Raw genomic sequence first — 235,000 nt, forward strand, 5'->3', positions numbered from 1 at the left:
GGCCCCATGTGGGTCACCCTGTGGACGGGACTCCTGACCTGGAGCACCATCTACTGGACAGACACTCACATTCAAGAGTTATTTATGATGCTGTCAGATTCCCTGTTCTGTTCTGTTCTGCCTCCTGCTGGAGAGGAAGTTCCTGACATCCCCGAAGGAAGAGGGAAAGAGAAATTTAATTTAATTTTAAAACTGAAAATATGGCACATAATTACCATTAAAAACAATCATTAGGACTTGAAATGCTGTCAAAAGGGATCAGATTCAGTCTTTAAAGGCATCCGTATGTAAAATGTCTGTCCTGACGCACCTTCATCTTCGGCACAAACATTCATGTGCATTTAAAAAGTATTAATGAGATTGTGGTGGTCAGGGGTCAAAGGTCAAGGCCACTGTGACTGCAGAGGACACAGAAATTCTGACAAAGCATATTTCATATAATTCTAAATAAACAAGGCGGAGCGATGCGACCGTGAGGATTCATGTCATTATTATGTTCAGCTGCTGTTCTGTTTTGTGCGATGAAGATGACATCGGTTTATGTTGTTGTTGTTTCCTGCAGCGATGATTCAAGTAAATATTCCGTTAAAATCCCATTTACAGACAGATGGATGAGTCACATGACAAATCAAAAGTATTGAATAAATCTGTGTGTTCACTTCCAGTAAGATGGCTGCCTAGTTTATGGCTTCATCGCCCACACACACACACACACACACACACACAGGTGTGTTAATACTTGGGTCAGGTGTGCGAATGTCTTTCCTGTTCAAAGCTCAAAGTCCAGCTGACAGACAGACGATCCACAGACACCGCAAACAAGAAGAAGATTTATCCAAAAGGACACATTTCTTTATTGTTTCCAGCTGAAGAGACGGAAAACAAAGAAGATTATCAGACATATTTTTGGGGGACGTGCTGGGACAGAAAATCTGAGTCCAACTCAGCTCACAGATGGATTACACCTGAGAGGAGCTGCTGGCGCTGATCTCATAAATCACTGCTGAACTGCTGACTGGCGGCCATCTTGGAGAGTCACACAGGTCAGTTTGAACAAATGAGTTTGTCATCAGATGTGCTTTATTTTAGATATTTCTGAAGGAAAGCAGCAAAACATCATTAAGAAAATCGTTAATGGAGGCGTTCCATTTAGCTGCTTCAGTTTCTGGTCCTGATGTTCACGCTGCCTCAAAGCCAAAACTTCCTGAGACATCCGAACACACCAGAGCACCAGAGTTTTATTTTGAAGAGATGAATGGATGAACAGTGCTCACTCAACTCAGAAGATACTGACATTAACACATGTCCCAGAATGCAATTTGTGTATTTTGATTCTATGAAAACTTCCTGATTTCATGTAACATTTAAAGATTTCAGCTTGGTTAAAGGTGAACTAAGTCATTCTGGAGCCGCAGCTAAACAAACCTTACAACAGGAACTAACCCTAACCCTTTACACACCCAACAACACACAAGCAGAATACGTTTTATTTTCCTCCTGCTGGGAGGAAGAGTCTCTTCTGGCTAACTGGAATGGAAATTCTCCGTTTTCATCATTATTACTGAATAAAACACTTTCCAAACATGAAATGGTCCAAATAAACAGGATATCTTTGTGCGTCAGACGTTAAACCGTCTGTTGTGGTTCAACCTTGATCTTTGTATCAGACTGCGTCATAAACTGCCTGCAAACTCTTCAATAGTAATTCGTGTTAATTCATTAATGGCTGACAATATTTGATTTGAATTGTCCTCACTCCAGCAGGACCCCCCCGGTCCCTCCCCAGCCTCAGTGCCGCCCTGTGGGCAGCATGGAGCCCGGACTGAGCCGGCTGCCCGTCCAGGTCCTGGGGAGAACGAGGCGCTGCAGCAGTTCTTCAGTGGTGAGCTGTCAGATCAGAGAAACTCTGATTCACACATCAGCAGGTTTCTTCAGACGTTTTGGAAGATCATCAGGAAATTAAAGCTGTAAAATACATCTGAGAAGGTTCCTGAAGAACTTCCTGACGTTGTCCTCCACCTAGATGTCTCGGATGTGAGCCATTTGGGCTTCACTGTATGACAGTTTATCTGGAGGAGAAGGTGGAGCAAAGAAAACGTGACATAAAGTAAATGAAATAAAAAGAAATGTTCAATGAAAAAAAAAAACAGGTACAAAGAGAGAAGAAACGTGTACAAACAAAAAGCGACACAAATCGAGTTGGAATATGTGATTAGCAGAAAATGGCAGCAGAAACACAAAACAACTGTGGACACGGTCGATGAGACTGTCGGATTAAACTGACTGAAATGTGTGTGTGCAGGTCAGGATGTGAGCGGCATGTTGGACAGCTCTGTTGCCGTGGATACGAGCATCCTGGAACAGTATCTCAGCAACGACGTGGATCCCAACAACTTGTAAGATCACACAAACTCAGGCCTCAATGTGATGAACACAAACTCACGTCCTGTTTTCTTTCAATTAATTTAATCAGTCAGCAGTTGATTTGATATTTTCAGATTCATTTATCACAGATTTCCACAAAACCAACTCAGAGGTTGTTTATTTGAGTCACGCAGGAAGTTTTAAAGCCTTGAAAAGGGATTAGATCGAGGAACGAGTTGTAGTAGTAACAAAGTTGTCACACATTTATATAACACACATAAAACCACTTTGACCCAGTTAGTTATCAACTGACCCAGGCTGTAAACACTGAAACAACACAAAGCACACCAACAACATACCACCTTTAATACACAAAAATAAAAAATAAAGATACCATAAAAACATTTTTCCCCTGAAGGAATTATTAGAAATCACAAGAAACCAAAACCCTCAGAGGAAAAAATCGATCTGAGAAATTTGAGGATTATTTCAAACGTTAATAAGAATGACTTCTTCCACAAATGTAGTTTTTATCCCGGTCGTGTCCATTTCTGTGCTTTTTTCCCAGCATGCTCCCTGAGTCTCCCTCTGACTCGAGCTCCGAGGCCTGTTCACCTGTTCACCAGATCTCAGGTCAGTCTCAGCTGGTCGTTTCTTGTTGTAGTTGGGACGGTTGGTAGATCAGACTAACCAGACAGAAGCACGCTGGTCCTGTTCCGTCAGACTTCCACCACGGGCCGTCCTGTTGGTCCGGCCAGCAGACCCCCAGGAAGGTTTTCAGCAAACTGCTGCTTCATCCTGTCGCTTCAAGGGCCCCGCCCTCTCCAACATGCTGACCCACAATCAGCCCCGCGTTGGGCCTCATTAACACTTTCATCAAGTCTGGGACCCCGCCCAGTCCTCCTACTGGCCCCGCCCCCCTGCAGACCCAGAACTCGCCCTGAGCGCCAGCACTACCTGAGTCCAGAGAGCTGCTCGCAGGTTTACACCTCCCCGCCACATCCTTCGCCACCTTTACCCTGCCTCTAACAGCTACATGGGCCTACATTTGACCACGCCCGCCCCCAGTGGGTCTGGCCGGCTCCGCCCCTTCGATACACACCTGGTAATGTTTTAGATTTTTCGCCTTTCAGTGACCCAGATCAGACTGGAGCACTAAAACCAGCTGTTTGTTCTTCTGCAGCTCCCAGCAGAGTAAAAAGAGGAGAAGATCAGACTGTGAATGACCCACCAGGAGGAGTGGAGCCGTCCTGCAGTGAAGCTGATGGGACCGCTGTGGCGCTGTAGGGACCAGTGTGGGAGCTGGACTCCATTTAGCATCCTACCAGCTTCTTAACTGGGAACGGTATCATCCAGAGCAGTGGAGCGCTCTGTACGACAGAAACTACCAGAACCTGTGAGTCCAGAAAGCTGCCGGAGAAGTCAGGAATAAAAAAGCTGATAAATCCAGATGAGAAACGGTCTCAGCAGGTCTGGTCCTTGTTTCCAGGTCTCCTCCTGCCTACCACGTCGACACAGATAAAGGCTTCACCTACTCCACAGCCGACGAGGCCTTCATCTGCCAGAAGAAGAACCACTCCAGGTCACCATCCACATCGGCGTGGCTGCAGAGCCGCAATACGTCAGAACGGCCAACAGCACCGATCAGGTCGACCACTTCCAGATAAAAGTGTTTGGGGTCAAGGTACGCTCTGGAACCTGGTCTTTCAGAACCTGACACACATTCAGCGTCACGTCTTACCTTTGACTTCCTGTTCTGCACTCACAGCTGGAAGCTCCAAGCCACAGGTGACCATCGAGCAGTCGCAGCCTGACCGATAGCAAAAAGCCTTTCCATCCTGTCAGGTAGGGAACAGAGGAGGTTGGAGATCATTCCGCCGTCCACAGGGTCGGGGTTAGAGTTGGAGTCCTTAGGACTCCTGAATAAAAACAACCCTTTCTGAACACTCAGGGTCAACCTTCCTGCCGGTAAGGTCACCAAGGTGACGCTGGGCCGACTGCACTTCAGCGACGACGGCCAACAACATGATGAAGAAAGGAAGCCCACCCCGACCAGAGGTGTGGCAGACTTCCTGCGTAGTAAGATATAAAGTCCAGGCAGACAGGTGATGACTGACTCTACCTCTTCCAGGTATTTCCAGATGGTGGTCGGTCTTTACGCCGCCGTGGGAGAGCAGACCTTCCTCCTGACGGCTCTGGTGTCGGAGAGGATCATCGTCAGGGTAACTTCACAAACTCTGAACCCATAAAGTATAAACCAATATCCCAGCAGTCCTGTATAAAAACACAGCGCCCACCCAGGCCTCCAACCCGGGTCAGTTTGAGACGGACGGCGACGCCGTGTGGCAGCGTGGGACGACGCCTGACGCCGTCATCTGTCAGGGTCGGGTCGGCATCAACACCGACTCCCCTGATGAGGCGCTGGTTGTCTGTGGCAACGCCAAGGTGATGGCGCCATCATGCAGCCGTCGACTGCCGGGTCAAAGATAACACTCAGAAGTAAGAAGGTTAAAACGGCAGGAAGCCAAAATGAAGTCTTAGGAAGGAAATGAACTAACTTTGTTTGTTTGTCAGGCCGACTCTGAGCAGCAGCTGAAGAGAATCACTCAGATGAGAATAGTTGAGTTTGATTATAAACCAGAATTCGCCTCCACTGTGGGAAGGACCACACCCACCAGACAGGTGAACATCACACGGGCTCAGTGTGCTGATGTGGAAATGATTATTTTGGGACATATTTATACTATTGTCGATGTTTCAGGTATAATAGCTCAGTGAGGTGAAGGAGCTGCTGCCGTCAGCGGTTGATGGAAGTCGGCGGACATCACCTGTTTGAATGGAGAGAAGATCCAGAACTTCCTGATGGTGGACCAAGGTACACAACTTACCCAGAATCTGTTCAGGGCTGTATTTGGATCCATCCTCATGTCCGTCCTCATCCTCCTCCAGGAGCAGATCTTCATGGAGAACGTCGGGGCGGTGCAGCAGCTCTCCAAACTCACCGACAACCTGGAGACCCGGATCAAAGACCTGGAGGTCTGGAACCTCCGGCTGGCTAAACTGAAGAGCCTGACGGGCAGCCTGCGATCTGTGGGGGTACTTATCGATAGCACATGAGTGTTACCTGGTTAGGCTTCAGTTATTCTGTCATGAGATGTTTCTCATATTTTATCAATTTCAGTGAATAATCATAAAAATTGTTATTTAACAGGAGTTTAAAGTTCCATCAATGTTTAGATGTGTTTTTCTCCTCAACTTCTCAGCTACATTTAGCTCACCACTTTCTGAAGGAACACACAGAACAACAAAAATGGAAAGCCTCCAAAACTGAGAATACAGTGAAGAATGATTTATGTTTTAGAATATTCTTGCTTTATTTCGAACTGTTTATTTAGGAAGGTGAATTAGTTTTGTAACTTATCTTTGACTAAACACAGTTGGCATCGTATTTGAATACAATTAAACAAAATGCTCTTATCTGTGTCATCAAGTGAATTAGTTTATGGAAAAGTACTGATAGTGTTTGTTGCATAATCCTGGCTTCATTGTTATCATTGCATCGGTACGAATCAGAGTTCAAGGACATCCAGGATCTGAAGGCTTCTGTTTGTGACTGAACACAATTCATTCCAAATAGAAAAGGATGAAGTTGTGAAGTCGTTCTGTCTGTTTCCACCTGCGGCTTGTTGAAAGGCATTATGGGTAGAAAGCTCACAGCATTCATTCAGTTTGTCATGAACGAACGAAACAAGAAAAAAGGCTTTCAGTTTTTGTTTGTTTTTTCTTTAACAGGAAACCCAGAAAGAACAGCAGCGTGTCCACGATGTCCGCCGCCGACACGGGTAAGAGCGGGAAGGTCGAGAGGGAGAGACCGAAATCCAAACACTGTCTGCGGCGTAAAGTCTTCCAGCTGAGCGCCTTCGGCCTGCTGGCCGCCGTGGCCTTCTGGTGAGGCCCGACGCCTCCTATACGTCAATCATCATCAAGTCTGAAACGAATAACTGACTGTTTGTTTGCAGCATCATCTCCATCACGGTTCTGTACCTGCTGAATCTGGAGGAGAGAGATTTGGCCACCTCCCCCAACAACAGGTCTGACAAACACAATTAAAGACCCCAAAAACACTGAATATCTGCAGACAACAACCTCACAGCAGCTTTGTTGTTTGTGTTTGTTAGTAATGGGACGCTGGTTCCTGTGCAGACGACGGCCCGGACCACCTCAGGTACTCACATTCACCTTCAGGGCCACTGTGATAAAACACTGATTATTGATTATTAGCCGCCTGTGTAAAAGGACAACCAGGCTAATCCAGAGTCCACAGCGATAAAGATAATGACTGGATGTAAAATTAGCTGCTGATAAATGAGCAGGTTGATTCACTCCCTCACCAACTTATGACATGAACCTAATTTTGTCTCTTCGTGTTTCCGATCGTTGTCCAGCTCAGCCGACCCGGCTGCCCAACCCGTGGCCTCCAGACGTCGACTTCTGTGAGCTGCTGTACTGTGACAAGGCTTACTGCTGTCCTGCACAACCACAGAGCTCCACCAGCTCCACCAGCTCCACCAGCTCTGCAGAAAAAATAAAAGGAAAGCTCTATGACAAACTTAAAAATGCCAAAGACTGTAAGTTTCCTCTCGTTTCCTAAAACCTGAACAGCTGCACCACTCTGTGTTGATGAAACTGCCTCACACCAAAACATCAGACTTTTTCTTTGAATTTGAAATGAGAATCACAGCAATGCAAATAAAAATCACACTGATGTTTCAGGGACGAACACCACCATCCAATCATTCCGGATCAAAGAAAACCAGCAGCTGATCGACAACAGATACTGTCTGAGAGACGAATGTGGGTGAGTCCAGCTCATGAATGAAACAACGATCACAGCTTTAACATGTGAATTTAAACTTCTGTCTTGATTGATTGATTGTTGCTTCCATCAGGCCGGGTCGGTACATCTTCAGAGTTCCCATCAGCCAGTTCGTCCCCATCAACATGAGAGTCACTCTGCTGATGAAGTGAGTTCTGACGTTAAAAGCCTGAAACGTCTTTAAGCACTCGGATCAGTCAACACGATCGCTTTCTGTTTCTGCAGCTCGACGGAGCTGCTGGTCGTCCATCTGTGTGGATTCGATGAGTCTGCAGTTTGTTCGGCTCTGCTGGATATTGAAACCGTCAGCGGCAGCCGATACCCGTCAAACACACAGGTCCGATCGGATTATTGATCAGCTGCTGGAGGAATCATCCAATACTCAATGCAGAGTTTATATTTTGGTTGAATGATGCATTTAGATGTTGTTGTTGTATGAAAAGCTTTTCTTCGAACTCTCTAATATCAGATATTATTAACGCTGTGTGTAGTTTTTGTGTTGTTGAACAACATGAGGTCATTTTGCAGTTGAACCAGAGACAGAAAATTCATGTTGAACTGATGGGAGTGTTGTACTGTTGGTTTTTGTGTGTCTTTGTTGGTTTGAGTCTCTGAGGTTGCGGTCCACTGACTCGGGTTAATAATTCAGGCCGAGGGCAGAAACGCTGATGAATAATGGAAGTGTTGCAGGATTTCCCTCACGTCACGACAACAACACCAACAACACACTAATCACAGCCACGATCGCACAACACCAACGACACACCGACCCACCGACCCACATATCACAGCTGCTTTTGTTTTAGTAACACTAAAACTTTACCAAGCTGCTTCAGGTTTCATTCATCAATAGGAACGTTTCTGACTTTTCATGATGAATTAAATGTTTAAGTAGATTTGTTCCGGTCCTAATTGGGATTTTCTGTGTGAATATTTATGGATGCTTTTGGGGGTTATTTGACATTTATTGGCTGTAAAACTGGAGTCAGATCCTGAAAATAACTGAACTTGGAGCCTTTGAGGAACGGTGATGATGCCAACATGGCCTCATTTGAAATGAATTACCTTTAATAGTTTGATCTTTTTCTTTTGTCTGTCTTTGGCAGGGAGAACACGAGTGGCCCCCTCCACGTGGCTCGTCTTTATCACAGCTCATATCATTTCCGCTCCACAGTGGCAGTAAGACAAAACATTTATTTATATTTCTCTTTCTCTTCGTAACACTCGCAGCGACAGACTGAACTTTAATCATTTAGTTTTACTGAGCAGATCTGCAGACACACAACAACCTTTTTGTATCTTCTACATTAATCGAAGTGTGTTTCTGCAGGGCCAAGCTGACTGCACTACCGACCATCACTACAGGGGGGCGCTCTTCACTGACTACGTTTTCCACTTCTACAGACGCTGCACACACTAAGAAAGAAATGACTAAAGATACCAACACGTTTCATTTATATTTAATATCTTCAGTGTTCTCATAAAGCAGACCATTCTGAAGATGCAGACTCATTTTTATGATCATATAAATCCCTTAATAATTTTAAAATATGGTCAGCAGAAGTTCAGATCAGATGTCAAAGTATTTCCTTCCGTTCTCATATAGACCAGATTAGAGCAAAGATTAGGTCAAGTTCACTCCATCAACATCCGTCCATCAGAAAAGTGACAATAATTATTGATTTTAGTCAACATTAAGATTAATTCCTCTAATTAATCTTGATTATTAGTTAGTTAACTAGTTACTATGCTGTCTGTAGACTTTTCTTCTCCTTTTAGCTCATACTTGCATAAATGTTAAAACACGAGATTAATCTCTGAACTCTAAGAAAACTTTGAAAACTACATCAGATTTCCTAATAAAAGTAAAAATTTGTTCCCATATTGTGGTGTTTGAATGCACATTTTTGACCTAAACGCCGCTACGTAAAGAATGAAGAAATTTAAATAACAGACTCTGTAATTCAGGATTATCTTTTCTGAACTGACAGAAAAAGTTCTGCTGTAAACTCCAGCAGTAATTATCTGACTGTGTGTGTGTTAAAGTTACTTGTTAAAAACTAATATTTTCATAGTTTGGGTCATTTCTGAGTGTGAAACTGTTCAAATTAATGTTTTCTATGTCTGAATCCTGACTGCTCTGCTTTATCTGAAATTAAAGCTAATAAACAGTGAGGTAGTTCAATAAAAATGTTTTTAAAAGTCCCTCCTTTCTTTGTGTACCTTTTGTCTTAACAGTAATCTTTTTTTGTACTCATCCTAAGATTGTGTACTGTTTCCATAAGTAAGACATTAAATATAAAAGGTCAGTTTTCCCTGTTAGCTGTTGAAGATGCGTTGTGTTTATTTAAAATGAATGTGCAGTTCTTCAGCTGACACAGAAACACTGATGACTAATTCAGGCGGAGGAGGTGCAGCAGAAACACACAACTAATCAGGTGTGGGAGACAAAGAGCTGAGACGAAGCTGCAGGACGTCCTCAGAACAGGCGGCAGATGGACGTTCAGGCCGACGTGAGTATCTCCAACAAAACGACTTTTCTCTTCTGTTTTCATGACTTTCATTAAAAACTGAACTGAATTGTGTGTAAAAAAAAAAAACGAAAACGAACTGTAAATGAAATTCACCCCCTTAAAGAAGCAGATGAGACTGATCCATCAGTGTGAAAGGAGCTTCAGGGTGTTTATATATTTGTGTTCAATAAGAAAATACACAACTCAGTGAACAGCAAACTGAAATCAGGTGGAACATTCCCCACCGATACAGGTAACTAATATCTACTCAGTTGTCAGAGTGTGTGTGGTGTGTGTGTATGTGGTGTGTGTTGTGTGTGTGTGGTGTCGTCTGTCAGCCAGGAACACTGATGGACTGATATCGCCTGTCACCACGGTAACTGTCGTCGAGGGAAACTGTCTTTCTCCTCCACTTCCCAGCTTCTGTTTGTCCTCTGAGGACAGGTAATTAACTGATACCTGACTCTGTGTGTGTCTGTGTGTGTCTGTGTGTGTCTGTGTGTGTGCAGGGCAGGATGGGAGCTCGACATCTCTCCAAGATTAAAGAGGAGTCAGTCAGCCGAGAGCCCAGGTAACAGAGCAGCTGATTGGTTAACCATTCAATTTAATCAGAATGTCAACAGAACTGAAAGGAAGTCAGACTGTGTTGAAGTCTATGGGAAAATGTCCCTCCTCCTCCCTGATGAGTTTATGGTCTCAGTCTGAAATACAACATGATGTTCATTTTTTTAAATGATGCTCCATTCAGAGGGAAAGGGGCGGGGCTAAAACTCAAACTAGTCATCACCAGCTCAGTCTGGATGGATCCATCAGATAACAGAGAGTCTGTCCAGCGAAGTGCGACCTTGGCGGCGGGATACATTACTGTGAACAGACACCAACCAGACTGCAAACAAATCTGAATGGAAATTAGTTTACATGGAAAATCAGCGTGTCTGTGTGTGTGTGTGTGTGTCCACGTGACCTCATGGAGACAAGAATAAAGACCTTTTGGGGTGAGGACCTGGTTCAGAGTTAGAGTTGCTGCTCGACATCACAACATGATGAGGTGACACACAAACTCTCTCTCTTTTTCTGTCAGCACATGTTTCCTTCCTTCGATCGTCCAGCAGCAGGCAGGCGGAGCAGGTGAAGCAGGTGTAGACCAGGTGGACAGACAGGAAGTGATGTGTCCCTCTGAGCCGGCGTCTCTGGCTCTGTACGAGCAGCAGAGGACGGTGGAGGACAACAAGAGTCTGCTGGACGAGGTGTCCACCTGTGGACCTTTGACAGGACCAGAACTGATAAATAATCAGCTGCTATTTTAAAGACGTCAATAATCCCGTGATCTGTCAAACAAAGTCAAATTGATTAAAACATAGAAATCAAAACATAAAAGGCTAAATTATATTTCTATTCCACTCTCCTTGATCTACAGTGCATGAAAAGTGTACCTTTTGAATGAAATAAATAGAAATATTTCCGTCGCCTCGTTGGAGCAGAACTTAAAGGTCTTCCTTGTTCTCCAGCTGGGTCGTATTGAGGCGGAGCTTCAGGAGAGTCAACGTCTGGACGCTGAGCAGCGGCAGGAAGCTGAATTCATCCGTCAGCAGGAGAACAAGCTGCTGTGGAAAAACCTCATTCACCTGAGTCTGAGCCAGCGCATCACCAAGTACACACACACACACACACACACACACACTTTGATCTTATCATAGTTGTGTTAACACTCACTGAATGAATTATTATTATTTACTATTATATACTATTATTATTATTATTAAGGCCCTGACCAGGGGGCCCCTAAGGACCAATCATTAAGGACATGCAACAAACAAAAACATCTGCTTCACTTTTCCTGATGAGTTTCTGGTCTCAGTCTTCAACACAACATGATGTTAACCCAGCTCCATGTAGAGGGGAGGGGTTAGGGGGCGGGGCCAGTGGAGCCGTACCACACCTACACTGTGTTTTTGTGGTCTTCTCCACAGACCTTGGGTCAGCAGCTACTTCAGGAAGTTCCCCATGCACATCTACTGTCTGCCTGTCCAGGCTGCCGATCACTGCCGCAGACGAGGGCTGAAGAAAAGGAGATGAATTATTCCCTGCTCTGCTTCCTAAGGGGACGTTTCTGCAGCACTTTTTGTGCCCTTGTGTGTCTGAGAAATAAAAATCTGAACCACTTTAAAGCTGCTGACGCTACAGAAACAGAGAATTTGGCTTTTATAGAATTAACTGGAGCCAACAGGCCTCAGACTGAACTCTGGATTGGAGTTATAGAAGAATAACAAAATCTGTCCAGCTGAGAAGACTGATGTGTCATTGTGGACATGTTGGAATCTTTTAGATAAATTTGGATGCAACTGTTGATTTATGGAATATTCATACATCCAATATTACTATTACCATTAAAAATAATAACACCAGAGCAGCCGAGATGTCTCTTTGTACACAGTATATTAATTCTGTGTAAAATAATGCTACCCTTTATTCTTAAATCTCAAACTAGTCTAATATATCAGGCACATAAATGTTAAAGTTTCCATTTATTCTGGAATTAAAGAAATGTGTTTTCCATGTTGTTTTTTAGACCCCTTTTTTCAATCATCACACAAAATCTGTGCTTTTCATCAAAAAGGAAGTTTTCCGTGATCACCCTTTAATGCAGCATTGCGTCCGTGCGTAACTACGTCATCACACGTCCGGCCCCTCCTTCTGTGCGTGCACGGCTCCAGCCCAGAATCTCACACATCATGGTGAGCTTTAGCTTCTAATTCCTCTTTTCTGCGGCGACACAAACGGGTTTAAACCAACTCGTCTGCTCCTTGAAGTGCTGTAGCTCCATCGGGCCGCACTAAAGAGTCTGTTCGGCCCGTTTTTAGCTCCTCTGCGGCTCTCAGCTAGCGAAGCTTACCGGCGAGGAAGCACATGGGCGTTATGAATGCGCTAGATGCTAAGCTAACGGCTAAAACACGTAACTCACAGAGACGATGATGGCTGCTGCTGCAGCTGAGAAAATAAGATCTCTGATGTTAAATCTTCAGCTCCAGTTTCTGTCGTCCGGACTCAGTTTGCTGTGATTCTTCTTATCACGTCTGTTAGCATGTTAGCTTAGCCTTTAGCTTGTCATCTGGGCTTTGTGGCTGTCAGATCAGACTTTTTATTCAACACCAGCCGAAAAAACACAAATTACATTTATTTAACGGTTCACACAAACTCTTCTTTATCATCTAGTTTTATTTTAGTGGCCACATCTTGTTTTAAAACGCTCTCTTTTTTTTTTTAAAAATAGTTTGGTTGGAAGCTTCTAGCGGTTTCCAGGCTGAAAGGATGCTGCTTTCAATGCTGCTCGGAATAAAGATTTTCGTCCACGCCTTAGCTGTACACAGTAGTCTGCACAATAATGATCAAGTTAACTTAAATGTCATTACAATGATTAAATCTTCAATCAAAAATTATTTAGTCATTACTTGTTGAACATTTTATGTTGCTGACAAATCATTTTTGTATACAAAGAGCTTATTGTTGGGTATAAAAGGAGCTGTCTCTGTCTGTAGGCGTCCTTATCAATGGCCCCGGTCAGTATCTTCAAACATGGAGCTGATGAAGAGAAAGCAGAGACTGCACGACTGGTATGTTTGTTGATTTGTGCTTTAGGTTTTTATTTTGCCGTTCACTCTTTGATTTAATAAGTGAACTAATTGCGTCCTTTAATCCAGACTGTGTGTTTCCTCTGCAGTCATCTTTCGTGGGCGCCATCGCCATCGGAGATCTGGTGAAGAGCACTCTAGGTCCAAAGGGGATGGTGGGTAATTGCAAAACCAGCAAGTGTTGATCTCGTTTGATGGGTTCCAATTCAGACGATTGAGCAGCAAACATTTCTTCCACTCTTGTTCTTCAGGATAAGATCTTAATGAGCGGAGCAAAAGGCGCCACTGTGACAGTGACCAACGATGGAGCGACCATCCTGAAAGCCATCGGTGTCGACAACCCAGCTGCCAAAGTTCTGGTTGGTGAGTGGAGATACTGAACGGTCGGGAGTCACATTAATCAAACAAACGATTATTATCCTGATTGATTTCATGTTTTGTCTCTAATATTTATGTTAAGAGTGAAATCATCCTGTAAAAAATGAACAGTAAAGCTCTTTTTAATGCTGTGAAATGTTTATCATAAATCAGTTTTTAAAGGAGGAATCTGGGGAATCATGAGTTTTTGTTTGCAGACATGTCAAAGGTTCAGGATGATGAAGTTGGAGACGGGACAACGTCTGTCACGGTGCTGGCTGCTGAGCTGCTGAGGGTAAAAATACCCATAATTCAGTCTGTTTTAGGAAGTTTATGGACTTTGAAGAGTCGTTGACAAAACATTTCTGTCGCAGGAAGCGGAGCTCCTGATCGCCAAGAAGATCCACCCACAGACCATCATCTCCGGATGGAGGAAGGCGACTCAGACTGCGAGAGATGCTCTGAGGGAGGCGGCCGTCGACCACAGGTCAGCTGGTCTTTAGAGGATCAGCCAATCAGGCTAAACTGTATTTTTCTGACCTCAGAATGAAGAGAAAAGTTTCAACAGATGATGTGATCTTTTTATGTTTTCTCTCTCCCCACCTCATCATCTTCTTTCATCTCCATAGCAACGACGCCACTCGTTTCCAGGAAGACCTGCTGAACATCGCCCGGACCACCTTGTCCTCCAAGCTGCTGACGCACCACAAAGATCACTTTGCCCAGCTTGCCGTCAACGCTGTCATGAGGCTGAAGGGCTCCGGGAACCTGGATGCCATCCACATCATTAAGAAGCTTGGCGGCAGCCTCACTGACTCCTACCTGGACGAAGGTGAGCTCACCTGACGTGTCCCAGGCTGAAGGAGTCCCCTCTGATTGGCTGCTGTAACCAACCACTTTGTGTGTCCAGGTTTCCTGTTGGACAAAAAGATCGGAGTGAACCAACCGAAGAGGCTGGAAAACGCCAACATCCTGATCGCCAACACCGGCATGGACACCGACAAGATCAAGGTACGACACACAGATCTGATCTGGTTTCTCCTGCAGCTGCTTCACAGTAAAAAACAGAATCTGTTGAGACTTTTATTGTGAAATATCACCTGGTTGTGATTGTATACTATTATTGTGAAAGGCCTCCACAGGAAGTGTGTGAAATGTGTGATGTGAGCAGAATTTGATCTGACCTGAGCGGCACTTTTTAAGGAGCTGTGTGTTTCCCTCTCGGTGCAGATTTACAGATTTCTGATCTTTGTGACTGTGTTTTCACTCTTGCTGTTCGTGTCTGTGTGTGTGATTGCGTGTCTGCCCATCAGGTCTTTGGTTCCAGGGTCCGTGTTGACTCGATGGCGAAGGTTGCCGACATTGAGCTGGCGGAAAAAGAGAAGATGAAGGAGAAGGTCGATCGTATCCTGAAGCACGGGATCAACTGCTTCATCAACAGGTAAAAAAACACACTGGAGTCCGACACACTACCACTACACATCGACAACACACAGGTGGATCAAGATCTGCAACAACCAGTCGACCGACGTCAACAACAGATGTGTTTGTGTTTATTTCTCTGCAGACAGCTGATCTATAACTACCCAGAGCAGCTGTTTGCTCAGGCTGGCGTCATGGCCATCGAGCACGCCGACTTCGCCGGCGTGGAGCGCCTCGCTCTGGTCACGGGTACGTACACACTCAGTGTTATTTCATTTGAACTGCTTTAGTGTCATACAGCCATTAATAAAGTGTGTGTGTAGGCGGAGAGATCACCTCCACCTTCGACCATCCTGAGCTGGTGAAGCTCGGCCGCTGCAAACTGATTGAGGAGGTGATGATCGGAGAAGACACACTCATCCATTTCTCTGGAGTCGCCATGGGTACGACACGCACACACATGCTGTCTAAACCTGATCTGATATGTCTGTCTGTCACTGAGGCTTTGACTCCTCCCCCTCCTCAGGTGAGGCGTGCACCATCGTCCTGCGAGGAGCGACGCAGCAGATTCTGGACGAGGCGGAGCGTTCACTGCACGACGCTCTGTGTGTGTTATCTCAGACTGTGAAGGAGCCGCGCACTGTCTACGGAGGAGGTACGCACACACAGACACACACAGTATTTAGCAGGTCTGACGTGTTACTGATTCCCCCAATATTTGCCCCTCCTCGCCCTGACAGGCTGCTCTGAGATGCTGATGGCCAAGGTGGTGACTGATCTGGCCAATCGGACACCAGGAAAGGAGGCTGTTGCCATGGAGTCTTTCGCCAAGGCCCTGAGGATGGTACGAACCTGCTGAGCTCCGCTCATTTTTAAAGTTTTTTTTTTTTAATCAGTTTAAATGAACTCCGTTGTCCGTTTCCTCCTCCAGCTGCCGACCATCATCGCAGACAACGCCGGCTACGACAGCGCCGACCTGGTGGCTCAGCTGAGAGCCGCTCACCAAGAGAACAAGACCACGTTTGGCCTGAGTGAGTTTCGTCACACATGGACTGCGGGTTTCCGTCGAACACTGAAGCTGACGGGTTTGTGTTCCCTTGCAGACATGTCTGAAGGCACAGTGGGCAACATGGCGGAGCTGGGCATCACAGAGTCCTTCCAGGTGAAGCGTCAGGTGCTGCTCAGCGCCTCCGAGGCCGCCGAGATGATCCTGAGAGTCGACAACATCATCAAAGCTGCTCCCAGGTCAGACCCCACCTCCCACTGGACCACCGTGTCGTTTCCTGTTTGTTTCTGTGTTCTGATTGTCGCTGTGTGTTTGTGCAGGCAGAGGGTTCCTGACCATCACCCCTGTTAGAGGAAGAGGAGGATGAGGAAGAACGGGGAAGGGGATCAGTTTTGTTATTTATCACCTCTGTGTAGATCAAATTAAAGAAAACGCTCCGCTGGTTTTTTTCTCTGTTGTGGAAGCACTGTACAGGCTAGGCGGCTAACGCTGGCTAACCATCAGACAGCAGGGAAAATGGCTGACGGCTCAGTTTGTGATGCTAACGTTAGCCGCAGGTGTTGGAGGCTGGTTATTATAACGTACATTTGGACATTGTTTTTGTTTACTGAAATAAATGAACCAATCCTCATCAGTAGCTTTGTGAGTCGTCCTCTGTTGTGTCGACCGGCGTTCACGCTATTTTGTCCAACATCTGTCAGTTCACAGGTGAGAGTGACCGAGACCTCACAGTGTCAACAAACTGAAGTTACACAACCAGACTGAGGTCGGTCATCACAAAGCTCCGGTTGTTGACCCTGGTTGTTAAGCTGAGCGGTTGCCATGGTAACTGTAGCTCTGTGACCCCAAGTAGTTTTATCACTAAAAATCAAAAAGCTTCGGACTATAACTGGATTTTAGTCCAAGTTGTATTTAAAACCTTCCCAGTGGTTTTATATCTCGGCTGAGCGATAAAGCAGGTTGGTCAGCCAATCTGCTCCTCGCTTCTGAATCGTGTTGCTGTTGGTCTTTAAAATCTTAAACATTTAAGTACAAGTAAAACTAAACACGCTTCACATTGAAAGACAAAATATAAAGCCTTTAAAATATGTGGAGGAGTAAATGTTGTTTATAATTTAAAATGACACACACTGATGGGACGGGATCTGGGATTTTTGGGGTGGATTTCCTCAGACTGACTCAGATCCAATCAGAGTAGCAGTCGTCCTGATAACCTCCAACATCAGCCGGACCTCAGAGTCACTGACGGACTGACGGCGGCAGGCAGACATGCTGAGGCTGCTGCTGGCCGTTCTGGGGTTCTGGACCTGGACGAGCTCTGCGCTGGTCCGGTAGGAAACATTCACCTTCATTTTAGCCCTTTTTAAGTGATTTATCCTCATAGTTTGAGCTTTTGAAGTTTTTTTTTTTATTTGTTTTTTAAATAAAATTCTGAATCTACAAAATAGAACTTTGTTTTAGTAAATCTGTGTGAGTTGTAATTCTGATGGATGAAACAAACACAGCAGGTCAGACAGTAGATTTAAATCCCACATACTGGACCCCCCCAGGGTCCCTCTGAGGAGGGTGCGTTCCATTCGTTCCCAGCTGCGAGCCGAGGGTCTCCTGGAGGAGTTCATGAAGCACCACCGCCCCGACGCCTTTAACCGCCGCTATGCTCAGTGTTTCCCGCCTGGCACGCCATCGCTGCGCCTCGGACGCTCCAGTGAGAAGATCTACAACTTCATGGATGTAAGAAGACCAGCCCAAACATTGTTGGTTTAAATCCCACAGCTGAGCAAGGCACTGAACTGTGTGTCTGTGTTGTGCGTCAGGCTCAGTATTACGGTGAGATCAGTCTGGGCACGCCGGAGCAGAACTTCTCTGTGGTGTTTGACACCGGCTCAGCTGACCTCTGGGTGCCATCCACCTACTGCGTCAGCCAGGCCTGCGGTACGACAACCAAACACAACGGCTGTTTGTGGGTCAGGTTAACATGACTGCAGTGTGGACTGTGATAAGAGGTTCAAGGTCTTGGTGTGTGTGTTTTCCAGCATCACACAGGCATTTCAGGGCGTTCGAGTCGACCTCGTTCCACCATGACGGTCGGATGTTTGGGATCCACTACGGATCAGGTCACCTGCTGGGAGTGATGGCCAGAGAGACGCTGAAGGTCAGTTCAGCCTTCATTCTGACTGCTGACCATCACAGGAAGGCAGATGGTGTTGAAGTCTATGGGAAAATGTCCCTCCTCCTGAGTTGATAGTCTGAAATACAACATTAAATGATGCTCCATTTTGAGGGGTGGGGCCAGGGGTGGGGCCATGGGCGGGGCCAAGTTTCTGACTGATTCTTAATTTATCAGGAAAAGTTTGCTGAATGTTTGTTGAATTTGTTCTTTGGCTCCAGATCGGACACCTGACCACCCTGAACCAGGAGTTCGGGGAGTCGGTGTACGAGCCTGGAGCCGCCTTTGTGTTCGCCAGGTTCGATGGCGTCCTGGGGATGGGGTACCCGTCCCTGGCAGAGATCCTTGGAAACCCCGTTTTTGACAACATGATGGCGCAGAAGATCGTGGACGAGCCGGTCTTCTCCTTCTACCTCAGCAGGTGCTCTGCCGTTCGATAACTTTCGGTCAGATTCCTCGAAGAGCTGGAGTGTTGTGATGCTTCTGTTTCGTGCAGGAACAGTGGAAGCAGCCCTGAAGGGGAGCTGCTGCTGGGGGGGGCAGATGAGACGAAGTACAGCGGCCCGATCACCTGGATCCCGGTGACCGTGAAGGGATACTGGCAGATTAAAGTGGACAGGTCAGAGTCCACCTGCTGCTGTGACGTCTTGTCGTTGGGAGGACATTCATTGTGTGTCTGTGTGCAGCGTGGCGGTGCAGGGCATCGGCTCGTTTTGTCCTCGGGGCTGTCAGGCCATCGTCGACACAGGAACCTCCCTGATTGCTGGGCCGACCAGTGACATCATCAACCTCCAGCAGCTGATTGGAGCCACGCCCACAAACATCGGAGAAGTGAGACAACAAGTATGTCTGACAGTGAAGAAGTTTATTCCCATCTGATGGGATCCTTTGTGTGTTTAGTATCTGATCGACTGCGTCAGGCTGCCCAGTTTGCCTCATGTGACCTTCGTCCTGGCCGGGGCAGAATTCACGCTGACGGCTGAACACTACGTCAGGAAGGTGAATAACTGGATCAGGTCTCTTCGTCTCGACTTTAAAATCCTTAAGTGTCCTCAGTTCAGACTCGGATATTTGTTGTGATGTGTCCTGTCTCTTCAGGAGATGCTTGGGGACCGGATGTTGTGTTTCAGTGGGTTCCAGGCCCTGGACATCATTTCCTCTCAGGGCCCCCTGTGGATTCTGGGAGATGTATTTCTGACACAGTACTACAGTGTCTTCGACAGAGGACAGGACCGGGTCGGTTTTGCTCCTGCTAAACACATCAGCCAGCAATAACCCATCAATATCTGACAGCTGTATGATCAATAAATAAATGGATTAAAACCTCAACAGCTTTCTGTGCTTCTTGGAAAGCCAACAACAAGCTGATAGCCTTGAATTGAACTTATCTACAAATATTTTCACAGTTTTGTGACAAACTTTCATTAGTGACTCATCAAGTCTTTAGTTTTATTCCAAAAAGTAGCCTTTAGTGTTTGAGCAGCAGCAACAGATCCATGATTGCATATTCATCACATACAAGAACAGATAAATATAACAGTCATCACATGAAGACAGAAGAGTTTAAATATTTTGTTCTAGAAACCTTTAAAGTTTCATCAAAAAACCTGAGCACGACTTGTCCTTCAGATCGGGACCAAAGTGTCTTTGCCTTCGGTTCTTCAGGTGGCTGCAAGAACCTGACTGGAGCTCCAGAAAACAGTCAGTCACAAGTCAGCATATTATATCCACAACACGTTCTGCTCACAGCTAATGTTTTGTCTTGAGCATGTTACATTTCATAATAGAGATTCTTTTGGATCTTTTTCATTCTTTGGGGTTTGAATTAAAGCCTGTTCTCTCCAATCACACAACTGGAAATCAGGAAAACTACCAAGCTTGAGACATTCACAGATTGTGTTTCCAGCTTTTCAAGCATTAGTTGGTTCAAAGCAGCAATATTCTGTTTGTTCTTTTTGTTCGGTTTGGTTTTGTTTGTTGTGTTTGTTTGGTTCTGTGTGATATCATGTTTCGGAGTCGTTTTCATTTCTTTTCCTCATTTTTCTGAGTTCTTGTGTTTGCCTTCATCACTGTTGTTGGCTCCATCTCTCTCCTCATCATCAGTTGCTGTCATTCCCTGGAAGTTGTGCTCATAGTCGGGTTCGGGCAGCTGTAAAGTGTCTGTCGATGGAACAGGGGATCTTCGGGACTGGAACCGAGCCATGCCTCGTCTGCGCCTCCCCAGGGCTTTGGGGCTCGGCAGGCTGCGTATCGACGCCTTTGACGTCTGCCTGGAGAACTGCAGGGAGAACTGGCGCCCCCGAGGCCGAGTCAGAGGGGCATTTTGGCCGGTAAGTGTCGTCCAGCGAAATTTCTTTGGTCCCAGTCTAGTTGGGGAACAGACAGCAGTCCTGGAAATGAACGACACAGAAGTTGAAGATGGAGATGCTGTTCTGAAAGCTGACGGCATTTTGAGCAGAATACAATGAATGAATCACCTTGAAGTTTCCAAGCCCGGTGCCTCCTCAGAGGGCGAAGGATCCAGCCCGTTCTGAGGTTTTGCTGCTCCAACGTTGCTGGAAGAATCTTCATTGTGATGAACGTCACCAAATAACGGCGGGCTGACGATGAGTCGGGGGAAAACTGCAGAGGGGGAGCTTTCGGGTGATGGAGGGTTGCTGCTGACCTCCCTCAAGGTGGCCAAGGTGTCCATGGATGCCGGGGGTAAGACCAGAGAGGTGGGCGGAGCCATTTCATCTGGCTGGATCAGGCCTGGGTGGAGCCTGCATGTCGAAACGACCAACAACAGACATAAAGACACTCTCCATCTCTGGTAGAACACGTACATGTTGGAGCAAACCACAGTTATCAACCAAACGAGCACCTGAAGTCTGGGAAGAAGCTTCCTGTTGCGTCACTACTGTGGCGTTTGAAGATGGGCCGCGGGGTTCGAAGGTCAGGAGGCTCCTGCACACTAAGAAGCCTACGGACTCGACCAAGAACCTCAAACATAAAAAAAAAACCCCAATCAGCTCGATTATGAACAACTTTTTTATGATTAAAAAAAGAACACAGAAGTAAAAACCAGATGTTGGTGAAGTTAGTTAAAAACGTTTACCGACTCTTGGCGCCGAGTAAAAACAGGATCCTGCTGACGTGGTCGACTGTCTGATGTCTGACTGATGTCGGCCTCATCAATCTGAATAATATCTGAGAGTCTGGAAGAGAAAGAGGAGTTTTTGATAACATACCTGACAAACTGACTGTGTGTACTGTGTGTGTTCTGACCCCATGTCGGTGGTGGAGCCGAGGAATGATGGGATGCAGTAGTCGGCGGCAGCCAGCGTGTACGGCGGCCGAGCGTCGCAGTCGTTCCAGTATATGTCTTTGGTCATATGAGGAAGGTTCATGTGCATCTCGTCCACAGCCAGCAGAGACACCTGAGGGGGTGAACAGGAAATGACTGAATGAAACAGTTATAGTAAGTTATTGGAGTCATTTTAGAAATAGTTACATCCAGATGATACAGTTGAGGCAGATACAGACAGATTCCTCGAGTCCAAACCTGAAGGTTCCTGTCGATTATCCAGTTTGCTTCGAAGTCGTCGTCATCTTCTCCAAACGGGTTGATGAGTTGTTCTGCTACCTGAAAATCATACACAACCAAAACTTTGTGCGGTTAGACTCCACATTCAATCTGACAATTTTCTTACTGATAATCTGGTTTGCTTTGATGTTTCCCAGAAGATGAAACAGTCGGCACTGTGACGCCTTTTAATTTGCAACTTAACCTCATGCACTATTTCTGTTTCATATCCATCACATAAGTTATTAATAACTTTAGGTGGAGTGTTATTAATACAACCGACCAAGGTTGAGACACAGACAACAGCAGGAAAAACAGGTCATCTGAATATGTCTTGTTTTTAAACATTTCATGATTATTTTGGAAAGTGTTTCATAACTCCAGGATGGACCCGTTAACTGGATCAAGATTAGTGGAAAGCCGCTCTATAGTTGTTGAGTAATCCTGCTGATGAACAAATGAACAAACAGACACTGGTCCTTTTCAACAGATAAACACCAGGAGACATTTGGGTTGTTGTCAGGGACTACATTCAGCGGCGGATGGGCACGTTGTTTTGTAGGATTTATTGTCAGTTTGTTGACTTATTCTCTTTTAAAATGTATTTTTACCTTCAGCCAGCCGGCGTAGAAGAAGAACTGCAGGAGGGTGAAGACGGGGACGTAAAGGTCGAGGTCATGACCTTGGGATTTGTCGGGGTCGAGAAACTGTCGACCAATCAGACAAGCAAAGAAAAAGGTGTAGACAGCGAGCGTGACGACCTGCAGTGGACAGAGAGAGAGAGAAAGCTGTCGATGGTGAGCGCCCCCTCCTTCGGACTCAGAGCTCTGATTCAGTTACAGTAATGAGGGCAGATGATCGGTGATGTGATTAGATGAGCTGCATCTGTTTTCACATGATGTGGGGGCCGACCTGCGTGTAGACCAGCGGGATGCCGACCCAGTTGTAGCCGAACAGAGTCGCACACCAACTCCTGAAGCGATTCATCTCCTGATCACAGCAGAAACAGAAATTTAGAGGGGTTGGCAGTTTGGCAGCAGCGTCTTCTCCCCGACCCCCCCCAAATGTCTGCGACTCAACAGGCTGGTTGGAAAAAGAGCCCCCCTCCCTCTGGAACAGAGCTGGGTGTCACATTACCTACATGTCTGGTCTATGTGGTCACAGAGATCAGGCTCTAATTTGGTGTTTGGCTTTTGTCTCTCGGTGCTTAAGAGCCCCTCTCTGTCCGACCGGATGTTTGTGTCCTAATGAGACTCTTCCATGCTTCACTTCTGCTCTAATCTCATACCAAATCCCACTCATGGCCGTTCAGCCGCCCCGTAGACCGTCTCATGTGACTCTTATGGAGGTTTAATTTCACTCATGAAGCCCAGCTCTAATGGCCAGGCACTGATGCCAACAGAAGATTTATACGTTTCTGTCACATTTTCACGAATAAACATTATTAACTAAGAGCAGAAAGCCGAAGACCTGAAGTCAAACATGTGGCTGACTGATAATCGGCATGTTTCCTCTTCCCCATAAATCCTGTGTGTGTTTGTGTGATAACGGCTGTCCAGCACGATCAACACACAATAAAAGTCCAATGTGGAAACAGCCGTTAATGAAACGCCATTTAAAGTTCTTCTCTTTGATTGCTGCTAATTAGCTTAGGTCTTAGTTCAGTTTATTGTAAGTTTGTGTCTTTTAATATTTTGGGTTACAGATATTTTAGGAGCAGTTACATTAAAATGGAGTAGTTTTACTTTCCTTTGTCTGCTTTTTCTTCATTTACAAAAATAATATTGATGTACCTCTGTCCCCCTGTCTGGTGTTTGTATGGAAAATAATAAAGCCTGAATTTAAATAAATAATTAATGCTCAGCAAATCTCTTGGTAGAACTATGATTTTGTAACAGTTGTGTTGATTATGACGTTTTTGGAAGCTACATTACAACAGCTCTCAAATTTAGAAGAATCTTCCCATTCAGTTTTTGACACAGAACATTGAGGATATGTCACATTGTGTGTCACATTGAGGATATTCTGCAGGTCGATGCTGTCCTGGATCCGTCCTTCCTGTCGAGCTTTAGATGCCAGGTTGGAGAACCAGACCACGGGGATCCAGTACTTCAGGTGAGGGGAGCGGATGTTTTCAAACACCTTCCTTTCCTCTGGAGTCATGAAACCTGCGGAGACAGATCAGGTGGAACCAGATCAGACCACAGATCTACGTCAGAAATCCAAACAGATGGAAAAATCGCACAAAGATCATCAGCTGACTCCAGGCCGGACCAGCCGATCCCCCAGGACCAGGTCAGACCAGAGCAGGAAGGAAGAGACACAGACAGGAAGATGAACTTTTCCATCATTTAGAAACACGAACTCAGCAGAAAAGAACAACACACCAGACTGAACAGCGTGGAGTGACATCAGATTAACTGCTGAAGAAAAAGCTCTTCTCACCCGCCTCCACCACGTGGTCCATGGTGGGAAACCGTTTGCAGACGGCGGTGCTGACGGAGCGAAAGATGAGGAGGGACGTCAGGTTAACGTAACGCACCAACGTCCGGCGCAACAGGCGACCATATTCGTCTTTACCCTGAACACAGCTGGAAGAAGGAGACAGAAACAACATGGTGAAAATAACAGGCTCCATCTAGTTGCTGCACTTTTATTTCTAAAATGTGGACAGAGTCTCAATGGAATCAGATCTGAGCCTGTGAGCTTTACATATGCTCTTAATGTGGACTAACATGGAGCTAATTCATACGAAGGAACTTGACAGCAGAGGAAACAAAGAAAAACAAATAAAGTGGCAACAACAACATAATCCTGAAAGACCCGGACCTTTATTTAATGCGTTCACATCATTTTCTGGATTACAATGCATTTCACTTTATGATCATCCTGGATTTTCCTAATTTTATCTGACATAACGTAAGAATTTATCCTGAAGTTCAACAGATTTTAAAAATCCTACCTGGAGATGTGGAACATGAGTCTGTCGGGCCACGGCAGGTTCACAAACTGGTTCCACCAGCGGTTCACCACCAGAGTCACGTAGAACCCTGAAACAGAGCGGAGCGGGCCGGGTCAAACTCCCACAATGCTTTGCGAACTTCTTAGCTTAGCAACGAATAATAACGTGACGTAAACAATACGCATATATTAGGAAATAACCGTGTTTTATTTTTATTTTTTCACTGTGTGAGCTATTGTGAACCCCTCGTGCCTCTGTCGGAGTAGTTTTTTTATTTATTTTTTTACCAGACATTTTCAACAGCCGGCTAGCTTAGATGCGCTGCCTCGTATCGTTAGCCAACGTTAGCTTGCTAGCTAGCGGAAGTCCCGCTGTGTTGTTTACTCTGAAGGGGGGGCGATCAGCTGATGAACAAACAAACAAACAAACAAACAAACAACCAGACAGCCAGCAGAATCTCCTCTGGCGTCGCCATTATGGGAAAAATACCGGCACAGGTATATTTGTGGTCAAGTTAAATCCCCAAATCTTCATGAAAAACTAAAGCTGCTAATGTTCTCCTCAGAAGTCAGGACGTTTGTTATAAACTTCATCTGGATCGGTGGAAACACAAAGCTACAACAATGGGCTTCAGAACTTCCCCCAAAACGGGCGACAAAGACCCACAAAAATGCAAAATGTGCAAACCAGATGTTTGAATTTATTTTCCTTTCACACTGATGAAGCTGGACTGAGCTTGTTTCCACAATGAGACAACAAACAGTGTGTGTTTGTATGTGCTCCCTCATCAGCTGCACAGTCAGTCATCCAGCTTTTAGTAACACTTTAATGATCTGTTTCCATTAGCATCCTGTTAATGAGGCAGCTCTATCCATCTGCCCCTTCCGCTTCTCCTCAGTCACCAGATATTTGACATTTCTCCTCATTTCCTTCCATTAATCTGGAGTGTGTTTTCCGTGGCAGCAGGAATTCCAGAGTATTCCCTCCACTTCTGTTGGGTGATGAGGGGTTCAAGACCGGATATATGATCCATCTATTTTCTCCACTTCACAGGCTCTTTATTTAATCAATTGTTCGTCTTTGTGTCGACTTTAGTCTGCCAGTTCACATCATACTGAACAATAGTCTCCAAACACAAAGGTCATCTGTCAGTGAGTGTGGTTGAAAGTTAAGCCCTGATCTCTCAGGACTAATATCAGCTCATCTCACCAGATCACCTGGATCACCTGTGGGACGCCGTCACCATAACAACTTCTATGAAAAGTATTTTAGGATCATCACAACACAACAACAGAGGTCGACACCAGATTAGTTCAGACTTGTGGCTCCAGAGTTTCTTTCCACTGAAGCTGCAACTGCAAGTTTTGTGTTGGTCAGTTGGCTCAAACTGCTGCTGTTTGGTTAAATCGCAAACCGCATCCCCAGATGTTTCCACCATTAAGGGAAGGTGCAGCCACATCAGGCTTTCATTGAGCATCAAAGTCAATGAATATAGATTCTTCTATTTACAGGAAATTCTCACTTGTTATCAATATTGGGTAATTAATAAAAGAAAAATATTCACAATCCAAAGGAAAGTAACAATTGAAATGCTCCCAATGAGTTTATGGTCTCAGTCTGAAGTCTGCGATTCAACATGAGGACAATGTTGGAAAGTGAACAGTCAGACATACCCAGGACAAAGGTGACCGGGATCTGCTCGGCATATTTGTCACAGTACATGGAAAGTTTCTCAAACAGTCTCTTCTGATGGTCAGTGAGGATGATTCTGTAGGACACAGACAAATCCAGCTGTAACTCAGTGACAACCAACTCAATAAAAATTACACTGTCATTAGCTGTGTTTCATCTAACAGCCAATCCATTCTGCTTCAAGAAAATTCTTACTTAAAGTGAATTGGGAAACCTCAACTTACATCAAAGGTATATTTTTCCCAGCATGTTAAGTTTATTTGACTTATATTACTGTCAATTTTTGCTTTAATCATTCCTTTCTGAAGGAGCTGTCTCCTGCTTTGCTGAAATTAGCATGCTAACCACCTTTCTCTGTATCTTCCCATTCTGATTCCAAATATTGTAGCATCCAAGCCAGCAGCTTTACCACCTCTTCTGAACACAACAATGGCTGAAGTTTTTATTGCTAAAATTAGCAATATTAAAACATACAAATAGCCCATTTACTGATGATTTTTAAAATGTCACTGTCTTTTCAGTTTAAACTGCACTGTTTCGTTTTGGGTATTTGTTTTTGTCTATTTCTTCTGTAACTGTATTTTCTCTTTGGCAAAAAATAAGCTGATAAGAAATCTTGCTTTTTCTAGTATTTATTATTGTGTCCTATTGTGTGACTATTTGTTCTTTAAAAGGTGAAGTCAGACAGATTACATCTAAGTTGTAAGAAATAGCCACTTAAGTAAAATATTTTAAATAACAGGGGTGACAGAGTGTAATTAAAATCTATAAGAACTGAGAATTTTTTGAATAATGCATAGAGCCAGTAAAAAGCATCTGCTTTCTTTCTTGTTTGGTGTCTGTTTGTGTATCTGTGTGTGCGACCTGTAGACGACGCTGAGGATGGTGTAGAGCAGCACAAACAGGGCGAACTCTCGATACAGCAGCTTGTAGATGCTTCCCTTCCAGCGCAGCAGGAGCCGGTGGAAACTAAAGAAGGTGGCGTTGGCAACTTTACTGGAGTAAGTGACAGTCATCCTGAGCCAACCTGAGACAGACACACAAACAGATCTGATCTTCCTGTGACAGATCAGATCATGAATTACTGCATCATTACCACAGTCTTATGCAATAATATTTCATTGCTGTTATTTTCATGAGGTTTTACTCACAGAATGACTTCCAAATGCCTTCGTTTTGTTTCAGCCGGTAATTTTTATCAGGCTTCTTCTTTCCTGATTTGTTTATGCCAAATGCCAAATAACCCCCCACCTTCTCTCTCTCCACCACACTATCTCTCCCTGATCCTCTCTCGCCCACTGCTTCCCTCCACCATGATGATTTCCAGTTGCCCTGTAATGCCAGGCAGCACACACACACACACACACACTGAGGTCTAGAGTTATATTGATGAGCTAGCGAGCTAAATGTAGTCGTGTGTGTGTGTGTGTGTGTGTGTGTGTGTGTGTGTGTATGTATGTGTGTGTTGGCATAGATATGAGTGGAGGTAAACATGTATAAACAGAAACGTTGTTGGCCTGAAGTCGATGTTGTAACATTAAGTGTTAAAAAAGACCAACCAATCAGAGTTAAAGACCATAAATAGTTTTATTTTTTTGCATTTTTTAAAAAGTAACAATTTAAATTAAAAAAAAAATTAAAAACAGTATAAATAAAAATTTTCAGATGTTATACCAACAATCTCTGATTAACTTGTGCTTACGAGTGACTACCTAGTTCACAACAATATGTGGTTGCAGAAATAAAGTGTAAGCTGACATTTAAATCTCTTTGAAAACTCTATTTTTCAAAAGAAAAAAAATAATATTTTTTTTGTAATGATTTGAGTTATTTAAATGCAAAAATAACAGTTTAAAATTAATGCAATTATTTAAGTTAGATACCTATAGGTATCTCAATTAAAAGGTACCAGACATACTTAATATCATTACGATTCAAGTGAATCGAATATTTATTTTGTTTTTCTGACTTAAAACAACGTAAATTACTAATTTTAAAAACGTATATACATGAAAAATACTTCCGGTTTCCCTCCGGACCAGCAGGTGGCGGACCGGCGCCGCTCACAGGACGATATATTTGCTGTTTCCGGTTCCGGTCCCCAAGGCCCCGCCCCAAGTTGAGGGGATTTGACGAGCTTTGGCGCGGAATCGAGCAGCGGGAACGTGGAGACTGAAGTCAGTCCGTCTTTGTGTAGTAGTAGTAGTAGTAGTAGTTGTAGTAGTTGTAGTAGTTGTAGTTGTTGTTGTTGTTGTTGTTGTTGTTGTTGCTGCTACTGTTGCTGGGTTAGGCTGTTGCCGTTATAAACGTTAACTTTCGGCGGTGCTTTGAACGGCGCCGCTGTAACCGCAGTGACGGAGGAGTCCCCAGCTGTTCCCGCCCTTTAACGTAAAAAAAAACAAAAAAAAACAAACGTTCTCCCTCCGTTCTGCGCAGGCTCAGTAGAGCCATGCCGTCTAACGTGGAGATCAAAGCGAAGGTCGGCGACCCGACGGCTTTTGCGGAGAAGGCGGTTCGTCTCAGCCAATCAGAGGGCGAGATCATCAGGCAGCAGGACACCTTCTTCAACTGCAGCCGAGGAAGGCTGAAGCTGAGAGACTTCACGGTGTGTGTGTGTTTTTAAACACTAACAACATCTCATTCAGAACTGTTGAGTTTGTTTGTTTGTTTGTTTGTTTGTTAGGATGGCTCAGGTCAGCTGATCTTCTACGAGCGTCCGGACACTGATGGACCCAAACTGTCTCGTTACTCCATCAGTCCAACCAACGATCCTCAGAGTCTGCAGGTAAACACAGCCGTGTGTGTTTCTGCAGTAATATGTGTGTATTTGATCGGGTTAATTGGTTTTGTGTGTCCTTGTGTGTTTAGACTGTGCTGTCAGATGCCCTCGGGGTCAGAGGTTCGGTTCGGAAGGAGCGGCGGCTGTTTCTGATTGGCCAGACCAGAGTTCACCTGGACACAGTGGAGGGACTGGGACACTACATGGAGCTGGAGGTTAACATACACATGCACACACAGACACACACAAAAGTGAACAACCATGTTGTATGAATGAAACTAGAGACTGAGACCATAAACTCATCAGGACAATGTTTACTGAGCTATCCGATTAGGGAGAAGGAGGGACATTTTCACATAGACTTCAATACTATCTGACTTCTTTTAATAGCCAGTAGAGTCACCTCCAGGTCCAGGTTTAGAGAGGGCCAGTGTTTTCAGCCCTGGAGGTTAAGGCCTGTTGTTGTCGGCTGTGTAATCGGTGTGTGTCCTTGTTCAGGTTGTGATGAGACCGGATCAGACTGTGGAGGAGGGACAGCAGGTGAGTCCAGAGCAGGACTGTTAAAGAGTCTGTAATGATGAAACCTGATCGTCAGATGTTTCTAAACTCTGAGCCTGATGAATTCATGAGGTTTGGTTGCGTATTGTGATCTTTGTTTTGGGGCTGGTTGTGTTGGGTTTAGGTGGCTGAGGAGCTGATGGAGCAGCTGGAGGTGTCTCAGGAGAGTCTGGTGACCGGAGCCTACGTGGACCTTCTGCTGAAGGAGCAACAAGACATATGAAACACACACACTCATGAACTGAAGACAGAAAGAGTGTCTGAGCTGACATGAAGCAGCCAAACATTTCGTAGACCAGACTGACTCAACCGGTCCGGACCAGCTGGGTCCAGGTTGAAGACCAGCCACTCCCACTTTGAGGGATCCTTCAAAATGTGGAGGAATGGGTCAGTTTCCCGGACCGTCTCATTTGCATCAGTTGTGTTCTATGAAGGCCACACACCTCGACTGTAGTTAGTGAGTAAATAGTATTTCATTTTGCACATTGTCTGAAAATCGTTCTTTTCCTAAATAAATGAGCTCAGTGTTCAAACAAACATCTGTTTCTATTTGACTCAGACTGTATAAACCTGGACTGAGACTCTGGGTCTAGAAAGTGTCTTTATTTTTGATGCTTTGGAATTACAGCAGTGCTTTCCCATATACGAAGTCAAGTGGCGACAAACATCAGATGAAAATATCTCTGAAACACATATTTGATTTTACTTACTCTGATTTTAAAGTGTCTGTTTTTTAAGCAGCATCGAATATGAACCACAAAAAATCAGTAAACTAGAAGAAATGTCAGAATAAAAGTGCTGAAAGTAGAGACCAAATTTCTTTTAACCTTTGACCTCTCTGTATTCATGGTATAATATTCTGTCAAAATCTGAATGTGTTTATGGTGTCAGTCCAGTTTTCTACACTCAGAATATTTCTATTATTTTGTTGAATCTGAGTTTGTTTCTGACGTGCACCTGAATGCAGCTCAGATTAACATGTTCCACTGATCTCTTTACATCCCTAATCTCCCTCAGGTGGACTGTTGCCATGGTAACCATACAGTCAGCCAACAGTTGGTGTGTTTAGGCTGAAATAAAAATGTAAATCCTCAAATCCAGATCTGCAGCTCAGAGAGGGACCACCTGAAAACTCCACACAGGTTTGTAGTCTCAGTCTGTTAAAATCAGATTGTGTTTTATCCTGTAAACACAAACGCCTCACCTGCGGGCTCTTCCTGTTTGCTCACAGTTAACTCAAATAAAAAAAAACTCAGTCAGTTTGAGTCCAGCAGAGGGCGTCGTGACAGCACAACAGGCTGAAACAGCTGATCGCTGAGCTCCCATCATGCTTCACAGTCCCTCCGCATGTAGGGCGTTTAACCTCCATCTTTTGGTGACCCTTGGCCTTTTCTGTTACACCAACATCACAACTGATGACTTGATCTAATTTTTTGAATTAGATTTCAACAAATTCAAGTCTGATTTATTCAAACTGTCTTGAAGTCTGAAGCTTGAGAGATTCATCTTATTTAATGAATTCCTTAGTTGTAATAAAAAGTCACACTAGTCAAAACGCCCTTTTTAAACTTACATTTTTATTTGTATTTAACAATGCACCAAACCTGGAGGTTTATGTCCTTTCTGTTTAGTTCAACACCATAAAATGGTGTAAAACCTTTTTTAAAAAGCTAAAAAAAACCCTCTGACCTCTACAAACAACCAGATTAACTGACGTGACCATGTCTGTCTTCTACTTCCTGTTGCCTGTCAAGATGGCACTGAGACTTTGTTGAACTTTAGTGACCCCGCCCCCATGTTCTAGAACAGGAAGCTGACCATGACCTTCAAAACCATCCTGGTGTTCCTAATAAAGTGCTCAATTTAAAGCTGTCCCTCTTCCTCTGGACCAAACACTGGACATCCAGATCTGGGTAGACCTGGACTCCCCCTCCTTCCCGGTGCTGGTCCTGGTCCTGGGCCTGGTCCTGTGATGACTGGGGGAAGCTGGGTGGTGCTGAAAACATCAAAATGAATGGAGGAGGAGTTGTTGTTGTTGCTGTTGTGTAGTGACTGATTGTTGCAGTAAACACAGTCAGTGATCTGAGCGACGGGTTCATATGAGTCATGTGACCGATGCCTCTGTGCTCTGATTGGTCAGAGGAGACTTCTGAAGAATGTCATGGAATCAAACCTTTTTTTTTTCCCCTCTCATTCACCAACACTCGTCACCATTGGCTGGTGGTGGTGATGAAGATGAGGATGATGGTAATACTTGGATGCTGAGCCCCCCTCTTTTTTTTTTTTTTCCATAACATCGTTGCCATAGCGACGGGGCCGCTCCTCCACACCCACGCTGCTTACCCCCTTGCTCGCTCACAAGTGAGAGAGAGAGAGAGTGGTGTGTTTTCTAACCCACGCATTGGAGTGGGAGACAACGTGTGCACTCACATGTGCACGCACACACACACGTATGCACAGTGTGTGTGTCATGCTAGCAGTGTGTGGGCTGAACCGACCAGCCTTCCACTCATCCTGCCTCCCTCTCTCTCCCTCCCTCCTCATCTCTCTTCATCTCTCTCTTCTTCCCTCTGTCTTTTCGTCTCCGGATACTCCTCCTCCTCCTCCTCCTCCTCCTCCTCTTTCTCCTCTTCTTTTTCCTCTTTTTCCATCTTCCATCACCTCTTCCTCCCTCTCTCTCTCTCTCTCTCCTTTCAGTTTATCATCATGGAGAACGAGTCGGTGAGCTTCTGGGTGAGTCTCTGCAGCCGTGTTTGTGTTGGTGTGTGTGTCTGTGTGTGTGTACTGAAGAGAATACATGCGTGTTTTGCTTATGTTGTTTTTGCTGATATGTGCAGAGTATGTGTGTGTCTCACTTGCTGCTGGTCTGTAACTTTAGAAGTCGTGACTTCATTTTCATACTTTACCTTTTTAACCTCCTTCCTTTCCTTTCCATCTTTCATCTCTTCATGTCCTTTACATCTCTCCTTACTTCCTTCCCTTTTCATCCCTCCTTATTGGCTGCCTGTCTCCTTTTTTAGCTCTTCCTATTTCCTCCACTTTTATTTACTCTTCATCATTTCCTCTCCTTGTGTCCTTGCCTCCTTGATTTGTTTCCTTTTTATTGCTTCCTCTCTTCCTTTCCTACTTCCACCCTCCTCCTCCTTTTTCTTTCCTCTCCTCCCTTCCTCTTCCCTCCTTCCCTTCCTTTTCCGTTACCTCATCTTTCCTCTTTTTCTGTCCCTCTCCTTTCCTCCCTTCTTCCTCTTTCCTTCCCTTAGATGCTCTTAACTCTTCATTTCCTTTCCTCAGCTTCCACATTTGCCTTTTTTCCTTCACCCCCCCCTCTTATCCCCCTTTCCAGTCATTTACTTTCCTACCTTTCCTAATCTCCTCACTTCCTTTCCTCTCTCTGACCCTTCCTCTCTTTCCTTCCATTCATCCTTTCCCTCCTTTCTTCATCTTCTCTCTTCCTTTTCCTTCCTACACCCTTTATTTTTCCTTTCCTCTTTTCCTCCTTCCTTTTCTGGGTTTCTCCCCTGTTTTGAAACTCCCGTCCTTTCCTTCTCTCCTTCCTCGTTCTCTCCTTTTTATTTCCTGTTTCAGTTTGTTTCAGCATCACTTTCTCGTCCTGTGTGTGTGTGTGTGTGTGTGTGTGTGTGTGTGTGTGTGTTATGTAAGAGCAGCAGAGTGTAGGCCGTAATCTCAGACCGTCTTTTTAAAGAGATGATTTGCCAACACTTCAAGCATCACGTGGTTGCCATGGCAACATGTTGAGTCTCGTCTGAGTGACTTTCCTTTGGCATTGAGGGTCAAAGGTTAAACTGCTGGGAAATGACGGGTTTACCTCGCTGGGAACTTTCTTCCTATTCTTCCGGTTAACCACAGTCCTCGTTTTTTGCAAACATTTATTCAAAAGTTTATCTGGGAGCTGATCTGAGCGTTCATTTGTTAAAATAGACAAATGAAGAATAAACACGGGGACTTTGTCACCAACAGAGAAAGACACCAACAAAATTTATACTTAAAATACTGCGGCATAATGAGGTAACCAAAAAAAGAGGTCGTAGTTTGTAGAGTGAAGGACACCAGCCAATTAAAACCAATAGTTTTGTTATCCATGAAGCCAAACTAAACAGACGGAACTAGAAAAACAGCAGCAGGAGCTAAAGGTCACCACGTTCTCCAAAAGTAATGACCCTGTCTCTCCAGGTGGACAGTTTATCTGGGAACGGTGGACAACGAACTGGTTTTTACCGCACGTCCTCATCCAACTGCTAATTGGGCGCCCAAACAAGCAGGACTCTGAGCAGGTTTTATAATCTGGTCTTGATTGGACTTGGTTGGTTCATCACTTCAAGATCCTTTACAGGAATATCTGGGAGTTCAGCGCTGAACAAAGTGAAATGAGAGAACCCAACAGGATTTAATTTAGTCCCAGAGCATGACAGACCTGCGTTTTGTTTTGGTTTTTTTTTTTAAAGGTGAACCTCAATCTGCTGAATTTTTCGCCACAGTGTTGAGTTTGTGTCCTGACTTAGTAAAGAATCGCTGTAGCATGAAGACCTTCAACCACCATTTTCCCATCATTTCATGCTCAGATAGTCATCGCCTGTTTCCCCGTCGAACGGCAGAGCCGACCCCTCAGCTGCTGAAAAGAAAAGCAAGGGCGCATTCAGAAAGATTTTATTTGTCGTTTCAGTTTGTAGAAAGTTGAGGTGAAGATCAGATCAAGGCCTTGGTGGGGTCACACCATCTGCTTCAGGACTCTTTACGCCCTGGCTGACGAGGCCGTTGGAGACAGAGGTGTCCCTGCACAGATGGGGGCCTTTTCCCATAGACCTCAATATAGTCCTCTTGAAACAAAAACAACTGTACCGTCTCTTCAGCTCTTGGTTCCAAAACCAAAACCTTATTTTTAAAAAAATTTAAATTTAAACACCAAAAAATGTGGTTGCCTGTTAGTTGTTTTGCTTCCAGAACATTTGGGTTTTATTTATTTATTTATTTTTTATTTTTCGCAATTTTATGGAAATCTGGACGAATTTCACCTCCAATTTTCTTTTTTCCAAATATTTTTTGGTTCCCAGTGATGTGAAAAACTTGACAAGAGAAACTATGTGTGTCAGAAAGGGAGAAAATAGTGTGTGTCTTATCAGATCCTGCCATTGGTTTCCATGGTAATGGCCAAGGGAGCTACATACCCAGGACACACAGACACACACACTGCAACACACAACATTCACACCTAACAGTGAAATGCATCCTCGGTGATCTGACCACAACTGTGCAGCAGAAATGAACCGAAACTCGTCTCTAGACCGCTTGATTCTGGGCAACGCACAGAGAATCGGTTTTATCTCAACTTCAATGCAGCAGATAAAGAGTCAGAGTCATACCTGATATCAACACGCCACTGTAGGAGGGGGATCAATTCAATAGATGCTTGTTAGCAGGCCTCCTCTGTAAATCCCTTCAAATTAAGTCCCAGTTTCATTTTGATTAAATTGAAATCCTGGAGATTAAAATGCCAGTATTGCTGAAATCTCAATGAGAATTTATTCTGAAGCAAGTCTCGACCCCGCACTGCTGTTTTAAAGCCTTCAGGTTGTGATTTGTCTGTTTGTCCCATCTCGTTTTGTACCCAGAGGAACCCTTTGCTATATTAGATGAACCCACAAATCAAGAGAGAAGTAGGAGCATTTTCCCATAAACTTCAGGACATGAAGTTTTAAGACTCCTCAGCACTGGCCTCACTTTTCCGACCCAGAGTCCAGGTCCAGGTTCAGAGATGGTCTCTGGGTAATCAGTCCCCAAACACCTGGATTTGGGTCTCAGTCTCTAGTTTACAGTCTGAAATATGACATGATGTTCATTTTTTAAATAAAGCTCCTTTTAGAGGGGAGGGGTTAGGGGGCGGGGCTAACACGGCTTTGTGTGTGTGAGTGTGTGTTATCAGTGCCGTCCAGCTTCGCCACCTTTTCCTGCCAAACATCCGTTTCCTTGGCAACCCAGACTGGAAACAGGAAGTGTGAGTGACGGGAAGTGCTTCTAATCTTTGTCAAGTCTGAATTGTTTTGAACATGTCCTCCTGGTGTCTGTGTTGCCATGGAAACATACCGGTTACACACACACGCACTCACACTATACCAGCTGGCTGTTAGCTATTAGCAAGCTACCAGCTGGTTACCAGTATGCTATAGTATGACTAGCCTAGCGTGCTAACAACAGACTCAAAAGGTCAACAGCTGGTCACTAACAGAGTCTGTATGTAAGTCCCTCATTCAGCACTTCCTGTCACAACGACGAGGACGCACTCAGGCGTTCCCGAAAGTAAATATGCGTCAGTTCAGGAGGATTTTCTGTTTGCTTCGTTATTAGCGTTGTTCTGCTCAGGGCGGCTCCTTGATGTTGTCCTCTTAATCTTTGATGAGAATGAATCTTGGGATAAGTTGGGCAACAGAGGATCCACCTGTTTCCTGGGTCCTGCTCAGGAAGTCTGGTCTGTCTGCAATCCGTCTTCTGCTGCAGCTTCCAAAAGTCGTGGCCCTGAACAGGATTCAGTCAGTTTCCCTGATCAGATCAGGATCAGATCAGCAGTGAAACTCAGTGTCTTTATTCCTGCAGTTTCAGATCCAGACCTCAGAGCGAAAACAACAGGCGGGTTTCCTTCCTGAGATAAACGATATTTTCTCATCATTACTTTTGTTTTTTTAGCCATAAAAACATCTTTTCATGTTAATCTCCTCTTTAATTTGGGTCCTTTGCCGCCCACCTCCCTGCTGACGTTGCCGAAGAACCGGCAGCTTTGCAGCAGGACGAACAATCTGACCGAAGTTATTTAAACCTGCAACAAGCTCAACAAGCTGCTGCTGAGTCATCAAACCAAGAAGAGAAAACCAGAAGTGAGCGTAGCGGCTGCAGACGTGCAGCCTGATACAGCAGATGTCCTGTCTGTCAGTGCTGCTTCCATGGGTCGTTAGCGTTAGCTCGAGGAAGGAGAGCTTAAGAACACTGGTGCTCTCATAGTGGCGACCTTTGACTAGAAACAGAACTCTGGATCTTGTGTGTCGGTAGTTTAGAGCTCAGTTTGTCTGAGTGGACTCGTCAATGTAATGGGAAGGTGACGTAGACGGTTCCACGTCAGCTTAGGAGTTAGTGGGCATATTTTCAGGTAGAAGAAGAGACTGAAATCCACCATCTTTATACCCGCCTGAGAACATAATAGTAGTAATAGTAGTAGCAGATATTAGGGGGTTTTTGCCGCTCTTTCAGTTGCAGGTTCGACTGAACCTGAAATGGTGTCTGACCCACTTAGAGCTAAAACCTTAAACGCTCGTCATCTCTGTGAATCATGGACTCGTCTCCTGGTCTGATGTGAGGTTTTTTTTTTTTCTCCCCCTCCTCCCTTCTTCATATCCTGGCCTCCCCCCTCCGTTCCCTCCTCCCTGTCTTCCTCTTCCTCCCTCTTTTCCTCCCTTCCTACAGGATGGGCAGGGCAGCACCCAGAATACAATCTGAAACTCTGAGACCCCTCACTCTGCTGCAGGACTACAACACAATCACAGCACATGAAGAACTTCACTGCTGGCTTCTAAAGTCATTGACCTGTTCCCGATCCTGCTCAGTCTAAAAGAGGACCTACAGCATCTACGGAAAATCCTTCATCTGCCACCGAAACACCCGACGCATCCACCGCAGAACGGCCCCACAAAAAACTCCCCTGAAGGTCAAAGCTGAGCTCCATTCAATCACAACACAAAAACCTGGCGCCACAACCAGAAGCCAGAAGCAGATCCAGTAAACCAGCCAAATCTAGACAGGACCAAACCCGGCCAAGACAGACCAGAAGAGACCAGTAGGCATCAGCGAAGGCCATTGGAAAAGTTTGATGGGACTGCTGCCGTTAGGTGAGTGTTTCTCATATCTTTTCTGTCGTGGTTTGATCCTGATCTGCAGCCTCACAGACATTCACTGTATTTCCTGTAGACATCAGGACTTCAGTCCTTTAATTGGATTATGTGTTTAGAAACCCAGTCGGTGGGACAACCAGACTGAAGTAGGTGGCTGTATGTAAAGCAGATAAAATTACTTCAGAGTCTTTCTAATGCTCACAAAGTCCCAGAAGTCTTGACCGCTGGTTCAGGTTCTGAATCCAGACTGTGAGCACTCTGTGGACTGAGACCTTTGAGGCTTTCACTGTATTAATACAGAACCTGGATGTGATTTAGAATCAAAGACCACACGGAGGTCTACCTTTATACCGTGTGGACCTTTAAAGTCTGAACAAATGATTAATGTATTTAACTGGAGGAAAAACTCATCCGTTTGGTCTTTTAAGTCTGCAGAGAATCACTGTTAGATGATCCATTTTCTGCTTCTGGTCTAATTTAGGACCAGGTTCTGCTGGTTCCTCCACCTCTTCAATTAGACCCTAACTGTGTTCCAGCGATATTTAAGGCCTTCAAAGTCTTTTTATATCTCTGTCTTTCCTGAGTACAATGACTCCTGGCTGGCAGAGGTACACACCACCACAACACAGACCTTGAATCATTTCAGCTGGAACATCATTTAATAGCTCTTCCATCCGTCCTCACAGGTTACACAGTGAAAGCAGCTCTATGCGGCACTCAGTGTTTCTTTGAACCGTGACCACGAGTTCCCCTAAAATTATAAGATGAGTCTGAGAATTCCTCGAAGAGCCACAAATGCTGCACTTGTGTTATATCAGCCAATTTCTCTCCTACTTATCCACACTCAAGTCCTTAATTCGACAGGAAACTCTAATTTAGGATTCAATAGCACTGATCTGAAAGTACTTTAAGACAAAACAAGCACATTATTCAATCTAGTTGAATCTTAATTTGTAATATTTTTGTTCATGTGGTTCATCCATGCTGTTTTTAACCCTCAACTGCATGTCAACCTTTAACACGGGCCCTTCAGACCGTCCTGTGTTTCCTCCTCTCCCTCGTCTTTCTTCCTCTTCCTTCCTCTTCCTTGTGCACAAAACACAAAATTTGCATTTGAAGACGTGAGGCTGGTGTTTCTCTCTGATCTCCTCATGAGTGCGACGTTCAGACTGATGGGAACAGACGAACTGTGTCTCTGAATTATGCAGAACGACGTCTGGCTTTTTCATCAGCTTTCAGATTGTCAAAAAAAGTTATAGCTAAAGGAATATTATTTCCTGGGTAAACTGTTGATATCCAATAAATAATTTAGAGCCGTTTGTGCAGAGAATAGATTATGGACTTTCCCATTCTTTTCAAGAGCCCGTTGAGTTTCACAGGATAAACTGATATCCAAGCATCTCCGTTATATCTAAGTAGAAAGATCATGAAAAATTTAGTAAGATTGGTTTTAAAAAAAGTCCCTGATTGTTACGTTTTACTTTTAAACTTTCCAGGTTTGGGACAGTTTTCAGTAACTACATTTTTACAGCCTTGTCTGTGCGGGTTTTTCATCCCTCTGTCTTCTTTATTTTTTCAAATGTCTCCACAAATTCAGAATCAGCTCAACCTCAGCTAATTATATGTGACTCAGTGTGACTATTCACATGTCTCATTCTTCAGATTTCATGAGTTTTTCTTCCAGCATTTTTGAGTTGTTATTTCAGTCTTCAGTCAGGATGAAGAGAAAAGGATTCAGGGCCGAATTAGACCTTGCTTCCGTCAGTTCAAGTCTTTGATTGCTTGATTGAGAAATTTCCATTTTCCGTCAAGCCCTCGCTCTCCCATGGGGCAGTTTGGCCTTAGCGTGATTCAGATGTCGAAGCTTTTATGGGCTTTAATATTCTTAATAAGAAAACATCTTCTGGCATCAGAGATTTTAATTTTAGCCAATTAAAAGTGAATCATTAATGTGATTTGAAGCTAAAACCACTTCTCACAGTCCCTGAGAGCCACGTGGGCGTCCTCTGGTTTGGTGAAACCGAAGCGTTGGAGTTTGAGTCTTATTTCCAGATAAACTTGCTGCAGTGTTGTTCAGGCTGTGTGGGAGGACAGCGGCTTTGCTCAGGACAAAAACGGGAAGTGATCGAATCGGTGACCCCGAGTTATTTCGGGACGAAGCCGCTTGCTGCTCTTTTTGAACAAGAATTTCACCTTTCCACAAGGCAATGATCTGAAGCCAGGATCAGCCCAGCACTGCACATCCTGGATCAGATGAGTCCTGGAAGAAACCTGAGCACCGAGGAGACGTTACATAACTGAGCTCTCTGCAGAGAAGAGGAAAACAATCAGGGTGAAGCACATAAAGGCTGATCTGCTCCCACTGAGAGATATCTGCTGGACTCATTCACATCTACAACAGCCTGGAGATAACCGGAGACACTTCGGGGGGACGTGGTGTGATTTCTACCAGCAGAAGTGTTCAGATTAACTGAGCTGTGAAAAACGGTCGAACTCCGGGACGAGAAGTGATGAGATTTAGAGAAAGGAAGTGAGGAGGGTTAGACAAAGAGGAGAGGAAGGAAGCAAGAGAGAGCGAGGGAATGAAACAATGAGTCTAAGAAGAGACAGAAAACGCTTGTTGCGACCAGATGTCAGCGCACTGTGACGTGAGCTGCTGTCCTTTGGCCATCTTACGTTATTTTTTATTTTTTTTTACCAGATGAATCATATTTGGATCAGAAGGTGGAGCTTCCTGACCCCGAGGTTTAAGAGGTCATAAGAGTCCAGGTCCAGGTTTTGTTTGCACCAGATTGGTCCTGATCTGCAGGAACTGTTGGAGAAACGTTTCTTTGTTGTGTTGATTTTAAATGAAGGTTTTCAGGTTGGTTTGGATTTCAGGGAGAAGCTGCAGATCGGTCTGTGCAGGCTGAAACAGAGCAGAGTGAAATCCGGCTGTTTATGTTTGAACAGCTGTTAGTTCACCTTTTAGTCTTTACCTGTATTTTGAAGGTTAATCCACCAAACAGCAGAGAAAAGCTTTGATTTAATCAGCTTTAATTTCTGGCATTGGTCATGAAAAGCTTTAAACAAAACAAAAAAAAACACCTTTTGTTTGGAGCAGAGAAAGTTTCTCACCTCAGGTGAAGATGTGAAACGTTTCAGGGGCCAAACGTCGTCAGAAAAATCTAGTCAGACATGTTGGAGAAGATGTTTCTGGACTTTCTTCTCTTCAGAACAGGGAAGGTTTTGCTTTTAAAGGCAGGAAGTGGACAGACACGTCCACTAACACGGACCTTAAATATAAAATATGGAAATGTTAAAAACAGAACTGGTCCGGAACAGACACGGTCTTTGCTTGCTGGGAGTTAATGAGCCTGACTCGCTCAGCATGAAACAAAATGCCATTCACGTGAAGAGCTTCATTATCCCACAAAAGATGGTTCTATAAAGGTTTGTACAGGTGACCCGTCTGTGACCTCCACCCAGTGCATGCTGGGATACTCTGTAGCAGTGAATGGGAACCGAAAAACGCATGAATGACTCTGTGATTTCTTTGAAAGCGGCATTTCAGAGCATGATATGTCGTCCTGTGTGGTCGATTCCTCCACAACCTGAAATATCGCTGCAATTACCAGACTTTTACTGTAGTAAATGACAGGAAGTGATTCATCTGAGCCGTTTGTCTGTCCTGGTTACAGATCAGCACAGTCTGAAAATCAACTCCTCTGACTTCAAATGTGATCTGAAATTAAATTACTGTCTGGAGTTAAAGCAGCTGAGAACAGCGAGCGTTTAAAGAGCTCTCCCAGTGGTAGTGCCTTCAAGGACACTCAGACCTGTAAGACATCTGAAGAGGCATTTAAAGGCACAAAACAAGTAAAAGGAGCATCAAATTTCCACACAAATCAGAACTAACCTGAAAGAGAAAGACATTAAAAAAACATAAAATTTTTTTTTTCAAATAGCAACATCGGTTACCAAAGTGTTTTTATTATTTATATTTTATTTTTGGCTTTGAGGCAAAGTTTTGGTCAAATATTGAAAAAACTCCCTTCATTTATCTTATTTATAAAAGTGGACTCGCTATGGTAGTTGATAAAAATGAAATATTATATAATTAACTCTGTTATATATTAAATTATGTAATAATCAGTATTCAACATCACACACAGAAACAGCGTTTTGGCCCTTTAAATGTGATGCTGTCAGAAAGAAATCCCTCCACACCTGAACTGTCTCTGATCATCACACAGATCGATACCTGATCAATAAAACACCAATCAGGTTCCGTTCACCAGTGAGGGCCAAGTGAGGTAGACAGAGAGAGAGAGAGATAGTCAGCAGGTAGGTCGGTGGTTTTAAACGGGAACTGCGAAATTTGTTCAACTGCGTTGCCATAGCAACAGCAAGGATGTAGATCATGTAGATCAAGGGGCTTCTTTTTTAACACTCACACACACACGCACACACAGTGACACTGTGAGGTTAGCACAGGATTCCCTGCTATTCCAGTTTCTATGACAACTCACAACTCGTCCTCCTGTCTCTCTTTTATCTGTAATGGAAGCAGCCATTAAGTTCTGACTTCGGCTCTGCTCGCCTTTATTGGCATGAATGGTAATCAAATGCTAATCAGCACCAGTGATGATTAACACAAACGATAATTAAACACATAATAATCAGAAAGGAATATCAACAGGAGCGGAGATGGGCTCAGTGATAAGGCGGGGGGGTATTTTCTTAAACAGAATAAATACCAAATATCAGTGTGTGTGAAGATGACAGCACATGGAACTGAAGTTTTTAGTGTTGTAGTTTTGTTTTTCCACTGCAGGGCTGTGCACAGATATTTGGGAGGGAAGACACTGAACAGGAAAATAAAGTTAGGACAGGTCTCCATCACAGAGACAGACAGAGAGACCAACAACCACTCAGACCTACGGACAGTTTAGAGTCACCAATGAACCCAAACATGACGTCTTTGGGAGGAAACCCAATAAAACAATCAATCACTAAATTACATTTTACCTTTAAACAGAAAATAATTTGAAGGACATGTAAAACAACAACAATGACACCAGACTCCTCTGACCAGGTGAGTCCTCAAACTTTCAGACAAACTGGTGACTCAACTGTTTTCAGAAACGTATCTGTGTGGACGCTGAGCTGAGGGTGAAAAACAGGATGTGATGTAACGTCCTGAGGCCATTATTAGAGCTGGAGAAGGTGGAGGTCAGATCAGTCAGCAGATGATCTGAATAAGATGTCGTCCCACAGCCGGGGAGAACGTTTGGGCTGAATCGCATTAATGTGTCACGTCTGTTTAACGTAAATGGAAATCTGCCGTTATCACTTAGACCTGAATGTGAAAATGCAGAGTGTCTGTGGGAGGCTGTCAGATTCATGCTAATGTCTGAGGTCTGCCTGACATGGCGTCCCAACATCTCACCTGCTGTTCATGCTATTTCAGGAAAACACTTTTAGAAAATAAAGTCAAGTTATAAGGTGAGAAACGCTGTTTAAAGGTCCCGTTATGGGAAAGATGTGATGTGAGTTAAAAATATGGTGCATTGACAACGAACTTTATTTTCCTGTTGGCTGGAATTCTGACACTTCGATACGACGCGTCTTTATTCGTAAACACATAGTTGGAGGTTGAAGGAAATTACCAGTGTGTGACTTGGGAGTTAATAAAATAAGTTCAGTATTTGATTCTCAGCTGTAAAGACGACAGGCAGCCGGGGATGATGGGATTCCTGCTGGTCTGTCAGGTGTGCTGATGTAAAGTCTGCTGTTTTTCAGCCACATGCCTCTGAGTCCGGCTGCTGACACCAAACATGATCGCCCGCGACAACAGGCGGTTACTAACGGCAACCCGACAGGCTCTGCTGTTGCCAGGGACGACGACGGGGATGACACGCCCCCTGGAAACAGCATTGTCGTCCGTATCGGCATCCCGGACCTTCAGCAGACGGTAACACACACACAGACACACACAGTAAATACGAGCTGGAGGACGAAACGAACCAATCAGCAGCACAAACCGGTCTGTCTGTCTGTCTGTCCACCCGTCCGTCCGTCCGTCTGTCTGTCTCTTTCTCTGTCTGTCTGTCTTCTGTCTCTGGCCCCTTCAGAAGTGTTTGCGGTTGGACCCAGAGTTACCAGTTTGGACCAGTAAGCAGAGGGTTCTGGTGACGTTGACTCAGTCTCTGTCGGATGTTTTGAACTATGGTCTCTTCCAGCCGGCGTTCAACGGCCGAGCCGGAAAGTTTCTGGACGAGGAGCGCCTGCTGAAGGAGTATCCCCTCCCCCCCATCACCCCCATCCCCTACCTGGAGGTGAGGCGTTCTCTGGAGAACACCCAAACCAACCCAGTTCCTGCTCTGTGACTCCCACGAGTTTTCTGACTTTCAGTTCTAAAGCTAATAAGAGCATTTTAGACACTGTCTATAAACCTGGACCTGCAACTCCACTGCAAGTCACATTGTAATGAAGTCAATGGGAAAATGTCCCTACTTTTTACTTGATTTATTGACCTGTACTTGACAGAGTCATTCAACAAATATGAATCAAACTTCTTTTAGGATTATTACTATTGTTTTTGTTATCATGCCTTTATGTAGTTTCCATTTCCATAAATTACCACGTAGTGCAATGACGATGCCATTAAACATTTCTGTTTTGATTTTTAGTTTCGTTATAAGAGGAGAGTTTACACTCAGAGCTACGTGGATGATAAACAGCTGGCCAAGTTACACACCAAGGTACAAACACAGCAGGTGGCTCTCCATCTCTGTGCAGCAGAGCACTTTTATTCCGTAGTAAAGCTCATTTGCTGAACTTCAGCAGGTCTAAAACAACTGTGACTCATTTAATAAAGAATCTGCCACAATTTTCTTCGTTTCTGGTGTTTTTCAGGCCAATCTGAAGCGTTTCATGGAGCACGTGCATCAGAAGAACGTGGAGAAGGTTTCCAAGTGGCTGGAGAAAGGCCTGGACCCCAACTTCCATGACTCGGACAATGGGGGTGCGCACAAAACAAACGCAACGCAACAGCAACAGTCACAGATTTGTTTCTTTGAACACAAGCATGTCTGATATTTGTTTGGATATCATATTCACTTGTTAGCCTAGCTTAGCATGAGAGTACTGTGAGCCTGTCTCCATTGAAAGGAAGTTTCATAACTCAGTTTTAGCACTGGAGGTTTTGACTTTAGATTTCAAATCGAACAGTTTATTCAAACTCAAACGTTAAAGGTCTATATTTCACACTGAACTTCACCAACCCCTGTAAGGCTGTACGGTGGGTCCAGGTGGGCGGGGCTTGGGGATGTCCCCTGTGAACTTGAGTCCTTGTCCCGACTCAGGAGAAAGTGTTATTAGTGGTTGAGTGTGCGGCGGTAATAATTGTGGTCTCTCTCTCTGACTCAGAGTGTCCTCTGACTCTGGCCGTGCAGTTGGAGGAAAGCTGCGAGCTGATCAAAGTTCTCCGCAGCGGTGGAGCTCACCTGGACTTCAGGACCCGGGACGGCATCACGGCCCTCCATCGAGCCGTCCTCTGCAGGAACAGCGCAGCTCTGACTGTGAGGATACACCAAACGCACAACATCAGTCCTGCTTTTTACCCACAGAGCCTGAAGGCAGCTCCAGCTGGAGGAGAGAACAGTCTGAGTCCTTAAACCAGCAGGGGGCGAATCAGTTAGATTGTATGGAGGTCTATGGGAAAATGTCCTTACTTCTTCTTTGATTTATTAGTTCAGTAAATGTCTTCTTAATATAATCAGCCTCCCAAGATGGCTCATAGGAAGTGGAGGATTTAGATGGTAATTATAATGTGACCCAGTATGAAATGATCATCTCAGCACCAGACAAACTGAGTCATCAGCGTGGCTCTGAGGTCGGCGTTCAGTCCGGACATGCTGGATCTGTCTGAGGATCTCCAACTGACTCACTCTGTCTCAGAATTTATTTTCTTTGTGTCTACATGATTAAATCTGTCTGCTCAGTCATTGTGTGTTTAAGAGGGCATACAGGCAGATCCAGAGGGACTCTGGTGGTTTATGGGGGCAGACGTGGGATAGAATTATGAGGACTGTCCTGTCCTGGTCCTTAGACCCTGCTGGACCTCGGAGCCTCTCCGGACTACAAGGACAGCAGAGGCCTCACGCCTCTGTATCACTCTGCCATGGTGGGCGGCGCCCCCTACTGCTGCGAGCTGCTGCTGCAGGACCACGCCAGCATCGGTACGGAGGCTCACGAGGGTCAATACAACTCACCTGTGTGTGTGCAAGCACAGCCGTCAGTGGTGCCCTTTAAACATCCCTCTGATGGGTTTTAATAACCATTTAGATTGTGGGAAACAAAAGAAAACCATTTCACTGCTGAAAGATTTCTTGTTGTCATGGTTGCAGGAATGACTGATGAGAACGGGTGGCAGGAAATCCACCAGGTGAAAGACACACACACACACACACACACACACACACACACACACACAATATCAGTTAATTAATTTGCAGCAATGACAAGTTCAAACCCTGCCCAATGTGTTTGTGTGTTTGTATGTGTGTGAATTCAGGCATGTCGCTATGGTAACGTGCAGCACTTGGAGCACCTGCTGTTCTACGGTGCTGACATGAGCTCCCAGAATGCATCTGGAAACACCGCACTGCACCTTTGTGCGCTCTATAACCAGGTAGCACACACACACGCATGCACACACACTGCACATACACACAGTGAGGTGGGAGGTGATATTTTTAAACCTCAGTCTGGATCCCAATAAAATGAGGGTTGTGGGTTTTTGTGTTTGTTGCCTATAAAATGATGGTTCTTGGCTTTTCAGGACAGTTGTGCGAGAGTGCTGCTGTTCAGAGGAGCCAACAAAGACATCAAGAACTACAACAACCAGACAGCCTTTCAGGTAACAAACACACAACTACAACCACCAAATTTAGTTCTATATGGCACACAACACTAAAAGTGTGTGTGTGTTTTTGTGTAGGTGGCGATCATTGCTGGGAACTTTGATCTTGCAGAAATCATAAAGATCCATAAAACTTCTGATGTTGGTGAGTTGGCTTAGAGTTAAAAATCATTTAAGTTGTGTGTCTGTTTCTGCATGCGCACAAAAGTAGCAGGTTACGTTAACTCTGTGTGTATGTTTGTGTGTGTATATATGTGTATATGTGCCCAAGTAGTTCCCTTCAGAGAAACTCCCTCCTACACAAAACGTCGCCGAGTCGGAATGACCAGGACGGCAGCAGGAAACGGTCTGTCGTCACCGCGCTCTCTGATTCGCTCAGCCAGTGACAATGCTTTGGAAAGCCCCGCCTCCTCCCCTGGCCCCTCCCTCCAAAGTCTGGAGACTCACCACGATACACACACACACTCTCTACGGCGACACACACGCCGACTCAGGTACACACAGATAACACACACGCTGGATTTATATTTACGTTTACAATGTTCAGCAATGGTACGACTGTAGTTGGCGTTAGTTTGGGAGTAGTTGACAGAATAAGCACTAAGCTCTGAAGTGCTACAGTGCTGAGTAACCATGACAACCCTTCAAATCGACTGTAAAGTCTCTGATTGGCTTCCTGCAGCCCGAGTGGTGGAGGTCATGTGGAGACCAGCCCGCCCCCCTCCCCTCCTCTGACCCCCCAACTGAGGAAGAGGAGGCTTTACAGCGCCGTACCAGGACGCACCTTCATCGCCACGAGGTCCCACGTCCCCCAGGGGCCCGGCGAGATCCAGCTGCACCGAGGAGAGAGGGTCAAAGGTCAGACATGAAAGATGTGTGTGCTTAAAATAACACAATGTGTTGTGTATTTACAGTGCAATGAGTGTGTGTGTGTGTGTGTTGCATCTACAGTGTTGTCTATCGGAGAAGGAGGATTCTGGGAAGGAAGTGTTAAAGGAAGAACCGGCTGGTTTCCTGCTGAATGTGTTGAAGAAGTCCAGATGAGACAGTACGACCCCAGACTGGGTAAAAACAACATGGACAATATGGAATCATGAAATATTGAATATACACTAATTCTGTACATTAGTATTGTGTAAACTCTAATTTGTGACTGTGTTTGATTTGAAATTTTTTATGTCCGTGTGTTTCAGAGACGAGGGAGGACCGAACCAAGAGGCTGTTCAGACATTACACTGTAGGATCCTACGACAACTACACCTCCTACAGGTGGACCACCAGTGCTGCATTTCACTCCTTATTATAAAGTTACCCAAATAACAATAGACACATTAAAAAACAAGTGCTCATATAACATCATGTAATAAAATATCAGTTTATGTTAAATGTGTTTGACTCATCCCAAAAATATTAATATTTAAGTTGATAACTCACCCTCCTACGAAAGTGTAAATAACATTTTATAAATCAAACAAGATGTTTGTCTTTTTTATGTTAGCGACTACGTTATTGAGGAGAAGACGGCCGTGCTGCAGAAGAGAGAGAGCGAGGGATTCGGCTTCGTCCTCAGAGGAGCTAAAGGTGGAAACAGATGGATGCCTGATGGATGAGTGGATGGATTTACAAAATAGAAATATAAAAATAAAACAGTTTCTCTCCGTTTGAAGCTGAGACGCCCATCGAGGAGTTTGCCCCCACTCCGGCATTTCCCGCTCTTCAGTACCTGGAGTCAGTTGATCAGGGGGGCGTGGCTTGGAGGGCGGGGTTACGAACTGGAGACTTCCTCATAGAGGTAACAGCTGTCCATCAACCAGCATCTGATTGGTGTTTATGAAAGCTTGTAGCCTGTAATCACACAGTGTGTTTGTGCGTGTTGTCGACCAGGTGAACGGTACCGACGTGGTGAAGGTGGGTCACCGTCAGGTGGTCGCTCTGATCCGACAGGGAGGAAGCCGCCTGTTGATGAAAGTCGTGTCTGTTTCCAGAAAATCTGAATCCAACCTGATCAGGAAGAAAGGTCCCGCCCCCTTTATTGATTATTATTTATTTGGTGTTTTATTTAATTCACCTGCTTTAAAACATAAAATTTATGGCATTTTTTTTGTTGATACTTTCATAAGTTTAGATTTAGTTAGGTCGTCTGTAATGACATTTAATAAATGCACCGATCAGCCAAAACATCATGACCCCTGGCAGGTGATTACCTGGTTTCCATGGATACCTGGCAGTGGGTGGGGTCTATCAGAACAACACTGCAGCTGTGAGTGATGATTGCGGTCTGTAGGGGTCAGGGGTCAAGGATCACTGAGTGAACTTTGATGAACATGATGTTTCAGAATTATATAATCATAAATGAGAACAAGTCCATCAACGTAGGATTATTTAGGGTCAGAGGTCATCTGAGTCTCTGTCTTCAGGAGACTTAAACACATGCAGCGACACTGGTTTCTCTCTCTGACTGTAATCTGATTCTGGTTCTGGTCTTGTAGCTCCGCCCCCTCCGAAACGAGCCCCGAGCACATCGCTGACTCTCCGGTCCAAGTCCATGACCGCCGACCTGGAGGAGATAGGTAAAACAAACACACACACACACACACAGCTGAAGTGAAACAGTAGGAGGGTGTGTCGTTGACCTTTGCTCTGTCTGCAGCCAGGAGGAGACGCTTCGGTGAGTCACGCAGACCCGACGCTGCACCTCGCACTGTGTTTGTGGCTTTAGTCTCGTGTGTGATAGTGTTGTGTTGTATAACTACAGTAACAATTGTCTCAGTCTTATGGCATGATGTTGGACTGATGTGGTGGTGTTTCAGTCCAGGTCGTCGCTGAACACGTCCTCAGTTACATTTTAAACGTTTCCAATCAATAATAATCACACGTCCATATTAAAGTCTTGGCTGCGACGCCGATCACTGACAGGGCTTCATGTTTCGTTGCTATGATCTTCCTGTGCTGCTTTGTTGTTGTTGTTGTTGTTGTTGTGATGAGGCTGTTTGGGTTTGTTTTGTTGATGTTCTCTACATCTCCTTACTGCAGAGAAGCTGGACGAGATGTTGGCCAGCGGCCAGCAGGAAGTGGTCCTGAGGGCGCGTCCGTCCGATGACTTCAGAGCGGCAACGGTCAAACAGCGACCGACCAGCCGACGGATCACACAGGCTGAGATTAATGTAAGACGAGCGCCGGCGTGGCGAAGGCCCTGAGCTCTGCCTCTAATGTCGTGTTTAGGTCAAATCCTAAATATGCAGCTTGTCAGCGCTCGCCAACCAAACAGACACGTCTGCACATTATAAACACACAGTGAACCCGCCACGTGGGCTCCATAACCACGGCAGCTCAGCACAGAGGTCACATGGGGTCACGTGGGATCAGGTGTGGTGGAAAAGTAACGTTATCTGTGTTCTGTTTGTGTTCAGTCCCTGTTTGAGCGTCAGGGCCTGGTGCCCCCCACCGCCCCCGAAAAGAGCACCATGGCCTTACCCAGAGGGATGTCCAGGACCAAGAGCTTCGGTGAGGGGACGGTTAGCCTAGCTTAGCATTAAGACTCAAAACAGGTGGCCTTCTCTGTTGACCTTTGATGGCTCCTCCCCCTCCAGATCTAAAAGCTCTTGTTTTTTTTTATCTGTTGATCGACATGAATCCAAACTGATTGTTTCATGGTTATTTTCATGCGGTGGATCTCTGTGCTTGGTTGTTGTCTCCATGGTTACAGGGACACCTGAGGACGACAGGATCTCCGCTCTGATCAATGAGAGTCGGTTTCCACGGAGCTCCTCGCTGACAGACAGCTTCATCCCTCCTCCTCCTCAAACAGCTCCGCCTCCTCCTCCCTCCGCCTCCTCAGCCTCCTCACTTTTCCTCCTTGACTCCGGGCCACCTCCCTCCTTCCTTCCCCCTCCTCCCCCTGCCAGAGGTGAGGGGCTTACCCGCTCCAGCTTCAAGCCGGGAGCAGAGCCAAGGCTGCAAGAGCTCTCTGATTCGCCGACAAGGAGCCACGCCCACGCCGAGCGGCAGAGGAAGGCGAGGTCGATGATCATCCTGCAGGACACGCCTCCGCCGCTGCAGCCCGACGTTCACGCCACCGCCACGCACACCGCTACTCACACGCTTCATACAGCCACGCACACTTCCACACTGTCTCTCCACAGCACCAGCCCCGCCCTCGGCCACTCACCACTGTCACGCCGCCGGGGTAGACCAATAGAAAACCCTTATGCTAACGTGGGACAGCAGGCTCCGCCCACCAAACCACAGAGGAGGAAGTCACCTTTGTTGAAACAGCTTCCTGTAGAGGAGCAGGGTTAGGATCGAGGAGACGAGTGTCTTTAAAATACAACCTCTCACACAAAGAGTGGTTTAATTAAAGCAAACAAAAATGGACTCTGATTAAAAATGTTTATTAGCAACATTTTGCTCATTTTCTGTTTGTGCTTTGTAGTTTTTTCAGTTTAGTTTTGTGAACTTTCACCAAATTGACTGACAAACTAAATTTCAGTGAAATCCAATTAAACTGATTTTTGTTTGCTGAAGTTAAATTATTCTTTCTTTGATAATTCATTTCCTCGTCATTGCTGCAGTCTTCCTGACTGTTCATGTCCTTGTGTCTTCCAGGTCTTGGAATCAAAGATCATGATTCCTCCAAATCAGATGGAGGCGGGCCCGGCAGCCCAAGCAGAGCGGAGCTGTACCAGCAGCAGGTTCTTTCTGAGCGCGCCCGGGTTCAGGGGCGCCGGTCCTCTCTCTTCCTGTCTGTCGAGGGGGCGGGCTCAGAAAACCAAGTGCCGCCTCTCCTGACTCAGAGCCACTCGATGGACGACCTTGGCGAGCTTCCTCCTCCGGCCCCGGTTCTATCGCCTTCGCCAACGCCCCACACCTTCCTCCACCCGCTGACGGGGAAACCTCTGGGTAAGTCCAACAACGTTAAATCATCTCTTGATTGTTTCTGAAGTGACAAAGCACTTCTGGAAAACAGCTGCCAGGATTCCTCAATGTAGTTCTGTAAGCCCTAAAACACCAGTGCAGGACGAGGACAGATCTTCAAACAAAGTTCACAACAACAAAATAAACTGTTCATCTCCGTCTACACAAAAACGCCTGTCCAACTTTACTGTCTTGTCCCTCCTCAGATCCGTCCTCTCCGCTCGCTCTGGCTCTCGCTGCACGAGAACGAGCGCTGACAGCCCGAACCCCGAGCCCCGAGCCTCGGACTAAACACGCCTCTTCTTCCACCACACCCATCCCCACCCCCGCTGCCAGCCCGGAGGGCAGACACAAGCGCACCCCTATTGCCACCCCACAGAGCAGCCCTGAGCCCCGGTCAAAGCGCACCACCCCTCAAACGAGCCCAGAGCAGCGAACCAAGCGCACTACACCACAAACCAGCCCTGAGCTACGGCATAAACGCATAACCCCGCCCCTCTTCCCGGACGGACAGGTGGAGCGTCCAGAAACAGAGGGAGGAGTGACATCACCAGCTGGCCCCTCCCCTGAACGCTGGAGACCTTCCCCTTTGCCGTCGCTGGCCAATGAGAGTCACTCTGCTCTGATTGACAGACGCAGAAGCCTCACAGTGGGCAGCTCAGAGGAAGAGGGCGGAGCTTACACAGTGACACTCCCACCAGCATTGTTGTCATCCAGCGATGAGGAAACTCGGGAGGAGCTACGCAGAATTGGTCTGGTGACTCCTCCCCCTGCTTTTGCCAGTCCTCCTGCTCCTCCTACCCCATCCTCTCTCACCCTGTTGCCACGACGAAGCGGGGAGGGAGGCGGAGGGGAGAGTGGCCCCGACTCCCTGGGAAGACGAGATGAGGAGGAAGGAGGTGACGAACGGCTCCACGATAGCTCCTCCTCCCCCAGCTCACTTCCTCCCTCCATTACTTTGGCCTCCCCTCCTGCTCCGTCCTCACCCTCCTCTCCACCTGCTGCTCACCCATCTCCCTCCTCCGCCGTCACTTCCCCATCCGGCCTAAAGCCCCGCCTTCGTTCGCCAATTGGCCGAGGCCGGTCAGCGCTTCGAGACCCGCTGCTGAAACAATCCTCTGACAGCGAGCTCCTCCCCTCAGCTGCATCCTCTTCCTCACCATCCTCGCCGCTCTGTTCCTCCCCAACAGGCGGCGGTGGCCGGCAGCCACGATACCTGTTCCAGAGGAGGTCCAAGCTGTGGGGTGGAGGGGACGACCGAGGGGAGGAGCGCCGGGGCATCAGCCCGGAGGAGGGAGGAGGCCGCCCGGCGGCGTTGGGAGGTCAGGGGTCGGGATCAGCTGTGGATCTCACCAGCCGCTCAGCGTCGGCGCTGGAGTTGAGCGGCAGAGCTGGATCCGGACTGGACCTCGCTAATCGGCTGCAGCTGCTGAACAAAGACAGTCACTCTCTGGGGGAGGAGCCAAGCCCCCTGGACCCTGGACGGAGGTCACCAGTAGGCGGAGCTAGGTATGGTGAACTGCCTCACACTACTGGCCTGATAGTGTCACTGTGTGTGTTGTAACAGAAATCTGTTGTTTGTGTTGTTGCAGATGTGTGGACAGAGGAGAGAGTAAATCGTAGGTTTTTATCTCTGGTAAACATTTTCATTATCGCTAAAAGATGATTCTCATTGGCTAACAACAAACTAACAAGCTCCTTCTCTGCAAACGACTAACGACTAAAAATCAGAAATTATTCTTCCGCCATCTTTGGAATCAACTGTTTAGTGTAACAAACCTGTCGGGCTTTTGTTAACACGTTTAAGTGGCCTCTTAAATCAAAAGACGCAGAGGCTAATGTCAGCTGTATATTTATCTAATCAAATTTACAAACGTCTCCTTTGTCACCTTTATTCAGAAGGTTAGCTAGCGAACAAGAATCTACTGAAGGGTTTGAGGTTGAAAGGCCCGTCTCCATGGCAACCACCTGAGGTACCAGTGATGCCATCATTACTCCATCTGATGTGTTGCAGGCTGTTTTCCAGTCTCGGCGAACTCCACACCATCTCCCAGCGAGGATTTGGCGCCAGCTATACGGTCCGACCAGGAAGTCGCTACCCTGTAACCCGCCGGAGCCCCTCCCCCTCTGCCTCCCCCGCTGATAGGTCAATAGGGCTCACTTCCTCCGCCGCTCCCTGCTCTGAGAGGCCAGATCTGAGCTCGGGTCGCGGTCTGACCATCCTGAAGTCGTCCAGTCTCAGCCTCCCCTCAGAACCGAAGGAGGTTCGGTTCGTGATGCGGAGCGCCAGCGCACGAACCAGATCCCGTTCCCCTTCGCCGTCACCCCACGCCTCACCATGCCCCTCTCCGGTCCTCAGTGGCCCCCTGCTGGCCCTTCGGCCATGGCGGCAGCGGCCCCTCAACCTGTGGAACAAATACGACGTGGGGGACTGGCTGGAGAGCGTCGGCCTGGCCGAACACCGCCAGCGCTTCCAGGAGCACGAGATCGAAGGCTCCCATCTCCCCGCCCTCACCAAGGAGGACTATGTGGAGCTGGGTGTCACCAGACTGGGACACCGTATCAACATCGAGAGGGCACTCAGACAGCTGCTGGATGGTTCCACTTGACCCCTCTGACCCCTGACCTCTAGGCATCCTGAACTGTGACCTCATAACCCCGACCTTCGGTCAGACTCTAGGCCATCTCTTTGACTAGGAAATCTTTGCAATGACTGAATCTTTAGACCTTTTTACCGACGTGGAACCAGCTCTCTGAGTGATCTCGGTGACGTTTTGGCCGGTCAGCTCTTTGATGGACTCAGTGTTGTGAAGAGCAGCAGCATCCAGCTCCGTGTCCACCATTCAACTTCTGTTTGACGTCCGTTAACAACCAGCTCCAGCTGAAACTGTCCGAGGACGAGGTACTGAGTCAAAGTCAAAGATCATTTAGTTTTCATTATAGTTTATTGTACTATCAACTGATCTAAAAAAAAAAAAAGAAGTGTCCAAGGTGCCATTTAAAACTCAAAATACATCAGTTCTGCTGTTGATGGCCAGTAAACGGACCACATTTATAAACTAAGGTGTGGATTAATCTACTGATTGAGTCATCTAATCTAATTTCAGCCCGTCCACACGGTTTTCATAGCGTTGTGTTAGCGTACGACAAACTGGGAGATCAGTGACTGGAGCTCTGCTGCCGCTTTCAACGTCGATCAAAGAGCTGATCTGACAAACTCATGACGACAAAATGAGACGGGTTCTTTTCTTGTGCCATTCTGCTTCCCCAGACCAGATCAGCTGGAGGTTTAGCAACATTTACCGGGACGATAAGCCGACGACACGGCTCCGCTCATTTCAGAAAGTTATAGTGACTTTACTTTTTTTTTTTTTTTTCAAATATCACTCATGAAGAATTTGTGTTAAATTTTTGAGTTCATATCTTAATACGGATCATTTAGAATTTATGAATAACAAGTAATAATAATGTGGTGGTGATGACTTACAGAGTTTATAATAGTTTGGAAAATGATTTTCAGTTCCTTATGATTTGACAATGAGTTGAATTTCAGGGTCGTTTCGGTGATGTTTTGGAATTCATGATGATTTGTCAATGAGTGTGACTTTGTGCTGATGTGCTGTGTGTTTCAGGGAGAGCTGCAGCAGAGCTCCAACGGTAAACCTCTACGGTTCCTAACCTGCTTATCGAGGGCTTTACTGTACGTGGTGCTATCTGTTTAAAGCCATCTGTACAGAAATACTCCTTCTCCTCCTCTCAGTTAACCCCCTAAACTCTGTTGTGTAATTCCTGAATCAGCGCGTCCATTACGGCTCTACCTGCAGTCACGGTCACTCGTCACAAACGGCCATAAATGGAGTTTCCTCCCTGCCATATTGGGGAAATCTCCCTGCCATATATGGAGTTTCCTCCAGACATTAGAAAGAGATTCCCCAGAGGCCAGAAGTGGAGTTTCCCAATTCGATGTTTGCTACAGAGTCAACGCTGTCAAACTTTAGGGCTTTAAACGATTATGAAATTACATATTTATATTTTTTCAATTGTTTGGTTGATAAAACGTAAAATAAGTTTAAAAAAAAAAAAAATGAATGTCAATTGTTTCGAATTGAGCAGAAACTTTTGGCTCAACCATTTCGTGTTTATTCAACAACTTCTCACATAAGAAAATGTGAAACCAGCTTTCTCTTGAAAAACAACCTGAATGAAGAATCTTCAGCGTTAATAGACAGATTATCACAATTTCCCATTTCATGCTTTTAAAAACCTGCAGATCAGCTGATCGTTGTAGTTCTCTAAACTCTCATAGTTGAGATCAGAAGTCATCTAAAAGTGTTTAGTTTTTAGCTTAGCACAAAGCCTGGAAATGAGGAAACTGCCAGCTTAGTTCACTAAAACTGAGAAAATCCACCTTCCAACAATAAAGATTGACTCGCGTGTCGTATATCTTGTTACCAAATCACCAAACCAGAAACAGGAAAAAGCTGAAACTTGACAAAAAGATGACACAAACTGCTGCTAAACAAAAACAACAAAAAAACAGGATACAGCAGAAAAGAGACCTTTCTGAAGCTGCTGGAAGGTGAATTTAGGACCAACTGTTGACTTTAGGGAGTTTTTGGATTCTTTTATTGAAGCGGTTGTTGAACAGACAACTGGACCCGACATTTTCAGCCTCCTGATCCCTTCTGAAGCACAATCGACATGTCAGTGCCTGTTTCCACCACAAACTGATCTACAGCGTTTCTCGGTTCTTTTTAACTGAAGCACCTGAACGCGTGCAAAGATACAATCATTCTTTTCCAAAGTTGTTCATCAGAAGTATAGAATGTATAGACTGTGTACAGCACATTACAGTAGACTAAATAGTCTCTATAATATATATTATGTTAGAATAATGTAGCCATAGTGTAATATATAGAAACTAAATCAAATTTATTATGTCATATTTTGGTAGACTGTATTCAATGAGGTCTTTATCCAAATGTGATATTCAGACTTTGTAAACAGCTACACATCAGCTGTTAGCCTAATGCTAGGCTACATAACGACCAATCAGGCCCTGCACCCCTGGTACACCGTGAACTTTGAAAAGCTGAAGCTTTATTATCGTGGATCGTTGACTGAATGGCGACATCTTGGCGTCCAGTTGTGACGTCATCACAGGTCGTCCTGTTGGTGAAAAGTTTGAAGTTCTTCTTGACTTCCAGGCTCAGATGAAATCTGACAGTTGCCCCGGTTTAAAACCAAAACCAGGTCGGTCATCTGCAGCTTTGATCAGAACATTATTCATTTTTCAGACGATTGAAAAGAGTCTACGTTTAATTCACTCGCTTCACTAAGTGAAGTGTGTTTAGTGTGAGTCAGCTGTTGCCGCTCTGCAGTTGTGTAGCTGTTCACACTGACTTAAGACCACATGGACCAGACCGGTTCCTCTGAGTATATATTATAACGGACTACAGTCTACTGTACAGAGTCATCAGAAGGAGCCCACAGCTGACATCAGAGGTCATGTGACCTCGTGACCTCTGACCTCAGGTCCCCACAGATCTCTTTCCCCTAAATTTCTGAATCCAGACTGATCCTCTCTGAGACCAGTCTGGACCGGATTTAGAATCAAAGACCTCGTGGACCTTCAGCTAACGTGTCACCTGAAAAGGTCGAGTGTTCAAATCTGCAGCTCAGAAATCAGTTAGACCAAAACGATCTGACGCTACGACACAACAAAGATTCAAACCTTCAACGCTGCAAATCTGATGATGTCGGCACAAATGTGGGGACCATGGCAACGCCTCCGCCTCCTCCTGATGGTCTTATAGTTATATTGGTTTCATGGCTGCCCTTTTTCTCTTCCTCTTTCACCCCCCTTCCTCTTTTTACAGTATGTTTGTAGGTTCTTCTGGAGTGGGTGGTGTGTGTACTTGTAGTTTTTCTTCCTTCCCTTTTCTAAAGAACAGAAAGAGCACACAATGACAACTGCTGAGCTCTGCAACGCAACAGACTGTAATCTTTATAATAAACTGTAATAAATGACCTTTATTACAAATATAATGTTTGGCCTTCGTCCTTCTCATTGAAAACTTTAAGTTCAAAGTGCATTTTGACTTTTCTCTCCTTATCTGGATCGCATAATCTGCTGACAGATTATGAATTAGACCTGAAGAAGCACAACGAAAGAATCTGGTTTTGAGACGTTTGATAAGATAATACTTGACACAGCAGGACAAGGAAAATAAAGAAATGACAGGATGCAGAGGAAAGGCGACAAAAAGTGACAAGAAAAAAGAAGTCAGTTTGCTCCACTTCTGTCAGTAAATAACTAAAACACAGAAAAGCTGATTGATAGTTGTTAAAATGTCGTGTTTATTATGTTTGTGAGAAACTAGAAATTTTCAGTTTATTCACAAATTTATTTATATTTCAGCTTTAACTTCACAAACGTCTCAATCAGAACAGGAAACCTGTGGAGTTAAAAAATATATTTCCTGTAATTAAGACAATTTCAAGTAAAAGAGAAAGAAAATCTGTTTGCTTTGACTTCAGCAGACAAACGAGTCAGAGTTGTTTTTGATCCTCTGCAGCCGACTAAAGAATGTCAGCTGGAACCGAATCAGCCCAACTGGGCCTGAAAGTGAAACTTCCTGTTTTTTGTTTTTTCTGTCACTGAGTCAAGCCTGCTGACTCCTGATTGGTCCTCGGCCTCCACCTTCCTGCTCTCCCATTGGCTGAAGAGCTTGCCTAGAGGTTTTTATACGAGGAGCTGCAGAGTCGATGAAACTTCAGAGACGACAAACAACCGACCAGGTACACTGCTGTGTGTGTGTGTGTGTGTGTGTGTGTGTGTGTGTGTGTGTGTGTGTGTGTGTGTGTGTGTGAGAGAGACTTGTTTTATGCTCTATTGTGAAGATCATTGTATGTGTGTGTCTGTGTGTGAATCTTGTTTATGCTTCATTGTGAGGACCATGGTGTGTGTTTGTATCACATTGTGAGGACCATGGTGTGTGTTTGTCTCACATTGTGAGGACCATGGTGTGTGTTTGTCTTACATTGTGAGGACCATGGTGTGTGTTTGTATCACATTGTGAGGACCATGGTGTGTGTCTGTCTCACATTGTGAGGACCATGGTGTGTGTTTGTATCACATTGTGAGGACCATGGTGTGTGTCTGTCTCACATTGTGAGGACCATGGTGTGTGTTTGTATCACATTGTGAGGACCATGGTGTGTGTTTGTATCACATTGTGAGGACCATGGTGTGTGTCTGTCTCACATTGTGAGGACCATGGTGTGTGTTTGTATCACATTGTGAGGACCATGGTGTGTGTCTGTCTCACATTGTGAGGACCATGGTGTGTGTCTGTCTCACATTGTGAGGACCATGGTGTGTGTTTGTATCACATTGTGAGGACCATGGTGTGTGTCTGTCTCACATTGTGAGGACCTTTGTTGCCAAATTTATGTAGAAGTTTGTGCTTGTTTGAAATTGAGTTAACTTTTGTTGATCTCAGTTTAAAGCTCAGTTCAGCTCCTCCTAGTTTGTGTTGTTTTTTGTTACTTGTGTCTGACTGAAGGAGTTTTTTCAGGACACACAGTCACAAATGAACTGTTCAGATTCTTTCAGCCCACAATTGGCCGTTGCTGCAGTTTGTTGGCAGGAAAATCACTAAATGTTTCACCAAACGTTTGTGCAGCTCTGTCAAGGAATTTGTGTGTGTTTGTTTTCAGGCCATCATGCTGTCCATCCAAGATCTGATCAGGAAGAAGAGAGACGGAGAAGTCCTGAGTGATGAAGAGGTCAAAGCCTTCATCCAGGCCGTGACGGACGAAACCATCCAGCCCTGTCAGACAGGTGAGACCGCTGCAGGTGCAGATCCGAAGTCCAGTTTAGGACCTCGTGATGTCGTTTAGTGGCCCCGAGTGGAGACCTGACCTCCTGACCTCTGACCTCTGTCTGTCTGTCTGTCTGTCTTTGAAGGGGCGATGCTGATGGCCATCTGGCAGAAGGGGATGGTCGACAGGGAGACCGAGGTCCTGACCAGAGAGATGATGACGTCGGGGGAAGTGATGTCATGGCCCAAGGAGTGGGCGGGGCGAGTGGTTGATAAGCACTCCACAGGTGGGGTGGGAGATAAGGTCAGCCTGGTGTTGGCCCCCGCGCTGGCCGCCTGCGGCTGTAAGGTACATTTAGCTGTTGGTTTTCTTTAAACTGGTTTTCTTCGTCCGACTTGGTCACCTTCTCCAAAACAGACGTTGACTTTTTTGGCGTTTAACGACAAATAAAACTAGCACGTTGGTTGAGTGGCGATGACGTCATGACGCCAGTTTCGTCCCCGACAGGTGCCGATGATCAGTGGGCGGGGCTTGGCCCACACCGGAGGGACTCTGGACAAACTGGAGTCGATTCCCGGATTCACCGTCCAGCTGCCGTCAGAGCAGGTGGGACCGAACTCCTTCTGCCGCTTTGCGGTCCAAAGGTTTCTTTAGTTCGGCTCTAAGTTCGGTCTGTTTCCGCTGTGGCAGATCCAGCAGACCCTGAGCTCGGTGGGCTGTTGCATTGTGGGTCAGACGGCCATGTTGGTTCCTGCAGACAGAATCCTGTACGCCCTGCGGGACGCCACCAGCACCGTGGACAGCCTGCCGCTCATCACCGGTACCGAACCGCCGACACACAACCGGTTCAGCTGTTTGGACGGGAATGAAGGTTTTCTCTGTTCCAGGTTCGATCATCTCGAAGAAAGGAGCGGAGTCTCTGGATGCTCTGGTTCTGGACGTGAAGTTCGGCCGAGCTGCTCTCTACAAAGACAAGGAGAGTGCCAAAGAACTGGCCCAGTCCATGGTGCGTTCAGGGCCCCTTTGAATGGTCTCAGTGAGCGGCGTTGTGTTGATGTTGTTGTTGTTGTCGGTCTCAGGTGAATGTTGGGAACCGTCTGGGAATCAGAACCAGCGCCGTCCTCAGCTGCATGGACGCTCCGATCGGCCGGTGTGTGGGGAACAGTCTGGAGGTGGTGGAGTCTCTGGAGGCTCTGAAGGGAAACGGCCCTGCAGACCTGATGGAGCTGGTTTCCACTCTGGGTACTCCATTCATCCACCTTTACAGCGGAGAGGTGTGGGGAAGGTGTGAACGTTGGCTCTGCTCCTGCAGGCGGCCTGCTGCTGATGATGACCGGGCTGGTGTCCGACCTGCCGGCGGGCCAGAAGAACATCTCCGAGGCGGTGAGCAGCGGAGCGGCTCTGGACCGGTTCCGGGCCATGATGGAGGCTCAGGGGGTCGACAGAGACCTGGCCCGGACTTTGTGCTCCCCCAACACGGATTATCACCAAATCCTGAGAAAAGCCGAACATCAGCTCGAGCTGACGGCGCCCTCCGACGGTGAGACGGAGTAACTGCTCCAAAGCGAAACACTCATTTCAGTGACATTTAAAGTGTTTCCAACTTCCAGTTTGTGTTTTTAGTGACACTTATTTTTGTGACTTTACTTTCAAATTTTTCCTCAGATACATATTAAATGAACTGTTTCTGAACATGTCTGTTCTCACAGATGGGTTTATTATTAATTAATTAATTTGTGGGTCTGTCCTGCAGGAGTCGTGTCTGATGTGGACGGAATGACTTTAGCTGTTGTCCTTCACAAGCTGGGGGCGGGGCGATCGAAGGTGGGAGAGCCAATCAATCACAGCGTGGGGGCGGAGCTTCTGGTGTCACTGGGTCAGAAGGTTGGGAAAGGTGAGCGGTGACGTCATGATGATGATGATGATGATGATGATGGACTCCTGACTGCTGTTTTCTGTTGTCAGGCGTCCCCTGGCTGAGGCTGCACTACGAGGATCCGGCTCCGACTCCGGATCAAATCCGTCAACTGCAGGAAGGCCTCGTTCTGACCAAAGAGTCACAAACACGACCAAAACACTCGCTGGTGGAAGAAACTCTGCTGCCAAAATAACAAGCTAACACTCTTCAGTTCCCGACACTAACCAGCACATACTCATGTTTCTACGCTTTAAAAGAAATGATTGATTTGATTTGTGTGCAGATGTTGACAAACAGTGAACATAAATGTTATTGGTGCCTCCGGCGGAGAAAGGATTGAAGAGAAAGCCCTGATGTTTGGTGAGCGTGTGAAACATCTAAAACAGGAAGACGGCGCAGAGCAAACTAAACTGAGATCAAATTAAATGTGCAGATTCTAAACAATTCAACTTCAGAAAATTATCCTGCAGATCAACACAAAAACAGCTCAACAGCTTTTGTCAGAATTTGACAATTTAAACTTTATTACACAATCACAATCCGACAGACACAAAGCATAAAAAAAACTTAACTTGAACAATTTCACTTCATTTATAAAAAAAGAAATAGGGCGTCATTGCTGGATAAATGAAGTCCTTGTTGCAGACTCCAGGTCTCAGCTGACGCTGTCTGAAATCACTTTCTCGCCCCACGGCGCTCTCAGCTGCTATCTGACCCTCATGTCTGACGTTAGAGTCAAACGGGTGAGGGAATGATTTGACGCAGCGTGAGTCACACTGTTGCTGCAACCAGGTCGGAGGTCAGAGGTCAGTGGACGACGGAGTTGAGTGGCTCAGCTCTGATGTTACCTAAATCCAGAGTGGAGTCGGTCTCCTCGTCGATCTCACCGATCACGGCCCTGAAACACAAAGATGGCGCCGCTAATCAGACACTGATAATGACCAGATGGAAACATGCCACAACACAAACAGGCAGGGCTTCATTTGACCTTTCACCCCTATACGTTTGAAAAATAAAGGTTACTGATGTGACTCACACGTTGTCTCCTCGGACGATGTAAAGTCCCAGAACCACCTGCTCCACCCCCTGACTGGAGCTGAACACCCGCTCATGACTCTCATCCAGGATCAGGTTGATGGTCTGATCGAAGCCCTTCAGAGTGCCCTGAACACAGACACACAAACACAGACACACAAACACAGACACACAAACGGCCATTACAATCAGAAAGTGCTGCATATCGTTTCCTGTTCGGCTTCATTCACACCAGTAATAAGAATAACAACCAATAAAGTGATTATACTGATTATAAAAGTGTGTGTTTGTTTAAAATGATTGGACACCCCCAGTTTGTCATTTTCAGGCTCATTCCTCTGGAGTTTTGATTTTACGGACAAAATGTCTAATTTCTGCACTTCATGTTCAAAATGCATCTCAGAAGTTCCCCGTTTGTCCAAAAACACCGATAAATCGGGCCCCACTGAGATTCGTTGACATCCTTCTAAATTTGAAGCTGGAAGCAGAAAGCTTTCAGGTTTTTAAGTCTTCTGTGAAGGAAAGTTTTGAAACTCACCACAATCATCCTCCCGTCCGAAGTGACGATGGCCACGGTGCCTGCAGCTCCGTTAATCAAACAACAGCGTTGGGACACAATGGAAAAACTGGACTGGTTTAACACACACACAACTCTTAACTACACACTGGTGCAGCTAAATCGAAGTTTGGAGGCTGTTTCTCACCAAAAAACGGAGCTAAATTTCTCTCCTAGCTTGTGTGCTAACTAGCTCCGCTCCATTCATTCGGACGGGCGGTTAGCATGTTAGCCGGCTAGCGGTGGAAGGATACGGTTGATGTAGCTCTCCAGCGCGGTGGACATGTTTCCCGCCGGCCTCCGTGTTTGTGTGTCTGCAACAGATGAGAAGCTGTGTCGTGTTGTGTTGCGTTGTGTGACGATGAAACGGCACCGACGACAGACCGGAAGACAGAGCGCAGCGATCCAACACCGACTCACCGAACAGGCGGCACAGTCGAGCACCGAGCAGTTACGTCACATCCGGGTTAACTTAAATAAAAGAGAAAAATATTCTTAGAAATTAGATAAAATTTTAATATTTTAGAGAGAATTCAGTGATGGAGAACACTGATGGGCTCTATAGACATCTGGATTCATTAGTTTTATAAGACACAGTCAATAAGTGGTTTATTAAAAATATATATTTTAACTCTAATAAAGTACATCCCTGAGTTACGCTCAGTATGTTGCTTTTCCATATAATTTATCAAAATGTTTCCCTCATCAGATTACACATTATTCCCTGATATTCTTTTTTATAACATCTCAATATTTTTTGGACATAAATTATTTAATGCCACTCTAAAATTTAATAAGCCTACTGACCAATTATAGAGTTTAATTTATTCTACAAAACAGGAATGTTTCTGGAGTACAATTTAAGATAAATAAAAGATGTTCATAAAACCACAATAGTTTACACAATATTCAACTCCACTAAATTATATTTTAAATATGAAAGGTGGTGCCACCAACGTATTGAAGTGTGTGTAACATAAAAACAAAGGTGTGTTTTTGTGTGAGAGGACACACGGAGCCCAGCCTTCCCCAGCAGGTCTTCATCTTTATTGTTGCTCAGTAGTCGTCCATACAAAGGAGGGGTGGAGAGCAGTGGAGCCCGACAGGACAAACACCAGGAACGTCATGCTACCAAAGTATTAAATTTGTACAAAAATACTTTACAACATCCCTGTTCCTTTAAAGAAAAATACAGCTTAGTTGGTTGGTGAAGCTACATGGAAACTAATCTGACCCACTATTTCAAATGGCAGTGCAGTGTGTGTGTGTGTGTGTGTGTGTGTGTGTGTGTGTGTGTGTGTGTGTGTGTGTGTGTGTGTGTGTGTGTGTGTGTGTGTGTGTGTGTGTGTGTGTGTGTGTGTGTGTGGACTATATTTGTGGGGACTGGAGGCCTTGTGAGGACCAAGGCCGAGGACTTTGTCGTCATGTTGACAGAGTTGGAGTAACGTTCCCCACAAACATAGGTGTACAAGGATGTGTGTGTGGAAAGGCGGACATCTTGCTGAGGTGAATCACTAGAGTGCAAATCCCTGCAATGTTACACACACAGACACACACACAGACATAGACGGACGCGCACACACGCACAGTTAATTCATGCACATCAACTATGGAGCTACTTTTCTGCCAAAATGAAAACTAAACATGTTTTGAAAATTCCCGACTCTTCACTAAAAAAACACTTGACACAGAATTGTGTTGACATTTTTCTGATGTTTTGTGTTTGCTGACTAAACTGCGGTTATTCAAACTGAAGGTCTCATGTAGTTTGGTAGTCATTGGCAGGAAACTGGCTCCATAACCAGCACAGTGTGTATGGCTTTAGGTCTCACTTGTCATACCCTCCTGAAGCCACGCCCCCTCAGCTCTGGAGCATGTTTGTGTCATGTCTGTCCAAAGATGGCGACAGCTAGCTGTATGCTAACAAAAACACTGGATGTGTTAACCAGGTGTTAGCTAATCATGTATGCTGAATATTAGCCATTTCTACTGTGTGTTAGCCTTGTGGTATATTTATGCTAACACAAGGCTAACACATAGCTGTGTTATTCAGAAGTGAAGCCTATGTTAGCAAAGCTATAATCAAGTAGCTATTTTATGTTAGCATTTTCTGAGTCACAGATAACAGTTATCTGTGTTTCCAGGGTAATGATCCAGGGGTTAAGACTTAGCTGAGTTAGCCTGATGTTAGCCCTATTTAATCTGTAAATTAGATAACTATCTGCTATGAGTACCACGTATTAGCCCTGTTTGAGGGAGTGTCAGCCCTGTGCTAGCTGTGCGCTAACTGTGTACTAGCACTGGTTTACAAAGTGTAAGCCAATGATAGCTGTGTCAAAGGTGTGAGCTATCTGGGTGTTAGCTCTGTGCAAGTCACGTGCTAACACATGGCTCTGCTTACCAATGCTAACAGTTGACAAAGCTAATATTAGCTGTGCTTGGCACATGGCATGTGCCTTCGATGCTAGCCCTGTATTAAGTGTGCTGTCCAAACACGGGCTATATTAGCCCGACGGTGAAAAACATAGCTAGTATTAGCCTTGTGCTAAATTTGATTTAACTCAATGGCGGCCATATTAAGCTAATGCTTGACTCAGGGTTAGGGTTAGCTGCTGTGCTTCAGATTCTAAATATCACAGTTGACCATGTTTGCCTGGTTGTAGAACGGCCGATCAATCACAGCTAATCATAAAGAAACAGCCAATCACAGCTTTCTTTTGCTGAACAGCTCTCCACTGGCTATCGCTGCAGAGGGAAGGTTCTGATTGGCCACTTTAAATAGTGAGTTCAGACTGAGGTGAAAGCAGGAAGATGCAGACGTCACTCCAAAGTAAAAACACAGGCGCACACACACACACACACACACACATATTCACTGTCACAGGTTTCCTGTCTCATCAGGACTTTTTTCTTGTGTAACATCGTTGTTTTCGTGGTTATGATGTGAAGGTTTTCAGGGTTTAATGGTTCCAACGTGACTGAACCGTTGTTTTTTTTTTTTTATCTATTTTACATCTTTTCAGGCTCAGTCGCCATAAAAACAAACAAACAAACAGAGTAAACTGACAACAGTCAATCAAAAACACACAGATCGATTAGCATAATAGATCACTGTAACTGGAGGGTGGGGGTTGGTCAGAGGGGCGGGGGGGGCATGCTTGGCTTCTTCCTGGGAGCCGATTGGTCCTGTCTGTGCATTGAAAAGAGCCAATCACAGACAGGCAGGGAAGCATTTGCTTTCTGATTGGTTCCAGCCAATCAGCTGAATCTGTCAGAACTGGAAACTGTCTCTCATCCTGGCTTTCTATTGGGTAAAGGTAGGGGGAGGGATTCAGGTGGGAGGGGCTTAACTGGCCTTGTGTTTAATCCACACACAACACACACACACAGACACACACATACATACACACAGTGTGGCCAGTCCAACAGGTGTAAACAGTAGAAAAAGATTCTTATTGAACTGCTCAGTGTCATCATCATCAACATAATTATTACTTTTCTGTCTGCAGTTTGTTCATGGCACAGAACTCAACAGTAAACCGTCTGTCTGTCTCAGATGGAAAATCTTATTAGGGATGCTCCGATCAATACCAGCTGTCACATCCATCATGGCTGCTCTTCAACACTACATCTGATTAGTGTTTGAATATTTTTTTAAATTACAAAATGCAGAATCTTTGCACTGCAGTTCATGCTAGTCTGATAGCATGCTATGAGTTTATGAGGAGTTCAGCTACATTTTATAAAACAATATTTATATATTTAGTGTGCAGGATTACTCCCACCTCTCTAGATTAACCCGACGTACTCTAAAAGCGTTTGGGATCAACCACCTAACCGCCTCAACACTGGTACCTAAACCAAACCTTCTGGCCCAATCACAGTGTTCATGTGTCCTTCTTCGTAGGTTCCAGATCTTTTTCTTACTTCCTGCAGAGCTTCAGTTGTGCAACATGTGCAACAAAAGAGTGAGGCAGCACAAAGGCGTCAGAATCCTTCAAACAAATCCTTTTCATGAGTCTCATTGGCTATAAATACTTTTGTAGGAAAACGCCTTGTAAAAACTAGTTCATTTTCAGTATTTAAAACATGGCCTGGCCTTCATAAACAAAACATCTGAAGGACTGGATCGTCGTCAAAGACCTGCAGGGCCACTTAGAAACAAGCAGAATAACAGATTAGTATTTTGGAGCAGTGAGTTAAATTTGGAAAACTAGATTTATATCAGTGTGACATAAATCAAAGTGCTAGATTCTGAAAGGTTTGGATGATCCCAACCCTCGACACCCCGATCGGAGCATCCCTAGTCTTCTTGGCAACCTGCCCGTGCATCAGCAGGTTGTGGATTCTGGACTGGAGTCCTATCAGTATTTGTGCTGCTGTGGTTCTTGGCCAGTACAACCAGTAGCCATGGTTCTGGTTTTATTAAAACCAGAGAGAGCAGGACCAACAGTTCTGAACCTGTAAAAGCAGCAGTCATGGCTCTGGTCTAGTTTCCATGATTCCTTGACCAACAGGACCATGAACCAGAACCATGTCTTGGCACAGGTAGGACTGACTTTGGTGGAAACAGTAGTCATGATTCTGTTACCACCTATGTGTTTTGGACGAGTAGGACCACTGGCTGATCTAAGACCAGTGAAACCATTGGCTGTGGTTCTGGTTTTAGAAGAACCATGGCTCTGGGCTGGTAGAACCAGTGCCCATTAATCTTGACCCGGTAGGACCAGTAGCTCCGGCTGTGGCTCCAGTATGATCAGTAGTCATAATTCTGGTTTGGGTAACACCAGTAGCGCCTGTTTGCAGAACTGGATCAGGTGACAAGGTAAGGAGTTGCTTCGGTCCATCAATGTGCTTTCAGACTGCTTTAAGTTCCAGGGACAGAGGTCAAAGGTCAGTTCATCCAGAGGGTGTATGTAGCACCATGGCGGTCCACGTTTAACCGAGCTGGATGGGTCTAATCCAGTTTGATTCAATTTTGTATTGTTCGCCATGTTGACCTCTCTGTTCCAGTCTGGTCAGGACCAGTTTGATCCAGTTTCTGCTATGAGCTATTATTCACCTGCCCCACCCCGAGCCCCGCCACCAGCCCATCACCAGGCTGGCTCCACTTGATCGGCCCACCATCCTCTCCTTGGCCAGTAGAAAGCTCGGACGGTCCCAGCTCACTGCTGATTGGCTGTGGGGAATGGCTGCTGTTGGTGGTGCCATCCGTGTGATTGGCCAGCAGCGAGGTGGAGGTCGGGTTTCGACTGATGACCAAATCCAAGCGGTTTGGAGCCTCTGCGATCAGAGGAACGACGAGGCAGCAGTCAAAGTCCCTGGTCCGCACGTGGTTAATCTGGAGGAGGGAAAACCATTTGGTTGGTTAGCCACACAGAAGACATGCCTCTGAAGGGGGTGGTCCAACAGGGGTGGCACTCGAGGATCCTGACCAACACTGGGGATTGAAATACCTCAACAACTTCTGGATGGACGTCAAACTTCCTGTAGATGTCTGGGGGATAAATCTGAATGGTCAGTGATGCTATTTGGGGTTTTTTGTACCTGCAGTATTCGGTCGTAGGCTCGGAGGCCGCCCTGCTCTGCTGGGCCACCTGGTCGTATGTTGTTAACGTAGACACCGCGGTCCAACAAACCGTCAGAAACACTGAAGCCAAAATCTTCCAGGTCTGAGGCCTTTTCCAGAGTCAGCTACAAACACACACTGTATGAGCATCACAAGAAGAACACTAACATCATGTCTCAGGGGTCAGAGCTCAGAGGTCACCTTGTGGAGCTCCACAGGGTTCTGGTTTAGGATCTCATTCACTTCCTGCCTCATCTTCCTCATGGCAAAGGCTCGGCGTTGGGGGTCAGAAGGCAAAGTGTTGGACCTGGGGGTCACCTGAGAAAGTTCAAAGAATGAAATCTTAAAAAAAATGGCAAAGACTTTTGACATGTGACATCATGCTTGTGTCATCAGGTGTAACCATCCAGGTGAGCATTACCTGCGGTCGGGAACTGCTGCGTTCCTGAAAACTTGCCTGGCGTCCCAGAGTGCTGCGTGGGGGCGTGGGGTCATGGTTCAGGCTGAGGGTGGAGCCTGACATAATAGTTGCCTGGAGACACCCAATGAGAGAAAGGCAGTCGATCAAAACAATCTAATTCGAAGTCCGCTGGTTAAAAACAGTTGATCAAAGGCAATCTGGATGTACGACCTTTGACCCCAGGTGGAACAAACACTGCAGGATGTGACAGTTTTCTACTGGCTCAGTCTATTGTTGGGATCTACTAATGTTTCTACTGACAGCAGCTGATATAGTTTTCATTTAAAGGCTCATCAACTGGTTTCCTGAAGAATCTACTCAGAAGTTCTTCGTCTGTTTTAGTTTATTAAAATGTTGTCTCTCTCGACGGGTGTATCGAGCTAATATTACTTCAGACGTGCTGAATTTTCTACACAAGAGATCTACTGACAACAACTTGCTTTTGTTTCTAATGAGATTCTCCTTGTTCTACTCCATGTTTGATCATCGGATGGAGTTGTCTCACATCACTCAACAGATGCCCACTCTTCAGCCAATCAGAATCAAGGACTCAGAAGCATGCATGACTAACAGATCTGCTTCGAAACGGGCAAAACAAACTGCCCATCAGGCCTTGCGCAAGCTCTTCCAAGCATGCCTTGCTCAAACTGCCATGCCTGGTGCCACATGACTCTGCAACATGATTGGTCAGAAGCTGAGTGATGTCACAAATTGCCACCATGGTCTGCAGCTTGCTGCTGGGTTGCGGGTTAGAGTCACATTCAGAAACAGCTAACATGTCGGATGTTTGATAACACTAAGAGTCCAGGAGGACAGGAGGAGAGTTAGTAGGAGGGAGGAAGGAGGATACCAGAGTGAGGAGGTGCGTCTCCTTTCCAGACTCCTGGAAGAGAAGGAGTCATTTCTCTTCAGCGCAGTCACTAAAATTTACCGCTGTATTTCCAAGAAAGTCAAAACACTTAGAACAGGATCATAAATCCACTATTGCTACTATAACGCTGGGCTTTCCCACCTTTTTCCATGAAATAGTTCAATCCTGGTTTACATCTAAAATCATCTAAACATAACTGAGACGGATTAAAAATTCTTTCAGCTAAAACAAATTATTATTATTATTATTACTAAATTACTAAATAATTTGTATTAAAGATCAAATTTATCATTTTTTGGTCAGAAAGTTTCTTAGTTTAATCAGAACTGGAGTTTCAGGAAAATGATTTGTGTTTAGAAGATTAACATCTGGGAAAAAAAAGGCTTTATGTCGGGAAATGTTGAGCTACACACAGCCCAACATCTACAGTCACACTATTATTGTTGTGTCTAAATCCAGCTGCAGTAACTCTGACTCACCTCCAGCTCTCGGAGGATGCCGCTCTGGCCACAGGTCTCCAGATCCTCCAAAGCCTGAGACCAGAAATTCTCCTCCTGGTCCGGTTCTGTCCCATCGTGCCCAACTGTGAACCTGTGGGAAAAGGTGAGCAATCAGCCAATGAGAGCAGAGAACAGCCTGAGGGCTGACACACAGAGGAGGCTGGTGACGGGCGGGTCATGCTGGTGTTTCATCAACGACGAGACGGACGGGTCGGGGCATTGAGCAGCGACAACATACACCATCCGCCAGGTGTATGTGTCAGTGTGGTGGGGGTCAAAGGTCACCAGGTGAGGGTTTCACTCTGGAGGTCAGGGGGGTGACAGAAGAGTGAGAGGGGTTACAGGCCAAAGGTCAGTGTGGTACCTGCTGTCAGTGATTAGACCGCTGGGCAGGTTACAGGCTCTGCAGACGGAGACACACTGCTGTTAATGCTGCTAGCTCACCGCTAGCATCCACCAGTGATTTGAATGAGGAACGCTAACATGCTAATGTCACGTACGAGTGGGAGAAATCTTAGAAACTTCAATGACCAAAATCATAGATTTAGAGAAAGAGGAGTTGTTCCATATGGAGAAAAAAAGATTTCCACACAACAAACCAGCCTTACCCTCCAAGTGGTGGGCGGTCCCAGTCGTCATCACTCAGACCCAGATCTGACAGCGGATTGGCTCGCTGGTGAGTGGAGGATGATGATTGGCTGTTGGTTGTCTTGGCGTTGCGCCACTCGTGGAAAGTGTACGGAGACGACTGAAACGGTGGAGCTACAAATAACAACATACATTATTTCATTACAGCAGCTAGACAGTTTTCTTCAAATAAATAAAATAATAAACTATTTTTTTTACCAGGTAGATGACTGATAATTCAACAATAATAACAACAAAGAGACACAGAGACTGAAGGTCAAAGGTCGAGCTCTTACCCGGGGACGTGAAGCTGCTGTCCACGTTGGACCCGTCCCATGACTCCACAGCACTGTCCACAGATGGCAGCGTGCTGAACGCTCTCTGGTTTGACGAGGGAGCGATCAAGATGACAGGCTCCTCCTCCCCATCCTGATTCTCCTGCCCAAGCCCCGACCCCGACCCCAGACCTGGACCAATCACACACGACTTCGGACTCGACACTAAAGAGAGACGAACACAAAGCACTTTGTTTGGCCTGTTTGTCATCTGGACTTTTATGTAGATGTTAACCTGTGTGTATGTGTGCACCTACGTTCTCCCTGCTTCTTGATCTTCAGAGTCACCGTCTCTCCTGCCTGCTGCAGCAGACTGATAGCTTCACTCAGAGGTTTCCCCTTCAGACTGCTGCTGTTGATCGCCAGGATACGATCTCCGACGTGGATTGCACCGGTCCTACACGCACAACGCAACAACACAACACGCACTCAGATTGGGTCAGGTAAATGTAAATATGTTCAGATCAAATGTAAATAAAAAAAATTTGATCTGAACCAAAACTGCTTCTGAATGGTCATCATTTTGGTGTTTGTGGGTCACTTTGTTGTGTAACCAGCTCCAGCTGTTGTTTAGGCTCAGTTCAAGTTTTCTGTTGTCAATAAAAAGAGAGAGCTCAGGACAGTCAGTGCTTGTTGTCAATTATTTATCTGAACATTCATCTGATCAAATTTAACTGAGCCAGATGCTCCAGGTCCAGGTGCAGGTCCTGAGCTAAACGACTTCATGGACGCAGGTTGAAATTCATCTCAAATCGTAAATGCTGGTAATTTTTCATAATGAGCAGCAGAGGGCAACATTCTCTGCTTCATCCTGACCTGAAGAGTCTGCTCTTCTCCTCTTTGTTCAACAACCGGACCAGAGTCTGTTTTAAATCTTTTCGATATGCTGTAAGGTCACTTCACTCCCTCTCTCTCTCTCTCTCTCTGCCCGTTTGCTGTCAGCTGTCAGCCAAAATAAAGGCAGAAGGAAGCTCCAGAAAAAAATTAGCTGTATGTGGATGTGCGCACCTCTCAGCCAGCCCCCCCTTGCTCAGTGAGGAGATGATGATGGGGTCGAACGGCTCCTCGGTGCCTGAGATGGTGATTCCCAGCGGGCCGCCGTACCTCTGCAGCTCCACCGTGTAGATGATACTGCCGGACACTTCCTGTTCATCTGAAACCATCAAAAACCGCACAATGAATTGACTTTAAGTGGAATCGACTGTGGCAGAAAAAACACTTCACCAGCCCGAAAGTGCATGGTTCTAGTAAATAATGAAGCTTTCAGGGTTCTTCAGGAAGTTCTAGAGATCCACGATATGGACATCAGTGCTGTCATTGAGAAACCTAAAGACGTAACGGATTGAGTTTTCTAAATCTTGAGAAGGTTCTTGGGGTCAGTGAAAAGATTCCAGGAGGTTTTATTTCAAGGTGAAATGATGTCAGAGTGACACCGAGAACCTCGTCCACCATCAACAACTGAAGTTGTCTGAAAGCTCTTAGAATCAGTTCTGGGGTTTTTAAAGGTGATGTATTAAGTGTCCTTCAGGACGTTCTGAAAAAGTTTTGAGGGTTTGTGAATTTTTTTTAGAAAGGTCTTTCCAGGATATCCTTAATTTCCCTCTGCAGTGCATTGTGGGACAAATGTTTACAGGTAGAGTTCAGGGCAAACTGCACTAAACTGAAATAAACGGAGACGTGAAACCTGAGTTGTCTTCGTCTTTGCGGATCTTCAGCTTGACGAGCTCCTCGCACTGCTGCAGGATCTGGACAGCTTCCTCCATCGAACAGTTCTCCACACGGATGTTGTCAATGGCCAGCAGCTTGTCTCCGAGCTCCAACGTCCCCGTCCTGAAAAACACAAGTTGACAGAAACACACGATACAGCTGGTCCGACAACAGACGATTTTCTGCTTCACACACCAAAACACATGACCTACAAACCACATACACAGTTCTGAACTGTTAACCTAATTAACCAGCCAACCTCAGCTGACCGATCTTAAACACAGCTGACGCCTTCATATTGGAGTTTATTCTATCAGATACTGACGTGTGTGTGTCTGTGTGTCCGTACCTGTGTGCGACGCTGCCTTTCTTGATGTCAGATATGATCAAAGGATCACCTGGTTTCCTGTTTGATGGAGCTGCAGACAAACACACACAGAAAAGTTCAAACAGGACCAGGACCAAGTTTTTCTCTGCTGGTTCTGGAGATCTGAATCAAAGCTGTAAGTGTGTGAGACACCATGAGGCTGAATGTTTCATTATAAATCATTACAAAAACAAAAACCAGGATGCAGATGAATGCATACAGCAGAAATCCAGATCCACCGGACCAGGTCTTTACTGGTCCAACGTACGCAGTTCTCTTTACTTACAGCTGATGGTGATTCCCAGCTCCACGCCCGGCTTCTTTGGGAGCTTCACGTGGAAGGTTCCAGAGCTGGGGATGACGGACTCTGAGGCACAGAGAGACCAGACAGCGAAACCCTGAAGGCTCTCGTCTACAAACACCTGAATCTGGTAGCTGAAACATTTCTAAGTCCATTTCACAATCTTCCCTTCTATAGCTTTGTGATTCTTTCTGTTATTTTTGTTCCAGTTCCAATAAAAATACAGCAAATGTCCAACATAGTGTTACACAACCAACCATAAGCAGCTAACAGACACAGGTTGTGACTACAATTCAACACAAACATGACAAAGATAGTGATGAAAAGTGGGTGAGAGAAGTCAGTTGTGTAACTGACACCACACAATTAGACTGTCATCTGAGCTCTGAGTTTCCTGTGATTATCATCAGTGATATCTGAGAATAGTCATTCACTATTTGTGTGCGTGTGTGTGTGCGTGTTTGTGTGAGTGAGTGTGAGTCACCACTGACAACATGTGTTGTCTTCAGGCGTAGGTGGTTGTTTATAATAACTGGAGCAAGTTAGAGTAACAAAGAGTCTGACAGAGTCAGAGAGCTGAACACAGACAACACAGTGTCAGACACACACAGACACACACGATATATACTGTATGATGTCAGTGTGTGTGTGTGTACGCGTATGTGTACCTGCCACGTCAAACTCGATTTCCAGTGTGAGCTGAGCAGTGATGGACGAGTCTCGGAGCAGCTGATTGGTTTCCTCCAGAGTGGAGTCTTCAGTAGGAACTCCATTTATCGACAAAATCCGATCACCGATCTGCAGGATGCCACACCTACACACACACCAAAAGTTCAGAGTGCAGGAAGGCCTTTGGAGACACACCACACCGTGTTGTGTTGCTGTGTTCACCTTTCTGCGGGGCTGTCAGGGTCGATGTAAGCGATGAGCGGCGGCGAGGACAACGTTTCTGTGGCGAAAACGCCGCCCTGCAGCTGCAGCCCAAAGCCCATGATGCCGTCGCCTAACAGCGTCACCTCAGTGGTCTCTGTGTGAACAACCTGACCGGCGAGACCCACAGTGCTGGACGCCAGAGACACTGATGGAGACAGAGACGGACACAGAGTCAGGAAGGAACGCAGCCGGGGTCAGGGGTCAGGCGTCAGAGGTCAGACTCACAGGAGCTCTTGAAGTCCTTCTTTTTGGCCTTCCTTCGCATCAGTGTGCCCCGTGGACTTGTGGGATACATGTTTCTGGGCAAAGTACTCATGTTGAGGGACGAGAGACTATAAGCTGACATGGAGCCAGGAGAGAACGAGTGGCCGAGAGCTGCAGAGAGAGAGTGAGAGGAGTGAAGATTTGCTTTTCAAAATAAAATAGAGCGAGAGAGAGAGAGAGAGAGAGAGAGAGAGGAGTGAAGGTCTGTTTTTCAAAATAAAACATCAGAGAGAGAGGTGGACGTACAAGGGTTGTTTGTATGGCGGTTGTGCGATCTGGCAGCTGATTGGTCAGGGTGGTACGTGTTGTAGTGGTAGGGGGGGAGGATGGGGGCGGAGCCTCCAGTCTCCCAGGGGAGGGGGCGGGGACTACGCTGCACCTTGACTACACACACACACACACACACAGAGGAAGTAGTTATGGTTAAAACAAAAGGAAAGGTCAGAGGTCAGAGGTCAGCTGCTGTATCACAGCTTTAAGATTACATGTTTTTATGTAATCTTTGCGTCTACAATCACGTCTGTATCAGGATGTTCAGGGGCCGTGGTGCATTCATGGCCAGGGGGTCTTCGTTATGTGTGTATACCGTGCTGTGGTGCGTTCAGGGCCGGTCGGGCCTGATGTTGTGGCAGGATCTCCATTCGGACGGTTTGACAGGAGGCAGACAGCAGCTGAGTGGCTTCAGCCAGAGAACAAAACTCCATCGACTTCCCATCAACAGACAGAATGTGATCTCCTGCATGAAGAGCACCACACCTGCACACACAGGAAGAGGTTAAATGGGCCTGGTGGTGGAATGAGTTGGCCAGGTGCCGGACACAGACCACGTCACCACATAATGGCCCCCCTCAGGTCAAAGGTCAGATACCTGTCTGCTATGCTGGCTGGTTTCACCTTGTCGATGATGATCACCTGCTTGCTGCAGAACATGGAGGTGGACAGAGCCACGCCCAGGCTGGAGCCAGTCACCTTGGCAACCTCCACCAGCAGCGGCCCCGATGCCGTGGCAACAGAGTCTGATAAACAGAAACAGATTTGACTCAGATTTCAGATGGTATCCCACAGGGCTCAATGCTGAGTCCTGATTTATTTTCTCATTTTTTCTCAATATGACTAGAACGCCATATTAGACATTAAAGTCACGAACACAGAGACTGACTGACCCATCACTGAGACATCATACTCGATCAGCAGTGTAGCTTCCTGCCCACACTGCTTCAAAATGCTCATGGCCTCTGATAGCGTGCTGCCATGGAGACGAATCCCATCAATGCTGAGCAACCGATCACCCGGTTTGACAGTCCCTTCTCTGGAGAGAGAGAGAAAACTAGACATCAAATCATTCACATGAGGACACCGAAGCCAGAGAGGTCAGAGGTCGCTCACCTGTCAGCTGGTCCACCAGGCCTGATGGTTGTTATGACAATGGGCCGAGACTTGTTCCTGTCTTCGTGGGCTCCACCTGCAGAAAACATGTAGTGTATTTTCATCTATTTACTTTATTTTAAAGCACACACTGAGTCTTCCTCACCTCTAATGACAAAACCGAAGGTGTTTCCTTCTTTGTGCAGTGTGACCTCCACGTTCTTAAACATGACCCCTGACCCCTGCACCGCTGCAACACACAAACACCAACATCAACATCAGCTCTGACTCACTGCAGCTTGAATCCTCTGAAGACCAGAGGATTTTATTTAGAAATATCAAAGAGATGCTAACCGTTTTGACATTTTATACTCAAAACTATGATAAAGTAAGAAAATAATCAGCATGATAATCATTAATGGAGCAACACTGAAAATAATCAGCTCAACTTGGTTTTCTCACCTCGTCTCATCAAGAATTCTAAATCAAGTTGTGTTCAGTGGCTTGTACTTACAGACAGGAGGCAGCTCGTACTCCACCTCCAGGACGACGCGCTCACCGACGTTCTTCAGCAGACTGATGATCTCGTCATGTCTGAACTTGGCCAGGTTGATGCCGTTGACGGAGCGAATGTAGTCACCCACGTTCAGCTGGTCGCTCCTGAAACACACCGCCAGCTTTAAATCAAGACCCTGACTCTGGACCGGTCTGAAGAACTGGGATGTGAATTGACCTTTGAACTCCAAACTCTATTCCATCTCACTAACAGTTTTATCCTCCATGACACATTAACTTGTTTTGGACTTATTCACTGTGACAGATTTAAACCAGTCTGCTCTTTTGACCTTTTCATCTGTGATGCCTTCACCGACTCAAACAGTAATGGTGCATTTCAAAGCTCATCACGCTTTTTGAACAGACGGTCATGTTTGAATTTTAAATGAAAAGTGAGAGCTCACCAATTTATACAAACTGTTAAGAGACTAGAAATAGAAAAGAAAGAAAAAATTGATCAGAAAAGGAAAGAGAAAAGAAAAATGAAAGGAACAGAGATGAGAAAAAAAGGAAAACTATAAGGTAAGAGTAGAAAAGAAAGTGGCATATCACCTTGCAGCGATGCCTCCCTGTCGCAGGTTCGATACCCGGGGTTTGCCATCTTTGTCGATTCCACCTGAAACCGTCAAGCCGAGCGTTGTGCCCTCCTTCTTCATCAGCTCCACCACCGAGCAGCCCCGAAACTCATCTACATCACAACCACAAGCACACGTGATTGTCCGAGATGGCATCATTCACACTCGCTTATTTCCTGGTTTCATTTATTCATCCTCCTCGTCTCTCCTCCATTTTCTTCGACTTTGACACAGAAATGAAATAATCATCTGGACGGAGACAAAAGTGGAGTTTTCCATCTATATTTGATCATAGGCCTGAAATATTCAGCAGCAGAGAAGGGTGGAGGGAGGGAGGGAGGTAACACAGTGCAGACTGATGTGACGAGTCCTCAAGTGATAAAACGGCAGGATTTTATTGAAATGTCGTATTTTAATTATCAGTGGAGGCGTCGCTCTTTCATTCTGACAGGATTAAGTCATCCCATCTTCATCTTCTTCCTCCAAAGATGCTTTACAGTCTTCTCTTCACCTTTTGTCTAACATCTGCACAGACTCACTATCTGAAAGAGGATAAGCCCCAGATCTCTCATCCTGAAAAAAAAAAAAAAAGGACAGAGGAACCAGTTTCCTGCAGCGATGATGGCAGAAACGTCACGTTACTGAGAGGAGATTCGGGAAAAGCTGTTGATTTCAAGTTTTACTTTTAATCTTAAAGTGTCTGCAGCAGAGTCGGTAGATTTAAACTCAACTGTGACGATGATCACTGGTGGCTTCACTTCTGACTCTGAATCTCTGAAGGCTGATTTACAAGCTCAACCAGTTTGTCCAAATGGTTCTGGGCTGCTCCCAGTGGTGGCTGGTCATGGAGGAACTAGTGGAGCTTCAGAGCCAGAGCTGCATGTCTCTCTTGACTGGTTCCAAAGTTCTACCAGTTCCTATAAACTTCTCCAGTTTCTCTAACTGGTCCCAAAATCAAACCCTGACTTTAACTGGTTCCATAACTGGAGATCAGACAACAAACTGCTCTTTTCTGATTCCAAGCTTTACCAAGTAATCTAACTAGTTCTAATCCATCTCTGCTGATACTGGTTTTCAAACTCTACCAGTCCTGTAGCTGGATCAAAACCTCTACCAAGTTTCCTAACTTGTTCAAGACCAGGATCTGAAGGTCCTGTGAAGGGAAGGAGCACCTTTGGACTGATGATGTGACGCCACCACGTCAGCCAACTGGCTGATCGACTGGTTTGTGGTTTGTCTGACTGAAGAACCATCACTTCTTCTAACTGGTTTAAACTGCTTGGACTGGATGTTCGTGTTGGACGGTTCTGAGCGTAGAGGGAAGCGCTAACAAGGCCACCAGCTCCAGGTGGGAGGAGAGAGACTGCAACTGAAGCATCTTCCTTCAGGTCACAATGATCCAAAACCTCAGCCAAGTGTGTTTGTGTGTTCTATTTTCAGAGCTGTTATCTTCATCAGTGTCTTATTAGTTCTGCTGGTGGAGTCATCTGACCAACAGACCATAAAAACAACAAATAAAGAGAGTATAACAACACAAAGGTGTGTGTTACCTGGTATACTCTGCCTCCTGATGGCCAGCGCTCCATCTGGAGGTCTCGACCCGACAGAGTGTTTCGTGTACGGCCCCTCATCTGAAACAAAGCAGCATACGACAGTTATTAAAACACACTGGCTCTGGAGCTAACGGAGACAAACATCTCCCAGTTTGTCTTTAAATGGTTTTTCACCGCCTCCAGGTTTTCATATTGGATCAGAAGTTTCAACCAAAGACGCCAATCATTCCAAAGAATGAAGAAGAGCCTGAATCAGTTCTTCAAACCACATTGAAGGTTCAACCATTCTGTTTACTGGTTCCACAGCTCCAATTAAAGCCAAGTCAGACGTAATTCTTTAATGACCTTTGACCTTTGAGTCCAAACAAACCTCACAGATTTCAGTATCTTCCAGCCAAAGTCGTTCCTAAATTAAATGTCCTTGACAGGCTCCCATCATGCATCTGTACTCACCATCCTCAGACAGGGCAGAGCGTCCTCTACAAAAATACATTTCAGAAATAAAGATGCAAACTCCTTCAGGCTAATAGATGAGCTGCTGTAATTCAGGCTAACTAACCAGTGATAGCCTGTTAGCTCATCGTCTTGCAGCACCTGAGGAAGGTCTGAGGACGGAAACACCGACCCTTCCTCCTCATCAGTCATCTGTCTGGTTTGCTGCTGCAGTCTGAGCTCATGAATAAAAAGACACTCTCAGCCACAGAGCGATGACTTCATCAGTCCAGTGACCAATCCCAGTGGAGAACACTGTGGTCCAGCTAAGCCTGGGCCAATCGCAGCAGCCTGCTGGGAGCCCACCCCCCAAACTCACCCACGATGATGTCATCACACACGAGGCGTCTAACAAAAATGCTGAGCGAGCCACAGTGATGTCATGCAGCTGAGCGCGTGCTTCAATTGGATGATGTTTCATGAAATGAAATTGCAGGAATTCTGACACAAAGGTAATCTATAAATCAGCAGCAGGAAATAAAACCTGATGATCAATATTAATTAGGATTAATTACCACCACCCATGGGTAATCACTTCATGTGAGACAGAGCAGAGAAAGGCGAGGTCTTGTCGCCATCCTTCATCACTGATTCTGATGATGTCATAAACCTTTAATGATTCAGGTCCGACCCAGAGTCCCATTAAGCCAGAAACCACTTTCTCCTCCGTTGAACATCAAGGCGTTGAGTATTATTGATCTGAATATTTTGACTTCTTTTCTTTCTGCAGCATCAGCACTTTGCCTGAGCAGGAAATTAAATCAGACTTTTGCTTTGTTAAATTTCTCCGCTGTTGTGTTTATAAAGAAACAAATACAATGATTTTAGCAGGTCTAGATTAAACTGGGCCTAAAGTAGTCCAGGTCTAAACTGAGACAGGTGTGACTGAGTCTACAGGTCCTGAATTTGCTGACATGTTCAGGAAACATGAGCCTGGTTTGGACTAAGCCACAGCTCCACTTTAAGCTGGCTTCAGCGGTGTTAGCGTGATGATGTGACTTTAGCCCCGACGTCACAGGTTTGATCCCGTCCTCGCTCCCACCTGAGCTCTAAACGGCAGCCCGTGATCGTTCTGTTCCACTCGTCGGTTTGATTCCATTTCATTTCGCTCTACTTTATTCTAATCTGCTCCACATCTTTTTTTTTCCTCTCTCGTTTGGTTCAGACAGCTGAGCTCACACACACACAGACAGAAAGGCAAACACACACACACACACACCATGGCTAACTGGAGATGAAAGCCTCCTCCTCCTCCTCCTCCTCCAGATGTAGGACACCAGCCTCTCTCTCTCTCTCTTTCTCCCTGTGTCTTTCTGTCTCTCGCCCTTTTACTCACTCTCATATAATGTTATATAATATAAATACTTTTTTATTGAGCTGTAATTGTTTCACACTGTCACTGTTTATAGGAAACTTTCCTCATTATTTCCTACAGGCTCGTTATTACTTCCCTGTTAATTACCAGGACAGTGTCGGTCCGACCGTTACCGGTGAGTTTTTAATAAAATAAATAAATAAATAAATGACATCACATCAGAATTAAATTAAAATGTTTGAAGACAAAATATTGTTTTAATGTTTTAATGCAGATTCTTCGTGAAATGCCACAGATCCATCTCATCTGTCAGTATCAGTCATTTTCTTTTACCATCAGTTTTGTTTTTCAAGTTATATTAATGCTGAACTGCTTTTCAAAAAAAGAGATAAAGTGAGTTAACAACATCTCACAAAAAAACGAACAACTTCAGTAGTTTGAGCGAGACATCTGTGTGTGTCTTTGTGCAGGGACTCACTCTTTAGTCTTTTAACCATCAAAACTGAAGAACTGACCCTAAAATCAACTCTCCACCCTCAAATTGGACTCCATTCTGTCCTCATTCTGTCACTGAAAGACTTTATAGTCCTCAGTATGTGGCGCTTACACGGACAGACACACACCGTTTAATGCTGCTGTTTACTCCACCTGCCTGAATGTGGAGGATTAGTCAGTCTACTGACTTCTAAGAGCTAATTCTATGTGTGACTGAAAAAGGAAAACAGAAACCAAGAACAAACCAAAAACACAGAAAAGTTCCTCTCATGTGTTTGGGTCGTTTCTATCTTTATCTGATCAGGAGTTCTGCTCAGTAATGATGAAAAATCAGCTCCAAATATCTGACTGTCTTTATCCTGTCAACACAACATACTCAGACTGTGACATCACCCAGAGGAGCCAATAGGAGCGTCCGATTTGGAGACGTGACTCTATACGTCACCATCAAAGATGGAGGATGAGGATGGATAAAGCAGCAGAGCTCCAGATCTGATCAGTTTATCACTGAGGTCAGTTTCAGATCGGACAGATCAGCTGAGTCTGCAGTTTAAGGAGGAAAAACAACACGACTCAAACTCAAACCATCACAGAAAAGGAAAAGCTCTCCAGACGCTGTGCAGACTCTGCAGGTCTTTAATCAGTTTAACCATCACCAGTAAACGTTTCACTGTGAGAATGGTCGACTTCATATCATTGAGTTTCTCCTGTTAAACGTTTTGTTCAGCTGTGTCAGATCAGACTGATTTCATCCCCCTCCCCATTTTACTGCTCCTATCCTTTCGAAATAACAGAAAGATGTCTCAAACATCCCAGAAATATTCACATCAGAGGAAACTCACAGATGGTTGATCGTTTGATCAACTCCGCTGAAGCGACACTGACGTCATATTTCACCAGACTGTGAATAAAGTTTCACCACAAAAATACACACAACACAGACACCTGACGATTCACACAAACAGCACAACCCCTGACACACACCCTCTCTCTCTGCCCTTATTTCTCCTCCTGACTCACTCTCCCCTGTTAATACACACCATGAATATTACATTCATGAAAAGAGATGCTCTCTCTCTTTCTCTGAGTGTCTCTCGTCCAAAGCTACCTGCAGCCATTGACTGAATGGATCCATCAGGAGATCATGTTCGACACACACACAGACACACACAGACACAAACAGACAGACACACACACACACACACACACAGCTGGCTAGTCATAAACAACCTGCTCTCTCTCTCTCTTCTCAATGTCAGCAGATTACACCGAAATGTCTCTCGACCGTGCACTCACACTCACACACACACACACACACTCACACTCACACACACACAGACACACACACACACACACACACACACACACACACACACATCCTCTCTCTCTCCCTCCCGCTTATTGGTCAATGTCTCTCTACCTTTATTCACCCTGCGCAGAATCTGGCAGCGACATTTAAACGACACGGCGATCATGGTGAAGCCGAGCCGAGCGTCGCCTCCCCCCCGCCATGCAGATGCGGCCGCCACAAACTACACCTCCTCCTCCTCCTCCGCCCCCCTTCTCCTCCTCCTCCTCGTCTTCCTCCTCTCCTCCTGAGCGGCTGACTGACTGACGGATGACCTCCTCAAACAGGAACCCTCGCAGAGCGGGAGAGAGAGGCAGTGCTGCAGATGTGAAGCTCCTCCATGAAATGAGGCAGAGGAGGAGGAGGAGGGAGGAAGGGGGGAGGCAGAGTCTGCGCAGAAGGAAGGATGATGAGAAGGAGAGGGGGAGGGGGAGGGAGGCTGCTGTGTGACTCCACTGACTTGTAATGTGTTTCTGTGCAGCTGGATGGAAGGGAGGAGGGAAGGAGGGAGGGAAGAAAGGAAGGAGGGTAGGAGGGAAGGAGGGAGGGAAGAAAGGAAGGAGGGTAGGAGGGAAGGAGGGAGGGAAGAAAGGAAGGAGGGTAGGGGAAGGAGGGTAGGAGGGAAGGAGGAGGAAGGAAGGAAGAGGGAAGGAGGGTAGGAGGGAAGGAGGAGGGAGGAAGGAAGGTGGGAGGAAAGGAGGGTAGGGATGGTAAGGAGGGAGGGAAGGAGGGAAGGAGGGCGAGAGGAAGGAGGGTAGGAGGGAAGGAGGGCGGAAGGAAGGACGGAAGGAAGGAGGGTAGGTAGGAGACGGAGGGATGGGAGGAAGGAAGGAGGGCGAGAGGAAGCCGAGGGTAGAGGAGGGAAGGAGGGAGGGAAGGCAAGGAAGGAAGGAAGGAGGGTAGGAGGGACGGAGGGAGGGAAGAAGAAAGGAAGGAGGGTAGGAGGGAAGGAGGGCGGGAGGGAAGGAAGGAGGGCGATGAGGAAGGAGGTAGGAGGGACAGGAAGGAGGGAGGGAAGGAGGAGGAAGGAGGGAGGGCAGAGAGGGAGGGAAGGAAGGAAGGAAGGAATGGAAGGAATGGTAAGGCAGGAGAGGAGGGAGAGAGAAGGAGGGTCAGGAGGGAAGAGGGAGGGGAAGGAAGGAAGGAAGGAAGGAGGGTAGCAGGGAAGGAGGGAGGGAAGAAAGGAAGGAAGGGGAGAGGAAGGGTAGGAGGAAGGAAGGAAGGAAGGAGGGTAGGAGGGGAAGGAGGGAGGGAAGAAAGGAAGGAAGGAAAGAGGGTAGCAGGGAAGGAGGGAGGAAGGGGGGAGGCAGAGTCTGCGCAGAAGGAAGGATGATGAGAAGGAGAGGGGGAGGGGGAGGGAGGCTGCTGTGTGAATCCACTGACTTGTCATGTGTTTTCTGTGCAGCTGGATGCGAAGGGAAGGAGGGAAGGAGGGAGGGGTAAGAAAGGAAGGAGGGTAGGAGGGAAGGAGGGAGGGAAGAAAGGAAGGAAGGGTAGGAGGGAAGGAGGGAGGGAAGAAAGGAAGGAGGGTAGGAGGGAAGGAGGGAGGGAAGGAAGGAAGGAGGGTAGGAGGGAAGGAGGGTAGGAGGAAGGAGGGAGGGAAGGAAGGAAGGAGGGAAGGAGGGTAGGAGGGAAGGAGGGAGGGAAGGAAGGAAGGTAGGAGGGAAGGAGGGTAGGAGGGAAGGAGGGAGGGAAGGAAGGAAGGAGGGCGAGAGGAAGGAGGGTAGGAGGGAAGGAGGGAGGGAAGGAAGGAAGGAAGGAAGGAGGGTAGGAGGGAAGGAGGGAGGGAAGGAAGGAAGGAGGGCGAGAGGAAGGAGGGTAGGAGGGAAGGAGGGAGGGAAGGAAGGAAGGAAGGAAGGAGGGTAGGAGGGAAGGAGGGAGGGAAGAAAGGGAAGGAGGGTAGGAGGGAAGGAGGGAGGGAAGGAAGGAAGGAGGGCGAGAGGAAGGAGGGTAGGAGGGAAGGAGGGAGGGAAGGAAGGAAGGAGGGAGGGAGAGAGGGAGGGAAGGAAGGAAGGAAGGAAGGAAGGAAGGAAGGAAGGAAGGAGGGAGAGAGGAAGGAGGGTAGGAGGGAAGGAGGGAGGGAAGGAAGGAAGGAAGGAAGGAGGGTAGCAGGGAAGGAGGGAGGGAAGAAAGGAAGGAAGGGGAGAGGAAGGGTAGGAGGGAAGGAAGGAAGGAAGGAGGGTAGGAGGGAAGGAGGGAGGGAAGAAAGGAAGGAAGGAAAGAGGGTAGCAGGGAAGGAGGGAGGGAAGGAAGGAAGGAGGGAGAGAGGAAGGAGGGTAGGAGGGAAGGAGGGAGGGAAGGAAGGAAGGAAGGAAGGAGGGTAGCAGGGAAGGAGGGAGGGAAGGAAGGAAGGAGGGAGGGAGAGAGGGAAGGAAGGAAGGAAGGAAGGAAGGAAGGAAGGAAGAAAGGAGGGAGGGAGAGAGGGAAGGAAGGATGGAAGGGAGGAGGGAAGAAAGGAAGGAAGGAAAGAGGGTAGCAGGGAAGGAGGGAGGGAAGGAAGGAAGGAGGGAGGGAGAGAGGGAGGGAAGGAAGGCAGGAAGGAACGAAGGAGGGAAGGAAGGCAGGAAGGAACGAAGGAGGGAAGGAAGGAGGGAGGGAGGGAGGGTAGGAGGGAAGGAAGGAAGGAGGGAAGGAAGGAGGGAAGGAGGGAGGGAGGGAAGGAAGGAAGGAGGGAGGGAGGGAGCTTAGGAGGGAAGGAAGGAAGGAAGGAGGGAGGGAAGGAGGGAAGGGGAGTTGGTTTAGCATGAGATGGAAGGGAGGAAGAGGAGTGAAAATGAATGTGAAGGAAACCAAAAGATAAAATGAGGAATAGAGGAAGGAAGGAGGAAGCATGTGAAGGAAGGAAAAGAAAAAGTGAATGGAGGAAACAGGAAGGAAAGAAGGAAGTACATAACTGGTAAATGAGAGAACGACAAAAGGAAGGAAGGAAAGGAAATAAAAGAATGGGGAAGGACGAAAGGGAAGAAGGGTGGGAAGGAAGGATACAACCGCTGTATCCTTACTACACACAATACATACTTGAACTTAACAACATTACACAACATTAATTTGGCCATTAGTATGAACACAACACTTACAGCAGCGCTCTGTGTTCTGTGATGTGATTGGCTGAGGGTGGTGGGGGCGTGTCCTGATGCAGCAGGTGTGGTCAGACATTTGGGTCAGTGTGGCAGCAGATTAAAGAGGATTAGTGTGTGTGTGTGTGTGTGTGTGAACAGTGATGTTACTGTAACTGCAGCAAAGCGCAGGTCAACATGTGGCCCCTCGCTCTCCCTCTGAAAGCTGCTGTCTGTGAATGTCTCTCGCCCCTCTCTCTGGCTTACCTGGGGTCCTGAATCTGACCTGACCAGGACTGCCCCCTGCTGGAGGCACACAACATCAGCCCCACTGTAAGTCTGTTCTGCCCCCTGCTGGCCACAACATGACATCACAACACACACAATAGGCTGCACTTTCTTTCTGCACCCACAGAAAGAGATTAAAACATATTCCCTTAGTATTTAGTACTCTTACTGCTACTACTGATACTTCAAAAAATACTCCCAATACTGTCACTGAAACTAAATCTATCTGGATACCTTGAAGACCAAAGCTCATGAGGACCAACAACAGCAGTTTGACAGGATACAAATACTACTGACATAAAAACACAATTTTAAACAGCCACTGGTACAACTCATACAACAACTGTTGTTTCTAATACCACAAAAACAAGAGCTACAACTCCCTCTAAAACTACAACAACAGTTACAAATACAGTTATTGCTGCTTCTGCCACAACCAGTATTTAACACTGCTGCTGTGGACGGTCCATGTGTGAGCCTCATGGTGGTGCTACAGGAGGTCATTATGGTTCATTGGTGGGGGGTTCAGCTTCTGGGGAACATGAACATTTCTGTTTGGACCCACTGAGCCGCAGTGCTAACGGCTGGAAACGCTCTTACTCTGTAATTATATCTACAACGACAGATCATGAAGCTGTAACTCAATACCTTTTAACAGTCCTAATTAGTATTGGTACCGGTTCTGGCTGCTGTTTACAGTCCCGGAGGTGTGAGGCCGTCCCTGTGCACACATCAGCTGTAGTAATGGGCTATAATGAGCTGATGAAGCCCATTCTCCTGCTGTGAAATCAGCCAACACCCCCCACAAAAACACACACACACACACACACGGCTGCAGCTGTTCCCATGGAAACAAGCTGATGAATAATTGAGGGGAGAGAGCAGCCCCGCATCGTACAAAGAGTGATTTTGAGAGATGAAAGAAGTGTTCACACACTGACCCACACACACTCACACAGACACACACTGACATGCATGTGCACATACGAGCACACACAGTACAGGTTATCATCATCACAGCCTCTGGCATTTCAGCACAACTAAATCAGGGTGTAACGCTAACAGTGTGTGCGCGTACATGTCAACACCCACTGTCCAAAGTTAAACCCGTGGGTTTGATTCACCGTGACATCTCCTTATTTAAGTGTGCACACACACACACACACACACTCTAAGTGTTAATAACACTGTTCCAGTGACGGAAAGAGCAGAGGACTGATGCTTAAACCTTTAATTAGCACTAACAGTCACAGTAAGACTGACGAGTGTGTGTCTCTGTGTGTGGATCAGATGGGACTGTCCAACTGGTCAAAAATTAACAGAACAGATTCTTCTTGTCTCAGAATAAGTGGACTCCATGAGCCTCATCTCGTAAAATGACCTCTGAACCTGGTCGGCATGAGATGAAGCCGAACAGACTGATGGGACAGGAAGTGGACGACTGAAGACGTCAGAACGTCCAGCTGGTAAAACAGAGATGCCATTTTGTCAGAAAGAGCAACACTGAATCTTTCAGATGATAATAAGGACAGTCAGTTCTATCAGGTAAAGCTGCAATGCTAACGAGTGACAATCTTATCAACTTTGTGTCATAATTATGACACTCATAGCTCATAATTCCAGCAGGATATTAGACTGTAATGATCCTCCAATTATTTCAGTACGATTTAGGAATCAAAGACAAAAAAAAATATCTGAGGTTTAGTCTTTAGTCAAACTCAGAACTTCAATTAAACCCAAAAGTTGATGCTGGTTTTCTTCAATAAAATGTTGACGATCAGACGGTATGAAATTCGCTGTTTGAGTAAAATTCAGTTCTTTTCCAACAAAAAGCAGAATTATGAATAGTTTTACCATTAATCTTGTTGATAATCCCAAAAGTCCAATCAAATATCTTATCAAGCAACAGTACCAGAGCTTTATCTCAATGAAAAAAGTTGAACAACAACTACATTATGGATTAAATGAGAACGTATTTGATCAAAGACATAAACTTTATAAACCCGCTCAGTGCTACTGAAGAACTCCTTTAATTCATCTTGTGTTATTTTAATTTTTCATTGCAATAACTAGAAATTCTCTGTAAATCACTTAAATCAACACGTGTTGTTTTTTTTTCTATGAGCATCATTAAAAAATTATGAGTCAGTGCTCAGTGTTGTGTATTTATTCATTTATGAAACACTCCAGACATGGCAAGTTGGCTGATAACTACAGAGACAGCACATGCTTTAGAGCTGGTGAGAGTTTATTTGGTGTAAATGTGGAAAGTTTAAGTTTCCGGAAGTCAGCGAGTCATGCTTTTATAAATGTTGGTACCGAATTTCACATCGATCCCTCCAAAGAGGCTGAGATATTCACCCTGAATCAACATGTTCCACCAACAGACAGATCAACGGATGGACTGTTATCTCCGTCTGGGGAGCCAAGCAGCTAACAGGCTGGAAAACGTTGTCCCATCACTTCCACTGAACCCACAGAGCCGATGGTTCGAGTCCAACAGTCAGGAGATTCACGGCCCAGAAACAGAAATCCCTGTGTGGGGCATTTTATTAAAGACTGGCTGAGCTTTGAATATTTGAATGTTAACTGATCAATTTAAAGGGCCATTATTGATATTAAAGGTCCTTAAACCACATGGACCTTTATCGTTTACCTTGAGACCACAATGACTTTTAAACCTTAAGACTGAATGGCTCTTTCAACAATTGTATTAAAATTGACCGTTTTCTAGACTCGGGTCCAGAAAACATAATGTCACACACACACTTTGGATCAAACTGTGTTAAAGATTTTACGAACATGTCATAGAAGATTTCCAGATTCCAGAACAGTAAAAAACAGAAAGGATGTACTGCAGGACTGTCGTATTAAACTGCACTGAGTGTTCCTAATAAAATAAACTCCTTTCTATTGTGTATCCTTTTTTTTCCTGGTCTCTTTAATTAAAGAGGAATCAGAGGAAAAAAGGAAGCAATTGTTCTGTAAATTAAGAAAACTAATTAAACATTGAACATCGTATCCTAATAATCGGAGGGGGGGGTGAATCTCCAGAGGTCTGAGCAGTAATTAGGGTGAACTTGTGCAGATTTCTGCTCCACTTTCTGGTTGTGCTGTGAAGATAATCCAGCAGAGAGGAACAACGCCTCCAGACCAACATGAATCCCGTCACAGCAAATGGAAAAGTGGAACACGTGGGCCTGAGAGTCGAGGAGTCTGACACTTTCACACATGACAACTATTAAAAAACTGGGAGGTGTTGTATTTGACAGCGCCGTTGACAGAGGCCAAAAACACATTAGCTTTTAACATATTCAGTTTTCCTTCCTCACTCATTATAACAAAAATCTGAACCAAGATGCACAAACAAAATGCTAATTCAGACTTGCAGCCCTCTGCTGTTGCCCGTTTTCCTCTTTAATCTCCATCATGTTGAACTAAGGACCAGTTATACAAATGAGGCCCTTATTTAAAGCGTCACTTTGCAACGTTTTTTCTATGTTAACAATCTTCACATAACATGACTGCTGCGAACGCCGCCAGTCTGAACTAACCCTACACCTCATCACATTAATGTGCAAATTTATGCATAATGATGTTTCATTGTGTGATGACATCATCCTGCACACAGAGAGGCGACAGCAGGTAGGCGGGCTGATGTCAGGGGACGCAGAATGATCTGCAGGTGAGATCCATGTGACACCACTGAAGGGGGCGGGGCCAGAGACTTCAAGATTAAGAAAAAAGTCACGAAGCAGAAGAGCTCAGAAACTCAGTTGCTAATCAGCTACTGATTTAGCATGTTAGCTTCAATAGAAGAAGGTGAATTAGAACAAGGAGATAATAATGCTGTTTCTGCTTCTGGGGACACATGTTGGTGAGTAAAAGAAATAAAATCTGAACTGACATTGTTTCATCTACGCTGCTAATGCTAACATTAGCTAAACAAATGGGTCCTTTAATAAAAATGGAGGAGAGCAGTGAGTCATGCTGCTCAGAAAATCATGACTGATCCAGAAAAGCACTCCCTCTCACTGCGACCACGGACTTCCTGTCTCTAATAAAAAAGACAATATTGACTATTGCAATTTTAAAAATTGAAGAATACCTGGATTAGACTCATTCAGCAAAGAACTACTTCTAATCAGCTTCATGTTCATGTTCAGTGCCTTAGTCTAAAACAGCTGATCTCCAGAGAACCGACTGATCACAAAGGATAGAGAGAGAGCGTGTGTGTGTGTGTGTGTGTCTGCTCTGGGTTAACCAGTCAACCAACTTTAACTTGCCTTCATATGAATTACACGCTGTACTACACACACACACACACACACACACACACACACACACACAGATCCATGAAATATCTTCTGACAGCTCCAATAAAAAAAAACTGCTCAGTGTCAGATATTAACACAAATAACCACAAATAGTGTGTATAGCAGTGAATAAAGGCAATTGGTTGATTAATCAATTAAAAATAATCTGTGACATCATTGGTAATTTGAGATCACTGCTTTTTTTCCACAGTTGTTGCTTTTGTTGACAAAAGGGGAAGGTGACAAAAACAATGAGCAGATGGACTGATGGTGAAAATGAAACTGCTCAGTCTCAGAGTAAACAGCTGAGTGGTGATGAGTTCAGGTCCTGCAGGAGATTTCTCTCCGGAGAAAGACAGATGGGGCAGAGTGAGTTATGAACCACAGTTGGTCCACGAAAAACTACAACTCCCTGGATCGCTTTTAATCAGAGACTGGAGTTGGCAGTGAGGGGAGGTAACCCACACTGTAGGCCGTTACACATCAACACAAACACGCACAGACATACACAAACGAACACAGCTCTCCCAGCAGTATGTGAATAATTCAGTCACTTTAAACCGTGTTGTCTTTGTGAACATATCACGGTGATGGACTTCATCTCTGTCGGTGACACCTGATCGATTAATCAAAGGAGTGACATCAATCTCTCCTCCCTGAGGATTTGCTCTTCCTCTGTCACATCATTAAAAGCTGGAAAAGTGAAGTGAACATTTTCTTCATGATTTGTTGACAGTTAATTAATTGATTATAGATAGATTATACATAGACAATACTGCGTTAAGTGAATTACCAAACATTCAAACGTAACAACACAGATCCACATTAAAGCCTCGGGGTCACGTTTACTTTGTTAACAAACTGCCCCAGCCAATCAATTCGTCCAATTATCTCTAATAATCTGTTCATTAACAAGGTGCTAAATATTCATAGGGGAGAAGCTGCAAGCAATTTAAAAAAAAAATCCACACACACACACAATTAAAACACAAAACCGCAGTTTTCAAAGCAAAATCAGCCAAAAACTACTGAGTGTTCAGCTCCTCTGTTTTCTGAGCGTGGCTTTGGGGTGTGTTGGTTGTTTTGCAGTGACATCACAAAGTTTGAGAAGTCCTGATGGCAGGTTTTAAGGTTCAGTTTCTGAACGCAGGCTGGGAGCATTTCTCAGTGGCTCTTTAATATCTACCTTTAGACTGGACGGGCCTTCGAGACGTTTTAAGACTTTATGACATCACACAGACATTTCACACCTGTTTCTTCACCACATCACATTTCTCTATAACAGTAGTGTGTAATGATGTAATTACCACACTTGTAGTTTAAAGATGAGCAACATCTCCTGTCAGTGCACAAACACAACACTTTCTGCAGCCTCCTCAGGCCGGAGCGCTGATCTGGTCTCAGTGAGACCATCTACTGTAGTTTGAACTGCTCACAGTCCTGCAGATGTCAGCAGCAGGGGAGGAGCTGCTGTGAATGCTAATGCACAGAGCAAACACACACTCAGCTGGTGTTGACAGATACACTGTGGTCTGACAACACAACACAAACCAAAACCCAGGACAAAACCACAACAGGAAGCGGATTTGTTCTTCACAGCAGTTCTTCAGTGTTTGAACTACACAGGAGGTTAAAACTGATTAGTGTGAGTGTGTGTTCCACATTGTCTGCATTCCTTTCTGCAATCAGCACTTCCTCCCTTGTTATTACCCACAAACCACCTGGCCCTTGTCACCTGGATACCTCAATGCGTGTTTGTGTGTGTGTGTGTGCATGCTGTAACCGGCCAGCACTTCACTAACGACCTTCATCTATAATACAGGACCTGATAGTCGCACTCATTCACTCAGGATGACTTCAACTGTCATAATCTGTTGATAAGCTTCGCTCTCTCTCTCCCAGACAATAAAACAAAGCCTCTCGCCCCCCCCCCCCCCCCCCCCCCAGTGTTTCCTATAGGACTGACTCACTCAGTAGGTGTGTGTTGTACTTGCTGGTGTAGTAGTAAACGTCTTCGTATCCTTCCTGGTAATCATCGTCCGCCCGGTACCTCCTCCCTCGCCTCCTCCTGCTCAGCAGGCGCAGCAGGGCCATGAACCGTTCCATCACAAACTGGGTCTGAACAGAGCCGAGCTGGGCCAAGCTGGGCTGGGCCAGGCCGGACCGAACCGGGCCGGGCTAAGCTATAAGCTAACAGCAAGGCAAATAAAAGCAGGAGCTAACGGGCAGCGTTATTCCACACAGAGAGAGAGAGAGAGAGAGAGAGAGATCAGGTTTCCTCCTCCTCCTCGCTCTGCTCACTGATGCACACACACCTCTGGATGTCACATACACAGTAACACACACGCACACATTTGCGAGTGTGTAACACACACTAACTCACTCACACGCTCTTTGTATTCTCTCCTCTCTCTATCTGCAGCCTTCCTCTCCTCCTCTGTTCTCCTCTACTTCTTTCGGCTGCTGGTGCATCTAGCCGGTCTCAGCCAATCACAGGGCTCGCAGCTCCCTCTCTCTCCCTCTCTCTCTCTCTCTCTCTCTCTCTCTCACACACACACACACACACACACACACACGCTCATTCTGGCTTTGCTCACTCGCTGTTCTCGCCCTCTAACACACCATTCCTCCATTGTGTGTGTACTGATGTGCGCTTGGAGAGTCAGCAGAGAGGACATCAGCTCATTTCCTTTCTTCACTTCTTCCTTCCTCTGTTGCATCCTTTCCTCCTTTGTTATTCTTGCTTCCTTCCTCTTCTTTCCTTCCTTCCTTCCTTCCATCCATATTTGCTGTGCTTCCTTTCCTACCCTCATCTCCTCCTAGATCACACACACTTGTTCAAACCAGTGAGGGGGAGGGGAGAGTTTGTCAGGCACGGAGTGTGTGAATTCCAGAGAGTGGTCTGTAATTGAACACTGGCAGGGAGGAGAGGAGACAAGGAGGGAAGAGGAGGATGAAACTAGGAAGGAGGAGGTAAAGGGAAAAGAGGACAGGGAACTAGAATAACTTGAAACGGATAGGAAGAGGTAAGGAAACTAGAAGAGGAGGATACAAGGCAATTCAAGGAGAGGAAACAAGGAAGGAAGAAGGAAAGGAATGAAGGAAAAGGAAAACAGGAGAGAGGGATAAGAAAGGCAAAGACAATAAAAGAGGAGGAGAGGAGATAAAAAAGGAGAGGAAAAGGACAGGACAGGAGGATCCTGTGGTATGGAAAGACCTCACACACACACACGTGGTAATTAAACTCAAGATAAAAGGTTGTCGGGTCCTGGTGTGAGAGTGGACAGTTTTCTGATGAATGATTAATCAGTTTATTAAGCAGAGAATCAACATCTTTTTCTTTACTGACGTTATCGCTTCATTATTTATTTGTTTTCTTCTTTAAATCATAGATTGTTGATATATAGACATAGATTCTAGAGCAAATGTGTCAAACTCAAGGCCCGTGGGCCAGATGTGGCCCGCAAGACTTAAAAAGGTCTGACTGTCTTAAAATAAATAAGTCAAAAGTGTGTATTGACCATAAACTACATTTCCCACAATGCATGCTGATTATGATTATGTTACCTTCGAAGTGACAGCATCCCACCACTAGATTATCCAGATCAATGTGATTTTCAACAGTTGGAATTGAGAAATACAAATGATCCCAAAATGTCCAGGAAGAGAAAAATGAATGCAGATGGAAGGAGAATACATGTTTGTGCTTCCAGGAGAAAAAACGATGTCTTCTGTGCTATGAGGCGGAGTACAGTCTACGTCAGAGATACGGAGCTAAGTATGCCAAAGTTAGCCTTCCAGCAAAACAACTAACTGTCACAATTGCTGGTTGTACCGTTATTCTGCCCCTCTCAACTGTGACAAAAACGGTTTGAACAAAGTTCATGTCATGATCGTTGATTGATGGAGTAATGTGGGTTTATTAGCCTAACAAGTTAAAACGATTTATGTTATAATAACTGAGCAACTAGCAAACATATATATTTTTTGCATCTCTGCAAATGCATGTGTAATATTTGCGATTTGAAGAAGTAATAAATTCAGAGTTATTTAACATTAAGGAGTAGATACATTTATTATACATTACATTTGGTTACATTTAAACTGTCTTACAGTTACATGTGGCCCTTCCAAGGCAACCATTATGCTGATGTGGCCCTCGATGAAAATGAGTTTGACACCCCTGATCTAGAGCCTTCAACCTTCATTCCATCTAATAACCCTGAGGAGGTGACCCCACTGGCTGTAAACAGAAGTCAGTTTGTGTTGAAGTCTATGGGAATATGTCCCTCCTCCTCCTCAGTAAACATTTTTGTGGTGAGTTTATGGTCTGGAATACAACATGATGTTCATTTTTTAAATGATGCTTCATTAAGAGGAAAATAAACCAGAAATTCAGTATTTTCAAATGCTGTTCTATCAGTTCCTCCCACTCAGCCTCTTTGCTGAATCCATTAAAGTGGCAGGCATCACTAATCGATGCTGCTGATAGAGTGTGTTGGCTGAACAGATGACAGACTGGCAGAGACGCCATGTTACTGAAGGCTTCACCCAAACAGCCAGACTGCCACAGACGCTGGAGCCATCGGCCAATCACAACAGACACACTGGAGCCATCGACCAATCAATCACAGCCCTCCTTTTCATCATTGATCCACACCAGTGAGACTCAGCTGGTCAAACACAGAACTGGTTCAACTGAACACACACACACTGAGGAAATAGGCTGGGTTGGTATTTGTGCTGAGATGAGACTACACACACATATATACACAGTCAATCACTGTGACCTTTGACCTCTGAAACTGACAGCGACAGACAGCTGGTCTACAGGGTGTGCAGTGTCAGTACAGTGTGTGTGTCTAAGCTGACCTTTGACCTCTGTCACGTCCTGACAGCTCTTGTACTGACGCCTGAACGACAGAGAAATGCTGATGGAACTATGGCAGCGACACACACACACACACACACACACACACACACACGCGAACCCTCAGAATAGTATACATAAACATAAACAACTTAAACATTAATAATAAATAAATATTAATAAATAAATCATTTAAATAATGATTGGGAGATTAATCTGAATATTAATCCAGATGTTAATGATAGTAAAAAGGGCAGATGTGAGGCGATGAGTGTATTTTTGTGTATTTTGTCATCTACACTTGAGCAAGTTAAGTTAATTGACATTGAGCAGTGAGATGTTGGTCATGAGTTGAAGTTGGTTTAGTTTTAGTTAGCGAATGAGGCCTCCTTCACCTGTCAGTCAGCCCTGAGGGGCTCAGAGCCCCAGGAACAGCTGGTCGAGTCACATCGACTGACACAGAGAGGGAGAGAGAGTGCTGCTAAAAACGACGACTTCAGCTTCATTTGCATATCGCTCTCAGGCCTCTGCTGCTCTCTCTAACATGATTGGACTCCTTGTGTAAAGGAGTGTGTGTATGCAAGTGTGCGTACGTGTGTGTGTTTATAAGAGTGTGTATGTGTGTGTGTAATCTTATTCTCCATGCGTCTCTGTAAAACCCAGTGTTTATCCTCTCACTCCCTCTCCTGGGCATCCAGAGTAACTGCATCCCTCAAACATCAGCTGATGACAAAACATTTCAGACACTTCAGAGGTTCGAGTCCAGCTAAATAAATACCCATGATTCACTGGGGCAGACACGCAAACGGAAAGACAGTGATTGATGAAGCCTGAGGGAGTGAGAGACAGAGAGACCTAGAAACAAACAGAACAAAAGAGAGAGAGGGGAGGGAATCCATGGTCTTAATGGACTGCTGAGTGACTGACCTTGATTCCTAATGGACACACACACACACAATACATTGACTTCCATTCATCCCCTGAAGGCTCGGTCCAACCTGAGACAGAAGAGAGCATACAGCTGGACAACAACTGGAGACAAACTGAAAGACAGATGTTATGGAAAGTAAAACTAACATCTGTTAACTAAAAACCGATAAATCAACAGCGACACACACACTCAGTGCAGACAAAAAACTGGAACACTGATACTGCACAGTAAAAGTTTAAGATCAGTTTAAGATCTGATGCTGATCAAACTGATCAGACTCGTTGATCGATGGTCAATGCCCTGAGTCACAAAAGACCCCACCCAGACAACACAGGAGCAACTGAGAGGTGCTCACTGATGCATTTTCTGTTTCTTCTTATGGCTTTGTGTTCATTCTTGTCCATTTCTCATTATGCATCTCTTTAGAGTCATCTTGTGCCTCTTCATGATCACTGTGCATTTCTGTGGTCATTTTGTGTGTCTGTTGTCATTGGGCTTCACTTTGTGGAAGTATTTTTTGTCATTTGGTGGTAATTTTGTGTCTCTTTGGTGATTTCTGCGGCTTTGTGGTCATTTTGGATCCTTTTATGGTCATTTGGTGCCTCTTTGTAGAAATTTTGTGTGTCTTTGGGGTCATTGCACATTTTCTTGTGGTGATTTTGTGTCTTTTTATCATAATGCCTTTGACTTTCCAACAATAACTGTGAACTCAAAAAGTCCAGCAGGTCAGTAAACAATCCAGTTATCCTCCATCTTTAGGACATCTGAGACTGAAAACCAACCGTGTGAGGCGGATTTCTAAAATTCAGCGTTTCTGAATGGACGTCCACATCTAGTCTGAGTCTCAGTGAGTCAGATTTACTGGAAATAAATCAAATTAAAATAAATTATTTAATAATAAATCATTTATTGAATTTAAGTCGGACTGACGTATCCTCAGCAAGACTGAAAATATTATTTCAAATACAACCTTCTTGTCCAAAGAACAGAAAGGACTTATCAGACAAATGCAGCTGGCACACACACAAACGCACACATGCACACACACAAACACATCAGTGAGCTTCTTAAACACAAAAATGGATTAAAAAAAAAAAAACACAAGAGGAAACAGTGGAAACAGTCACTGCAGGTTTCAGTGTCAGACTGCTGGACTGTTAGAGACACACTGAGAGATAATGTGTGTGAGTTAGTGTGTTTGTAAAAATGTGTAAAATGTGTATTCATAATTGTTTTGTGTGAGTGTATCCATGCTGGGCTTATCCAAGTAGAAAATGGGTGTGTGTGTGTGTGTGATGCCAGCAGCTTGGCAGTCCACCTGGACACTGCCCAGGGCTGAGAGTGTCGCCTGTGTGTGTGTGTGTGTGTGTGTGTGTGTGTAACAAATGAAGGACAGTAGAGCAGATCCTGATGCTGTGTGTTTCTATTCATTCAATAAAAGTCTGTCAGTTGCTCTTTCATTAGTCTGAACTGTCAGATCTTGGAAATGTCACAACGTCTTTAGACAACCAGCTGTGAACACACACTCAGACACACTGCACACAAAATTAGGTTTGGACTGCGTCCAAAATCCAGTATCATCATGTACAAGATCATCAGATCATCAACAGGCCAGAATGTGCAGCAGTTTTAAATATGATAAAATATCATTTGTGGTGGAAAATATACTTGATATTGAATATTAGCCAACACACAACCAGACAAAGAAAAATACACCAAAACACACATGCTGATGTTTTGCACAGCAAATGAGACAATCTCTGCTCTTGTATGTGAAGTTAAAGATTTGATGCTCCCTTTATTGAATGTTAAAAAAAGCTGAAACACTTAGTCTTCTTTTCTCCTCAGACCAGTTAACAGCTAACAGCTAACTCAGTAACCAACGTGTTGTTGAATGATTACAAAGCTGAGAGAATGCAAGCGTGTCCTCCGGTCCAAGAGGACAGCAGTCCTCAGTCCTGACCAGGACTGAACTACATCTGACATAAACAACCAACTTTGACCTTTAAAGAAAAATGGGTTTGGTTCATTTCAAGTGAAGAGGTAAACCTGCACACATCCTTAATGTTCACGTGTCCATTTACTTTTGGCCAAGCAGGCAGACCCGCAAGAGCTCATCCTGTGTCACTCTGTGATACAATATTTGCACACACTTGAAATACACACATTTAACCGGATAAAGCAAGCACAATACACACACACACACACACACACACACACACACAAAATCAGCAGTTTGTCCCATAGAGTCATGGTGAGAAAGAGAGACGTAGACACAGACAGAGAAAAAGACAGAGAGAGAGTCTCTTGGTGAAATGTGTCAGAGACGATAGGGATAATACATTAAGCTGAGGAAAATGGATGTACACACACACACACACACACACAGTCAGGCCTGCTTCAATAATCCTGAGGACAAAGATGAGCAGAGCTCTGACATCAGCACCTCTTAAAGGACAGTGTGTGTGTTTGTGTGTGTGCATCAGTAGAGGAGAAAATGGTTCCTGACGTTGTGTGTTGCTGTGTGTTTCTTAGTGTGTGTTTGCTCTTGAACCATTTTCCCTGCTTCTTAGTCAAAAAGCTTAAAACGGAGGGATGATGTCATGCTGTTACACACAGACACACACACAGTCTAGGCACACCCTGACTGTAACATCCTAAACATATGCATCAGTAGTGTTTGTATTTAAAACATGACAATAAAACTTCATGAGCTGTAACACAAGTGAGAATGTGAAGCAATAATGCGGTTATAATTACAGTGAATGTGCATCTGCAGCTCTATCCATGCAGGTTAGTCCTGTAGGTGAGAGATGTTTCCGTGTGTTCTCTTTATGTTGATGAGCTCAGTTGACGGTAATTAACAAACACCGTTAATCAAGTGTGAACTCGCCATGATATTAACTTTCGGGCTTGCAAGCGGCTGCTTTGAAGCTTCCAGCTTTAAATTTGTCTGTCAGACATCTTATTTTTCGACACCAGAATAAGCCATTTCCCCATAGACTTCAATACAATCTGACGTCTTTTTACAGCCAGTGGCGATACCTCCTGATAGTCATTAGGTAGAGTTCAGCACTCTCAGTACCAACATATAGATGTAGCTTCAGTTCCTGCAGCTAATTCAACACTTAGATTTTTTTACCTGTTTCCATTAGTCATGTGAAACTTTTAGTTTCTAGCAATACTCAGCATTTAAGATGTTGATTTTATTAATTCAAAGTTGCCTCTAGCTAACAGCTTAGCCATCTCTCCTTTGCTAGCTCATCAGATTGTAATTATCTTAGCTGCTCCTTCAGAATCTTTCCATTTGCCCCCTGACGGTTGCAGTGGTACCCCCTGGGGTAAAAGCCCCACTGCTTGGGAATTGTGAACTAAAAAACGCAGAGTATACTTGATAAATAAAGCAGAGCGTCCCCTCAGGATTCAGGTGGCGTGTCTGTGGGAAGGACACTCCTGTCGAGCCGCAGACAGCAGAGGTCTGGCCACAGCTCAGACTTCCAGCGTGGCCTGAAGGCAGACAGGTGCTGGTCCCTTCTGGACTTGGCAGGTAAGAAATCAGGGTCATGAACCTGAAGCTGGCATCATGGACGCTCTTTAGAAATCTGCCTCTGGTGTCCATGTATTCCTCAGCGTGGTTTCAAAAAACATTTTGAAGCTTGACCGTGTGATAACTAAAACCCTCCAGGCAAGTCTCGCCACACAGCAGCCATCTTGGCGTCGCCCCCGGAAGTTATTTTGGGCAAACAAAACCTGTTCTATTGAAATGAATTGACAGAGAGCCACAACAGCACTTTCAACTGGGGGGGGGGGGGGGGGGGGGGGGGGGGGGCACCTGATAAATCTGATTAAAAAAAAACAAAACAAAAAAAACATTTCATCATATTTGGTGACTTGGCCACTAAAGGTTTAAATCGTTCTGTTTCTGTGGCTCATATTTCTGCTGCATACATAAATTCTCATTTCACAATATCAAATATCGTTGGCCAATGTAGTTGTCTTCCTCTCTTAACATTTTATGATAACCTGATTTTCAGTACAAAAACATAATACTTAATTTGCCTATTTTAATGTTGGCTTATCGTCCTCACGGCTCTTTCTCCACCTCCAGCTCCTGCTGAGGAGCTGAGCTGTGTCTGACTTTTATCTCCAGGTTTTTATTTAACTCGTGTTCAGATTTAGTTTCTTATTTTCCTGTCAGCTGACATGTTCAAAATCCCTTTGATAAAATCTATTGTATCAGGCTACACAGATAAACTTGACTGAATACATGTTACTCATGTAGTATACAATACCACACGGCCTCTGGTGGTGTGTCTATCTATTATTTACCTGGTATCTATTTTTACTCTCCTTGCCTTTGGTTTTGTGATGTTGTCCTTTTTGTACTCTCCCTCTGAGTATTTAATATGTTAATAAATTGTTATTTCCTTCTATTGTCCCCCTGTGAAGACTGTGAACACTGTTTATCCCGGAGCTGTAGACCTGAAGATTTTATTAACATCTCTCCAAGAGTACTACAGGCAGATTTACAACACAAGACTAAATCAACACTGCAATATTTTTATAATAGCCACTGGAGCTCAAGTTTGTGAGATTAAAAAGACTTTGAACGCCCCCACGCCAGAATTCACTGCTAACAGCAATGTTAGCAAATACACAGAAAAACTGAACCGTTGTTGAGTCAAAGTCAGACTGCTTTCCTTCTGGACCAATTGTTTTTAGCTCCTAGCTGAACAGACTTTAATGTGACCATGTGAATAAAATATTCCACTCATTGAATGATGAAAGCCAATCTTAGACAACCTCAGATGTTCATGGTCTCCAGAGGATGATTCCTGAGTGAAAGCATTAAGGGAACATGATGGGAGCAGTTAATAAATAAAATGATTCTGGCACATTGTGGAACTGTGAGTAATAATGAGCACAAGGTTGAGATCATAAGCTATAACAGTTCGGTTGGTTCCAAGGAAAGCGTTGCATGTGTTAATCATTTTTAATTTCACCAGACTCTTGTTTGTTGTCCATGTCCTTGCTCTCATCGTTTGTCATCCAGCTTCCCTGCTACTGTGACATTTGTCATCATCTATCATGGTGTGACACGAACAAGATCAGATGCGATAACAGCCTTTCTTTTAAACCAACTGGACACCTGAGAGTTTCAGAATTCAGCTCAATTGAATAACATTCATCCCAAGTGGGGCAATTAATCCTCAAACACAGACTCCAAAAGAAAACAAATGTGCTCTTTTTGATCATGAGACCCTTGTGGTGAATTTGGATGTTACAATTAAACTGTTGGCCTGCGAGAGTTGATTAAAGTCATAAAATCTGTCCCTATAATTATTATTATGACAAAGATCAAAATCCAATCTTCTGATACACATGCTATATATTGAGCTTAATGGAACTTCACTAGCAGTCCAACCCCAGCAAAACCAAACCAGAGCCCACATTTAAAGGTCCTGACAGTCTATAGGATTTTGGATTCTCTGAAATCTGCTGTATTCATTAGGTCACAGTTGGACAGTCAGAAGAGAAGCTCAGATGCTCTGTACTGATTGGCTCCCGACTTGTTGTTAATTGTCCTCCTTATGTTCTAATGGATATCAGCACTTCAAAATAAAACACAGGAGAAGTTCAAGTATGGACCTTTAAGGGTTTAAAAGCGTCGGAAGCAGCCACATCTCTCATTTAGCTTTAAAGTGGAGGACATGCTCCAATACTGCAACAGAAGTTGTTACAGCTTGTAAAGTTCAAACCCTTTAACCTTTACCGGTCACCTCAAGACTCTCTCTCCAAAACCTAACAATCAGGTTAGAAATCTAGGGGTAATTTTAGACTCTTTCACAGCCACATTACATCAATAACATCAGCAGGTTTTTATCATCTAAAAAACATTGCCAGAATCAAAGGAATAGCGTCTAAACCAGACCTAGAGAGACTAATCCATGCGTTTGTCTCCAGCAGGTTAGACCACTGTAACGGCCTGCTCACTGGACTCTAAACGAGCTGTAAGACAGCTGCAGTACATCCAGAACACTACTGCTCCAGTCCTGACCAGAACCAGGAAATACGACCATATTAGTCCAGCGCTCAGGTCTCTGCACCGGCTTCCTGTCGCTCAGAAAATAGACTTTAAAACAATGTAACAGTGCTTGTGTACAAGTCTCTTCATGGTCCAGCACCAAAGCACATCTCTGACATGTTAGAACCATATGAACCCTCTCGGGCTCTGAGAACTTCGGGGAGTGGTCTCCTGGTGATGCCCAGAGTCAGGACTAAACATGGTGAGGCTGCATTCCAGTTTTATGCTGCTAAAGTCTGGAACAGCCTTTCAGAAGATGTGAGACAGGCCTCAACACTGACAACGTTTAAATCCAGACTGAAAACAGTTCTATTTAGGTGTATATGACAACTGAAAGTATTTCATCTGCACCTTTTTAGCTTTTAATTCATGCAATTATTATTACTTTTTATGATTTATGTAATGATGATATGTACTTTTTGTAATTTTTTCTGGATCTGTAAAGCACTTTGAATTACCCTGGGTACGAATTGTGCTCTATAAATAAACTTGCCTTGCCTTTACATGTGAACGACAATGGTTTGTTGAATCTGTAGCTGTAAAAGGAGGATGACTGGCACAGGGCATCTGGACCAAACTCCATTGATAACGTTGAAAACTTCAGTGAAAGCTATTAATATATGCAATGATACTATTTTTATAATATGCAATTCACTGTGTTGGTCACTGAAAGTAGAAGACTGCTGTTTATAGTTCATTTGTTTGTTTTACATGTTGAAATATGTTATGTGACCTTTTGATCAAGGTCACAGGCGAGTGGACAGGAGACCATGGTGTGGAAATGTATAACATTAGAGGATAATATTATATAGAAAGAATTATATATATGTGTGTGCCCACAATGGCTATATGAATGGAGTGTAAAACTGGTAGAGCAACACATGTCTAACACTTCAGCACTGAAGGTGGGTGTGTCTGAAGTCTTAAACAAAAAAGATCTCAATCTGGGTAAAACTCCAGGACTCCAAACATCCCCTCAGTCTGTCAGGAGACAGACTGTGGCTCAGTAGCAGCCGAAGACACGACTGAGACTCTGGAGGAGGAGACGTCCAGCCCGTTAGGAAGACAGCTCCTCAACAGTAACATGAGGCCAACTGACCAACACCCTTAACACCAACCTTTCCCACAGCCTGGTACTGCCTCTAAAGCCAAGACACCACCTGCAACCTGTTTTTTGGCAATCTGAGTGAACACCTCTATCATCACCATTCTGAACCGCCAAGAGACTGTGCACTGCCCACTGTGGCACGCCAGGTCATTTCCAGAACATCAACCTGCACAACGACACCAGGACAGACATTTCTGTTTGGGGTCCTCCTCATGATTGTGCATCCTCGCCACACTCCCGCTGCTGAGAGGCAGAAAACATTAGGTCAACAGTCAGAACCATGCGGTGGTAAAAACACTATAAATAATCCAGAGTTATCAAACGACTGTTGTGATACTCTGTGTTGAAAATGGGTTGGCGTGCTGTTTTCATTTATTTCTCTATCTAATGAGTTAGAGGATATTTATTGTTGACATCGTTTCAATTAGGTGAATCAATTCCTGTTTAACTTCTGTTTAAGCTGTTAATAAAATGAGACTTTGGTCCAAATATCCTGCAGCTGTTTTCCAGAAGATCAGTTTCCCTAATGAGTTAGAGAGATATGAAGATAGAGCATCTGCTGGAGGAGGATTTCTCCCAACCTGGCAACACAAAAGTTATTAATCATCAGGAGGCGATGTTTAGAACTGTGTTAACCGTCGACACAATGTGGTGCAACAACACAACGTCAACACACCGAGCAGCAGAGCGGCGTTTTAACGGAGGCTGTAATGAAAACACTCAACGGGGCCAACGGCGGAGCCCGAACCGACCCGGTGAGTCAGTGACGGTTAGCCCGACGACACCGGGGTCACCGATGAGACCTACCACCGGAGAAGGTGGCCGTTTTACACACACACACACACACACACACACACACAGGAGGGCAAACCCCAGGTTGACCAGCACCGACCGTTTCTCCGGTTTAACCGTTGGTTAGCCTGCTAGCTGCCCGGCTACAGCCGGTGGCCGTTAATGAAACACGTTAGCTACACACAACGTTAAAAAAAAAATAAATAAAATAAATAATAAATAAATCACCGTAACCTCACCCGTTGCGTCAGATTAACACACACAGACACACGCTACACACACACACACACACACACACACACTCAGATTCATTCACTCACGCACGCACGCACGCGCGCACACACACACACACACACACACACGGTATCAGTTACCAACTTTCACTCATTTCCAGACAGCCGCCGGTGGCGCGAGCTCAACCGGCGGCGGCAAACCACGCTGCACGAGACAGATAGAGTCGATGATAATTAACACACACACACACACACACACACACACACACACACACACACACAGGTAGTGGTATCGACGTGAACGGATCGGTCCGGTCCGGTCCGGTCCGGTCTTACCTCCCTCCTGGTCCGGTTGGAGACAGGCCGGGATGTTTTTCTTCCAGCCGGGCATGATGCACCGCAGGGCGGATAAGGAGTCCAGGGCGGCCCGCTAGCAGACACACACCACCGGCAGCGGGAGGAGCGGCGACAGCAACATGGCTAGTTAGCATTAGCTTCGGCTGCTCCACCGCACGGGACTCTACCTCGCTCTACCACTCTCCCTCTCTTGTTCAACCTCACACGGGCACGCGAACCTCTCTCTCTCGCTCTCTCTCTCCTTTTTTTGCTCTCTGTCTGTGTCTCTCGACCCCCTCCCCCTCCCTGTAACTCTACCCCGGAGCCGCGCTGTGGTCTCAGGAGGAGTGGGAGAGCGAGGTAGAGGCAGAATGGGGGAGAGGGAGGTCGCCCCGACACATAAAACATGAAATTTTAAAACACTCTGCACACAATATGACCAAACATCCGATTTAATAAAGCTATGTTGTTTTTTAGTCATTCATTCATAGCAGAGAGAGAGGCTGGTGGAGAGAGGTAGAGTTTGAGCTGAATCAGGAGACTCTCAGCTAAATCCTCTTTGCTGCCGGGGAGGTGAAGCTGAGATAAATCACTTCTAACTGCTCAGTGATGCTGAAGGAGAAAAAACACACCATCAATAAAGTTTAAGTCAGGCTCAGGTGGGGGGGCTGACAACAATGAGAATAAATTCAATATTACCTGGTTTTCTCCATCTGAAGTCTGCTGGATCAGTATATAAATTATCCTGAGGTTTTACATTTTGACCACAGTAACTGAATAAAAAGGTGAAAACGACATGTTTGAGAGAATCAAATTTCCCCACTGGAGGACTGATGAAGGATTATTTTATCTTAAACACACAGTATCTGCATCATAGTGGATGGAAATATTTATTTTTATAATATAATATATAAACATGGCTGCATTCAAACTAACTTTAGCTCAAGCCGTCCAAGACATTGGAGGCTTAAGATTTAACTTTATTTCCATCAATTATTTGACCTGGGGAATGAGTCATTTATCACTATTCTCTGATACTGAATAGTCTTTTGATTATTGCAGATGAATTGATAATGAAAATTTTGTGTTTCTGAAGTTATAACACATCCTCACCTGAGGTTTTCTGTTTGTTCATTACGTAACAGACAAACTAAATGAAATATTCATTTTGGCATTTTTCTTTTAGAATAATTAGAAGAGTAAATACTTGACATGTGAAGGAAGGTACAGCAGTTCAAAGCTACAATGATCATGTTATTTAATAGTTCTTATTTAGTTTTATATTCAACAGCACAATTAACTAACACAAGATAATGAATTTTTAATTTGTTTTAGTAATTAAAAGGCACAGAACTGAAATTATTGTTCACAAATTAAATGATTGAAGACATAAAGGAGTCATTTATGGCTGCAAATCATTCACAAAATTCTGCAGATAGGTCTACAGGCCCAGATAGACCTTTTGCCCTTATAACAGGATTTTTTTTTTCTATTTTTTTGTTCACATTTTATGTTTTAGATCTTACATTTTTGGATCCTTATGGATGGGTACTATATCCCTGTTGGTATATTAATATGGGATTATAATCCTTAATCATAATTCACATTATAGATTTTGCCCATAAACCAATTCCCTCATAATGTTCCTGTCAATATACAGTGCCTGATATAATACAAACCCTTTTATTTCACATAATTAGTATTTTTTTGTTTATTATATGTATTTAATATTTTAATCCATGGAGAATATTTACATATATCAGTTTAATGCAGGTATCTCGGTGTTACAACTTTCAGTGTTTTCATGTGGAAATTAGCTGCCTTTAATGAACTTTAGACATTACTACATGTTTGTTAATTATGAATTCATTCCAATAAAAAAGACTACAGTAAGATTGGTCTTGTGTGGCCGTAATAATATGAACCTGCAGGCACATTAAGTAGGAAACTACACACACACATGCACATGTAGGTATTTGAAGTAGGGTCTCTGTCCTAACTCGCCTCTGAGGAATTCACGTCAGCCCCACCCAGCTATGAAATAAAGGGCAATTCTGTCAGATTTCAGCCTTTAATTTTTCACATTAAAGGAGAAAACAAATCAGAGGAGCTGACACCAAACTGCTGTGACCTTCTGCCTTTATTTCTAATCCAGGATAATTTGTTCTCAGTTTTCATGGCGTAAATCAAGCTTTTACTTCACTTGTTGAGGCAGTGTGATTTATGAAGCCGTTTTAATAACAATACTCTGCATTTAGAGAAAACACATCGAACACAAACCACTCGACAACAGCATCTTCCGACGTGACGAGCAGCCGTCTCTCATCCCCGTGGAGCTGAGGAGGAAAGGAAGCAGTGAAGTGGAAGAATGAGTCTCTGCAGGCCACAAGACAAAAAGGAAAGAGTGACCTCAATATGTAGAGAGAAAGGACACAATGAAATTCTGCAGCTTCACAACCATTTACACCAACTCACTGATGATATTCATCTCGTCGTCATTTAACCTTTGGTCCACCCTGACTCAGCTTCAGGTCACAGATTCTCCCAAAACAGCAAATATTTCAGAGACACTGAACATATTCAAATAAAAATCATTTATGGATTAATTAATTCATGCTCAGGGCAGTTACCGGCCGGACTCTTGACCTTTGCAAACATCTCAGTGTCCACATAGCTTTTCTGAAGCTTTCAACCACATCACAAGATCTTCATCAGTAGATGGAGTCAGTGCTGTTGTTTTCTGAGCACTTAACGCTAAAATGTGACCCTCTCCATGTTGGGCGAAAAGCTGAGCATTATTCACGATCAGACTCCGACTGTCAGGGCTTCAGTCTGTGGAGCCACAACAAGGTCAAACCCTGAAAGTGAACGTGTTCTGACCTGTGTCTTTGCCTTTTCTTCTTTTACATGCGCTTTGACTCTCAGAGCTCCATCTGTCTGTAGAAGAGAAATAAAGCTGAATGTTACAAACTTTAAAGCAGAGTAAAGAAAATTAGCTGTATGTATTTGATTAAATGCCCATATCTTCATTGTCCTGTGTTTTATTTTGAGGTGTTGATATGCATTAATATGAAACATCTACCTTTAGACTGCATGAACCTTTAACATCCGACTGAGTGCAGATTTCCTAATTTCTCCAAGTGAGATATATTAAGTATATAAAAACAATATGATAAAATATAAAATTATAACCTAAATATGTACATGTGTAAAATACAGAAATGTATACATTCTAGTTTCTAAAGAAATAACCCCACTGAGTGAGATAAAGCACCTGATGTATTTCATGTATCAGGCTTCACAGAGTTAATCAGCTCCAGAGTTTCTATCAACAGCCTCTTCATCATCAGCATCACCACCGTCATAATCATGATCGTTTCCTGAGAGACGTCTGAAGAAGAGACTGTGGGAGTGTGCGTTTGCGATGCAGATGGAGCCTCATTTCATAGATTACTGTCAAACGCTGTCAATGCATTAACACACAAACACACACGCACGCACGCACACACTGCATACATATGTCAGTGGCTGCATTATGTGTCAACAGAGAGAGAGCCTGGGGGTTTGTAAACATCCCAGTCAAATGATCTGTGACTCATCACACACACACGCACACACACATTGAATGCATTCAACGGCATGAATAAACAACATCAGCATCCTGAATATCCTCAATCTCTCTCCTGTATGTATGAAATTACAGTGTGTGTTTTAATGTTCCTGTGTGTGTGTGTGTGTGTGTGTGTGGGGGTGGGTGGGTGATTCATTATTTAGCAAGGGATAATGTGCTCAATATAACTCTCAACACACACACATAACGATGCACAGCAGCATACACTTTGATTCCCTCTCTGTCTCTTTGACTTGAACTCGTTCAGTAAACAGGAAGTGGATTTCTGAGGTTTTTGAGCAGACTCACCTGCTGCAGGTGAACAAGGTGACAGGAGGCGGTCAGTTCAACTCAGCTTCATCTGATCCAGCACAAAAAAAGGCCTGTGTCTGCTGACAGTCACGTGACGAGGTCAGACACAGTTTAAAGCTTTTTAAGTTGTTTCCTAGAGTCATTAATGGACCGAGGTAATTGAATAGAGAGGGAGGGAGCTGCAGCATTTGGGGGCAAGTTGTGAGGCTTGTGGAGCAGCATGTGCATATACAGCTCCATATGCTGTGTAACCCAATGCAGCTAGGCCCATGCAATTAACTCATGCACAAAGTCGAAGCTCCCCTAAATTAAATTTTTATTTTTTTATTCAAATTTTTTTTTGTTAATGTTTCTGAAGTGGTTAAATTCTGGGCCTCTGTTTGCCTCCTTGAGTCGATATCAGTTTCCTTCCCCAATCCAGTGAGCTGCTGTTTGAAGCCTCCACTTTGTAATATATCTTGTTTTTGTTTTTTTATGTTTTTTTACAAACCATTACAAACCATATTTGGAGGAGAGGTGGAGCTGACTTGCTCTGTACTCCCTCCTAATTGGGTGCTACATTCTGTCAATCACACAGCCCCACCCCCAAACCTTCCCCTCCTCCTGGTCTGTTTTCCTCTAAATGGAGCATCATCCAAAAAATGGACATCATGTTGTGTTTCAGACTGAAACCATAAACTCATCAGGAAAACGTTTACTGAGGAGGAGGGACACTTTCCCATAGACTTCAACACAAGCTGACTTCCATTTACAGCCAGCAGAGTCGCCTCCTGATGGTCAATAGATAGAATTAAGGCCCTTCAGCATTGACTCAATTTTACAGACCCTGTTTATCATCAGTGTTTGATGTTACATTATAATTGGGCATTCACAAAAACACACATCATTCCGTATTAATAATATAATGCAAATTAGCTCAGTGTGAAGGATGTTATGTTGGAATATTTATGTAAAAATCCCGAAAAGTGGAGCGTTTTGTTTTTTGTAAAAAAAAAAATTAAATAAAATGAATAAACTTACAAAAAAAGCAACTAAAGAACAAGACGAGTATAATATAAAGAGCAGAGCAGAGCATTTTCCATCACTGTTCCTTTGGAGAGTCAGTGAAACAAAAACGTGTTCAAACTAAAACAAACAGCCCAAACTCTGACCTTCGACCCCGCAGCGTCCAGGCCCGCTAACCCCGCCCCTCTGCGGAGAGAACGGGAGCTCCATTCAAACACACCAAACTCCGCGCCCCGCGATGCGACAGTGGCTGTAGAAGGAGAGAAGGCGGCCGCAGCAGCAGACCCAGACCCAGAACCAGAATCAGAACCGCACACTTCGCCCCGAACCCCCCTCCCCTCCCCAGACCGGCAGGAGGGAGCAGCAGCAGCCAGAGAGCCCGCAGCCCGTCAGCCCGCAGCCGGAACACAGTCCTCTGAGCGCAGTCTGCTAGCAGGAGGCTAACGGCTAACACCGACATGGCGAGCGCCTCGTACCACATCTCCAACCTGCTGGAGAAAATGACCTCCAGCGACAAGGATTTCAGGTAAAGTCCGCCCGGGGCAGGGTGCACCGAAGGCCCGGGGCTCCGGACTGTGGCTCCGGCCGGATTTACGGACTGTTGGAAACAGTGGCAGGCTGTCAGGCCTCATGCTAACAGCTAGCCTGCCACCTGTCTGATCATCGTCACAGCGCTAACCAGCTCGTTAGCTGTTAACGGCTACTTTCAACCCGACGACAGCGCCGGTTCGCCGGCTCGCGCCGACACCGGACCTGCGGGAGTGTTGCGGGTGAATCCCGCCGGCTTTGAGTTGTTAGCTTGTTCCGCTAGCTGATTAGCTCTTCAACTTCTGTCATGCCGCAAGCTAGCGTGATGTCAGCTAACGTCCGAGTGTTTACGGCGTCTGCTGGCTATAGGCGATTACACGCGAAGTTAGCATGGTAGCTAACAGCCAACAATGATGTGGTTGGAGTTGGGGCTGCGCTCAGGTAAACAGACAGGTGAGCGAGCCAGACGTCACTCACCGGGTCAGGTGGCTGTAAAGAGTGAGGTTTTGATGCTAACTGGCTCATTGTCAACTGAAAATCATGAAGGTCTTCATTCTGACAATCCAGATATTTAATTCATCAGTTGATTATCGATTTCAAACACATTCTGAAGGGAAGCTGCCACTTTATTGGGCAACAGCCAACAGTGAGTCCTCTTCTTTTGGAGGCAGCAGGGATGTTTACATTTGTTTCCACCCCAACACCTCCATCTGTGGAGACCTGTGGCACATCTTTTAGATAATTTCATTTTATTAGCAGACACAGTTAATAATTGCTTATGAGATCAACGGCCCTGCTGATGCTTCTGTAGTGTAAGTGATGAGGGACAAAAGCCACAGTTCATCTGAAGCATCATCTGTTTGATTGGTTTAATAAAGTGTGTATTCATTAAACTTGAAGCCTGTTCAGTGTGAGATTTCCCCTGCAGCTCAGCACAAACACAAATAGAGGGAATACTTTGGAAGATGTTTACATGATACAAACAACTCAGACAGCTGAAGCCTCGCAGCAGAACTGACAAAACAGTCCTTGAATGTTCAATATGAACAGGAGAAGTGATCTCTGTTCATTTAGGCCTCTGACTATTGTTTTCACAAAATTCTTCCCATATAAAAATAATGAAATGAAAGTAAAGCAGCTTCACAAGTTTTATTTTCACTTAAAAATGAAGGATCTAACAATACACAGCAGAAAATAGCAACTCCTGGATCTGGACCTGCACTCTGGGTCTGTAAAGGGACGACCCTGAAAAACAAGTCAGATGGCATGAAACTTTATGGGAAAATGTTCCTCCCTCTCCCTGATTTATTAGCTCAGTCTTAATACATGATGTTAATGTCTTTTAAATGATAATCCCACTTAGAAGAAAATAGACCAGAAAGCAGGCGATGGATTATGGGCAGGAGCTATTGTGTGATTGATAGATCGCACCACCCAATCAGGATCTAGTACAGAATACATGAGCTCCTCCTTCTCTTCCAAATTTGGTTTCTACTGGTTTCTGAAAAAGCAAGATGTCCAAAAGCGAAAAGACGAAGTGGAGGCTTAAAAATGCAGCTGACAAACCGAGCGGTGACATCACAGACGTGTTGACACCTGAAGTTATTTCCTCCCTCTAATCGGTCTGTTGATGGTCTGGACGGTCACTTCGCTGCTTAGCTGCGTCCGTCAGTGTCAGTGATTTGTTGCTGAAATTAATCATTAAGTCTTCTAATCCAAATAACAGCTTCATGTTTTAAATCACAGCTCCTCCATCTGCGTCACATACTGTGTTAATGATATGAAAATATATATATTCATCATTATTATCCAACCTGTATCATGTAGGCATCATGTTCAGGCTGACCTTCATACTGGCGGGGGGGGGGGGTCTTTAGATTTCACTCACTCACTTGGAGTTGGTGGTCAAGTGAGTGAGTAAACAAGAAACCTGTGAATTAGACTCTGTTCGACCTCCCCGCTGTGGAAATTGCTGCCAACCCTGAACAAGCAGATCTGAGCGTTAGTACCAGAGACACAATCACGCTTTTCTGTTTGACTGGCGTCTCTGGTGTGAGTCCAGACAGCTCACTGTTCAGCTGTCAAACGTGTCCAATCTGCTGTCGGGATTTTAATGTGGACTCGGTGCAGCTCAGATCAGCTCCAGAGTCCTGGACATGGCGTCAGCAGAAAGAACCTGATCAGGATGTTACCGCCCTCTGACTGACAGGGCAGTTTATTTCAAATAAAAGTGTGAGGCAGGAAACAAAAAACCCAGGTTTCTGAAGCTGCTCCGCCATTGCATGTTTTCAACTACTGTTAAAATATTCGACTTTTTAAATTTTCGCTTTTAGATCAAAGTTGTCACTTTCAGGGCTTCTTATTTTTTTATTTGACTACTTCTTTTTTCCCTCTCGCTATTTTTACTCTTTTTTTTTTTTTTTGTACCGAAGCAGTGATGGCTCAAGAGATGGAGAGAGGTTTATTCTTGTGTGTTTATTGAAGAAAAATAGGATCCTCAGATACTGATGGCTGTTTATGTAGAAAAACTGTGAGGTCTAAAAAGGAGAGTTTATTATTGATTGATCAATCAATCAGTATCAACAGAATAAACTCAGTGGTTCGACTTTTCTTTGCAGGTTTATGGCCACAAACGACCTGATGACGGAGCTTCAGAAAGATTCCATCAAGCTGGACGACGACAGTGAGAGGAAGGTCGGTTATACTGGGTCAAAATGGGTCAAACAAGGAGCCCTGGTCTGTTTAAAATCTATGCGTTTGACTCAAAGCTGATTTTACCAGTGTCTTTTATTTTTGAACAAACCAAGGCATGGATTGATTTAGTGATTTGGTTGTTTGATTGATTGATTGACAGGTGGTGAGGATGATTCTCAAACTGTTGGAAGACAAGAACGGAGAAGTTCAGAACTTGGCAGTCAAATGGTAAAAGTTTTAAAATGTTAATTTTGTCTTTATTTCCTTTTCTCCTTCTGGATTTTTCTGTGCGTGTGCGTTTCTAACTGGGTGCGTGTGTCTCGTCAGCTTGGGCCCCCTGGTCAGTAAGGTGAAGGAGTACCAGGTGGAGACAATCGTGGACACGCTGTGCACCAACATGTTGTCAGACAAAGAACAACTCAGAGACATTTCCTCCATCGGACTGAAGACGGTGATTGGAGAGTTACCGCCGGCCTCCAGCGGTATGTGCACAGACACACACAGACAGTCAGTCACACTACTCTGTCTCAACCTCTCTGTCTGTCTCTGTCTCTGTCTCTCAGGCTCTGCTTTAGCTGCCAGTGTTTGTAAAAAGATCACAGGTCGTCTCACGAGCGCCATCGCCAAACAGGAAGATGTGTCTGTCCAGCTGGAGGCGCTGGACATCATGGCTGACATGCTGTGCAGGTAAACCATCTGTCTGTCTCTCAGTTTGTGACAGAACAGTCGTGGTCCTTCATCTTCATCACTGTGTCCATCTCTCTGCAGACAGGGGGGTCTACTGGTGAATTTCCACCCCTCCATCCTCAGCTGCCTCCTCCCCCAGCTCACCTCCCCCAGACTGGCCGTCAGAAAGGTGGGTGTCCTCCTGTCCCCTAAGGGTCCAGGTGAGGCTGTGTCAGGTCAGGTGACTCACCGCCACTCTGTTTTCAGAGGACCATCATGGCTCTGGGCCACCTGGTAATGTCCTGTGGGAACCTGGTCTTCATCGACCTGATCGAACACCTGCTGACGGAGCTGGGGAGGAATGACAACATGTCCACCACCAGGACCTACATCCAGTGCACGGCGGCCATCAGCAGACAGGCGGGACACAGGATCGGTGAGACGGGCAGCGAGTGAGACAGGTCCAGGTGTCCTGACTGTGACTAACTGTCCCTGTGTCCTCAGGAGAGTATCTGGAGAAGATCATTCCTCTGGTGGTGAAGTTCTGTAATGTTGATGATGATGAGCTCAGAGAGTACTGCATCCAGGCCTTCGAGTCCTTCGTCAGGAGGTAACGCACACACGCATACAAAGGAACACACTAATTTGGTCTCAGCTGTTGTTGTAGTTTCATTCTCCATTTGTCAATAAAGGTGTCCTAAAGAAGTCTACCCCCACGTCCCAACTGTCATCTCCATCTGCCTGCGCTACTTGACCTATGACCCCAACTACAACTTTGATGATGAAGATGAGGACGACAACGCCATGGACGCCGAGCAGAATGACGAAGACTATCAAGGTAGAGAAAGATCTGGACAGATTTAATAGTTTCCTCTTTGTTTACATCTTTGTTCCTTACCATTTTTCCTCCTTCATTTCCTCCCTCACTGTCTGACATGTCTGTCTCTCCAGGAAGTGATGATGAGTACAGCGATGATGACGACATGAGCTGGAAGGTTCGACGGGCGGCAGCAAAATGTTTGGATGCCGTTGTGTCAACTCGTCACGAGATGCTGCCGGAGTTTTACCGCTCTGTCTCTCCTGCGCTCGTCTGTCGCTTTAAGGTACGAGCCTCCTCCATCACTCCTTCGTCACTTCCTCATCACCTCCACCTGTTTGTTAAATCATTTTTTCTAACGTCTCCAGGAGAGGGAGGAGAACGTGAAGGCAGACGTTTTCCACGCCTACCTGTCGCTGCTGAAACAGACCAGGCCGGCTCAGAGCTGGTTGGCTGATCCAGACGCCATGGAGCAGGGAGACACGCCGCTGACGATGCTGCAGAGCCAGGTGATGATGGGAGACTGAGTGTGTGGGTGGCAGCTTGCATCTGTTTAAACCTCTGATTAATCACTGAAACCGTTAAATTAGTCAAACCCAGAAAAATAATCAGCTTTGATTAGTGATAATTTATTTAACGAGCACATTTACCTGCTTCTGTTTGTTTACTATCAGTAAATGAAGCTTTTGTTTTTTTTCTGACACTGATTTGTTGTTTAATCAGGTACTCATTAATTCATCAATAATGAAAACAATCTGTAAACACCGATGTGCACTTATTCCCTGTGTTCAAATATGTTATTAATAGATATATAAAGGTGCTTTGTTAATCTTGAAGCTGAAGTCATGATACAAATGGTTTGTTTTCAGCAAACATTCACAAATTAAAAGTAAAATAATTGTTAAATCAGTAATGAAGTGAGCTTCTCACTTGCTGCAGTGTTGTGTTGATGCAGCAGATGGTGCCGGTGGGCGCTGCAACACAGACAGGAAACGTGTTCTGCACAGTAAACCACAAACAACAAGCTGCCCCCCTCTCTCACTGTGAATGTCTCTCACCCGCTGCAGGTTCCTATGATTGTCAAAGCTCTTCACAAGCAGCTGAAGGAGAAAAGTGTCAAAACTCGTCAGTGTTGTTTCAACATGTTGACGGAGTTGGTGAACGTCCTCCCTGGAGCGCTGACTCAGCACATCCCAGTTCTAATACCTGGTAACACAACACTGCACCGCTGTAGTGAAGTTCTCTGTAATAGGAGATAAAAACACAGAAAACAAGAACAAACTAAAAATGCACGCTGAGTTGTTCCTTATTTTAGAAGAAAAGCTGAACTGATCAGGAGTTCTGCTCATTCTTTGGAGCAGTAATGATGAAAAAGCAGCTCCAAAGCCTCTGATGCTCCAAATATCTGATTGTCTTCATTCTGTCAACACAATAAACTCAGAAACATTCAGGACTGATCCAGAGACTCTGACAGCTCAGCTTCAGAATGAGACACTACTATGTCTCAGCCTAAACTGAAGATTATTTGAAAAAATGTTTTTATCAGTAACGTCAGTGTCTTTGTTCTTCAGGCATCATTTTCTCACTCAACGATAAGTCGAGCAGCTCCAACCTGAAAATCGACGCCTTGGCCTGCCTCCACGTCATCATGGTCACGCATCCTGCTCACGCATTCCACGCCCATGTCCCCGCCCTCGTTCCGCCTGTGGTGGCATGCGTAGGAGACCCTTTCTACAAGATCACCTCTGAGGCGCTTCTTGTCACTCAGCAGCTCGTCAAGGTGACAGAACGACCCACAAACCTCATCACTGGCTGACGTCACATGATGCGTTAGGCAATAGCGCTGCCTTTTCTCTTCCAGGTGATCCGACCTCTAGACAACCAATCAGAAGGCACAGACAGCTTCGACCCCTCCCCCTACATCAACGACTTGTTCACCTGTACGATCAAACGGCTGAAAGCTGCCGACATTGATCAGGAGGTCAAAGAACGAGCCATTTCCTGCATGGGGCAGATCATCTGTAACCTAGGTAACCGCCACCCGCAAGTCAGGTCACGTCAATATGACATCATCGATTGATGCTTCACTTATTGGTTCTCACACTTTGCCTTTTGTTGTACAGGGGACCGCCTGCCCGCTGAGCTCCCAGGAACACTGCTGATCTTCTTAGAGCGCCTCAAGAATGAGATCACAAGGCTGACCACAGTGAAAGGTGGAGTGCATGCTGGGATTCCATCTCACTGTCATGGTGGCAGGATGCCAACGTGTCACTTAATTGTGTTTCCTTCCTGATCATTGTGTGTCTGTTGCAGCTCTGACGCTGATTGCTGGTTCACCGCTGAAGATCGATCTGCGGCCGGTTCTCCCCGAAGCTGTTCCCATTCTCGCCTCCTTCCTTCGCAAGAACCAGCGAGCCCTGAAGCTCTGCACGCTGGCGGCTCTGGACATCCTGCTCAGAAACTACAGGTAACACGCACGCACACATTCAGACGCTATCAGCGCCATCTGTTCCTTCTGCCCAGTGATGTTTATCGTGTTCTGGTTTCAGCTCCGCGGTCACTCCTGTCATGGTCGATGCTGTGCTGGCTGAACTGCCGCCCCTCATCTCAGAGAGCGACATGCACGTATCCCAGATGGCGCTGAGCTTCCTGTCCACGCTGGCAGTTACTCACCCGTCCTCGCTGGGACAGCTGAGTGGAGGGAACATCCTGCAGCAGCTCATCGCACTGGTTCGATCTCCGCTGCTGCAGGGGGGAGCTCTCGCTGCCATGCTGGAGTTCTACCAGGTACAACAAAGGGGTCATCAGAGTGGTCGGCCATGTCATGACGACCATCAATGTCCTCAGTAGTGACTGTGTGTGTGTGTGTGTGTGTGTGTGTGTGTGTGTGTTCAGGCTCTGGTGTCCACAGACACTCCTGGTCTCGGCTACATGGACCTGCTGAGGATGCTGACGGGTCCAGTTTACTCCCAGAGTGCCGCTCTGCCTCACAAACAGGCGTATTGCTCCATCGCCAAGTGTGTTGCTGCCCTGACCAGAGCGTGTCCCACCGAGGGACCGGCTGTGGTGGGACAGTTCATCCAGGTGAGCTTACAGTCCTTCACAGGTGGACATGGGTTCCTGCTGTGCAGAACCAGTTCAAACCAGTTTTGTTTTGATAGGATGTGAAGAACAGCCGCTCCACAGACTCCATCAGACTGCTCGCCCTGCTCTCGTTGGGCGAGGTTGGACACCATGTTGACCTCAGCAGCCAACCAGAGCTGAAGACAGTCATTCTGGACGCCTTCTCCTCCTCCAGCGAAGAGGTGACATCATCATGGATTAATGATTGGTTCATTAACAGGCCAGGAGGCTCCGACCTGTCGCTCTGACCCGTCTGTCCTTCCTGTGTCTCAGGTCAAATCTGCCGCCTCCTACGCGTTGGGCAGCATTGCAGTTGGGAACCTTCCAGAGTATCTGCCCTTCGTCCTACAGGAGATCTCGTCCTCTAAGAGACAGTACCTGCTGCTGCACTCACTTAAAGAGATCATCAGTAAGAGCAGCGGCGCGGACCCACGTCAGCCATCAGCCTCTGTGTGTGTGCGGTTTAATTTCTGTGTGTATGTGTGTGTGTTCAGGTTCGGCGTCAGTGTCCGGTCTGAAGCCCTACGTGGAGTCAGTTTGGACTCTGTTGCTCAAACACTGCGAGTGTCAGGAGGAGGGTACCAGGAACGTGGTGGCCGAGTGTCTTGGCAAACTGACGCTGATCGACCCTGAAACCCTTCTGCCCCGCCTCAAAGGATACCTGCTGTCAGGTAATAATCAATAACCTGATGACCAATTAGAAATCTTTACAGTTCTGTCACTGGATTAATTGATCGTTTAAGTCCTGACCAGTCGGAATGTTGACCATTTCAATAAACCCCGCCCCTGAGCGCCCCTTGACCAATTGATACCTCAGCTTGACACACCTGCGGGACGATTGATATGCATTATTGATTTATTTCTGATGGTTTCTGTGTACAGGTTCATCGTATGCCAGGAGCTCCGTGGTAACGGCGGTGAAGTTCACCATCTCTGACCAACCACAGCCCATCGACCCGCTGCTGAAGAACTGCATAGGTACCTCACAGGAAATAAGATCGTCGTACAAAATAAAAATTCTTTTCCAACTACATTGAAATTAACTTTTTTTGAAGTCTTTTATTTTATTGCCATCTTAACGAGCTAATTCACTGAAGTCTTCTGGTTTAAGGTTGAAGTTTTTATTTCCAGAAGAAATAAACTGGAACTGGTTCAACAGGTGGAGGACTGCTGGAGTAATGATTTCCTGTTTCCTCTAAGGTGATTTCCTGAAGACGCTGGAGGATCCGGACCTGAATGTGCGTCGTGTTGCCTTGGTAACGTTCAACTCAGCGGCCCACAACAAACCCAGTCTGATCCGAGAGCTGCTGGACTCTGTTCTACCGCAACTGTACAACGAGACCAAAGTCAGGAAGGAGCTGATCCGAGAGGTGAGCGCACCCGGACCGTACTGAACCCGGTCCGAGGGCTGCAGTGTGACTGCTGTCCGCTCTGTGCAGGTGGAGATGGGTCCGTTCAAACACACGGTGGACGACGGGCTGGATCTGAGGAAGGCCGCGTTCGAGTGCATGTACACTCTGCTGGACAGCTGTCTGGACCGGATCGACATCTTCACCTTCCTCAACCACGTAGAGGACGGACTCAAGGACCACTATGACATCAAGGTCTCACCGCATAGCACACAACCAGACAGACTCACAAACTGACACACCTGACAACTGCCCCTGAACGTGTTGCTGTGTTTTCAGATGCTGACGTTCCTGATGCTGGCCAGACTGTCGTCTCTGTGTCCTAGTGCTGTCCTGCAGAGACTGGACCGATTAGTGGAGCCGCTGAGGGCGACCTGCACCACCAAGGTACCTGATCCACCGGATCCTGCCACGGTGTTCATTTGTCCCCATCTGTCGGAGTTGGCATCAATCCAATGAAAACAATGAGATCAATTAGAAAATCCTACGTATATTATCCCCTCTGACGCTATGAGGTGGGCGTGGCTTTCTTCCTCTGTCTCTGCAGGTGAAGGCAAACTCAGTGAAGCAGGAGTTTGAGAAGCAGGACGAGCTGAAACGATCGGCGATGAGAGCTGTCGTCGCCCTGCTGACGATCCCCGAGGCCGAAAAGTCGCCGCTGATGTCGGAGTTCCAGTCCCAGATCTCGTCCAATCAGGAGCTGGCGGCCATCTTCGACTCTATCCAGAGGGACTCCAGCTCCGCCAACATGGAGTCTATGGACACCAGCTAAAGAGACGGACTAAGCAAGTTCCCACGATGCAACAAGGCACCACCCCCGCTGCTGGAGCGCTAACCCTGCAGCATGTTTCCATGACAACAGGACGCAAGCACCACACACACACACACACACACACACAAAAACAGGCACATGTACACACACTTGTAGTGACACACCCTCTCCTTGCAATCGATCGTTCCATGATGCATTGCACTGAAGTCAGCTGTTGGGAAAAAAGGAAGACAACAATGGTTGACTCACACACAGACTAAAAAAAGACAAAAACGAAAAAGAAAAAAGAAGAAAAAGAAAAAAAAAATAAATTCCAGAAAAATAAGTTCCATTTGAGGCTTGGAAGCTCCTCCTACTTCCTGTTTATCTAGCGAGGTCGTCTGATTGGTTGATCTCCATGTTCATCATTCTTCTTTTTTTTTTTTTTTTTTTTTTTTAAAAAGCTTTTTGTTTTCATGATTCCAGAAGTTCCACAGGTACTGTGACCTGATTGGCCGCTGCTGAGTGACTGACAGTGGGCGTGTTACCATAACTGACCAATGGGGGGGAAAACAGCCTTTCCTGCCTGAGGCTGTGGTGACCAATGGGAGAAGGGCTCGCTCTGGGTTTTTTTGCAGATGATGTAGGTGACCAATAGGATGCTTTGGGAGGTAATGGCGTGTGGGAGGGGTTTTACTGTTTGTGGACCAATCAGCTTCGTTGTTTACCCTAATTCAGTAGCCCCGCCCTTGACCCCTTCACTCCTTGGAAGGAAGGAAAGTAGGGAGGAGGAGGGATTATTGGACCAGGTCCCATCTGACCAGACCTGACTGGACCGTATCAGTGTTGATGGTACCGTTTGGCTGTTGCCGTGGTAACGATGTACATCCTTAGTAACCATTCCGTTTGTTCCTGTAAAGTCCGGCTTACCCCAAAACCAGTTAGAACCTCTTTCCTTCTGGTCGGGACCCCTTTGATTTGTCCCAGTCTGGTTTGATCCGGTTCATTCCGGCCTGGTCAGGACAGCCCACTTGTTGTTTATCGCCCAAGACAAATAAAAAAAAGGTCCATTTCTGCCTGCCTTCATACTCTGTCTCGTGTCTTTTTGTGGGTATTTGTGTCACTGCGCATCGCGCAATCCGGTTGTCATGTTTTCACATTTCTGTGAAGATTCGAAGTGAAGTCAGGTTTTGAAGAGTTCTGCTGAAGTTCCGATCCCCGTTCATCCCCATAAACCATCTGCACTGTTTAATTATTTATCATGGTGGAACATTCGGAGTCCTCAGAGGACGAATCACACACTCAGCAGCCTGATGCAAAGCACACCAACTTCTTAGAGTCATAACTCAAATGTAAACACACTGATCGCCTTCCTTAAACCTGCTCAGGACTCAGAGATGGACCTGAGAATCAGCACGGTTTAATTTATCTTCAGTCTCACATTAACTCAATGTCCACAAGTTCACCGCTAACAGGAAGTGCTAAAAGCTCATTTGGCAGCTTACAGCAGCAGAAACATAAAGAAATTTTGACTAAAATCAGTTCAGCCTTAAAGCCTTTTTTAGCACACACACTGACACCACCTGGACTCCTGGGGGTTCACGGAGCCCCCACTGCTGATGGAAACCTTTTATCTCCAGGTGAGGATTAAAAGAAACAACTTCCTGTCTGTCTCTGATTGGCTGTGTCAATGAGGCAGAAACTCCTTAGAGAGCAAACAAAGCAAATGATCCTTCTTCATCTGGTCTCCTAGCAACATCAGCTGATGAGGGTGTGTGTGTGTGTGTGTGTGTGTGTGTGTGTGTGTGTGTTGGCTGATCATTGACATGCTGATGATTTTCCCTCTTTGAAGTTCGGTTATGTATTCTGTCCTGATGGATGGTCGGTGTGTTTAAAGGACATCTCTATGTCTGAAGCCTCTGAGGGAACTCTGGGGCCCAAAGCCAGGGGCCCCCTGGACCAGAGCTGCCGTTTGAAGTCACTTCCTCGTTGAGAAGTCAACCAAGATCCACAAATCAACTACAAAGAGACTGAAAGAACAAAACTGACGTTTCATTTAATGCAGAATATTTACTTTAAACAAGTAAGCTCTTCTTCTGACTGGGCTGAACTGGTCCTGGACTCTGATAATCTGGTTCTGACTTTGCCTTTTCATCCTGGAAACTACAACATCAGCCTGAACAACATGTGACCTGTTTGCTGACGTCGCTCATCAAAGGTATTTTTTGAATAAAGTGTCTGACAAAGAGTAAAATAAAAAATTACTTCACATTTTGAGGTTGTTTGTGAGTCTGAGTGCAACAAACTTTGACACACACAAACAAATACAAATACACACACTGATGCACGCATTTATAGGAAGTGTGTATGAGTGAAAGGGAAGCTGTATGGGTGGCTCTTGGGTGTGGCGTCACAAAGTGTGTCCGGCTGTAGTAAACACTGAGTGAGCACTTGTGCGTTTGAGTGTGTGTTTGTGTCTAGGCGTGTTCCTATCAACTTGCTCTATTGCTCTAAGTCAGTGGTAACACACACGCACACACACTTGGATCATTTTAATGTTTATTTTTATTTGGGCAACTCAACTGTTGTTTTGACCTTTGACCTCCACTGTGAGCTGACCAGGTCGACCAGTAGGAGATGAAATCACCTGTCATCATCAGCTCTGTGACCAGGGACCCGTGACCTGTTTCAACAACAAAACTTTACTTTGTGTGTCCTAAGTCTATAGGAAAATGTACCTCCTTCTGCCTATTTAGAGTTAGGCTGAGGTGGTGCTGACTTTACTGTCCAGTCAGCATAGAGTACTGGTGTGGTATATTTCCAACCATCACAAACACAACCTTTCTGTGTGAATTTGGTTCATTATCGCCAATAATAAATTCTGAAATAAATAAATAACTGTACATATTTTCTTTCAAAATGAACCAATAGGAATTCAGCTCAAGTGGGCAAAAGTGATGGCATCATTTAATTTAGGATGTGGTCTCATCATTTTGAGCGTGTTTAATGTAAACAACATGAACTTCACATTAATATAGATATGAATATTGTTATATATTGTGTGTTGCGTTGCATAATAAACAACAAATACAACATAAATATGTACAGATTTTCAGAAAGATAAAACTACAGAACAAACGATGAGGCGTCATGAGAGTAAAAGCTGATGAAGTGACATCACTTTCATTTTATTCTGGTAAAACTAAAACTAATGATAATAATAATAGATGCAGGAAGCGGGAAGCAGCTGACAACGACGCTGAAACGTCACAAAAAAAACGGAGCCAATGTGTGACGGAGTTAGAGCAAAGTAGGAAGTGAGAGTGGACTGTTGTCAGAATAAAGCGCTGAGACTGAAGCGTAAGAACAGATGTGGGTGAACATTTCAAGATTTGTCCTTCGGACTCAGATTTGTGAATTGCCTGCTTTAGTTTAGCTTTAAACGTGGAACATCTAACTCTGACAATTGGCAGAAAAATGAACATTTTCATTTGTTATTAGATTCAATTTTCGTTTTATTTTGAAGGTGCTGACAGGAAACGCCGACGTTCGCTCCGTCTGGCTTGACGTCAGCGCGGCAGCGGCAGGAGGGAGCGGCTCTGGTCGAGCGACATCCACAGAGAGTGGAGGAGAGAGAGAGAGAGAGCGCAGCGGCGGACGGGTGGATGACGGTGAGTGCCGCTTCCTCTGCTGTTCCGTTTTTCCTCCTTTTTCCTCTTTCCTCCCTCCATCAGGTGGATGTAGGTGAGCCGGGAGGTGTGTGGGGGGCCCTGACACCGAGCAGACAGAGGGGTGGGGGGCAGGCCGGAGCCGGGCCGAGCCGGGCCGGGTCTGGGTTGGTTTGGTTTGGTTTGCGGAAGCGACGAGCGGCGGACAGACAGGCGGACGGAGCGGCAGACAGGCGGCAGACAGGCGGCAGCTCCGCGGCGATCATCCGAAAACTGGATGTTTGACGGGGGGGCCATCATGGCGGCCGGCTGTCCGTCCGGCTGTCTGTCCGTATCTGCCCCCTCCGTCCGGCTCCGGTGGGGCGGCGGGGCCTGCCGCCTCAGCCGGGCAGGGAGCGTTCAGAGGCGGCCACAGAGCTGCGGAACTCCCGCTGATCTGCCGGAGGAAGAAAAGAGAGGAAGTAACTACTGAGAGTCAGAAAGACCCTGTCTGTCTGCCCGTCTGTCTGTCTGTCTGTCTGTCTGCCTGCCTGCCTGCCTGTCTTTGTGTGTCTGTCTGTCTGCTCCCCCCCCCCCCCCCCCCCCCCCCCCCCTCTCTCTCTCTCTCTCTCTCTCTCTCTCTCTCTCTCTCTCTCTCTCTCTCTGCCTGTCTGTCTGCCTGCCTGCCTGTCTGTCTGTCTGTCTGTCTGTCTGTAGTGTGTAGTGTGTAGACAAGGCTTGGTTTTATTTCTCTGTTGTACTCTCAGCAGCACACACACACACACACACTTGGTATTGACAGGCCCCACCTAGTTGTGGTTGAGTCAGGGATCTGTGTGTGTGTGTGTCCGTCTGTAGGTGTGTGTGTGTATGTTTGTGTCTGTGTCGGTTTGTATGTGTGTGTGTCCGTCTGTAGGTGTGTGTGTGTGTGTGTGTGTGTCCATCTTTCTCCTCCAACAACTTTACTTTAGTAGATTAACATGGTGGTGCCTTCACTGCCTTCTGGATAAAGCAGAACTCCAGCGTTGAGTGTCCACTTCGTTCCAGTCGGCCACTGAGGACACGCAGACCGGCTGCTTTCTGTTCAGGGCTCTTTACAGTCATGATTACTTTCATTGTGGAATTTTCTTTCTTTATTAATTAATTAATCGTGCTTATTTGATTTATTTTCATGACTTGGAGCTACGAACTCTTTGATATGAGAAGCTGAAACAGGAAATATATTTATTAGAATTGATTGGTGATCGGTTTTTCTGTCAGTTGTCAGTTGATCCTAATGTGGACTTTGTTGCTCTCTAAATTACGCCGCCGCTCTTTCCCCTTCGCTCCTGTTGTCGTCACTCTGACCACCAGATGTCGCCTAGCAACAGGTCCAAACCGTTATGGCGGAGGGCTAACGGTCGACGGCAGGTTTTCGCTGTTAGCTGTTCCCGCCCTTTCTGCTGCGCCACAACCTGGACGTTCTATGGCGCCTGATTTTATTAGCAGTAGCTGAAACGCGTAACAGACTCTCCCTGTTGGCGGGTTTAGCTGCCATATTGTTTTTATTAACGGCCTTCAGTGAATCTTGGGAAATGTGAAATGAGATCCGTCATCTTCTTGACTTCCATTGTTAAAAAACCCACAGATGAGCTGGTATCAGTTTGACAGGTTGAACTCAGAGAATCAGTAACTGAAATCTAGATTCCCAATTCAAAGTGATGAATTTGAGTGTCGATTTGAGTCAGGCAGGATGAGCAGAGACAGACCTGTAGGACAGTTCAGGGACTTTCAGCTGGTGTAGATCGACTTTCCGTCCGCCGAGTTGTCTGTGTGAGACTTCCTGAACAGGTTTGGACTTGTTGCATCACCCTGCAGAGAGATGAAGTGAGACAGAATCCGTTCAGCCCTTCAGGTGCTGAAATTCATCTTTGGCCTCACGCCAGGCCGACGACTTCCTGTCCCAGATCTTCAGTGTCAGGGTTTTCATTGGACAAGGGTCAGACATCGTCGGGTTGCCCAAACTTTTCAGATGTTGATTGTATGTTTTAGACACCAAATTTGAGACAAAATAAAGAAAAAGAAGTTCACCTCTGAAATGATTACTGGACTAGTTAGTTCATCAGGGAGGATTTCTAAACCTCCTTCATCACCTTTTTAATGTGCTGACTTCCTGTTTTTATTTGTTATATTTTTAAACAATTATTTGGATTCGATGCAAAGTCACAATTTAACAGTTTTCTAGTATTTTTTAATATGAAAAAAGTTTTCACACACACACAGACAGCCTCTTAGGCTCTTAGGCTGTGTGTGTGTGTGTGTGCACATACCAGTCATGTTTCATCATGCGTTGATGCAGCAACAAGAAGCAACATGACAAAGAGGGCACACACACAGATGTTTGTTCTTATATCTTAGAGGGGATCGTTGTTAGACCTCCTGACCAGATATGACCTTTGACCTCATGAGGATCACTGGCCAGGAGATGGTCAGTGTTCGTACTGGAAAAGAGGTAACAGAAATGTGTACATAGCAACAGTAACCGGGAGGGATTCCAGAGTAGTGACATCACCGCCAGCTGTGTGATCGCGTCATGACCTTGTTGTTTTCATTAACGCTCCCAGATGCATGCTGGGTAATTATTACCTCCCAGTGGGAGGCGGGAGGAAATCTGTGTGTGTGTAATTGATAGTTTGACATCTCCAGGTGCTTTGCAGCAGAGGGCGGGGTTTACAGTGATGGTGCTTTCTGATTGGCTGTTGGGAAGTGATGCCTACAAGTGAAATTAGTAACCTGGTAACTTCTCTCTCTTTCTCTCTCTGTCTTTCACCCAGCAGACAGACAGTCAGGATGCGTGAATACAAACTGGTTGTTTTAGGATCAGGAGGAGTCGGCAAGTCAGCGCTGGTGAGTGACATCATCATCCACTGACGGCGGCTGCTCAGCTGTTCAAACACGAGTCTCATCTGTTTGACACAGCTGGCAAACTGCTGTGTGTATATACTTTGGTAGAAATACTATCATGAGCTTCAGCATTACACAGATCTGTTGATTGAGTGAATGATTGCTGGATAGGTAGATTTATATTATTAATCCCAAACTTGGAAAATACTTTAGTTACAGCAGGAAGTTATCAGATATAAGAAATACACTGTAGAACACAACAGCTGCAGTCATATAAAACTGAGCGAAGTGACAAAAGGACCAAGAACAGAGTCAAAACAGAAACTGAACAGCATAAATAAATCAAATCTAAATGATAGCAAAATAAAATGGAGTAAATAATCATATAATTTCACTATATTTCTTTATATGTTTTGCAAAAATGAAAAATTTTACTCAGATTTCCTCTGAGAGATGTCAGTCTGTTTTCAGTCCTCTGTTGAACACACACACACACACACACACACACACACACACACACACACACACACCCTGGTATAACTCGCACTACAATGAAGTGCTTTACTCCAGATGATATAATGGAGATGTGTCAGTGTGTCACATTAATTCCAATCGAATGACTTCCAATACAGAAAAGAACAGAGCTCCATTAACAGCACTGCCCTACTTCTCTTTATCTGTCTGTCTCTCTGCCTGTCTCTCTCTTTATCTGTCTGTCTGTCTTTCTGTCTCCAGACTGTCCAGTTTGTTCAGGGAATCTTTGTGGAGAAATACGACCCAACGATAGAAGATTCCTACAGGAAGGTAAGACATTAACGGCCGAGTCGGCAAAGTAACACAAGAGATTCCCAGAAGAAGAAGAAAAAATAATAAAAATCAGTTCACAGCTCACTCAACAATATCTTTAACTTCCTGGTGATTTCATTCTGAAGTCTCAGCAAATTCTTTGTAATGTAACTTTTGATTACTTCCTGTCTTCACAGCAAGTGGAGGTCGATGGACAACAGTGTATGTTGGAGATTCTGGACACCGCAGGAACAGTAAGATCTGCCTGCCTGTCTTTCTCTCTGACCTCCTGTCTGTCTTCCTGTCTCTCTGACCTCCTGTCTGTCCTCCTGTCTCTCTGACCCCCCGTCTGTCCTCCTGTCTCTCTGACCCCCCGTCTGTCCTGCTGTCTCTCTGACCTCCCGTCTGTCCTGCTGTCTCTCTGACCTCCTGTCTGTCTTCCTGTCTCTCTGACCCCCCGTCTGTCCTGCTGTCTCTCTGACCTCCTGTCTGTCTTCCTGTCTCTCTGACCCCCCGTCTGTCCTGCTGTCTCTCTGACCTCCCGTCTGTCCTCCTGTCTCTCTGACCCCCCGTCTGTCCTGCTGTCTCTCTGACCTCCCGTCTGTCCTGCTGTCTCTCTGACCTCCCGTCTGTCTTCCTGTCTCTCTGACCCCCCGTTTGTCCTCCTGTCTGTCTCCAGGAGCAGTTCACGGCGATGAGGGATCTGTACATGAAGAACGGTCAGGGCTTTGCTTTGGTTTATTCCATCACCGCCCAGTCGACCTTCAATGACCTCCAGGACCTCAGGGAGCAGATCCTGAGAGTGAAGGACACTGAGGACGTACGACACACGCAGACACACACTAACCATAATATAATATACCGTATTTTTCGCACTATAAGGCGCGCTTAAAATCCTTAAATTTTCTCAGAAATCAGCAGTGCGCCTTGTGCATGAATTCTTGTGCTTTCTGACCTCGAACCAATTTTATGTGGTACACTGCGCTAAAAAAATCTGTCAGCTGACACAGAGACGTTGTGCTAACGTTGGTCCTTGGTTGGATATGGGTTGCATGTCAGCTGTAGTGCTGGGAACCAACCATCATCCAACATTTAGTCAGTGTTACCTTACTATAATCAGACGTCAAGCCAACGTGAGGTTTTTAACGTAAACCCAATTTTCAAATCCATATAATCATCCAATTATAATCAAATGTTGTTCCAACGTCACACTAATTGCAGGTGTTTGCTATTTCTGGCAACGATAAACCAATCAGAGAACAGTACACAGTGCGCTTGCCTCCGCCACTTTTTGTAACACCGGTATGTGCTGTGCTTTGCTTTATATCTGTTTTATCACGCGCCTTGGTCCGCAAAATACAAGGATATAAAAGTTAACAGTGAGAAACAGCAGCAGCACAGTGTTGTGATCTTGTTGTTAATGTGTGTGTGTTATTGCAGGTTCCCATGATCCTGGTTGGAAATAAGTGCGACCTGGAGGTGGAGCGTGTGGTGGCCAAAGAGTCCGGCATCGGCCTTGCCCGCCAGTGGAACTCATGCGCCTTCCTGGAGACCTCAGCCAAGAGCAAGATCAACGTCAACGAGGTGACCGCACACAGGCCACGGGCCCAGAGATCCATTTTACTCAGGCCGCCTGTGTCCACCTCTGACCTCTCTGTGCTTGTGTGCAGATCTTCTATGACCTTGTGCGACAGATTAACAGGAAGAGTCCAGCTCCAGGGAAAACCCGTAAAAAGTCCACCTGCCAGCTTCTCTAATGACAGGTATGTGTGTAACTGACACACAAAGACACACTTTATCACTCGGACTTCTGTTAACACTCACTTTGTTCTCGCCACCAGTTTCCTGCTCACCTGACCAACAACCAACCAACCAACAACCAACCAATCACAGGACATCTTCCAGCTGGCCACGCCCCTTTAACACAGCCATGTCATCATCAACATCAGCCACCTCTGACCTCTGACCATGACGACCACATCTCCCATCCCCTCACCACACTGTCTAATGGAGACTGTTGCCTTGGAAACATTAAAACCAAACACCGAAAGACTACGGCGGCGACGATGTCAATGATGATGGTGATGATGACTGAAGATGTTGCAGGAAAGGGGGGTGGGGCTGTATAAACAACTGCCCAAATCTAAACTACGGATCCCATCATGCTCTCTGCTGGGCCATCTTGCGCTGGGGAGTGGTTTCTTGCTTATTCATTTTAAATGTTTCTTTCCCTTCTTTTCCTTTTCTCCCAGCAGCACCGAGCCGTTCACACGCAGCTCGACCACTTCACCGTCAGCCACTTTGGTGCCATGGTTACCATGGTGATGTCGTCTCCAACATGGCTGACTCTGTATGTGTGGCTCTGGTCAAACCTGTGGATCCATTCAGTGATTATTATTATTATTATTATTGTTATTACTGTGGTTATAATTATGATTATGTGTAAAAAGATATAAAAGTCATTTAATGTTTTAGTTTTGATTTTTGGGGGTGGGGGGGCGGCAGGTTGTGTTGTCAGCTCACTGCGTTGTTAGCTTTGAACTAACTTAAGTTAGCAGGGAGACATCTCTCGGGGAAGATGCTAACGCTTTTTGTTGGGTCTTAGCTTCATTAGCATGTGTTACAAGAAATCAATGCATATTAATAGCTTTGGGCTACCCTGTTAGCCTAGCAGCTATTAAAATATATGAGAGATTTAATGAGCTTAAATTATGATGTTTCTGGATGTTAGCATTTTTTGCATATGAAGTTCACATATTCACATTGAAATCTGCTCTGAGCTTTTCTGTTGTAGACTGCATGAGAGCTCTAATTTGGAAAAGCTAATGATGCTAACACTTAGGAACAGCAAGGACAATTATGAGTGGAGTTAGCTTTGTGCTAGCTCAGCTAGCTAAGCCAGTAGCCGTTGGAGTGTATTTGATACTGTGAGGGGATGCTAACAATGCTACACTCCCAAACAAACAAGTGAATGCTAGTAGCTGGGTGGGGTGGGGGGGGTTAAAGGGAGTTAGCTACCGGCTAAGTTTTTAGCATCACGGTGAGCTGACGTCAGGCCTGCTGCTCACGGGGGGGGGGGGGGACATGTTGCCTTTAGACAGCAGACTCACACTGGTCCAGTACCTTAGCTTTGTGTGTTCATGTGTGTGTGTGTGTTTTGTGTGTTTGTGGGTGTAAATGAGCTACATAACACCGATGAACGAGGCCAGTTTCTGTAATGACCATTTTGGCCCAGGGGGGTGTGGGGGGGTTGAGTAATATTTACTGAGCAGGACAAAGCAAGCAAATGTTGTTTCTGTATTATTAATCGTATTATTACCTGATTATTAATATCAATAACACAACTCAGCTGAGAGGGAAACGCTGAGTTATTGGTTGAAGGTGCTGTTGGTCAACACACCCTTTAACTGATGGGAATATGACAAACCATCCAGATACGAAGAACCTGTGGTCCCAGATGGGACAAAGTTAGTTCAGGAAGTGACTGACCAAACTCTGATATTTACAGAAAACGAAGTTTCCCTTTTTTGGATTTGGCTAAAATTAACTTGGGATTTCATTAAAACCTGATTAAATTAACTCAAATTAAAAAGGTGATCGATGGCCTGTGATGGCTTTCATTTCTCACAAGTTAAAGGGGACAGTTGAACTAAAATCAGTGTTTCTTAAAACAGTATCGCAGCTGATGTTGAAAGGGGGTTGGGCTTTAAGCTGTAACCCCTCCCTGAACGACAGTGCGCTTGGCCTATGAAGCGGCAGCGAGGGAACACCTTTGAATAATCTTGTCTTCTGTTTGAAATGTGAGAGTGGTCTTTTGGACCGGTGACCTCTGTGAGTGCTGCTGCACAGTGTTGTACGACCAGGACGGCGTCCTGCGTCTCCTCCAGTTCGTTCAGTCATGTAGCATGTTGATGTTTCTGTCAGTACGTAGTCTGACCTCCTGGAGGTGCTGCCACAGTTTGCATGCCGAGCAGAAGCTTTCAAGAGAAACGTCTGTTTGTAGCCGTGCGGGGACGTCCCTGTTAATTAGGCTGCTGAAATTTACGCTTCATCTGAAGAAGGTTTTTAAATTCATTTTCTGGTTTGATTAAAAAAAAGGACAACTGTAAAATTCCAGGAAACATGGTTCTCAAAACTTTCCTATGTTTAACATTTATGAGTTGAAAGCATTTAATAGGCGGTTTATAACACAATAATGTAATTTATGGCAGTATAAAGAATTTATTAAGCTGTTTATCAATATTTATAACCTCTCATAAGCATTTAATGAATAATTGATAACACACTGTATCAAAGCAGGCATCATATTTGATGATACTGGATTTTCTGTATTTACTAAAGAATTATAAGGGAAAGGAAGTCATTCACAAAAGGATTTTTAAAAAATGTTAAAAATGTTGCTTTCAATTTCATTTTGCAACTTGCAATATAAAACTATATTAGTGTGTTATAAGCCTTTAATTGAATGTTTTTATTCCTCTAATGAATGAGGTAGATGTATGATGATCTAAATGCTCCTTGCTCTCATTGGTTGGTGAAAACGTGGGCGTGTCCCACCTGCAGCCACGGCTCCAATCAGACCTTTCTGGCATCCAGAGTCATTGAGGCTGCAGCAGCCCAACATGTCTTTAAGCCTGAAGCTGTGTGAAGGCCTGCAGGTCTCAGGATGCTTCAAAACAACTTGGCTGTTTCTTTATCTGTTTTCAAAAAGGTGAAAGTCTGAACTCAAAGACATTTGTAGCGTTGATGTGTCAGAATTCAAGATGTGAAGCTTCAGCTGTAATCCGGCCAACACGTATTTTGAAGCGTCATGAGGCCTGAAACACTGAGCTGGTCAGGGGTTGTGTGGGTGGGGGGTGGGGGGTTGCAGGTAACGTTTTGATCTAAAGTTCATAAGCAGTATATGAACATTCAATGAAAACATGGTTTATAAAACATCATGGTAGAAGCAGATTTAAGCGTTTGGGTTAGGTTGGTGTGTAGCCAGATGTTGAACCACAACATAAAAATATAAGATGAATTCATATAAAATGTTTTCATAAGACATGTTAAAAACTTTGCAAATACTAAACTATTATATCTGCTTCCAGCTACATTATGTGTTATAAACTGTTGTGAATGTGAATATACTGCTTATTGAGTGGAACTTAAAGGCTAGCAGTTTTCCTCTGCTTCCAGTGTTTGTGCTAAGCTAGGCTAGGCTAAACACATTCTGGACCTATCTCTGTACTGGACTCAGATTTAACTGAATATGTTCTTCCCACCTGAGTGTCTGTAAAATGGAAAATGAAAGCATTGAAGAGACAATTGCAGCTGCAGCCAACTGGAATGATTCATTCACAGCAAGAAGAAATTATTTTACCTTACTGAATCAAATCTGCTTCTTTTTCTCTGTATGGCATGATGACCAGTGAAATGTAAAAGAAACCAGTTCAGCCAGTGATACACCAGCTTTGAGTCTGGTATGAAAATGGTCTGAAGTGGTTTCTTACAGTCCAGAAACCCACAGCATCAGCGGGAGGAAGGGGACGGGGCAGGGGTGGGGGTGATGCCAAATGTAAAGTAAAAACTAAAAAGCCTTAAATGAATAAAAGTGGTGCAATTTTGTAACAGCAAACTGAAACGTGGAATCATTCTGGATTAGAAAGGATCTTGTAACAGGAGCAAGTTCTGTTGGATTCAAGTGTGAGTGAGGAAACATTTATACATATATAAAAGAAAATATCGGATTCGAGTTCAATTTCTGTATATATTTGATTTACATGTAGTATGTGGATACACTATCAAAGAAAAACCCCGAACAGAAATATAGTCAGTAAAGTGGTGTACAATCATGACATTATAATTACTTTTAAATAATGATACGTTTGAATTTAATGCAAAAGATAATATTTGTAAATCTGATTTAAAATATTGAATGATATAATGGTTCGAAATATGAGGTATACTAAATAATAAATAAGAGTAATGAATAAATAAATCAATATTTCCATAAATAATTGACATTTTAAAAGAGGAGCCCCGGAGACGCCCCTGCGCGTGACGTAACGTGTCAGTCAAACCGCCCGGGCATCTGCGCATGACGCTTCGTTGCCATGGTAACGACGACAGCGCCCGGAGCCGACCTGGAGTTTAGCTGCCGGTTTACGGTTTGCTGTACGGTTTTAAAACACCTGCTGAACTAAACTAAACTAAACTAAACCAATCCCGCATGTTGTTGTCGTCATGACTCGTCGTGTTCGTCCCGCGTTGACGGCGCCATGACGGTCCGCTTCAAGGTAAGTCGGCAGCAGGTGTTAGCGTTAGCTACGGACTAGCTGCTGCTAACGAGCATTAGCCACCTTACAGCTAATCACTGATCTGATATTTATGTTGTCGTGAACTCAGCGGTGGTTGTTGGTCGATGAATAAGATTCAGTTTAAATCGCTGAACCAGAGCCGAGACTGCAGATTCAGGATTTATGCGATTTAATGTGATGCAAGCAGCTAATCCAGCTAATCATCAGATAGAATAAACCCAGCAGCTGCTGTCCTGAGTCCCGAGGCTATGATATTAATCATAACTTTAGTTCTACTCTGTGTGGTTTTGTTGAGTCAAATCACGTTTGGACAAACATGTTAGACACACACACACACACACACACACACTTGTGTCTTTGTGTGTTTGTCAGTGTCAGAGTGAATACCAGAAGAGCTACCGGGCTCCCCGGACCAGGAGTGTGTCTCCTCAGCGCTGCGTCCCGTTTGGTGGCCAGATGGGTAAGAGTCCAGAGAGGAGCTGAGCTCTGTCAGTCAGCCTGCCAACTCAAACTTAATAATCACATGATCACATCATATATACACAGTATGCAAATATTCTGTATTATACTAAAGCCTAAAGGTCACCTGTTGTTTTGTTGACTCGTGTCTCTCAGGTATCAGCAGAGAATCAAGTCTCCAGCGTCGCAGGAGACTTGGTCCTGCTGGTCTTGCTCAGTCCTGCACTTCTCTTCTCGGTCCACCTGATCCACAGCAGCCCTTTACTGGACCAACTGCTCGTGCTCACAGAAGATCACCTTCCGCTCGTAGGTCATCCACATTGGCTGTCAACGTATAGTGTAGCTGAAGGAGAAGATGTTGTGGCTTAGGAGGTAGAGTGGGTCCCAAAGAAGTCCAGTGCAGACAACAATCTGCTGTTCAGTGTTGTTTGATGTACAGCCAACTTTATTTTGACCCCAATGGTTAGCCTAAAAGAAGAAATAACAACGAAAATCACACACTAATTATAGTAATTACAAAAGGATAAAGGATTAGTTCCTTTCCTCTCAGGTACTGTGACTGGAGTGTTTACACTCCTCCAGATTACTGTGATCTTATGTTTAGTCACACTAAAGTAACAACAGCTTCACTTCAGGAGTCAGCAAAGAGGTGAAGATGAAGTCGACAAAGCAGGCACCATCAGGCTCTGCTCCAATCAGCGCCTGACAGCTAACCCAAAACAAAGGAGAGGTGAACAGCACCACCCTGAGGCAGAGAAGGCAAACAACAAAAACATTAACATCTATTAACCGCAAACTATGACTCAGTTGGGTCAGTTCACAGCTGATGCTAATTTTAATCCCCTCATTCTTAGCTTAGTCACCAATAATCTGTATGCGTGCGGACTGGAGGAGCTGTGGAATTACTCAAAAAGAAGCCACACAAAAGGCCCCTGGGGTTCAAACCTAGAACCTTCCCGCTGTGAGGCAACAGTGCTAACCGCAGTGCACCTACACAAAAACAAAAGCAAAACTAAGATGAGACAGAATAGATAATATCATTTGCGTTGATGTGTTAGCACTTAGTTTATTCTGTGAACACGTCCAAATGCATGATGTTTGTCCGTATATTTAACTTTGAATTTGTTAATAAAGTTCTGTTCGTCTTCATCAGCAGCTGCTCGGAGCCGCTCAGCCCAGAGGAAGGAGTCTTCCCTGGACTCAGAACCTCCTGAGTCTCGAACAGACCCCAAATCTCCTGCAGAACCAGAAAATTTAGCTGGGCCACAACCCACAGCAGATCCTGGACCTCAAGACACTGGACCACATCGTGCTCCAGAACCAGGAAGGCCTGGGAATTCTAGTAAATCCACATCAGACACAGTCCAGACCACAAGTATCTGGACAGTCCCGTATTTGTTGTACTATCTGTTTTAAGGATTTAATTTTGAATGCACTGTCTCCTCAGAAAAGCCCCACCCCTCCCAGCCTGACAGCCAACCACAGCCCGGCCCTTTGACAGCAGCCAATGAGGTGAGAGCATGAAAAACTGTCTTTTTTTTTGTTGTTGTTGTTTTTTGTTTTTTTAAGAGAAGGTATTGGGACTAACAAGATCTCCTCTCTCATGCTGCAGCCTGAGCATGCACTGAGGTGGAGGACGGGGCTCAGGTCAGGAGGTCAGAGGTCAGAGTACCACAGACAGTTCACTTGGAAGAAACCTGCCACTACTGTGTCACCCATCCTGACTGCAGAACAGCAAGTAAATACTACAAATACCACCTCAAACCACTATAGAGTACAACTACACACTGAATACACTGACTTCTGTGAACCCCAGGAAAACTCCCACAAACACATCTTCAGCCCAAAGACTGATCTTGAATGATGTGAGATTTTTTTTTTCAGGAACAAATGAACAGCACCTGTTGTCTTTGAATTAACTTTGTGTTGACTGAACAGACAGGCTGAATCTGTGTGTAGTTCAGCTGAGTGTCCACCAGGTGGAGGCAGCCGTTTGCTCGCCGGCTCACATTGATTCTGTTTGAAAAGTCGCTGATTTGACATTTAATTGATTTAGTATTGAAGGAATCGATGCTGTTGACCTTTGACCCCCACCACCACTGCAGGTGCTGTACTCCAGCAGCAGATCTGTCCCTCCCTTTAAGAAGAATCCAGTTACCATGGCAACGGAGTACCAACTGAGTTTCCAGGGTCTGACCCCTCCCGCCGCACCCCGCCTTCGGAAACATCTGGAGCATCAGCGAGTCCCGCTGTTCCACACACACACGGTACACATGCTGTGGGTGAATCTGTACGTATCCATATGAACACACACTCACACAAAGATGGCGGATGCTCTTGTCACCTACTGGCCGATGAAGCTACCGTTGGTTAAATTGGTGCAAACTGAAAAGAAGCTCTAAAAAATGACTGTTTATTTATTCCTGAACTCTTTTCATCTCTAGAGCAACAAAAAGAGGAGGGAGGAGTCACAGATGAAGCCCCGTCCCAGTCATGAGGTCCCCACCCCTCCGGATGATGATGCCACACCTCCTCCTTCTGCTCAGGTGGACAGAGGATACAGGTGTGTGCATTGTGTGCGTGCATGTGTGTCTGTGTGCAGTGTGACTCCTTTGTGTTGATGAACTCGTCTGTCTGTCTGACAGGATGTTGACAGAGTATCAGTCCAGCTTTCGTTCTCCCCTCTACAGGAGTCCAGAAAAAGGCGGAGCCACAGACGGCGACATCCTTCAGGTCAGGACTCAGTAAGACAGATGGGGACCTATAAAGGGGGAGGGGCCAGTTACTCTGTGGATTCCAGGTTCATTAACGTACTTTGACATTTGTGACTAAGATAAAGAATTCAGCAGGCCTGCAGACTAATTCAGACCTGTCCCAGACAGGATGCAACTCAAGCCAACGCCTGACGTGTAGTATGACAGCTTGCTTGTTCATTAGTGATTTCAGTGGAACATAGAAATCTGACAGTAACACATCACAGTGCGTAATGGGATTTGGATAAAACCAAACTAAGTAATTGTTCTTCAGTAACGTTGGTGAATAAAACAGCTTCATTCTTTTCATTAAGGCCAAAATTAGTGAGTGAAATTTTACTGAGCAGCTGAAGCTGCAGATGAAACATCCCAACTTCAAAGTCTACGCAACTTTCTACACAAGTCACATAAGTGCTGAGAGTTGAAGGACAAACCTGGAAAAAACTGTTTTATACACACAAGACAGACTGAAATGTCAATCTTTTAAACGATCACCACACAGCTGATGTGAGTTCAGAGTTGCAGATGGTTTCTGTGTTTTTGTTGGATTTGATGACGAAATGTCTTTTTTGTGTGTTACTGAAAAGTTTGTAACTTTGACTTAAGTTGAGTTGAAGATTTAAACCTGTTGGATATTTGATGACTTCGTCTCTGTTGTGGTCATCAGGGGATTTGCACAATGTCGCCCTGCTAACTAAGCTGTGTGTCACTGATGGAAAACCAGAGTGCTGAGTTTCATCAGTGAAACCACAGAGCTTCATTTCAGGGAAACAACATACTGTTAGTCACACACAGACACACACAGGTAGGTTCCCAGTCGTTTTGTGAAAAGTGTCGTTGCAAAGGATGAACTCTTTTCTTTGCTGACACCAGATCACCTGAAAACATCAAACCTTTGTGCAGTAATCCCTGAATATGTGCAGGAAACGTTTCTACAACTGTTGATTTTACGTTTTTGTTTCCAGCAGTTGAAGGATGATTTTACGTGTAGCACACGGCGACATGTCAGACTCTGGATGCGCCGTCTGTTCACAGAAAATCAAACCTGTATCTTCATTGAGCTGCATTTTACCATCGAACCTCAAAACTCTTTCAGAATCAAGATCATCAGTATTCCTTAACAAACATCATTTCCCATAAACCCCAAACATCTCTGGGCTCAAAGTCACAGCTCGAGTCCAGTAAATAAAGATGGATGCAGCTGCTGTGATGTCACCTGCAGCTTTCTGAAGCTCGCCATCTTGGCAGTGCCAAACCCCGCCCCCTGACTCCCAGCTAATATGTTTGTTTTGTGCTCTTCTCCCCTGTGGAATACAGAGGCATACGGACGCTTTTGGACATTTTCTAATTATAATTTTTTTGATATAGAATTTTTAAAAGCAAAGTGCTTTCAGCTGCAGTTAATATACAATATACAAGAATATACATGGATATTGTTTCAGGCAGCCAATACGTGTGCAGACAAACAGAGATGCTGCTGATGGTGATGAAATGAAATGTAAACTTCTTCTGACATACAGACCAGATAGAAGAAGTGACAGCAGCTCTCTCACATGTGGCCTGATTTTCTGCAGATTGATCTTATTGTGTAACCAGCTGATGATAAGTGAACTCCTCATGACCTCTAAACATGAATAAGACCCTGAGAGCTGCTCCATCGAGGAGGGGATCTGTCAGCTGACGTCACGTCCTGACGCGTCAGAGGAAACGAGTTACGGCTCGTATTGGGTTGAGGTTTTGCTGGGGGACAGACTGTGGTCCGGGTCTGGACTGGTGTCAGGTTACTGCTGGGTTTACCAGAAGCATCGGGCTGCGTCACAGACATCACAACTGACATTAACGATGCGGTCAATGCAGAACTTTCCGTTTGATGAACAGTTTATTTTTACTCTGCAGCTGTTTGAAGTGGTTTTAGCAACTGTTGTTTGTTCTGGATCCAAATTCAACGCTGTAACAAATCAAAGCCATCGATTCGTTTGACGGCAGTCGCTGCCTCACGTGTCGTCGTCCAGGTGATGCAGCTGAGGCAGCAGGCCTCGTCATACCGCCGCCGCGCCTGGGGAACCAACTTCTCCAGACATCACCTGAGCCAACTGCAGTCGGAGAACAATGCATTGTGGGAACCGACAGACACCACAGACTCAGCCACCGACTCAGCCACCGACCACCCCACCCCACGCCTGACCTTTGACCTCTGCCAGGATCCAGACAGCCGCAGAGCTTCCTGTGTGGAGCCTTTGGATCTGTCCAGGTCAGAGACGATTTTCACCATCACATCTGTCCATCATGCCTCACACATCTTTGTTGCTCAGTTTTTTAAGTTTGTCGGTCTGTGTGTGTTGTGTTTAAAGCCACTCCGCTGCTTCCAGTAAGAGGTCCTCCATCGTGGGCTCAGGAGAAATCAACAACACAAACAAGAACACACAAATGAAAGCACAAGCATCCCAAAGTCCTCCAGGAGGAAAACACACAGCTTGGGGAGAAGAAGAAGGCGATGCGTCAGGAGGAGGAAATTCAGACGGGTGAGTTTCTTCAGGTTCAGAGGCCACAGGAAGTGACAGACACTCTGGGGAGCCGTTACAGAAGTCTGTCCCAATATGTGCGAAGTCTGAAGCTGTGTTTGTGTGTCTGTGTCTTCAGAGAGGAGGGAAGGTTACCGACTCCCAGGATGAAGATGAGACCAGGTCAGCGAACTCATCACGATCTCACCACACCTGCTACCGGTACACACACACACAATCCCAAACACACACACACACACACACACACACACAGCTGAAGCCTCTGGCCTGTTTGTCCAATAGGAGGTGCTCTTCTCGTAGGAAAACTGAAGCCCAGTGACGAGTGTTCTCCAAACAAACAGGTAACTGGAATCATCCTGGAAACCTGGAAATCCTTCCAGTCCTGGAAAATTAGAGGGATAATCCCAAACATTGGACGTGTTGTCCTGAGAATTAATTTTGACTTGAACTTTGGGCTGATGGGTAGAAAAAAGTCATGTCATCAAAGAATCTGCTGATTATTTTGGTTTGATCCGGAGGCTTGTTTGTCCTCAGAGGTCTGGGTCAGCCGTTTCCATGGCAGCGGTGGGCGACACCGAAGATGACGTGCCAGTCAAACGTAGAGAGGCGTGGTCAGAGAATAACCCCGCCCCGGCCTCTGGTTCCTCCCCCGACCACAAACCGCCCTCCAAAGCTATCAGGATGAAGCAAACACCCCCGCCCCCTTTGGCCCCTCCCCCACCGCACTGCATCCAGGGCACACTGAGACACCCTGACTTCCAGCACAACGGTGAGTGCATGGTTGCCATAGTTACAGCTGTGGTAACTTGTTTACAGGTGACTGTGTAGAGTGTTGTGTGTCCTCAGGTGATCTGGGTCTGAGGTTCAGGGCGCCGCCATGTTCAGGCGGCGGCTGCGGCTCCGACGAAGGTGAATCTTCTGCCTTTATTAACGAAATCACATCTTAAACGCTGAACTGCCTTAATCTTGTTATCCCGTTGCCTAGACGACCGCCTCTCTGTGATGTCATGGCGCTCAGCAGCCTCCTGCTCCATGGCATCCGCCGTCCTGGAGCGTGCTCAGAAGAGACGAGCGAACTTCTGGGGGAAGAGATGACGGCGGCTGTTGCCATGGAAACCAGCATGTTGTTTTTAGAGCTGATGGATTAGTTTATGAACCAGAGCTGTAATTAGTCCGAATCACGTGTTTCTAGATGGTTTTATAAATAATGATGGAACTTTAGTGATGACAGCAGCAGCCCGGTTCATTGTTTTGGGGCAAAACCAGAAAAATCTTTTTGTATTTTTTTATATATTTAGAATAAAATTAAAAGATCCAAATATCTAAAATTTAAACTAAGAATTTTTGCAGATTGTGCAGCTAAACATAAATTAAATTAATTTGAACTAAAACAAATCGTCAAAGTTGTTCATGCTTCGTTGCATCATGAAACTGGAAATATCCACAAAAACTCAGTTAATATTTCTGTCGGAGCGCCGTCAGGCAGGAGAAGAACAAACATCATCACTTCCACCGGACGGGGAGAAAGAATGACCACCAGCACACATTACACAAAGTACACACACACCCTGTTGACCTGCAGATAATCTGTGAATTCCCCTCATCACAACTTCAGGCCTGAATCAACAACATAGAGTGTGCGTTTGTGTGTTTATGCTGATAAATTCCTGCTGTAAAGTTGGAAAAAATAAAAAATGTTGTGAGTCATCAAAAGATTTTTCTTTTTTTCCAGCTGACGCTTTAATTTCAGAACATTTAGATATGAAAACACTTTTCAGAGCTTCAAGTTTTCATTTTATGTCAAAATTCAGCGTACTGAAGTGATACAGAATATTTACATTCAGTATGAAGTGCACACTGATGAGATAAAACACTTTTAAGAGGTTTTAGATTCTTATGTGCACGTTTCTCTAATTCATTACATTTATATTTTATACACTTTTTGTATTTAGACACTCACAGATGATCTGGTCGTTTATTTTGTGTTGATCCATCCAGACAGTGAAACCACACATCGCATCTGATGCAACACAACATTTATTCAGGAAACTCCACTTTTATTTAAAATCAGATTCATTTCAGTCAAAATTTGTTCAAATCAAATCTAATTTAGTCATAAAGCACTTAACTGGAGGGACTTTGCACTCGGAACAGGTCCGGACCAAAATCTGGAATTATTCAAAGACAAAGTTTAATAGGAGAGAGGTTTCAAATTCTACTGTGAACTTTAACGGGAGCCGATTCAGAGAAGCTAACGGCAGAAAAGTGAACTTTTTGTGCAACAACAGTCGTCCAGTCCAGAATAAAAAAAATGCATGCACTAGTTTTTCTGCTTCCTCTTGAGGCCGGATGTTTCTGATGTTCACAGTAATTTGTAGCTGAAAGATGGCCGACCTGGAGACTCGTTTTCCTCTGATGAACAAACTTTGTTTTAATCAGAAACATCAGGTTACATCTGCAGCTTCAGTTGAGCTGCAAAGCTTCTCACCTCTGGAGGAGTCACACCTCTTTTCTGAACAATGATGGAAAAATGACCCGGCCACTCGATCCGTCGGTTCACAACCTGGAAACTCCTGACAGGAAAATACTGATGTCAACAAGGTGGAAGGGAAAAATGGCTGTTTCTGGTTTGGCAGCGATCAGGGAGCAGGTGCTAACTGATAAATAGGATTTCCTCAGTCAGCCAGTCCTGGTGGACTGGTTTCCTTGTGGAGTCCCCCAGGGCTCCACCCTGGGCCCCGTCCTCTTCTTTTCAATTAGCCTCAAATGAACCATCCAACAGTCACCTGACTCTTTGCTTTTTGGTTAAAGCAGATATTTATTGGTCCAGATCACAGCTTGAGCTGTAACTGGTTGGTTCTCCTGGCTGACACTGTTTCATTTATTTTCATTTAGAGGTGAAGGTGAACAGGGCATTTGGTCGGGAGTCCTGCTCAGGTTCAGTGTGAAGGCTCCAACTGTTCAGCCATCAGGCCGCCAACACGATGCAATTCACGTAGAGAAACTGTGAAGTTGACTGAGGGCCGATCTACTTCCTGTCTCAAGTCCTTTATCTCAAGAACACCCAAAACTAACCTGAAATTTAGATTTTTACTTTCATTTGAATAAAAATGAAAGAGAACTAATGGCACTCGGTCATATTGTTAGCATTTAGCTTATTAGCATAACAGCACTAATGGTGTGTTTGCATGAACTCAAACTCTCAGTTCTCATTATGTGTGTTAGTTTTCAATGAAAAACTCACATTATTCGTATTTACACTGACGATAACAAGAAACTAATTTTGCACCAGAAAACAAACATATGACGTCATCATTACATCATTAGAACACGGTTTGTTGATATCTGATCATTTTAATGACAACACACTTTGAATTGTTGCGTAATACAACAAAAACTATCCAACAGTTCAAACATCTACGTGTTTAGTCTGTCTGAGGGAAGTTTAAACAACAACGCTCCAGTTTCTAATCACCAGAGTACACACACACTTAAACAGAGGAAATTATATCGTTGGGAAAGCAAATTTTGGAAGATGGATGACAAAAAATATTAGCGGTCGTCGTTACACCTTGCCTGACTGACATTGTTTCCTTTGTGTGCAGATGACAGTAAGCAAAGACCTGACCTGTATTTGCATGTGATGGGGTTTTTTGTCTGGTTACCTGTCCTATATTCCTTCAGAGGGGGCGGACTGTTGATGGGTATAAAAAGGGGCAATGCTGAAGCTTCTTCACAGCAGCTTCTTCCTTCAGGTGAGAAACCAAATGACAGATTCACTGAAGAGTCGAAGACTCAACGTTTTCTTCATCTTTTGTTTGTTTTATGTCTTGCAGGTGAAAAACTCAGTGACTTCTCCTTCTGAAAGGATTAACATCATTTATCTTCGAGAAAGATGAAGCTCAACGCCACCACACTCACCTCTGCCGCCGCAGTCGTCCTGCTGCCGCTGCTCCTGATTGGCTGGATGGAGGAGGGGGCAGCGCTGCCCCATGACCTGCCGCTCAGCCCGCCACTGGGAAACCCGCAAACCTACGAAGCCGTCCGCCAAGTGTCGCATCACGTAAGGGCTTCACCTCAATTACATTACCAGTTCTACTTTTTAGTCACATTTTCAGTTTGCTGATTTGACCTTTGATGAGTCGTTCGCTAATACTAAATTTAAAACAATTTAAACAGCAAAATGACTCCTGAAATTATTCAAATATTAAACTTAGTGAAATAAATGATACATTAACAGGTAAGACTCACATCTTTAAACTTCTTTAGTTGTTGAACCTTGAAAATATTTTAGACTTCAGTATTTGTAGAATCATAATTTTACATTTTGATTATTTTTGAATGAGAAAAAAGAAAACTGAATCAAACAGCCAACAGCAGAAGTTTTCTTTTCTGATGTGATGTTGATGTGTTCGTCCGTTCAGGCTCAGAGGCAGCAGATGGACGGCGACTCCAGCAGCCGGCTGATGCCGAGAGTCGACGTCAACCAGGTGAGTCTAAACTCAGACCACAATCTGCTTCTGTTCAAATACTGGTCTCCGAAATCCCCTGACCTCTGACCTCTGACCTCTTCCAGGACCACCTGAACATCTGCTGCCTCCACGCCAACATCCTCGACTTCTACCTGAACAACATCCTGCATTACCACAACAATGAGAATCCCAGCATGCACCGGCTGAAGACCGACCTCTCCCGGGTCAGCGAGGACCTGAAGGCTCACGGCTGCGTAAGTCCTCCAACCTGCACCGACTGAACCGAAGACACACTCTCAGACTTCTGATTGTTGTTGGAGAGGACTGAATGAGTGGAGCAGTGGTTGTTTTTCTGAGCGTCTCTTTGTAGCACGTTGCGGTTGATCTTATCACTCACAGATCAGACTTTCTGTGGTTTGGCTCAGAGAAAGTCGGCACATCCAGCAGTAAGATGGATGGAAGTGATAAAAGTTGTAAACCTCCTTCATCCATCTCTCTCCAGAATGTGACACATTACCATGATCACCATCACACCGTGGAGTTCCGCAGGAAGCTCACCAGGGTACTTCACCATTTCATCAACAAACGTTTTTAAGGGCTTATTGGAGAATATCACCAGTTTTTACTTCAGATTGTGTTTCTATTGTTTCTAATGTGTGTCTGTTTGCCTCAGATGGGGGGCAAGCAAGGGATAAACAAAGCTGTGGGAGAGATCGACATCCTGTTCACCTTCCTGCAGGACTTCTGCGTCCAAAGCTCCCTGAACAGAAGCAGAGCTGCCGCCAACGCCACCGAACACTGAAGCCTCCAGATTCCTCTAACTTATCACCTTTTTACATTTTGTACTCTCCACATTTATACATTTATTTATTCCAGTATTTAATTTGAGAGACTATTTAAGACTTTTGTATATTTATATTAAAAACTCAAGTGTGACTAATTAGCTCTATTTATTGATCCGAATGTTTCCACACTGGAAGGATTTTGGTGTCGATCACGTTGCCACGTTTTGGCCAACAGTTTCATTATTTACATGTTTACTGTTACACAAAATTTACATGAAACAAATAAAGTTTTCTTCTGATACGAAACTTTCTTTTTCTGACTGTTCAGTCTAAATACGACCGTAAACGAGCGCTTGGTTTGGTTGAGTCGACGGGTTTAAAGGTTCAGGACGACAACAACAACAGCAGCTGCTCAGTCCAGATAGACGCTGACGCCAAATACAGAAGATGAGTCATGAAGATTTATTGGTATTGGTTCTCTGAGCAGGTGGACAGGAAACATTGTTGATTTTTGATTTTTAATAAAGTTGAAAAAAAAAATCCCACAGAGAGTAAAACTGTCAAAGAAGAAGAAAAAACAAAGAAGATGAAATAGAGTTGAACTTATCCTCTAAAATCAAACCCCTCCTATTGTCCATTTCTCTTTACATCTAAAAAATGAACATCATGTTGTATTTCAAACTCAGCAGGGAGGAGGAGGGACATTTTCCCATAGACTTCAGTACTGTTCAAATCAGTCAGAAGTCAGATGGGCAGAAACTCAGTAAGTATTCTGGGCGACGATATTCACAAAATTTCAGAAAGAAAATCGTAACACAATTTATTACTTATGTTTCAACCCTCAAATAAAAGAAAAAGACACAAACACAAACTGACTGTTACACAACATATTCACTTTGATTTCTGCTGTTTTGCGCTTCTGAAATAAAGAATCGTTGTCAGCTGATATTTGAATGTTCATTTAATCAGAGACAAAATTCGATGTGAGACATTCAAACCTTCTGACTCATATTTCAGACTGCTGCGGAAAACTGCAGAAACCACAACAGGAGACCTACTTTTCTACTTTCAATGTGGGTTCAGTTTCAGCGCGTTGGCTTCGGTGTGTTTGTGTGTTATAAATGGATGCGTTGCTGCTTGTTTGTGTACCTGGGTGTGTTCATGGGGGGGTGAGGAGTGTTCCTTCACCTCTGCATGACCGAAGAAGACCTGAACAACACGATCACACCAGACTTCAAGAAAAAGCTTAAATTTGTAGAAGGTTAAATTAAGACAGGATGGACACAGCCTCAGAACAACGAGGACTCCGATCTGGTTCTCAGTTTCACATCGTTGTGTAACTTTTGGTTTTCTCTGTCTGTTTGTCTGATTAAATCAACAGTCTGAAGATTTCATTTTCTTTTTAAAGACGGAGATTTTACTTTTTTAAAATTAATCTCAAATTAAGACGCTGGTTTGTGTTCAAGAGCTGCAACCGAACGGTTCTATAGAAGACCCGGATCTGGATCTCAGTGTGTCTGTTGAACAGAAAACGTTACCTGTATATATTCTGATGATGAAAGATGATTCTATATTTTTATGGCAAAATTATTGTTATTGAACACGAACTGGAAATGTCATTAATGTCAACTTGTTAATGACTTTAATAGAAGATGTAATAGACAAAAAAAAGAGCTGCCCTTGAGAAGTAGATCCAACTTTCAGAAGGACTCAGCAGACCTCACAAAGCTGGAAACACGAGAACAAGCACAACTCTTTCCCTTTCAGCAGGGGGCAGGGCCATTTCATTCCTGGGGATTTCCGACCCAGGTGAGGTGACACCAGGAAGTAGAAATAACTGGAGTTTCCTTGAAGCTTGTGTGTCAGTGTGTGAGGTAAGAATCTATATTTAGCTGAGATCTTTGTGTTGAAACTGAACGGCCCATCAGGGACCTGAACCGGAACCTGAACTCTGCGAAGCCACACAAAAATTTGTATATTCAGGAACCAGCTGAATAAATTTAGAATCGATCAAATAAAATAATAAATAAAAAGTGAAAGAAAATACATTTTCTTTCTGTGTCCTTTAATAAAGGAATCAGAGCAGCAGCCTTTTGCTCAATTCTTCTGAATGGTTTTAGTTATTTCATCGTTGTGATTCCAGTAAAGTTAAAGGTTCTGCTTAGAAGTTCTGCTATCGCTGCTTGGCTAGCATTAGCATCAATAGCTGTTGCCAAACATTTTACGGACATAAATATCACGTCCTCTGGCTAACTGGCTAACTGTTAGCATGCTAGCTTCAGGTGAAGCAAAACAAGATGGCTGACTTGCTCCTCAGATGTCAGTAAGTAAAAAGACAACGCTTCATCCTCGACTCAAGTTTCGTCTGATCATGCTAACTTTAGCTATGTAGCAGTAGCGAAGCGTCCCATGATGCACTGCAGCTGATTGCCTCTTGGTGAAGCAGTAAGACAGTCGTTGCGGCTGTTTGACCTCGTTACTGATCTCTTTTCCAGCAACATCAGCGAACTCAAAAACTCTCGCGCTGTAGCAGCTTGAGGTTGTGAAGATTCTTCTTCTTTGGTGCTGAGACGCCGACATCTTCGCAGATATAATCTGGGTCGGACGGCGACTGAGCTCTGAAACTCTGCTGAGTCAAGGTTTCCTTCAGAGATCTAACCCAGTTTTATCTGACCGCAAAATCTAAACACCAAAACCAGGTTTCACCCAAAAAAGGCCTGATAACACCAACAGGAAGTGACATCATCCCAGACGCCACTGTTAGTGTAATCTGATGACTAGGCAGAAAGGTGAGCAGGACAGATTAGGAGGACAAGAGAGGAGGTGAGGAAGACAAGAAGGGGGGACGCATCAGAAACATGGGAGAGGAGGAAATGACGGAAAAACGAAAGGAGGGAAAAGCCCAAAGAGAGGAGGAGGAGGGAAAACTGAGGATTAAGGAATGAGGAAAGAGGAACACTGAAAGAGAAGAAGAAGACACAATAGAGTGAGAGGAGGGAGGACAGGGGGCAAAGGTCAAAGGAGGCAATGAGGGGAGAGAAGGAGAGAAGAGAGAAGGAAAGAAGGAGAGGAGTGACGACAGCTCAGAGCGTCCTTGGAAATTTTCATGAGTCAACGAAATTAGGAAAGTTCAGAAATGGGAGGGGGGTGGGGGGGTTCAGTATAAATGAAGTGTTGGAAGGTGAAGCTGCTGCACTTAAAGATGCGTCTCCTCCTCCTCTTCCTCGTCTTCATCAGGACGCCGTCTGCTCTTCTGGCCGGGCCTGTTGCCATGGCAAAGACCGAGCGAGGGGTCACCTGCCGGCAGGAAGTTCCTGTGGAGCTGATCCGAGACCTGTGGAACCGGACGGTTCGGCTGATCGACGTACTGCCGGTAAGATCAATAACTGACTACTGGTTCGTCTGCTGATCAATAATATGAAGAAAAACGGCCAGTGATGTTCTGCTGGTCAATATTTCAGCAAAAACTTCTACTGATTTCATTTTCAATATTTCAGTTGAGGTGACACTGATTGACCATCAATAACTTTCATTGGCAAACAGGATTCTGAGTTTCATTTCATTAATGTCAATATTCACATTTATTTATTTTTCTGCTGATCATTGTTCTTTAAATGTTATTTTTATGTTTATTATATCATATTATTATTCAGCCGGACAAAAATAGTGCTGACAATAATTGAACATCAGTCAGGTACTGATAAAGTATCAGTTAAAGAGGGAGATGGTCAAAACAATATGAACACGTTGATCATGTTAATCAGCTGAAAAGCAATAAATGTGTGATGAAAAATATCTGATATTGATGAGCGAAGCAGCGACAGTTCAGATGATGTTCAGGATGTGAAAAAAACAGGAAACTTCATTTACACATTTAGAATCGCATCAACACATGATCAAATATCTTATTTATTTAAGTTTGAAGGAAATTTTGCACCTTAGTTGAAGTTTTGTATTTTAATGTATTTGGGGGGAAATTGTGTATTTTCTCTTTGCAGGACTTTCACACTGTACAAATAATTAACGCACAATAGAAACTTTACAAATATTTTGCTCTGATAATTTATTTTACCTCATTTTACATGATGACTTTATGAAATGTACTTTTACTGAAATGATATAAATAGTAAATATTCCTCAGCTGGATGTTTTGAATTTTCTAAAGAAAAAGGAATAACTGACATATAACGTTTAAAACCTGAATAAATGTCTTTGTCATTTCTCAGAAAGAAGAAAACTTCTCCGGCGGATGGAGGCTGCTGCCCACCTTCTGTACCAGATGTCCCGAGGTCTGTACCAAGTAGCAATTAGCAAGTGTTAGCATGCTAACATGAGATGATGGAAGTGGTAAAACTTTGATCTATGTTAGCATGTTAGCATGAGCTAGCTGTTAGCTGTTGTTAGCTACTGTTAGCCACTGCTAACATGGCTAAAACTCCTGTCTCCACCTCAGCATGTGATTGGCTGGCTGGAGATCAGAGAACTGATTGATCTCTACCAGCAGAGCGTCTTCAGCAGTGATGTCATTCAGAAGCTCCTCCCCCTCCACTACAATGACCTGCTGTACCGACTGCATCACACACTGCAGTCCTGTGTGAGTACACAACTGGAAGCACACACACACAGACACACACTGCAGTTCCACACTGACTGCTTGTTGCATCCGGTTTCAGGTTTCTTCGTCCAAAACTTCAGAAAAGTTCAAACTCATCAAGAAACTTCAGAAAAAAATCAAAAAGGTACAAAACAACAAAAGTGCACCGCTGTCATTATGAACAATAACTGAACTGTTAGCATTCGTTATGATGTTTAAACGATCAGTGTGAATAAAATGACGACTGTTTCTGCAGAAGAACGGAGATGATGTCGCACTGAAGGCCGTCAGAGAGTTCCCCTTCATCCTCAGGTGGATCGATGAGCTGGCACAGCATCACATCTTCTAGGTTCGTCTTCGTCATCTTCATCATCATCAGCGTCACAGTTCTTCAAGTTACTGAAACATTTCTTTCACCAACATTTTTTTTTGTGTTTTAAATATTTTAGAGCAAATTTGTAGCTTTATTTACGAGATAAGTTATTTTTTCAGGTATTTATAATATTTGAGTTTTTACAAATGCAGTATTAAGTCATTTATAAATAAATAAATGTAATATATTGAGTTTATCTTCATATTAATGAATGTGGCTGGACCCAAATCAATAAACAGATCTTTCTCATCTGTGGTGTTGCAGTTTTGAGTTTTGGCTCCATCTGCTGCTCAACCACAGTAATACTGCGTTTCCTCATGACTGCACATAGAAAGGAGAGGAGAGACAGGAAGAGAAAAGGAGGGCAGGGATGGAGTTAAAGTAGGAAGGGAAGAGAAGACAAATGAGCTGAGTGTTAAAACAACCAGGAAATCTTAAAGGTATTTCAAAAAGGAAATGAAAGGAGACCAGCACGGCGGCACAGCGGTTCTCTCTGAAGGTGCTGGTTGGGTTCCCGGCCTGGGGCCTCCAAAGACGTCCTATTTGGGTTCATAGGTGACTCTGAGCTGTCCGTAGGTCTGTCCAGGGTGACCCCGCCCCTCATCCAGAGTGAGCTGGGATTGGCTCCAGAACCCCCTGTGACCCGGAAACGGATCTGCTGTGAGGTGTGGAAGGGGGTGGAGATTTAAAAGAGATTTCCCAGATCTCTGCTCAGTGCTCAGTGCTCTGCTCTTATCTGACTCCGGCATCCAAAGACCCTGCTTTCCCAAAAAATAAATACATTTATAACAATAAATTCATGCCACAAATCAGCAGAACCTGCCTAACCCCCCAGAGAGGTACCCCTCCTCTGACCCTCCACTCAGGTCGGCCCCATAACATTATCAGGCGACGGCTGACAAGGATTGATATTCAGCTTCAAATTCAGCTAAGTTCAGCTAAATTCAGCTAAGTTCAACTAAATTCAGCTAAATTCCGCTAAATTCAGCTAAGTTCGGCTAAATTTGACTAAATTCAGCTAAATTCAGCTAAGTTCAGCTAAATTCAGCTAAATTCAGCTAAATTTGACTAAATTCAGCTAAATTCAGCTAAGTTCGGCTAAATTTGACTAAATTCAGCTAAATTCAGCTAAGTTCGGCTAAATTTGACTAAATTCAGCTAAATTCAGCTAAGTTCGGCTAAATTTGACTAAATTCAGCTAAGTTCCAGCGACCAGAACAAGTTTGGCTGCACAGCACTCAGCCTCCTGCGTCTCGAGTTGCCATGGTAACCAAGGCACCCTCCAATCTGTTTGGGTTTAGGGTTAGGGTTAGGGTTAGGGTTAGCCCTAACCTTAACCCTTTTCATCAAAAAAGAATAATTCGGATTTTAACTAAATAACTAAATAACTAAATAACTAAGCCAACCACACTGAAGAGGGACGAGCCGGACCAGTCTAGTTTGGGAGGCCACGACGAAGGACCGGGGCCCGGTGAATCAGCCCAAAGTGAAGCTGAGGACTGAGGGATCTGCTCTCCCAGCTGGCTGTTAGACAATGTTGACCCAAATGTTAGCTCCAAACTTTCCTTCCTCAGGAAAATCCTTTTATTTGACAAACGACCTTCATCACCAGCTGCTTGATTATCAGTCATATCATATCCGAGCTCCCCGTTTCATTTAGTCTATTCCTGTATAATGAGCACATGTTTTGATTTCCCAAATTTTTAATTTAAAAAACAAACAAAAAAATCAAGCCATTGTGACACTCCTTCCTTCAGTCATATTTTTTAAGTCAATCCACAGTAAAGAACATCTTTTCCAGACTGAGACTTGATAAGTGGCAATAATATACACAATCCAGGCACAACAGATCAGAGGTAGAAGATGAACAAAGGAATCATTTCGCCTCCTAAATTTAAGTACCTGGATGAAGATTTATTCAGCATGTGATGTTTATTTCAGTGGAAACATTAGTCATCGGTCCTTCTTCACTAGAGAGTGGAAGCAAATGTTGAAACCCACAAAGAAACCTGACATCATCATCATCATCAGTCTCCTTCTCTGAGTTATTCCGTTTTCAGCTGTAAAACAACGGCAGATATTGAAAAACGAAGGAGACGTGAAACTTCCAGGAGAAGTTAGAAAGAGTGGACAGAACTCAGTCCTGATAAGACCAGCTGCTGACAACACTGAGCCCAAATGTGTGTTTATGTGTCAGATGCAGAATCTGAAATATTGATGATGTGTGATCTTTGTCAGCTGCGTCTGCAGGTCACAGGGTGAGGGTGGCATTAAAACCACACACAAAAGGATGTGGTGTGTTGATAGAGGCAGTTGGCCCACAGGAAACACACAGCCTGGTTCAGACTTCCAGGTAAAGCCAATTCATTCCAGTTAGTTAACATTTACCTTGAAAGCCAACTTCCATTGTGTTTTGTGTGTTTGTGTGTTTAATTGTGTGGTCTTTTTTTAAGCGTAATAAGCATAAAAAATCTGAAAACAGAATATTTTCAGCTTTTAGCATAAAATTACTCGACACATCTTTATCATGACACAACACGACGACGTCAAGTCGACAAAAGTTCAGTTAAAATGACGCCGACTGATTGTGATGGAACAATCTGCAGAATCAGGCTTCGTATGTTTGGTCAGTCCAGCAGCAAGTTTCATACAAAATATTTTATTTCCAAAAATGTCAGACTTTAATGGTTTAAATGTGAGAAGATCTAAAACAGCAACCAATTAAATCAAACTAAAGTTGTGAAATGAACTCTTTCATCCAGATGCTCCAGAAACTTATTTCGCGTTACGCTGACGATGTCGAATTTTACATCAGATGACTCCAGAACGTTGCCGTCGTCCAGTTTTTGTGTAAATCTTACTTTGGATTGTAGTTTTGACCAAACAAATGTAAGAGACTCATTAAAAGTCGTCTGTGATCATAAATGTATTATTTGAACGGCTCATTCTGAACGATCCTTTTCAATGATGAAGTCTCAGATGAGTGTTTTATTTCCAAATAAATTTTTGGAAATATTTTTATTTTTGGTGTTCGCTGGTGGAGATGTGTCACATCATTCAGGGAACCTCAGACACTCTGAGTATTGTTAGTGGGTGTTGTTGTCATGGTTACTCAACGACAGTGATGAGTCAGGAAAATGACATCATCAACAAATGATCAATCACAAATTTGACTGAAATATTTTCTTTATCGGACTCGTGTTCTGCATCATGTTGCAGTCAGAGGGAGGAAAAACAACGCTGAAGTTGAAAGAAATTTCTACCTGCAGTGATGATTCAGGTTTCACCTCGCGGTTGCGTTTCCACCAGCGGAGGTTTCTCCCTCCATTTGTGATATTTCCTGCAGCGCGGTGGCATCACTGCCTTCTGTCAGCTACACGTTTCTGTTCCACCGCAGTGATGCTTCGTCCAACGTCGCCACGTAAACTGTCCCGAAGTGCGTGGACACTGGAACGTCCTGCCCAAAGGTGACGATGCAGCCAGAACAGCTTTGTGCTCCATCTTTCACATCAAAGGTTCTCTTGTAAAAAATAAAATTAAAAACGAAATGTGAAGGACAAACATGAAGGAATGTCAGAAAAAAAAACAACTAGAGAGACGTAAAACAAACAAACTGCTGATGGACATGAAACCGTCTAAATAATGGCAGAATACCTAAACGTGGTAAAAACGTAGCCAGATGATCCACGTTGGGGTCCGGAGGCCAGAGTCCAGGGTCCAGGGTCCGGGGTCCGGGGTCCGGGGTCCAGGGTCCAGACTCCAGACTCCAGGGTCCTGGGTCCGGGGTCCGGGGTCCTGGGTCCAGGGTCCAGGGTCCGGGGTCCAGGGTCCTGGGTCCAGGGTCCAGGGTCCGGGGTCCAGGGTCCAGGGTCCAGGGTCCGGGGTCCAGACTCCAGGGTCCTGGGTCTGGGGTCTGGGGTCCGGGGTCCAGGGTCTGGGGTCCAGGGTCCGGGGTCCGGGGTCCAGGGTCCGGGGTCCGGGGTCCAGGGTCCAGACTCCAGGGTCCAGGGTCCGGGGTCCAGACTCCAGGGTCCTGGGTCTGGGGTCTGGGGTCCGGGGTCCAGACTCCAGGGTCCTGGGTCTGGGGTCTGGGGTCCGGGGTCCAGGGTCTGGGGTCCAGGGTCCAGGGTCCAGGGTCCGGGGTCCAGACTCCAGGGTCCTGGGTCTGGGGTCTGGGGTCCGGGGTCCAGGGTCTGGGGTCCAGGGTCCGGGGTCCGGGGTCCAGGGTCCGGGGTCCGGGGTCCAGGGTCCGGGGTCCAGGGTCTGGGGTCCAGGGTCCGGGGTCCGGGGTCCAGGGTCCGGGGTCCAGGGTCTGGGGTCCAGGGTCCGGGGTCCGGGGTCCGGGGTCCAGGGTCCAGACTCCAGGGTCCGGGGTCCGGGGTCCAGACTGGGACCTTCGTGTCAACATGATGCTGTTTCATTACAAACTTTGTCCTTTCAACTTTTCTGCAGCATCGACAACGTTAAAAGTTCAATCAGTTGAATGTGCTCAGAGTTGTGTTGTTCAGTGGGCAGGAATTGAAACACAACTATAAGTAAGCAACTCCCCCAGTTACACAACATGTAAAGATCACAACTTTCGGGGGCAACAGTCCAACAGAGTGAAAGCAAACAGACACCTCTTTGACCTTTTCACAACATTTACAGTCCGCCCCCTCCTACAGCAGTTATACTGTGTGTTTGTGATGAATGTTGTGTTACACCTAAAACACGTTTCTCACTGAGCCGCAGGTTGTGGCATCGATGTCGTCTTGTTGTGTTGCTGTGAAATCTGACGTTTTTGTGAAGTAAATTTGAAATCAGGTAATTCGAGCAGCTGGCTTTAGTTTCCACGCTGCACTTTCCCTATTCAAAGATTTAGTTGTGCGATGGCAACAATCTCACACACACCCACACACACTAACTGGTTAAAGCTCACATGAAAGTGCCATCAGCTTGTCTGCATCTGATTTGAGGTCCAGTTAGAGCTCAGTGACTGATTCATTCCTCTGAAGCATGAAAACATTCAGACGTCCAAATATTCTTGGTTTTTTGAGCTCATTAGAGAAAATCGGCCCCCGATGAGTTCTGCTGAAAACAAGAAAACAAACTAAACTGATGATCACATAACGATGGAAACTTAAAATCAGACAAGAACAAAAAGCCTTTTGCGCAGAACTAAAATGATTCTTGTATTAAAGTCAAATGTGCATTTTTGCGTGATGCAACAAATCACCAAAGCTGTCTGCAAGTGACTCATCAGATTTGAAATCAGAAGATGTCCAAGCAGCAGTCAAACATCGTTACATCGAACAGATAAAAGGATAAAATCAGTTTCATGTCTGCATCTTCGAGTGCAGCAGTTTAATGCAGCTCAACAATCTGCACATGCACACGAGTTTGCATTCAAAATGCACACACGCACAAAAAGTCTGCAGAGTTTCATAAAGCTTCCATGAGGTTTTTATGTTACCTTTGAATCACACACACACACAAACACACACCAGCATTATTAGTGTGCGTTGCCACAGATTTCTAAGTAAAGTGATGAACTGGTCCTCCTCCAGTGAAACCACGGCGACCAGGGAGTGTCCTCCGGTGTGTGTGTGTGTGTGCGTTCAGAGGATGGAAGTGAATGGAAACCTGACCAGGGAGTCTCCTTTGTGTGTTTGTTTAGCAGCAGCAGAGTGACTTTTAGAGGAAAACGTATGTCTGCTGCTGTTTCTGGTGCTTCTGCTACGAGCCCACAGACCACAGCCGTGCACAAGCACATGCACTCACAGACACACAATGAGGCAGACAGGGATACAGTCAGCAATATATAAAGACCCACAGGTCAACAGACAGCATCAGTGACAAAAGAGCACACTGTCTCACTCCAACTCTGAGCCTTTCCCTTTGAGGACGCTTTAAAACGTACTGGTGTTGAACTCTGAGGTCCAATATGTCTTCGAGCTGCAGTCCGGTCGCTCTTCTGGTCTTAATGGGAGTTGTGCTGGCGTTTGCCAACATCATCCCACCCAACATGATATTAATCGACAACTACACTCAAGATCTGCTGGTGAGTTTTACCTGTGGCGTTCCTCAGGGCGCCATCCCAGATCCTGTGCAGTTCATATATTTTAGGGTCTAACTCTGAAAATGAAGGTTTGTTGAAGTGATATGTACACATATTAAAGTCAGCAGCACCAGCCTGACCCGAAGGATGCTTACTGTCATCATCCTGCTGCTACTGAGTCATCAGGTCTGCTGATGTGTGTTTAATGCTGGCGAAGGAAGACTCTTTAGGTCAAATGATGTGGTCATTCAGGGATTTTAACACTTTAAGATGCTGAATGAGTGCTCTCTAAATGTTGTTGGTTAGTCAATGGTTGTCTGATGGACATTAAAATCTGCTGATTCGGGTTAATTAAACAGATCATAGCATTGATCACGATCACGGCCTCGCTGACCTTTGAAGCATCCATTCATTTAATCTCTATTATATTGTTTTAGTGATATTTATGTTTCATCATTTCCAAAAACAAGTAGCAACTTTGGACAAACGTCTCTGATCTGCACCAATCGCTTTTTATTTTTTAATAGAGACACTGAAACTCTTTCTGAGGGTTAAAATCCAAAATCACAGAAGTTTCAGTCTGAGTACAAAACTACATGATGCACTTCAGTTTTGACTGCAGTCTTAAACAATGTTTGTTAACATTATTTGTGTTTGTGTTTTTTAGGACCTGAAGAATTTTGGTGATAAACCGCTCTTCAGCTCTGTCATCAACAGCATCAACACCTCCTGCCAGGTACAGAAAAACTCTGCTGATGGAAAAGTGTGATGAATCAAAGATGGATAACATTAAAGAGGCACAAATGGAGCCCTGAGGAACACCGGCCTGCCGTTAACGCAAACAAAATGTTTCATCTGCTCACGTTAGAAAAACTGATCAGCAGTTTGTACCGAATCTGCTTCTGTGTGAAATTTATGGAAAATCAGCTGAGAAAGTGAAAGATGGGAACTTTTTTTTCTTAGTTATTCTACGGAATTAAATAAGTTTGTTTACTTTTTATTAATATCATCTATATTTCTTTAGGAATGTGGACTAAAGGACAAAGATGTTTTATTAATGAAGCGTCGTGTTGCTTTTGTTGTTGCTTTTATCCTTATCGACTTTGTGTTTTCTCCTGACAGAGGAAAGAGGACATCATGCTGATGAACACCACTCTGGGCATCTACACCCGGATGTTCTCCAACATCCTGCACAGCCACCCTCAGCCCAGTGGGAGCAGCACGCCGACTCTGCTGGGCCGCCTGTCAGACGAGGGACGACACCACGTCAAGAAGGAGCTGGAGCGGCTCCAGGAGAAAATCAGGAACCGGAGGAGAGATCTGCAGGAGCCGAGGGACCACAAGGAGCTGCTCAGAGAGCTCAGCAAAATCAAGGTAGCCGTCTCACTGAATTTAAATTTCTGAGTTTTTATTCATTTGTGGTGACAACAGAAATGAAACTTCAGCTAAAACTTCACACACAAAAACATTCAATATTCTTAATTTTCACTTGATGTTGAACTAAAATCACCTCGAAGAACTTCAGGCACCACAAATCGATCTTCAGTTCCCAGACTGTACATTTTATTTATGTGATTTCCAATTTCAATTCTTTAACATGAAGAATATTTAAATGATCTATTCTAAAGATTCAAAAATCTAAATTTAGTTTAACAAATATGATCATACTCTTCAGTTTTTCAAACGTGACAAAGCTTCAACATGCTTTTAATGGCAGGAATGACAAAGAAGTGAAATGAAAACACCTCGAGGAATCCTAAAAATCATTTTACAAAACAAGAACTTTGAGTTCTTTTCTTTTCTGATTTCTTTTTTTTAATATTTCAGGTCGACGACCCCGTTGATCAGCGGAGGGCTCTGGCTGAGTTCACTTTGGTCTTCAAGGCGGCTTCTAATTTAGTCGAGTAGATTTTTACATGTTTTTCTGGATCAGTTGTTGCAGCTTTCCTCATATTTTTTGTGGTTGTTTTAAACTTATAATATAATATAAGGAGTAACTTTAGGTCATTTTTCAATCCAAAGTTTCACTGAATTATATTTATTATTGCAGTAATTTAAATAATTTTATTTATAACTGATTTATTTACATAATTTATTTCCTGTTGTTATTTTAAAAACTGGATATTGTTTGAATAAAAGCAGAAATCAGCATCAACTAAAAGCTTTCCCTCCTTTTGTTTAACTGAGCCAGAAATTGTTTTCATGTTTTCACGGTTCACACCAAATGTCAGACAGTTTCGAACGAGCTGGTATTTTGTGGTTTTGATTGTAAATCTGAAACTCTACAGGATAATAATTTTGACGAAACATCACAGAACTGGAACAGAAAGAGAAAGTCAGATGGGATCACAGCACAAACCATTCACACCCTAAAAGTCTGAATACCAAACTGTTTCTGCAAAAAGCACAACAATGTGAAAAAGAAACAAAAAACAATAACTGAATGAGATGCTGGAGGGGTCCTGATGTCCTCTGATGACGGAGATGTTTCCCCAAAAACTCACGTGGTCCACTTTATTCAGCGGCGTTAGCAGCTAGCTAACCTTATTTCATCGTTTAGAAGAAGAAGAAGTGATCTCTTCAGGTTTTAAGCTCCTCTGTGTCAGACTGTGACGGTGAGGGAAGGTTGTTCGCTTCCTCCTTCTGACTCTGTTTATGTCCTTCAGTGTCCTCTGTCTCTTCATGTGTACCAAAAAAGATCAGTGACCAATAGGAAACGGCGGCCCACCAGCGACGTCATCTCTTCGCTTCAGGCTGGAGGTTTGAATCCAGAATCTTTCATGTTCACATAATAATCTGGAGCTGACCGATGTTTGTCAGCGTGTTTAGTTCGTGTCAGCAGGATTAAACGAGAGGTACCGGACTGTTCTGGACTGCACTTGGTGGCTCCGGTTTCAGGTTTTTCATCTCTGATCCTCCACGAGGAGAGAAAATCAGGTGCATGTGTTTTCTCTGTACGAGTTTTACAGTTAAAGCTCTGCAGATAAATTAAAGGCGGAGCCAATCCAGGTCACCAGTCTGAGATGTTTTATCATATAAAATGCTTTCATTTAAAAAAGAGTTAAAGAGAGATTTTCAGTTTGATCTTTATTTTTTCAGGACGAGCTGAAGGAGCTCACAGTGAGCTGGTCTCTGATGAGAGAAAGCAAACTGGTAGACAGAACCACTTCCTGTCTTTTTGTGTGGAATCGTCACTTTCTTCCTGTGACATCACTCTTGTGTTCCCCAGCTTCTGCACCAATCACACGGAGGGATTTCCCCTCGCCCTCGTGATGTCATAAAACCCTGCAGGGAAACACGGACCAGTGAGTCAGAACACCTCCGGGTTGGTCCACCTGAGCGGCCGAAGCTTCACTCGAAATCTTCCCGGAGCTTCCTGTAGACTTCCTCAGCTTCACTGAAACCGTAAAAATCACGAAGTTCCTGTATCACGTTCGTATCTCGTCTGTCTGTTGTTTTATTTGAAGCATCAAAGAAAAGTTTCCATAAATCTCTTACATTTTTAAGTTTTGATCTAAAAAAAAAAATACAAACAACATTTAATGAAAACATATTTACTGAATGAAACTGAAAGTCACTACTTTAAAGATAACCTGTAGCTGGCTGACTTTGGTGTGAAATGTTTGTGTTGGCGGGGTTTCCCCTCGTTTGAGGGACTTTCTACTTAAAAGACAGAAAATAGAGAAATAAGTGGAGTTTAGAAAAAGTGATGGAAAATATGATTGACATGACTCCGTCCCTTCCTCACACCTGATGACCAACAAATGTCAAGAAAAACCATTTTGGGCCGTGATGTCATCAAGACTTTTAGCTGGACTTTAACGGCAGGAGATGAATATTTGTGTGCTTTTTGTTGAGCGGAGATGGAGACGATGATGAAAAACTTCAGTAACGTCTCTTTTACAAATAAAAAAAATTGTTTGTTTCTTTGGGGAACTACTTTCTGCTGTGGAATGATCAGTTTGGAGCGTTGTGAGATTTTACATAATAAAAACACAAAGACTGCAGTCTTTATCACCTCCACTCTCCTGGCGGTCACCTCTCCTTTAAACATCAATAATAATAATAATATCACACTCAAGGAGACTTTTATTTTTTAGCTCCACAGTCAATCTGAAATTCTGATTTCTGACTCTCAGACTCTCAGAATTTTCTCAGAACTTCAGCAGAAATTCAAAGAGATTGTTTAAGTTCATGCAGATCAGAGAAGAAACGTCTGCAAAACGAACCTCTTCCTGTTTGTGTCTGTGAACAGGGGATACCCAGATCCTCTCACCTGAAAGTGTCTCTTCCTGTTTCCTGCTTCTTCTTCGGATGCTGACATTGGCACTGAGAGGTTTGCCTGATGATGCCCACCATGTCCAGTTTAACCAAAGTCACGACGAAAGAGTCTGCAGTTGGATGGTTTATTTCAAACTGGACACAAATTTGTGAGTGTTGCACAATCATGAGCTCAGGTTTGTTCTGAATGTGAAACACGTTTGAACAAAAACGTGTCGACAAACAAACTGAAAAATCCAGTTTTTGCTCAAATTTCTGCTGCTGCTTTTTTCCAGAACGTTGTGATGTCACAGTGAGGTAGACCTTTGACCTTTTCATTGCTAAATGTCCTCCTTCCTCAGACATTTGCACTAAATCATAGATTGTATGTAAAATCTACTGACCTTCAGGGGGCAACACTGATGGCTCTGATAGAAGTCAGACTGTATTGAAGTCTATGGGAAAATGTCCCTCCTCCTCAGTAAACGTTTTCCTAATGAGTTTAGGGTCTCAGTCTTCAACACAACTTGATGCCCATTTCATGTTGCGGAGGGGTTAGGGGGCGGAGCTACAGTGTGAAAAATTAAAATGGCTGACAAATCAGTAGGTCTTAATTTGTGTAGGAATTGTTGCATCGTATGTTGCTGAGTTGATTTTGGAGTCGAAGTGATTGTTTGTGTTAAATTGGAGGAAAAATCCTCAGAGAAGGAATCTGTACGAGTTTTATTGCGTCTGACCGGTCCGACGGTGAAATGTGTCCCATTAGTGCAGCTTTCTGTCAGTTCCAATAAAGCTTTTTCTCCTCCAGTTTCTCTTTCTCTGTTGTTCGATGAAGGTTTTTTCCCACCTCCTGTTTACTCTGCTCATATCACACGAGTTGCTGTTGCACAGGAATTCATCTCACCGTGTGATTGTGCGGCCTTATTTTCCTATTTTCGTGGGGACCAGGCGCCCCGCTGCACTTCTCGGGCGTAGACGATGGACGCCACAGTTTGAAGCAGCAGTTTCAGGGTCAGGGTTTGTTTTCAGAGATAGGGCGGCCATTAATGTCAGCGTCGGGGGGGTCAGGGAAAATGTTCGTTGGTCCCTAAAAGTGAATGAAGACAAAGACGTGGGTGCGAACTTCTCTGAAATTAGGTTTGTCACTGACAAGAAAAGCTGCAATCTAATGTTTCCTCTAAAGCCAACAAGGTCGTCCTCATCCTGATTGTTACACAGTAGAATCACTTCACACCTTGTCTATCTTCTTCATGAGATCATTTCCTCTCTTTGTGTCACCTGTCTGTGGTGAAAAAACCATGAAAGGACTTTTTCAGCTCAGTTAATTTTATTATTATTACCAATTTATATTTTTTTCTTCAGGAAATGCGTTCCTAAAGTAAATAATGAATAATGACCAGCGGTCACAGTGAAGTTGACCTTTGGCCTTAGCTTTTTATCATTTTTATCCTGTTGACATATGTGTGAAACCGAATTCTTGTTTGTGTCATTCTCTCCGTCTGCTTCAGATATTTTTTATCTCTTTTCACACATTGTCAATTCTTGTCAGGTTTAAGCCACCTAGAACATCATTAAACACACAGGGAAGAAAGGTGAAGGACAACAGCACTCGTTTTACTTGCAAGGAGAACAGACAGAGATGTGTTCAGTGACATTCTCTACCTGCTCTGAAGTATCTCTTCTGTTCTCCCCTTTTTATTTCCTGAGGTGGTCCCTAGTTACAAGACGATGCAGCTCTAAAGGTGGGAACACACAGCTGCAACGTAGTGGATGAACAGACGCTTGAAACACAAACACACTGAGGAGTTAGTTCATAAACGAAGTAATCTCGCTTCGACATCCTCCCTTTCTTCATAAATCCTCTTCGAAGGTCGTTGCTTATCTTCGGAGGTATGACCTCTGCTCCTGCTAGTAAAAACACAAGTTTCTGCATTCTAGCAGGGTCAGTAAAAGTTGAGCAGGACTGTGATAATCACTTTATGTACATTTATTCTAACAATTCTAAACTGATATGCTCATTTGGTGACAAGCTTCTGAGAACACATTTTATAAAAATCAGCTGGTTGAAACTTTTCCAGCGCCAAAGTAAAGTCAGCAAAGATTTTATCCTGAACATCGATGTCACTTCGCGGCAGTTTGAAGTTAAACTGCAGCTGCCAACGTCACAGCCGTGTGTTTTCCTCAGATTCGTTGTGCCGAGTAAAGATCTTTTAACAGCTTCTGCAGAAGGACGGAGAACATCCATCGGAAATCAGAGAGAACCGATACAGAACAACCTCCAGTTCACACCAAACATGAGGAGCTTGACTTTCCAGTGGACCCTCAACAGGCTTCACGTTTAGCAGCAAATATACAAACGAGTCAAAATGAGTCAGTTTGACTGATCCAGCGGAGCTCTCTGGGTGTCACATCACCAACATAAACCATTAAATTTCCCAATTTAACCACAGGAGTGGCAGATTGCTCAGAGCTCGTTCGGGTTTCCATGACATTCTACTGGATGGACTGATTTCCGACTCGGCCTGCAGCCTGAACGTTTCAGCGACTTGGCCTGCAGCCTCGGTGTGATCCGCTGGCTGTCCTGCAGCTGCAGGCCTCCATCAGGAATCAGCCCCCCAGGATGAAGAACTGGTCCTTCAATTCCAAGAAAGATTTGGATTTTAGCAATGCACATAATTATTGTGCGATCTGCATGAGTGGGAGACCCCTCACCCACTTCTATGAACTTTGCTGATTTAGAGGAAACTGCACAACCACAATTTCACACCTAGATCATCGCTGCATCACTCTCTCTCTCTCTCTCCTCTGTGTCTCTGAGATATAAATATAGTTCTTCATGACAAGTCAAACACTTAAACCAACTTCACAGTACAAGACACACGACTGTCAGTCAGGAAGGTCTCTGCTCGGCCTTCTGCATCTTCTCCGCCGCTCCTGCAGGGATTGAGCACAAGCTTGGGAATCGAACCCACGACAGGCACACAAAGGGTATTACAAGAGTATATGATGGTTGCAACGACGAGGACGGTGGTCTATCTGGCCCTGTGGCTGTGTGTGTGTCAAGTCAGAGGATTCCACATCCCTGCAAAGATGAACAAAACCATCCACAACCTGCTGCAGCACTATGTGAGTACAGACGGACCTGCGAGTAGTTCAGGGGCCTGTGGCTACTTCAGGGACCTGCGGGTAGTTCAGGGACCTGTGGCTACTTCAGGGGCCTGCGGGTAGTTCAGGGACCTGTGGCTACTTCAGGGACCTGCGGGTAGTTCAGGGGCCTGCAGGTAGTTCAGGGGCCTGTGGGTAGTTCAGGGGCCTGCGGGTAGTTCAGGGGCCTGCGGGTAGTTCAGGGACCTGTGGCTACTTCAGGGACCTGCGGGTAGTTCAGGGACCTGTGGCTACTTCAGGGGCCTGCGGGTAGTTCAGGGACCTGTGGCTACTTCAGGGGCCTGCGGGTAGTTCAGGGACCTGTGGCTACTTCAGGGACCTGCGGGTAGTTCAGGGACCTGTGGCTACTTCAGGGGCCTGCGGGTAGTTCAGGGACCTGTGGCCACTTCAGGGACCTGCGGGTAGTTCAGGGACCTGTGGCTACTTCAGGGACCAGGGCTGCTAATCAGCACAGACGTTGGCGCTATCACTCATTTTTTCTTCTCACCACAAACACACACATGAACAACACACACACAGTGTGTAATATGTTGGAGTGTCCTTAAACGCACCAACAAGTTTCTCTGTAAAGTTTCAGGAACTAGCTTTACTATCAGCTGACTCCTTAATCTGTGACGTCAGAATGTCCCTGAATGCACCACCACTAAAGATTTGGTTTCTGCAGTTATTTTTTTCTGTTAGACTGAATTCATTGAAGAGCTTCGCAGCAGATGTCTCAGATGTCTGATTGCTCTTGAACGCAGCACTGCTGTCAGGCTGATTTAAAAACATCTGATTTTGTCTTTTTTGCAGAACATTTCATCCAAACAGATGTTCAACGGGAAGCCGGTCTTCCCCAAAGACCTGCTGAGCAGCAAGATGGAGGTAAACACAGACACGCTTTTAAAACATCAGATGACCAACAAACAGAAGTGTAGACAGAGAAGTTGTGGACTGAAGATGGTAGTTTGTTCAGCAGGTTTTCACAGCTGCACTGAAGAAGTTCAGACTTTTTCTTCTTTGAGTCCCCGTTTAGTCGTTTGTTCATGTTCAGGCTGAACTGAACTGAACTGAAGGTTGTGTTGTCTGTTTGACTTTTGTTGGTTTTTGTGGGTTCTTTCTTTTCTCTGCTGGCTCTGCAGACTTTGTGCAGCTTCAGATGAAACTTTCACTCTTCACCAACAAAGATACGAAGTTATTTCGTTTTGGTCGACGTGTCACAGCTGGTTGTTGCTCCCCGACTGGTCATGAAACAGAGATGATCAGAGATTTGGTTTTGGATATTTTGGACTTGACCTTTGTATGTTTCACTGTCTTTGGGTGGCATTCCCCTTTGAGAGGCGCTCTGCGAAAGCCGCAAAGTTTTCCACTCTGAGTGTTATAGCACAGCGAGACCACTTCTGAAGACCATTTTAAGTTTCACTGAACAGCTCTGCCGCTGATTTTATGTCTAAATCAATAATAAACGCATCTTTTTCCATCCATTATGTTTTCATTCTTTTTTGGAGAGCAGAATAATCGTATGTGATTATCTGTCGTCTCGTCTTCAGACTAAAAGGTTGTTCCTGGGCGGCGTCTTCGAAGTGTACGAAAAGCTGTTCGAACGGATGCTGCAGGAGCTGCCGACCCCGGGCCCCGAGACGGCCACCGCCGGGGGCGCCGGCCCGGAGACGGGCAACAACGTCAGGTCGCAGCTGACCTACATCCTGGAGAAGGTCCAGGAGCTGAGGAAACACAACTACCAGCAGCAGAACAAGCTGCTGCAGAGACTCCACGAGCTGAAGCACATCCAGGTACGGGGCGGTCTCAGGTGACGTCATCAGCGGGCCTCCATCGAGCCCTCCAGGTCTAAAGCTGACGTGTCGTTTCCTCCTCAGATGGACAACCTGGTGGTGCAGAGCAAAGCGCTCTACGAGCTGCCGATGCTCTACTCCCAGGCCAGCTCTCTGTCCGGCGACATGATGAGGCGGCGAAGGCGACGGCAAGCGCGGAGGATCAAACCTGCTCAGAGAGGCTGAGGCGCCGCGAAGGCAGAACTAAAAGGCAAAGACAACGATGGAGCATATTTTTTAATTAGATCAAAGAAAAGTAGTTCATTGTGCCTTTTTCTGTTTTAGGAAATGAAAGATTATTTCAGAGATATTTACTTTAGTGAAGCAGCTTAAATTTCTATATTTAAAGGTAGTTTGGTGTTTGATACTTGATGCAGCGCAGCGACAAGCTGATAACCAACATTCAGTTCAGGGTTCCCCCTGAAAACACAACTCCGTCAGGTACTCTGTGTTGTTTGGAGAAGCACGTTAAATTCGTTTTTCAAAAGTGCCTCTTTTGTCCAAATGATATCCAAAATATCCCTTTTTTTCGTAACGCCCACGAACCAAACTCACTCAGCTGTTTCTATGAATGAGCTGACAGGATGTCGCTGCGCTGCCTGACAAACTCAGGATGTTTACACAACAAAATACAGCTGATGTACTTAAACGCAGCACGATCGGCCGTCTTTACTGCAGTAAAGTACAAAAGCTTTCAGGGGTTTGTGTATTTTACTGACATCGCTGCAATTTTCTATATTTATATTCATATTTAAAGTGTTTATTTAAGAAAAACATTTTTGTGATGATTATTTATTTTGTATTTATTGATTGGCACATGTGAACAAATGCACTGATTAAAACTGAGTGAACTTTAGTTTCTCTTTTGTCTGATTCTTCACTTTTCCAGTTGTGAGCTCAACTTTTTGAAAACTTATTTTAGGTTTATCAATATTGATCTGAAGGAATTTCATTTGATGGTGAAATGTTCTTTCATGGTTGTTGAGGTTCGGCTGAAGGACTTTTTGGATCATTATAGATTTTATTTGACACCACTGAACTTCAGACGGACGTGTTGAATAGTTACGAAGCACATTCACAATGAGGCACTTTTTCCATTTTCATGGTCTTCATCTTCGACTAATTTTGAATTTCCAATTAATGAGATGACAGTTTTTTGTTCCTGATGAACGAGATTAACATCTTCAGGCCAGGAGACGTTTTTCACTCTTCGTTTGTTCTATTCAGGAAAGAAATGAGAAAAAGTGACACCATTTTTTCCATTTTTGTGTTTGTGGTGGTTTTTTCCATTAATGGTGAAACACTGCTGAGTCCCAAAATAGATATTAGAGAGAACTAAAGTGAAGCAAATCAGATTTTTCTACATCCTACATCCCTAAAGCATGAAAACCAGACTGTTATTGGCCTGAACTGAAATTTTCCTTGTTGTGGTTAAAGTGAGACATAAGTTTCATCTCTGTTGTAACCTTTCAAAAAAAAAAAAAAAAACTCACAGCAATGCTTGACAATAAACCACCGAGAGCGCTCAGAACTCTTCACACTTTTTGTAAATGAGGAGAAACTGAGAGTTGGTCTGTTGGGACGTCACCGGTCAGTTTCCGAGGCCTTTAAAGCTTCAAGCTAAAGCTGTCAGCCAAAAGAAATCAGATTTGAAGAGTTTGACTCTCCGAGCCGCCGCAAGTTACACAACCACACCATGTTAGGGACGACGACAAACTGTGTGAGTCTGCGTCTGAGTGGTCGTGTGTCTCTGTGTGTCTTTGTGTGTCCCTCTGTGTGTCTGTTTGTGTCTTTGTGTCTCCCTCTGTGTCCCCCTGTGTCTCTGTGTGTCTGTTTGTGTCTTTTTGTGTTCCTCTGTGTGTCTGTTTGTGTCTTTTTGTGTTCCTCTGTGTCCTTCTGTGTCTCTGTGTGTCTGTTTGTGTCTTTTTGTGTCCCTCTGTGTCCCCCTGTGTGTCTGTGTGTCTGTTTGTGTCTTTTTGTGTCCCTCTGTGTCCCCCTGTGTGTCTGTGTGTCTGTTTGTGTCTTTGTGTGTCCCTCTGTGTGTCTGTGTCTCTGTGTGTCTGTTTGTGTCTTTTTGTGTCCCTCTGTGTCCCCCTGTGTCTCTGTGTGTCTGTTTGTGTCTTTTTGTGTTCCTCTGTGTTCCTCTGTGTCCCCCTGTGTCTCTGTGTGTCTGTTTGTGTCTTTTTGTGTCCCTTTGTGTCCCTCTGTGTGTCCCTCTGTGTCCCCCTGTGTATCTGTGTGTCCTCCTGTGACGGACTGAATCGAACATTAAAGACTTTTTTTGCTGAACGTAAACTTGTTGTGTTAAAGTTGTCTGAAGCTGTCTGCGCTCTGAGGACGTTATCTGGGAGAAGATGTGTGTCTGTGTGCGTTTCTAGTCTGTTGTGCGACGGTGACTGGTTCTCAGATCTGGTTTTGAACTCCTTTGGGGTTTTGGTGTTAAAGACATTTTAGAGATTTTTTAGATGACAAATGTTCAACAAAGACAAAGAAGGAACAAATGATTGTGTTGTGTTTGTGCGGCTGCTGCAGATGCACTGGTGGGTCAGGATATTTCTGCAGCCAACAGACCCCCCCTCCCACCCACAGCTGTGATGTCACTTCCTGCGACATCACTACTGGTAAATGGTGCTACAACTCTTTTACAGTAACTGCAGCTCTTACCCACAATGCACCCTGAGCGCTGTGTGTGTGTCTGTGACTTCTAAGAACTGGAGCCGTGCTTCCCCACAGCAACTAGAGCTGTTTGTGTTTGTGTGTTTGTGCCCAACAACGTTACTGTCCAAAAAAGAAGCACAATAAATTCTAAGTCCACGTTTGTCTGTTTGTTTGTTGTCAGTGACTAAAAATACCTCGAACAGGTCTACGTGAGAAAACCTGTGAAGAGAACTTCAGACATCATTTGGATTTTGATGGCCGCCGGCCTTCCTTTCAGTTTGGCACAAATCGGCTCGACCATTTGTGTAATCCTGCAGACAGAGACAAAGTACACAGCAGCGAAGATGACCTCACACGGCGTCCAGCGGTGGAGTGACACAACAAATTCAGCAGCAGGAATAAATGACGTGAGTGATGCAGGTCGGTGTCAGGTGGGGGGGTGAGGGGGCGGTTCAGCAGGAGAGAGATGGAAACTGACAGAGCCCCCCCCCAACATCTTTTTCTGCGGTTTGCTCTGAGTGTGTGTTCATATGTGTTTTCGGTGTGAGTCAGCAGGTTGCAGAGAAGCAGCAAATTCACTTTTGTGCAACAGAATTAAAGTCCCACACTGATGTGTATCTGTTTATCTTAAATACTCCGTCCAATTAAATTCCTGACGACGTCCACGACGCCATGTTGACGGGGGAGGACCAGGAAGATCTGGATCAGCCGGAGCCCATTTTGTATGTTTCTGCCTTCTCAGTAAAAGCTCATATCTCTGCAACAACAAGGTGCATGTGAATCATTTTAGTGTCATATTGAAAGGAATACTTGTGAGATTTGTCCAGATGTGCAAATATTCCGATACACAGAAAAAATAAGACAAAGTACGGTTCCTGTGGAACGATGCAGCTGCAGCTGTGTGAGATTGTAGTCAACATTCTTTCTGCAGAGTTTGGGAGCGAAGAAGTGAAGCAGAACAAAGTTTAGTTTAGTACAGATAGTTTAGATATTCCCATGTGGGACATGTGGAAACACACTGCCCCATTTCTTCACCAATCCGTGTGTTTTACTGGCACATTACTAAATAAAACTCCTCTGGCCGACATCTCCACAGTGGATTGGTCGATTTCAGTGAATGACAACACAACGAGATTGACAGCACTATCAGCCAACCAGAGTCAGCTGGACGCCATGTTGTTTGCGCCCCTTAGCTCTGCTAGCCGGGTGCTAATGCTTAGCACAGCACCTCCAGCTCTCCAAACGCAGTGTTGACCAGCGAAATAAACATCTCACAGCGAAACAGCTAAGGTAGGAGAAAATGTACAACCAGTTTGGACACACCTTCTCATTGAAATGAATAGGAAAGTGTGTCCAAACGTTTGGCCTGTGCTGTATATTTTGTGTTGTTGTTGCTGTTGCCGTAGGTCTGTCCCAGACAGGATCATGGAGGCAGAAATGTGGCGATTTGGTCGATTTAATGATGTTTTATGGCTTTTCTCGTGTTCAGTTTGTCGTTGAGTGTGTTTGGGATGCGTTTGGAGCATGTAAACATGGTTTAGATCGCTGTGGAGTCCCGGTTCTGCTGGTTCATTTGATGTATAGCATCAATTTATACCTCCAGGATGATTGTATTGTTAATTTAATGTTTCTATTTTGTCTCAAAGGCCCCCAAAACCGCCCCCACAAATCACATATTAGCACAACGAACAGCAAAGGCTGATGGGACCACAAATGACTGAAGCATATTTAATGCTAATAGTTGTCAAGCTATTTAGCTCCAGAATGACAAACTTCGACTGTCGTTACTGGATCAGACTGTTAGCTTAGCATAAGTTGAAAGAAACTCCTGAGACTGTTTGCTTCTCCACAGCAGACGCAACAAATAATCTCAACCTCACTTGAGCGAGCATTTGAGGAGGAGGCTCTTGTTTCTCACACAGTCCTACAGATCATTATCTCCACTGCAGGAACAAGATACAATAATAAAGATGGAGAAATTCTGAAGAAATGACTCAAAGTGAAAAACAGGAGTTTTGTATCAACTCCAGTTAATACAAAGCAATGTTGCCCTGACTTCAGCAAGTTTGGTGCAAAGGTCAAAGGTCATGTGATGTCACTTAAGCATATTTGTTGGCCATAGCTCAGAAATTTCTACACGTTTATTGAATTTCTTGGAGTAAGTATAAACCCACTGAGACATCAGCCATCAGTCTGCAAAGGTCAACAGTGTTTCAGGTCAAAGGTCAAAGTTGAGGATGAGACACATTTAAGTTCAGGTTTCGATTTTTCAGTCAAATCAGATTTAATTTGAGTTTCTTAGAATTTATTCAGATTTCTTCTGTTGTTGAGCAACACATGTGTATGTGTTTGTGTAACTGTGCGATTGTGTGTCATGTGCATGAACACACGAGAGCGACAACGATGATGATGATGATGATGATGATGATGAAGGCTTTTTTTGGTTTTGGTTAAACCATATTTTTACACATTAAGTTTCATTTTTCAGTGAAAAGTGCTGACTGTTGAAATGAAAAAAAAAAAAAGTTAGAGCAGCGTGTCATTGAACAAACACACACACACACACACACACACACACACACACACAGCTCATTAACATACGAGACACACTCACTGCGGCATTTCCATGAATTAACAGCTTCATGTTACTTCCTGTTGTGTTGTGTTGTTTCCTGTTGCAAAGGAAGTTCTGCAGCTGCAACATGAATTAAGAACTAGAACCAAGAAACAGTAAAAAAAACAAAAACCCCAAAATGCTGAAATTCACCTTTTTATTGAATATTTGATAATTGCTGCAGATTTAATAATATTAACTTCAGCCACAGTGTGAACGCTGGATTTGACTGTTGTTATTTTTACTGTTCAGTAAAAACTCTGCAGCTTTCGAACCTACAAAATCAAGTGAACGTCTCCAGAGAAGAAGACAAATATGACAGAGTGACGAGATTCTGCTCAAACGAGCCACTTCACTGGCGAGGTGGAATCAGATTTAACGCCACGGTTCACCAATCAAACGGCGTGCTGACGTTTACTGACCTGGCAGGTTTAGAAAGTCGTTCAGCGTTTGTCCTGTGCTGGTCACCGGGTCATTGGTGGATCATCTGGGGACCAGGAGTCAGACCAAACGTCTGAAAGACAAATCATTCAGTTTGAGATCAGACTGACCTCGATGATGTCACTGATGATGTAATTGAACTGTCTTTTCAGTCTTTGGTCTAAATCCAAAGTCTCTGGTGATATCTAGTGGGCAAAATTGGGAACTACACCCAGAACAGAGTGCTCAGTCTTCGTTCATTTCTAAATGATTTCTAACCTTCATCATCATCATCATCACCACTCTTTTTATTATCATCTTCTAAAGTAACACTTTAACACAGTTTCTGTCCAAAGTTGGACACAAAAATATTGAATAAATGAGTAATATAGAATATATAATGAGCCTGAACGGAGTCCAGGTCCAGGTCACCTTATTGTTTCGTTTGTCTTCTTAAAGTCATAGAAACTACAAAATGACTTCAATGAGAATAGCTCGGGTTAATAATCTCTTAATCTGGACTCTCATTTGACATATATCATTTTCCATAACGGCCGATGAATCAGGCTTCATACGGACCAGATGTTTGTGAAATAAATCGCTCTGGGTGTCGTAGCTGCTTTCAACCAGCCGGCGGCAGCAGAGAACAAGTCAGAGATAAAAAGAAGCACTTGGACTTTTCAGCTCAGATCAAAACAAACTTTTCTGCAGCAGAAACATCAACCTGAAGAGCTGCACCTGAAAGTCAGGTTGGTTCGACTCCTCTGAGCGTCTGCTGCAGCATGAGAAGCTGCAGATGATTTACTGTTATTATTATAATAATCATCATCATCATCAGTTACTTCGATTGACTAACGTCGGCAGATCGGACCGAGTGTGTGTGACAGACGGTTGTATGATGAAGAGAGATGCTGAAAATAAACTGACAATCTGACACCAACTGAACACACACACAGTTTTCCATTTGTCCTGAACTCAGAGACCTTCGCTTCAGATCGGCGGCCTGTTGAAGTCTATTCAGATTATACAGAAAGGCAGGTAGAGAGACAGTTTCCATGCCTGGTTTTATATTTAAACGTCTGACTGAGACAAACTGGGCCTGCTGACGTGAAACAGAACCGAGTCACACAGATGTTCATTCACTTCATGGCTTTAAATAGCGACGTGTTTGAGTTGTGTGGTGCTTAGACTGAGGTTAATCCCTGTAGATCGCTCTAAGCTTCAGATTGTTTCTGGTTAGAACTTTAGCTGGATTAAAGAACTGGATCAGATCAGTATCACGGTGTGCTCCAGTTGACTGACAAGGTGATTTATTTGTTTTATAATGTTAAATGATGATTTTCTGTACTGAATGAGTTAAATGCGTTCAGGTGTTGGAAGGATTGGATTCAGGATCAGCTGGAAAGGTTTTCCACTGAGTTTTAATGAATGTGGACGGCTTATAACGGGGCAATAATGGATATAATGGGATTTGTGGATTTTCTAAGGATCAGGTTTATAAGGCGAACAGAACTGGATCAGAGGAGATCGGGCTGTCTTACTGGTCTGGTTTGTTCTGGTCCACCAACATGTTTACTCATAAATGATCATTAGATGTTTAATTGTGTTGATGTGGTTTAAAAAGGCAGCTGGTTGGTTTTAAGTAGCCTTTGGAAAAGTGACTGTGGGATCAAGGTGGATTTAGGGTATTTGTGGAAGGTCTTAAAAGTCTCTCGTCTCTGTTATTGCCAGTTCAGCTACGATCCTTGTTTTTGACTTTAGCTCGTTTCCTGGTTTGAAATGCTGATAAACTGGTTGTAAGATTCATTATTAGAACACACTTCTGAATATCAGTTAAATGTATAGCAGTCCAAATGTGGCCTCTGTGGTTTAAAGTGAGATTTAAATGTGTGATAAAGAACGGTGAGAATAAATGAATGATTTAGTGTGAATAAGATGGACATCAAAGAGAGCAGGTGTGAATTAAATTCATTGAATAATGAAATGTAAAATCCACGGCAACACAAACGGCTGACCGTTGCTGTGGCAGCCAACGTGGCCGTCGGCGTTACTAATTCATCCGAGCTGTCATCAGCTGATTCTATGTGGGTCTGTAGGTCAGAGCCCCCCCACCTGCTCAGGTGACAGCCCAGTGCATGCTGGGAGTGCTGTCAGGGGTCCGGGGTCATCTGTCTCAGAGCAGCTGTGTTCACTGATCTTTATATTTTTCATCAAACTAACCCAACTAGCTCGCCGTTCTTTATGCTAAGCAAGGCTAAAGTCAGTATTTAGAATCAAGTGCATGCATACAAAAACAGATTAATGAAATGTAAAGTTTCAGATTATTAGCAGATATTTTTGTTTACATTTTATTTCATTATTGTCGGTGGTGAAACTTCTAGAAGCCTCGTTCTTCATGCAGAAGATCATGTGACCACGGGACTCGTCCACCACGCCATGTTTTTGTGTGAGGAGAAAAAACATGGTGAATTTTAAAATGGAAAATAATCATTTCTGTGATGCAGAAGTCCACAGTGAGTGTGTGTGTGTGTGTGCGAGCTGGTTTAACATTTGTACAGTAAGTGGATATTAATTTGGACCCATAATCCCTTGCAGCAAGTCACACTCTATCAGGTTACCAGTGTGTGTGTCTGTGTAGCCGTCATGATCTCCTGCTGAGCTCCGAGTTATGTCCAGTTTTAAATAGACACACACACACACCTCCATGTGTTTGAGGCGAATCTCATTGGTTTGACATCAGAAGGCGTCACACAGCGACACGGCCAGCCTCGATGCTGGATGCAGCCCAAACCTCGGAGTCCAGATTAACGTCCACTGTCGCCGTCAGCGTTTCCCATGACGACCGAGAAAGTCAGGCAGAAAGCTCTGATGGAGGCTTCGGATTCAGCAGGTTTTGTCTGGAATTTCCAGCTTCCCAGTTCCTGGTGGATCCCGAGACCTTTCCGGGCCAGATGGGACACGTGGTCTCCTCCCACACGTTCAAAAACTCCAGGAGAAGGAGCCCATATCTTCCAGCTGAGAGACCGTGGACTCTATCAAGGCCTGGAGCTCATGAAATAAACAGAAACACAAAGACACAATCCTCAAACACACATGCCAAATAAACAATCAGACACAAAGATAAGTCCCATAAAGATGATTCATCCACAGATCGCTCAGATGGTGGATTTCCATCATTAACACCCGAACATCCGTGACTTTAAATGTGGAACTGACCAACGAGCCGGTTTGACTCATCGCTGTCTGACGTCCACAGATTATTCCTGGAAATAGAAAACACAGAAAACAGCTCTGCGTCAACATTAATATTTATTTTCCATCATTTTGCCAGGACGACCTTCAGATTTATAATCAAGTTTGTTTCCCACTTAAAAGAGCAGCAACATGAACAATATAAATAATGTATTTATCGCTGTGCTCACGCTCAGCTCGTGTGACTCCGAACAGTCTAATCCAACAAAGAACCGTTCACAGCTGAACATTGTGCCCTCTACCTGCTGACTCACCTGGAGCTCCCTCACGCTGATTGGCTGACCCTGACTGAGTGGGCGGAGCTGGGTAAACTCTGCCAAGTTTATTTTGGCTGATCTGAAAGTGACGACCGAGACGCAGTGAGTGGTGAATATAGAACAATATTATATTCATTGAAATTCTGAAAAAATAATAACCCAAATAAAATCCATCAGTCATAAGTTTCTCATGTTCTAGTACAAACACAGCTTCATTATTTTGAGCTTGATGATTGAACAGCTAAACAGAATATAAATATTTTTCTTGACATCATTCTGTCTGGATCACTGATGCATTCTGGGTGGAAGTCCCTGATGCTCCTGCAGAACTTGAACCCATTAGCATCATGCTAACTTCTATAATTAGCAGTGTCCTTTCTGATAAGCTCTGCTGCTGCCTAATATGGAACACAGCTGCTCCAATCAGAGGCCTGCTCCTGGTTACCACGGAGACCTAATTATCTGGCCAATGACAGAACAGGAAGAGAGAACGTGTGAGAGTAGATATGCACGATGACAAAGTGTGTGTGTGAAGATACCAGTAGGAGTTGTGTGTGTGCTCAGCTGTCTAAATATTCATAAATCATATTAAATAAGTTTTGTCACTACATTTATTTAACAGCTTTAGTTACTTCACAAAAAAATAAATAAAATCGCGAAGATCTTTAAAAATAAGATATAAAATCTATAAAAATCTGACTTTTAATACTTCCAGTAACTTTTTGTAATTATCAGAATGTTTTTTTGTCTAGATTTTTATAGGTTGGTCAGAAAATTTCTGGTTTCAATCAAATTTATTTTAACTAAATATGTGTTCATTAGCGGACTTTTTGTGTTGTGTACTAACGTGTGTGCTTCTTTGTCACAGCGTTGTGACGTCACACTCTCGGCACAGATTAGCGGCCTGGTGTTGTCATGGTAACCAGTATGAACACACACTTAAACATGCACACTGATTGGCTGAAAGAACACTTGATAAAGATGAACAATAAAATTGTTTTATTAATAATAATATTTTTTCCCACCACAATAAAATTTAACAAAGGCTCACTAGAAAAGTGTCAACTTCTGTGTTCTGTACAGTAAATACAGTACGTTGTAAAACTGGCCGTGTGGCACAGCAGCTCATTCAAACAAAAAAAAAGATTCAAACATTTTTCCATTATTTACAGATAAAATCCACATTAAAACTCAGCCGACAAACATCACAGAAATATAGCGCAGCTTCGCGCTAACAGTGGCTAACACCTCCCGATAAAAGCTAAATGGCTAACGAGCTAGCTAGCTTACAGCTGCTTTTACGCCTCCTACCGAGGGGCCGCTGAGTCAGACTTCATGTCCCTGTGTGACTGCGGCCTGTTCAGAATCTCTTAGTGACTAAAACACACCAGGACATTTCTGTCCCCATCCCGTCGTCTGAAGGCAGCAGCTTCTGCTCTGACTGAGTCTCCACTCCATGTTTTCTACCCACACCATCTGTTTGAGCAGCTAGCGCTGAGCTAGCTTTGTAAAGGAATGCACTTTGGTAGATTCAACCAAATGCCCTGGATGTTAGTTACAACTATGACAACAGTAATGATCATAATAATAATGACAACTGAGCAATCTGAGGTACCAACATGAGAAAAAAAGAATGCTTTAAAACCACATTAATGCTAATGCTAGCAGCCTGCGTGAGGGGCTCAACGCGACTGTAGCTAGCAGGTAAAAACTTGCTATGTGCTATTAGCAGTCAGTTAGCAGAAGGCTAGTGCTAGCTTCACTGTAGAGAATATCAACATCAGTGCAGCAGCTAGCGGCTAATCGCTAGCAGTCAATCGGCTAGTGTTAGCTTAGCCCTGTCGTCGGTGGGCGACAATTGGCTGATATGTGTCTGTACATTGTGCAGCCATGTTGTGTTACCCCAACCCCCCCATCACACCCCAAAACACACACAGACACACAACACACCACCGTGTCAGTGTTGGCTTTAAAGCTGCAGTCTGTGTTTGGTGTATTAGCTTTAAGAGCTAAAAATTAAAAAATACATCCATTTCATTTACAACGATGAAAGACATTTTGGTCAAACTTCTAAGCAGATAAAAACTCAAATTTGTGTCAAACAACTTGTAGAATTACAGACATGTACGTTTCAGGTTTGGTGTCTCATTATTACCAGCGTTGTCCATTTTTATTCACTCCTATTTGCATCCTTCTTCGAATTTATTATTTTCCTTTCATTTGGCAGAAATGGGCTTCCATGAAACGCTTCATTTGGTATGAATGAGAAAGTCGATAAACAGAATTCAACTGTTCATTTAATGTTTGTAATGGATCATCAAGTTGGCCTCCGCTCCATCGACAGGATAGTGTTGGCACTGTCTGAAGTTTAAATAAATGCTCTCTCTTTGTTAGAATTCACGTTGTTACGACCACAGTGGGTGTGATTAGTTTTATCTGCAACAATTAGCTGAATGATTTATCAACAGATAGCTGATATTTGTTTGGGTTTGTCCGTGAATCTTTAAGATGCTCGTGAGGTTTTACCATTTATACAATCTACAGTTGAATGCTTTCTGAGGCTGGATTTGCACCAAACTTAGCAATTGTTGCCATGACATCAGCACGGTAAAGGTGTGTGTGTGTTGTGTGCGTTGTGTGCGTTGTGCGGGCACGACATGGCTATGATACTGAAGGCACAAAGTTACGACTCTCAGCTCTCCCTCACTAAAAAACATAAAAAATTTAAAAACAAACACAATCAATCAACCAACCAATCAAATCTTTAGAAAACAAACAAAACATCAAAGAGGACCGCCCCCACGCCTTCCTCCTCCTCCTCCTCCTCCTCAAAGAGGGCAGAGCTTCCCCTGAGATGGGCGGAGCAGGTAGTGTCTGTGTTTTGCTTTAGTTCCTTCTGTGCATCACATCTCTGCCGTCCACTTCCTGTGTGCTACATTACAACGCCGTCGCCAAGCTGACGGCGCTCACTATGAACCCTGGGATCCTCCTCCTCATCCCAGTGTGACTCGATTTTCAGAGTGCGTTCAGATACCGTTGTGTGTTCATACAGATATGTGTGTTTGTGTGAGGGAACAAGCTTTTAAGAAAATGTCGAAATTGCACATACACGCTGCTACACACACCCGACACACACATTCAAGTATACTTTATGAACTGCACATCATAGTAAATATGTTGATTTGATTAATAAATATTAGAGTGTAGTAAATAAATAAGAAGCTCCTCGGACGCCCCCTCCCCTCCCCGATCACATTGATAGATCTGTTGACCAATACTAACCTTTGATCAATGTGTAACCAGTTAGTTTAACTGCTACGCTCCACATTATTGGAACTGGTTATTTTTCCGCTTTGATCTGTTTATTTCATCGTCCTGTTTAATCCTGTCTGATACCTTTTGGGCCCTGTCACTCCACATAAAGGTGAGGTGTCTCCTTCATGGGACACTGACATCACAAGTACTTCCAACGGAGTCTTTAAATAAGCATTTAATGATAATAATAATGATAAGAAATGTCTCTTCTGATTGGCTCACTGACCTAGTGTCATCAGAGCAGTCCTCTAATGGGTACCAGCACTTTAAAATAAAAGACTGGATTTGTCTGAATACGGGATATTTTAAAATAAGGGTAACTTTAACGGATGGAGGAATTAACTTTGCACTAATTGCACTAAAGTTATTGCAGCCAGTCTGGAGTAAATTAATGTGACTAGTTAGTCCTAAATAGGATCTGCAGAACGAAGAAACCACATCATTATCTGATTCCACTGAACCCATCCTGCTGTGACTGGGCCACAGCAACGGCAGTATTATTTGTAAAAAACAAGACTAAATAACAACTCATTCCACCCAGCACGATCACATTTACTGCATCTTCGTTTCCCGACGTGATTTACATTTTCTCGTCTTAATCTTCTCCCTCCAATCTTAATGCAGCACTTCAGTGTGGGAATAAAATGTTGGTTTGTGTTGCTGTGTTCACACCTCCATGCTGAAACCAGAGGAATACATATCTCTATATAAACAGCTGACCTCCTCAGACTAGCTGCACAGTCCTAAAATATGACTCACATTTCTCTGTTCGGGGGCCTGTATGTAGGGAAGCGTCAGACTGCTGAGCTCCAGTTACATAAAAGTTTAAGAAGACTCGTGAAACCCGGTCTTGTTAATCCAGACATACAGATTCTCTGCTCCATTTCAGAATTTTTTTTAGGATTTATAGCTGTGAAATCCTGAGAGCTGCTTTGTTCTACAAACAGTCCGAAGGAAGAAACATTCGGTCCTTTATTCCATTTTGGCTGAACTTATCTGTCGTCTAAACGACGGCTGCAACATCTAGACCTAGACAGAGAGAAAGATAGAAGATAATTTGGTGTCAGGAGGCTCAAAATCTTGGAATTGTGAGTCTATCCATCTATATGTATATATAAAACCTTCTATCTGATGACCATCAGTGGATGATAGGAAAATGTGCCTCCTCCCTGATTTATCAGCTCAGTAAACGTTATCCTGCTGAGTTGGATGGTCTCATTCTCTAGTTTCAATAATAATAATAATAAGTCTTCAATACAGCATGATGTTCATTTTTGTTCATTTTTGAAATGATGCTCCATTTAGAGGAAAATAGACCAAATTGCAAACTGTGAGTCTGGTTGATGGTTGACAGTCCATCAGACGTTAAATATTGGCCGACTAAATATAAACTACATTCAATCAATGCCACTGCTTCATTTTACTTCATATAAACAAGACTTTGGTTTCCAACACTCCTGTTTTAAAGATCAGAGCCCTTTTTAAATTGATTTACAGCTCGTCCATAAAACCACCTTCAGTCTACTTTCCCTTTCTCTCATTTTGTGTAATCAATAACCAGATTTTGTTCATTAAGTAGGGAACAAAATGGTCCTGGTTCAACCGAACACCTTCCTCTTTGCTAAACGTTCTCATCTTCCTCCCCTGCAGTCTTAAATAAACTGTAAATCTGAGGAGTTAAAAACATTATGTTATTCTGTCTGTGCTTTGTAAGGCTGGGCAGTGGAGAGCTAACAGGCTATGGCTAAAAGAGGCTAAGACTAGCCACCAGACTGCCAAAAAGGCAAATAGTGAGCCAGCTATAGCTAGCTGACTGATTCAAAGTTTGCTAGGCTAACTGCTAGCCAGCTAAAAGGTGTGAATTGTTATCATCGTTTCAGCTAAACCAACATATAGCTGTCTGACAACTAAACAGTGCCAGTTAGCAGTTAGCTAGCTGACAGGCACAACGCTATCATGGTAACATTGTAAAACAACAGCTAGCTAAGAAAATAGCCAGCTAACAGGTAGACGGTTCAGTTAGGGGTGCTAGGATGTTGACAAATGGCCACTAATGTTCCCCTAATTGAAATAAACCAAAAAACTGGATATTTCATATTGATATGAAAAAGACTAGAGAGCAATTTTTTTTGCATTTTTTAGCTGAAGCCTTCTACACATATATCTGAAAGATTTGTCCATTGAGAACATAAATCTTTTTTAAGAGGCTCCATTGTTGTCTGTCAGATATGAACTTGTAAGACTAAAAATCTATAATTGTTGTTTTTGGTGTCTGATTGATTAATCGACTATGAGCTCAGCTAAATTTGCTAAAAATTGAAACAACAAAAAAGAAAAACTAATTCAAAAAGCCTTGTTCCCTCCATCAGCACCATGTTTTTCTGAGTGTGTTTGTGTGTTTGGAGCTACAGAGTGGTGTGTTGTTTTTTGATTGTCTGAGCAGCTTCAAAATCACTGTGACTTGTCCCGCTGCTCACAACATAAAACAACAAATCAAGACTGAGAACGCACCCCAGTTTACCAAGTTCCCTTCAGCTCCGTTTATATCCCAGCCTAGTCATTCTGCATGTCAGCATCCCAACACAAATGTTCCATGACTGTATTTGTCCTGAACGCACCCCAACAACGCTGTGAAATTCAACGCAATAAAACCAAACGTGCTTCAAAACTGGACAAACCAGTGTTATTCCAGTTGCAGCTGGTTGCTCGTGGCTGCTCGTGAGCTCAGCCTTCCCTTCCCATCACAGCATGCGGGGTGCGTTCACTCTCAGCTGACCAGCTTGGGCAGAACTGTCCTAGGCTGGATGTTTCCATTGGCGTCAGTCATTGCTGCCAAATTTGTCCTGGTTTTGGAGGAGGATGTGGTGGTTGAGGAGGTGGTGGCAAGCTTGGAGATGGAGGTGATGGCACCGTCAGAGGTGGTGGTGCCCCGCTTGGACGACGAGGTCTTCTCCCCCGAGATGGTGGTTCCTGCCGGAGGCTTAGGAAGTCGTCTCCTGAGCCACGGGTGGCGTAACGCCTGGCTGGGTGTCATCCTGAGTGCTGGGTCCCACTCCAGGCACTGTCTGAGGAAGTCCAGGAAAAGCGGGTCGTCGCAGCCCTTTAGCGCTGTACTCCATTCTTTGCTGCCTGGCGGGCCGCGTACCTTTCCCCGCCGTGATCGGCCACCGTTCAGCACAGCGGTGCCATCGGACAACGTGGTCACCGTGCAGTAACGTGGGTAGCCTTTGGACGATACAAAGTTCTTGGCTCGTTTGGAGGCGTCAAGGAGCTTCTGGCTGGGCATGCCCAGCAGTTCGATGATGCAGGCCAGTTGGTCAGCTTCGTCTTCGCCTGGTAACAGCGGGTAACCAGTCAGCAGCTCAGCCAGGATGCAGCCTAGAGACCACATGTCAATAGGCATCCCGTACCTGGAGCCTGGAGGGTGGGGGTAAACCAGTCAACATCGGGATTAAAGCCTCAAACTTATCAGCCAACAAATTTTCCTGATGATGCTGATGAAGCCAGAGAACACGATTAGCTTAGCATTGAACGTCGTCTTACCTAGAATGACCTCTGGTGCTCGGTAGAACCTGGACTGGATGTAGGTGTAAACTCTTTGATGTTCATAACAACTGGAACCAAAATCTATGACCTGGAGACAGACAGAAGACAGATTAATGGTCATGTCTTCAATAGCTTTCTGGGGGCGACATGTCCAATGTTGATATCTTACCTTGATGCCGCTTCGTCCCTGCTGTTTCAGTAAAATGTTCTCAGGCTTGAGGTCGCAGTGAATGATGCGGTTCTTGTGCAGAGAGTCCAAACACTGCAGGATGGAGTGGGCGAACTTCCTGACCAGCGGGAGGCTGAAGCCCTGGAACTTGTTCTTCTTGATGAGCTCGTACAGGTTCATGCTGAGCAGCTCGAAGGTCATGCAGATGTGATTTCGGAAGGTGAAGTTCTCCAGCATGTGGATGACGTTCATGCTCGAGTCCTTGTCCTGCTTCCTCAGGTGCTCCAGGATACGGATCTCCTCCGCCGCCTGCCTGTGGAAGCGCTTCTCGTTGCGGACCATCTTCAGGGCCACGTGAGCCTGCGACTTATGGTCGAATGCCTTCACCACCTGTGGGGGTTAGAAGATACACAACGAGAAATGGCAAAAACCTTGTGAGAGTATTCTGGAATCAATTTTAGTAATCAGAGTATTTTGAGTTCTTTGGGTGAACGTTGTATCTGCTGTGTCTGAAATCAGCTTCATTTTTGTTGGAGCATTCGTACCTGTCCGAAGCTGCCTTTGCCGATGACCTTCAGGACTTCGTAGCGGTAAGCAATGTGGTCGTGCGGGACGTGGATGTAGGATCCTTGATCGTCGTCATAACCACCATTGTTGGCTCCGCCTATCGTTCCTGACTTCTTCTTCGCATTTGGACCCACAAAGTATACTGATGAACAAAGGAGGACACAGAATGAATTGTACACCATGCACCAATTATTTCTTCAATCAAAAGAAAAGATAATCAAAGATGAAGAATTCTTAATTTACAGCAGGACGCCTGCTTGGCAGTTTTAATTTGCATGTATTCACATCACCGATTAAACCTGCTCACCTTCAGGGTAGCTGAAAACTTCGTGGTGTTCAAACGGGGACATTTTGGACATGAACTGCTTCATGGCGTGCTCCGGGGACAGGGGGTTGGGCTTTGGCTTGTCCATCATCTTGTTGGATGTGGCGCTGCCCTGGCGGCAGTGATGGGCGGGCTCAGAGGCTGAGGTCTGTCGGTCGGGCAGTGGCAGGCCCGGCCGGGTGGAGCTGAGCGGAGCGAGGCCGTTGGGCTGTGAGGTCAGGACCGGACGCTTGTTGGTGTTCTCTTCGTACAGCTGAGTGATGTGGACCTGTGACTGTGACGACAGCTGGACGGCCTCCGACATGGTGGCTTTGGAGCCGCCCTGAGAAGAACGCAGAAACATCAGTGAGGACGAGGAGGTCACCTCTTCAGTTAGACATTTAGTCTGAAAAACAGCAGCATTGGCGAATGGAGGAAAATTTAAAGTGTTTCCAGAGTCCTGACTGAGTCAAATCTGAACTGCAGACAATAAAGCCCTGGGATAATGCAACACCTTAGATGGACGACGTTGAAACAAACATGCTCATTTGTTGCATTAATAAAACAGCAGCTGTCACATCTCAGAGGTCGGGTGTTCGCGTCGCGTGCTGAACATCAGGTGAATCTCTGGATAATTAATGTGCACAGATCAGTAATGAAGAACTCAGTCTAATGATGCTGATTAATGGACTGCTCTCTCTCTTGCTATACTTATTATTCTGTCTCTTTGTCTCTTGCCCAGTGAGTCACTCCCTGTTGCCGTGGTAACAAGCACACCTGGGCCCTTTTAGATAACAGAAGTGCATTTGGTTTCAGTATGCGCACACATACACACACACACACACACATGCACACACCAGGGGAAAAAGTGGCTGAATTCAAAGACCTGGTGTTTGTGTGTGTGTGTGTGTGTGTGTGTTACAATCTGGACAGTGAATGTTTTGAGGGAGACAAAAATAGGAAGTGAAATATGACATGAAATCAAAAGAATAACACCCACAGCAGTCTAGTCTGTGTGTGTGTGTGTGTGTGTTGTCAGTAGTTACAGTGACGTGAGAACAGAGTGTTTGGCTCTTGACACCCCCCCCACACACTCTTTACAATAAAAGGGAGAAGTCATAATATGGACATTTGAGGAATATTAAGCCTAAGAAAAAAGTAAGCAAAGGTCACATCAAATCTGGTAATTACACTGATAACTCACGTGTAACTCAACACAAATCTGAATCTTATCAGTTTTCCAATTTGACTCATAACTACAGCTGACCGGTTGTCCTGATGTAAACTCTACACTGACTGCTTCCATATGTGGCTTGTATGCTCTGTTTCCTGTGAGTTCATCTTATACTTCATAAAAGACTTGACACTAACAGGATACCAGAACTTCTGATAATGCCAAAAGGACTGATACAATAAACAACAACGCTATCAATTAGTGTGTCTGTGAGTGTATGGCTGTGGTGTCCTTCACACCAGTCCATAAACCAATCACCTGTTTAAAGCGTCCTGCAGCAGAGGGCTATTATTAGCCTCCTGGCTACAGCTGACTGTTCCACAGAACTGCTGCCCAGCCTCATTTGTCCACCTGCTAACTTTATGCAAATCTGTCCCTAAAACAGCAGCAGACCGATCTCAGGACTAGATTGATCCACATAAGAGATGGTTAGATTTTCTATGATAATCATTAATCTTAACAGTCCAGACTTTTTGCTTTTGGCTGTCCATTCAGGTTCAGGTTCAGTGGAATGATCTGAGCATAAGAAATGACTTAAAGCGCAATATATGTATCTTCACCGTCAGGGGGTTGTGGTTGTTGTTCCGAAGTGGCGGCAGGGCGACGGGCGACGTCGTCTGAGAGCCGCTGTGACCAGGAGAGTAGACCGGCTCGCCCACTTTGCCTGCAGGCACACAAAAACATAAAGGATCAGTTTCACCGTTTGTTCTTCTGCTTATTTAGGCGATTTCACTTTCATCTGTCTGCAGCTCAGACTCGGGTCCTTTGTGTTTACACTGAGCTGAAACACAGCTGGAAGAACTGGAAATGTTTCATGAGGCCAAGAGATTTATCAATTTTGAGATGACAAATAAAGCAAATTACAGATTTCTTTGTCCCAGAAGTCCTGACAGCTGGTTTTTAAGGTTCAGTTTCTGAATCCAGGCTGAGACTTCACTTTATTAACATTGAACCTGGACCTGATTTATAATCCAAGATTAGACTAGACTAGAGGTCTACGTTTAGACCAAGTGGACCTTTAAACCTTTAGACTGTATGGGATTTTTAATCAGTCGTTGTTTTGTCCAGAAATAAAGATGTGACATTTTCCACCTTCCTCATGTAACTCCTCTTTCGTCAGTTGCTCACAGTTGACAAAAATTAAATGCATCAGATCCTCATCTAAGAACAAATGAGATTAGTAAACATTAAACAAACACTAGAGCACTTGATAGATTTAAAGTAGTTCTGGTTTCACGGTATAATAAATCACGGTGTCCCTTGAGAGCTTCCACTGTTGCTGATTAAACACGCTGAAAAGTAAAAACCGGCAGCAGCTCTGACTCACCGCTGACGACGCGACACGGTCAAACTTTTAAGGTACAAGACGTATCTTCGTCTCCCTTCAGCCTGCCAAATATCAGAGGAGGTGACCGCCCCCAGGAGAGCGGCTTATGTAACACGTATTTCAGGCACACGATTGGCGATCTCCTAAAATATTAGAGAGTGGTCGTAGTCCCTCCGACCCACGAGGGTTAAATGAGGAGAGTGGACTCAAATTAGAAATGACTGAAGAGATTACACACACGTATAAACTTTCAGACAATTCTTGACAGACAGAGGCGACGAAAACGGCTCAGTTAACTAATTAGTTCACTAATAATTTACTTCAGCGTTAACTCAGGAGGTGAAACAAAAACAACTGTACGTCTGTCGAGCATTTCAACAACAATCCCTTCAGGCCACAACAAATAGATTTACACTCTGTTCAAGACAAAATCAGGGTTTTTAAAATGTGGTTGAAGCTGCTAAAAAAGGAGAGATGGCTGTGCAGCTAGTCGAATGGTTTTTGTGCATGCTCATATCACAGCATCCTGGGTTTGAGTGCTTCCTGTTGCCCTTGCTGTCTCAATAAAAGCGAGAAATGTTCTAATTTTTTCTCTGTGTATCAAGAGGAAGACTCATCCTGGACCTGAGTGACCCAGGACCGGATCACTTTGGGTGTCTGATGGTCCTGCAGGTTGATTCAGTCTAAGGAGGATGAAAGTTTTAATATAGCCTGATAATCCCAATTCACCTCCTACCTCTTTCTCTCTCTGCAGCTCTTTCAGTGACATAATGAAACTCAAATCTTTTTCCAAAGTAATAAGAAATCAGCTTAGATGCCTCTGATGTTCAAAGCTTCCTGGACTTTGTCACACTGAACCATTAGCTGGTGGCTAAAGAGAAGAGTCAGTTTAATCAGATAACGATTTATCAGTAAAACACTGAAAAACAGACAATCACTGTATTTACCTTGGTTAAACAACTGATGAGTTAATTAGCAAATCCCCATCAGATCAATCTATAATGGTAACTGAGACTTTGACCCTCACAGTCCTATACAGGTGGAGGCAGACAGATGGTCTCCGCCTTTAATCTGAACGCTTCTTTTAATCTTGCTAATGAGGACAATTTGGCGATCTATACAACTGCACAACCAAAATCTGCACACACAGTGGTAACACAATGCACTACAACAATCAATACAACAGAGTGCTCCTGAGTGTTTATCCTGCTGCTGAGACCATCCATCCCTTCGTTAACTGACTAGACCTTGTTTTAATCTCTTTCAAGCGCTTTTATTTTGAGATGTCCCCCATAAACAACATTAAATTTCCTTGAACTTATTGGAAACACAGACCATTTAAATGAACGCAAAAAACACTCAACAACCACCCAGAGTTCAGTTGAGTCAGCACTTTTCTTGACTCTTACTGTGAATGAAATTGTTGTTTTGTTAAAAACAACAAATTTAAATTAGAAGCTGAGGCATATTTCGGTGGAAAAGGTACATTGAAAATAACTTATTGTGGTGTTATGAAGGTGAAACTCCAGTATCACAGGGGCCCTGGGGCCCTTCATCAGCTCCCTGGGGCCTCTGGGCAGCACATACTGATAATGTGACATGGGGGGGTCTGTGCTGGGGAGCATGTACAGTATTCCTGACAGACGCTCGCTAACAGAGATGAACAGCGGTGAGCCAAATGTGAACTCGACACTGAGCTGGAAATGCCAGAGCGCCGGCATGCTGCTCAACAGGACAGGCAGGGAAAACCTGCGGCAACGTGACCGCACGCATGTCACACTGGGGCGATTGAGAGAGAGAGAGAGTAGGAGCTCATAGGCGAGAACGGTGCAAACAAAAATGCATCCTCTTATCAGTTCAACCTGATGACATTTTGTCCCTGTCCCGCATTGGCCACCGTAGATGAATCACTGCCATAGTTGCTCCTTCCTCTGGGGATGAATGTGATGTTTTAATTTTATGGACAAAACTGTTTCTGGTTGAAAGATCCATATGGTCTAAAGTCAGACCTCCGTGTGATCTTTCAATATAAATCAAATCTAGATGGCAACATAATCCAGTGAAAGTATCAAAGGTCTCGGTCCAGAGAGAAATGTTGACAGTCTAGATTCAAAAATTGCGACTGATCAAGCAGGATTCTTTACAGTGTTGGTGCATGGTCTGAAACTGGAACATAAAATGGGACAGAACTGAGGATGCAGTCTACAAACAGCCTGCAGGAAAAACACTGACTTCAAAAATCACACCACTAATGAGCTGGACGTAAAAACACCAATCACGAAAACATGTTGTAAAACAGAGATTAAAAGATAAACAAACCCCAGAGTCTAAGAAATATACCAGTGGATAAAATGTCCAGCAGTGAGGAGGCCAACACACAAACACTGAAGTTACCATCATTATTCTGATAATGACGCACAAACCTAAGTAAACAAACTAAAAGTTGTCACATAACAACCTCAAAATTGGTTTCTTCCAATGCGAGGAGTACAGGCTACACTCAGAGTAAGCAATAATACTTTATGGCCAGGTCACATGCATGTAACTACATTTGTTTCACATACTGACAGAACTCTAACACTGATATTACCAAGCAGGCTAACAGTGAGCTGGCAAATTAGCATCAGCTTTGTATACGTATAATGCTAATGATCCCATGGCATGCTCCGAGCTGATGGTAATAACTACGACTATTAATGTCCAAAACTTCATACACATAAGTTTTTAGCTTTGGATACATGTCACACTTTGGGCCTTGATATTTCATGTTTTTTAAGCATGAAACATTATTACTAGTGATAAAAGCTACAAACTTCTGCAAGCAACTACAAACCAGTTAAACATCGCAATTCAGTGTAACTAGACTTTCTCCTCTGCTTCCCCCGAAACACACCTTATCACAACATCCTCAGTGTAATTCTCTTCACTATGGTGTTATATACAAATCAGATTTTCTGCCGTAACTCAACCGAAAAACAAACAAACAACTCACTGAAAAACTTAAAAAACGCAACCAGCCAGCCAGTCAGTTCAGTTTATATCTTTCAAACTTTCCCTGTGTTGAAGTGAGAAGCCGCTGTGTCCAGGTTCCTAAAGGTAACCCATCAGGTCCCTGTTTTAAATCATCTTCACAAACATTTCTAATGAGTTTATGACACACAGAACTGTACAGGGCAAGCCGTAGTAATGAAAACAGCTCATCTATTAACACAAAACTCAGATGTAGTGAATTCATTATAAATATGTCAAAGATCTGAAAATATCAGATCCGTGTGGCCTCACGACGACAGTCATCATTGCATCAAAGCATGAAAAAGACCAAATACCATATTTCTGATCTGGAAACCAACTGGACACCCGGTCCTATTAGTGGTTGGCATCAACAAACCAAGAGCTAATATTTACACAGTCATGGCGGATTAATTTGCTCTTCATTTGGACGTCTTTTGGGAATATTTGTTCTCAATTGCTGGCACCATGTAATCGGCATTCAACATTGTCAGTGTTGTAATTTCCGTCAGCCATCTTTGGAGGAGAAGGTGGATCTGACCTGCTCTGTTCTCTGTCCTGATTGGGTGGAACATCCTGTCAATCACACCATACAAACAATTTTCCTCTAAATGAGCTTGCCATTTAAAATTAATGTACATCTGGTATGGAGGAAGGTTTACACCATAACCTCACTAGGAAAATGTTGATGGCGTTAATAAGGTGGGAGGGGGGCATCTTCCCATAGACTTCATTGCGCTGGGGCTCCAACCAGAGGAGCCCCCTGTTGGTCGGTCGGTGTAATGCAGGTTTAAGGCTTTTCAGCAGATCCATAAACGGCTTCTTCTAAATATAAACGATTTACACTAACTGAGTGAATAAAGTGTGGTTATAAAGCTGTAACCGGACAGGAAACATCTAATAATGGATGGAGCTCAAACGGCTAAAACCACCGACAACAACCGACGGCACAACAAAAAGAGAGGGCCCCGGACCGGGAGCTCACCGGGAAACCTGCCGCTGTCCGTCGGTTAGCTGGCTAAAAATAACCCGTCAGACGGGGGGAGGTGGACGGAGCCGTTGTGTGCTGTTCTTGTCATTACTGTCGTTATTATCACCATCATTTCCCTGTTTGCTGTCTGCTGCTCTGCCGTCTGATTCTGACTTCATTTAATAAACACAAAAAGAAGCACGACTTTCCGTCTTCCTCCCCGTCCGTCCCCGGTGAAGTTAAGCTAGCTCCGGCTCCCTGCCCGGCCCCCCGGCCCTGCGGAGAACCGGACAACAGTCAGCGGGAGGTCTGCGCCGCGGCCGGCCTGGCTCAGGAGCCACCGGGCCGTCCGCGGAGGATGTGCTCACCCGTCGGGAGGACCGAGGCTCCGGGCTTCTTGGTTAACATGGCGGCCGCTCCTCTCCTCTGGACCCGGGCGGGCTGGACGCCTCCTCTTCCTCCATCTGCAGCTCCTCCTCTTCCTCCTCACTGCTCTAAACATGCAGCTCCTCCTCTGAGCTCACTGTTGTTGTTGTTATTATTAATACTATTGTTGTTAAAGTACAGATATCATTATGGCATAAGACCTTAATAATACATTATAACTGACTCTTCTTTCATTTATTATACTGTAATATCATTTCTTTGTTTCTATTAAACTGTTTGGAGGGTTTCTATTTTTAACTGCTGTATATGTTTTATTGTTATTTAGGTTAAACCTCTACTTATGCCTTTGGAGTTATATTTATATAGATGGTCAGTGGCCACTTTGTTATCAGTTATTAGAACTAAATAAGACTCAACAGCTCTGCCATCAACACAGTTTTTTGTGTTGGGTATTAAACATAAACAGGTTTCGTGTATAAATTAATTTTTATGTTTATTATCAAAATAATTGTTTTTGTGTCGTCTATTTACAGCCATTGAATGTTCAGAATATTAGAAACACCTCAGATCATACTGCATTCTGGTACAACACGGTCACCAACACAATGTTATTATTTGAATTGTTAATTAAAATGAATAATTCCTGAGCACTGTTACATACATTTGTCTGTCAGATTAGATTATATGGTACCAGTGTGGATTATTTCTGGCAGTAACAGGATGAAAGTATTATTTCGAGATTTACTTCTGGGTTGTGTTAGCCTTGTCAAACTACAGGTAACCATAGCAACAACAATGATGCCACACTCACCACAGAACAGGAGGAAGTTTAACCCACGTAGGAAGACATTTCTCATTCGAGGTGGAAATGGCTGAGGACCGAGGATTTCTCTCTGCTTCGAGTCCCAGAAAACAAAAACTGAAGCTGGTGGAGCAGCAGAGTTGAGCGTCGCTGCATCTTCCTTATGAGGGCATCACCACTTTGCACAGCATGTGATTGTTTATCGAGCTGCTTGGAGACCAACAACATGCTTACATCAGAGACGAAGAAGGCTTTCCTGGTCATGCTTCTGGGTAGTGTTGCACTGACAATAAAGTTTGTCCAATCTATGGGTGTGTGTTTGTGCGTGAGTAAGTGTGTGTGGCTCAGGTTTCACAGCTTTTAGTTAAATTACATAGGAGTGTGTGACTTATTTAACACTGACACATAATGGCAACAGAGTTACCTGTGTCAGCAGAGAAGATGCAACCACACCTCTCAGTTCATCGCTCAGGTCAGACAGTGAGACGTCGACCTGGTCAAAGAAGGTTTGAGCTGGGCTTCGGTTCATCATGGCAAGGCAAGTTTATTTCTATAGCACAATTCAACGACAAGGAATTCAAAGTGCTTTACAGAGACACTAAAACATAGCATGATTAAAGTTTGAACAAAGAAGAAAGAAAAAAGAACAATAGATGAAATCTGATAAAATCAGTAGTTAAAGTATGATTAGATTTTAAAACTCAGGCTTAAAAGTACCAGTAGATTCAAAGCTTTCAAGGTCCTCCTCCATCAAATGTTAGGAGCTTTCCAGCCAAGTTCTTTTGCTCCAGAAGTGAACTTTATTGATCTCCCACATGTGCAGACAGTTCAAGTTTAAGTAAAATTACACCGAAATTCAATTTACAAACCAAACAGGATAAATGGAGATAGAAATGACAAAAAAAAAGAATAAAATAACTCCTCCTGTACCATTAGAGGACACCTATAAATGCATCACTAATTTAATGTACCCTGGTGATTTCTCAGTTCATGAAATGCAAGTCCTTGTTGTTATCTACAGGAAACAAAAGATAAACTGCTTTTGAAATGATTGTGATTGTGTGATTATGTTTAATCTTATTTGATATTTTGTAACATGGATGTACTGTTATAGTCAATGTTATTGTTTGGGTGTAAAACTTAAAGGTAACATTTTAGGACAGCTGGAGGTTTGGCTCAACACTGAGGTAAAGTATATTGATTAGATAACTCAGGGACTTTTTGGAGGAGAAGTAATGAGCTGATGTTAAAACATGACTGCCACCTGCTGATTCAGCTGACAAATTATAGAGGCTTTTATTGTGTAAAAAAATAATCATAAAAATTGACCGGAAGCAGTGAACTCCGTGAAAATGGCGGCCGGCCGAGGGGAGTTTTTCCGGAGTTTGTTGGAAGGTTTGGAGAGAAAACCTCCGAACCCGGATCCTCGGAGAGGACGGCCCTGTCCACGGAGAGGACAGCCGGGACAGGGAAGAGGACAGCCGGGACAGAGAGGAGGACAGCCGGGACAGGCGGCCGGAAAAAGGACGGAGAGACGGTGGACAACTCCGAGGCCGTCTGGCGGAAGTGATAAGAGGTGACCGGTCCGCCACGTTAATTATGTTTTCAAACGTTAAAAAGCGACGTAATGACTCTCAATTTGTGTCCCAGCCGCCCCGGACCGATCAGAGAAAAAGAGAAAAGTGATTTTCATCAGATAAAAACTTGTTCATCGAAGGAAAACTTAGTGGAAAGGTGAGTTACCTTAATTAGCCACCTGGCTACGTCACACGGCGTTCACAGTAAAAGTCCACTGACTTTTTTAAATGTTACACTTGTTTGTGTTGTTTATTTAAACGTCAAAAATACAGCTTCTTAAATCATTCTACTACTGTTATCATTTCTTATCTATTGTAAATAAAGTTATAATGGAATAATCAGGAGAGACTCAGTCTGGTGGCTCATGACTCCCAACGGTTGCCAGTAGTAACGCCTGTTTACTTCCTCTTCAGGTTGCCGTCTGAGATTCTGATCAAGATCTTATCGTATCTGGACGTTTCCTCGCTCTTCTGCATCAGTCACGTCAGCAAGCTCTTCCACCAGCTCGCCAACGATGAGTGAGTCTGTTTTATTACAAACGCTGTCAGATCAATAAAGCTTTTGATGACAAGGCTGGGCGGCGCTCACCTACAGCCAGTTCTACCTGCGACCTTCTCTCACCGTAGGGTCATGTGGTATAAGATTTACGCCTCAGAGTTTGGGGGTCAGACGTGGAAGCTGAGGTCGGCGGACGACGCGGCCGTGAAGGAGGGTCCAGTGGAGGTGGGGGATCTGTCGCTGGGTCACTGGAAGAGGGTTTACTTCAGGACTGCGGCTGGTCAAGAGATGGGGAAGTGGAGGAGAGAGCTGAGAGACATCAGTCCATACACCGGGTTACCACGGCAGACGGAGTGGGTCCTCCGGTACCAGCGTCCCTCCTTCTGCCTGATTTATTCGCTCAGTAAACGCTTTCCTAATGAGTTTATGGTCTCAGTCTCTAGTTTTAAATCTTCAATACAACACGATGTTCCGTTTTTTATGTGGTCAGTATTAATATTGAAGCCAGAGGTCTACTTTTAGACTGCATGGACCTCTAATTGGTGGGACAGTTCATATTTCCATCCTATGAACAACACATGACACGTTCAGCCCTTTGAGAGAAATTAGAGCTCCTTCTTAGATGAACCTATTATATAAAACTAATAGTTAGTTGCAGCCATGCATGTGGATACTGTTGTTTTTGTTGGAAGGAAAAGCAGCTCAGTGTAATATGTGAACTGAAGTAACTCCATGTTAAAAGAAGTTGAAGAGTTGTTGTGTTGTTGTTTAGGAACCTGAATGTGAGCTGGGAGCTGACAGTGTGCGACTGCTTGGGACAGGAGAGCATGCTGCAGCACAGCCGAGCGTACTTCTTTGAGTCCTCTGTGATCGTCCGCTGGAATGGAGGCGACTTGGCCAGCTACCATCACATCAGCAGCATCCAGCTACACGGAGTCAGGAAGGAGGCGATGAAGAGGCCCAGGAAGTAAGAGACACCTCCTCTGCCTCGTCCTGCCCTCCTCAAGTCCACCACATATTCACAACACCTCCTCCTGTCCCGTCAGGCCTGGATGGCGGTCTCTGATTTTAAAGCTGGACATGAAGGCTGAGCCTGGTTGTTTCATCGGGAAAGACAGACTCATCAAATTAATGCACCTGACTCCAGGTGTCATCATCGGCGTCTGGAGGGTTGGTGTTCAACAGGAAGAGAGCACCTTTCTCATGTTTTTATAATGTGAACATAACTCAAACAAAATGTGTGTGTAGGGTCAGAGTAGCGTTGCCTTTATCATGGTGAGCCTGCACTTTCACAAGCTGGTGGAGAAGAGTCTGCTGGGATCTCCAGCCTGGTCGGTTCATTTCTCATCACCCTGTCTGTTTTTTTTTTATTCTAACAGCTCAGTATTACTTTTATAAGCGATGTATTTTACCTCTTCACAATAATCCCTGAGTTGCTTTTTGTCCCCTCCGACAGCCCGTACTCTGAACCTGTGGACAGGCCGCCTGTGTATGATTTGGACCCAGAGTTTGGCCTTCACGGCTACACTCTGCACTTTGTGCTGCACAACACCGGCACTGAGATCATGTCAGGTTACTTCCGCCAGCTCTCCTGTCACACAGGTAAACTGATGACATAATGCAGTTCGATTACATGATCAGCTACTCATCACATCTGCTGATGGTTATTTTTATCTACCAATCTCAGAATATTATATCCTGACTGTTCTGATTGTGCAGAACGTAAGGTAGAAACCTTACGTGTCATTTGTTGCGGTGATCAGTTCAGATCCAGCGAGGCCTGGTGGAGCTGAGAGTCATCGACAGGACCAATTTGTCCCAGCACAGGTCTCTGTCGGGGCACGTCAAGCTGCCCTGGAAGAGCAACGAGCTGGAGGGCTCAGTGGAGGTATGACTGTCTGATTATCATCCAGGTTTTTTCTTCACTCCAACTGGATTTGTATTGGAAAAATAATCCATCCACACCAAGAACAAGAAACCATGAATTTAAGGTTCATCATACAAATTCAAACCAAACCAAAATCAACACGAACCCCGGCGCCGTCTGTCACCCTCTCCAACTCCTCCGGCCTCCAGTCTCCATTTTCATCGAACAATGTCGAAAACAAGACGAACGTCAGAGATGAATCAGGATCAGAGGTGTGAATTATTGTTCTTGGTGTGGACGTCCTTAACACATCCTGTGAAATTCACAAAGCTCAAGTTAAGTTGACGGTTCCAGCTCTGATGGGCTCTTTCTTGCATGGTGTAGAACTGCTGCATCATGACACTGACTCTACTGGACGAGTTCCACAAACCCTTCTGGTGTGTCAGTTCGCCCATTTGCATCACAATGGCAAAGATGTCGCTGTCCTTCGACTACAGTGGTGAGCACTTTCTGATGAATTACCAGAACCCAGAGGGGCAGGTGAAGATGAAGCTGGTCTGGCTGAAGGAGCAGAAGCAGTTCTTCCTCATCAGCCTTACCGTCTATGTTTCACTTTCCAAAGTCAACCAGCATTTCAGCAGAGACTACTGAAGATGAACCTCTGGATTATGATTTTTTTCAGTTCTGATGAGACTGAACTTTGAGTTTTCTGAGTCCAGATGCTTGCAAAGTGTCTACGTTGTAATTTTTGTTCATAAGGAGTCTCATTATGTAAAAATTTAAGAAAAATCTATGTTCATAGAGTTCAAAATAAAAGCAAAACTGTATAAGGAATGCTCTTAACATATTTATCAGGGAAAAAACTGAAATTCATATTATTCAGAGAACACGGTGAGTAAACAAATAAATTCATTACTTAAGAAGACATGTAATTTACTCATTCAGTTTATTCACGGTTTTTGGAAAAAGCTCTTTTTTTTTTTTTTTTTGAGTGGAGCACTTCTGCAGAATCTGTGTTAAAAAAATTAAACTTTCTTCATAATCCAAACGGCCACCTTTTCTAATGTTTCACATGGAGCTTGATGGCAGAACCTTTATACACATCTGCATTCCTTCAACAGCATCCGGTCTCATCATTTGACTCTTTGACGATCCCTAAATCTCAGGAGATCTTCCCTTTAACCTCAACCCCGTGGTAAAGCCTCCCCGAAGAGAAGCTCTGTTTTCCTGAAACATTGACAGCAGGATTAAACCTGCTGTCAATGTTGTCAATGTTTGTGTCAATGTTTACCACAGTAAACTTCTTTCCCACTGTCAGAAAAAAACAGGTAGGGAGTTGGTGTATCAGGATCAGTTACATCCACGGCGAACTCCTGGACCTTGATCAGCTTGGCTTTGTCAATCATCGTCTCAGGAGGGATGTTGACTTGTGTCCAGTTCTGGGTGGATAGAACAGAATCCCTGGACAGGAAGCTGAGCGCGTCTTCGGTGTGTGACAGCTTCTCCACCTCAGCTCAGAGATCTCCTCCGGCTTCTACTTAGCAGCAACACACCGATGAGTTTTTTGCAGTTTACTTGAATGTTGTTGAATTTCATAATGAGGAATAACTATAATAAATGTGATAATATCTTCGAACTCTGATATTCTCTTCATCAGATCATTGAATTATTAAAGACGAAGACCCCAGTAAGACAAATCTGTCAGCAGAAGACACTCCAGCTGTTCTCTACAGACCTCATGTCAGGAAATGGACCGGCACAAACGGCTCGAATGAATGAAGTGGGAAAGGGCAGGTTATGATAATGAGTTTCACCACAGCAGAGAAAACAGTTTGTGAGGACAAAAAAGCTGAAATAGTTCACTCTTACTTAACACTATTACTAATTTGCTTTTAACTGAGAAAGCTCATATTACCATAAAGTTAAATAAACTTTATCTATAAATATATATATACCAGGCAGGAGGAGGACTATTTTGACGTCATTAAAAAGGGAGGGACTGAGCAGAGGTGTCTGCTGGCTGCTGCAGTCATTAGTTCTGCCACTAGATGGTAGGAGGGAATCATTTCACCCAGTCCGCTGAGTTGATGCTGTATTTACCTTTAGATCATTGTGTCAGAAGAGTCGGGAGAGATTTCTAACTCAAAGTGTCACATAAGACCATTTCTGATATATATCAGAAAACGTCTTGGTCAAGATTCAAGATCAAGGGTGAAGTCTATCCACACAACACACACACAGCCTGTCTTAGGCATAAGAAGACATGTCACACGTATGTTGAGATTTGTCTGACTATGTTGTTAGTAGGGCCGATGTAAATAGAGATTCCCCATCTGACACCTGTGTCTCTTTCACCACAATGAGATCCAAAAGGGAAGAAGACAAAAGTGCAGTATCGATAAAAACCTTTAGACACCCACATTGCCATCTGCAATTTTAAGGCAAATTTTCCACCTTGACAAGCCTGCAAACATCTGTTTAAACAACAACATCAAATGGAACTGTCAATCAGGGAAGACATTAGAGGTGAAATGTAGAAAAAATAGAATAAAGGTGTCAGGGAAAGAAAGAACAATGCAGGAAACCAAAGAATAAAAGCCAAATGAAAGTTAGAGCAGGTAAAGGAGGCAAAGCAGGTGGCAGGAAATCGAAACGAGAAAAGTCAGAGAGGGGACGTACCATCAGAGAGGAAACAGGTAGAGCAGGCTGGTCTGCTTACTGGCCTGAAGGGAGTCTCCATTTCTGCCTTCATTCTGTAGGAAGCTGGAGTCGGTGAAGGGCAGTGAGTCCTGAGTGCGGAAGAACCAATAAAGAAGAACATGGCTGTGAATAGATGTGTCAAATACCTGCTCTTCTTCTTCAATCTGCTCTTCTGGGTGAGTCTGGAATTTAAAAAATATAGTTTTTATATTCATTTCAAACTCGTTCAGTGGTGGTGTGTTAAGAGATTTTGCATCATATTTGAATTGTGTGTCTCTTTTTGGGTTTGTGGCATTGACAGGTTTGTCTGGTTTGTCATTGATGATTGAAGTTGTTGGATGTTGAGTAAATTGGTTGTGGTGGTTAACAGTCTTTGAAGCACTGATGTGGCTTTTAACTGCAGAATTATGACCATTTTATTCCTCTTTACCTCTCAGACATTTTAGTTTTGGTGTTTTGTATTTAATCTTTCTCTTTAATTTATCTGCCAGTTTGGTATTTCGTTCCTTAATTTGCTGTATTGTACGGCTCCATCTGTCATCGTGTGGAGCTGCTGTGTTTCTGCCTCTCTTTGTCTGAGCTCTTTGTTTGTCGGCCGTAGAACAGGTTGTGTCTGTCCCTCCTTCCATAAACAAATGTTTGCTCAGTTTCAGGGCGTGTCCCGTCGTCACGCCATCACGCCCTCACCGTGCTGCGATTTTACAAATGAAGCAACAGCCATTGCTCAATGTGAAGAGTCTTTACAGATTTTCTGAAACTTGTCAGTTTGTTTGTGCTTCATTTGACTGGATTTCCAAATATTCTTTGAGGGCGGTTCCCAATCAAAACCACATGTTGCATTCTGGTTAATCTACAGCTCCCCTCAGCTATTTGGGTAAAGTTGTTGCTCAAAACAAACTTATCAGAGGAGGCGTGTTCAAAGAAGAAAGGCGGTTTCATTATTTGCTTTAAATCGTAGCAGTTTTCAAAATGGACACGTGGAGAGAAGAGTAACGTTCTGAAAAGAAAGACCAACTCATAGAAACTGAAATCTGTCTGTTTATATGCTAAAATCAATTATAGGTCACCAGTTTTCCAACATAAGGCTGGCTGTTGCCAAAACAAGACTCTTACTGACCCGGTGAGACTTTTTGGAGGTGTCCAGGAATGATTGTGTACTTTCAGACTTTCTCTGTTACCCCCTGAAATGTCAATTAACGGCTGACACATTGAAATCACACAGCTTGATCTTTTTGGAGCACCTTAAAAACATAATAAACCCCAAAGAATTAACTCGTAACAATTATTCACTTCTCAGTCTTCCAGAATGTTAATGATGTAACTCTGAAGGAACGTGTTTTACAGCTCTCTCTCCACGAGAGACTCAGAGTTTCCACCATTTCGCACATTTGTACGACTCATCATGACTTTAAGTAGATCTGTCAGATCATAAAGACTGAATTTGACACTGAGCATTGGTGGGGGGTTAGAATAAATAGTTCTAAATAGTTCATTTAGATCCTCCTCTTATTTTGGCCATCCTGACTGACAGATGTCTGATCCTCGGGATCTCTCTCTGCTGACAAACAGAAATAAAGAATACGACTCTCCAAACTCCCTAAAATCTCCTCCATCACTTCATCCTGCTTTTCTTCTTTAAAATGTCTGCCTGGTGAAGGAAGCTCCATCTTGCTGAGGTTATTTCAGTCCCTCGCTTTTGTTTCCAGAAACAATGTTGAATCAATGTTAACTGGATTGGCCCCACTCAGTGGACGTAGCAGACATGATGTGTTCGCCTAATGATGATGATGGCGAGGGAGTGGTGGGGCTGTTTTTTACAGTCAACTCCATTTACTGTGGCTTTGCAGCAGCTTTGAGTTGCTAAGCGAAGCCGAAACTCAGACCTGAGAGGAGTTTGAGCTGCCAAAACTGCTCCAAACACATCTCACCAAGTATGTTTGATGTTTGACTGAAGAGATATTACCAGTTATCTACTGCTTTGTCTCTGTGCATTAACACCAGTTAGCTCATATCCTCCATGAATAATAGATGCTGCGTCCAGGGACTGTTTGTGCAGAGGAAATGGATGAGCTAAATGGAAAGGTGCTGATGATGTGGTTGGCGGATTTTCTTGGACCTGAGTCCAAAGAAGCTAATATGGACACCATCAGATAAAGATGTAGAACGACCCAAACACATGACAGGAACTTTTCTTTGGTTATTCTGCTCTACTCAGTTTTTCTCTGCTGGTCAACTGGTAGAAACAGTTTGTGTCTGAATGGGATGTCCGATGAGTCAGTCGGACTGAAACCACTCACTCACATGTTGTCACTTGTGTTAGTGCTGTAATGTTGTGTGTGTGTCTGTGTTCAGTTGTGTAATGACACCGTCTCTTCGGTTCAGTGCTGCAGTGGATTTGTGCAACAGTTGGTGTCGTGCCAGTGTGTAAAACTGAGTCAGTACTGAGGAATGAACCTACAAGACTTACAGGTTTCATTAATCTTCAGTTGGATCGATTATTTAAACACTTGTTTGATTTGTGACATTTTTAGTTTCAGAGTTTATATTTATACTGACTTTACGTCCCATTCACTTCACAAGTAAAAAAAAGAAGATCTGTTGATGGCTGTATGGAAGCCCAGCAGGGACATGAAGTAACATTACTCCTAACACCGATGTGTAATCTGCTGTTATGTAAAATCCAATTATGTTATTACTCCCCGGAGGAATCACTGAGCTTTATTGTCAGTAACTGCATGAACAAAGTGCAGTGATTGGACTAATGGTCACTTAAAAAGACAGGAAGTTTACTCTGGAATATGACATGATGTTCAATCTGAAATCCTAATCCGATATAATGCTTTTTATCTGCAGGCCAATAAATAGGACTTGAAATGATCATGTAAATCTTGTAAACTATATTCCTAATTGATTGTAAGACATTTTAGTTCTGGTATCTGTAATGTGCTGACCGGCTGTGATTTAGAGCTGGTTGTGTTTGTGTGTGACCTGACTCAGTGATTCACCTTTTGATTTAAGAAAACCAACACTTTAGTTCTGGCATGTTTGCTTCCCTTTGGAAATAAATCAGATTAAAGAGCGAAGAAGCATCCCAGATTCTGTCACGGATAGTTTCACCTTCATGGTCGTCCTCGCTCCTCCACAAAAACGAGACGTGTTGAGACACAGTGGGAGAAAAAAGAGGAATCTCCTCTTTGTTGTGTGTGAAGGTTCTGCTGAGTGATCTGAAGGCCCGTCTGAGCGCGCTGATGGAGGATTTTCCCTCCAGTCGTGTTTTCACTGACTTGTCTGTTTGTTGCTCAACAAACGTGAACTTTACGAAGTCTCTCTAACTTCAGTTTGAATCAGCAGATATTAAAAAGTGTTTTAGGTCTACAGTATGCAGGTGACACTGCACCTCCTTTGTCTTGGTTAGACGAGCAGACTGTACCAACAGTGGTGTTACCTGTCTTTGTTGCTATGGTTACTATCATAAACGATCACGAAGAGATTGAGATTTGAACTGATGGGAACAAACTAAAGTTGTTTGGATTCTCCTCAGGTCGACCTCAGGGAGCAGCTGATTGTGGTTGTGCTGGTTTCACTGGTCATGTTTTTATTGATTCAGCCTTTCAGAATAAGAGCTGGGTATAAATAGACCAGGGGTGTGGTGGTTTTTCATGTGCTTTGTGTGTTTTTGCTGCCATTGAAACACAAAGTTCATGTCTTCTGCAGTTTGTCACATCTGTTTCCGTTCATTCAACTGTGAACTGAATGATGCCGATTATTTCCACCAGAAAACAACTTCTCCTTCTTTCTCTTTTAAAATAAATCCACTAATCATTTGATTTAGAAATCATCAAAATATATTTTTGTCTCAGTAAATGGTTTCTGACATGTTTTATATTTGTTTTCTTGTTTTGGACTTTTTAAATGAGGACTCTTTTCTAATTATTATCTTTTCTAATGAATTATGTATTTAACTTGTGGACACTATTAATGTAAAGTAAAAGGAATGATTTAAAACAACTTTTGAAAATGGAGTGATGAAATCCTTTTTTTATTTTAATGAACACAGGTTTGTCTGTGTTTCTGCATGTTTCTTAATTTCCGTCCATTACATCCTCATTATGTTGTAATCAGCCTCAGCTGGTCGGTCTCCATGGAGACGGTGTGGTCGTGTCCTCCGTCCAGGTCTGGTTTCAGGCTCTGAGGATGAAATGTTGATGCTGGATAATCACTTACAGCAGCCGGTCTGTGGCGGCTAATTGCATGAGTGGTGAATAATAAATGTCAGTCATTAGACCAAAGTTTCGCCCACGAAGAAGCTGGACTCTGGCTTTTTGTGAAGTTGGCCCTCGCTGCAGGTTTTTTTCCTCCACTAGATGTCGCCAGATCATGAAGAATGAACTTAAACTCTGTCTGTCTGTTCAGCTGAGCGGTTGCATCATTCTGGGCGTGTCCATCTACCTGAAGGTGTCCAAAGATGGAAACGAGGTGAGTTTGATTATTGAAACCAAAACTCCTCCAAAATCTCTACATCCACAACATGTAACAGACTTCTCCTCTGGTCTTCAGATCACCAATGAGTCTCTTCCCGGCGTCGACCTGATGATCGCCATCGGTGTCATCATCATGGTGCTCGGCTTCCTGGGCTGCTGTGGAGCCATCAGGGAAAACCGCTGCATGCTGCTGCTGGTGAGCGCTCGGACTATTTCCTGCAAATAAAATCAGCTCACCTTCACAAGCTGATAAAATAAATTAGTTTTGTTTGTCCTCAGTTCTTCATCTTCCTGCTCCTCATCTTCATCCTCCTGCTGGCAGCAGGAATTCTGGGAGCTGTGCAGGAGAATACGGTAAAACAGGAAGTGACTGTCCCGATGGCGCCGGTGCTCCACTCACGTGTGGGAGGAATAACAGTTTGTCTGTTTGTGTTGTAAAGGTGAAGGATTGGATGAAGGAACGTCTGGAGAAATTAAAACCGCTGCTGGCTGAGAAGGAGAGCCTGAGGAACGATCTGGAGAAGCTGCAGGAGGAGGTAAGACACATTCTTGATGATGATGATAGTGGGGACAGTTACCATGGTGACCAAACAGAGGGGCTCGGCCATCAGCTCAAATTTAAAGACATGATGTCACTAAAATCTGCTGGGTAGCTGTGTAGTTTTAGGTTTTGGCATCCTGATAGAAAGAACCTTTTCCTTGTGGATGTTCCAACTGATTCTTTCCACAAACGACAGATTGTTGTGTCTTTTGTGTTGTTTTGTTGTTACTCCCAGCTCAAGTGTTGTGGTCTCACGAATGGACCGTCAGACTGGACTGCGATCCCCGACTCCTGTCGCTGCAACAAGACCGAGTCTGACTGCAATACGTCTGGCCTCTACAAGGAGGTGAGCTCAGAGCCGAGAGATAAAGATAAAGCCGAGATCACACTGTAATGTACACCATGATGATGATGTGTTCTCGCTGCAGCCCTGCTCCACTAAAATCATCAGTCTGATGGAGAAGAACATGGAGGTGGTGCTGGGAATCGCCTTCGCCATCGCCATCCTGCTGGTCAGTTCACACACAGGAAGCTTACTAACATTTCTCCCTCCTGTCCGGAGGAAGGAAGGAAGCTTTAGACCGCAGACAGACATAAAGAAATATTTAGATGAGTAAATAAATAAAAGTCAAAATACAGAAAGAACATTTTCAGTTTGTATTTATTTATATTCACCTCATTTTGTTCTTCTCTCTGCAGATCTTCGGCATGGCCTTCTCCATGGTCCTCTACTGTCAGATCGGCAGGAAGGACGGCGCCACCTCCACCAACGCCTGAGGCTCCGCCTTCGCCGCAGCAGTGCCCATGCATCATAAGCCTAATGTCAGTGCTACAGAAATTTAAACTGTGCTTTTATTGTGAAGGAACACGCTGCTATTTTGGCTGATGGTTTGTTCGTTGTGACAAAAATGGTGTCCAGGTTAAATATTTTTAGATTTAGAACAGATATTATCAGAGTGCCATGTGAAAAATGTGAAATCACTCATTTAAAGGAAAGAAACGCAGAATAAGAGGATTTAAATTCACAGAGAACGTCTTTTTAAATATTTGTGGGCATTTTAAAGACTCATCATATCAAAACAAACATTTAATAGAGCCTCAAAGAACAAAGTCAAAAATACAAATCCACATCATGATTAAACATGGAGGCTCATTACTTCTAGAAAAAATAGAAATAAGTATGTAAATATATGTGGTTACATCATCATGGGTTCAATCTAATATGAATAATTTTAAAAGTTTTACTTTTAAAGATTCTGGAGCTTTTTTGTTAATGTCATTCAATCTTTTCTGTTTATGATATAATTTATTTGTTTCTTTTTTGGGGGAAAGAATTGGCTTCCATACATCGATACCAAACATGCACTGCTGTAACTGTGTTGTAAACTTCTGCCATTGCTCTGAAAACGCTAAAAAAATTATCCTCAGGAAGTGAAAGTTGTGTGATTGTGTTGTTGTAACATAAACATTCAGAAATACAAGTTCTACTAAGAAAACCATAAGCTTTGAATTTGACACTGTTGTTCACTGAAGTTCTCATTTAGGAACCTTTTTCTTTTTCTCTATAAACGGTTGAATCTTGTTTTTTCTTTTTTTACTGTAGAATATTTTTATTTGTGTATTTTTCATTCACTCAGCTGCACAAAGTGATAAACTCCAGGAGAATACCTCTAAATGTACATTTAAGTTCTGAGAGGCGTACAGATTGCTGCTCAGCTTGTGTTGGTGGTTCAGGATCTCTGATGAAGTCCAGGTTCTCACCGCTCCAGCTGTCGAAGAACAATAAATGATGAAGAGAAGTTCTGGCTGCAGTTCTCTGAACCGTCTGCGTCACCGGTGAAACCGTAAAATGTTGAATTCCTGATGAATTCCAGGACTCAACCAGATAAATTCAAGCTGCTCGTTTTTATTACAGACAGTCTTATCCGTATTTCCATCCATCATACTGAAGGATGCAGATACAGAATGAACATTTTCATTTTGATTGGAGAAGCAAAAATAATAATACAGCATTTTTTAAAAACCATTTAAATTCGTCTTCCTTCACTCCCTCAAACATGAACTAAAAACTGATGTTGCTCCGGTTTGTCGTCCATCACACGAGGCTGACAAACAGCTGGAGTGTTCATCTTCATCATCATCATCGTCACTGAGCGGGCTGAAGTATTTTCAGAAACACTGAGCTGCTGCTGAGAAACCAGCTGAGAGCAGGAACGCTGTTTATGTCCGCCCCCTTCAGTTATTTTTAGTCCGAAGTCAGCAGCTCTGTTTAATGACTTCATATTTTCCAGTGAGACAGTGTGAGCTTTGATTGGACTACAACTACCAACTCTTTTCTGATTGGATGACAATCGACAGGTGAAGCTCACAGGTTGAAGCTGAGAGAAGAAGAGTAAGGAGACGTTGAGTTCGGCCGAAGAAAACAGAATGACATCGTCTGCAAACGTTCTTTTATTCTGAAAAAACTCACTTCCTCTTAATTAGACGTAATCCCTCCTGTTTCCTCCTCTCCTTCCCTCCATAGTTTCCTCTCCTCCTTTCCTTCCCTCCATAGTTTCCTCTCCTCCTTTCCTTCCCTCCATAGTTTCCTCCTCTCCTTCCCTCCATAGTTTCCTCTCCTCCTCTCCTTCCCTCCATAGTTTCTTCTCCTCCTTTCCTTCCCTCCATACTTTCCTCTCCTCCTTTCCTTCCCTCCATACTTTCCTCTCCTCCTTTCCTTCCCTCCATACTTTCCTCTCTTCCTTTCCTTCCCTCCATAGTTTCCTCTCCTCCTCTCCTTTCCTTCCCTCCATAGCTTCCTCTCCTCCTTTCCTTCCCTCCATAGTTTCCTCTCCTCCTTTCCTTCCCTCCATAGTTTCCTCTCCTCCTTTCCTTCCCTCCATAGCTTCCTCTCCTCCTTTCCTTCCCTCCATACTTTCCTCTCCTCCTTTCCTTCCCTCCATAGTTTCCTCTCCTCCTCTCCTTTCCTTCCCTCCATAGCTTCCTCTCCTCCTTTCCTTCCCTCCATACTTTCCTCTCCTCCTTTCCTTCCCTCCATAGTTTCCTCTCCTCCTCTCCTTTCCTTCCCTCCATAGTTTCCTCTCCTCCTCTCCTTTCCTTCCCTCCATAGCTTCCTCTCCTCCTCTCCTTCCCTCCATAGCTTCCTCTCCTCCTTTCCTTCCCTCCATAGCTTCCTCTCCTCCTTTCCTTCCCTCCATAGTTTCCTCTCCATCTTATCTTCCAAACTTGGTCATGTTCTTCGTTCAGCCGCCAAACACTCAAGAGGTTTAAACAACATCCATCACACACACACACACACACACACACACACTCCCTGAGCTCAGCTCCACTGTGTGTTTTCGTCTTCAGGCAGCAGTCATGGCTCGCTGCAGGAGTTACTTACGAGGACTTGCAATCTGTGTCACTGTGCTGCTGCTGGTAAGATAACTGCTAACTGCTAACTGAACACGAGAAAAACGTTTTAACATTAAAAGATCATTTTAGAACGTGATCAGTGATCTTTAAATCAGATCAAGATGATGAAGACGTTAAATCTGTGTGTCTTCAGAGGCAGACTGCTGCTGCACACTTTACCTTATTTGTTTGTTTGAAACGTAAATTTGTCAAATTATCTCTATAGTCAGATTTTTATTTTAAACTCATGGTTAATCTTTCATTTTTATTTTTAGAAATAGTTTTCTGTTTTTAAGAAACAATTCTACCTAATACAATCTCTGTCATGAATCAGTTCATGCTGCCGATCATCATGATTGATATTATCAATAAAAAAAACTATTTTCTCAGTTCTCATATTTTCCGCTGTAGTAAATGTCAAACTGAAAAAAATTCCTGCAGCGACTTCCTGTTTCCTGCTTCCTGTTTGGTTGCTGTGTTATTGTTTACACAGTATCAGCTGATTAAAGTCATTAGTGTTCATCTGTCAGGCCAACACAACTGCAGCACAAAGTGTGTTTCACTTTTCTGTTTACAGAACCGTTTAGAGTTTTTTACAGATTTTATTAAAACATTCGTGTCGGCCTGCTGATCTTCAGGAGAGGTTTTCCTGAGTCTGATCCAGATCCTGATGGGAATGATGAGCGTCTCTCCGGGGAGTCCGGCCCGTTTCCAGGAATGTTCCCACCGCTGGAGAACTTTAACCCTTCGTTGTCTCTGCAGGTGTCTGGGGTGGTGATGATCGGCGTCGGCTTCTCCTCCATTGATGGAAACGTCCCAGTTGCCGTGGTAACGCTGCTTCCTGCTGGTCCATCTCTGATGAAAAAAGCTTTTCCCTCCAAACAGAGAATTTAACCATTAAGTTACAGTTTGGACAAAATTACATGTATGAACTATTGTTATCGCTGAAAATATTAAACTAAATATATAATGATGATAAATTAAACAAAATAAAATAAATAGATGACCAATCAATCGAAGGAAATATGTCAAACACCTGCAAATATCATTTAATGTCACTCTGTTAAACACGTTTATATGTAAATGAAATACGACATGAATAAATGATTTAATGAATGTTTTAAATTCGATAGAACATTAAATGAGATCATGAAATTAAAGAAGAACTAAAAATACGTATTTCAGGATTTGATGTAAAGTATTTAATATGTGTTTTATTTCCTGATTAATATCAGAAACGTCTGACAGCCATAAATAATTCCTGTCTGTCTCCCAGCTGTTCCAGCAGCTGTCCAGCAGTGACGGGCTGCTGGTGCTGCAGGTTTTTGGTCCCATCACCGTCCTTTTGTCTGTTCTGGGAATCTGTGCTGCGTCTTTGGACCTGAAACCTCTGCTGCTGGTGGTGAGACACCAGTAACACACACAGACGCACAGAGACACACACAGACGCACACAGACGCACACAGACACACACAGACGCACACAGACGCACACAGACGCACACAGACGCACACAGACGCACAGAGACACACACAGACGCACACAGACACACACAAACGCACAGAGACACACACAGACTCACACAGACACACACAGACGCACACAGACACACACAGACACACACAGACGCACACAGACTCACACAGACACACAGACGCACACAGACACACACAGACGCACACAGACGCACACAAACGCACACAAACGCACACAGACACACACAAACGCACACAGACACACACAGACGCACACAGACGCACACAAACGCACACAGACACACACAGACACACACAGACACACACAAACGCACAGAGACACACACAGACACACAGACACACACAGACGCACACAGACGCACACAGACACACACAGACACACACAGACACACAGACGCACACAGACGCACAGAGACACACACAGACCCACACAGACACACACAAACGCACAGAGACACACACAGACTCACACAGACACACACAGACGCACACAGACGCACAGAGACACACACAGACGCACACAGACCCACACAAACGCACAGAGACACACACAGACACACAGACACACACAGACGCACACAGACGCACACAGACACACACAGACCCACACAGACGCACACAGACGCACACAGACACACAGACACACACAGACGCACACAGACACACACAGACCCACACAGACGCACACAGACGCACACAGACGCACACAGACACACAGACACACACAGACGCACACAGACGCACACAGACACACACAGACGCACACAGACACACACAGACACACAGACGCACACAGACGCACAGAGACGCACACAAACGCACACAGACGCACACAGACGCACACAGACACACACAGACGCACACAGACGCACACAGACACACACAGACACACACAGACGCACACAAACGCACACAGACACACACAGACGCACACAGACGCACACAGACGCACACAGACGCACACAGACACACACTCAGAGCTGACCTGTTTCTGTCTTCTTCAGTTCTCTGCTCTGATCTTCATGGAGTTTGTGGCTCTGATGGTTGTGGCCTCACCGCTGGTCCAGGTCCAAACTCAGGTATCAGACCCAGATCCAGCCTCAGGTCCAGACTCAGGTCCAGACTCTGGTATCAGACCCAGATCCAGCCTCAGGTCCAGTCTCTGGTATCAGGTTCAGGTCCAGTCTCTGGTATCAGGTTCAGGTCCAGACTCTGGTATCAGACCCAGATCCAGCCTCAGGTCCAGACTCAGGTCCAGACTCTGGTCCAGTCTCTGGTATCAGGTTCAGGTCCAGACTCAGGTCCAGACTCAGGTCCAGTCTCTGGTATCAGACCCAGATCCAGCCTCAGGTCCAGACTCAGGTCCAGACTCAGGTCCAGTCTCTGGTATCAGACCCAGATCCAGCCTCAGGTCCAGACTCAGGTCCAGACTCTGGTCCAGTCTCTGGTATCAGGTTCAGGTCCAGACTCAGGTCCAGTCTCTGGTCCAGTCTCTGGTATCAGGTTCAGGTCCAGACTCAGGTCCAGACTCAGGTCCAGTCTCTGGTATCAGGTTCAGGTCCAGACTCAGGTCCAGACTCAGGTCCAGTCTCTGGTATCAGGTTCAGGTCCAGACTCAGGTCCAGTCTCTGGTCCAGTCTCTGGTATCAGGTTCAGGTCCAGACTCAGGTCCAGACTCAGGTCCAGTCTCTGGTATCAGGTTCAGGTCCAGACTCAGGTCCAGACTCAGGTCCAGACTCTGGTATCAGGTCCAGGTCCAGACTCAGGTCCAGTCTCTGGTATCAGGTTCAGGTCCAGACTCTGGTATCAGGTTCAGATCCAGGTCTTGCTGCTCCCTGCAGGTGTTGAAGGTCACAGCTTCTCTGTGAGCTGCGACATTTAAACTCAGTTTATAGTTTCTTAATATTCAGTTTGATATAAAACTTTGTGTTTGTGATTGTGTTGTTGTGTTGTTGTGTTGTTGTGTTGTGTAGCTGGACGCTGCGGTGGACGAGGTGTTCCTGAACGTCACTCCGCTCTACAGAGAAGACTCGTACATCCAGACTGAACTCAACAAACTCCAGATCTCAGTAAGGAACAGTCTGTCCCGGGACCTGGACCTGGACCTGGACCTGGACTGTCCCTAAACCTGGACCTGAACCTGGACCTGGACTGTCCCTAAACCTGGACCTGAACCTGAACCTGGACCTGGACTATCCCTAAACATGGACCTGAACCTGAACCTGGACCTGGACTATCCCTAAACCTGGACCGCCCGAAACCTGGACCTGGACTGTCCCTAAACCTGGACCTGGACTGTCCCTAAACCTGGACCTGAACCTGAACCTGGACCTGGACTATCCCTAAACATGGACCTGAACCTGAACCTGGACCTGGACTGTCCCTAAACCTGGACCTGAACCTGAACCTGGACCTGGACTATCCCTAAACATGGACCTGAACCTGAACCTGGACCTGGACTATCCCTAAACCTGGACCGCCCGAAACCTGGACCTGGACTGTCCCTAAACCTGGACCTGGACTGTCCCTAAACCTGGACCTGGACCTGGACCTGGACCTGGACTATCCCTAAACCTGGACCTGGACTGTCCCTAAACCTGGACCTGGACTATCCCTAAACCTGGACCTGGACCTGGACCTGGACTGTCCCTAAACCTGGACCTGGACCTGGACCTGGACTGTCCCTAAACCTGGACCTGGACCTGGACCTGGACTGTAAAGTGGGTCTTTGTGTATCAGCACTAAGTCCAGATCTCGGGGTTCTGTCGGGTTTTCAGTACTCCTGTTGCGGACTGAGAAGTTTTGAAGACTGGGAGAGTCGACTTCCTGTTTCCTGCTCCTGCACGCCGCCTCGTCTTCCTGCCTCAGACCCACAACAGAGGTAAAAGCAGAACACTCACCGTGAGACAAACGAATTTCTGAAACAGATTTTCAGTTTCCTGTCGGGCCTTCAGGTTCTGTGTGAGGCTGCTGATGTTTCTTCTTCTCTCCCTCTCAGCGCTCGGCCCGGGAACTCCAGCTCCCAGGAGTCCTGTGTGCCGGTCCAGCACCAGCTCTGGGTCCACGCTGAAGTAACAGTCTGATCGCCCTCCCTGCTTCCTCAGTTTCAATACTTTTTGTGATTTTGACTGTTGAATGTTGAACTTTGACCTTTGACCTCTGTATCACCAGCCCTGCGGTCCCGTCCTGAAGAGCTACCTCAGCTTCCCCATCAAACTCCGGATAGGAATCATCTCAGCCGTCGCCACCATCACCGTAAATAATCCCCCTTCCTTTTAGACTTTTTCCGAAGAAATGTGTGAATTTCCCAGAAACCATCAGTGTGACATCACCAGTGCAGACGCGGCGTGATGGTCTGCTGTGTGTGCTGCAGATGGCGGCCATCGCTCTGTGCCTGGCGTTGGGTCTGGAGGAATACTGGAAGACGCCGCCGGTGGAGACGACGGTCGATGACTACAACAGAGTGAAATACCAGCCCAAGCCCACCCTGACCTGACCCCTGACCTCCTCTGACCTCTGACCTCTGACCTCATAACAACCAGAGGCATCACTAACACACACTGGTGGTGACCAGAACAGTTAAAAAAAATGTCATCCAGAAGGTCGAAACCTTCACCCAGACCAGACCAGGACCAGGACCAGAACAGGACCAGAACAGGACCAGACCAGGACCAGAACCAGACCAGGACCAGGACCAGGACCAGGACAGATCAGACCACACCAGACCAGACCAGGACCAGGACCAGAACAGGACCAGACCAGGACCAGAAACCAGACCAAACCAGAAAACCACCAGAACCAGAACCAGACCAGACGAACCAGACCATACCACAGACCAGCCAGTACCAGGACCAGGGACAGATCAGACCAAACCGACCAGGACCAGAACAGGACCAGACCAGACCAGACCAGACCAGTACCAGGACCAGGACCAGGACCAGGACAGATCAGACCACACCAGACCAGACCAGGACCAGGACCAGAACAGGACCAGACCAGGACCAGAACCAGACCAGAACCAGAACCAGACCAGAAAAACCCAGAAACCAGAAACCAGACCAGAACCCATACCAGACCAGACCAGACCAGTACCAGGACCAGGACAGATCAGACCAAACCAGACCAGGACCAGAACAGGACCAGACCAGACCAGACCAGACCAGTACCAGGACCAGGACCAGGACCAGACCAGACCAGACCAGGACCAGGACCAGAAGCAGAACCAGGACCAGACCAGACCAGACCAGGACCAGGACCAGGACCAGGACCAGGACCAGCTTGATAAAACTTTTGGCTCCTTGTTGTTTTATAGAAAACTGCCACCAGATGGCGACGTGAAGACGCAGCAGAGTTTCTGAGTTTGACCTTCAGGGGAAAATCTTTATATCCAGCTTCACTACTTTCGTCTCTGAGAGCACTTTATTAGGAACGCCACTCTGCTTCGCTTCCTTCAAGTGTTAAAATAAAACCATTGACAGGTAACGAGCAGATTATTTTAGAAATATATATTTTGATTAAGAATAAATGTTTGTGTGTACAAAAGTTAAATATATTTGTTAAAGCACGTCTTCGTCATGTTTATCATTCCTGGGAGGCGGGGGAGGCACTGAGCATGCTCAGAAGCCTCCCTATCTACTGGTGGGAATGTCTGAATCCTGGGCCGATGCCAAGTCCGTGTCAGTCCCTTAAAACAGATAGTCCAAAGAGCACAGCCTGGACCAATCAAGTCCAGGTCCAGATATCTGATGCCCTTTATGAATCCAGAATCCAGAGTCCAGACCAGTCTCACTGCACTGAAGTCCAATCTGGTCGGTCCCACTTCCTGTCACGCTCTGATCCGGTTCCATAAATCTGTCCGATCATTCAACCTTCTTTTTTTTTTTTTTTAATAAAACCATTAAAAAGTTTCTTTAGTCAAACCAGAAACACTAAAGTTCAACACAACATTGTGTTTTCTTTATGCTGACTTGTTTTGATGTTTGAGTTGAAGAGTGAAACTGTTTTCATTCATTCCTGATATAAAACATGAAAATAAAAAATCTGCTCCAGGATGTTCTGGATGTTTTCTGGGTTTTCGTTGTTTTGTTTTAGGACGCTGAGCAGAAATGGATTTAACTGAATGTCGCAGTGTGTGTGAAGGTTTGATGCGTGCGGACCTCGTAGGTCAGAGAAGACGTGCAGACAAACTTTCGGCTCACACTTGTTTCTTCACAGGAATTTGGTGGTTTGGTTTTCTCACTTTCTGTTTTTGCTGCCATGAGAAGAAGCAGAAGAAGCTGAGCGCTGCTCCTCATGGAGAACCTTCAGCTCTTCTTCCTTTTTCTTCTATGTTCTCAGATCACGTCCAGTCCTGATCGTTTCTTTTCACTGATTCTGAATTCATCTGAATTGAAGGACTTTCAGGCAATTCAGTTTTGTTTTTTTTTTTAGAATTATTTTGAAGATGCAACTTTTTACACAAACAAGAAGCACAAGGAGAAGAACGTGCTGCGGCTTTCAGACTCAAAAGCAAAACATCAGCATGAAAGCCAAACTGAAACAAGGTCAACGTTCTGAGGTTGACTTCAAAATCCCCCCAACTGATCGCTGCCAAGACTCAAAGATCAACAAATTAGTGTGATTATCAGTGAAGCTCACATAGCAATGTAACACTAACACTAACTGTTGAGAAGACGCACAAACGATTTTCAAAAGATCCTAAAATGGTTCCTGTATTCGAAAAGCTGGAAAAGCAGGTTCATAAAACACAAAACAACACAACGTCAGTTTGTGTGATCGACAAGCTTCAGCAGATCTACTGAAGCTTTCAGTTTATGTGAAGAAAACTGATTTCCACTTTAGCTGAAATGAAAGTTAAACTCACAGCTGAGACATTCAGCTCCAAGCTGCTGCTGATGCTTCACCACAGCTTTCTTTGGTTTGTTGCTTTTGTGCAGTGTGTAGTTGTGTGTTTGTTAGTAGGTCCCATTAAAGAAACCTTTCTTTCCCATTTTCTCACATTGTTGAGTCACACAAGGGAAACGTCCAGTCACAGGAAGTTGAGAGAAGCTGTGGAACAGATTCCTTTTTTTCGTTTTACATAAATGTCACCTTGTTCAGCTGTTAATTCCAGTTTGATGAGTTCCTCGTGAGCCATCAGCTCAGTTTTAATGTATTTTGGCTCTGACTCAAATCACAAAAGTACACAGTGAAAACTTAAACGTTGAAAAAGCTGCTCAGCAGGGTGACGATGATGACATAACATTTTAGTTCAGTGGGCGGAGCTAACGGAGCTAAAAGCGTTTTGCTAACCTCCAAAAACTGTCAAATAAATCACCAGACAAATAAAGAAACTCAACAGATTGTTAAACAAACAACATGAACATAAAGTTGAGTTTGCAGCGATGATTTAACAGGTTTTCCTGTTTCACATGAGGATTAAAAGTAAAACAGCAAACGCAGCGAGATGTTCCTTTGTGAGCGTTTAATGAAGATTAGCATCGAGGTCTTTATCTACAGACTCAGATCATCACAGGAAGTCCTAATTGAATCCAGTCCGTCTGTGTGGGACATTTTTATGGGTTATCATTTCAGATTTTTTCCTGCTGCCGTTTCCTGATGAGTCTCTGATGACAGCAGCAGCTCATCGTCATCTCCAGCTTTGAGTGATTCTGATCTCTTTGGGTTAAAAATATCAGTTTGATGTTGGCCGACTTCACGACAAACACCTTCTCAGACTGAATCATTTAGACCTCCAAGTCTTCAGGTGAGATCCGGTCCTGATCAGGGTCCAAATGTGGAGCGTGGACACGAAGCAGCTGAAGCACTGAACGTGTTGCAACACATTCCCTGCACTGAGCTGCTGGCAGGAAATTAAACATACCACAGTCTACAAAAAAGTTTCCCTCCTCCAGGCCTCCAGATCAGACTCCTGTTTCCTGTGAATCAAAGTCAGCGGGAACAAAACAGTTTTCCTTTAAAAACCGACGATCTGCTGTGACCGATTTTTTCTTCCTCTATTCATGAAACAACAGATGAGAGTTTCAGGAAGTGGCTGAAACGTTTTGATTCTCATTTTAAAAAACACTAAACAACCACAAATTCAGTGTTGATTTTATTATCCAATGATGGATTTAAGCTTTAAGTTGTCCTGCATTGAAGTTCATGGGAAAATGTCCCTATTTCTTCCAAGTGTGACTCATATGTTTTCCAAAACAAAATGTTCACTTCTTAAAGAATGGCCCCATTCAGGGGTCTCTCACGCACACAGACAGAAACAGACAGACACACACACACACGCAGGGGGTGTGGTCTGCTGTAAACATTTCCCAGATCTAGAACAGTTAGATGGCAATCAAAAGAGAACATAACAGAAACTTGAACTTTTTTTTCTGTTTTACTGGACAATGTGCATTTTACACATTTTCCCCACTTTAGCCAGAGAACTGTCTTTTGTTTGTTCTTCTATCTAAAACAATAAGATGCCATTTAAAGAATGCAGAAACTTTCTGGAATTCAGAATGAAGTGAAGGCCAAAACAGCAAACGTGTCCAGAATCGGTTGTGGAGGATATTTTTACTTTTAGTCCAATTTGCTGCTCAATAATTATTTTAGTTAATTAGCGGATTAGCTTACTAGATACTTTCCATCTGTCGTCCCTGGACAAGTACATAAAAGACAATGAAAGGTAAAAAGCATCAAAATACAAAACAATCACACACACTCAGGTATCAAATGTATTTCAGGACAGAGGGAGGTGATGAAATAAAATAAAGTATTTAAGGCTGAAGATTAATGCTGACAAGTCTGATTCCTAAAAAAATCCTCTTTTTGTCAAATTTTCAGGGAGGTTGGAGGATTGTTTCATGATCTGATGTCTTTAAAGGAGAAGGCAGTCCATGAAAACAATCTCCATTTGTTTTCATGGACTGTGAATTCTCCACATTTGGGATAAAGACAGCTCAGATAAACCTTGAATACCTTCGAAACAAAACCAGCTCCGGCCAACAACTGTCATTACAGCAATCTAACAGCAAGCATCCTGTTTCAGTTTCCTCACCAACAGTACGAAGATGAAACAAGCGTGACATCAGATTTCTGCGTACTTAACTCTCGTTTTCCTGAAAATAACCACAAACCTTGACAAAGTTTTTCTGGAGAAGATGTGAAATCTTTCTCCTGTCACAGCTCTAATATTTTAACTTTGATTTGAACCAGCTGAAGGTTTTAGTTCCAATTTCCCATAAACTGTATAATTATCCTTAAATATTCAGAGCCAGCGTGATCACTGAGACTCACTCATCTGACAAAGCAGAGCAGTTTTCATCACAAGCTGGAGTTTATTTATAAAGCACATTTAAAACGACGTGCTGTAAAAGGTTAAAAACACAAAAACAGAAAATGATTTAATGTCGTTCCAGATAAATCTGATGAAGTGAACAGGAATAAGAAGTGGCGTTTTTTTTGTTGTTGCATCATTCTATAAGGAGTGTTTTTGGCTGCAGTTCAGCTCTGGATGTTGTAATTCTGTGTGCCATCAACTCCACACACAGTTTATCTCAGACACACAGCTGCACATCATCACACACGTACAGCCTCACACACAACTCTTCACATCTCTGAGAGCAAATCTTCCAAAAACAAAAATGGGAAAAATCAACGGATGTCTCAAATGCATCTTCATCTTCTTCAACTCGCTGTTTGCTGTAAGTTTCTTTTTAATATTCATGTCATCCTGTAGTTTTGTGTTTTGTTGAGAAGCCTGGTTTTGTGTTTCAATCGGCCCACTTGACCATTTTTTACTTTCACTTTTTAAGCTTTTGGTACAAAATAAGAAACAAAAAAACCAAAACATTTTTCCAGCTTGAGGAACAATACAAAAAGTCAATTTAAAGGAAAAAGCTTGAATATTTAAGAATCACTTCAATATAAAAAGATAAAAGAATTTTTACTTTACCGTTTTTTTTTGTGTTGTAAACCTTTTAAAAACTGTCTTAGGTTTTTTTTTTTTTTTTTTTTTTTTTTTTTTTGCATCCACCATTCCTCCTTTTTGTTTTTTTTATGCGTCAGCTGGCACGAGCTCGTCAGATCTCTGCCTCCTTCTGCCGTCTCACAGCTGAACTACAACCAGCCACACCTGATTTAACTACCATCCAGCCACTGCACTAAGACTATTTCTTTTATTTCAACGTGCTTTCCATAATCTTCATCCTCATCAGAAGGTTTATAAAGCTGTTTCAGTTAAATGTATCTGTTCATTTTGAATACTTTTATTTCTTCAGTCATGAAACATTTTCATTTTGTTTCATTTCAGTCAATAAAATCTACACGAATGATGCTGTTTTATAAACTTTCCCATATTTTAGTATTTTTGGAGGTTTTAAGGATCCAGAATAGAATATTAATTAAATTGAATCTTGAAATGTGAGTTTTGAAGTATTTCATATTTTCATACACTGAGCTTTTAATTGTATTTTTGTTTTTTCCTCAGATTATTGGGAGCCTGCTGATCTTCGCGGCGGTGAAGGCGACCGGAATGAGTCTGAGGGTAAAACACCTCCAGCTGTGTCTTCACACAGGAATTATAATCACAACAAATCTGTCAGTTTTTATAACCTGACGACATGAATTGTTGACATTTGATATCTCTGCATCAGACCGTGGAGACAGTCCTGAGGTTAAACTGAGAATGTCTTTATTTCATTTTATGTTCAAATTCAACATTTGACTTTTGAAATGTGTCCTCAGACAGCAGCCGCACGTTGTTGGTGTCCAGGAATGAGTCATGAACACATTCGATCAGTTTCATTTTTAATTAAACTTCAGGACGGTCTATAAAATGCAGCCCTGAATGTTTGGCCTCTCTGTGGATGCTTGTGTGGTTGCGTGTTGCAGGTGTCGTCGTTCGGCGGACCGGGTCTCGGCTGGTTCTGGGTCTTTGCCATCAGCATCCTCAGCATCTCCTGCCTGGGAATCTACGCAGCCTCCAAGGAGCACATGCTCATCCTGAAGATTGTACGTAGGAAGAGAACCAACGCGGGAAAACTTCTCTGCTCGCACAGATGAAGAGAATTTTAAAAACATTCTTGTCTAATTCCAGTTTGCAGGTTTCATGGTGGCTGGATTCATCATCATGATGATCTTCGGCATCATTCTTGTCGTCGGAAAAAACAAGGTGACGTTTCATTCACACTTTCATAATGGAATCATCTTAAACTCTCTGTCATTGATAAAATAAATCCTGAACACAACCTGAACTGTTTCGACCTTCCTGGTTCTGTCTGCAGATGAGACACATCTTGCTGGAGGCCACTCCGGAGGAGACGGAGGCCTACATGAAGGAGGAGGTGGTGGTGACGATGCTGGACTCGCTGCAGGAGACTGTAATGTTCTTTCTGTATTCCCCTCTGAGTCTTTGTGTGGACTTCCAGCTGCTGAACCGGACTCTGTGGTTTTAGGCCCATTGCTGTGGACTGGTAAGCGCCAGAGACTGGGGCAGCAACATCCCTTCGTCCTGCCACTGCGACTCTTACTCTTATTCGTGTACAAGCAAACCTCAGGTTGGTGGAACCGGAGCAGATTTAAAACTTTACGTCTGAGCACCCAAACTGTCAGAGATGTGACGTGTTGGATTTAATGGATGCTATGTTGTTGTTGTTCTTTCAGTTCAGCGCCGGTCCAAAGTCTGTTTATGAGCAGGTATCAGTCAGCCAGTCAACCAATCAGAACGCCAGCTAGTCGACCAATTGGAGGTCTGTCCGCTTGCTGACTTTTGTCCGTGTCGTTGTTTGCAGGGTTGTGGTCAAACCATCTATTCATTCGTGGAGATGCCTTTGAAGGTCATGACGGGCATCGTCTTTGGATTCGCCTCAACAGCAGTAAGCTTCTCTCTGATTGGCCAAAAAGGCCTCAAAGGAAAATGATCTCTCAGACAGCAGCTCCCAGTTTGGAGACGCTAAACTAACTCAAGTAGATAAAGTAAACCGACCGTTTTAACCTGCTTCAACACAAAGACAGCTGAGGCAGTTGGAGGTCTTCTTGGAGAAACCAATGAGCTCGTGTCAGCTCTGGATTTGGAAGTTTTGTGTAAACGCTAGTTTGTCGGCAAAGCCAAAGGGAAACTGTGGATCAGACTCCAGCCTGAAATAATCAAATCTGATGAACACATCAGAAAACCGTGAGAACATCGTTAAAAAAATGGACGTGTTGGTCTGAGAGCATTTTGTTTAATTAGCTGCACTCATCTGTGGTTCAGCTGTTACACCAACATTTAACTCTTCGTCTTCACAGCTGCTCGGCCTGCTGCTCTCCTTCCTCATGATCCGTCAGCTCAAACGCCACGACGCCTTCGGAGAAACGCCCATGACCATGAAGGGCTACTGAAGGGAGCGACCGTGACCCCTGACCTTTGACCTCTGGGCTCAATCATGATTTCTTTATTTCTGTTTTTGTCTGTGGAGAGAATTTGGTAAAAGCAGGAAACAGACAGAAAGCCTTGCTTGAAAAACAAAGTTTATTTTATTTTTTTTTACAGAAATGTGTTTTAATGTCTGTGCTTGATTCCACATCCAACTGAAACAGTGTTTCAGTTTCAGCAAAATGGTCTGAAAAATGAAGCTAAATGTCAGACTTTCTTTCTGTTACTTAACGTTGCACAGTTAAGTCAGTCTGCAAGTTAGCTAGCTATTTTTTCAGCAACTTATTTGAAAAGTCTCTGCAGATGCCTTCCTGCCTACATCCAGGAAGTAGACCGAAACCTGGCCCATTGGTATTTCAGCCGAATCTAGCAAAAAGATTTATTTAAAAAACTGACTGAATATTTGAAAAAAACTAAAACAAAAGTTGGACGGGTTTAGTTTAGAAATAAACCTAAATAGCCAGTTAGCTTGAGGAAAATAACTCTTGTGAATTACAGTCAGTGCAACACTGCTAATATGCTAATAGCATAGCATCCTCCACTGAGACACCTTCCATTTTCTCAAATGGTGAGCCCTGTCAAGAGGTCAAAGGTCAACTACTGAAAATATGAGTGTGGATTTTTGTGAATGTAGCCATTCAGATAAAGTTTATTGATTTTTTTTTTTTTACTGCCAAACTTTTTTGTTGCTCTGATGAGTCAAAGAGAAACGATCAGCTTCATATTCAGCCTGCTCATCAACATACATGGGAGGAAACGACGAGCTTAAAGTTTTTTGTTTGTTTTTTTATTTGCTTAAATCTGAGCTATAAACAGCTTAAAAACAATCAGTCAGTCAGTCAGTCAGGAGGAGGATTCTCTTCCTGTCCGGTGTTTGGTCATCTGAGCATCACATCTAAAGGGATTACCAAGAAAAATGTCAGAGCAGTTTTTTTCTGGTCTGGAATGTAAATTTTTCAGCGCAGGAAAAGATTTTGTCATGAAAATGTTTTTTTTGAAGATAAATTGGAGTTTCAAACCAAATAACAGCTCAGGTTAGTGAGGGTGTGAAATCACACATCACTGCTAAAGAAAAATACCGTGGCAGGAAGTGTTTTATTGTGAAAAATGTGGTCATATAATAAACTTTGTGTACCCACACGTCTGTTATTTTGTGCCCAGCTGTGCCTGCCAAAGGGCAGACAGCGATGACGGTTGTTCTGGGGGGTATTCCAGGTAGGTCCAGAACAGCTGATCTGAGTTGAGTATAAAAAGCCATCATCCATTCCATGAGTCACCATGACAACTAAGAGAAAAAAAGATCCAGGTATTTCACCCTGATGGAGGTGGAGGCCTGAATTCAGGCCTGTGGAGAGGATGAGCCCTGTAACACCGCCGAAACAGCAGGAGGAGAAATTACTACCCAAGTCAAGTCAGTTTGAAAGTACATTCCATCGATTTTACATTCCATCGAGGGTTACAGTTAAAAAATCAGGTGCAGTCCATCAGGAGAGAAGCGGACTTGAAATATTAAAGACATCATTCAAAAAGGTAAGGCACATGATTGTACCTCACTTTGATTTGAATTTTTTTTAATTGACTTAACCTATTAAACAAATTATACTCCTAATAAAACACTTAAAACACTTTTTATTGAAGTCACTTAAAACAAAATAAAATCTACTCCTTTAAATTTGAATTGTGCTCCACCTCTGACAGGCTGAGGAGCTGAGGTCTTTTTAAAAACTAAAACTGATATATCTCCTTCCCCAACAGTAACCCTAACCCCCCCAACAGTTGTGGATGGTGTCATCTGCCTCCATCAGCCTCCGACTGAAGCAACTGAACACCCGGCAGCTGTAAGTGTTCCAGACAGTAAAGCATTTCCAACGAGTTGGCCTTCGATATCGGTCGTCTCACAGCGCTCTTTGTGTGGGAGGAGACAGGTAGAAACTGTTTCTGTTACCATGGTGACCTTTTGTTTTCCTCAGCTCAGGTTTAACATGCTTTCTGGAAAACCCCTCTGATGTTTAGTTTGGACGTTTGTGTGAAAATATAAAAGCTGATTTCATAAACCCACTTTAGAAATTAAACAAATCAGAGGATTTCCTTTCTTTGATTCCACTTGTTGTTGTTGTTGTTGTTGTTGTGAAGCTTGATTCTGACAAGCAGGCTGAAAACATCCAGCAGTGAGATGAAGAAGAAGGCGGTTTTATTTTGGCGGAGTGTTAGAAGCCTTCAGTAAACATCAAAACTGTCACTTCTTCAACATTTCTGTCTTAGAAACTTTTCCACTGTGAGCTGATCAAACTGCCTTTTGTAAAAAAGGGGAACCTTTTTCTTTGGCCTCTGATCCACCAAACAGCTTCATCAGTCTGTGAACCTGCAGGAGTTCACAGCTGATCGCCTGCGTCTTTTACTTCCCTTTAAACATGGAATCATTCAACTTGTACTCCCTGTTTGGTCGCAGAAACTCCACCTGTCCAAATACTTTTGGCCATGTTGTCCCCCGGAGCCGCCACTGGAGGGCAGCACATACCAGACAACAGACACACAAACAGACACACAACACAGTGAAATGTTCTGGTTTGTTTTTTATGTGTCACAAAGAAGCCATCTTCTCACCTCCAACCTCCCAAGCCCCGCCCACCTGGACCCAGCATTCAACCTTACAGGATGTGGTTTTCTTGTGGATGTCAACCTTTCAAAATAAAACCCTGGAGAAGCTAAACAAGCAAACGGACTCCACTTCAGGTTCCGGTTATTGTTCTCAGCACATCTCGTGAATGGATGATTCTTCTTGGCTGAACACAGAAAATCTGCCACACGTCTTGGGCTGCTCTCCATCTTTCAGCTTCTTCTTTCTTTTGGTTTATTTTTAAAACTGAAAGAAACTTGAAGGACAAAAAGTCCAGACGGGTAAAATGTCGACTCAGCGCTCAACAAACTTCGACTTGTTTTTGGCTAACTAGCACTTAGCATAAATCTGCTAAAGTTTTGAATTGGAGAGATCCCATGCTCAAGTCAGATGTCAGATGGTATTGAAGTCTATAGGAAAGTGTCCCCACTTCTCCCCTGATTTATAAGCTCAGGAAACGTTTCCCAAATCTGACTTTTACTGGTTTAAAAAAACAAAAACAAGATGGCCAACAGATATTCACCTCCAGCTCACAAACTGATGTTAGCTGTTCCAGAACGTAAAGGTCATTTTAGCACGTGAGTCTTTGGGACTGGATCTCTGCTGCTCCTGGCCTGCAGGTTTCAGCCGCTCCTGCTAACTAGCTCTTGTTAGCATCATTGTTAGCATGTTTGCTTCAGTGGGAAGTAAAACCCCCCCAGTCAGCTGGGCGGACCTCCATCCATCAGACTCACTCAGACCTCGCTCCAGTCATTCTGGATTGTCGCTCTCATTGAGAAACGACATTAATAACCTCCCTCTGTGTGTGTGTGTGTGTGTGTGTGTATGTGTATTGACCCACATTTCTTAATGACTTCTCTAATATGTTGTGAATTTATAACGACATCGACACCTCTAATATATTCTTAATGACCTTTGTAATGTATTTTATGTGAAGATGAAGTGTGTGTGTGTGTCACAAGTTTTAAATGGATGAGCTCCTTCACTTGCACCGCAGGCTAGTGGCTATCGAACTGCTACGCTAGTGACACACTTCACCGCTAATGAGAGGCGGAGAGAGAAAAATCACCAAGCTTCATTTCCTCTGATGGTTGGAGTTTGTTTGGCCTCTTTCACTCGTGTTTCCACTTTTAGAGCTTCGAAGTTGGTCCAGAATGAACGCAGGCGGCTGTAGGTCAGATTTTAGAGGCCTCTAAAATCTGTGGATTTATTGTCCTTATCCACCATTTTGTTCTTCACCATCCCTGAAAGCTCCTGATTTGGTTTCAGAGCAGATTTATTTGGTTTTATTAAATGTTGCACACGAACACACAGCGCAGCATTTACATACCACATATGACTCAATGGAAGTTTGGTGTTTTCTGTGAATAAGAAATGTGTTCAGGATTTAGTTGGAGCTGCTTTTCATGTGGAAACGTTTGTTCGCCTTCGACTGTACAGCCTGAAAAATCCTCAGACTAAAGAGACCGAACAGATTTCACGGTTGAGGAAAAGAAGAAATGAAGGAAGGACCGAAGGGTGAAGGGAAGGAGAGAGGAGGGAAAGGTGTGTGTGTGTGTAATGAGGCCTGACTTAGGTTAATACCTCAAGGTGACATTTGCTTTCTGATACAAAAACACACACACAGCGTTTGACGACGCGATGATTTTTTAAAATGGCAGCGCTGGAGTACAATTACAGAGATGAATGAGGGCTGTCAATCAGCCAATGACGGCGTTTGTTTCCTGCCACATCGAAGGAACGACTTTAGTCCGGTTTTAGAAACATGGAGCTCAGTCTGACTTCTGACTGTCGGAGGCCGCCGACTCACCCCGGGGGATCATGGCGGCCTCATCTTGGCTCCGGAGAGCTTAAAGCTTTATTTAGCTTCCGATTTCCATGACCAGGGGTCCTGGTTACCGTGGCAACATGGGAGACAAGAGGTCAGGTGTAAGTGAATCGGACTCTCTGTTGATTTTCCATTTCACTAATCTTCTTCGGTCGATGCTTTAAAGAGTTTTAACACACATTCAATTTTATTCGTCGAGTTCAGCGTTTGTCCTTTTCAAGAAGTTCTGTGAAAACGCTCGAAATGCCAGACCATTCATCTAAATTAAAGGTTTGGACTCTGATTTCTATTAACTCCAGACATTTCTAATCACATTTCCAGCAAAGAGAAAGAAAAATGTCAACCAACGGCGGCGCCGCTCATCAGTTTCTAAATCAACATTTTGTTTCCTTCAGTTCATCAGATGTGATGAACTAAACTTATTGCTGCTTCAGGACTCTGTCAGATCTGCAGGTTTTCAGTCTCTGGTCTGTGAGGTCCTTTAGATGTGTTCAGTCAGGCGGTACGGTGGGATGTCCATTAATCAGGGGTCAGGAGTTCGATCCCCAGCTCTTCTTTGGCCCAGATGCTGAATCCCGTCAGTTTGTGACTGATCTTTCTGTGTGTTGGTCAATATGGCAGCTCCTTTTAAACTTTGAAAATGAAATCGTCACCTGATTTCCATTTTTCAGTTGACACTGCTGGGAATTATAAGACGTGGAAGGTCGAAACAAAAGACATAAAGAGAGACGATAAATAAAAATCAATAAATACTGGAAGTGGGAGGAGCCCCAGCGGCGTCAGTGATGGATGCTTCCTCTGCCGGCAGTGAAGTCAGCGCTGATGGGCTGGCCGTTCTTTACTGCTCCGAGCAGAGAGACGGATGAAAAGGTGTTAATGTGGTTCCTCTTTACCTCTCATTCCAGCGCCGCACTAAATGGAATTTCTGTGAGATATTAAACTTCTATCTCGTCTTCCTCTCCTCCACCTCTCCCTCCCTCCATCTGTCTCTCTGCAGCTAAATGCCAACAGAAATGAATATGTTAATTCGCCGGGCTGCTGGCTCGTAGCACCGTGATCAATGAGGCTCCCGGCTGTTTGCTTCAGTTTCGGCACAAGATCTATCGGAGGCCTGATCATTAAAACGCCGGGGGAACCGAGGCCCGAGCTGCTCGGCGAGAAATTATATCACTCGTTAAGAATCGCAAAGGTGATATTATCCTATTTATCTTAATTCACATAACCTTCTCGTTCATCTTTTCTGGGCACACGTCAAAGAAGCCGGATCAGTCCGCCTCCTGCTGGAAACAAAAGCTTGTGGATAAGATGAGAAGGTGGACAGGAAGGAGGAGGAATCAATATTTGATGTCCCTCCGTCATTTTTACAGCACACAACTCGAGTGAAGGGAAAATGTTTCCAACAAACACGGTCAGTGTTTCTTCAATTTTTCATCACTATAGAAAGAAAATTTACGGCCTGACAAAAAGCTGAAGGTTCGTCTCTGATGGACCGGACAGAATGCAATCAGAGTTTGTTAAAGGAGCCGTGATTTACTGTGAAATGAATCAAAGTAAGTTTACAGGTCCAGACTGTCTGAAGGTCTGAAGGTCTGAAGATTTAAAGGTCCAGACGGTCTGAAGGTCTGAAGGTTTAAAGGTCCAGACGGTCTGAAGGTCTGAAGGTTTAAAGGTCCAGACTGTCTGAAGGTCTGAAGGTCTGAAGATTTAAAGGTCCAGACGGTCTGAAGGTCTGAAGGTTTAAAGGTCCAGACGGTCTGAAGGTCTGAAGGTTTAAAGGTCCAGACGGTCTGAAGGTCTGAAGGTTTAAAGGTCCAGACTGTCTGAAGGTCTGAAGGTCTGAAGGTTTAAAGGTCTGAAGGTCTGAAGGTCTGAAGGTCTGAAGGTTTAAAGGTCCAGACTGTCTGAAGGTCTGAAGGTCTGAAGATTTAAAGGTCCAGACGGTCTGAAGGTCTGAAGGTTTAAAGGTCCAGACTGTCTGAAGGTCTGAAGGTCTGAAGGTTTAAAGGTCCAGACGGTCTGAAGGTCTGAAGGTTTAAAGGTCCAGACGGTCTGAAGGTCTGAAGGTTTAAAGGTCTGAAGGTCTGAAGGTCTGAAGGTCTGAAGGTTTAAAGGTCCAGACGGTCTGAAGGTCTGAAGGTTTAAAGGTCCAGACGGTCTGAAGGTCTGAAGTTTTAAAGGTCTGAAGGTCTGAAGGTCTGAAGGTTTAAAGGTCTGAAGGTCTGAAGGTCTGAAGGTTTAAAGGTCCAGACGGTCTGAAGGTCTGAAGGTTTAAAGGTCCAGACGGTCTGAAGGTCTGAAGGTTTAAAGGTCTGAAGGTCTGAAGGTCTGAAGGTTTAAAGGTCTGAAGGTCTGAAGGTTTAAAGGTCTGCAGTCTGTTTGTATGTTTTGTTTTTATACTTCCTGCTGTGTTCTGGTCCTTGTGTCAGGTGTCTTCACTTCCTGGTTCTCCTCAGTGTGTGATTGGTTGACCCGTCCTAATGTCCTCCACCTGTGTCTCATTGTCTCCTCCATCTCTGTCCATATAAGCCTGTTTGTCCTTCGTTCAGCAGCAGGTTGCCTCTGAGCTTTTAGAAAACGGCACTGAGTTGGTTTTGGGTTTTTATTTACGTAGATTTCTTCTTACAGCTATAAACCCTTCAAAGTGAAACGACGGGGACGCTGGAACTCGGAGCTTTAAGGCGACAGAACAAAGATCTGTTTGTCACGTTTACAGGAAAACAGCAGCGTCTCCACATTTCTTGTCCGGTTGATGCACTACAGAACGGCCTGCAACACATTTTGCAAGAAAATGTTTACAGAGTTTGAAGTAGTTTGGCTTTTTGTGTTCTTCGGCCCACAAATAACTGCGTTGGAATGAAAGGAGGAAATAACAACAAAGCAGCCCCGAAAAAAAGTCATCCAAACATGAAAACTCATTTCACAGATCCGTTCTTTCCGTCTTCTTTCCACATCTGAGTCAAACTTCGGCTCCTGAAGGTGTTGACACTGTGCAACGCTGCGACAGCAGGAAATGTGTTCACAGCTTGAAGGAGGAGATTCCTCTTTTCCTCTTTGAAAAGGTTCATCACAGAAACTGCTACATGAGGTGAGACGCCTCCATCATTCATTCTTCGCCGAGCAGCCGAGAAAACGGAGAAAGGAGGATAAACATCATATTCATTCATAAACATTCATAAAATCATCAGCTGGAAGATTCAAATAAAGGTTCTGACAGAAACCTGCTTCCAAAAACCAGACGGTCAGCCAGGAGGTCCGTCAATGGGGGCGGAGCTACAGGGACCGCCCACCGCCATTCAGGACAATCCAGGAAGTACAGCTGGCTCCAAATGTGAGGACGTCTCAGACTTCAATAAAAATCATAATAATAATGTGTTGTTTTGCTTTTTTCAGCTGATTTCTGGTTGCAGATGAAGAGGAGGAGGAGATAAAGGAGATAAGGTAGTGAAGGAAGGGAGGAGCTGAGGTGGTGAAATAAGGTGAAGGCGGTTAATGAACGAAGGAGTCGGCCGACAGACAGAAGAGCAGAAGAAGAAAAGAGCAAAGTGTGTTAATGGAAATGGAACCGAGCCGAGGATGGCGGCGTCATTATCACGAGTCAGCAAAGTGTTTTCCTCAAGAGAGACAGGAGGTAGAGGCCGTGTGTGTGTGTGTGTGTGTGTGTGTGTGTGTGTGTGAGACAAACTGAAAGAGTGAGACAGTTTTTTCTCGTTGCCAAAGGTCAGCAGATCAACAGCTCTTCTTCAGCTCTGATAACACGCTCTAAATTAGACTGTGTGTGTGTGTGTGTGTGTGTGTGTGTGTGTGTGCGTGTGTGTGTGTATGGGTGTGTGTGTGGGTGTGACAGTGATTTATGGAAGTGAAGTTTATCGTCATTAAATTCAGGGATAAATATTCACAGAACTTTTCTTCCTTCATTTCTTCTCTCTGTTTATCTCCTCTAAGTTTCTTTATGGCCACTTTTCCTTTTTCTGTTCCTCCATCATCACACAGGTGGAGCAGTTTGACCGGGCCGGACCGTCTCTGCTGGAACCGGTCCTCCTCTGGTCCTCCTCTGGACCTCCTCTGGTCCTCCTCTGGTCTTCTGGTCCTCCTCCGGTCCTCCTCTGGTCTTCTGGTCCTCCTCTGGTCCTCCTCCGGTCTTCTGGTCCTCCTCTGGTCTTCTGGTCCTCCTTCGGTCCTCCTCTGGACCTCCTCCGGTCCTCCTCTGGTCTTCTGGTCCTCCTTCGGTCCTCCTCTGGCTGTCTCTGGTGTTTTGTAACAGTTCAGTCAAACACATGAAACATCAGCTGATTATTAAAACAGAGCAGCAACAGCTACACACACACACACACACACACAGGAAACATGAATAAAACATGAGTCCAATATAACGTCCAGTTCGGTCTGAGGACAAACGGAGGCCACTGGGAGCTTCAGCACGGCAACAAATAAACACACACACTTCTTGTTTAGATGCCTGGTGTGTGTGCGTGTGTGTGTCCCATGAGCCTGGTTGCCATGGGGATTGTGATAACAGTCCTAAATAGAACTCAATAATTCATGAGCTCTTGATCAGATACACACACACAGACACACACACACAGATATACACTCACACATACACATTCTGATAGAATACACATGATTACTGGAGAACAAGACAGACAATCCTCTCCAAGCAAACAATCTGAAACTGCAAACAAATACAACAGCAAAGCAAGTACACACACTCACACACACACACACACACACACACTCAGATCAGCCTACAAGTGTGGAACTGATCACAACACAGTTTGATAACACGCTCAGCTTTTATTCAAATTCAACACATCAACTCTGAGATGAACTGGGCTAACGTTAGCCGGCTAACTTTAACTGGCTAACATAAGTTTTGTAGGAACAGAAAAAAAATACTCTTTAACACAACTGGGGTTATTGTGAGGAGACTTTAAACTTTAAAATCAATCAATATGCTGATTTGGTTCATCAAGCTAACATTTGCTAATTAGCAAACAAACGGCAAATGCAGCTGAAGCTAACAGGAATGTGATTTATTCGAGGACAGAGCACTTTCATTCTGTTATGAGCAGTTCTCTTTTTCATCCTGTTAGCCTGTTAGCTTGTTAGCATCATTGATATCTGGCTGCTAACTTGTTGTCTGTTGGATTAAAACCTTTGGCCTCGTCGTGTCTATCGATCCAATCACAGGGATGGAGCGGAGCGAGCAGTCAGACCAATCAATGGCCGATCGGGCCATCAGGCCATCGATCGCTCGACCAATGAGGTCGCCCGGCCCCGGAGCGGAGGACAGCTAGCCAATGGGCCCCCGATCACAACGACTGATCAGGTGATTGATCACATGATGAGGGAGAGAGAGAGGAAATGAGGTGGCCATGTTTTTCTCGGTCGCTCTCTTCTTTATTTGTTTCCTTCCCCTCTTCCATCTTTTCCACCGTCTTCCTGATGTGATAGTAAAAACCGATTATTCTCTCCCGCCCTTCGTCTCTCCTCTTCCTCCCTCGCAGTGATAAAACTTCTCTTCTTCACGCAGCAATAAAAAGCTCCAGCGTTTCATCACTCTCTTCATGAAGCCACCTTTTCCTTCTCTCCTTTTCCTTCCCTTGCCTCCTCGTCCTCTTGTGACAGTGATGAAGAGTGTTATTCTTCCTCAGGCGGGTATTTGTCTCAGAGCGGGAAACTTCTCCGACTCCTTTTAATTACTTTTTCACGGCAGTTTGTGGTTCCGATTGGGGAAAAAGAGGCAGCGTTAAACCGCTGATTTACCTCCGAGCTCTGAGTTTGGACCCAAATTTATTCACAGACGATTCATCAACTGCAGAAATGGAAGCTGTTTGTTCAGGTCTTATCAGAAAAGGCAGCTTTTCCCGGGTTTTTGGGCCGGACTCGTTGGTGCCTCCTGTGGTCTGGACTGTCACTTCAAAGCCAGAAGGTTCTGGATTTGGACGACAGCTCTTCTCGGTTTTGGTGGTGTTCCTCCTACAGTGAAGACATTTGCATCAGTAAAATTGCCCTGTGGGGGCAGGATGCCCCAACACTGCCCCCCCAGGGTAAGTTTAATGGACGGATAACTGAAGTCAGTCAGAGACGTCCTGATATCGTCCACGAAGCAGGACCCAATTGCCTCCATCTGTCCAGCTCAGTGCCCCGTCTACGACACTGGGTTTCTGTTAAATGCCCCAACAGTTCCAGTTAGGTCATTTATTTGTCCTTTTGGTTGAACCTCTGTAACGTTGCCGCGTCAGTTTGACAGTTTGTTTGGAGTCTCATCTTTTGTCTTTTCTGTCGTGTCCCACTTTTCCCAAACCAAAGAAGAAGAAGGAGGACAGACGTTAAGCGGTGATGATGTCAGTCGTTTGTCCTTTAGTGTGGCCGTCAGCTTTAAAGTGCACGATGTCACTTTATCCGACGGAAACAAACAAAACGATGCTTAAAGTTGTTAAAGCCAGAAGCTGTTTTCCTTCTGACGCTGCGTTAACCCGAGGTGTTTTATAGCTCCCCCTGGTGGCCGGGGCAGCAGAGCACAACCAACATCAGGCTCCTTCAGTTTTAATTGTGCTCTGGAGGCGTATTAATTCACAGATACAGTGACATAAAACCCCGACAGCCCAGAGCTACCACAAGATTCAAGTACAAGATTTTAAATTAGTCATAAACTGTTTAAAGACGACACAAAGTTGAGAGTTCTTGTCAGAAACAGATGAAAATATCTGGAGGATGAAGAGGAACCTGAAGCAGAGAAAAAAATCTGAGATAAAACAGGAAGTGTGGTTTTTCTGCAGCGGCGGTCGAACTGAGCCTGCAGGACACTGACAAAGTCAGTGTGTGTGTGTGTGTGTGTGTGTGTGTGTGTGCTGCAGGGATGTTGTGTGGAGTTAAATGGGGAGGCTCTGTAGCGTAAATGAAGCGCCCCCTGGCTGCTCTGGGCTCAGATGGTGCGTTCGGTTTGTCCTTCTGCTGCTGCCTGCAGGGCACCAGGAGCCGAGTGGAGCCGCTCAGAGGAGGAAGAGGAGGATCAGCTCTTCCTCACACATTCCTTTTCTCTATTTTTATATAATTCTGATCACACAGACCGACAACAACAATAAGAAAAAAGAATAAATCCGACCGACATCCCATCAGCCAAGACCACCGAGACCACCGAGACCAACAAGACCACCAAGACCACCAGGACTAACAAGACTAACAAGACCACCGAGACCACCGAGACCACAGAGACCACCAAGACCACCAGGACTAACAAGACTAACAAGACCACCGAGACCACAGAGACCACAGAGGCCAACAAGACCACCAAGACCACCGAGACCAACAAGACCACCAAGACCACCAGGACTAACAAGACTAACAAGACCACCGAGACCACCGAGACCACAGAGGCCAACAAGACCACCAGGACTAACAAGACTAACAAGACCACCGAGACCACCGAGACCACAGAGACCAACAAGACCACCAGGACTAACAAGACTAACAAGACCACCGAGACCACCGAGACCACAGAGACCAACAAGACCACCAGGACTAACAAGACTAACAAGACCACCGAGACAACCGAGACCAACAAGACCACCAAGACCACAGAGGCCACAGAGGCCACCGAGACCAACAAGACTAACAAGACCACAGAGGCCACCGAGACCAACAAGACCACCGAGACCAACAAGACCACCAAGACCACCGAGACCACCGAGACACTGAAGGCCACGGAGGCTGGACTGAAGTCTGTGTCAGCAGGTCAGATCTGGACTTCACTTCTATCAGCTGCTGTGTTTTCTTTTTGAATCACCTAAAAATTATGAAAATAATGAAAAAGATGCATTTTTGCTGAATTCTTCCTTGAACTGACTCACATTTCTGACGAGTTTCTACAAATCACAGCAAATTAAAAATGAGAAAAATGTGTCAGTGACACAGTTTTGCTGCTGCGCTGACGTCTGATGGATCAGAAATCAACCTTTAAACTGTTTACCGGCGTGTGGGACTTAATCCTGATCCACCAGAGACTTTTCCTTATTATGAAACAATAATTTAAATCCTGCTGATATGCAGAAAGTTAAATCCTGTTAACCAGCGTGAACATTAATCTTCTTAAACTACCATTAGAATTTAAACTGGAACGATTATTCCTGATCAATTATTCAAAGGAGGAGGGATAAAACGTCGTTCGTCAGGATTGGTCGATTTTTTTTAAATAAAAGAGAAATTTTAATTTATTATGAAGCGGAAATTCAACACGCTGCTTTTTAAAACTTCATGTCCATGAGATGTCACATCCTGATCTAATGCTCTCTTCTGATTGGCTGAGTGTTTTCTGAGGGGTCCACTTAAAATCACAACCCGAGACGAAGCTTCACTCTCAGCTGGAGTTGTTAGTTTCAGATGGTTCGTTTTGTTGTAATCATCTTTTCACTCCATCAAAAATTAGTTTTCATTCATTTATTTCATTTATTTTTGTTAACTTCTTTCAGACTTCCCTCTGATCTGAGGCGTCTCTTCTGTGGAGCTGGAATTTGCCTTTAAACGGTGTTGTCTCTCATTCTTTTAGTTTTTGGAGGTTGGGGGGGCTTCAGGGGTCACGGCAACAAAATCAGATTGTGATTCATAATGTAGAGATGTACATGGAAGCGATCAGGGAGGTGGGGGGGTCTGACACCAATCTGTCAGACACACACACGATATAATGAAGATGAAACGAAGACGGATGGAGACGCTCCGTCAATGACGTCTCTCTGCCTCGCTCTCTTCACTCCCAGCGACAGGCCTCCGCCCAAACCGACTCCCTGCTGGAGGTGGAGGTGACAGCTTTCACATCTATCGACGCGTCTCGCCTCATTTTATTAAGAACACGGGAGTCTGCAGGAAGACGAAAGAGAGTGAGAGCTGCCGAAGTTCGTTTAAAGAAATCTGGTTTCGTCATTTCAGGTTACAAGTAAAGTGGCGCCGAGTTTAGATGCAAATCCGCCACAATAGGCGGATAAATGCGCTGCGTGACGAGCCGAGAGGGTAAATTCTCCTCCGGTTTAAATAAGAAAGGAGCCGGATGAATAATAGATGGAGCCGCTGCTTCAGTTCCTCCTCATCAAAGTCAGCAGATGTTTCACGCTGAAGGCCTGAAGCCAAGAGACGGACTTCCTGACCTGCTGGGGGCCTTTAAGCCACACAGACACACACAGTACATCACCGCTGGCTGTAATGTGTCAGGAAGAAGAAATGCATTGTGGGAGATGTATTTAAACCTGTGAAGCAAATATCACGTCGTCTTCAGCGCCTCATTCCTCCACGATGGTTTGATTTAGAGTCGTGATGTTTATCAGAGTTAGTTCAGGCCTCCTCAGTAATGAGCCAAGTGATGCTGGACATCAGCAACACAACAGCAAGTCTGCAGTGACAACACAGCACAGAATAACACAAATCAGGCTGACACAAACAAACACAGTCTCTTTAATGGAACCATATTTTTCTGAAAGTAAAAAGCTTTTCTCTTCTGTGACTCATCTGTATGTTTGTGTTTGTGCGTCCCGTCACAGGTTGTGTTTGTGCGTCCCGTCACAGGTTGTGTTTCAGTGCGTCCCGTCACAGGTTGTGTTTGTGCGTCCTGTCACAGTTTGTGTTTCAGTGTGTCCCGTCACAGGTTGTGTTTGTGCGTCCGGTCACAGGTTGTTTGTGCGTCCTGTCACAGGTTGTGTTTGTGCGTCCCGTCACAGGTTGTGTTTCAGTGTGTCCCGTCACAGGTTGTGTTTGTGCGTCCTGTCACAGGTTGTGTTTCAGTGTGTCCTGTCACAGGTTGTGTGTTTCAGTGTGTCCGGTCACAGGTTGTGTTTGTGCGTCCCGTCACAGGTTGTGTTTGTGTGTCCCGTCACAGGTTGTGTTTCAGTGTGTCCCGTCACAGGTTGTGTTTGTGCGTCCCGTCACAGGTTGTGTTTCAGTGTTTCCTGTCACAGGTTGTTTGTGCGTCCCGTCGCAGGTTGTGTTTCAGTGTGTCCTGTCACAGGTTGTGTGTTTCAGTGCGTCCCGTCGCAGGTTGTATTTGTGTGTCCTGTCGCAGGTTGTGTTTGTGTGTCCCGTCACAGGTTGTGTTTGTGCGTCCCGTCGCAGGTTGTGTTTGTGTGTCCCGTCACAGGTTGTGTTTGTGTGTCCTGTCACAGGTTGTATTTGTGTGTCCTGTCACAGGTTGTTTGTGCGTCCCGTCGCAGGTTGTGTTTGTGCGTCCCGTTTTGATTGACAGAACCTGAGGCAGCAGCACTAAATGTCTCGGTCTGTCACAGAGGCCTTAAACTTCACACCCCTCCCCCTCTCCTTTGGTGTGTGTCTGCTGATTGAACACACCTGCTGGAGGTCACAGTTGATATCAGCAGCTCCTGCCAGCCTGCAGAAACATTTCTGAGCTTTGAAGGGAAACAACAGCAGGATGAGTCCTAACTGAGCCGAAGCCTGACGGACAGACGGACGGACGGACGGACGCAGACAGACGGGCCTCCTTCTTGGATTCAAAGCGTCCATCAGACCTTCCTGTGGTGGAGAAGTGATGCAAGAGGTAGAAACACCATCAAACACACACACACACACACACACTTGAAAGTGTGTGACGACGCTAACGGGAAATAGATTGTGTTTCTCAGACGGGGAAGCCGAACACTTTAAGCTACAGTTGGTTTTTTTTCCAGAAACTGGAACATCCAGTTCGATCCAACCAAACCTGCGACGTGAATGTTTGTTTTATTTTTCATAAGGCTGCTTAATTCATTGTTGTTATTGTTGCTTGGACTGCGTTTGAAACTGGTCGACAGTACAGACAGATTTCATTTAGAAGAGGCAGACGAGTTTTCTGCTCCTCGTTTTCATCAGCTCAGTCGGATCTGATCCATAAATCTGACCATCTGCAGATTTATGGATCTGCAGATTCTGTCTGATTCTGTCTAACTTTACCTGAAGTTATTGAGCAGCAGAAGTCGAGCAGGACAAAGATCAGACGCACACACAGGCGTCCTGATCCAGACTGAAGAAGGTGACCTGGAGAAGACGTGTCATCAGGTGCATTATGGGAAGAAGACCGGCTGAAGTCCAGGTCGTTATGGAAACGGTGCTCCTGGATCAGGAGGTTCAGGGAACAACTTCCAGGATTTTTATGGACCGCTCCAGCGTCAGAGCTCGACAGCAGTCCGGCTGATCTGATGTTCTCCAGAACATTCAGGAGTCACTTCCTGCTCGGCAGTTTGTTATTTAACGCCGTCCAACGGAACTAAATATTAATTTAACTTCCTGGGCCTGCTGCAGAGCAGAGATGGTGTAAACACGACCAAACTGAGTGACACGTTCAGAGGATCGCTTCCTCAGGCGGCTCTCAGATGTCAACAAAGAGAAGAACTGCTAAAGGCGAAGAGGTTTGACTGAAATGAAAGAAAACAGTTGCTGCAAAAGCTGTCAAACCAAAAAGAAAGAGAAGAATCCTGCAGACACATAATGAGCAGGCTGCCGATTCTGGGAGTCTGATGACAATATGAAATATTACTGAGACATGAAAACATCCACTCCTGATGAAAGGAAAGCAAAAGCTCCAAATCAAAACCAGAATCTAAATACTGGGACTTGTGGGAGAACAAAATAATTTCATTTGAATATAAAAGAGGATTTGAACAAGTTTCTACTCGCAGCAAGACCAAACGGCGGACTGAGCTTCAGTCGCACCGAACAATGAGAATAACAAGCTGGCGCTCAGAGCCGCCTGCCGAAGCTGAATGAAAAGGAGGTCAGCACGGTTCCTCCACAAATACACACGCAAACACAAGCTGATACAGGAAAGACTCACAAAGACTCGGACTCATTGCTGTGAAGTTTGATTTGTGACCAAAGATCTTAAACTAATAAACTTCCCATGAGCCTCAGCACAGAGTTGGACTGTTTGTTCCCGTCATGAATCCGACCTTTTTTTTAAACTGGTGTTGTTGGTGTGCTGGCAGCTCATTGGTCCGTCAGTTAACTGATCATGTGACATCAAAAAGATGATATTTTTGCTTTAATTGTCTTCTAGTCATGCAAAAATAAAACTCACATATCACATATAAGCTGAACTTGATTTTAGATTTAGATCTGGATGCTTTCTGATGTTTTTCTGACAACACAGACGCCATATGTTCCTTTTTCAGACAGGCGGCTCTTCCAATCTCACAGATAAGATTATAGTTGAGCTGCAGCTGTTGAGTGTGTGTGTGAGTTTCCTCCAACAGTGAAATGAAAGCCATTTTTCTGACACCTGGGTCTTTTTTGAATCGCTGTGACTCCGCTCAGCTCTTATTTATTGATAATCCTCAGCGCCTGCAGTGATTCTCCTGTAAGGACAGATTCCTGCTGCAGTCCTTCCACAAGGTCGTCTTGGTAAGACAGACGTTTTATTTCTCCAGCCGGAGTCGGGCCGAACCGTTCATGAATGATGAATCAGGCGGCCTGACTTTGCACCACAGCATTTTTGGCTGCTAGTTTTGGAGAAGGACAACGAGCCAGCCAGAAGTGAGCCGGTTAGACTGCAGATGCTGGAATATGAATTATACTTCTTCAGCACATGTTTATGGTAGAAGGTTAGAGAGTAAACATGCTTTTTAAAATCTTTAAGTTCACGGTCAGCTGTGAAGGCTGGCCATATTGGTTTTCTTTTTTAAAACGCCATATTTACAGGAGAAGGATCTGACTCTATTCTGATTGGGTGGTACAGTCAGTCAGTCACCCGGTAGCCCCGCCCCTAACCCCTCCCCTCCCTCTAAATGGAGCACCATTTAAAAATCAACATCATGTTGTGTTTCAGATTGAGAGAGGAGGGACATTTTCACATAGACTTCAACACAGTGTGACTTTTTTCAGGGAGGTCGTCTTCTGTTATATCGAAAAGACGCTCCACCAGCTTCCACTCCTGCAATTAGTCTGCCTGTCTGCGTGGAAGAAGTCAGGAGCAGCTAAAACAAACGTGACAAACTACAAAATCAACACGTGAATAATTCAGGACAAACACAAAGCGTCTGCCTGAGACGTCACTCGTCAAAGGCCAGATGAAACGACGTCAGATCTGCTAGTGGCGGCGACAAAACACAACATTTCCACGCAGCTTCACAAATCCGATCTGTGTGCAGACATGACGATGTGAGCTGCTTCCAAACTGAGAGGCTCTTCGTGCAAATGGAAATAATGTGAATCTGAAGTTCAATTAGAGCGCGAGCGTGTGACAGACAGGCAGACAGACAGTCAGGCAGGCAGGCAGACAGGCAGACAGACAGGCAGGCAGACAGACAGACAGGCAGGCAGGCAGGCAGGCAGACAGGCAGGCAGACAGGCAGACAGACAGACAGGCAGACAGACAGGCAGGCAGACAGTCAGGCAGACAGACAGACAGGCAGGCAGACAGACAGGCAGGCAGGCAGGCAGACAGACAGGCAGGC

At 44.6% G+C, this 235,000-nt stretch overlaps 18 protein-coding genes and 1 long non-coding RNA gene across 36 annotated transcripts; 13 read left to right on the forward strand and 6 right to left on the reverse strand.

Annotated features, from left to right (window-relative positions):
- The first annotated feature begins 564 nt into the window (after positions 1–564).
- Positions 565–5,481, forward strand: LOC115037178 (myelin regulatory factor-like protein). The gene is given in 14 exon segments (XM_029495681.1): positions 565–573; positions 1,765–1,882; positions 2,303–2,396; positions 2,933–2,997; positions 3,652–3,760; positions 3,854–3,985; positions 4,316–4,372; positions 4,374–4,424; positions 4,496–4,586; positions 4,666–4,887; positions 4,939–5,066; positions 5,140–5,173; positions 5,176–5,234; positions 5,310–5,481. Coding segments are annotated over 14 exon segments (1,341 nt in total).
- Positions 5,482–12,437: 6,956 nt separating this feature from the next.
- LOC115036672 (T-complex protein 1 subunit beta) lies at positions 12,438–16,804 on the forward strand. Its single transcript, XM_029494947.1, has 16 exons — positions 12,438–12,488; positions 13,290–13,364; positions 13,472–13,537; positions 13,634–13,745; positions 13,958–14,034; positions 14,114–14,226; positions 14,369–14,571; positions 14,650–14,750; positions 15,053–15,180; positions 15,307–15,410; positions 15,485–15,604; positions 15,688–15,816; positions 15,902–16,005; positions 16,093–16,192; positions 16,265–16,406; positions 16,488–16,804. Exons 1-16 carry the CDS (start codon positions 12,486–12,488, stop codon positions 16,516–16,518), a joined length of 1,608 nt encoding a protein of 535 aa, XP_029350807.1. The 5' UTR covers positions 12,438–12,485; the 3' UTR covers positions 16,519–16,804.
- Positions 16,805–17,436: 632 nt separating this feature from the next.
- LOC115036549 (cathepsin E-like) lies at positions 17,437–19,609 on the forward strand. The gene is made up of 9 exons (XM_029494751.1): positions 17,437–17,498; positions 17,718–17,898; positions 17,982–18,099; positions 18,201–18,319; positions 18,556–18,755; positions 18,831–18,953; positions 19,021–19,165; positions 19,235–19,333; positions 19,433–19,609. The coding sequence occupies exons 1-9, from the start codon at positions 17,437–17,439 to the stop codon at positions 19,607–19,609; spliced, it is 1,224 nt and encodes a 407-aa protein (XP_029350611.1).
- Positions 19,610–19,818: 209 nt separating this feature from the next.
- On the reverse strand, positions 19,819–27,834 carry LOC115036548 (bestrophin-3-like). 2 transcript variants are annotated; one of them, XM_029494750.1, is made up of 14 exons: positions 27,705–27,834; positions 27,418–27,612; positions 26,535–26,629; positions 24,862–24,949; positions 24,345–24,490; positions 23,913–24,067; positions 22,812–22,889; positions 22,511–22,660; positions 21,879–21,959; positions 21,602–21,753; positions 21,432–21,531; positions 21,198–21,316; positions 20,812–21,096; positions 19,819–20,700 (listed from the first exon to the last, which is right to left on the reverse strand). In XM_029494750.1, the coding sequence occupies exons 2-14, from the start codon at positions 27,567–27,569 to the stop codon at positions 20,370–20,372; spliced, it is 1,932 nt and encodes a 643-aa protein (XP_029350610.1). In that variant the 5' UTR covers positions 27,570–27,612; positions 27,705–27,834; the 3' UTR covers positions 19,819–20,369. The 2 variants fall into 2 exon arrangements, with proteins under 2 accessions (XP_029350610.1, XP_029350609.1); XM_029494749.1 differs by having other exon boundaries at positions 19,819–20,724.
- Positions 27,835–30,228: 2,394 nt separating this feature from the next.
- Positions 30,229–54,609, forward strand: shank3b (SH3 and multiple ankyrin repeat domains 3b). 3 transcript variants are annotated; one of them, XM_029494885.1, is made up of 30 exons: positions 30,229–30,347; positions 30,908–31,032; positions 37,358–37,779; positions 43,567–43,738; positions 43,899–43,938; positions 44,007–44,102; positions 44,457–44,528; positions 44,683–44,791; positions 45,196–45,347; positions 45,878–46,007; positions 46,176–46,213; positions 46,343–46,459; positions 46,610–46,687; positions 46,769–46,835; positions 46,965–47,184; positions 47,373–47,548; positions 47,642–47,755; positions 47,884–47,959; positions 48,189–48,271; positions 48,358–48,482; positions 48,575–48,707; positions 49,180–49,260; positions 49,341–49,358; positions 49,724–49,854; positions 50,101–50,194; positions 50,397–50,984; positions 51,296–51,589; positions 51,811–53,113; positions 53,197–53,223; positions 53,619–54,609. In XM_029494885.1, the coding sequence occupies exons 4-30, from the start codon at positions 43,602–43,604 to the stop codon at positions 54,211–54,213; spliced, it is 5,094 nt and encodes a 1,697-aa protein (XP_029350745.1). In that variant the 5' UTR covers positions 30,229–30,347; positions 30,908–31,032; positions 37,358–37,779; positions 43,567–43,601; the 3' UTR covers positions 54,214–54,609. The 3 variants fall into 3 exon arrangements, with proteins under 3 accessions (XP_029350745.1, XP_029350743.1, XP_029350744.1); XM_029494883.1 differs by having other exon boundaries at positions 43,899–44,102; XM_029494884.1 differs by lacking the exon at positions 49,341–49,358 and having other exon boundaries at positions 43,899–44,102.
- Positions 54,610–58,360: 3,751 nt separating this feature from the next.
- Positions 58,361–62,663, forward strand: tymp (thymidine phosphorylase). Its single transcript, XM_029495562.1, has 10 exons — positions 58,361–58,405; positions 59,327–59,450; positions 59,577–59,779; positions 59,939–60,037; positions 60,122–60,251; positions 60,319–60,437; positions 60,511–60,673; positions 60,744–60,971; positions 61,185–61,325; positions 61,397–62,663. Exons 1-10 carry the CDS (start codon positions 58,373–58,375, stop codon positions 61,540–61,542), a joined length of 1,386 nt encoding a protein of 461 aa, XP_029351422.1. The 5' UTR covers positions 58,361–58,372; the 3' UTR covers positions 61,543–62,663.
- On the reverse strand, positions 61,850–63,377 carry lsm8 (LSM8 homolog, U6 small nuclear RNA associated). Of its 2 annotated transcripts, XM_029495564.1 has the most exons (4): positions 63,195–63,377; positions 62,923–62,963; positions 62,386–62,513; positions 61,850–62,247 (listed from the first exon to the last, which is right to left on the reverse strand). In XM_029495564.1, exons 1-4 carry the CDS (start codon positions 63,223–63,225, stop codon positions 62,157–62,159), a joined length of 291 nt encoding a protein of 96 aa, XP_029351424.1. In that variant the 5' UTR covers positions 63,226–63,377; the 3' UTR covers positions 61,850–62,156. The 2 variants fall into 2 exon arrangements, with proteins under 2 accessions (XP_029351424.1, XP_029351423.1); XM_029495563.1 differs by lacking the exons at positions 62,923–62,963; positions 63,195–63,377 and having other exon boundaries at positions 62,386–62,895.
- A 423-nt stretch (positions 63,378–63,800) lies between these two features.
- On the reverse strand, positions 63,801–92,338 carry grip1 (glutamate receptor interacting protein 1). The gene is made up of 25 exons (XM_029495519.1): positions 92,203–92,338; positions 78,920–79,000; positions 77,347–77,482; positions 76,754–76,899; positions 76,406–76,489; positions 76,261–76,336; positions 76,038–76,183; positions 75,743–75,890; positions 75,461–75,630; positions 75,121–75,258; positions 74,836–74,985; positions 74,569–74,755; positions 74,346–74,491; positions 73,663–73,743; positions 73,359–73,428; positions 72,987–73,132; positions 72,311–72,455; positions 71,560–71,699; positions 71,264–71,467; positions 70,949–71,102; positions 70,320–70,431; positions 68,931–69,041; positions 68,711–68,827; positions 68,488–68,634; positions 63,801–68,281 (listed from the first exon to the last, which is right to left on the reverse strand). The coding sequence occupies exons 1-25, from the start codon at positions 92,336–92,338 to the stop codon at positions 67,985–67,987; spliced, it is 3,468 nt and encodes a 1,155-aa protein (XP_029351379.1). The 3' UTR covers positions 63,801–67,984.
- A 17,370-nt stretch (positions 92,339–109,708) lies between these two features.
- On the forward strand, positions 109,709–119,889 carry cand1 (cullin-associated and neddylation-dissociated 1). The gene is made up of 26 exons (XM_029494845.1): positions 109,709–110,040; positions 112,661–112,736; positions 112,897–112,964; positions 113,064–113,218; positions 113,300–113,423; positions 113,505–113,592; positions 113,670–113,838; positions 113,907–114,012; positions 114,095–114,240; positions 114,354–114,505; positions 114,588–114,728; positions 115,287–115,428; positions 115,791–115,999; positions 116,081–116,249; positions 116,343–116,432; positions 116,533–116,686; positions 116,769–117,006; positions 117,115–117,303; positions 117,381–117,524; positions 117,616–117,751; positions 117,837–118,013; positions 118,225–118,320; positions 118,543–118,712; positions 118,782–118,946; positions 119,031–119,138; positions 119,299–119,889. Exons 1-26 carry the CDS (start codon positions 109,973–109,975, stop codon positions 119,521–119,523), a joined length of 3,705 nt encoding a protein of 1,234 aa, XP_029350705.1. The 5' UTR covers positions 109,709–109,972; the 3' UTR covers positions 119,524–119,889.
- A 3,200-nt stretch (positions 119,890–123,089) lies between these two features.
- Positions 123,090–129,280, forward strand: LOC115036507 (ras-related protein Rap-1b). Of its 3 annotated transcripts, none has more exons than XM_029494685.1 (8): positions 123,090–123,173; positions 125,966–126,035; positions 126,768–126,836; positions 127,016–127,072; positions 127,498–127,638; positions 128,259–128,402; positions 128,489–128,581; positions 128,660–129,280. In XM_029494685.1, the coding sequence occupies exons 2-7, from the start codon at positions 125,979–125,981 to the stop codon at positions 128,573–128,575; spliced, it is 555 nt and encodes a 184-aa protein (XP_029350545.1). In that variant the 5' UTR covers positions 123,090–123,173; positions 125,966–125,978; the 3' UTR covers positions 128,576–128,581; positions 128,660–129,280. The 3 variants fall into 3 exon arrangements, with proteins under 3 accessions (XP_029350545.1, XP_029350546.1, XP_029350544.1); XM_029494686.1 differs by having other exon boundaries at positions 123,156–123,173; positions 125,963–126,035; XM_029494684.1 differs by lacking the exon at positions 123,090–123,173 and adding an exon at positions 124,867–124,907.
- A 3,652-nt stretch (positions 129,281–132,932) lies between these two features.
- mdm1 (Mdm1 nuclear protein) lies at positions 132,933–140,529 on the forward strand. Of its 7 annotated transcripts, none has more exons than XM_029495203.1 (16): positions 132,933–133,096; positions 133,490–133,577; positions 133,733–133,882; positions 134,730–134,918; positions 135,024–135,088; positions 135,189–135,314; positions 135,682–135,843; positions 136,021–136,139; positions 136,222–136,309; positions 138,342–138,580; positions 138,681–138,851; positions 138,970–139,052; positions 139,134–139,192; positions 139,386–139,620; positions 139,698–139,760; positions 139,837–140,529. In XM_029495203.1, exons 1-16 carry the CDS (start codon positions 133,079–133,081, stop codon positions 139,944–139,946), a joined length of 1,965 nt encoding a protein of 654 aa, XP_029351063.1. In that variant the 5' UTR covers positions 132,933–133,078; the 3' UTR covers positions 139,947–140,529. The 7 variants fall into 7 exon arrangements, with proteins under 7 accessions (XP_029351063.1, XP_029351065.1, XP_029351066.1 ...); XM_029495205.1 differs by having other exon boundaries at positions 139,152–139,192; XM_029495206.1 differs by having other exon boundaries at positions 138,970–139,013.
- Positions 140,530–152,710: 12,181 nt separating this feature from the next.
- On the reverse strand, positions 152,711–153,496 carry LOC115037180 (extensin-like). The gene has a single exon (XM_029495682.1). The coding sequence runs from the start codon at positions 153,494–153,496 to the stop codon at positions 152,711–152,713; it is 786 nt and encodes a 261-aa protein (XP_029351542.1).
- An 8,739-nt stretch (positions 153,497–162,235) lies between these two features.
- Positions 162,236–165,204, forward strand: ifng1 (interferon gamma 1). The gene is made up of 4 exons (XM_029495036.1): positions 162,236–162,498; positions 163,330–163,401; positions 164,067–164,309; positions 164,394–165,204. Exons 1-4 carry the CDS (start codon positions 162,376–162,378, stop codon positions 164,532–164,534), a joined length of 579 nt encoding a protein of 192 aa, XP_029350896.1. The 5' UTR covers positions 162,236–162,375; the 3' UTR covers positions 164,535–165,204.
- A 4,690-nt stretch (positions 165,205–169,894) lies between these two features.
- On the reverse strand, positions 169,895–174,185 carry LOC115037058 (uncharacterized). Of its 2 annotated transcripts, XR_003840443.1 has the most exons (4): positions 173,547–174,185; positions 173,257–173,303; positions 172,741–173,088; positions 169,895–170,134 (listed from the first exon to the last, which is right to left on the reverse strand). It is a non-coding gene; the product is annotated as an uncharacterized LOC115037058 (long non-coding RNA). The 2 variants fall into 2 exon arrangements; XR_003840442.1 differs by lacking the exon at positions 169,895–170,134 and having other exon boundaries at positions 172,411–173,088.
- Positions 174,186–174,533: 348 nt separating this feature from the next.
- dyrk2 (dual-specificity tyrosine-(Y)-phosphorylation regulated kinase 2) lies at positions 174,534–188,462 on the reverse strand. 2 transcript variants are annotated; one of them, XM_029495735.1, is made up of 7 exons: positions 188,359–188,462; positions 183,245–183,348; positions 181,454–181,793; positions 181,125–181,288; positions 180,580–180,969; positions 180,408–180,498; positions 174,534–180,281 (listed from the first exon to the last, which is right to left on the reverse strand). In XM_029495735.1, the coding sequence occupies exons 1-7, from the start codon at positions 188,396–188,398 to the stop codon at positions 179,632–179,634; spliced, it is 1,779 nt and encodes a 592-aa protein (XP_029351595.1). In that variant the 5' UTR covers positions 188,399–188,462; the 3' UTR covers positions 174,534–179,631. The 2 variants fall into 2 exon arrangements, with proteins under 2 accessions (XP_029351595.1, XP_029351596.1); XM_029495736.1 differs by lacking the exon at positions 188,359–188,462 and adding an exon at positions 188,006–188,349.
- tspan9b (tetraspanin 9b) lies at positions 181,708–202,426 on the forward strand. The gene is made up of 10 exons (XM_029495740.1): positions 181,708–181,718; positions 192,655–192,658; positions 195,886–195,998; positions 200,236–200,298; positions 200,380–200,499; positions 200,583–200,657; positions 200,744–200,839; positions 201,080–201,190; positions 201,273–201,356; positions 201,544–202,426. The coding sequence occupies exons 3-10, from the start codon at positions 195,942–195,944 to the stop codon at positions 201,619–201,621; spliced, it is 684 nt and encodes a 227-aa protein (XP_029351600.1). The 5' UTR covers positions 181,708–181,718; positions 192,655–192,658; positions 195,886–195,941; the 3' UTR covers positions 201,622–202,426.
- On the forward strand, positions 190,528–194,039 carry LOC115037242 (F-box only protein 15-like). Of its 4 annotated transcripts, none has more exons than XR_003840454.1 (10): positions 190,528–190,755; positions 190,830–190,913; positions 191,171–191,275; positions 191,384–191,620; positions 192,028–192,222; positions 192,302–192,425; positions 192,504–192,586; positions 192,712–192,857; positions 193,024–193,394; positions 193,507–193,627. XR_003840454.1 is itself a non-coding variant. In XM_029495737.1 (10 exons), exons 1-10 carry the CDS (start codon positions 190,532–190,534, stop codon positions 193,771–193,773), a joined length of 1,590 nt encoding a protein of 529 aa, XP_029351597.1. In that variant the 5' UTR covers positions 190,528–190,531; the 3' UTR covers positions 193,774–194,039. The 4 variants fall into 4 exon arrangements, 3 of the variants coding, with proteins under 3 accessions (XP_029351597.1, XP_029351598.1, XP_029351599.1); XM_029495737.1 differs by having other exon boundaries at positions 193,019–193,143; positions 193,507–194,039; XM_029495738.1 differs by having other exon boundaries at positions 191,384–191,608; positions 193,019–193,143; positions 193,507–194,039.
- Positions 202,427–203,966: 1,540 nt separating the features above from the next.
- On the forward strand, positions 203,967–209,473 carry LOC115036952 (23 kDa integral membrane protein-like). Its single transcript, XM_029495383.1, has 9 exons — positions 203,967–204,261; positions 205,000–205,065; positions 205,514–205,639; positions 206,738–206,812; positions 207,707–207,802; positions 208,511–208,614; positions 208,732–208,804; positions 208,905–208,988; positions 209,107–209,473. Exons 1-9 carry the CDS (start codon positions 204,202–204,204, stop codon positions 209,227–209,229), a joined length of 807 nt encoding a protein of 268 aa, XP_029351243.1. The 5' UTR covers positions 203,967–204,201; the 3' UTR covers positions 209,230–209,473.
- Positions 209,474–214,257: 4,784 nt separating this feature from the next.
- Positions 214,258–218,268, forward strand: LOC115036920 (23 kDa integral membrane protein-like). The gene is made up of 9 exons (XM_029495332.1): positions 214,258–214,417; positions 215,203–215,259; positions 215,607–215,726; positions 215,812–215,886; positions 215,999–216,094; positions 216,170–216,271; positions 216,378–216,410; positions 216,506–216,589; positions 217,002–218,268. Exons 1-9 carry the CDS (start codon positions 214,358–214,360, stop codon positions 217,092–217,094), a joined length of 720 nt encoding a protein of 239 aa, XP_029351192.1. The 5' UTR covers positions 214,258–214,357; the 3' UTR covers positions 217,095–218,268.
- Positions 218,269–235,000: the final 16,732 nt, after the last annotated feature.

Source organism: Echeneis naucrates, chromosome 23 (genome assembly GCF_900963305.1).
Source record: "Echeneis naucrates chromosome 23, fEcheNa1.1, whole genome shotgun sequence".
Classification (NCBI taxonomy): Eukaryota; Metazoa; Chordata; class Actinopteri; order Carangiformes; family Echeneidae; genus Echeneis; species Echeneis naucrates.

Excerpts from the sequence above, each read along its gene's own strand:
- LOC115037242 (XM_029495737.1), top strand. The coding sequence starts at position 190,532 with ATGGCGGCCGGCCGAGGGGAGTTTTTCCGGAGTTTGTTGGAAGGTTTG. Across the intron at positions 190,756-190,829 it reads TCTGGCGGAAGTGATAAGAG|CCGCCCCGGACCGATCAGAG; the intron begins GTGACCGGTCCG and ends TTTGTGTCCCAG. Across the intron at positions 192,223-192,301 it reads GCGATGAAGAGGCCCAGGAA|GCCTGGATGGCGGTCTCTGA; the intron begins GTAAGAGACACC and ends CTGTCCCGTCAG.
- dyrk2 (XM_029495735.1), bottom strand. The coding sequence starts at position 188,398 with ATGTTAACCAAGAAGCCCGGAGCCTCGGTCCTCCCGACGG. Across the intron at positions 180,970-181,124 it reads GCAAAGGCAGCTTCGGACAG|GTGGTGAAGGCATTCGACCA; the intron begins GTACGAATGCTC and ends TAACCCCCACAG. Across the intron at positions 180,499-180,579 it reads AGGGACGAAGCGGCATCAAG|GTCATAGATTTTGGTTCCAG; the intron begins GTAAGATATCAA and ends GTCTGTCTCCAG.
- cand1 (XM_029494845.1), top strand. The coding sequence starts at position 109,973 with ATGGCGAGCGCCTCGTACCACATCTCCAACCTGCTGGAGAAAATGACC. Across the intron at positions 112,737-112,896 it reads ACGACGACAGTGAGAGGAAG|GTGGTGAGGATGATTCTCAA; the intron begins GTCGGTTATACT and ends ATTGATTGACAG. Across the intron at positions 114,729-115,286 it reads TGACGATGCTGCAGAGCCAG|GTTCCTATGATTGTCAAAGC; the intron begins GTGATGATGGGA and ends CACCCGCTGCAG.
- LOC115037180 (XM_029495682.1), bottom strand. The coding sequence starts at position 153,496 with ATGAAACAGCATCATGTTGACACGAAGGTCCCAGTCTGGACCCCGGAC.
- shank3b (XM_029494883.1), top strand. The coding sequence starts at position 43,571 with ATGCCTCTGAGTCCGGCTGCTGACACCAAACATGATCGCCCGCGACAA. Across the intron at positions 48,483-48,574 it reads CTGGAGACTTCCTCATAGAG|GTGAACGGTACCGACGTGGT; the intron begins GTAACAGCTGTC and ends GTTGTCGACCAG. Across the intron at positions 50,985-51,295 it reads GCTTCCTGTAGAGGAGCAGG|GTCTTGGAATCAAAGATCAT; the intron begins GTTAGGATCGAG and ends TGTGTCTTCCAG.
- LOC115036549 (XM_029494751.1), top strand. The coding sequence starts at position 17,437 with ATGCTGAGGCTGCTGCTGGCCGTTCTGGGGTTCTGGACCTGGACGAGC. Across the intron at positions 17,499-17,717 it reads ACGAGCTCTGCGCTGGTCCG|GGTCCCTCTGAGGAGGGTGC; the intron begins GTAGGAAACATT and ends GGACCCCCCCAG. Across the intron at positions 17,899-17,981 it reads AGATCTACAACTTCATGGAT|GCTCAGTATTACGGTGAGAT; the intron begins GTAAGAAGACCA and ends GTTGTGCGTCAG.
- ifng1 (XM_029495036.1), top strand. The coding sequence starts at position 162,376 with ATGATGGTTGCAACGACGAGGACGGTGGTCTATCTGGCCCTGTGGCTG. Across the intron at positions 162,499-163,329 it reads ACAACCTGCTGCAGCACTAT|AACATTTCATCCAAACAGAT; the intron begins GTGAGTACAGAC and ends TCTTTTTTGCAG. Across the intron at positions 163,402-164,066 it reads TGCTGAGCAGCAAGATGGAG|ACTAAAAGGTTGTTCCTGGG; the intron begins GTAAACACAGAC and ends TCTCGTCTTCAG.
- tspan9b (XM_029495740.1), top strand. The coding sequence starts at position 195,942 with ATGGCTGTGAATAGATGTGTCAAATACCTGCTCTTCTTCTTCAATCTG. Across the intron at positions 200,500-200,582 it reads ACCGCTGCATGCTGCTGCTG|TTCTTCATCTTCCTGCTCCT; the intron begins GTGAGCGCTCGG and ends GTTTGTCCTCAG. Across the intron at positions 200,840-201,079 it reads TGGAGAAGCTGCAGGAGGAG|CTCAAGTGTTGTGGTCTCAC; the intron begins GTAAGACACATT and ends TGTTACTCCCAG.
- grip1 (XM_029495519.1), bottom strand. The coding sequence starts at position 92,338 with ATGGAACGGTTCATGGCCCTGCTGCGCCTGCTGAGCAGGAGGAGGCGA. Across the intron at positions 76,337-76,405 it reads CTTCGGTTTTGTCATTAGAG|GTGGAGCCCACGAAGACAGG; the intron begins GTGAGGAAGACT and ends TGTTTTCTGCAG. Across the intron at positions 71,468-71,559 it reads GATCAAGAAGCAGGGAGAAC|TGTCGAGTCCGAAGTCGTGT; the intron begins GTAGGTGCACAC and ends GTCTCTCTTTAG.
- LOC115036507 (XM_029494684.1), top strand. The coding sequence starts at position 124,882 with ATGAGCAGAGACAGACCTGTAGGACA. Across the intron at positions 126,036-126,767 it reads GAGTCGGCAAGTCAGCGCTG|ACTGTCCAGTTTGTTCAGGG; the intron begins GTGAGTGACATC and ends TTCTGTCTCCAG. Across the intron at positions 127,639-128,258 it reads GAGTGAAGGACACTGAGGAC|GTTCCCATGATCCTGGTTGG; the intron begins GTACGACACACG and ends GTGTTATTGCAG.
- mdm1 (XM_029495203.1), top strand. Across the intron at positions 136,310-138,341 it reads CAGACGGCGACATCCTTCAG|GTGATGCAGCTGAGGCAGCA; the intron begins GTCAGGACTCAG and ends GTCGTCGTCCAG. Across the intron at positions 139,621-139,697 it reads CCCTGACTTCCAGCACAACG|GTGATCTGGGTCTGAGGTTC; the intron begins GTGAGTGCATGG and ends GTGTGTCCTCAG.
- tymp (XM_029495562.1), top strand. The coding sequence starts at position 58,373 with ATGAAACTTCAGAGACGACAAACAACCGACCAG. Across the intron at positions 58,406-59,326 it reads GACGACAAACAACCGACCAG|GCCATCATGCTGTCCATCCA; the intron begins GTACACTGCTGT and ends GTTTGTTTTCAG. Across the intron at positions 60,438-60,510 it reads AAGAACTGGCCCAGTCCATG|GTGAATGTTGGGAACCGTCT; the intron begins GTGCGTTCAGGG and ends TGTCGGTCTCAG.
- LOC115036548 (XM_029494749.1), bottom strand. The coding sequence starts at position 27,569 with ATGACTGTCACTTACTCCAGTAAAGTTGCCAACGCCACCTTCTTTAGT. Across the intron at positions 24,068-24,344 it reads GGACCACGTGGTGGAGGCGG|GTTTCATGACTCCAGAGGAA; the intron begins GTGAGAAGAGCT and ends CTGTCTCCGCAG. Across the intron at positions 21,960-22,510 it reads TCTACGCCGGCTGGCTGAAG|GTAGCAGAACAACTCATCAA; the intron begins GTAAAAATACAT and ends TATGATTTTCAG.
- lsm8 (XM_029495563.1), bottom strand. The coding sequence starts at position 62,588 with ATGCAGCACTTTCTGATTGTAATGGCCGTTTGTGTGTCTGTGTTTGTG. Across the intron at positions 62,248-62,385 it reads ATCGTCCGAGGAGACAACGT|GGCCGTGATCGGTGAGATCG; the intron begins GTGAGTCACATC and ends TTTGTGTTTCAG.
- LOC115036952 (XM_029495383.1), top strand. The coding sequence starts at position 204,202 with ATGGCTCGCTGCAGGAGTTACTTACGAGGACTTGCAATCTGTGTCACT. Across the intron at positions 206,813-207,706 it reads TGGTCCAGGTCCAAACTCAG|CTGGACGCTGCGGTGGACGA; the intron begins GTATCAGACCCA and ends TGTGTTGTGTAG. Across the intron at positions 207,803-208,510 it reads TCAACAAACTCCAGATCTCA|TACTCCTGTTGCGGACTGAG; the intron begins GTAAGGAACAGT and ends TCGGGTTTTCAG.
- LOC115036672 (XM_029494947.1), top strand. Across the intron at positions 13,746-13,957 it reads AGCTGCCAAAGTTCTGGTTG|ACATGTCAAAGGTTCAGGAT; the intron begins GTGAGTGGAGAT and ends TTTTGTTTGCAG. Across the intron at positions 14,227-14,368 it reads GAGGCGGCCGTCGACCACAG|CAACGACGCCACTCGTTTCC; the intron begins GTCAGCTGGTCT and ends TCATCTCCATAG.
- LOC115036920 (XM_029495332.1), top strand. The coding sequence starts at position 214,358 with ATGGGAAAAATCAACGGATGTCTCAAATGCATCTTCATCTTCTTCAAC. Across the intron at positions 215,727-215,811 it reads ACATGCTCATCCTGAAGATT|TTTGCAGGTTTCATGGTGGC; the intron begins GTACGTAGGAAG and ends GTCTAATTCCAG. Across the intron at positions 216,411-216,505 it reads CAAAGTCTGTTTATGAGCAG|GGTTGTGGTCAAACCATCTA; the intron begins GTATCAGTCAGC and ends CGTTGTTTGCAG.